Source organism: Lissotriton vulgaris, chromosome 12, assembly GCF_964263255.1.
Source record: "Lissotriton vulgaris chromosome 12, aLisVul1.2, whole genome shotgun sequence".
NCBI classification, from domain to species: domain Eukaryota; kingdom Metazoa; phylum Chordata; class Amphibia; order Caudata; family Salamandridae; genus Lissotriton; species Lissotriton vulgaris.
Genome location: NC_141700.1, coordinates 157575676 through 157850331, shown reverse-complemented (window position 1 = coordinate 157850331; position 274656 = coordinate 157575676). Strand labels below are relative to the sequence as shown.

Here is a 274656-nt window from a genome sequence, read left to right as displayed (position 1 = left end):
TTTCTTCCGGAAAAAGGGAGGAAGTAAATAGTTTTAAGGTTTAGAGAGGGTAGCATTAAGGGGTACTTTGGTGTTTTAAGGATTCAGGGTTTTGAAGCACTAAGGGATACTAAAGGGTTATTAGGGTACTGTTAGATAATTTAAACAATGCATGGAACATTTTTTACTTTTAAATGTTCACATCTTGTAATTGTTATAGGTGATAATGAAGGACACAACATTATTACTATGAGAGTTTCAATTAGACTTTAATATAATCCATATTTTAAAAGTCGACTTCATTACATACAACTAACTCTATGTTTAGAAGCTCTACATGATTCATATCATTTATCATATTATCCCTTCAGATCCATGAAAGTGTGATATGGCTGTTAAAGGTTTGAGTAGGTTTCCAGTCTATAGAATAAGAAAGACACTACTATGATTATGGGTAGAGTATGATATCTTAGTAAGGATATTAATACATAATTTATTTGTTTGTCATATTGAGAGAAGGCCTTTCAAGGGTTTGTATTACAAGCTTGATGCCATTGAATCTCTTATAATTGCTTACCCACTTTACATGTACACACGTTTATTCAGTACAATACATTTTAATGAATTATATTCAAATGGCGTGAACCGTATTACTTTGGCGTGGCTACGTGCATTTGTCATGAAGTATTGGGCGAAGACTCTGCCCATGAAGTACTGAAAGAACACATATTACTTAAAAGCTTAGAAGGCAGAGTGAAGACACAATATATTTTGTTAAATTGACATATTTCTCACTCATTTACACTTATCAGGTAGCCAGCTGTCCACCGAATCACTGCATTCATAACTAGAATAAAGTTATCTTAGACTTGTATGTATTACAAGAGTAAGTCACACTCTTCTGTTGAACATCTGACATAGTACCATGTGAAAAGTGTAGTCCCATGAAAGGTGAGGGGCTAGCTTTAGAGGGTAGTGCTTTGAGTTAGCATTACCACAAGGTACACAGAACAAGCACAGTACGCCAGTAGGTTCTATATGAGGGTGTTGAGGCAGCGTCATTTTTCACATTAATTTTCTCACACGTCAGAAGCATGTAGACACCTTTCCACACCCTTTGTCACTCTCTCTATAAGAACTTATGCAGCCGGGCACAATGTTCCGTATACCAGACATAGAGGACTATAGTGTCTAGGGATATACAACTAGAAGGACCATTATAATGATCCTTAGGCATAGTCCAGAGTTATCCATGGGCGTTGTGAGCTCTGGTGTATCCAGCCTTGCTATAGGTATCTGGCTCTTGCATCTTAGAATGTTAGCTACACGCAGTGTGAATTCTAGGCTGTGTAGAGGATTCTTGTGTACATGTATAATGTGAATCAAAATATAAACTACCACAATATTGAGGTACAGAAATATTGTGACAAAAATATCAAAGTCAAGAATATCGACATCCTATCTACATGATGGTAAGTACAAAAATATCGAGAAAAGAAATATCGTTGTTAAAAATATTGTTGTTAAAAATGTTGTCATTTTTAAATGTTAAAAAAATAATGTAAAATAAAGGCAATAATATATATAATTAAAAGAAACATATTTTAAAATGTTTAGAAATACTAACTAATATATATAGGGGCCAATTCCGATTCGGTAAAATCCCGTACGGATAGCTGTACGGAGCATTTTTCCCGTACGAATTGTATCCTTGAACGTCCACATACGTACGATGTAGTACGATGCGTACCCAAAGCAGTTCTCCGTCCGAATCATACCAAAGCCCGTACGTCTCAATAATCCGTATGAATCGCATTCGGAACACACAGTACGTGATGTCCATACGGATCGAAGCATCATTTTCCGACCCAGCAAGTACTATTCGTCCAGTCAACAATCCGTACGACTCTTTTTTACGAGAGCTCAAAATGTCCAGAATAGCAGAATTCGACTCGAAATGCGTGCAAAACGGACCCCCGTTACGGTTCCTACACCCCATGATCTTATGGGTACGGTTCGTACACCTACGATCATGGGGTACGGTTCATACACCTACGATCATGGGGTACGGTTCGTACACCCCACGATCGTAGGGGTATGGTTCGTACACCTACGATCATGGGGTACGGTTCGTACACCCCACGATCGTAGGGGTATTGTTCGTACACCTATGATCATGGGGTACGGTCCGTAAACCCCATGATCTTAGGGGTACGGTTCGTACACCTACGATCATGGGGTACCGTTCATACACCCCATGATCATAGGTGTACGAACCGTACCCCTACGATCATGGGGTGTACGACCCGTACCCCATGATCGTAGGTGTACAAACCATACCCCTACGATCGTGGGGTGTACGAACTGTACCCCATTATCGTAGGTATACGAACCGTACCCCTACGATCATGGGGTTTACGAACCGTACCCTATGTGATTGTGTGGCTCTCCGTACGCATTGCTCATACGCGACGTTTACCGTACGAATCGGGTACTCATTCCCCGGTCCGGATCGTACTTGTCGAGTCGTACGGCATGTTTACGATTCGTACGGTTCACTTTCAGGGTCTGTATCGTACGGATTCCCTTGCCTTTTGTATGGTTCACAACTATTCGGACATATTTTTTTACTACGGATCGTACTACGCGATTCGGACGGATTTGTACGATTCGTACTGAAACGGTTATGAATTCGAATCGTCGGACGGATTTGTTTCCCGAATCGGAATTGACCCCATAATGTAAAAATAAATTAAACATATAATATATATACTTACTTAATAATATTCATAAATAATTATTATAAATTGTTAAAAACATTTTATAATTTATAAATACATATACACACATACAACAATAGTATAAATGAAAATATATAAAATATATATAACTAATGAAACAATTACAATATTTTTAATCTTTGTAAAATAAATGACTATTCCAACTCCAGAGAGTGCAACAGTAGGGAAAGTGTTGGATAGTGTAAGGGGAACAATTACTATTCCCACTCCAGAGAGTGCAATAGTAGGGAAAGTGTTGGATAGCAAAAGGGTTACAATTACTATTCCCACTCCAGAGAGTGCAACAGTAGGGAAAGTGTTGGATAGCGTAAGGGTTAAAATTACTATTCCAACTCCATAAAAAGTGCAACAGTAGGGAAAGTCTTAGATAGCGAAGGGGTAAACATTATTATTCCAGCTCCAGAGAGTGCAACAGTAGGGAAAGTGTTGGATAGCGTAGGGGTTAAAATTACTATTCGACTCCACAGAGTGTAACAGTAGGGAAAGCGTTGGATAGCGAACGGGTTAAAATTACTATTCCCACTCCAGAGGGTGCAACAGTAGGAAAAGTGTTGGATAGTGTAAGGGTTAACATTTGTTTTCCAACTCCAGAAAGTGCAACAGTAGGGAAAATTTTGGATAGCGAAGGAGTAAAAATTACTATTCCCGCTCCAACGAAAGCAACAGTAGGGAAAGTGTTGGATAGCGTAGGGTTTAAAATTACTATTCCCACTCCTGGGAGTGCAACAGTAGGGAAAGTGTTAGATAGCGTAGGGGTAAAAATTACTATTCTCACTCCAGTGATTGCAACAGTAGGGAAAGTGTTGGATAGCGTAGGGGTAACAATTACTTTTCCCACTTAATAGAGTGCAACAGTAGTGAAAGTGTTGGATAGCGTAGGGGTTAAAATTTCTATTCCAACTCCAGAGAGTGCAACAGTAGGGAAAGTGTTGGATAACGAAGTGGTAAAAATGACTATTCCCACTCCAGAGAGTGACAGTAGGGAAAGTGTTGGATAGCGTAGGGGTAAAAATTAATATTCCTATTCTAGAGAGTGCAACAGTACGGAAAGTGTTGGATTGCGTAGGGGTTAAAATTACTATTCCAACTCCAGAGCGTGCAACATTAGGGAAAGTGTTGGATACCGTAGGGTTAAAAATTACTATTCCCACTCCAGAGAGTATAACTGAAGGGAAAGTGTTGGATAGCAGAGGGTTAGAATTAACATGCTTATCAATGACATAATGTTTTTAATTAAATAACAAATTAATAATTAATTAACAATAAATTAATTATGAATACCAATAAATTAAAATTAATAATTACTTTAATAACATTAAATTACTTCCCACCCTATTCCCCTATAAACACACAACCCTCTCCTAAAATAATTTAACAGAATTAATATAATGATCAATTAATCAATTATTAAAAACGTAATTACCATTTAATAATTAATTTAGAATAAAATAGTTATGAATATCAAAAAATAAAAATGATTAATTAATGTATTATCGTTAAATTACTTTCCACCCTATTCCCCTATATATCCACAACCCGTGCCCCCCAAAAATTAGCAGAATTAATGTAATTGTCAATTAATCAATTAATAAAATGTAATTACCAATTAGTAATTAATTAACAATCAATTAATTATCAATACCTAAAAATACTAATTATTAATTAATGTATTATAATTAAATTACTTCCCTTCCTATTCCCCTATAACCCCACAACCCGCTCCAAAACAAATGAACACAAATAATATAATCAACAATTAATCAATTAGTAAAAAATGAATTACCAATGAATAAATAATTAACAATAAATTAATTATCAATTCCCAAAAATAAAAATTATTAAATAATTTATCATAATAAAATTACTTGCCACCCTATTTCCCTATAAACACATAACCCGCTCCACAAAAAAATGAACACAATTAATATAATTATCAATTAATCAATTAATAAAAATGTATTACCAATTCATTATTAATTAACAATAAATTAATTGCCATTACCAATAAATAATAATTAATAATTACTTAAGTATAATTAAATTACTTCCCATCCTATTCCCCTAGAAAGCCACAACCCGCTACGGTACTAAAACACAAAATTTACTCTAAAGAAATTACTAAGTTTTAAACATTTAATGCATATATTAAAAAAAAATACAAAACATGAATAATGTGGAACACTTACATATAAAATACATACTTAAATACATAACACTAATATAAACATCGATATTATTAATAACAATATTTTTGCAAACGATATTACTAACTTCGATATTAACAAAACGATATTTCTTACCTTCAGGTGGATATTCTGGTCACCGATATTCTTGATGTCGATATTCTGTCCCTCCCATATTTAAAACTCGATATTTCTGTAGTTCGAAATAAAACCTCGATGTTATGTCTGTGCACCATATAATGCTAGGGTGTTTAATCATATATATTTGTCTAATGTTCACTATTATGTAAATTGATACTTCTATAGCGCACTACTAACCCGCAAGGGTCTCAAGGCGCTTGTACGAATATCGCTGTGGAACGCATACTGGCTTTCCCTGTGAGGCGTCCACTCCTGGGCACCCCCAAGGTGGAGGCCAGGCATCCTTAGCGTTGTGGGGGCCGTTGTGGAGATTAAGCAAGCTATTGCCCAGAGTTGCAGAGTGGGACTCCATGATTGGAATAGGCACCGAGGCGAGAATTACTATTGTGTTGCTTACGTCTATCTTACATCTATCATCTGTCGTACATATACTTTTGTTTCATATATCCAGTAATAGGTTTGACCATAATAACAACCTACAGTTTTTGTGTTTATAGATTTTGCATATGTCTGCTAATTGTAGTTAGCTGTGGGGACCTCACCTATAACTTGCTGGGTCTTTGGCTTAAAGGCCTGCAAGTCCTCATACAGGTCTTTCTTCTGTTCTAGTTGGAGGGAGGGGCCATGGGAGAACTGCTTGTTTCTTCTCCCCTGCATGGTGCCTCGGGTATCCAGAGGAATCATACAGGTGTAACTAAACCTATAGCGTGTATATTGTAGGTGAGGCGAAACATGGTATAATTTCTTTAGCCCAAAGAGAGCTCTCAGTAGCTGTATTAAGCGTGTTAGGTGTTAGGTGTTAGTCATCACAGACAGGAAGAACAAGAAAAAATCTTTTGCTGTCATCCAACTTGGAGGCAAAATAAGCATTCAGACACGCAGAGCAGAGCAGACAATGCTGAAAGACAAGAAACGCCAGAGTACATCGCCAGATTTGCAGTTGAAAGGAAGTTGCTGGTATTAGCGACGAATGAGATGTGGAGGGTCAGAGAGAGTTCAGTGTCTACCTCAATACGAATGTTCTAGGTTCAGGGTGACTTCCCATTAAGGGGACAACAGTCTGGTAAAGCACAGAAATTATGTATTTGAATTCTTAAGTGCTTCAGAGTTTATAGTGTTTGTTTTGAGAAAATGATTTGATTTTTTTACATTTCAGACTGCAAAAGCATGACCTCTCTGAGAAATGCATGCCTGGCACAGCTATGTGTGTAATTTATTTCCATTCTGTTTCTGTTTGACCAAATGCAGGCTCCTTTCTGTGTGTGAAAATCAGGTGCACTAAAGAAAACCCGATCGTACCGCACATTTTAGAATTGTCTAGTTTCTACAACCCTTAATGTGGAAGTGCCCCCCGCACCCCAAAGAATACACCGTAGTCAAAGATCTGTTAAATTATCTCTTTATTCCTCGGAGCGCCGGGGAAACGCTCTCGCTCAGTCGGGTCCGGCCGCTAACTAAGATGGCGGCCCTTCCGGTTCCGGTCTCCGCCTCTCCGGCAACCACTAGACCGTCACCACACTTAACCACAAGCTTTGCACTGACGGCAATCAAGGACAGCTTCAACAGATCAATGCTCTGTTCGTCAGTTACAGCTCAGTAAATGGACTGCACCCAGTGCCTCAGCAAACCAAATTTTGAGGCAATCAAAGCCATTCATAGATGGCGTTGTCTTTAAAATATCACTTCCAGCCTTGAAGCAGGGGCCAGGGCTCGTATTGCTAAATTATCTGCATCTAGTTTGCTTCATTTGCCGTCTCTATGATTCCCATTCCTCATTCCTGACATTTGGATCAGGCGCGCACCGCCCATTGGGCTCAAGGGGCTTCAGCCCCCCCACACGCGTGTCTGGACTGTCAGCCCCGGCTGAGACAGCTTCCCGGGCACACGCACAGCCGCACCCGAGCACTTCACAGGTCTTTAAAAGACCATTTGTTTGTTAATGAGGCGTTGTTGTTTTTTGCACCCCTTCTTAGAGACCCTGCATCTCCTCTCTGCCTATTGCTGGATGAATTAGAACCCCCCCCACCGAAATTTTTTCTTAACCCCCTCCGAAATTTGGCTCTAGTTGTGCGTCTAATCTGGATGGACTGTTTTCGTCGCAGAATTGAAAAACATGAGGCAAGATGATCCCACCAAAACTAATCATTGCCTTCCACTTTTGGGATTGAATTAATTTACTCCCAGAAATTTGGGAAAGTGAATATGTATACTTCCAAAGAAGTGGAGTGACTTAAAAATGTTACACTTTCTTTCCTAAAGCCTGACAGAAGCCCTGATTGCAACAATGTAACAGAAGCAATATGAAATGTTTGCCCTCTGCCCTAGTTTAGAAGCTACAACATATTTGTATTTCTTTTTAAAATGGCAAACAGGAAATAGAAAAAAATTCTAAATAATAAATACAAATATTAAATAAAGCCAGTCACGGCGCCGAACAAGAATAATATTGACTCTGGCCTGTACATAAAGCATAATATTGGATATCAAGCAGCAAAAGAAAATCTACTAATGTACATATAGGGGTCGATTCCGATTCTGGAAACAAATCCGTACGACGATTCGAATTCGTAGCCGTTTCGTTCAAATCCGTCCGAATCGTGTAGTACGATCCGTAGTAAAAAAATACGTCAGAATCGTTGTGAACCGTACCAAAGGCAAGGGAAAATCCGTACGATACGGACCCTGAAAGTGAACCGTACGAATCGTAAACATGCCGTACGACCCGACAAGTACGATCCGGACCGGGGAATGAGTACGCGATTTGTCTGGTAAATGTTGCGTATGAGCCACACAATCACATGGTGTATGGTTTGTACACCCCATGATCGTAGGGGTACGGTTCATACACCCTATGATCGTAGGGGTACGGTTCGTACACCCATGATTGTAGGAGTACGAACCATACCCCAACGATCATGGGGTGTACGAACCGTACCCCATGATCGTAGGCGTACGAACCGTAACCCTACGATCATTGGGTGGACGAATTGTACCGGGGGTCCATTTTGCACGCATTTCAAGTCGAATTCTGCTTATCAGGACGTTTTGAGCTCTCGTAAAAAAAGAGTCGTACGGAGTGTTGACTGGACAAACCGTACTTGCTGGGTCGGAAAGTGATGCTTCGATCCGTACGGACATCGCGTACTGCGTGTTTCGAATGCGATTCGTACGGATTATTGAGTCGTACAGGCTAAATGTATTGCCTGTTTTCTTAAAAAGCTTATAAAATATCGCTGTAATTATGACTAACTTGTTCTTTTTTAAACCCTCAGCAAATTACCGATTTAAGTGCAGTCTGTCTTTTAATACGAATGTTTTATATTGCTATCAAGATTGTATAAATTAATTTTGCTTTCTTTTTATAACCGTACTTTGAATGTTATATGTATTTTTTGTGGTTCCTAAAAAATTATGTCAACCGAATAAAAGATATATGACTGACTGAATCGTACAGGCTTTGGTACGATTCGGATGGAGAACTGCTTTGGGTACGCATCGTACTACATCGTACGTACGGGGACGTTCGAGGATACGATTCGTATGGGAAAAATGCTCCGTTCGGCTATTCATATGGGATTTTACCGAATTGGAATCGGCCCCATAATGTCTTAAGGGTAGACATTTTATCTTGTTAAGCAGTTAATGAATCCCATTCACAGCCTCAAGGATATCAGCTCAGTGGGTCTGAAACAGAGCTACAGAGTTCATGTACAACATTTAATAATCAACTCTGAGTGTGAACTAGGACCAGTGGCGGCCACTACAAACAAAGGGTGGTGGTCGTGTGGAGGGAGCACGGGGGGAGCTCTAGGGGTGTTAATAATAATAATTAAAAAAAATAACTTACCTAAAGTTGCCGTCCGCCTTCTGTGTCACGGCTCCTGTGCTCTTCCTGCTCCCAGCAGACACTGGACAGACTCCCTCTACAATCCCCTCACTGCTCTCAGAGCAGCGCAGGGATTGGACTAAGCAGGCTAAAAAGACACTCTGCTCAGACCAGGCTGTACAATACAGTTGGGCTGGAGAATCCTAAGTGCGCATGTGTGTTTGGCTGGCATGAGACAGCCGGCCAAACACACATGCACACTTATAAAGTGCACATAGCACTTCTCCTCCCCCCTCCTATGCCCCGCCACTCCCTGCATACACTGGCTCAGAGCTGGCAAATGAAAACTTAAACAATGATAGAACATCGTTTTATTTTTCACCTGCTGGCTCTCAGCCAGTGGGTGACGCTGCTCCGCCATCGCGGAGACGCTGACCCTGACTGGGACACCAAACACAACCAGTGGTGCCACTGGTTGATACTGTGCTAGAGTGGATAGCATCTTCAGTTTGTGAGTACCTGGTGTACCAGGGCTACAGGCTCTGGTGCTGGTAAATAGGTGCTGTTGGTTACAGAACCGAGGACGAGTGGAAGTTAAAATGTGCTAGTCAATTTTCAGTTTACCAACTGCTCCTGGAGAACAGATTGTTACTTATGAATGGCACCTAAGGCCATGATCAAACTTTAGGGACAGACATGTTTGTAAATGCCCATCCCATTCAACATTCTAGATCACAGATGTGTCTTTAAGAATCCAATGTGATTGATGAGGTGGTACTAGACTTCCAAACACTGATTTTTCTGGAACCATACCTCAGTGGGCGATAATTGAATTAGTTTGCAACTCAGGGTGACCAGACTGAACCAATTGCTAATGTCTATAATGAAAAGGAGAAACCAGTGAGTTCTTCTCAGAAATGGGAGTTGTTTTGTCTGAGTGACTCTGCAAAATATTTAAAAAAAAGAAATTGTATATACACTCTGGCACAACTGGGTGTGAGTAAAACCGCACATTCCTCACCCGTCATCATGCGGTGAACAATGGGAAAGCTCAAGTGAGACACAGTGTGCATGCATAGAAATAAAAACACTCTGTTGCTAGGATCTTAAGTAATCCAATAAACTTCATGAAACTTCATTGGTTGTGTGCAACTATTGTCAGGGTCAGACTGGCTATTTAACACGTGTCATTTCCATGGGGATCTGGAGCAACTGGGGGATAGTTTCTCAAGGGCCACAGCTGCCGCTGACCTGTGTCACTATCTCCCGCTCCCCATTCTTTATTACTGTAATAAGTGGTGGAATAAAGAGAGAGTGAGACAAAGAGAGAGAGAGGATAGGGAGAGATCAGAGTGAGAAAGAGAAAGAGAGGAAGAATGGAAAGGAAGAATTCATTTAAAGAGACAGGGAATTCTTACCAGGGCTATTTTTTGAGTTCAATCTCTCCATGACCATTGTCTTTCTCTTTTACTTTCAAATGGATGAACAGCTACTTTTTTTTTTAGTTCAGTAAGTGTGCCTACAGATTAGGATCTAAATTAGGACTAATCATCTCATGCATATAAAAACCATATGCTGAGCTCGAATCATAAAACGTTTTGCTCTCCTAATTTACACGTAGGCACTCAAAATTAACATCTGCCGCCACCATGTAGGATCACAGGAATACACCTGCAGATAACTGCATAATGAGCTGGATTTCCCAACGTTATGAATTCAGGAAAACTATGAAAAAACTGGACTCCAAAGGCGATCCCATTGGGAATATTGGGAGCACCCAAATTTGTAGCTTTGCCAATAATTCAGAAATGTCCCAATGTTTTTTCCACTGTATTTGCAGACCTAACTACTTTACAACAACATTCGTTTGAGTAAGTCTTTATTAAGCTAGGGAGTTCCACAAACGCTGCTGCTCTTTGGAGATCTCTAGCCAATGTTTATCCCAGGCCCCTGTGGTTTGCTGTGTTGAAGGCTGCATTGCGGCTTTGAACACCAAAGGATTCTGGCTGCATTTTGTCCTTCCTCCTGCCCCCTGAGGAAGCCACCATCCACTGTGACAAGGGCTGCAAGCCTGCCCTTGGCACGCTTACCTCTGCTTATGGGACCTTGACAGCCAAAGACACAAAACTGCCAATGAAGGCATAAAAGGTACTTTGAATTTTAGGTCTGTTCTACAGAACTACCTCTTCCCCCCACCCCAAAAAAATACATATATTATAATTTGTTTTACTTACTTTATTTTTGCAAACACATGTACACCACCTTAAGAAGGCAGCACTTTTGTTTAATCACATTTACATTTTAAATTCACATTACATATGTTTGCAATCTTTGCTTACTCTGCTGTTTAAATCTGTCTGGTTCACCTTGACCTTCTTCCCTTGTTTCTTTTTTGGCTATCTATAGAGCTCAGCCTTTGCTTTGGGAAAAGGGGGTCACTTTTAAAATCTAATGTAATGGTTAAGAGTGACTAATAACTACTCATTATGTGTATATCTGCAAATGTTCTCCTGGGAAATAATTGTGAAATGGTAATAGTGTGGCCAAGGGGAGAGAAAAATAAATGTTGGTCACCTATTGGGTGGTTTGCAAAGGGAATTTTTTCTGGTATACATGTCCAGATTTTCCAAGAGAAACATTGTTTCAGAGTCTTGACTTACTGAGTTCCAAGGATTTCCATGTTGAGGTGCAATTTGCACTTTGAGCATCATGCACCCGCAACAGTACAGAGCTTATTTTTTAGGTTGAAGATTTGCCCTTGACGGGAAGCTTTCAAGATAAATCAACATGTCTTTTGGTTAATTGGTGTCCGAAAAGAGGCAAGCAAAACTTGAGCCATGGTATAGTGGGTTGTGATTGTTTTGGCAGAGTGAAGGATTGCCTTGATGGTGACAAAAGAGGTTTAGTAAATATACAGTCTCCTCCATCAATTTATAAGAGGAATATGCCACTGTCCTAAATATCTGGTGAACATTTGAACGACATTGAGAAGACCAAACTAAAAAGATGCAAACTTGGTAAACGTGATTATAGGATTGGAGAGTAAGGTGGTAGACCATGGTGAAACTTTAAGGGTTATTTTTAATTTTTTTATTTTAGGAGTTTTATATAGCGCTAGCTGGACCCGAGGGTATCTGAGCGCTTCACATCAAGTAAATTATGTGCAAATAGGCAGTACAGAATATAGTAAACATGGGGGTCGCGTCGGGTATAGGGCGAACAAAGGCGCAGTTGGGCAGAGGGGCATGGAGGGTGTAGGTCAAACAAGACGGGCCTTGTGAGAAAGTGCCATCTTTCTTGCATTGGTATGCTCCCACTTTTTGCTGAACTGCTGATGTGCTTTGACTGAGTGTGCCCTGGGCTCCTGCTAACCATGTACCCAGGGCCTGTGTTCCTTCCCTAAAGCTGTGTTGAAACAAAGCCCATTTGGCATCTCTGGCCACCTATTACGAAACTACCCCGTGGTGAGGTAGAACACCTCCGAGCACCGCACAAATGACTGCAAGAGTCTACTTCATTTCACGATTTAATCATTGGTAAAACATCAAAAGTTCATCACTTGTTCAGCATTCCATTAATTTCATGGCTTTTGCTTTAACTTTCACCATAAGTCTTTCTCAAGTTCTTACATCCAATACAAGTAAATAGTTTTATGTGTCCCAATGCATTTCGGGCTCTATTGTGGCCCTTCGTCAGGGGATACTCTACAAAAAGAAAAAGGAGGATTGCTATAAGGTATGGGGAAGAGTACATTGATGTTACTCAAACAATGTCTGCGATGGTGAAACATGAGTGTCTTTAAAACGTGCATAAACCCGATGTAAACGAATCTCGTGAAAGCATGCCGGCAACTGAATTATAGAATTTATGTGCTCCGGGTGATAAGGTAGTCAAAAGAACCCAAGTGAAGTAAACGGAGTATTGTGCAGGTGAAAAACGTGGTGAACCCCGCGTGTGTAAAAACAGGTGCGCTTTAAGTCATAAGTCCACCTAGTAAAACAGCGTGTGCCTAAAGTGAACTGAAGTCATGCAAATATTCGAAGCATGCTGAGAAACCACATCATAGACTCACATAAACTTGCTAGTGGCTGTCGAGGCGTGAAAAACAATACGTGACAAGCGTCCGGTCAGCACCCGGTTTATTATGATTAAATGGACGTGCTGGAAGAGTCCTCCGGAGAGGTACTTACGTCGGTAACGACGATATGGAAAGCTCAATGTGTGGTAATCCCTCCGTATGGTGATCCCTCCGTGTGATCGGGAAGTGGCCTCTGTGGGGAAGTTCAGTGGAGGTGTGCAGGTCGCGTATAAATGAATGAACATAAACGATGGACCGAGTCCATGTAAACGGGCGCCATCTTGGAATGGTGTGTTCGTGTTTACGTGTGTGAAAGCCTGATATCTGTGACTTTCTCGAGTTCAATAATACCATCCATATTACTATATAAACAAAGCTAAGTATGGGGCAACCATAAGAATAAAGCAAAGTAAGTTACGTGGTAAACAAATAAACAAATAAACAAGACATAGACATAGAGAAAGTACTGGAGAATAAGGTGTAACACATTAACAATCTCAACTGGTCATAATAACTCATAGGTAGCAAAGGAATTCCATTCTATCATTCAACCCATGCGGTTGCATTGTTGCCATATAGCGAATCCAGAAGTTCTCTCGCTTTAGCAGTGTGTTCTTGTTTTGTCTGGTTTTTTGGACTTGCTCCAAAATCAAAAACTTTAATTGAGCCACTGTATGATTTTTATCCATGAAGTGCGCTGCCACGGTAGATCTGATGTTCTTTGTGCGAATGTTACTTTTGTGTTCTAAAATACGAGTTCGTATTTTCCTTTCTGTGTGCCCAATGTAGCTGAGGCCACATGGGCATTTCAACATATAAATGACGTTTGTGGAATTGCATGTGGCATTGACCCTCAATTTCCCTTTATGACCTTTCATAGGATGGTTGGTGAAGTTTCCTTGGATGGTATTGTTGCAGTTACTGCAGTTATAACAAGGCAATAATCCCTTGTAAACTGTGGTTTCTTTGTTGTCTTTAGGTCTCGTGAGTATCTCCTTCAGATTCCGCCCTCTGGTGTAAGCAAAGATGGGTTGTTGCGCAAAGATGTTGTTAAAATCCGGTTCTGTGCTGAGTAGAGGCCAGTGTTTCAAAATGATTTTCCGGAATTGATTGCTGGTGGTGGTGTATTTGGACACCACTACTATTCTAGTATTTTCCGTTTTGGTTTTAGTGGATAACAATTCTTCTCGCTTTGCCTTTTTACTTCTGGAGTACGCCTTGTCCAGTATTTGCTGGGGATATCCTCATACTTTAAACTTTTGTAGCATCTGCTTTTGTTGTTCATCACTTTCTGAAGCTGAGGATACTATTCGTTTAACTCTCAATAGTTGAGAGTAAGGTAGGTTCTGTTTGAGACCAGGACAATGAAAACTTTCAAAATGCAGTATAGAGTTACGATCTGTTGGTTTCCTGAAGAGGTTGAATAGGATCTTGTTACCTTGTTTACTCACTTCTATATCCAGGAAGTGGATTGTATTCTCATCCAGGTTCCATGTAAATTGTATGCGGTCGTTTATTTGATTCCAGTTTTCCAAGAAATTGAGTAGGTCAGTCTGATTGCCTGCCCATAGTATGAATATGTCATCTATAAACCTTAGATATAATTTGCCATGCATTTTCCACACATTGTCATTCAAGATATGAGTTTCTCCGAAGATCTTCATAAATGTGTTGGTTTACGATGGCGCGGCACAATTGCCCATGGAAGTACCACAGAGTTGATGGTACCAATTGTCCTTGACCGAAAAGTAACTGTGGTACAGTGTGAATACTAACAGTTACATTAAAAACACTTGTAGGTCATGATCAAGTTTGGATGTTGTTAGGACTTTCTCCACTGCTTCAATACCCAGATCATGGGGTATCGAAGTGTACAGTGAACGTACATCTACTGTACAAAACAGCAATGTTTGTTCTCCCAGTTGGGTGATACAGTCATTGAGTTTTACCAAAAAATCTGTTGAGTCTCGGATGAAAGATGCAGCTTGTATCACGTAGGGTTGAAGATACTTATCCAAAAATGTGCCTGTGTTTTCGTGTATACTGCCTTTGGTGGACACTATGGGTCGAAAGGGCGGCTTGGTTAGATGTTTATGTATTTTTGGTACCATGTACATGGTTGGTGGTCTGGGGTTGTTCAGTGTCAGATATCTTTTGACTTTATCATCAATAGTTCCATTGTCGAAGGCTCGTTGAATGATTTGATTGAGGATATCAGTGTATTCATTGGTGGGATCCGTCACAAGGGGAGCGTAGGTGTTAAGATCAGAGGTGTGTTCATTGATTTGTTCCAGGTAATATGTGGTATCCATTATTACTAACGCACCTCCTTTATCGGCTGTTTGGCAAGTGATGGATGGGTTGTTAGACAATTTTTGTAGGGTATTCATTTCTTTCTTGGAAAGGTTGCTTCTTTTGATCCTTGTGAGTTCTCGCCTTCACTTAGCTTTGAGCTTGTGTGATATGGTGTGGAGGAGACGAAGCACCTACACGGCGATATCACGCAAGCTCAAAGCTAAGTGAAGGGGAGAACTCGCATTTGGAGTACCCCTACATCCTTCTCAACCCCGGGGCGGCTGGTATGATCAACTAGGCTGACTCTGGTTAACACAGAACGAGGGTCCAAGAGTGGAGTGGCAGCATATAGTGCAGCCCTGATGAAACTGCTTAAATTGATATGGCAGTGAAACATGTCGGCACTGGCAATAGGTAATGGTATGCATGAATAGCTACCAGCCTTTTTATTTGTGCAGCATATAATCATTTCCCTATAAATAAAGTTGGTTAAGGGAACTCTATGCTGTATTTTATGCACTTGTTTATGTTATGTGTTTGTCACTAGCAGACGCCTCTGCTTTCCACTGTTTGTTACACGTTTTTGGTTGTTTGTTTTGGACACTTTCTTTCTTTCTACTTTCTTTGAGAATCAAGTGACTACCGATGATGAGACAGGGGCTTGTCTGGAAATTACATGCCAGTTACCCCGTTGGTGGTGTTTCCGTGAGGTGTCATTTGTTTCTCGCACATTTTTTCTAAGTAGAATCCAGTCCAACACTGGCGGTGTGGACCTTTGATATTGACCTATAACGGTCAGAGTACTTGTTGTTCTATGTCTCTGTCAAGGAGGATAGGCCTTTTTTAATGTAAATTTGGGCGGCGTACAGTGAATTGTCCCCTCATAAATTGCAGAGGACAGGAATAGGTAACAGTACATATAGACTGTTCTATTTTTTCAGTCACTGATATGTTTTGACGTCCGTGGACTAGATGTTCGTCTCTGCCAAGTTTGAGCCGCGACCAAGTCAGCAGGGCTGGCCAAGATTCCAAAGTTCGGGTAGCGGTCTTCTTCGATGATCGTCGAGCCGCGACCAGGTCAGCAGGGCTCTCTTCGTCCAGGATTCAACTGCCGATAGTTCCAGAGCACCCCTTGTTATAGTCCTGTTTCCCTTTGAAGTCAGGAGCCCTCGCAGGCAGGGTTCTGAAGCCTGGGGGCTGCTTGTCGGGGTTTCCTGCCACCCGGCCCTGTTATCCTTTGAAGTTGGGTCCGGGGGATTCCAGACTCGTGGGGCCAACCCTCAGGGAGGCCCTAGGGGCGATCGGAACGGCTCCTCCCTATCTTGCTCACGGGAAGTCCTCTACCCCCCAGCCGGGCATGGCGCGTCTAGGGCCTAGGTTTCGCTGGGGCTGGGGTCGGCCATTTTAGGGTAGAGGGAATGGTGACCGGAGGCCTTCGGGTGTGATGGGGTGTGGGGGCATCCGGCACCGAGAGGATAGACGGCGGGTGCGGGGGAAGCTCGTCCTTTCTGTGGGGTCATGGGGGGAGTGGATCGGACATGGGTTGTTACGACCAGGGGTTTGGGCGGTGCACGGGTCATTGTCGGGGCGATATAGGTCAGGGAGGGCCACGCCACGAGGCCAGGTCTAACACGCGTCCCCCCCAGCTGAAAGTCAGGGAGAACTAACCATCCCCTTGGGGGTTCTCTTCACTGAGGCGGAAGAACCTGGACAGGCCGTCAGCGTTGGCATGGTCAGTACCGGGGCGGTGTTCTACGGTGAAGTCCATCCCCTGGAGGGAAATTGACCACCGCAGCAGTTTGGGGTTCTCTCCTCTCATCTGCATCAGCCATCGTAAGGGTCGATGATCGGTTTGGACCCGGAAGTGAGTTCCGAACAGGTATGGCCGCAGCTTCTTCAGGGCCCAAACCACTGCGAATGCTTCCCGCTCAATGGCGCTCCACCATTGTTCTCTGGGCAGTAACCTCTGGCTAATGAAGGCTACGGGCTGATCTAGGCCTTTCTCATTGAGCTGAGATAGGACTGCTCCAATGCCATGCTCGGAAGCATCGGTTTGGACCACAAATTCTCGAGAGTAGTCGGGGGCTTGGAGCACGGGGGCGGTGCAGATAGCGGTCTTTAAGGCTTCAAACACCTCTTGGCAGGAGGGGGTCCAATGCACTTTCTTCGGCTATTTTTTAGAGGTCAGCTCTGTGAGGGGGCCTACTAGGCTGCCATACCCTTTGATGAATCTCCGGTAGTAACCGGTGAGCCCTAGGAAGGCCCTCACTTGGGTTTGAGTCGTGGGGGGTTCCCAGGCCAGAATGGCGTCGATCTTGGGCTGGAGGGGGGCTACCTGTCCGCTCCCGACCTGGTGCCCCAGGTAGACCACTGAGCCTTGTCCAATTTGGCACTTGCTGGCTTTGACGGACAGGCCCGCCTGGCGCAGGGCCATCAATACTTTCCGGGGGTGCTGGAGGTGTTCGGTCCAGTGAGAGCTGAACACAGCGATATCGTCCAGGTACGCGGCACTGAATTCTTCCAGCCCGTTAACCAGTCTCTGGAAGGTGGCGGGGCATTTTTCATCCCAAAGGGCATTACCCGGAAGCGATAGTGTCCATCCGGGGTGGAAAAGGCGGACCGCTCCTTGGCTCCTTCTGTGAGCGCAATTTGCCAGTATCTGCAGGTCAGGTCGAAGGTGCTGAGGTAGTGAGCAGACCCGAGGCAGTCAATGAGCTCATCTGCGCGGGGAATAGAATGAGCATCGGCTCAAGTGACTGCATTGAGCCCGCGGTAGTCTACACAGAACCTCTGTTCGGCGGCGGTACCGGGGGCAGCTGCCTTGGGAACCAGTACCACAGGGCTGACCCAAGGGCTGTCAGAAGGCTTGACTACCCCAGGGTTAGCATCTTAGAGACCTCGGCCTGGATGCAGGTCCGGACTCTGTCAGGGACGCGGTAGGCTCTGTGCCGTACCGGCGGGCTGTCCCCCATGTCCACATCATGGACGCACCAGTCGGTGACCCTGGAGACGCGGGAGAAGAGGTCTGCGAATTGCCCCAATAGCTGGCGGCAGTCCTCGCGTTGCTGTGGAGTGAGGGAGGAGGAGAGGCTCCCTCCCTCTACGGAGCCATCTTTCTCCTTAGCACACAGGAGGTCAGGGAGAGGCCCCGTGTCCTCTTCGCCCCATCGTCGGTGGCTAGGAGCAAACTCATCTCCGTCCGCATGAAGTGAGGCTTGAGGCGGTTCACGTGGAGAACCAGGAGGGGGTTCCGGGGGGACAGTACGTCAACTAAATAGGTGACTTGGTTTCCGCTCCACTACTTTGAAGGGCCCGGTCCATTTGTCTTGGAGGGCGCAAGGTTTCACCGGGGCCATCGCCCATACCTGCTGGCCCGGTTGAAACTCGACCAGAGTGGCATTCTGGTCATACCAGCGTTTCATTTCCTCCTGGCTCGCCCTAGGTTGGCCTCTGCGAGCTCTCTGAACTTCCTAGTCTGGTTCCGGAGGGTCAGGATGTATCGTAACACATCTGGGGGCCGGGTCTCGGGGCACCTCCTCCCAGCCCTCCTTGACCAGGCTGAGGGGGCCCCGGATGGGGTGTCCGTAGAGCAGTTCGAAAGGGCTGAACCCCAAAGACTTCTGGGGGACTTCCCTGTAGGCGAACAGGAGGCAGGGTAGGAGGATGTCCCACTTGCGCCGTAGGGGCTCCTCGAGGCCCATGATCATTCCCTTGAGAGTCCGGTTAAACCGCTCAACCAGGCCATTCCCTTGGGGGTGGTACGGAGTGGTGAATTTGTACGTCACTCCACATTGTTGCCACAAGGACATCATGTACTTCGAAATGAAGTTGGTTCCGCAGTCGCTCACGACCTCGCGGGGAAAACCCACTCCGGAGAATATCCCCATCAAGGCCCGCCCCACCACGGGGGCCGTCACCGTTCAGAGGGGAATGGCCTCGGGGTACCTGGTGGCATGGTCCAACAGGACTAGGATGAATCGGTGACCCTGGGCGGTCCTGGGATCCAGAGGTCCCACAATGTCAATCCCCACTCGCTCAAAGGGGGTACTGACAACGGGGAAGGGTTTGAGGGGGGCCTTGCGCTTCCCTCCACTCTTCCCGCTGGCCTGACACGTTGGGCAAGACTTACAGTGGGCCCCACGTTGGCTCGCATTTTTGGCCAATAGAAATGGGGGACCAATTGGTGATAGGTTTTATCTTGACCCAAGTGCCCCGCCAAGGGTTCGCCATGGGCCAGGCCCAGTAGGAAGTCTTGGAATCGTAGGGGTACCACCAGCACCCGGGCTGACCCTAGTAAGGCAGAATTCTGCTCACTGTACAGGAGGTCGTTCTCCCAGTAGACCCAATGGGTTCCGGACTGGTCGCCCGCAGCTTGGGCGGCGGCCTGTTGCCGGGGTCCGATGAGGGAAGGGCAGGTAGCTTGCTTCTGGCAGAACTCCTCCCGGGAGGGGCCCCCGTCATGGCGCCACTGAGCCAACTCGGGCAGGTCGCCTAACTCGGCGACAGGTTCGAGATCGGGGTTTAGGGGGCCGTCGTCTGTGACGGGCTCTCCTCCCGTGGGGAGATCGTGGGGATTGGGTAGACCGCCCCTGTCCCCATCGATTGGGGTCTGGCCTAGGATTTCTGGCTCAACTCCCCCGAGGGGGGGCAGTCCAGCAGTCATGGACCGAGTGGTGGCACACACCCATTCGGGTAGGCCCAGCATTCCTTGGTGGTCCTTCCTCTCTACCTGCGCCCACAGGGAGTTCTCCAGATCGTTGCCCAGTAAACAGTCCACGGGCATGGAGGGTCGGACGGCCACTCGCAACGTCCCGGCAACTCCCCCCCATTCGAAAGGAATTTGGGACATTTTGCAGAGGCTCTCCGAATTGTCGGAGGAAATAACTGGGCAAAAGACGTGGGGTAAGATCTGTTCCTCGGTGACCAGGTGACAGTGGACAGCTGTGACGCTCGCCCCGGTGTCGCAAAGGGCCTCTACTCTGTGTCCATTGACCATCACCCACTGCCGGTATTTCTAGGTGTTGGCTGGCAGGGGGGCTCCAGGGATCATTTCTTGGTCTTCTAGGGAGTCCAGGGACATGGCTGCAGGCTCCCACTCTTCCGTATCCTCAACCTCCTCTCCTAGGGCCACGGGGGCCATCTGTCGGGCTGGGGGCCCGCAGTCGCGGACCTTTGGTACATGGGACACTGGGGGTCACTGGCATAGTGGCCTGGCTGCTGGCATTTGTAACATGTTATGTTGACTCGGGCCCTGGCCTACCTGGGGGGCCTGTGCTGGACGGGGGAGGAGATGGAAAGTTCTGGGGTTGGTTTCTTGGGGGGCTACGCTGGGGAACTGACTGGAATTCCCGCTGTCTCCCTTGGCCTCCCCCCCTCTCTGGCGGGGAGGTCCTTGACTATTCCGGGCATAGTCTCCCATGGGGCCCCGGGGGACCCGGTTGTTCACACAGCGATCTGCTTCGACTGCTAGTTTTCGAGGGTCTGTTAGTTTTCTGTCTAGGAGATGCTGGCGTAATTCTACAAAACAATTTGTGGACAGGTGTTCCCAAGCTATTAAGTCGAACAATTCTTCGAATGTGGTGACCTTGCTGCCCTTGATCCATCCTTCCAAGGCCCTGCTGTAAAAGTTCACGTACTCTACTCACGTGGTGCCAGGAATTTATTTGCAGTCTCTGAATCGTTGCCTGTACATCTTGGGGGTGAGCCCATACCTGGCTAATAGGGCCTACAGCCTTTCATGTGGCTGTAGGAGTTCAGTACTGTGGATGGCAGGTCTAGCAGGGTGTCTTTCCCCTCGCTCAGGAACCGACCCCACAACCCGGCCCTCAATCCTTCTGTGGGACTCGGTGGGAGGTCATAGCTACTTCATAGGCTTTAAACCATTGCTGGATCTCGTTGTTTTTATAGTGCTCTTTCACCACATCCTTGGGGATGTGTACTTTAGTTTCCACTGGGGGAGGGGGTCTCTCGGTTCCCCGTGGGCCTGGTTTCCTCACTCCTCGCCTTGAGCTCGATCTCTTTTAGGCTCCGTTCATCCTCCAGTTGAAGTTTCTTTCCTTCGTGTTCTCGTTAAAGCTTCTTCTGAGGCAAGATGGCGTCCGCACTAGACGCGTCAGTTTGCTGCTCCTGCCAGACCTCACAGAGCCGAGAGTAACGTGGTGAGAAACGGGACGGATTAAGCAGAACTGCACGCTATATGAAAATATATATGTGCCGCCGCTTGAGGAAAATTGAAAATTAATTCCTTCATGATCGTATTACGAGCGAGTACGGCTTGGATTCGGCTTGTTGGACGCTGGGAGTCTTACCGGCGGCACCTGATCCAGCTTCTAAAGAGACACACCTGAGAAGCGCGCTGCCTGCGATTGAAGCAAGGCAGTCAGGAGGACGGCAGCGAGGGGAGACGGAGCGCTGCTTGGAGCGGTCGGCGGACTGATATGGGGCCGAAAGGAAGGAGAGCACGAGGGCAGGGTGCTGCTATGGAGAATCCAAACGGAGCGGAGACAGCGTCTGGCACCACAGTAAGGGCGGTGTCAGTATCAGTTAATGCCGCTAATGCAGCGACCCCCCCTCCTCCCACAGTGAGTAAAAACATTGATGTGGAAGTAAACTCAACAGAAAGGGAGGGGGAGGCTAGCGTGCGCAAGAAGATTCCAGATATGTTTGCTGGTTTAAAAAATAAGGATGCGGGCAAGATGAAGTTAAAACAGTTGAAACCGGTCGGAGATGTAGGAGCTGAGATTGTTCAAGAGAATGTTCAAGAGACTGCTCAAACAGCCCCCGTTTCTAGTTCTGTCTCCACTCCTGATATGGGGCAATCTGAAAGAGGAAAGGAACTGAATGCTGTAGTCAATTTAGATAGCCCTGCAGGCACAGCTTTGGTAGAGTCTAATAATGCTCTGCAAGGGATGGACTGTCTCCCCAAGGGCTCTTCTATGCAGAATGATGTGAAGGCTAACACAGATATAGGGACACATGCAGGGGGAGAAACAGATTCAGCGGACTTCTTCTCACTTTCAGAGCACTCTATGTCCTCCTCCGAGAGTCTAGTAGAGTTATATGCTACACGTATGAGTATGGAGGACGGTGGATTAGAGGAAGAAAGTGGGCACAGCAGCTTGAATGAGAATATGGAGAGAGATGGACATGATCTTAGTACTGTTCGCAAACTTAGAGTGAATATGAGTGATAAAGAGCAAGAAGAGATTATGAGTGCTAACGTGGGCCACATTAATTTGGATTTGGATTCTGAAACAGAGGATATTTCTTTAAAATTGATCTATCAAACCATGATGCAGCACAGGGAAGAAACCCGTGAGGATAGTATGAGAGTACAGAAAAGTTACAAAACTCTGTGAGGAGGCTGGTAAGGTCTCATACTGAATTTCTGACTAGAGCCACGGAGGCGGAGGCACGTATTTCTTCTTTAGAAGATGAGATGGCACAGCAACGAAAGACTATAGAAATGCATATGGCGACTAAGGAAGATGTCAATTGGAAGCTTATAGACATTGAGAATAGATCTCGGAGAAATAACTTGAGATTTTTGCAAATTGAGGAGGGGAACGAAGGGTCTGACACTCGTGGCTTTATAGTTTCTCTTTTGAAAGCTGCAATACCAGAGGCGGAGAGATGGGATTGGGATTGGGAGGTGGAAAGGGCCCATAGATTCCCTTTTAGAGCCAATACCCGAGATCAGAAGCCACAAGCTATCATAGTGGCTTTTAATAGCTTCCAAGCACGCGAGGAATTATTTTTGAGAGCTTGTCCTGATAAGAAATGCAAGGTTCTAGGTTGTGAATTTTTTGTTAGACCAGATCTTTGTAAACAATCTGTGGAGACCAGATGGCAGCTAAGACAGCTCATAACACAATTTCAAGGGAAAGGTGCGCAGGCATATATAATGTTTCTGCAAAACTTAAAGTTATTCATAAGGAGCGCACTAGATTTTTCATGACGGAGATAGCTGCTAAAGAATTTCTGATGTCATTATAAATCAGGATGGATGTATCAAAAAGCTTAGTTACGTTGTATTAGCTTAGCTTAAGAATTTCTCACCTAAAGTATAGGGTTTTTGCTTTAATGATGATGTTAGAGCTCTGTTGGGGAGCGGTAGGGGGTTTGGGGCAAACCTACATCACAGGACCATAAGTCCTAAAGCCTCTATGAAGGGACCAGGGTGGGGGGGGGAAGGGTGGGCAAGAGGGGGAAGGGTGGCTGGGTGGGGTAAGGGGTCACGGGGGGTGAAAAAGGGGGTAAAAAAAGAGTTCACGACAAATACATGGAAAAAATATGGTAAAAAGAAAACTTGATAAGAAGGGCTTCATAATATTTAAGTTCGTTTTTTGTCATAGCCGTGTTAATACTGGAGATTTTGATTTAAAATGGCGGGAAAAAGTTTAAGAATTTGCGCAATGAATGTATCTGGATTGAATAATCTAACAAAAAGACATAAAGTTGCTGCAGAATCAAAATATATTCAACCTGATGTTGTTTGCATTCAGGAAACTCACATTCCATGGTCAAAAAGGGAGGTGTTAAAAGATTTAGGATTTATATTGGTTTCTGCCTCTAAACAGACTAGTATGATAAGGGGAGTGGCTATTTTAGTTAAAGATAGCTCAATAACTGTTGGACACAAGGTGGTGAATAAGAATGGTCGCTGGGCTATTGTAGAATTTAAAAGTGGGGATAGACAAGTAACATTGGTCACGGTTTATGGAGCTAATCTGGATGACCCTGATCCGTTGGTTGAAATTAATTTGGAGTTAGCTAGCTTTCAACAGCCGATAGTGATATGTGGGGATATGAACATAAATTTGCCCAATAATGCCTTATTGGAGCCGCATGGAAAATATAAAGGCCGAAAGCCGAGAGTGTACAGAGCTCTTGTTAATTTGTTGCAAGATCAAGGCCTTGTTGGTGTTTGGGGGATGTTGAGGGAGGGGGATAGCGGATTTACTTTTTATTCACATCCTCATAAAAAATTAGTAAGATTAGACTATTTTTTTGCACCTGAATATTTGTTAGAAGGAACCAATATTAGAATCTATCCTAGGATTACATTGGATCACTCCCCTATAGTGATAGATATGCACAGCTTAGCGAAGAGGATAGTACCATTTAATTTTTCTTATGATCGGAAGTTAGGTTTGAATGAAGAATTTAAAATACACATGCAAAATTGGATTCAATCCTTTTTCATTAATAATCAAGGCACGGGTAATATTTGCATAGTTTGGGATACTTTTAAAGCGGGTTTTCGGGGCAAGTGTATTAGTTTTTCATTGGGGCAACGAAAAAAATTAAAAAAAAGAACTTGATATTTTATATGAGGTTCTGGTTAAGGCAGAGATTTTGTTAACTAGGGAAGTTGCACAAGGTAAAACAGAGCTCTTTGAGGTTGAAAATGAGGTGGCTAAGGCCAGAACTAATATACTTGGCTTCTGGGATAAGGAAATTGCTAGGAGATTTTTAACACCTAAAATGATGAGTTATGAATTTGGTGAGAAAATAGGCAAAACCTTGGCAGTAAGATAACGAATGAGGCAGACAGCTCGGAATATCAAGTTCAATGAAAGATGCTCAAGGTAAATCGCATTCAGATCCAGAACGTATTTTAGGAATATTTCAAAGTTTCTATGCGGGACTTTATGCTAGGGACGACAGTTTTGACTTAAATATTCAATGGCACGATAGAATGTTGGCTGGTCTGAAGGTTTTAGAACCTCAATTCGCGGAAGAACTGGATTTACCGATAAGTATGTTAGAGTTGGAGATAGCAGTGAAGAGTCTTGCAGTAGGTAAAGCTGCTGGACCCGATAGAATACCTGCTGAAGTTTATAAGCGTTTTTTTTTATATCTTAAAGGATGAACTGCTCCAGGTAATTTTGGCTGCACAAGAGGGGAATCCTCCTTCCACATGGTCTGATGCAACTATTGCGGTTTTTTGTAAGAAAGACAAACCTGTAGATAATGTTGGATCTTATTGACCCATATCGTTATTGAATGTGGACAATAAGATTTACTCGAAGATTTTAGCCAACCGACTATCTAAAGTTGTCTCATCCTTAGTCTCACGAAATCAACACGGGTTTATCCCTAAAAGAGGCACTGTGGATCATATTAATAAAGTGATCACGCTGTTTGACTTGGCGGCTGTAAATAAACGGAAGTTGGCGCTTTTTCTGTTAGATGCAGAAAAAGCGTTTGACCGTGTGTGTTGGGAATATCTTTGGACGCTAATGGCAAAAATGGGTATTGGACAGAAATATATAAATGCCATTAAAACATTATATGTTAAACCAATCGCAAAAATCTCTGCACTGGGAGCGCTCTCTGATTCTGTTAATATCACTAGAGGGACTCGCCAAGGCTGCCCATGTTCTCCGTTATTATTTGCTTTATACATTAACCCTTTCATTGAACAATTAGGCCAGAACCCTTTAATTCCTCCCTTTACTGTATGTGATTTTTCTTTTTCCATGTTCGCTTATGCGGATGATATAGCAGTAGTAACTGATACACCAGAAACTGCTAGCTTAGAGATTGAAAGGTTGGCGAAAGAATTTGGAACCATAACTGGTTACAAACTTAATGTATCTAAGACTCAGATCTTATGTTCAGAAGCTATAACTTGGGAGGATGAGAGAGTGGTGGGGGAGGCTATGTACCTGGGGATACGGATTAAAACAAATATGTCTGAACTGGTTGATGTAAATTGGAGCAATGTATACGATAAAGTTAAGGCTTCTCTTGAGAGATGGGATCGTTTATATTTGACCATTATTGGATGGACCAATGTTATAAAAATGAATGTTTTACCTAAAGTGCTTTACTTATTCCGTTCAATTCTTTTGGAATTTCCAAAACCCAAGTTACAGGCCCTACAATCACTATGTGGCAAATTCATTTGGAGCCCCGGAAAACCTAGACGAGCTATGAAATATCTGACCTTATCTCTTGAAAGGGGAGGGTTAGGAGTACCTGATTTTTTTCTTTATTACATAGTTTGTTTTTTGTTAAGAATGAGAGTGTTGACAATAAGGGAATCCTCGGAACTTATATACAATCACCCTTCTATATTTGAGGTTTTGATGGGAGTACATGCGAGACAAAGTTTTTTCAATGAAATTGACGGTAACTATTACAAAAGAATCCGATTTAAGGTATTTATTGGAGCTCATAAGATCTGGAAATGGTTGATTCGTACTATAGGTATGGGAAAGTTGTCGTATTATACTCCCTTTATCACATCAAGATTATTGCCTATAATATTTTCAGATGGTATAGCTTTGAAATGGCAAAAAAAGGGGGTGACTTGTTTGGGGGATTTTTTTTCGGTGGATGGTAAATGTAAATCATTTGCTGAAATGAGCGAAGAGTTTGGCCTATCTAGAAGTTATTTTTTAAAATTTTTACAAATAAGGGATTACCTCACAAGACATAAACTAAGTTTGAAAAAGCACCAAGTAGTAGAAGGAATTGCACGACAAGTGAAGATTGGAATTCTCCACCGAATGCTTATGGAGGAGAAACCCGATGATTTGGAGAGAATAAGGGTAAAATGGGTGGATTTATTGGGAGATAATGAGGTTGATGTGGAAAATATGATTTCGCTTTCTAAAGAAGTTTTGATGTCAGCCAATTTAAAAGCTCAATTTTTCAAAACCTTATTTGATTTATATTACACACCATTACGAATGTCAAGATGGGGAGGAGGTTTTGATGGAAAATGCTTTCGCTGTAAAGCTGATAATGCAGATAGTTTACATATTTTCTTTTCCTGTCCTGTTTTAAGAGTGTTCATACAAGATATTGAAAAGTTTTTGTCTTTAGTGCTTAATGTTTGTGTAACGATTACTCCCTCTATGTTGGTGTTGGGGAAGATTCCCAATGATAATCGGTTTGATGGACTTTATCGTTTTCGCTACTTTATTTTTTTTACCATGACTGTAGCACGGTTATGTATTGCTACAGAGTGGCTTCAGGAAAAACCGCCACTATTTCAGCAGTGGAGAGCACGATTGTATAAACTGTATAAATTAGAGTGGGGTCTTTTTTCAGTTTCCGGGTCTAGGAGAAGGGAAAAAATGGGACGGAGAATATGGGGGGCCTTTTCTGATTTTTATGAAGATTGAAAATGTTTAGTTAATTTTATCTTTATTTTGTAGAGAGTAAATTTGATTTTGGGGGGTTTGTATTCAAAGGATATCAAGGTTTTTCTTGCAAATTATGTATGAATTATGTTATTCTCTTTTGTAACATGATGTATTTATGATTTATGATATAGCTGTTTGATGTATTTTGTCGTGAACCAATAAAAATAAAATAAAAAAAAGCTTCTTCTGCTCCAGCTCTTCTTGCAAGCGTAATTGTTCTACGGCCAACTTCTTTTCAGATAATTTGAGTTCATCTTCCATTTCGAGCTTAGCTAGCTCTAGCTTGTGGCTTCGGCATCTTTCTCGGTCCGTCAGTTCTTCTGGGGACAGGCCCCCTTCTGACCCGTTACTTCGTACTGGGGTGCCGCTGCTCTCCCCCTGGAAGATTCTTGGTTCGTTTTGCTGCTCCTCCTCTCTGCCGTTTCCTTTTGTTTGGAGGAGGGGGGCTCCGGACTCCACCCAGGCCTTCAAGGCTTTTTGGAGATCTTCTTTGGTGCTCAACCCAGTGGTAGCGATTTTAAAATCTTTACAGAACTGTTTTAGGTCTCTGTGAGTGTATTCCTCCAACCGGTCATCATGGAACGTAGGACTTGCGTTAGTTCCAGTGGGACTCATGGTGGTTCTTTCTTCCGTCTTTTTCGGTCTTTGTTAGGTAGTGTGTCAGCTGCTCACTGTACGATCTCTAGATGTCAGCTCGGATCCCGTCGCTTGCCACCAATGTTAGAAGGGGCGATCCAAGGGGGCACAGAAGACATCTTCCGACCACCCCGTGACCCACCTCTCCTAGGAACGCTGCCGAGCACTGGCGGGAGACCCTTCAGGAGAAGAGTCTAGTGTTTAGGATTGTACGCGCTGAGATCTCACCACTCGACAAAGGGACACCACACAGTAGGTTACAGGAGAACATGTTCTTTATCCAACAGAAGTATTTGGATCTTTATGATCAACACATGGTCAAATATTTACATTCGGATCAAGAGTTCACAAAGTCTTGGTTGCAAGGGTGTGGGTAGCGGGACTGTCTTTTTACTTAGGGTCAATGCGCAGCACATCCGGGGCACGGTTCTCAATCCTCGAGCCGGGAGATACGGTAAGGTCAAGGGTCCAGCCAGACCAGAATACTCTCCGAGCAGCGACCAAGTCAGCAGGGCTCGAGCAGGAATGAACGGAGGGTCCTTCGGTCTTTGGGGAGCCACGTTCCAATCAGCAGGGCTCCAGCCGAGTTGTTCCGGTGTTTCTTTAGGGTTCAAGGGAGCCGCCACCACATCAGCAGGGCTCAGATGGTTACAGGCAGATGTTCGTCTCTGCCAAGCTTGAGCCGCGACCAAGTCAGCAGGGCTCGCCAAGATTCCAAAGTTCGGGTAGCGTTCTTCTTCGATGATCGTCGAGCCGCGACCAGGTCAGCAGGGCTCTCTTCGTCCAGGATTCAACTGGCGATAGTTCCAGAGCACCCCTTGTTATAGTCCTGCTTCCCTTTGAAGTCCAAAGCCCTCGCAGGCAGGGGTCTGGAGCCTGGGGGCTGCTTGTTGGGGTTTCCTGCCACCCGGCCCTGTTATCCTTTGAAGTTGGGTCCGGGGGATTCCAGACACCCAGCAGGGCGTGGGGCCAGTCCTCAGGGAGGCCGCAGGGGCAATCAAAACCAGTCTTCCTAGGGGAGGCCAGAGGTGTGATCGAAACTGCTCCTCCCTGTCTTGCTCACGGGAAGTCCTTCACCCCCCAGCCGGGCATGGCGCGTCTAGGGCCTAGGTTTCGCCGAGGCCCAAGGTCGGCCATTTTAGGGACGAGAAAATGGTGACCGGAGGCCTTCGGGTGTGATGGGGTGTGGGGGCGTCCGGCACTGGGAGGATAGATGGCGGGTGCGGGGGAAGCTCGTCCTTTCTGTGGGGTCATGGGGGGAGTGGATCAGACAGGGGTTGTTACGACCAGGGGTTTGGGCGGGGCCCGGGTCATTGTCGGGGCGATATAGGGTCAGGGAGGGCCACCCCACGAGGCCAGGTCTAACAGTCTGGATCTGGCTTTTTCAGCAGTGGAGTGACTTGGCCAACTTTGAGGCAGTCTGGAACGACTACTGAGCTCAGTGAGCTGTTAATGATCTTGCACCATAGCGGGGCTAGGACGAGCTTAAGGTCCTTGGTCAGTTGAGGGGGTAGCTGATCCAGAGCGTGGGATGAAGGTTTAGCCTGAGGAACCACAACAGGGGTGAAACTTAGCGGTGACAGTTTTTCCAAACAGAATTGTCTCATCAAATATGAGTCACCAATGTAAAGACAAAGAAACTCATATTTCTCTGAGTGTTCAGATACCAACAGTGTTGGACTTGGCCCTTTTTGAAGGGTTATCCTCAAACATTTTGCTTCTTCCACTTATTTTATCCTGACCTGTAGTTGTTGGCCATAGGTCTCTGGGAACATTACCACTGCTAATCAGTGCTAAAGTGCACATGCTCCCCGTATAAATTGTGATCATGATTGGTTATCCATGATTGGCATATTTGATTAACTGGAAAGCCTCTAGTAAAGTGCACTGAGTGTGCCAGGGCCTGTAAATCAAACGCTACTAGTGGGCCTGCAGTGCTGATTGTGCCACCCACATGAGTAGCCCTGAAAAGGTATCTCAGACCTGCCACTGCATTGTCTGTGCACGGTTCTAAACTGCCATGTTGGCCTCGCAAGTTCACCCACTGGCCAGGCCCTATCCTTCCCTTTTCTTACATGTAAGGCAACCCTATGGTAGGCCCAAGGTACCCCCAGGGCAGGGTGCAGTGTATGTGAAATGTAGGACATTTACTGGTGTGAGTGACATGTCCGATTAGTGAAGTACTGCTAATTTTGTTTGTCACTATTGAAATGCTATCTGCCCCATACAATAGAATGGGAAATACTTTGTAATATCTTCCCTTGTATACATTCTTATTAGGGACAGTATAGAAAATTGAAGTTTAGGTTCTCTGAACTCAGAATTTAATAACACATCTATTAGTAAAGATGGTTTTCAAATTGTATGTTTGAAAATGTCACTTTTAGAAAGTAGGCATTTTCTTGTTTAACTATTCTGTGTGTCTCTGTCTGTTTGTACATTGACTGTCTGGCTTTGAAGTGACCGGGCTGGGGATGTACATTCACTGTAGACAGCCACTGAGGCGGGGCAGGGTTGAGGTGGGCCTGACCCTTGCTGGATGACTAAGAGCAGAGCTGAATAGATCTTGGCTGAATTTAGAGTAGTGGGAGGAGATTTCCTTGCACCTGAATAGGGCCTGTCTCTCTTGCATAATGCGGTGTCCACCCCCTGTGGTCATACTGCACCAGTGAGGACAGAACTGGTTTGGACTGGACTCAGAGGCCCTTGCACAAAGAGAACAAAGACATTTCGGGGTATATGTATTACACCTAAAACTCCAGAACTTTAGATTACTTCTGGACTCAAGAGGAACCTTTGCCAAGGAGAATAGCTGAAGAGCTGTGAGAATGAGTACTGCCCCTTTGCTGTTTGCTATTTGGGTGCGTGGGGTTGGCCTGCTGTTGCTGTTTCTGACAAGGAGAGGACATAGACTGGAAGTTTGCTTTGAACCTGCTTGAAGAAGATCTCCAAGGGCATGTGTGTGCTGACCTCCTGTTCTGCAGTCTCCGGGACTTAAAGACTTCACCCCAGCTCCCCAGAACTATGCTGCTGAGAGTTCTGACCTGTCGGGGGGTACCTGTTCCAGGTCATGGCCTGTGGAGGTTGTGCTTGCTGTTGGGAGCTGAAATAAACCTGAGGAACTAAGAAAATGGATGCATCACTCTTCTTGTGGCTGTTTTTCCAAGGCAGCACCACTGTGCGAGAAGAATCTCCAAGCATCACTGCTCCACTGCCAAAACGGATGCAGAGTCTGTCGCCACTGCAAAAACGGACACATCAAGGGATCATGGCTAAAGAAACCGATGCAGAGCCGCTTGACGCCGCCACATCGATTGTCGATGCATCCCGTATTTCAATGCATTGTACCTGTGTGACAAGTTTTCCCGATGTATCACCCGCAGACCAGAACCATCTTGGAGTCGACGCATCACTTTACCCTACCGACCGGATTCAACGCATCAGTTCTCCTATGTGAAGCAGAACTTTTGTATCGCCTTCCTTTGGTCTCAGGAACGGACACTTCTCTTTGTTTCTCGACACTACCCATGTCTGCAGCTGTTTGGCCTTGTGAATTTTGATGCATCTACAGGTACTTTGAGAGAAATCACGCATCCATAGTTTTCTATAGACCCAGTTGTTTGGAACATTTTTAAAGTCATAATCTTATTCCATGTAAGTTGTATTTTTGTCAGTTTGGTCTTGTTGAGTTAAGATAAAGATACTTTATTTTTCCAAACTGGTGTGTTGTCCTTTTGTGGTGTTATCACTGTATTACTGTGAGTCTTGAGTACAAATACTTTACACATTTCCTTTGGGATAAGTCTGTCTGCTCATGCCAAGCTACCCAGTGTTTATCCCCCTTACCCTGACTAGAAACAAGGGTCCCTATTTGGACAAATGTACCTACCTCTGCCAAGTAGAGATCCCCATTTCTAACAAACAGAAACAAACCAATAACCTAAAGTGAAATCACATTTGATATATTTGAGCTGTGATTGCAATTATATTTAATACATGTTAAAATCTTCATAAAACTTTAAAAAATTGTTATTTATTGCTCATAAATCTGCCAGCCACTCAATGCATTGCTTCTTAAAGCAGGTTTCTTTCACCCAACAGGAATCAGTCAGAATATCTGCAGTTACAACACTTTGATTGCCAATCTAAGTCTGGATTCTGACAGCCGCCCTTTAAATGGCCGGCCTGTCAAAGACTGGAGGAATCCCTCTCTCATCAGCATTGATATCGATTTGGAAGCTGTTCTTGATATGGTAAGAATATCCAATAATTTCTACTTCCTTAATAGCATGTAACATTTTGAAATATGTGGGTGAAAATAAATAGCGAGAAGTAGAATATCTAATAGTAGTAGATAACTACCCATGATATAACAGAGCCCTAGGTAGAGTGAAACAGAACAAGATCTATAAAACTATACAAATGGCCTCCTCATCTACACAAAAAAACAATATAAACATCAACACATCCTAAAGAAAGAGATATTACATAAGATACAACATACATTATACAAAAAATACATTAAATGTGCACCACATATAACGAACAGAAAGACGAAAGTAAAAGCGCCGACATGTGTTTCGGAAAGGGCAATGTTTATGAATTCTTTCATCAGGGCGCAGACTTCCTCAATCTAAATGATGGGCATTTTATGGCCATCAACATTCATAATACATATTGCGTAATGAAGAAATAGGGCTCTAAAAAACATATGATTATTAGAGTGATGCTGCATCAGGATAAACCTAGGCGAAGCTGGTGAACAGGGAATGTGGAACGGGTATGGGGCATAAACTCAAAAACGGTATAAGAGATTCAGCACCAAGAAATCAAAATATGTCTGGACCAGAGTAATCCAGGTGCCTGATAAAAGGACCACTTTTGAAGCATGTTGGTAGGGAAGAGAGTCAGCCCAGTAAAAAAAAAAATCATTAACAATTTCATTTTGGGACAAAGCAATTTTACCATTAGAGCCATGAATTGAATATATTTGTGTCTTATCTTTTTTTTTTTTTTTTTTTTTTTTTTTTTGGTGTAAGACATTTATTCTTGACCAAGGATAGAGAAGATGTACACTGCGTCACGCCAACAACCCGGAGGCAGGCCGCTATCAGGAAGGGCATACAGAGATTACTGAGAGACAGACTGGAGGCCATCACCCAGCCGGTTGAAACATATAGATGTAATCATGAAATACAATAAAATGTTGAGCGTATGCGGTACAACTTCAGCAAGTAAACGGTCTTACTTTTCGCACAGTGCTATCGACATTTGAAAGATATTTAAAAGCAATAATGCCGCTCCTAAGTAAGTAGCGGTCAATCACCCGCCACAGCGGTCAATGAAAAGGATGTGCCCGTCAGCACCATTTTTCTCCCAACAGACCCCCCCAACAAGCCAAACCAGAAGCAACAAACATTGGTGCAAGTACATGGAAAAAACATCCACACAACATGTCAGTCCACAAAGAGGTCATATGGGCCAGCCTCAGGTCATGTAGAGAAAGGGCTAGCGATATCCAGGGCGAGAGCGTAAAGTTACCTTGTCTGCTCACGTATAGGCGAGGGGTGGGTGGGCGGTGGGGGGGGAGGGGGGCAGGGCGAATGACTAGGTCACAAGACTACCAGTGGGGCGCGGGGGGCCAGGGATTCGATCCGGGTCAGCGTGGGCAGCAGTCGCACAATGTGCGTCCGGGCAGGGTTTGTCAGTGTTAGCGCAGGATTGCGGGATCACCTCAATTTACTTACGCATCGCGCACCTTCAGCCCATGTCGTCTGAAACACTCGTATCACGCGAGGTACCTGGGGTGTCTGAGCTCGTGCGTGCTGTGGTCCACTGTATAAACGGGCCCCATATGTCAGCGGGTCTGGAAGCGGTGGGCATGGTCTCCCAATAATGCGTCAATTGCGTGTGGCCGTAAGTCACGTCTCTGATCCAGCTCTCAAGAGAGGGGGGGGCAGGTCTGCCCCATTGCAGTGCTATCTGTCTCTTGGCATATAAAAGGAGTAATGCATGTAGTTTCCTGTCACAGGGCTCAGTAGCCTTAACATACCCCAGCAGACCCAGCAGTGGGGAAGGTGAATCCTCCCTTCGGGTGATTTGATTTATAGCCGTGAAGATCTCTGACCAGTATGTAGTCAATTTGGGGCAGTTCCAGGCCATATGGATAAAGGACGCTTCTACACCCCCGCATCTCCAGCAAGAGGCATCCTCGCGGATGCCCATTCGGTGTAATAATGTCGGAGTGCGGTAGTATCTGTGTAGGAATTTGAAGTGGATAAGCCGCAGACGATAGTTCGGGGATAGGGCTGTGAGCTGTGTACAGCAATACTCCCATGCGTCGTCCGGCAGTTCGTCCCCTAGGTCCGCAGCCCAGGCGGTCCCGGCAGTGGCCACTGTCACTGGGGCCTGTTCCTGCATGCAATTATATAATCTGGACACCAGCTTTTTGGGGGAGGGCCGTGAAAGCAAGTTTTGGAGGGCAGCCAGTGTGCAGGGCTCTTCCGGGAAGCACAGCCCTATTTTCTTGCAGGACTCTCTAAGGGAATGATATAGCAAATTGTCAGCAAATGTGTAGGGTTGGTCTACTCCATCGGCAGGCATCTCAAGGAAAGTACCATCTGGATATAAGTCAGCAAAGGTGAGAAGCCGATTCCCAAAGACAGTGAGGACGTCGCCTCTGGTCGTCAGACACGGCAGCATCGGGTTGCCCCTCAGGGGGACAGCTGGCGCATAAAGCAGGGAGAGACCGGCTCGCTTCTGAAGTTCGCGCCAGGACCAGCGGACCATTTCCACTGTATCTACCTCGCGCGACGGGCATGTAACCTTACCATACAATGCCACTCGTAATGGCAAGGGGGCGACCACGGCCAGTTCCACCGCCACATGTGGCTGGTAAGGGGTGGGGAACGCCCAGAAATGTAGGAACTGGGCTTGCGCACAAAGTGCGTAAAGCTTCAAGTCTGGGGCACCCAGTCCCCCTTGACGTAGCGGAAGCGTGAGTAGGTCCCAGGAGACTCTGGCCTGACCTCCAGCCCACACCAGCTTAAGCAGCAGTGAGCGGACCCGGGCGTGGAAGTGAGCTGTCATAGGCAGTGGCACATTTACGAACAAGTACAAGAATTTGGGAAGGACCACCATTTTAGCTAATGCAATTCTCGCGACCAGGGACAGCGGCAGTCTATTCCAGACCTCGACCTTCCCTTCCAACCAGTCCACCGCCCTACCAAAATTCATCGACCACAGCTCCTGCACATCTCGGCAGATCCAGATGCCCAAATATTTGACAGCGTCCGTTTCCCATCTGAGGGGGTAGTCAGGGGTAGGTCGTTCAGTGCTCTCCGTCAGGGGGAAGGCCACCGACTTCGTCCAATTAATGGATATCCCCGCCAGGCCCTCAAATCGTACAAATTCCCGGAGTAGCGGGCTCAGGTTATCTTTAGGATTCAGGACATACAGGGTGACATCGTCCGCGTATAGCGAGATTAGTAAGCTTCTAGCACTAAATCCGATGCCCCTGGCGGTGTGGTGTTGTCTGACTCTGGCCGCCAGCGGCTCCATCGCAATCGCAAAGAGGAGCGGCGACAGAGGACAGCCCTGTCTAGTGCCTCGTGAAATACTGAATGGCTTGGAGACGAGACCATTAACGCTCACCCGGGCTTTTGGTTCCATGTAAAGGAGCTTTATCAGAGTCATGAAGTTCTGACTGAATCCCATCCGCCTTAATACACTGAAGAGGTAGGGCCACTCTAATGAGTCGAAGGCTTTGGTGGCGTCCAGAAATACCACTGCCGCCTGTACTGACGGGTGTAAATAATGAAGGACCGAAAAGATCGTTCTGAGATTGTGTGATGTCGCGCGGCCAGGGATGAAGCCTGATTGATCTGGGAGCGCTATCATAGGCAACATCGGTTGTAGCCTATCTGCGATGATTTTTGCGTATATTTTAGCATCAACGTTTATAAGGGACAGGGGCCTATAGGAGTCCAGCTGCTGTTCATCTTTATCCGGCTTGAGGAGTGTAATAATTAGAGCTTCACGCATAGAGTCTGGAAGGGAATTCGATTCGAGAGCCTCGACAAATACAGAGTGTAGTCTCGGCGCTAGTTCAGTAACGTATGTTTTATAGAAGGAGGTGGTCAGGCCATCTGGGCCAGGAGCTTTATTAGCCGGCATACTCTTAATCACCTGGGCAATGTCTTGTGCTGTGACAGTGAGGTCCATGTATTGTCTATGGTTGTTGTTGAACCATACGAGTGCTATGGAGTCAAGAAAGTCTCGCAGCGATGCCGGTGCAGTGGGTTGTCGTGAGGTGTACAGGGTAGCGTAGAAGTCTGCGAAGGCGCCCAACACCGCCTCCTGGCCTATCACAAGTTGTCCGGTGGTATCATAAATAGTGTGTATATAATGTGATTGTGCGCGGGGAGCAATCAGTCTGGCAAGTGTCCTGCTCGGTCTATCCCCTTCCCCATACCTGCGCGCCTCTGCTTGTTTCCCTAGAAATTTCACCTCTCGCTCCGCCTCCTCATTAAAGGCCAGCAATTTGGCCTTTAGAGCGCCTGCAGTCACCAACGACGGGTCAGAACTAAACGCAACATCTAGGGCTTTCAGTTCCCCCTCAATTTTAGCTAGCTCATCCCTTATGGTACGCAGTACCCCTGCTTTGCGTGCTATACATTGACCCCTGATGACAGCCTTAAATGCATCCCACACAATGGCCTCAGATGTGGCAGACCCAGCATTCTCAGCAAAGTAGTTATTTATGTCTTCTCTTATCTCTTCTACGAACACAGGGTCTGTGAGCACGTGTGGGGGGAGGCGCCATTGGAAAGCCCTATGTGTAGCTCCTGGGGGGTGCAGTTCCAACATGCATGGAGCATGGTCTGACAATGATCTAGCCATGATATCAACACTCGATACCCATGTCGCAACTTCGGGAGACACCAACCAGAAGTCTAGCCGCGACCATGCATCCTTATGGCAGGTGTAACAGGTCCCCAGTTGTGCTCCCGGGTTTCTAGCTCGCCATACATCAGACAGCAGTCCCTCACTCATGATATCAGATATCGCCTGACGCGCTCTAGTGTGCTGCGGCCTGCTTGCGCCTCTGCGATCCATGTCATCATTCAACACAGTGTTGAAGTCCCCCCCCAACACAACCGACCGACAGTCCAGTAACACAATTTTCGCCCAAACATTTCTGAAAAAATCAGGATCGTCCACATTGGGGCCATAGATTGCAGCAAGAACAATCGGTCGCCCCTGTAATGACCCATGAAGCAGGACATACCTACCCTCCTCATCCCGCACCTGGGAGTACTCCCGCCAATCCAACCCTCTACGAATGAGTATGGCGACTCCCCTCGCATAATTTGAATAGATGGAAGAATAAACATGTGCCCATCTGGAATGCTTCAGTCGAGCTGAGGGGGCGACATTCAGATGAGTTTCTTGTAGGAAGCATATATCTACATTGTGTCTGGACAACATCCCATGCAGTAAACGGGCCTTCTTGAAGTCCCCAAGGCCCCTAATGTTCCAAGTCCAGAGTTTGATACCTCCCATTAAAGTACTCGTCTGTAACCAGCCCCCACAACACATCCCCGCCCTGTTAGGCCCTTCAGGCACCCAGACGCCATAATTGCAGACCCAGCATGCAAACACATAGGCAGTCTTAGTAGTACATTGCACCAAATACAAACAGGAACTCGCAACTTAGGAACATCTCCCACCCACCCCCCTCCCTCAACAACCCCCAATTAGGTCGTGACATAGCCCAGAAGCATTCACGCAAAGCGTGTAAGTACCCCAACAGCAACAACAAAGGGAGGCACCCCATGAGGCGTGGTGCGCTCGGCAAACACCCCCGTATACACGGGGTGGCTACAGTCAAACTTTCATGTCCCGGGACCTGGCAGTGTCCCCCACCCCGCAATCCACAAGCGCCAAAGGCCACCAATGTCCCAGCGGAAGCGCGGAGTCAGCAGCAAAAGTTAGCGCATAGGCGACTCAATGACTTACCCCAAACGAGTCAGTTCAGTAGGAGCATACCTTTACGATATATCTGTCTAGGCTTTCCAGCCCCAATGCAAAAAGTATTGTGGTCGCCATGCAGGATAAGCTTCGTAGAGGTTTCAGTCATTGTCACTGAGTTGCTCCGAGGCTCCCTCAAGTCGTGGCGATTTTCTCCTGGCTCCAGCACTTATGTGTTTGGCGAACTTGAGGGCAGATTTGGCGTCAGTGAAGAAGTGAGAGGTGTTTTCGTGATGAACTTTCAGCTTCGCCGGGTATAGGAGAGAGTAGGACACACCAGCTTGCAGTAGGATCTTCTTTGCTGGTAGGAATTCCTTACGGGCCGCTTGCACCAGAGGGGTGAAATCCGGGTAGAAGGAAATGTGATTTCCTTGATGCGTGATTGTACCTTTCTCTCTCGCCAAGCGTAGAATGACGTCTCTATCCTGGTAGTTGAGTAGTTTAGCCAGAATTGGGCGCGGAGGGGCGCCCACCGGGGGCTTTTTCCCAAGGGATCTGTGCGCCCTCTCCACCGTGAAAACCGGGGACAGATCCGGATCGAACAGTTCATGGAGGAGGTTCGACACATATGCTTCCATCTTCCCTGTGTTTGTAGTTTCTGGAATGCCTGTAATGCGAACGTTGGATCTCCTGGAGCGTGCTTCCAAATCGTCCGACTTGGCGCGTAAGCTATCAAGTTCCCGCTCTAGCGTCGTGATGTGTCTCTTGGCCTGTTGCTGGAATTCACAACATTCGGTTTGTCTGTTCTCGAGACAGTCTAGCCTCTTCTCGTGAGTGTCCACTTTCGTCTTCACGGTTTCGAGTTGCGCCGCCATATTATCAAGCTTGGTGTCTATGCTCTTCAAGCTGGTTCTCACCTCCATGATGAGGGCCCTAAAATCAATGTCCGGGGTATCACCTTGCGATGACGCCGCGCCCCCATCCGACTCCATCGTCGTGGTCTTCGGCGGTTTTCTATTGTCAAAGCTCAGTTTGGACTGTTTGGCGTCATTTTTCCCCATCCTCGCGTTTAGAATAAGTCACCGGCCACGTAATGGGGCAGCCCCTCACTTCGACTCAGCTTCCAAGTGCACTGCGTACTCTCAGCTGCCCAGGGTGTGCCAGTGCGCGCTAGACGGGGCTATGCCAACTCTGCGTGGAATGGAATCCGCTGCAAGGATTGCCGCGTGCAGCCAGGGCCTCCTCGTGGGTCAAAATGGCGGGCGCCTGCAGTGCAGTTGGGGACCCACCTTCACCCCTAAGAAGGTGCAGCTCAAGGGGTCCAGGGGACCAGGGCAGCTAGGTGTCACTCCAAGCGTGTGGTGCTGAGTTTTGCCGATTCACAGAGCAGTGGGAGGGCTAGGCGCATCTATTCAACAGCGTGCCCCACCATTAAAACCTCCGGCTCCGCCGCAGCACCCGCTCACCTCCACTCCAGCACCTCAGTGACGTGGATGGTGCAGGCGCGTATCCTCTGTCCCCAACCGGGCTCCACTTATGTCCGCTCCGCCTCCGGCGGTCTTAGGATTACTCCCTCTGCGGCGCGACAGCCTCTGTTTAGCCGCCCCAGTCTCCGCTGTCTCCCCGTAGCCGCACGCCAGGTGGAGCCGTCGCCGGCCGCCGTGGGAGAGCCGCTGCAAGTCGCCTCCGGCGGCGCCCTCGGTAGTGGCGCGATGGGCTTCCTCCGCAATTTCACCTCGATCCGCTAGGGCCTTCGCAGCCGCGGCCCAAAGTGTCTCGCGGCTTCCAGGAGCAGGCACTTCCGGATGGGGACAGGACCGGCCCGCCGGCCGGCGAGAGCTTAGTTCGGTTCCGCTTCCACGGACAGCCGCCTCCGCGCTTCAAACTCGGGCCGGAGGAACAGCCAGGTCTGAGGAGCAGAACCCCAAAAGAACAGGGGTCTGCAGCCACCGGGAACAGGATCTAGGAAGGATTAATCAAAGTAGCCGGCGGAGCTCACTCAGAGAGCGGCCATCTCGCTGCTCGGCTAGCCACGCCCCCCGTGTCTTATCTTTTTTAATACTTAAATAGTTGGCCAAAAGACGTTCTGATCTATTAGCATTAAAACACAATTTAGCTTTAGAGTTCGAAAGTTGAATACCAGCTCTTCTGCTAAGGGTTGAATGAAACTCATATCTTTTTGCAATTTCAATCTATATCGAGGATCTATTAGATGTAATACAAAGTCTCTCATATTTTGCAACTTGTTTATCTAGATCTTTAATTTGTGCATTGAAAGTCTTATTTTCATATGCCATGAGAGAAATACAGGCACGTCTAATATAGGCTTTAAAAGCATCCCATTTATTCACCATAGAATTAGAGCCTTCTGGGTTGAGAAGAAAGTAAACGTGAAGAGCATTTGAGAGTTTTGGATTATTTTGTTAATTAAGAACAATACTAGTATTCATTCACCATCTGGATTGCGTTTTAAAATTTGTGTTCAAAACAAAGGAAATGAAGGCATGATCCAAAATATCAAAATTACCAATGGTTGGAGTGACCACAGAGTTAATTAGTTGTCTAGAAATGAATAAATAATCAAGCCATGATTGAGAGTTATCAGGATTAAAAAAAAAATAAACACTTTTTCTGTAGGAAAGTGTGATCGCCAAATATCTACCAACTTTGTAGTTTGAAGAAAAGATTTAAAAGCAGAAAATGCTTTAGGAGGTCAAAATTTAGTGAGAGAAAATCTATCTAATAAAGGATCAGAAATAATGTTGAAATCTCCTCCAACTATAAGAGGAGCGTTACCCAACTTGAGTACTTCAGTAGTTAGATTAGACCAAAATATAGGATCATCAGCTGTCGGACCATATACATTTAGTAAAAACATGACTGAAACTTTAATTTTAGCTATATCATATCTACATTCTGCATCTGAAGATTTACCAAAAATTTGGCAATGTAGAATTTTCGCAAAAAGATAGCAATACCATTTTTTTACCCTATGCAGGAGAAGATATAATGCTAACAACCCGCTTTTTTCATATAATCAAAGACTTTGTCCTCAATATGTGTTTCCTCTATAAAACAAATATCTTCTTTACAAACTCCTAAGTAATATAAACTTTTTGTACGTTTCACAGGATGGCATAACCCTTTGTCATTTAAAGAGATTATTTTCACATTATGAACATTAGCCATAGTAAAAAAGATAGAAGGAAAAAATTACGAAGAGGAGAGAAAAGTAAAGAAAGAATATGAAAAATAGTAGCTCCAGAAGAGGGGAAAAGGAGAGAGTAGGAAAAAAAGAAAAGGTAAACAAACATGAAAAAGCCGACAACAATTAAGCACTAATAACAGGAATGAAACGCACACACGCTTTACAAGCACGACCGAAACCGTTGGAGCCCCATATGAAAATAAACAGTAAATTTGTCAGACATATACGTAACAATCATATTCAAGTAGCAGAATCATGTGTATCCATTGAATGCTGTGAATGTTGATCCAGGAACAATCTTAAATCTTCAGGTCGTTGGAAGGACTTTGAAAAATTATCTTTCCAAATGCGCATTGTTAAAGGGTCAAAAAGACCATATTTAAATCCAAGACTTCTTAACTGAGGGCGAAAGTCCGTGAATTCCTTGCGGATCTTAACAGTATGTTTAGCAAAGTCTTGGTGAATAATGATTATATTACCATTGACCATTAATGATGGAATTTCTCTTGCTGCTTTCCTTATCAAGACCAAATGATGGTGACGTAAAACTTTAAGAATCATTTGTTGTGGTTTTGTATGGTGAGGATTACGATGAAATGGAATCCTATGTTGCTTTATCAATTTCAAATTTCTATGGAAATTTGATGTTTAGAAGGCCAGGAATCAGATTCTCCAAATATAATCTGCAATTGGAACCTTCAACATCCTCTGGTAAGTTAACAATGCTTACGTTATATTGCCTGTTACGATTTTCCATATCCAGAAGGAGGGCAGACATAGGAGAAATTTTCACCACAAGTGGAGTAAATGCATCAATTTTAACTTTATTGTCTTGTATTTTAATTGAATTATCCGAAATTTTCATTGACATACTTGCCATGTCTTTGCAAAGTTTTTTAATCTCTGACGCCATTGTATGTGTGTTAACACGAAGTGTTTGAATTTCGTCAAGAATTAATGTCAAATAAGGTTCACTCGACTCCACCACTTACAACTGGTGCAGTAGCTAAAACAGACTGTGGGGGGTGGTTAGGCCAAAGCCAGGCCGTCTATTGAACACTTACTCCATCCCTCTAACAGACAAGCTGGGTATTATCTCAAGGCAGAGTTGGGAGATGGAGCAGGAGGGAAGAAAACACCACTTCAGATGGCACAAAATTCAGAGGAAAACCCTCACAGCAGCAGTTAAGGACTTCGGAGCACAGCTACCTCATTATGGAAGAAATTCTGACAGAAAAAGCAGAGTTATTAGTCGACAAACGGGCTGCTAAATTCAGAGCTCACCGGGATACAGTCATTTTGTTTCGCACGCTCATGCGTCAACCCCAGCCCACCTACACTTTTAAAGGAGATGAGAGATCACCCTGCAGGCTGGTGCAGTCAGTGACTGCACCCCCCTGCAAGGGGATGTCGGGGGGGTCCATAGGACCCCCTTTCTCCCTTCCAGAGGGCTGCTCTCTGGGGGCGCACTGACAGCCCCCTGACCGCTTCTTTGCCTCTGCGCCCAAGTCTGTCATACGGAACAGTGCAGAGGCAATGGGGTTTCCTCATTTGCATGCATCACGCCCTCATGCAAATGAGGGAACGCTCCCTGAAGATAGTGCTGGCGCTTTATGTGCACCAGTTCTATCTGTACTACAGAAATGGCTGCACAAGTGTCTGCAGCCCCTTCTGTAACACTAAAGTGCCCGGGGGCGCGCACTGTGGGCACAAGCACCTGTTGCACCCCCCAAAGCACTTTCTGTAATACAGCCCCTTGGCTTCCAATCATACAGAAAAACGAAATGTATTCACAATTGATTCTCTAAATCACTCCAATCTTCTTAACATTTCACTCACATACAAGGCATTCTTTTTTTTCCTTTCATTTTCATGTTTCACCTCTGTCACTTGTGACAAAGCGCTACGAGTAGCTCCTGTATCAACCAGGAACCGATCAGTAGAACCCAAACATGTGCTGTAACATAAGGACCCCTCTGATCTACTGGCACTTTAACTGATTCCTTACCCCATCCTACGCAATCCTATTCATACTGTGAATCGTGCTGCTCAGGAGGTACATAATCAGACATTTGGTATTGATTTCGTCGATCAAAAACATTGGACCCATCTCGTGGTCGCATATTAGATTCAAACCTAGCTCGATCACTCGTGTTGCCCCTAGGGCCTGAAGAACCTCCTCTACCCCTCATGGATCCCTGTACACGCTCTTGCCGCTGTGCACGCAACAATGGACACTCATTCGCCCAATGACCTTTCTGCCTGCAATATGCACATTGATCCCGGGCCAAATCAGTACGGCCCGAAAAAGAACCAGGGAAATTCCGACCGCCCCTTTCATTACCTCTACGAGGCGGCCCATACACCTGCGCTAACATAACCTTAGTTTTCAAATCTTTAGATTTCTTTTCTTCACTACCCTTCGCTTCTAATTCCTGACGCTCATAATACTGAGCCATCGTCAGGAGGGATGCTGGCGTCGAAGTCATCCAAGAGCTTTTGCTCGCTTTTAATCGAGCTGCTACTCCCGGTAATAAATTCGAAACATATTTATCAACAAAAAGATGTCGACCTGTGTCGTCCGTAAACGACTGGCCGCTAAAATCATGGAAAGTTTCCACAAATCGTGTAAAGAAATCTGAAACTGATTAATCTATTTTCTGTTTACATGACGCTAACATAGTCCAATCAATCTTTTTAGGGGGGGATAAGCGTTTCTAATTTAGTCAAGATAGCAGCGGGAAGATCTAAAATCGACTGGGGCGGTTTCTGTGCAGGTTTCCTCTCTCTATCCTCATCCTCAAGATCCGCCCATCTAACTTCAAATGTCTGAAGGTCATCTACCTTTTGTATAGACCTCCACATATCTGGGGGTAATATAAGCCCGAAAAACAAGTCAATATCGGCCAGGGTCATAGTACAAGAATTCAGAGCCCCCTTTACTTCCTCATAAAAGGCTGCGGGATTCTTTCGTGGATCAGGTAATGCCGCTTTTAATGCCATAACATCTGCTCTATTCCAAGGAGTATAAACCCAGTTATAAATGAAGTATCCTTGAGCATCCGCTGACCCTCTATCCGGACTAGTACCCGCTCCTTTAGGAGGAACGTACAAAGGCGCCGCCACCCGCATTGGTTTAACATGCATTGCATCGATCTTATCTGAAAAAAAGATGGATGACTGCTTCCCGCCGCCACTCGGATTCGTTTGCTCCTCGCCAGCTTTCCTTTTCTGCGCTTCATCCCGTAGCCGAAACATCTCATCCCGCAACGCAAATATCCGTCGAATCGCATCAGGCACCTGAGAAGGAAGAAAAAGACCTTTACGCATTTCTTTAGAATCGGCTATCACATCATCTGGTTCAAGAACATCAGAAAATTTCCGAAAAGCTGTTGCTACTTCATTAGAAACAAATTCAATAAAGTATAGTTTCTCCCTATCCTCCCGTGCTTCAAGCTCTTCCAATAAATCTGTCAGGGAGACAGCATCTTTGTTGACCCGGTAAGCAATCTTACGGAGTTCAGCCATACGCTCGGTCGACAACATAAACCGCGTATCCACTTTCTGCCCAGGCGGTCCAAAATCTGGATCTCCTCCTCTCGGGGAAGACGGGTCAGCGTACGGGGGCGGAGAGCGATCTAATAACGAAAAATCATCATCCGATTTATTAAGGACAGGATAAAGAGGCTGTCGAACAGGATACTGGCCAGATATTTGCAACCGACGTTCTTTCTCCTGCTTCTCTTCTAATTCCTTTGCTTCTCGCTTTTTCGCCTCGTGCGCTCTCTCACGCTCACTCTTACGTTGCTCCTTCTCAATCAGTGCCTGCTCACGCTTCTCACGCTCTCGCACCTTTCACCCACATACGTATACACTCAAACATATCTTGTCTCACTCGCCGCTTAAACATACACTGCTCCACATACTCAATTTTCCGCAAATCAAATGATCCATACATAGGCCATCGTAACTCAGGATCCTTTTTGGTATATTTCCTCCATAATGTGCTGTACATTATGGGGGAAAGACCAAATTTTACATACATATCCCTATTCGGCGTCCCTTCCGGGGGAGCCGGCTGTGATTCTTCAAGTATCAACCGGTCATTTCCAAAACAGCAGCACCACTTACGAAGTGCGCTAAAACAGGCATGTCGAAAAATAGTGCAAACTATGCAATATTATAATTAAAATAGCGCTTAAAACGTTGCGCCCCTCAAATCCAAAGATCAGGAGAAATATCTCCACATTGCCTGCCTATATGAGTTGCAACGCATATATGAGTATCACCAAACCAAACAATATGACTAGTCAACTCAAACAAACAAACAAATTAGTCGGGGCAAGCGTATCCTAAAACTGCCTTGCCAATCAAGACTACCAAAGGCTCGCAGCAAGTACCCTACAACGATTCTTACCAATCAAGAGCGTCCAGATTCCAACTGCCAAGTTCCAAATTCGCCCAAACGGCCACTATGCGGCAAACGAACAGAAGAGGTCTCAGTCGATGACCGGCGCCACCCAGATGGTCAGATCGGAAGGGAAGGAAGAATACCTCGGGATGCCAGGACTAAAGGTGCCGCTGGCAGTGATCATGTCCCCGGCAAGGTTCCAATCCTTTGTCACGACCAGTCCTTCGAGCACCCGAGTCGTCGATGAGCCCCACGTGACGGGCACCAATTGATGAGTACAGGCCTCAGCAAGGTCTGTGAGAGCAAAAGGGTTCACCCTTCTGTGCACGAAGTCTTCAGACTACAAAAGAAATTGGCACGCAAACTGGAAATACAAAGACATAGTTTAATAAACCTTTAAAGGTGGTACTACAGCCTACACAACACTCTACAGTATTGTACAAGGTAGCACAAAGAACTCAGACATGTGGTCCCCTTTTATACACAAAGAAGGGGCTCATAAGTAGGCGGTTACAGCTCAAAGCATGATTTACAACCATATATGGACATTTCTCGAACATGATCGATACATGGGTGGAGTTATCGGTTCTTGAGACCCGCCGAATACACATTCCAATCTTCGCTAATCAAAAACAGATGTGACTCCTACTGGGCATGCGCTAGAAGCACAAAGAACTATTTATAGCCTGTTGCTGGGCAAACTTCAGGGGTGACGATCAGTGAGGTAGGACTCGCCTCGAGGCGAGCACATGGCAATGTATAGCATTCAAGACGGACGCCAGAAAACAAAATGGAGTCTGGCCGTATTTCAAGTACGGGCGGGAAAACTAGAATAAAGACATGATAGCATGTCTTCAGCGAATGTTTAATACTATTGCTGTTTTATTTACAACACATTTGTTAAAGCCAAGAGATCATTAAAAATTGATTATTATTACCCTGTGTTAAAGCCTGTAGACAGTTATTTTATTACATGGAAGATCACTGATTACCGTAGCAGGCAAGGGTTTTGGTGTTGGTCGCCCCTCCAGCAAACCCTGGGTGTAGAAGATCAGAACTACAAAAATCGATTTAAGTGCTATTTGAAAGGATTATAAATTGATATGACAAATGTGAGTTTACAGATATTTGTAATTTTATGACTGTATACCTGATGGTTACTTTTAGAGGAAACTTTTGTGCAATGCAGTAGACCTTGGGGCTTATGGTGAACAGCCAATGATAAATGGTTTTGTTCGAGGCCACTGGTCAGATCTGTTTATTATGAAACACTATGACAAAGGCAGTAGCCCTAACTTATTCATTGTGACAGGATTGTGTAAAGCCAATAGCCTTTTAAGAATGGAATGGCATTATTCTGTATTAAACCCTCTAGACTGGTATCTATTACATGTAATCTCACATCATGCTGTCCTAAGCAATGGGTTTACTGTTGGTTATCCCATCAAACAAACTCTGGGGGGAAAGATTTGTGCTGTTAGAATCCTTGTTAGGCCCGCATTAGAGGGGTTATATATTGGTTTGCCGTAGGTAATTATGTATATAATTATTTTAATACTGTATGCCTGACTTGTGGGAAAGATTAAGTACAATATAGCAGGCCTGAGTTTTTATGGCACCATACCAATTTCATATGCTTAATGCCTCATTAGATAATTGGGTAAAGTTATGTTAAAATTATATTTAAATTATTTAAAGTTAAAAGAAAATCTGTAGGCCTGACTTATTTATTGGGCAATATTTTTTGCCAAAGACAATAGTCCTTTAAAGGTGGGTTGGTATTAACCTGTGTCAAGGCATTTAGACAAGTATTTTTTGACATGGAATCTGACAGATTAACACAGTAGACAAGGCTTGTAGTATTAGGTACATTTTTTGACAAAGCCTTTGGGTAACATATTTCCACTCACAGTCAGAATCCGCATTGGGTCTTCTTCACATGAGGTGGGGGTGAATATTATTTTGTCAACTGTAATTTTGTACATATTTGTAATTGTATGCCTGTATGCATGATAGTCGCCTTGTGCTGAATCGTATGCTCACTACAATAGGCCTGAGTTGGTTATGTAACAGACCAGTATTGAAGGCTTTAGGCCTGATGGGCTAACATAAGCAAAATCCGCTCCTCTTCATACCCTATCTTTGATACTAATACAAGAACTAATTTCTGTAAGCTCTTTTAGAGTCTTTAAGTTGAATAGTGATTAGTAGATTCTCACAAGTAAATTATCACCGAAAACTTTAAACAAAATTGATCTATATAATATTTAATCACAAAATCTCTCTAGATATCATGAATCTAACCCCTCCAACCAAATTAGATATCAATATAGATTGAACAAGAAGTCCATTATTTGTTTTAGCTACATCAAAAGAAACAATCAGAGCATGTTTCTTTCACAGGCCACCAAACGAGGACATCTAAAAATATTGACACACGTGTTGCTGGGAATTCCCAAATTTATATTCCACCTTTTTGATCACTGGCTGATGCGTGTTTAATATTATCAGATATAATCTTGAATTTCATCACATAAGACGTGGGTTTCTGGATTGGTAATGTGGGTGCTTCTAATTCCCAGATAGTACTAATGTGGTGACCTTCAACTTCTGGTGGTTCTTGATTAATTTTCCTGTACATGTTCCTTCTTTGATACTCCAAAGAAGTCCAGTCTGTGAGCATCTCAGCGGCCAGGGAGGGGAGGCTGACTCTCCAATGCAGTCTTTTAGCACTTCAGAGGCAGGGGTCAGCCTGGTCATAGATAGAGAATTAATTTGTTAGAAACCTAATAATAATACCATACCATACCAATATTTCTTTATTTCGTTTTTTCATCATAAAAGAGCAATCACACATGTACAAACAAGGTAAAATAGATAAAAACGTTAAAAACAGATAAAACAATTCATCTAAGAAATTGTGTTTAGAATAAGAAGATTGTAGGAGAATCAGTCATAATCCAGTCCTTGGTTTTGCATATTGAGGAAGTTGCTCCTGGCCCATCACATGGAATTTAAAAAACGTGAGACCACATAAACTATATGGGAATCAGTATTATATTTTAATATTCTGAATGCTTCCTTGCAGTGGGTTGTGCCTAGGTTTTTACATAGCTGTACCTACCATCTTGTTCTAATTGTGTGATAACCTGGGCAGAAAAAGAACACACGGAGCTCAGACTCAACGCACATGTTGCAGGCTGGTTACCCACTTGGATTTCCACCCAACCATTTGCACGTCAGAGCACGCAGTGGTAGACAGCCGTGACGAAACTGCACATAAAGTTTATTGCCCATTACTGGGCGAATTTCCTCATGGCATGCCTCCAACTTGCATGTGTCTTTCACATCCAAAAAGTGTAGTGTAAGGGAACCGTGGTTGGATCCAGCGCGAAGTTTAGTGGTTATTCCGCCCCAATAGCTAGAATTTAAGAGTTTACGTAATATTCTCAAGCAAGCTATGTCAGGGTTGTCCCATAGATCTTTTAGCCCATAAAGGCTTTCCCTAATAAATAGGAGCCAAGGCAACTTTCCTAAGCCGGGGATTCTTAGGATTTCCAGTAGCTCCAATCTGTACTCTGCCAGTTCAAGTGTTACCCAGACCCGCCGCCACAAAAGTAGTGGCCTGCATCCAATACCCTCAGCAATAGATCTCACCCCAAGGTCCATGCGCAGCGGAACCAAAGGGGAGCTTATCAGTAGTCCAAATAATTGTCTGAGGAATTTGTTCTCAGCAGTGACCATAAGCCCATCGTTAGAGTGCCCCCATAATTCTGCCATGTATAGGGTGGCACTCCTAGCCTGGGTTTTATAGATCTCCATGACCGAGCTCACAGGTTTGTGGAAGGACTTTCGGAAGAACTTGGCCAAACCGCCTGTAGTTTGTGTCAGTTTGAGATTAGATTTACTGATTTGGGTCCCCCAGCTCATGTTTTCGGTAAGAGTTAGACCCAAATAGTCGAATACAGAGACCTGCTCCAGAGGAGTGCCGTTCATACTCAGGTTGGGTCGTGTAGATTTCCTAGGGTGAGAATCATGTATATGGTCTTTTGTATGTTGATCTCTAATCCCCTAATCCTACAGAACTCACAAAACGCATCTAAAATTCTTTGGATGCCCATTGGAGACTTTGAAAGGAGAAAGGTACTGTCTGCAAAATCATGGCAGGAAATTGCTTTGTGCGTTTTTAGGAGCATCTACCAAACCATTGATGTAAATGAAGAAGATGGTAGGAGATGGTAGGAGCAAGCGCACATCCCTGTCTAACTCCCCTGTTTACAGGGATGGGCTGCGTCAGTTCCCCACTTTTCCCATATCTAATTTGGGCATAGTTTCCGTTGTGTAGCCTTCTCAATATGTCTAGAAGCGTCTCTCGGTACCAAGTCGAATGCACGCTTCAGATCAACAAAGACCAAGTACAGGCTGCTCCCCTCCAGATGGACTGTTTTCCAATAGAGGAGCTGGTGCCTGAGAATTTGGTCTATTGTTGATGTTTACTCCATAACACCTGCATGTAGAGAAGTCAGGATCTTTTGTTCCTCCAGCCAGGACTGCAGATGATCTAGGAGAATCCTGGCAAAAACTTTCTGCGAGACATCAATCAAGCTGATTGGTCTTTAATTTGCCGGTGGTAATGGAGATCCCTTCTTGTATACTGGATGTTCTCAGCACTTAAACAGGTTGCAGGAAGGGCCATTCCCTGTAGGATGGAGTTGAAGATCCCCCAAAATTAAGGGCCCCAGATCTTAGGTTGAGCCCGATACAGGTCCCCTGGGATCTTATCCAGGCTGGCAGCCTTACCAGGTGCTATTTTGTTTAAGGCTTTACAGACTTCTGACATGGCTTTCTCAGGAATGACTATTCCAGAAACCAAGGGAGTCGGAGATACTAGAGTCTGGTTTCTCTCTGGGTCATCTTGTGGGGCATAGAGGGTTAAGAAATGTTCTTTCCAACACCCGCGATATTTGGCTCAAGGGCCGCTTGGCTATTTTTACTACCAGTAGATACAATGCTCCAGAGTGATTTCATGTCTTTGGATTCCAGGGACGGTTTTAGGTTGTCCCACTGGTCTATTTTCCAAGTGGATATAGCAGCTGCAATAGTGGATTTATAGTGATACCTGTCTGTTTTGACTATGAGATTTCACTTTGTTTTTATGGCCTCTAATGCCTTTTTGGCAGCCCGGCAATCCTCGTTAAACCAAGATTGCCTTGGCTTCCTGCCACGGCCCCTGGTGCACGTGGTCCAAAACACCTCCTCCAGCTTAGTGACTATGGATTCATTCATCATTGCAACCTCATCAAGAGAGGCGGCGAGGTCTTCAAGCTTCACTATCTCTGATAGGGCCTCAATATTGGGAATAATGGCATTAAATAGGAGAGCCATTTTCTCGTGGGATTTTTCTACCCAGGTCCACCTAACTTTCCGCCTGTTGTTTGTTAGGGTCAGTCTATGATCAACAGTGGCTGAATTTGCAGATTTTTCACCAGTGGATGGGAGATTGAGTACAAGTATTAAAGTGTTGTGGTCACTATCATGACGTGGGCAGGCAGTGAAATCATTAGCCAGAGGCCAAAGCCTAGTTTCTAGAAGCATATAGTCCAGAATAGAGGAGTGGCCCACTCCGTTGAAGGTATGGTTCCCTGGGGAATCTGATCTAAAGCGACCATTGCAGGCTTGCAGGGAATACATCAAGGTAAGAGTTGTAACCTGGAGTTCCAGTGGAGTCCAGGCCCTAATTGGGGGAATATTGATCTCGGGGATGGCACACAATGCATCCTCCTCTAATGAGGGTACCCCCGTTAGATCTTTCAGTGGTTCAAATTGGCAATTTAGATCGCCTCCCACCACCACTAAAGCATTGTTTGGGAGGTTAGCTAACAAATTGTCAAGATGTTCGATGGTTGGTGACTCTTGGCCAAAAGTGACCGGCCTTGAGTATATGTTAATTAGGGCGATTACCAACTCTGCCTTGAATGTCAGTACAAGGCACAGTATGTCAGGGGAATTGTGCATCACTAGGGTAATCAGACATCCTAGATGACTCCCAACCCACGAGCAGAGCCCACCAGAGGGTCTGCCTCGTCCATTGGTCACAGCCGGAATATGAAATGAAGCAAAACCCTTACGAGTTGAATTCTCCGCTGCCATGGTTTCCTGGAACATGCAGATATCACTCTTGTCTATGTCCTCGGAATCTTGTTTGCGGTCCAGGGAAGGCATGGCTTGGCAGTTCGGGCTGGACTGTTACCATGAGGCACAGGGTCAGACTGATTTGCATATGGCCATGTCTGAACTGGGGTGGTGAGGAGTGCAAAAAAACGATGGGTTTAGGCCCAGATCTCTGTACTGGGGTGAATGTATGACATTGTTCGGCATTCTGTCCATCAACTGTGGTTTTTGCACTTTACGCAACAGAGCATAACCTTGTCACACATCAGTACTTACATTTCACTAGCTACCCTTGTTATTTATCTTACAGTTTTATTACTTAATCCAGCATTTAGTTAACTTTCCCAGACTGCACGCATTTCAAGCGTGTTTTTCTTTTGTTCTACAGCAATTATTTAAATATTAGCTTTTTGGGTGAGCACACATTTACTTTGGCCTTTCATTCACTTACTCTGCCAACATGCATTTGTTTGCATGTTGGCATCATAGTCTTTAAAATTGATCTCTACGTGCCTTATACACGTGGAGTTGACAAATTTCTGCTTAATTTATTTATTTTCTGTGCTCATACATACCTGTTTTAAAGGTAAACCTACGGGCATCAATTAAAATTTTAAACAGCAGGAAATGCACACGTTTTTACAACTAGAAGAGCAGAATCATGCAAACTGAAAGCTACTGCCTAGATTACATAAGGGTTGCATGTTTGCACATCCAAAGCTGACAGCTTTAGACCTCGGAATCCAGGTTAAAGTCTCAGTGCATGTTCAAAATCCTGTGTTTTTGGTCATATTACTTAAATGTATATTTGTTTAATGTAACTGGGGCTGATGTAAAAGTGCTCTTTATACCTTCAGGTGGAGTTCAGGCTATATAAAAAATGGAAATACAACATAACCAAAAACATGTGGCCTTTATTTGAGCACCTTTTTGGGAAATGTGCTTCTAATGTCTATGCTTCTATACGCTTTTGAGGTTCAAATAAAACAGAGTTGTTTAAAGCATGCCAGCAAGCTACATACATTTGTTAGGAAACCGCAAGCTTGATTTATTTACTTACTGTAGGCATACATTTGAAACAAACATTATATTGTTGTTATTTATAAGGACAAGATCACACATACACTAAAGACTAGCGCTTACATTACCTAAAGATTGCACGGTTGCACATGTGCCTATTGCACGATGGATTTAGGCCCAGATCTCTGTACTGGGGTGAATGTATGACATTGTTCTGCATTCTGTCCATCAACTGTTGTTTTTGCATTTTTCACCCCGAGTGGGATGGGTATGCTCAGACGTGAGTCCCATGCTCTCCACACCACTGGAGTCAAGCTATCCAGGCTGAAGAAGGCTGATAGCCAGAAACCGGTCCTAGGATGCTTGATTCCGGTCCAGTAAAGACATGGCTTGGCAGTTCGGGCTGGACTATTCCCATGAGGCACAGGGTCAAGGCTGATTTGCATATGGCCATGTCTGAACTGGGGTGGTGTGGAGTGCAAAAAAACGATGGATTTAGGCCCAGATCTCTGTACTGGGGTGAATGTATGACATTGTTCTGCATTCTGCCCATCAACTGTTGTTTTTGCATTTATACGCTTTGAGGCTCTGACTCCTTTCAAATAAAACAGAGTTGTTTAAAGCATGCCAGCAAGCTACATACATTTGTTAGGTAACCGACGCTTGATTTATTTACTTACTGTAGGCATACATTTGAAACAAACATTACATTGTCACTATCAGCCCGCCCCAGCGTTGCCCGGAGCAGAAGGGGGCTGGGGGCAGCATTTGAAGCTTGCGTGCACTAAGGGTTCCTGGCCGTCCCTGTGTGCGCACCCACTCCCGCCCGACCCCCTCTTGCCCTGACTCCAATGTGTGTCTTTACCTTACCTTAGCCGCAGTTGGGGGCTGGGGGCAGCATTTGAGGCTTGCGTGCAGTAAGGGTTCCCGCCCGTCCCTCTGTGCGCACCCACTCCCGCCCCGACCCCTCCCGCCCGACTCCAATGTGTGCCCTTACCTTAGCCGCCGTTGGGGGCTGGGGGCAGCATTTGAGGCTTGCGTGCAGTAAGGGCTCCTGTCCGTCCCTGTGTGCGCATCCACTCCCGCCCGACCCCCTCCCGCCCGACTCCAATGTGTGCCTTTACCTTACCTTAGCCGCAGTTGGGGGCTGGGGGCAGCATTTGAGACTTGCGTGCAGTAAGGGCTCCAGCCCGTCCCTCTGTGCGCACCCACTTCCGCCCCGACCCCCTCCCGCCCGACCCCAATGTGTGTCCTTACCTAAGCTGCCGTTGGGGGCTGGGGGCATCATTTGAGGCTTGCCTGCAGTAAGGGCTCCCGCCCGTCCCTGTGTGCATACCCACTCCCGCCCGACTCCAATGTGTGCCTTTACCTTATCTGAGCCGCCGCTCCTCCCCGCGCTCCTCACTTCACCGCCGCTCCATGTCCGCTGCTCCTCCTCATCATGACGCACCTGAGCCGCCACTTCTCCCCGCACTCCTCACTTCACCGCCGCTCCATGTCCGCCGCTCCTCCTCGTCATGACGCACCTGAGCCGCCGCTTCTCCCCGCACTCCTCACTTCACCGCCGCTCCATGTCCGCCGCTCCTCCTCATCATCACGCACATCGTGGCCAGTGCTACGTCGCGGCCAGCGCAGCGTCGCGGCCGGCGCTACTTTCAGGGCACTACTTTTTTTTAAAACTTATATTTTTAAATTTACATTTATTTTAAATGTTTTATAGCCTAGGTCCATCTGCACACCCTGACAATTTCTACGATGTATCGGGTGTGAGGATTGCCGCTGTGGTTTCCGAGTTTACCTGGCTCAAAGGTTTGTGTTCTCTCTTTATAATACTAGTATAGATTATTTATAAGGACAAGATCATACATACACTAAAGACCAGCACTTACATTACCTAAAGATTGCACGGTTGCACACGTGCTTATTGGCAATGTTGCACTCTAGTTTTTTTAGACAACATGATGGCCTTGAAGTTATTGGGGCGCTTTAATTGAGCACCAGTTAAGTGCACAATGACACATCAATGTTTTTGGTAGGCGTGGGGAGATGAAGTGATTTGCCCAGAATCACAGGATGTTGAGCCGAGACACACTCGAACATGGTCCCCCAGCTCCAAAGTTGGTAGCTGTGGCCGTTTCGCCAGGTCCGAGCCATTACATTCTTAATCCGAGCCTTGCTTTCTTCTCTGTCTGACAGAAGGCGCTTTAAGCACATCATTGTGAGGTGTAGCAAGGCTGCATGTGCCTCCTGAGATAGGAGTCCATCTCTAAACTTGCCTGACCTCCAGCACTTGTTACACTTGCTAGCACTGTCTGGGCCTAGGTCGCAGATCATTAGTACTAGTTTAAACCCAAATATAGCAATAAGCAACAGAAAGGTGACCAGTCAACCTTTGCAAATGGCATTCCACTGCTCAACATTGCATTTTCAGTAACTTTTGAACCATTTGGGCTAGAAGCTTCTTTTTTTTTTAGATCTGCAGATAATGCATCTGTTGGTGGGTTATGTGGCAAGTGTGGAAGATCCATAATTGCGTGAAAATGCTGTTATCGCACATATTGTATGTCTCAATAACCCAGCCATAACACTTACGAAGTTTCAGTAACTTCTATTGCACAACTGCTCACCAAGCTTCAACTTACAGCCCTTAAAACCTTATTATTATTCACATAACAAAAGCAAATGCATTTACCAATGCTTGTTTTATGCTGCTGCTATTGGGTTGCATACACTCTTCTCCAAATCTTCAATTAATCTATTCTCGTTCAAAGAAATTACAATTTAAAAGGATGTGAGATCCACTGAACGGCGACTTAATATAAAATGTTGCCTACCCCCTGCAAAATGCGAGGAGGGCCCCCTGGTCTCTCATATGCACAGATATTCATTGGCCTTGGGAGTAAAGAACTGCGGGGAATGAGATTTTGATACCCTTTTGATCACTTAGATACTAATCTCATTCATCAATTTGGATCGGTTGTTTTCTGTCATTGAGTAAAAGACAAACCCCGCATAGGTTAGATAAACCCCAATAAACTGACGCAACTCTGAAGAACCACTTACAACTGATGAAGTTTTAAGATTTTATATAAAATCAGGATAAGTGCATATACAATCCTCTCAGGATAAGTCTCAATAAGTATACAAAGAATACAATTAAAACCAATTCCAAATCTCCAGATTAAAGCATCGATACAATGTGGTCCTGTTGCGTCATCTACAAAAGAATAGACAAGTTAATTCTGTCCCTACTCTGTACTAAGTGAAATCCCTACTTCGCAAGTTCCTTACCTAAAAAGGTGTCAGCAGTTTGACTTCCAAAGAAGTTCAAGCTCTCTTAACTCCTAATGGTAATTCCTATCGAGAAGCAGTACCCTCTCTGCCTACCCATCCGCTCTCTAAGGGTCCTCGGCCTACTGCTCCCTTGCGCTCTGTTCTTTCTCTCTCTGACTTCTCAGGACATCTGCTCAAGTCATCTGCGCTATCTTCTTCCCGGGGTACTGTCCCTAAAATACACAATCACAGTATGGGTGGAACGCCCCTTCGACGCCCACCACGTACTTTCTTAATGATGTCATTCTTTGCTCTTTTCATGGCTTCATCTCTTCGTGCCGTCCGTTAAGTTGACCTTTCTCCTTAGACGCCATCTTCGTCTTCTTGCTGGTGACTTCATTCGACATTACATTTGACACTTTCGGAGCAAAGTCTATCACCTCAACAGACCTTTAGTTCTTTACGGCTGTATTCGTAACCTTAGTTGGTCCTGTGAACGGTCGTTTCTAAACAAGACTCAAATTCAAGCGTCTCCTCTCACGTTTAGGCAATAAACTTCGTCCGGCATTGTCACCTTAAATCTAACAAGAACCTAGACTCTTTGGCTCGCACGTTCATATCAAGGCTATTCACGACTCCTGTGAGCCCACTAAATTACATACAGTGGACTACACTCCTGCGAACTCTTGGTCAGTTAGGTTAAAATCACATATGACCTAAACCTTTCTAACATTCCTACAAACTCTTCTACACAGTATAACCTTTAACACACATTTATATATATCGAATTTAGCAAATCGTTTGCTTATAAGTGAATACATTCTACATATAACGCAACATTTATATTCTCTTGCTTACATCGTACTATACATGTTCTGCACATTTCTTCGTTTTACATTTCTCGCCGTTTCTCCATTTAAAGTTACACACGTATATTTAGTTTTACACGTTCTACTGTTCATAAGCATTACTATACATTTCTACATTAGCCCACTATGTATACGGGCCTTCTAAATCTAATGCATGTTCAAGAGTAAATACAGTTACATTTCCTATATTACTTTGGCTACATCTGTTAACTTTATGCTACAAGTGTTAACTTCACGTTATCGATTCCACGTTTATGCGATATGCTTGTAAATATGGTTCATACATATTTTTTATTCAAATTGCGCTCTCTCAGTTCCCCCCTTTGATGACTTCTAGGAGTCATCACTAAATGCAATTTGAATAGCACCCTTACACAGAACTAGTTACAACATTCCCTCTTTTTATCGTTTCGAGAGCTCTTAAGCTTTTGTACTGTTGATCTTGTAAAGCAGCTAATCTCCTTTCTTGTTCTCTCATGGACCTTTGTAACCGGTTCGACCTATACCATTTATACAATTTAACTAACCCTAATAATGTGATTATGCAAATCAATACTATTAATACAGGTTTTAATACATACCACACAATGCTTTTACCAAGGTTGGCAAACCAACTTCCAACCTTTCCTACTCCATGACCTACTTTTTCCCATACATTTACTTTTGTTAAATCTTCGATTTCTTTATGTATCTGTGTAATGTTCTGTATGACTTTCTCAAGTGGTTTTGAATTGTCTGGAATATAAGTACAACATTCCTGAACCTTCAAAGCCTTGCAAACTCCGCCTTCTTTTGCTAATAGAACATCTAAAGCAAGTCGGTTCTGAAGAACCATTGCTCTAATCGACTGCATTTCTCCTTCTACTAGCATTAATGACCTTGCAGTACTTGCAGATAATCTATCTACTACTGTAGCTAGTCTCCTGATCTTAACATCGTTAAGTATTAAACCTAACATAGGAAACATTGCTCCAAATATGTCTCCAACCACTTCTGCATCTCCTACTTCCCTTTTCGCTCTTGTCGAAGCCTTTCCTTCTATTATCGCTAAATCCTTCGCATGATATATTTTGGGGAAGACAATTGCCAAGTAACACGAACCATACCAATTGTCAGGCAGTTTTACATAGGCATTTCTTCCACATACAAAATGTACATTTGGAATCGCTTGCATCCCCTTCATAAAATCTTTCGTATAGTACTCTAATCTAAAAGCATGTTCGCAATTCACTTCACCTACAAATACACTCTCATAATACGTCTTGCTTCGAGTTAAACATAACTTTCCTTTCTGCGTTCTATCCAAAGCTATTGGACCATTGCTACCTTTCTTCTTGTGTGCTTTCTCTTCTTCGGTCCAATCTGTTTTCCACTGTCCTGACATCTTTAGAATCTTCTGCCTTCTGTATCGGTCATCTACTTGTCCTATGAACTTTTTCTCAACCTCTGACACTTTGCAAGTCAGATTATTTCTGCGTGCATATGATGTATCTAGTGTATCCCAAGGAAGAAAGAACTTGGCTAATCGATCTTCCTTTTTGTAATAATCCCACTTATTCATTTCCTTATAATTCGGAACTTCAGGCAGTACCGAATCATAATTTGAAAAGTAGTACTCAAATCCTTCTCTACCATAAAATATACTGAGCAGTAAACTACATGTTATCCCATAAGTCAGTGGGAGATGATGATATCGGATGCCTTCGTCTACGGAAGCCGGCAATTGCATACAAACATAGCATTCCTTGGCCTCCACGGCATCGATATACTCATACAATAGCTTGGCATATGCATTTGACCTAAAATTTCCCTGTGACTCGTCTACATGTAACCTACGAGCTTCCTCTGCCAGTAACGCCTTTTCACGAATGACCTTGCTCTCTTCCTCCTTTCCAACAAGAGCAGGTTTCAAAGTCGTTACAGGCTTTACATCTGCTGTTTCTTTATCAGTTTCATGTCCTACCATGTATGATGTGGTAACTACTATAATAATAAGAAAAATTACTAATGCTATTAGTGTACCTATTATGCATCTAGCTTTTCGGTTTGGGTTGCCGTTCTCCATGTTGTCAAACAGCGTCACTCTTTCTTTTGCGAAGAAAAAGTTTCTTTTCAAATCTTTAGTTTGCTTTATTTGCTTTCTCAATCTGTAAAGTGCTTTTTATCAACAAAGTCTCTTTTCACAACAATGTCTTTTATCTTCAGCAATAGACAACCCTAACCCTTCTCCGTCCTCTAAATGTAATCCCTAATTTTATTCTTCTTTCCACTCGGCGCTAGGTTATCTTCTTCTTTATAGCTTAAACACAAAAGTCTTTATGCATCTACAATTATTCTCGTACCTGCAGCTTTCGCAACAAGTTCCAATAGTTCAAAACGAATGACTTTTTCTTCCTGTTCTGGTATTTGATGGCCAAAAGTCGGAAACTGTAATCGATTTAGCACTAGATCTTTGATCTGACTTAGGTATGGGGGTATGGGAAGTGTGAAAGTCAGTAACCCCTCAGTCTCGAGTCCAGGCGTCAACATCCATATCTCCATTGCCACAAATGGATCGAGATCGATTACCTTCACTTCTTTCACTCTCCCAGATTTCTGTCCCCAAGACATCTGCTAGATAAGTCCACTCTGGGGTGGCGTACCTTCTGCAGGGCACACGTACCCTTCTTGATCTTCTTGGACTCTCAGAACCTGAATCTGTAGTTTCTTCTTCCTGATCCGACTCTTCAGAGATTGGGACAAGGGTTCTTTCTTGATTTGCTTTTAAGCTTGGCCTTCTCCTTCTCTCCGGCCAACTGGCTTCGTCACTCCTTGTCCTCCTGCTCCTTGTTCTTGGACTTGTCTCTTGATCGCTCACAGCTTGTTCATTCTCTGATTCGGATTCCCATGTACTCTCTTCTTCTGAGACGACTTCGGTCCCACTGGTGTCCTGACCATCGTCGGCCGGCTCCGACACCGTCTCAGCCTCTTCGGTCACCTCTACAGCTTGGCTTTCCCCCTCTGTGGCTTCTCCGCTTTCCGCTGGATTCTCATCCGAGAGAGGAGCTGTTTCTTCCAGAGGTGTTGGCACTCTTCGGGTGTGTGAGGCGTGTATCCAGTTGGGCAAACCTCCACACTTTACTGCAGTGTTCGTAACTAGTATGACTTGAAACGGTCCTCTCCAGCGCACGTCTAGACAGTTCTTCCTAACGTGCTTCTTCACCAGGACCCAGTCCCCCGGACACAGGTCATGGCACAAGTCTTGTGCTGATGGAACCTCTGCAGCCTGGACCTGGAGGGACACAGAATTAATGGCATCAGATAGTCCCTTGCAGTAGTCCAAGATCAAATCGTCTGTGATGTTCAACAACGCTGCAGTCGGAACCGATGGCAATCTCATAGCTCTTCCCATTAGCACCTCGTGTGGAGACAGACCTGTTTTCCTATCTGGTGTGCTACGTATGCTCATAAGAACCAATGGAAGTGCATCAGGCCAATTCAGGGATGTCGATGAACAGACTTTGGCAAGTCTGGACTTGATTGTACTGTTGATTTGTTCTACAATCCCTGAAGCTTCTGGTCGATAGCTGCAGTGTAACTTCTGATCGATACTCAAAGCTGAACATAGCATCTTCACTACTTCGCTATTGAAATGAGTTCCTCTGTCCGATTCCAAAGAGGATGGCACCCCGAACCTCGGTATCAACTCTCTAAGCAACAATTTTGCTACTGTGAGTGTATCGCACCTACGTGTAGGGTAAGCTTCGACCCATCTAGAAAATATACAGACAATCACTAACACGTATCTGAGTCTATTGCATTGAGGCATTTCAATAAAATCCAACTGCATTCTATTGAAAGGCCCCCCAGACCTTCCTATGTGACTCAGTGTGACTGGTGTTCTCTTTCCCACGTTTAGTTGCTGACAGATCGCACAACGCTGACATACTGCTTCTGCCGCTACTCTAAATTTCGGATTAAACCACGTTTGCCTGAATACTCTCACCATAGCATCTCTACCTATGTGTGCTGATCCATGCAATTTCCTTGCCATTGGACTAACAAGTTCATTTGGTAAAACTGCTCTCCCATCTGCAGAGATCCAAAAGTTCATTTCACTTTTTGTACATCCAGCTGTCTCCCAGCCCTTTTTCTCATCATCTGGTGCATTCTCCTGAACACACTTTAACTCATCCCATGTATCTACAGTATCTAACAACATTGTCAATTCAGTTCTTTCCTGTATTCCCCCCACTTCTACATTGGTGTGAGAATAACCTTGTTCTGCGCAGTAACGCGCTACCTAGTCAGCATGACGGTTGCCTTGCGACACAAAGTCTACGTTCTTCGTGTGCGCGGCACATTTGACGACCGCTATGGCTGACGGACCTTGCAATGCCTCTAACAATAATCTCACGAATTCTCCATTCCTAATTGGAGAACCCGAGGAGGTCATGTAACCTCTTTGAGACCATAACTGCCCATAGTCATGAACTACCCGGAAACCATACTGGCTATCGGTGTATATGGTGACTCGAATTTTGTTACCTGCTAAACAGGCACGCGTCAAAGCAATAATTTCAGCTACCTGAGCGGAATGTACTCCTTCCAGGCAGGCGGCTTCCACAACTCTGGTAATTGTACAAACTGCATATGCTGCTCTCAGCTGACCAATATCGTCTCTTACGCATGAACCATCAACAAAGAATATTTCATCGGGGTCAGTCAATGGCTCATCTACGATATCTGGTCTCGGTTTGGTGCATAGTTCAGTCACATCTAGGCAGTCATGATCTGTACAAATTTCATCATCAATCTCATTTGGAAGTGGCATCAAAGTTGCAGGATTCAAGACGGAGCATCTTTTTAGGGTCACATTCTCGGCAGCCAATATGACTTGCTCGTAGCGTGTGAGCCTGCTATTCGTCAGATGCTGAGTCTTAGTCCTGGTCATTAACAATTCCACAGAATGCGGTACGTACACCACTAACTGATGTCCCATTACCACACTTTCACATCGCTCAATGCTGACACCCGTTGCAGCTACGGATTTGAGACATCCGGGCAACGCTGCGGCTACTGGATCTAATGTAGCCGAAAAATAAGCAACTGGCCTACGCGCATCTCTGTGTATCTGGGCCAAGACTGCTAAAGCGCATCCCTCTCTTTCGCAGCAGTAAAGCAAGAATGGTTTTGTGTAATCAGGCATTCCTAAAGCCGGGGCACGACATAAGTCCTGCCTCAGCTGCAAAAACGCCATCAAACAATCTTTGTCCCATGGTACCGGATCACTTACTCCTTTGTGCGTCAGTTGTAGTAAAGGTTTTGCCTTCAGTGAAAAGTTGGCTATCCACTGCCGACAGTAACCGACCATGCCTAGAAACATCCTGACTTCTCTTTGTGTTTTAGGCGCGTTCATTTTCATGATTGCCTCTATCCTGTCTGGAGACACCTTCCGTTTTCCCTTTTCAATCCTGTGGCCCAAGTATTGCACTTCGGTCAGACAATACTGCAATTTACTTGGAGACACCTTGTGTCCATTCTCGGCCAAATGATTTAACAAGGTGATGGTGTCTATTTTGCAAGCTTCCTCAGTTTCTGACGCAACTAGGAGGTCGTCTATGTACTGGACTAGAACCGAGTTCTTGGGCAGTACTAGACTTTCAAGATTTTTCTTCAGCAGCTGGTTAAAAATCGATGGGCTTTCTGTATACCCCTGAGGGATACGACACCATGTTAAAACGCGATTTTCCAGCTTAAAAGCGAAAAGATACTGGCTCTCTTCATCTAAAGGAATCGAAAAGAAAGCCTGGCACAAGTCTATCACGGTGAACCATTCAGCTTGGAACGGTATCTGAAACAATATCACTGATGGATTCGGTACCACTGGACAACATGAAACAACGATATTATTATTATTTTTTTTTAATTTTTAAAACCTTTATTATAGTAAAGCACACAGCTATTCAGCCTAACATCCCGGAGGCAAGGCAGCAAAGTCTCAGAACGGTCATAGTGCCAAGCGATTCATGACAGAACAATGCAGGTTGTTTTTTATTTTATATACAAAACAGAAACGTGAACAGAAGCGCCCGAGGGCGCGGAAAAGGCAATGGAAGGAGAAATGACTATGAGCCAGTAGGAGGCGTCAGAGGCTAGAGAAGATTCAGAAAGAGCTGAAGTAGGATGTAGAAAAAAGGGGGGGGGGAGAAGGAAGAACAGGAGAAACAGAACGTGGGTAGCATAGCCGTTGTCAACGTCTACGGTGATAGGTGTTCATCGCGGGGCATCGGTTCAGGTGGCAGACACAAATCACCTCTGTAAGCATTCCAAGCACCCCACACCTTATTCCATGTCTGAGGCCGCCCCCTGGCAGTGTACACAGTCTTTTCACGCAACATACACCAGTCCATGTTGGCCTTCCATTGTACCACCAGGGGGGCCACATTGGATCCCCATTTCTGCGCTATGTCCCGTTTAGCGACCATGTTGCCCAGTGTAGCCCACCGGGTCTGTGCCGTGTTATAATCATTCGGCTCCCAGACATTGAGGAGGCACCTACGCGCCTCCGCAACCAACCCCACTCCAGTCACCTCCCTCATCACTCGGTGTACCCTCTCCCAGTAAGGGGCAATAACGGGACACTCCCACAATATATGCAGAAAAGTAGCAGGGGCTCCGCAGCCACGACGACAAAGGCCATCTGGCGAGAAGCCCATACGCACAAGCCGGGGGCCGGTGACGTACACCCGGTGGAGGATTTTGAACTGGACTAGCCGCAGACGCGAGGAGATGGCGACCTCCTTAGGGGAGGACACAGCACTCTGCCAGTCCTCGTCGTCCAGTTCCAGCCCATCGGCCACCCACTGCTCCCGCAAGCGCTGGAGGAGGTCGACCTGAACATTAATCAGCTTCTTGTAGGACAGAGAGATGGCACTATCCGGCATATGCCCGTCCAGTACTCTGTCCTCCAAGGGAGAGCTCTCGGGGATGTCACCCTCCTCCGGTCTGGCGGCGGCTATTGCATGCTTAAGTTGGGCATACCGGAAGAACTCCGTTCCACTCAGTTAATATTCTGCCTGCAGCTGCGGAAAAGTCTTAACATCCCCCCTGGCCAGCATGTCTTCAACTCTCGAAATCCCTATGAGGTCCCACTTGTCGAAGCCCTTGGTATGCCAGAGCTTGCCTAAAATGTCGGAATCGAAAAGAGGGGTGAATTTCGTCAGTCTGCCCTGCCAACCCTGTATCTTATTAACCGTTCGCCACGTGTGGACCGCCGCCTTGGTCGGACCCGTGAGGCTCCGATCGAAGGATCTAGAATAGAGAGCGCGGTAGTAGTTCCCACCTTGCAAGAGCCATCGATCCATAGCATAGCCCGGGCTGTCAACAGGACCGTAAAAACCATGATTGATGGCGGTGAGTTGAGAGGCCCAGTAGTACCTCCGCACGTCTGGTAACGCAATGCCCCCGTCGTACCATGGCATGGTGAGCTTCTGGACAGCGACACGAGGCCGACCATCCCAAAGCAGAGCACGCTGCAGGCTCTCAACCTCCCTGAAGTAGCGGGCCGGAACAAGGTCCTGAGTATTCTGCAAGGCATACAGGAACCTGGGCAGGGACATCATTTTAAATAATGCCGCCCGGCCCAGGAGAGAGAGAGGGAGCGTACGCCAACTCTCCACATCCCTCCGCAACCGGTGGAGCAGGGGGAGTAAGTTGTGGTCATACCTCGCCTTAGGGCTGCTCGAGATGTAAATCCCCAAGTACTTGAAGCCTTCCCCGGCCAGTTGTATGTTGCAACCTCTGGGGAGGCGCGGCGTGTCACCCTTAAGGATGTAAAGGGAGGATTTGGCCCAGTTAATAATCAGGCCTGAGTAGCGCCCAAACAACCTGAGCACATCACACGCCACAATAAGCGACTTGCAAGGGGAGGTGAGGTAGAGCAGGATGTCGTCTGCGTACAGGGAAACCCTGTCCTCAAAGCCCGGGGACCAGGAGATCCCATGCAAGTCAGGGTGCGAGCGCAGCAGAGCCGCGAGAGGCTCCAGAGCCAGCGCAAACAGTAGCGGAGACAAGGGGCAGCCCTGTCTGGTGCCGCGTTGGAGCGCAAAGGGAGCAGACATGCGGCCGTTAACCGTGACAGCAGCCAGCGGGCTAGCATAAAGAAGTTGCACCCAGCCCAGGAAACCTGGTCCAAACCCGAGTCTTGTCAGCACCGCCCATAGATAGTTCCATTCCAAGGAATCAAAGGCCATCGTGGCATCGAGGGAGGCCAGTACTGCTGGTTCCGTAAGGGTGTGAGCTCTGGCCATAACCCCGTGCAGGCGTCTCAGGTTGAGGGCAGTATTACGGCGAGGAATAAAACCAGACTGGTCCGGGTGCACCAAGTCGCTTATAACCCCGACCAATCGATTGGCCAGCAGTTTAGCCAGAATCTTGGGCTCAACGTTGAGAAGAGAAATGGGGCGATAGGACCTGCAGACGTCCCGCGGTTTGCCTTCTTTATGGATAACTACTATGGTGGCCAGTCGCTGGTCCAAGGGAAGGACACCCGCTTCACGGGCACGGAGGAACATATCTCTCAAATAAGGGGAGATCACATCCGGCCGAATCTTGTATAGTTCAACCGGTATGCCATTGGGTCCGGTTGCCTTGCCCGCACGCAGAGCGCGGATCGCCAAAGCAATCTCGTCCGCAGTGATGTCTCGGTCCATATCTGCACTGTCTTCCTCCGAGAGGCAAGGAAGGTCTATCGCCGAAAGGAATTCAGACGAGTCGGCCTCGGAGCGGTCCGAGCCGGAAGTATAAACACCCCGAAAATAGTTCGCAAAAGACTCAGCGATGGCACTCGGATCAGTGACCACCACTCCGTCCTCGCCCAGGATCTCCGGGACCACCCGGCTTGCCATCTCCCGCCTGTCTAACCAGGCCAGCAGTTTACCAGCCTTATCCCCGACATCATAGGTGCGGCCCTGCTGCTCCTTCGCCAAGGCCAGGGCTGCGTTCGTGGCGAGATCGTGATACTCCGATTGTTTCAGAGAGAGTTCGTGCAGGAGAGAAGGGTCGGGCCCAGGCCCCAAACGGGACTCGAGATCCAAGACCTCCTCCTCCACATGCAGAAGATCAGCATCACGAGCTCGTTTAGCCGCTGCGATGAGAGATAAGGCTTCACCCCGCAACACCGTCTTAAATGCTTCCCACAGGGTGACCGCAGAGCCCACGGATCCCATATTTTCAGTAAAGTAGAGGCCGATGGCCTTGGCCAGGAGTGCTCGCGTGTTATGGTTGCGGAAATACCAGGGATTCACCGCAGCGGGGCGGCTGGACAGAAGGACACCGAAATCAAAGGAGATCCACAGCGGCGAGTGGTCGGATACGCCCCTCGCCAAAAAACGTGCCTCAGAGATGGCAGGTGACTGCGCCGCAAGGGTGAGGACATAATCTAAGCGGGACAGGCTCCCATGAGCCCCGGAGAGGAACGAAAACTGGCGGAGCGTAGGATGTAATAACCGCCAACAATCCACCAGACCCATAGAGTCAAGGAAGGCCGGCAGCCACGTTTGGGAACCCAGGAGGTCTCTCGGTGGCTGGCGATCAAGAGTGCCAGAGCAGACTGAGTTGAAATCGCCCCCCAGGATCAGTAAGCCCGAAGGCAGGGACAAGATGGCGCTACCAAGGTCCTGGAAGGTGCTAGATTGGAGGCCAGGGGGAACATAAACCGAAAGCAGGGCCAAGGAACGCCCCTCCCATCTTCCCGCCACAGCTGCGTAGCGTCCCCTATCATCAAGTAGTGTCTATTTCAAGAGGAAGGGACGCACGCACAAGGATGCCCGCCCCCCGGGAGCCCGAGGAGAACCCAGAGTGGGCGACCATTTTGTAACCCTTACGATTCAGGGCCCTACAGGAGTTCCCCACTAAGTGCGTTTCTTGCAGCAGTACAACGTCAGGCATGTGTCTCTTTATCAGCTGGATCACCACCCCTCTCTTTACCCGGTCACCTAATCCATTGACATTCCAGCTAAGCACTTTCAATTTCCTACCCCCCATCCCCGAACAAACCGCCCCACCCGACTCCATCCAACTCAAACGTCAATTGCACATTAAAACACACAGTCCATTGCCTCAAGAAAGAAAAAGAGATAGAACAAACAAACAATAAAACTTGCATAGTTGCACCCCCCACCCTGCACCCCTGCATGTGACTAAAAAGCCCCCCCCAACCAGCAGTGTGCCTGTCGCCCCTTAACTACTCTACAAAAAGACACCCAGAGGAGTGAGGAATCTCCGCGAACACCTCCCGCCACCCTCCATGTACTAACAGGAAAGATAGTACGGCATATCAAAGCTACATACGATAGACCACTGAGGCAAGCAGGATAATCAAGGAATCACCCACTATAGAACCAAGTCTCATAGGTCCGAACCGCCAGCCGCGCCACCCTCATGTTCTTCCTGTGCTTCTCGGCGCGGCGGTAGAGTGTCCAGCCAGTCACTAACGTTCTCAGCGAAGTCGAAGAAAAGGGCACGACCTTCGTGCTCGATCCGGAGCTTAGCAGGGAACATCATAGAGTACTTGAAACCCAGGTCTCGTAGTCTTCGCTTAACCCCTGCATAGCTTTGGCGCTGTCGCTGAACTGTCCTGGTGAAATCTGGATAGAAATGGACATCGGCGTTTTGGAATTTAAGCGGCCCATGTCGTCTGGAGGCCTGTAGGACAGCATCCCTGTCACGGAAATTGAGCAGCCAGGCCACGATGGGTCTAGGTGCCACGCCCCATTTCGGCGGGCCACCCGGTACTCGGTGGGCACGCTCCACCGAGAAAAAGTTACTGAGGCCAGGCGGGGCCAGATGAGTCCTGATCAGGTCTTCAACTAGGAGGTCCGTCGCCGCCTCCTCCGAACCCTCCGGTACACCAACAATGCGGACGTTCTGCCGCCTGGCCCGGCTTTCAAAATCATCCAGCCGCCTCGCGAACTGCTCCGCTGTCCTCTGTAGGTTACGAACTTCAGTCTGCAAGTCCGAGACATCCCCCGTGAGACTGGTCGTCTTGATGTCCAAATTCTTGACCCTATCATTAGTTTTGCCTAAGTCGGCTCTAATGAGGGACAGATCAACGGCCATGCCGTCCACCTTGTGCGTGAGGACTTCATGCTGTTGCTGCATGTCCGCCCGGAAGTTTGTGATGGCTCCCATGATGTCGCTCAAAGTGGGTTCAGAGTCGTCCGGCGAGCCCGAGTGCGGGTTGCCCTTGGCAGAGGGTCCAGTAACAGGCGGCGTCTTCGGTTGGGTATAGCGCTCAATCCTATTCTGCTGTTGTTGCGATTTACCGCGCACTCCTCTGTTAGACGGATTGTCGAGGTCCCTCTTGCCCGCCATGTTAGATCCAAAGAGAACAAAGGGCTATGCCAGGCAAGTCCAAGCCCAGAGAGTCGGAGATTCGTCCGGGGGGACACTAGAACACCGTCCCAGGTTCACTCCGCCGTCCGAATAGCACCGCTGTCCAGTACACTTCGCCGCTGGTGAGGGCAGGCAGGCACTCCGCAGATCGGCAGTGCGTAGCAGCGGAATCCGCAGAGACAATGGCACTGAGCTGGCACGGAGTCCCACTCGACGTAGCTCAGCGTAGGAGACACCGATTCGAGATCTGAAAACGGTTCTCGCCTCAGTGGGCTCTCAGCAACGAGTATCCACCCTCGTGGATCAGGATTTCGGGCAGGATAGTTGCGGAGGATCGGAAGGTCCGCGGAGCTCCGAGCTTACGCGGCCATCTTGGTTGCCCGCGAAGCTCCTCCCCGTCAACAACAACAACGATATTATTAATCTTTCGTAGATCCTGCACGATTCTGTATTTCCCACTAGGCTTCTGCAAACCCATAATCGGGGAGTTACATGGACTTCCCACGATCTCCTTCAATATTCCCTGTTTAATCATGGATTCGATCACAGGCTTTATTCCTGCAATCGTCTCCGGTGTCAACTTATATTGTGGTATCCTTGGATACTCAGCATTGGGTCTTACCATGATCTTTACTGGCTCTACCCCTTTAATCAATCCTATTTCTTCTCCAGTAAAATCCCACACCTCAGCTGACACTTTCTCCCTCAAATCCTGTGGAAGCTCCTCCACTGTCAAGGTAGGATATAGTTCCACGCATTCCTGCGAGTTTACAACTTTAAAATCGGCATCCTCATCGTTCGTCTGCACTTCTACTCCTTCAGGTGTGCAATGTATTGTGCAATTCAGTTTACACAACAGATCTCTTCCTAACAGACACACAGGGCTAGAATCACAGATCACAAACTGATGTTCATCACTGTAATTCCCTATCTTTACTGACACTGGTTCTGTTAGAGGATTTGTCATTCTCCTATTTGCGACTCCTACCACCTGAATCGTCTCTCCCGACATTGGCAAACCTGGGACTACCGCTGATCTCAAAGTGGATCGAGTGGCCCCCGTGTCTACCAAAAAGGTCGTAGGACATCCAGCTACTTCGGCCTCTACGTATGGTCCTCTCTGATCTACCTCCAGGGCTGCACCTAGTGTACAGTCTTCTTCTCTATTCACTCGTTGCCCTGTAAGAGGATCAACGTAGTAGCATTCTTCTCCTCCTACAAACAATGGCATTTGTCTATAGGTTTTTCCTCCATTTGTAATGCGAGGCGGTTGAGGGAACGGCGCTCGAGGAGTCTGATTCCCCCCTTTGATAAACTTTCCCTTCGGGACTGCTGTTCCCTTTACCATGCTGGGTTGAACCTCATCCTCCTCCTGTTCTAATTCCCCCGTCTCGACATTATAGGGACACTCGCGTCTCCAATGTCCCACCTCGTTACACTGATGGCATCTCGTTGTCCTTTTCAGTGTCGCGATATCTATTCTCGGTCTCTGTCTTTCTTCCTCATCTCTGCTTTGATTATTCTGTTTCTTTGCTGGTGCTCCTGTTCCCTGTTGCCGCTGTCCACCCTTTCCAGCTGATTGCATCTGCACCAACATCAGCTTTTCCTTAAGTTTCTTTGCTTTGGAGTCTATTTCGTCGCTACAGTACCTTGCATACCTCAGAATCTCATCTAAAGGTTTGTTCTGCCAACAAATCAAATGCTGTTGAATCATTAAGCTTATGTCAGGTCTCAATCCTAGCACAAACTTCGACACAAACTGTCCTATGTCTTTAGGATCCATGACATCCAACCCGCTATACTGTTTGAATGCTTTCAGCAATCTCTCGTAGAACTCGTGAACTGTCTCTTTAGGCTCCTGAGTTGTTCGATCTATCTTAACCCAGTCTATGTCTTGCACTGGCACTTTCTCCTTTAGCCATGCAATTACTCTCTCGTATTTTTCCATTACTCTATCTGATGGACCGTTTGTCTGGGCATCTCTCGGAGGCTAACAAGCGGGCCATTCAATACTAAGTTTGCATGCCGTCCACAAATCTCCGGGTACTACGATATCGAACAAAGTGTTCAAATCGATCCACAGCACCTTAGAGATCTTCACGAACCTCTCTACCTGCTTGTACCACTCCACGGGGTTTTCTCTTAACTTGGGGAAAGAATTAGTAAATGCCGCTAAATCCCCCCTACTCCAGGGTACATGCACGTAGTTTCCGTTCGCGATTTCTCGCAAAGGGAAAGCTTCCATTCGCATTAGCTCTCCATCTTGAGATTTCGCAAGTGTACTCCTTCTGACGGACCCCTTTTTGGACCATCTTTCCTCCCATCTATCCAGATCCCTCCATATCCTAATACACATGATTAGTTCCCTTATGTGTACTCTCAGTCCAATCGTCCTACGCTCATCTAGATCCTGATCCGTGCAATTTAGCCTGTGGTTAGCCTGTAAAGCTTTAGTCCGTGACATGTCTATCATATACTTGTCTGCCAATTCAGATAATTTTTCATGAGCTGCCCTTGCTTTCCGAGTAACATCCTTAGATAAAAACAGTATTTCATCCGGTTCGTACAGTTCTAACCTTTCTATTGCCACTGTGCCGTCAATTATCTCATCCAAGTCTGATTTTAAACTCATTACATCAAGCCGTCTTGCTTTTATTTCAGCTCTCAGTACGTCAGTCCTAGGTTGTTCACTTACACCCCTCTCACCTCCACTATGCGCCCTACGTCTAAGCACAGGTGAGTTATGAGGAGTTCTTCTTGTTTCTCTTTGTTCCCACCTCTCTAGATCCCAAGCTTTTCCATCTTCCCTTGGGGTATGGTGGAACGTTAATCTATTCCCCATCACTACATTCCGTCTTTTCGGCTCGGTTTCTCTAGATACAATATAAGATCCTCCGTGCTGTTCTGTATCTCTGCAAATCCCTTGCTGTCTGGTGTCGCTCAATAATATGAAGGGTCCTTTACGGTCCTCCATGTTCCCGCGATCTCGTTCGTGATCACCGGATGCATGGCGAGACGTTTCGCGACTCTCCATATTCCCCTGACTTTGTCCGTGATCACCGGATGCATGGCGAGACGCTTCGCGACTCTCCATGTTCCCGTGATTCCAATGTCGCACATTATTGTCCGGGGCATGGTGAGTGCACTTAAAACTATTTCGGTATTCCTGCGTCCTTCGTTCTCCCTCACTAAAGGTGACGCGAGGCACTCCCCCACACCCTGCATTCCTGTCGTCGCACATTTGCCTATTGCCACTGGCAGTATGGCAAGTATCTCCTCTGCTTCCTTGACTCCCTCCCTCCCACTCAGGGCTGCTTTCGCCAGCTCCGCCGTGAGAGAGGATCCTGTTATCCTGGTCACTCCATTCGGCTCCTGTTTCTAATCCTTTATTCTGAGTCTCTTCGGCAGCATCCCATTCTCTCAAATACTCCCTTAATTCCTTATAGGATTTCGGTTTCGGTCCCCTCAGATCCATCTGTCCTCTTTGACCCCCTTGTTCTATCCAGGGACCCGTTGCGGAATCTAATGGGGTACTCCGACTCATTGGTGCTAGTATCTGCCTCTGAGGATTGATCGTCCTATTCCTATTCTCCATCTCTGCCCTTTCCCTGTCCCATTGTGCCTGTTCCTCCTGCTGGACCCCCTCTGGGTTGTAGATTGACACTATAGGGCCTATGGTAACAGGTACTTGTAAAGCGTCGGGCATTTGATACGACCTTGCATGCTGTGTTTCTGGCACCTTCTGGACCACGAATCTTCCCACTACTCTCTGTTCGGGACTAGATTGAGGTACTTCCTCACCTTTCTTGACATCCCACTCTGTTACTGGGAGTGATTTATATTCCCCCCATCTAGCTCCGTCCCCTTGCTGTAGTACGGGACTTGCGACTTCGCTGTTGTACGGAGGTGGTCTATCTGTTAATAGCCTCTCTATCAGATCCTCATCTGGCTCGCTATCCTCATCTTCTTCTAGAGGTTTCTTTTCTCCCGTAGCTTCTAACATTGTGAACAGTTTGTCTGCTTCTATCTTTTGCACCCTCCACTTTTTAGCTTCATCGTCCCATTTAGCATCCTGCACTGCTTTTACCGATCGCCTTACTCTTTCCTGGCGTCTCTTTAAGCTCTTTTCGTGTGCTGCTCTAAACCATGCACTAAGTGCTTCAAACTGTGTTGGCCTCGGTAGAGGTCTTGTTGCTAGCATTACCGCTTTCAGTTGGTTCAATACTTCTAGCTTAAACGTTCCGTATCTCGGAAACGTCAGTTCCTTATTCCCTTCCGTTAGCTTATTCCACTCGGAGATCCATAATATCGAGTGTAAGCCTACATTCACTGCCATATGATAAGCTGGTGTGCCTTCTGGTGGAGCTTCTTCTCCGGCATACAAGTTTCTTCTATCTCTCTTAAAGATCACCCTTAAATTCTTAAAACACTTCATTTTCGATAATCTACGATTTTCCTCTTTTCTCTTCCTTATTTACGTCCCGATGACAAACCAACCAATCCCTACGCGGCTCTCGCTAATCGGCCTATCCCAGCGCGACTCTACGCTGACCGACCAATCTCAGCGCGGCTCTACGCTGACGTCACTCGTTCCCTCTGCAGCAGTTCCCCTTCTTTCTCAACTCGTTTCACGATCCTACATGCGTTTTCATTCATACGCTGAAAAATGACTACTTCCGTCCAAGCGATCACTTTTCTCTGACTGTACGGCCACAGTCTAACTGTAATTGTCACCTCAACTGACGAAACGTCTTTCCTCACACGGTCAGACGATCGCCTTAACTGATAGGTTACTTACACACAGTAAACGTACGACCAGCGTCCGTTACTCATTCACTCACTCATACGCTCCCCCTATCATCGGTCTGTCGGGCGATCAATGGTACCTCATGACCCCCTTTCAATGGTGAACAAATTACTCTGGGTGTTCGATACACCCGAACCACTTAAGCTCTCCTTGAACTTAAGATTTTATCCGGTTGCGTGCGCTCACAACCTTCCCTCAATCACACTACAGGCATTCAACTCCGCTTGACATTACAACATAGGTACAACATAAAATACCGCAATCTTACAACGCATGACCCTTATACTCACTCTCGACCGACTCTGCTGCTTTTCTCTCAACGCACCGTCAGCACCGTCTTCGGCAGGGATTCTTCTTCTGGTTGTCGATGACTAGGGACCTTGGGGTAATCTAGACCTGACCTAGGTTGTCTTCCTCAAGAAGAAAACCATCTTTCTCTGCTACCAACTGCGGGGAATGAGATTTTGATACCCTTTTGATCACTTAGATACTAATCTCATTCATCAATTTGGATCGGTTGTTTTCTGTCATTGAGTAAAAGACAAACCCCGCATAGGTTAGATAAACCCCAATAAACTGACGCAACTCTGAAGAACCACTTACAACTGATGAAGTTTTAAGATTTTATATAAAATCAGGATAAGTGCATATACAATCCTCTCAGGATAAGTCTCAATAAGTATACAAAGAATACAATTAAAACCAATTCCAAATCTCCAGATTAAAGCATCGATACAATGTGGTCCTGTTGCGTCATCTACAAAAGAATAGACAAGTTAATTCTGTCCCTACTCTGTACTAAGTGAAATCCCTACTTCGCAAGTTCCTTACCTAAAAAGGTGTCAGCAGTTTGACTTCCAAAGAAGTTCAAGCTCTCTTAACTCCTAATGGTAATTCCTATCGAGAAGCAGTACCCTCTCTGCCTACCCATCCGCTCTCTAAGGGTCCTCGGCCTACTGCTCCCTTGCGCTCTGTTCTTTCTCTCTCTGACTTCTCAGGACATCTGCTCAAGTCATCTGCGCTATCTTCTTCCCGGGGTACTGTCCCTAAAATACACAATCACAGTATGGGTGGAACGCCCCTTCGATGCCCACCACGTACTTTCTTAATGATGTCATTCTTTGCTCTTTTCATGGCTTCATCTCTTCGTGCCGTCCGTTAAGTTGACCTTTCTCCTTAGACGCCATCTTCGTCTTCTTGCTGGTGACTTCATTCGACATTACATTTGACACTTTCGGAGCAAAGTCTATCACCTCAACAGACCTTTAGTTCTTTACGGCTGTATTCGTAACCTTAGTTGGTCCTGTGAACGGTCGTTTCTAAACAAGACTCAAATTCCAAGCGTCTCCTCTCACGTTTAGGCAATAAACTTCGTCCGGCATTGTCACCTTAAATCTAACAAGAACCTAGACTCTTTGGCTCGCACGTTCATATCAAGGCTATTCACGACTCCTGTGAGCCCACTAAATTACATACAGCGGACTACACTCCTGCGAACTCTTGGTCAGTTAGGTTAAAATCACATATGACCTAAACCTTTCTAACATTCCTACAAACTCTTCTACACAGTATAACCTTTAACACACATTTATATATATCGAATTTAGCAAATCGTTTGCTTATAAGTGAATACATTCTACATATAACGCAACATTTATATTCTCTTGCTTACATCGTACTATACATGTTCTGCACATTTCTTCGTTTTACATTTCTCGCCGTTTCTCCATTTAAAGTTACACACGTATATTTAGTTTTACACGTTCTACTGTTCATAAGCATTACTATACATTTCTACATTAGCCCACTATGTATACGGGCCTTCTAAATCTAATGCATGTTCAAGAGTAAATACAGTTACATTTCCTATATTACTTTGGTTACATCTGTTAACTTTATGCTACAAGTGTTAACTTCACGTTATCGATTCCACGTTTATGCGATATGCTTGTAAATATGGTTCATACATATTTTTTATTCAAATTGCGCTCTCTCAGAACCCCCCACCCACATTTAAGGGTTGGGTGAGGCTCCCTCAAAGATTCAGGCCCTCGCACCTGCATTGTGTCACGTCACTGTTACCGAACACCCAGATAACACGTGCCTTAATGATCTGTCACATTGTTTGGACTGTCAGAGGAAATCATTAAGCAAAGCTTTAGCGATACCTTAACTGGAAAGAAATTTAAACCGATCGTTGACCGTGAGCAGATGGGTCACTCAATACCAGCATGTGTAAAACGGCTTTATATACTGCATCTGTTGTCCTCTAGCCCCCTCCAGAGGACAGGAGCAGCACTACTTGTTGTTTCCTATTCAGCAATATCTGCTTCTCAGCCATGTGTTTAGTTGGATGCAATCATTCCCCTTGATGAATTCACATGGACCATTTTCATGATGACATTTACACAGAACCCGTTGTCAATGTGTCCTACAGGTTCAAATGATGAGACGACATGAGCGTACGGGTGAACTTTTTACTCGCGAAGACTTGATAAACAGGGCCTTAGTTATAAACAGTTCATGGCACACGCGGATACACATGGAAGTGTTGTATTGTAAGCACCACCTGTTATAGTTGTATGTAAATCGAGATCAAGAACATCAAAATCACGTATATTGTCTCCACAGTATTAACTACCAGCTAACCGTCACGGTAAGCGTTGAGGGAGAAGTATAAATATACTATTCCTAACTCCACAACCACTCACCTTGACAGTCGATATTGTGGAGTCAGTACAGTAGAACGGGGATACTGTAACCGCGCTAATGTAACAGAACACCCCTCTTCCAAACTTTACACGTTTCCCACATATATTAAAATGAACACAACTATGTTCATATGACTTACTTTTGCAGACACTTGGCAGGTTCCTTATATACGTAGGGCAGTAACGCAAACAAATACAACATATTCAATTACCAAAAAATAAATATATCTACTGCCAAGATTTTCTTATTCATCCCTATCGCAAACCGTCATGTGTTTTACAGTATCACTTTTATTCACACTACCTGTTTGTTCTGGGTGCCTGGTTATTCACACTACCCATTTGTTTTGGGCGCCTATTTATTCACACTACCCATTAGCTTTGGGTGCCTGGTTATTCACACTGCCCATTTATTTAGGGTGCCTATTTATTCACACTACCCATTTGTCTTGGGTGCCTGGTTATTCCCACTACCGGTTTGTTCTGGGTGCCTGGTTATTCACACTATCCATTTGTCTTGGATGCCTGGTTATTCACACTGCCCATTTGTTTTGGGCGCCTATTTATTCACACTACCCATTTGTCTTGGGTGCCTGGTTATTCACACTACCCATTTGTTTTGGGCGCCTATTTATTCACACTACCCATTAGCTTTGGGTGCCTGGTTATTCACACTGCCCATTTGTTTAGGGTGCCTATTTATTCACACTACCCATTTGTCTTGGGTGCCTGGTTATTCCCACTACCGGTTTGTTTTGGGGGCTTGGTTATTCTCGCTATCCATTTGTCTTGGGTGCATGGTTATTCACTGTTAGACCTGGCATCTTTGACGTGGTTTCCCCCTATCTTTTTGCCTCTACTTCCTGTATTTTTGATGCTGCGCTGGATTTGGTTTTTGCTGGTTTAGATGCTTTGGGCACTTTGCCACTGCTGTTCAGTGTCAAAGTGCAAGTGCTCCCTGGGTAAATTGATATTGTGATTGGTGTTCCCTGATTGGCATATTTGTGTCACCAAGAAGTCCCTAGTAAAGTGCACTGAGTGTGCCAGGGCTGGTGTTAACAAATGCTACTAGTGGGCCTGCAGCACTGATTGTGCCACCCACATGAGTATCCCTAAAATGGTGTCACAGGCCTGCCAACGCAGTGCCTCCGTGCAGTCTGTGAACTGACATGTCCTCCTGGTCAGTGTCCCCACTGGCCAAGCCTAATTCTTCCCTTTCTGTACACATTGGTCACCCCCATGGAAGGCCCAAGGTACCCTCTTGGGCAGGGTGCAGTGTATGTGAAAGGTAGACCATGTACTTGAGCAGGTGACATGCTCTGGTAGTGAATTACAGGCATTTTCTTTTTTCACTGTTATAAGGCTATCTTGCCCCATAGGCTATCATGGGGGATGCTGGCTACCGTGGCTACCAGCATATCTTCCCATAGGAGCAAGATAGGACATAAAAGTCTGGTATCCCTGAACTCAGAATTTAATAACACATCTTTTAGGAAAGGTTGTTTTTAAATCCTGTGTTTGAGAACAGCACTTTTAGAAAGTTGCTGTTCTCTTGTCTGACCCTTCTGTGTGCCTTGGCCTGTTTGTGAATTGGCTGTCTGGTTTGAGAGTGACAGGTGCTGGGAGCCCCCAGGAGGCTGTCTGGGTCCGCCCTAGGCTGAATGGCTGCATCTACATCTTGAGTGGTGGGAGGGGATAGCACCTGGGTCTGAATAGGGCTGTGCCTGCCTTCCACAATGCTGGCTCCACCTCCTGCTCGGTGGTTGATGACCCTGCCCATTTCCCTGAAAGGAAAGGAAAGGCCAGAAAAACAAAGTGCTCAAGGAACACCCAGAACTGATTCAGACCGGGCTCAAAGCTCTCCTGCACAAAGGGATCAAAGACTTTTAGGGGTATAAGTACAGGACCCCTGACTACAGAAAATTAGATCATCCTGGAAACAAGAACGAACCTCTGCCAAGGAGAAAGCTGGAAGACTGAAGAAGAAGGACTGCCCTGCTGTGTGATGCTGGACTGACCTGCAGTTTAGGAGAGGGGAAGGACTTTGTTGTTGCTTTGTCCCCTTACTTGAAGGAAACTCTAAGGGCCTGCTGTGAGCTGGCTCCCTGTTCTGAAGTCCCAGGAACAAACAGACTTCACTCCCAGCTTCCCTGAGCTCTGCTGAGAGAGCTCTGTCCTTCCTAGAGTGCTTGGGCCAGTTGTGGTGCCTCTGAAAGATGCACCTGTGCTGGGAAGCTGAAAACCAAGGTTTGAGATACTTTGCTACAGAAAAGTTATCGCAACGCTCGCTTGCGGAGCACATCCCCAACAGCGCGAGGAAATTCCCGCCGCTACGAAGGCCGAGATCGTCGCAGCGCCTGTTGCTGCTGCCGGAGACGTCGCATCCTTCATTTGTGGGAAGATCACCATCACTGCGAGGCAGCATCGCAGAGCCTGTCATCGCTGGGTGAAATCGCCGCACCGCCTGCTTGCGGACCGTATCACGTCGCTGCGGACATCGTCGCAGAGCTATCGCATCGAGGAGCTACGGGAGGAAGATTGCTGCTGGATCACGCATTGTCGCCCCGGTGATCGACGCAGTCCCTACAGATCATCGCATCGTGCCTTTGCGAGAACAAACTTCCTATGGAACCTACGCACCGGAATCCATGCAAGTCATCGCCTTCTACCCATAAAGACCGGATTCGTCGCAACACGCCCGCTGCTGCAGCAGGACTGTCGCCAACGCCTCCCATGGCCTCAGGAGGCCTCATTGCTTGTTTTCTACCGCACCAGCTTCTGCTTTGGAACTTTGTCACATTTAAAGGTACTGTTGGCTAAACGTGATGCAACTGTGAACTTTTCACGCAACTGTGGATTATTTTATCGCAACTTAAAGAGCTCTTTCGCAACCATATTCTTGAACTGTGTATGTTGGATTTTTGTCATTTTGGTCTTGTGTAGTTTAGATTAACTTCCTTTATTTTTCTAAACTGTTGTGGAGTCAGTTTGCGGTGTTTTCACTGTGTTACTATGAGTGTTGGTACAAATACTTTACACATTGCTTTTGGATAAGCCTGACTGCTTGTGCCAAGCTACCAAGGGGGTGAGCAGAGGTTATCTAGAGAGTATTTCCTCCTTACACTGACTGAAAGCAAGGGTCCCTATTTGGACAGTGGTACCTACCTCTGCCAACTAGAGACTCCCAGTTCTAACATTGTTGGTCAGCAGTGGGATTTGAATTTGTATTTGTTCTAGACCCACAGTGATTGGTGTACATCACTAGTGAGTGCAGACCACTACGCCACCGCATACTACTGTTTTTTTTGGGTTGGTTCTATTTTTGAGTAACTCTTCAAAGCATCCTGTCTGTGAGTGGAAAAGCACCCAGTGTGGAGGCAGAATTGGAATTGAAATTTGTCATTGAGGATTTGTATTCCTACAGACCAAAAGATCTTAGGCAATTTTGCCAACAGTTTGAGTGTTCCATAAAGAGTGGCTACCGGAAGGAGGAGCTACAGAGAATCTTGAAGGCCTATTGGGAGGCACAAGAGGGAAATGATGGACATACCGGGAATGGTTTTCAAACCACAGATCTGACTGTGAGCAGAAAAGGCTCAAGGCCTGGCAGCAACCATTCCAGTAGGGGCTTCAGCCAAGAAGAGTTACAAGAAAATCAAAGAGTGAGAGAATATGACTTGGAAGTCATGAGGATGAAAATGAAGCAATTGGAAGTAGAGAGGGCGGCGGAGGAGAGCAAAAATGCCCGTGCCCTGGAGGAAAAGAAATTGCTTCTGGCTCACGATTTGTAAATTGATACTTGTATAGCGCATACTCACCCGCAAGTGTCTCAAGGCGCTTGTACAAATGCCGCTGTGGAACCCATCCTGGCTTTCCCTGTGAGGCGTCTACTCCTGGGCACCCCCAAGGTGGAGGCCAGGCATCCTTAGTGTTGTGGGGGCCGTTGTGGAGATTAAGCAAGCTATTGCCCAGAGTTGCAGAGTGGGACTCCATGATTGGAATAGGCACTGAGGCGAGAATGATCAGGTCCATGGATTTTTGAGCCCAAGACCCGCCAAGGCGGGGAATTGAACCCTGGTCCTGGGCTAGACCTCTGCATCAGGGTCTGCCACTCTAATCATTGAGCCACACTTCTCCAGTTGAGCATGAGAGAACTGGATCTGAAAGCCAAGGAGGCGGATTCCAATTCAAATGGTGGCAGCGCACAGCCAGTGCAGGGGGGTAAAGTATATATTCCCAAGGACCTGGTACAGAATTATAATGGGAGTGAGGATATCTATGCCTGGTTTACTTCTTATGAAATTGCATTAAGAATGAATGGTGTGCCTGAACAGCATTGGGGGGCAGGCCTGTGGAAACATTTTGAGGCTTCTGGGAGGAGTGCTCTAGAGCCCTTAGAGTTAGCAGGTGCCATGACCTACCCCAATATGAAGGAGGCCCTATGTCTCAGGTATGGACTTACTCCAGAGCAGTACAGAATGCAGTTTAGAAACTCCAAGAAGAGAGAGTCTGAGACTTGGGTGGAATGTGTGAATTTGTACTCACGTGCACTGGAAGGTTGGATGAAGGGCAGCAAGGTAACTGATTTTAAGGGATTATTGCATTTAATCAGTTGGGAGCACTTGAGTAGTCTTTGTGTTCCAGAGCTGCGCCAGCATCATTTAGACAGCAAGCTGACAGACCCCATTGAGCTTGCTAAGGAGGCAGACCGCGGGACCAATTCCAGGGTCCACAGAGGAATGTGGGTACCACAGCCAAAGGTGGGCAGGGTCTCAGCAGAAGAGTGGGAGGACAATGGAAACCTAAAGGAGTTTTCTAAAGGGCCCCAAAATAGTTCCCAGGGAAAGGAGTCCCAACCCCCCAGACCTAGACAGCCATGATCCCTTAGGGGCAGAAGGTATAACCAAGGGCCCTCTGCATGCTATCACTGCAATGAGGTGGGCCACTTTTCATCCAGGTGTCCCAAGAAAAACCCAGCACCCACTGGTGCTCCCGCCCCAGGGTTAGCAAGTGTAGCTTGGGAGGGGATTTGGTTTCCAGTGGATGGGGGGAGCTAGCAGTTATGACCCTTGTCTCTTTAGGAGACCAAGAGGTGGTCCAAGAAACCTTACTGCCCCCTAATACTAAGAAATACGGGCAGAAGGTGGCCATCAATGGGAGGGAGATAGAGGCTCTGAGAGACACAGGAGCCAGCGTGACATTCGTGAGGTGTCAGTGGGTGTCTAAAGAGCAGTGTATCCCCAATGTACTCCGCCCGGTAGATGCAGCTGATAGCTCAGTGCACCTCTGCAAAGTGGTGCGTGTTCCCTTTGAGTGGGGGCGAGTCTCTGGTCTCTTGGAAGTTGTTGTCAGTGATGCCTTGCCTGTAGACTGTCTGCTAGGGAATGACCTGCAGAGTTCTCCATGGAAGGATGTAGAGCACCAAACTCATCTGGAGATGTTAGGTTTGCCTGCGTGGATCTGTGTAACCACGCGTGCTATGGCAGCCAGTAGGGGTGATTCAGCAGAACTGGAGCCTGACACAGTGGCCCAGAAACCTGCCAAGAACAGAGGAGGCAGGGGCATGGGAAACCCGCCCCTGTGGTTCCCACGGCCCAGGAGGAAGCAGAACCTGAGGGGGATGCCCTGGAGCCTACCAGGGAACAAGTGGCTGAACTGGGGGAACTGCCTGAGCTGACCCATTGGCAGTAAGAGGGTGGCCCCTCCAGGGAGGAGTTCTGCAAGGCGCAGTAGGAGTGCCCTTCTCTCCTTGGTATGCGGCAACAGGCCACAGACCAGGCAGCAGGCCTAGGGTCCAAGGATCATTTCATTTACTGGGAAGATAATTTGCTTTATAGTGAGCCTAGGTTCGCTGAGCCCGGTGCAGCCCATGTGCTGGTGGTATCCGAGTGCTTCAGGAACTTCCTAATGGGTCTGGCTCATGACGTGCATCTCGCAGGACATTTGGGGCAAGACAAGACCCTACACAGGCGTGTCAGCCACTTCCACTGGCCCCAGATGAGGAAGCACGTTAGAACATTCTGCAGGTCTTGTCGAACATGTCAGGCCAGTGGCAAGAGCAGAGGGAAGTGCAAGGCACCCCTCCAACCCTTCCCTGTGGTGAGCACCCCTTTTGAGCGGGTGGGCATCAACATTGTGGGGCCCCTGGACCCAGAGACAGCCTTATGCAACAGGTTCATCCTGGTCTTGGTGGACCATGCCACCTGGTACCCAAAAGCAGTCCCTCTCAGGACAATCACAGCACCCGTGGTGGGCCGTGCATTGATGGGGATCTTCTCCCGTGTGGGGTTCTCCCGAGACGTGGTCTCCGACCGGGGTACCAACTTCATCTCTAGGTACATGAAGTCTCTGTGGGAGGAGTGTGGGATAACTTATAAGTTCACCATTCCTTACCACCTTCAAGGAAATGGGTTGGTTGACAGGTTCAACCGCACCCTGAAAGGTATGATTATGGGCCTAGCGGAGCCCATGAGACGGAAGTGGGATGTCTTGTTACCATGCCTGTTGTTTGCCTACAGGGAGGTGCCTCAGAAGTCCTTAGGGTTTAGTCCCTTTGAACTCCTGTACGGCCACCCTGTTAGAGGACCTCTCACTCTGGTGAAGGAGGGATGGGAGAAGTTCCGTGGGAAAGCCCCCCAGGATGTATTCAGCTATGTGCTGGCCATCCGCAACCAGACCCAACGCTTCAGAAAACTTGCTCAGGTGAACCTAGAAGCTAGCCAGTAAGACATGAAAAGATGGTACGACCAGAATACTACTCTAGTCGAATTTCAACCTGGGCAGAAAGTGTGGGTGATGGCGCCAGTGGAGCCTTGTGCGCTCCAAGAGAAGTGGACTGGACCATAAGAGGTGGTGGAGCGCAAGAGCGAAGTAACCTACCTGGTTAACTGGAGGACTCCCAGGCAGCCCCTGAGAGTCTTGCATGTGAACCGTCTCAAACTCCACTTTGAGAGGTCTGAACTGCCAATGCTCATGGCTACAGATGCTGGAATGGAAGAGGAAAGTGACCCTCTTCCTGACCTCCTGGCAATCACGGAGCAAGATGGGTCAGTGGATGGTGTGGTCCTCTCGCCCACACTGACCCCAGAATAGCAGAGGGACTGTCGCCAAGTGTTGGGTCAGTTCGGCCCCCTGTTCTCCCTGACCCCAGGTATCACCAACTGCTGCGTCCATGATGTGGACACTGGAGATAGTTTACCTGTGAAACATAAATTTTAGAGTAGCTGACAAGGTCAGGGCCAGCATCAAGGAAGAAGTTTCCAAGATGTTAGAGCTAGGGGTGATTGAGCCCTCCAGCGGCCCCTGGGCTAGCCCAGTGGTCTTAGTACCAAAAGCTGCTGCGCCCGGTGCCACTTCAGAACTCCAGTTTTGTGCGGACTACCGTGGGCTCAATGCAGTCACGAACACTGACGCACACCCCATCCCCAGAGCTGATGAGCTTGTGGATCGGCTGGGAGCTGCCCAGGACCTCAGTACGTTTGATTTCACTTCTGGGTACTGGCAGATTGCCTTAACTGATGGGGCCAAAGAGAGGTCTGCATTCTCAATGCCAGAGGGGCACTTCCAGTTCCGAGTCATGTCTTTGGGTTGAAGAATGCCCCTGCCACTTTCCAGAGTCTGGTTAACCAGGTATTGACCCGGCTGGAGGAATTCAGCGCTGCATACCTGGATGACATTGCTGTGTTCAGCTCCACGTGGGAAGAACACTTGCAACACCTCTGTGAAGTGTTGAAGGCTCTGCAAAGGGCAGGTCTCACTATCAAGGCCAGCAAGTGCCAGATAGGGCAGGGATCTGTGGTGTACTTGGGACACCAGGTGGGGAGCGGCCAGGTGGCGCCCCTACACACGAAGATTGATACCATTCTGGCTTGGGAGCCCCCCAAGACCCAGACAGAGGTGAGAGCCTTTTTAGGTCTCACTGGGTATTACCAACGGTTGGTCAAGGGATATGGCACCATCATTGCCCCCTTGACAGAACTGACTTCCAAGAAGCAGCCCAAGAAAGTGAATTGGACCGAAGCCTGCCAAACTGCTTTTGATGCCCTGAAGACTGCCATGTGCACAGCACCGGTGCTCAAGGCACCTGACTTCTCCAGTGAGTTCATAGTACTGACAGACGCTTCCGAGCATGGTATGGAAGCAGTACTCTCACAGATCACTGACGAGGGCTGGGACCAACCTGTAGCTTTCATTAGCCGGAGGCTACTCCCCAGGGAACAGAGGTGGAGTGCAATTGAAAGGGAAGCTTTGCTGTGGTCTGGGCTCTGAAGAAGCTGAGGCCCTACCTGTTTGGGACTCACTTCCGTGTTCAGACAGACCACAGGCCCCTCAGATGGTTAATGCAGATGAGGGGTGAGAACCAAAAACTGTTGAGGTGGTCCATCTCCCTACAGGCAATGGACTTCACGGTGGAACACCGCCCTGGCACAGAACACGCCAATGCTGATGGTCTGTCCAGGTTTTTCTGCCTTAGTGAAGAGAACTCCCAAGAGGGTGGGTAGTTCTCCCCACTTTCAGCTGGAGGGGACACAGGTTAGACCTGGCATCTTTGACGTGGTTTCCCCCTATCTTTTTGCCTCTACCTTCTGTATTTTTGATGCTGTGCTGGATTTCGTTTTTGCTGGTTTAGACGCTTTGGGCACTTTGCACTGCTGATCAGTGTCAAAGTGCAAGTGCTCCCTGTGTAAATTGATATTGCGATTGGTTATCCCTGATTGGCATATGTGCGTCATCAAGAAGTCCCTAGTAAAGTGCACTGAGTGTGCCAGGGCTGGTGATAACACATACTACTAGTGAGCCTGCAGCACTGATTGTGCCATCCACATGAGTAGCCCTAAAATGGTGTCTCAGGCCTGCCACCACAGTGCCTGCGTGCAGCCTGTGAACTGCCATGTCCTCCTGGTCAGTGTCCCCACTGGCCAGGCCTAACCCTTCCCTTTCTGTACACATTGGTCACCCCTATGGAAGGCCCAAGGTACCCCCTTGGGCAGGGTGCAGTGTATGTGAAAGGTAGAGCATGTACTTGTGTAGGTGACATGCTCTGGTAGTGAATTACATCCATTTTCGTTTTTCACTATTGTAAGGCTATCTTGCCCCATAGGCTATCATGGGGGTTGCTGGCTACAGTGGCTACCAGCATATCTTCCCATAGGAGCAAGATAGGACATACAAGTCTGGTATCCCTGAACTCAGAATTTAATAACACATCTTTTAGGAAAGGTTGTTTTTAAATCTTATGTTTGAGAACAGCACCTTTAGAAAGTAGCTGTTCTCTTGTCTGACCCTTCTGTGTGCCTTGGCCTGTTTATTAATTGGCTTTCTGGTTTGCGAGTGACAGGGACTGGGAGCCCCCAGGAGGCTGGCTGGGTCCGCCCTAGGCTGAATGACTGCATCTGCATCTTGAGTGGTGGCAGGGGATAGCACCTGGGCCTGAATAGGGCTGTGCCTGCCTTCCACAATGCTGGCTCCACCTCCTGCTGGGTGGCTGACGACCCTGCCCCTCTCCCTGAAAGGAAAGGAGAGGCCTGGAAAACAAAGTGCTCAAGGAACACCCAGAACTGGTTCAGACCAGGCTCAGAGTCCTCCTGCACAAGAGGATCAAAGACTTTTAGGGCTATAAGTACAGGACCCCTGTCTACAGAAAATTTGATCATCCTGGAATCAAGAAGGAACCTCTGCCAAGGAGAAAGCTGGAACACTGAAGGACTGCCCTGCTGTGTGATTCCGGACTGACCTGCAGTTGCTTTGCTGCCTAGGAGAGGGGAAGGACTTTGTTGTTGTTTTGTCCCCTTACTTGAAGGAATCTCCAAGAGCCTGTTGTGAGCTGGCTCCCTGCTTTGAAGTCCCAGGAACAAAATGACTTCACCCCCAGCTTCCCTGAGCTCTGCTGAGAGAGCTCTGTCCTTCCTAGAGTGCTCGGGCCAGTTGTGGTGCCTCTGGAAGTTGTACCTGTGCTGGGAAACTGGAAAGATTTCAGAGACTTTGCTACAGAAAAGTTATCGCATCGCTCGCTTGCGGAGCGCATCCCCGACAGTGTGAGGAAATTCCTGCCGCTACGAAGGCCGAGACCATCGCAGCACCTGTTGCCGCTGCCAGAGACATCGCATCCTTCGTTTGCGGGAAGATCACCATTGCTGAAAGCAGCGTCGCAGAGCCTGTCATCGCTGGGTGAGATCACCGCACCTTGTGGACAGCATCACGCCGCTACGAACATTGTTGCAGAGCCATCGCATCGAGGAGCTGCGGGAGGAGGATCCCCGCTGGATCACGCATCGTCGCCGTGGAGATCGTTGCAGCCCCTACAGATCATCGCATCGTGCCTTTGCAAGAACAAACTTTCTACGGAACCTACGCACCGGAATCCATACAAATCATCGCCTTCCTCTCCACAAAGACCCGATTTGTCGCAACAAGCCCGCTGCTGCAGTAGGACTGTTGCCAACGCCTCCCCATGGTCTCAGGACCAATGCATTGCTTGTTTTCCACCGCACCAGCTTCTGCTTTGGAATTTTGTCGCATTTAAAGGTACTGTTGGCTAAACGTGACGCAACTGTGAATTTTTCACGCAACTGTGGATTATTTTATCGCAACTTTAAGAACTCTTTCGCAACCATATTCTTGAATTGTGTATGGTGTATTTTTGTAGTTTTGGTCTTGTGTAGTTTAGATTAAATACCTTTATTTTTCTAAACTGTTGTGTAGTCAGTTTGTGGTGTTTTCACTGGGTTACTGTGAGTGTTTGTACAAATACTTTACACATTGCTTTTGGATAAGCCTGATTGCTTGTGCCAAGCTACCAAGGGGGTGAGCAGAGGTTATCTAAAGAGGGGTTCCTCCTTACCCTTACTAGAAGCAAGGGTCCCTATTTGGCAAGTGGTACCTACCTCTGCCAACTAGAGACCCCAAGTTCCCCAGTTTTACATTCACACTACCCATCTGTTTTGGGTGCCTGCTTATTCATGCTACCCGTTTGTCTTTGGTGCCTGGTTATTCATACTACCCATCTGTTTAGGGTGCCTGTTTATTCATGCTACCCATTTTTTTGGTGGCCTGGTTATTCACACTACTTGTTTGTTTTGGGTGCCTGGTTATTCATGCTACCCATTTGTCTTGGGAGCTTGGTTATTCTCACTACCCATTTGTTTTTGACCCTATTTATTCACACTACCCATTTGTCTTGGGTGCCTGGTTATTCCCACTACCTGTTTGTTTTGGGTGCCTGGTTATTCACACCACCCATTTGTTTAGGGTGCCTATTTATTCACACTACCCATTTGTCTTGGGTGCCTGGTTATTCCCACTACCTGTTTGTTTTGGGTGCCTGGTTATTCACACTACCCATTTGTCTTGGGTGCATGGTTATTCACACTACCAGTCTGTTTAGGGGGCCTGTTTATTCACGCTACCCATTTTTTTGGTGGCCTAGTTATTCACACTACTTGTTTGTTTTGGGTGCCTGGTTATTAAACCGCTACCCATGTGTCTTGGGAGCCTGATTATTCACGCTACCTGTTTGTTTAGGGTGCCTGTTTATTCACGCTACCCATTTTTTTGGTGGCCTGGTTATTCACACTACTTATTAGTTTTGGGTGCCTGGTTATTCACGCTACCTGTTTGTCTTGGGTTCCTGGTTATTCACACTACCCATTTGTTTTGGGTGTTTGGTTATTCACACTACCCGCTTGTTTTGGGTGCCTGGTAATTCACACTACCCATTTGTCTTGGGTGCCTGGTTATTCACACTACCAGTCTGTTTAGGGTGCCTGTTTATTCACGCTACCCATTTTTTTGGTGGCCTAGTTATTCACACTAGTTGTTTGTTTTGGGTGCCTGGTTATTATCGCTACCCATTTGTCTTGGGAGCCTGATTATTCACGCTACCTGTTTGTTTAGGGTGCCTGTCTATTCACGCTACCCATTTTTTTGGTGGCCTGGTTATTCACACTACTTGTTTGTTTTGCGTGCCTGGTTATTCACGCTACCTGTTTGTCTTGGGTGCCTGGTTATTCACACTACCCATTTGTTTTGGGTGTCTGGGTATTCACACTGCCCGGTTGTTTTGGGTGCCTGGTTATTCACACTACCCGTTTGTTTTGCGTGTCTGGTTATTCAACACTACCCGTTTGCTTTGGGTGCCTGGTTATTCACGCTACCCATTTGTTTAGGGTGCCTTGTTATTCACGCTACCCGTTTGTCTTGGGTACCTGGTTATTCCCGCTACCTATTTTTTAGGGTGCCTCTTTATTTATGCTACCCTTTTGTCTAGGGTATCTGTGTTATTGACCTGCCCCTCTGAGTTTGATGATGATCCAAAAGGAGGCAGTCATGAGACTACTGCACTGAAACCTAATGGGGGTGGAGAGGAGACCACAACACCTCTATCACTGCAGTGATCCTCTGCAATACCTTGCTAGTGCCACCATGGAAATAGGAGCATTGATGCATTTTATTTCTATTTTGCTCTACTGTTGAAATCCTCACCTGTCCCTTCTCCCTGGTCCGCTGAGGGGGCTCCCGATTGTGCGGAGGGAGGTCTGGGCAAGATTTTTGGCATTGGGGTGGACGCCATCTTGGAGGTAGAGGGTTTGTGCTTCAGTTTCTCACCACTTCCGGGACCATCTGATAAAGCGCAATGATGGCCCGGACGCACAGCGGACGCAAGCAGAGGTGGCGCTGCTGGCATAAGACAATCCCGTCTGCACCCGTCTGCACCCATCCAGGGCCAGAGGCCAGGACCCTTGCACAAATTATCAGAATCAAATATACAAAAGAGAAACTGTTTAGATATGACATTTTTAGAGGAAAGGACTGTGAAAAGGAATGGGACTCTGCAAGGGGCACTCCAAGAGTAAGCGACAGCCGGCTTAGCAAACAAAGGTGGATTATACCTCACATTACAGAGAGGAAAAATACGAGAGCAAGCAGTTTAGAAATCCCAAAGGACTGGAATCTTGGACTGATCAACAGTAGATCACTGCCCAAACACACTACTGAAGTTCGATTACTGATAGAGGATAATAATTTTGATGTCCTGTTTTTAGCTGAAAGTTGCCTCAAGGAACACTTGTCCCCTGACATAGCTATGGCAATGTCACCAGACTATGAGGTACACAGGCTGGACAGGTTGGGCCAGATAAGAGGGGAATTAGCTATTCTCCTAAAAAAGGAGTACAAATGTACAACAGAACCATTAGCTTTGAAAGGATGTGAATGTCACCTCTTTTCAATTCTGTTATATCCCAACTTTAATGTATCAGGCCTTTTTAATCTATTGACCACCAGGGCCATATGGGGAGTTCCTAGAAGAATTACCCAAAAGGATGGTTAGCCTCTTACTTAAGAAATCTCATATCACTATACTTGGAGATTTAAATCTACACATGGAGGCTAAAAACCATCCAGGTGTAAAGAGACCGACGCTTCAAAAAAAGGGAGGCCCAATACAAATCCATGTTGACAACTGTTGTTAAGGACATAGTATGAATGATGTTCTTGTAAAAGTACAGTAACTGTGATCCATTTAAGTGGCTCTCTCTATGATTAGTAATTATTTTCCTGTTTTCCTCCCAACTGTTTGTGTTGCTGCTATATGTTGCTGCTACATGACACTTTTGTGTCTTTTTAATGAGATTGCATTGTTAGGTTCTTATAGGCATTACTAATTGTACCTATAAAATGACTGTGACTTTTAACATGTTTTTAATATAATTATTATGCAGTAAATTGTATATATGCATGTTGATTAAATTGATTTTGTTGTTGTTGATGTTTTGATCTCGTTGCTCCTATGTCCATTTTTGTCATATTGGTGATACTGGGTTGTTAATGAGAGTTTGTTTATATGTATGCATGCTTTCTCAAAGGTTTTTGTTTTCTGTGACTAAGGTAAAGTGACCAACCTCAGACCTAGAAAGCCTACAACTGACTCAGCTGGTAGCAACAACCACACATGCTAAAGGACACGCTTAGTATGTGGCAATCTATAATGATCCTGACCTGACAGCAGCCATTCCTGTTCTAGTACCTTGGTCGGACCACCACTTTATCCCGTTCAAGGTACGAAAGTTAGGAAATGAGGACAGAGAAGACACTTCTAAGGCTACAATAATGAAAAGGTGTTGGGGTAAGATAAATCCGGGTACTTGGGGGGACGTCTTAGCAGACACGGCAAGCCCCTTTTTAGGGATTATCACCTTTCGTGCTCATGACGAGCTCAGCTCATCATGAGGCACGGTGGCGCTGTGCTTATGACGAGCTGAGCTAGCTCTGTCGCAACAGGTTATCACCAATTTTCCCGATATGGGGCAGAAGGATCTAGAATCTTTATTGGAGATGGTGAAGTCTGGCTCAACCTTGGACCCAGCACCACCACATATTCTTAAAATAGTAACACCCATTATTGCACTGATTTTAACAAAGATTATGAACCAATCACTAGAAACAGGCATAGTCCCAGTGGCTTGGAAACATGCTGTGATAAAGCCTCTATTGGAAAAAGCCAATGTAGATCACTCACAACCAGCAAACCTTCACCCCATCTCCTTGTTACCACTTGTGGGCAAAATATTAGAGAAACATGTTAATAAAAATTTCTCAGACTTTCTAGAAACAAACCAATGCCTTCACCCCACACAGATGGGTTTCAGGGCACAGCACAGTACAGAAACTGCCCTGTTGGTTGTAGTGGAGGAGCTAAGACAATCATTGGACCAGGGAAAACCAGCTGCTTTGTTCTTATTAGATCTGAGCACTGCTATTGATTCGATGGTTCACCATATATTACGCAGAAGGCTTGCAGACATTGGGAACAGAGACATGGCGCTCAAATCGTTGACATCGTTCCTGAGTGATCGGACATTTCAGGTACAGGAAAATACCAGTCTTTCCAAAACCATGTCTCTAAAGTGTGGTGTTCCACAGGGCTCATCATTGAGCCCAATGCTTTTTAATGTCTATGTTAAGCTGCTTGCCGAGATTGGGCTGGAATTTGATATATCCATGACTTCGTGTCCTGATGACACACAGCTAGTTATTTTTCTGGATCAAAAAATTTCAGGGATGGCGGGAGACTATCCTCCTGTCTGGTAAAAGTTAAGAAGTGGATGACAACAAGTTGCCTAAAGTTAAATCATGACAAAACTGAACTACTACTCCTTGGAAATAAAGCAATACCCAGGCCCATCATAGATTGGCCTGCTTCCCTAGGTAATCCACCCACTCCTGCAGAAACAGTCAAAAATTAGGATACTCCTCCAACGCAAGGTCCCACAGCTCCTTATCCAATCCTGACCCTGCTCTCATTCTGCCTGAGAGAAACATCTGGATTTGTTGGAGCAGGCTGCCTGAGCACTCCGAAAAGCACTGAAGACCTGTGCATGCTCTTCAACTCAGCTGTCTAAGATAGCTGGTTTGGAGAGTTTGAATTGCGCATGTTGGTTTGGCCGTAGCAAGGTAGCCGGCCAAACCAACATGCGCAACTCATACTGAAGGGGCCTCCCATCATTGCTGCCAATCAGCAGCAATGATGCACTGGCCCCACCCTGCCCTCTCCGTTCGGCAGAAAGTCAGAAAAATAAATTGGTAATTAAACCCTTATACTACCATTTTAATTTTCCAGCTTTCTGCTGCAGTGTGGGGGTCGGCGTTCCTCCGCTCCCATGCAGGAACCAACACTGAGAAGTTCTCAAAGAGATCTATATTTCAAATATAGTAAATGTCCTCTTCTATGGTTGTGAAGTCATCTTGGAGAAAAACCTCAATAGTCTTATGATTATGGAAATTAATATTTGGAAAATAATTAGGTTTCTCAAGAGGTGCAATTAATAGTGCATTGAGGATGGAGCAGGGCTTGACTAATACAGCATTTTAGTACCTCAATGATTGGGCCTGAGGAAGTAAATTAAATATTAAATACAGTTAAATAAAACAGAAGCATGGATTTAAATGTACACAATATTGTGAAAAGTTTACATATACTGCCATCATTTGACATGCGTTCATTTCATATTTTTATATTGGAGGATGACCAATCAGGATGGAGCAGATATCCCTTTTTGACGCTTTTGCAAACATTTTCCATTGATATTACCTCATCTAATTGTTTTTTTGTGTGACTTAGAGATAGGAAACGTTTGTTATTTTCCAGTTATTAGAGCTTTAAGGGTTTGAAGCGTTCATGAACTTTTGACAATTATTTTAGATTGCAATAATATAAGATTATGCTATGGTGTAGGGATATTAGTATTTATTGCATCAGAACAGTTAGATACATTGACTGGCATGTTTTTCGAATGAGACTCTCTTATTTTATGCTGCTTATATGGCGTATCTATTGGATTTTATGCCCCATGCACCGACTGTATAAAAGAGATAGAATATTTGAGAATGTGTTTTCATTTTTATGTGCTATAGTGAATGGTTTTTATGAGGTTTTTTTCATAAACATTTACAGTCAAAAATGACTTTGTGAATGACACGTTTAATGTCATTCTTCAAAAAAAATTCAAATTCAATATTACAAGCTCTCTTAAGACCTTTGTCTGGACTGCCCCCTCCCTCTATATCCCCATGTATTCCTGTTTTTTATTACTCTAATACCTTTTCTGCCCAATCACTCCTTTTTCCTCATCCAAACCTGTAAGCATGCAGAAAAACTTGTGTTGCCTTGTCAGAATCTTAAAAAACAAAATAAATACAAGCACATAGACACCGAGGGAAGAAACGGGGAAAGGAAAGGGAAGAGAAAGACAGAAAAATAGTGACGAATTAGGAAAACAAGGATGAAAAAGAACCTATAAGAGTGAAACGAATGAGAAGGGAGTGTATGGTGGTGGAAGAAAGAGGTTTGAGGTGGAGTTAACATCACACACCCTTGGTGGTAGTCCTGATATTCATCAGCACCAGCGGCTGGCTTTTGAGAAAAGCATTGGGCATCGGCCATTAATATTTTACATGTCCTGATTGTTGGTAAATCTAAGCATGAAAATCTACTCTATATCCTAACCTACTAAGATTAGAGGACACTGGAATGAAAATATATTCGGAACCAATGTTATCAATTCATCCCAGACTGGAAATGATATGGCTATGAGTGTCTTTATGTTAGGGGCTGTAGTAGGAATGCCACTGTTCATCTCTAATCCCAATTTCTTCTTTTTTCATGATTCTATTTACTTTTCTGATAAATTGCTACTTTTTCCTCCTCCAAACTAGTATGCGTAGAGACAAGTTTATGTTACTTCTCAAAGTTCAGTTATATTGAATGTTTAAATACATTAATAATTTAAAATTGATAACTGTCTGTTACTAGCAACAGAAAATAGTCTTTCAGGACTTGAAGTTCTTGAATGGATTGATTGTATATACCTAATCTCTTGTGTGTAGAGATACCAATCAGCACAGTCTGGAGCAGATGGTGCAAGGGCAAAGGAGAGTGCAATCTCAGCGTACAATCACTGGGACAGATTTATCAAGATATGACACAGTTCATCATAGCAAGATGACTTGCTGAGCTACGTCAAATAGAGAGGGCAGGAATGCACCAAATGTACTAACATATGGCACATATCAGCTCTCTCTGTGCACTCGCGCGCTTGGGGCAGGTTACTAGAGACCGATCACAAGGAGGCACCATGCCGATTACTTCAAAAATAGAAAGGATTATATTTACACTTGTGTGACGTACTAAGAATTTCAAAAAATGTATTTACGGATTGAAAATACTAATATTGCTAACTGATTAATCAAATAGATGTTTGGCCCTGATGTAGTAATAAGTAATCGAGAAACACCTATTGGCCTATTGGAGATTGGATAATCAATGCAATAAATTATAACATTTCTTCAATCACTCAATTGCTTTGTCTTCTGTTTTGATTTTGACCAATCCTGGTTGGGCAACCTGGTGTATGCTGAAGGGAGCTTAGTGCAGATCTGGAATGTGATTGGCCTCATTCCTTCTTGGGTTGCTCAGTCATCTCCAGGTGATTACACTGCTCCTCAGAGCATTATTGAAAAGAGCATAGGATATGCTTGCTTCAGTGCATTGACAAGCCAATACTCAACAGTGCGAATCAGCAAATTGAGCTGGAGGCGGCATTTATAACCCTAGATGGCTCCTTGCAATACAAAACGATTCTGTTCTATTTAGCAAATGCTTTTGAAGTATCCCAGACCATGATGCTGAATGTGTTGAGTGGACGGCAGGAAGGGAGTCATTTCCAAGATGAGATCCTAGTACATGGAAAGAATAGGACAGAACACAACAAAATTTAAGGGGGAACTTGGCAACCTTAGAGAAAGTGATTCTAAGTGTAAAGCAATTTCAAAGGATGGAGTACAAACAAAGCGTGATCATATTAATTCCATTTGCAGAGTACCAGAACCAGACATGTGGTGGACAAGCTATTCTTCAAATTGTTGAGGTTTTTAACAACAAACGTATCCCAACTCTTTTGCATGCCTCTGTGGTTTTCAATGATAAATCAATCACAGAAGTGAATAACCTCTATATGAAGGAATTTAAAATCTGTGTTGATCCACTCCGCATTGCAAAATCAGATTGGAATTTTTTAAACCCTCGCTACACACATAACATATAGGATCAGTTTTAAATTATGCATGTGAGTGTTTTAATGTCAGTGAAGATACCTTGAAGCATCATATATGCACTGAAATGCAATCATCATGGGATCCCTCGTCAGCCTTGAGTCTTATCCCAATAAATAACGTTTTAAACCAAAATAGTTTATCTTCATTCCCACTCCTTTCCTGTTTGTCATGCTCTGCTTAAAAGGCTTTCATAAGGAGATACCCGAGGGAAAATGTCCGACAGACTGATCTGACCAAGTTATTGCAATATCAGCATTCTGATTATATTTTTGACACGTATACGAATACTCACCAGGACTATTTATCTAACACTTTAAACCCCAGTTACAAAACCAAGAATCTGAAGTATCGCCTCTTATATTTCCTGATCACCCAATTTGAAGGTTCATGGAATAGTAAGTGCTGTGCAACAAAATCATGTTGTCTATGTGGCTATAAGACCGAATCCATAGAACATAATATTTGTATTCGCCCTAAGCTACTATAGCATTGTAAGTCTATACTTGGAATGGTTGACTGTCTTATATGTTGTTATGTTAGTATCTGATATTTTATTATGTCCATACAATAAATATTTGTTTATATACTTGTAGCTACTAGGCGTTGATGTAGGCACTCCTGCACAATAGTGCAAGGGGGCCTGCGTTGCTAGCAGGATTGCTTTATGCTGGTCGGGACATCTTCCTGCACAAAAACAATCCACAGAGGCCGTTTCCTTTTTCTAAGTGTGCTGCAGAATGCATCACACTGAGAAAGAGTAAAAAACAGAGAGAAAGAAAGACATTTCTCCTCTTTGCCCCTCTCCAGGAAAGGCATAGCAGTTTGACGGGTTCTCAGGTTTACTAGTGTTAGTACATCTGGGAATGCAGCAAATACATGGGTTGGTGCATTGGAACACCCACTCTCCACCCATGTAATGCCTTCCCTGTGCCGAGTAACGCAATGGAGAGACTTAAGCTGACTTGTGTTACTCCAGATTTACCAAGGCACTCATGGCCATATGAGGCGGCTTTGTGTTGCTTGGAAAATCTCACTTAAGGGCAACACAAGCCTTCGATAAATCTGGACCTTTGATTTTAACCTGAAATGATATGGATAATGTAACAACCTTCCTTTGCAATGGCTCTACTGAATATGGGGAACTCTATAGGATTCATTGACTGACTTATGCAGTCTGCATAGCAACCTGCAGCAGCTCTCACACACTGAAATAAACATCTACTTCAACAATCATGTGAAATGATTTCTCCTCTAACTGTTATTTTCCTTCTATGGGGCATATTCTCAAGGAGCTATCGCCAAGTTATCGGCACTTTATCACAGCCAAAGTCGCAATAATTTTATCTCCCCATTCACACGCTGGTGCTAACAGCCCATATCACCAGTTTACCGGCGATAGCAGCCGCAAAAAACATCGCCACAGATGACCCCGGCAACTATCGGTACAGAGATGCAGGGTAGGCGTTCCCGTGCCAAAAGCCGCAACAACACCACTCCACAACCTTCTCAACCACAGCCAGATCAGCGATGAGAATCCAAAACAGGCGATAAGTTGTGTTAGCAGCAGGAAATTAACACCTGCTTTGACCTGGTGTAAAGTCGATAGCCTGCACCAGAAGGGGGAGTACAGCCCACAGCCACACCTGAAGGGCAACAGATGCCATGGAGCCAATGATCATGTAGCCCGGACGCCCAAGAGGGCCACAACACCCACCGCCACCACCTCCAGGACCTCCCCCCTGGACCAACACAGCACAGACAAAGACAGTGACCCTCAGAAAACACACCAACCTCACAGACCCAACACCTGAGAATGCCATTGCCCACTACAGGTTCGAAGGGACAACCATCCTCTGCATCCTGACGGTAACAACACAGTGGACAACCAACATACCACCTCAGACAAAGCTGCTGGCCGTGCTGGACGTGTGGGCTACTGGTACCCTCCAACCAACAACCGCCAGAGTTGGAGGAGTATCACAGGCAGCCCAATAAAATTTCCTCACAACGATCGTGGATGACACCATCATCTTGCTACCCCAGCATCTATACTTCCCCCACACTGCGCAGGAACAGCTGGAGACCAAGCAAGGCATCTATGCCATAGCTGGCTTCCCGCACGTGCCAGGGGGCAATTGACAGCACACATGTCCTACTTGTGCCCCCTGGCAACACAGTACACATTACCCGCAACAGACAGCACACGTATACCATCAATGTGCAGGCAATAGTGGACCACGTGGGAATCCCCACCAACATCAACGTTAACCACCCAGGCAGTGTGCATGATCCCTACATCTTCTGACAGTACATCATCAACCAGCACTACCAGGATGGCCCCTATGGAAAAGCACTGCTCGTTGGCAAATACCAAATGAACACACCACACACCTCAACTCCACAATCATGCAACTCACAACACTGGGAAAGCACAGGGTACAAACTCACATACCACATGCCAAACAACATGTCCATCCACCAGACACGACAGCCCAACTTACTGTGGGGCCCTGGGCCAGCCATGTACACTAGCCATCAACGGCATGGCACCTCAGCCACACAATAGCAGACTGTGGGCAGAGGTGGGAACCATGCATGTGCGAAGGAGGCAAGTGACCCATGAATGAGAATGTACACAATGCCTAGTGTGGCGTGGATGTAATGGCCACACTGCAGTATGCAGACCACACACATATCCATGTCAACACACACGGCTGGTTTTTGGAGTGGAGTATACAGCGGAAGCAACCATGCCCCCGCTAGCAGGGGGTACGACCTTGGACATGTAACTTTGTCGTCAGCCACTCAATATGTAAGAGGAGTGTACTGGGCCGTCGTACAGAGGTCTAGTGTGGGTGTGTGAATGGTAATTCTGGGGCTCTGGGCGTGGTTCAGTACAGGAAATGTGCATATGCATGTGTCTCTGTCACAATGTGTGTCTCCTTTGTGAGGTGTAAGTGGTCCCTGATGGGACTTAGACACCCCGTATGTGATGAAGTTCGGCTTCCATGAGGTCCGACCCCTCCTGCACCTGTTCAGCGACCTCCTTTTGGCATTCTGACACCTGGCTCCAGAATGCCATGTGTGCCTCGGTGGGGTGTTGGGAGCCAGCTGTGGTGGCGGGTGCTTCCTGCTGTGTTGTCTGTGCAGGGGCTGGGGTCTCCTCTATGTGGCTTGTCTGTCCTGCTTCTGGGAGTGGGTTGCCTAAGATGTCCATGAGCTGTTGTAGTGCGTCGAAGGTGTGGTGGTCGTCTCCAGCATCACTGATGAGTTGTCTGCTCTGCTGTGATGGGGGTGTTGTTTGTCCCATTGCAATTTGAAGGGGAGATGCATGTTGACATTGTGTTGACATGTATGTTGGCGCATTGTTTTCATGGGTCATTGTGGGTGTGCAGTGTGCTACACATCAGTGTGCATGTGTGTCATTGTGCCCATCTCCCCCCTCCCCCCGTCCGTCCGCGTCCCTGATCGTTACTCACCCTGTTGATGTTGTGCCAGGACCTATCGAGCTGTGTCCGTACTCCCACCTCCTTGCACCGTCTCCACACTGATGACTGTGACCTCCATTTCCTCCAGCTTCTCCTGTGGCGCAGGACTCCCACCTCCTGTCACCGTTGCTGTCTTGCTGTTGGCAGCGGGTTTGTGCTTGGTGTGGCTTTTCACATCATACTAGTGCCTCTTGTCGTCCTCGACACTCCAACTGCATTCACGTTGGTCTCATTGTGGGTCAGTTGATGGTAGTGTACTGTCACCTCCGTGACACTGATGTAGTTTTGCTGCGGACTGCACCCCATCTTCCTCTTCTCCTTGGCCTTCCCAGAGCCCGAGGTTTCTTGCTGGAGGTCTGTGGGTTTGTGTGGTTCGCGTTGGCCTCTGCACTAGGTCTGTGTGCATTCATAGTGCTCTCCCACCTGACGCGTGGGATTTGCAGGCCTGTCGGCGGTTTTCGCTGCTTTTTGTATCACAATTGGCCTCATCGCAAGGTTTTTGGCATTGGTGTTTCCATTTTTGCAGGGTCGCGTTGTTTTTAATGCGATCATTTGACGCGTTATCGTGTGACTATCGTATGGTACCGCCATGTCGTGAATACTTAGTTAACACGCGTAATTTCCCCGCGTTAGACTGCGATGATGAAAGTTGTGTTAAGCTAATTTTGCGATGGTTATCACACGTTCTTGAGAATATCCCCCAAGGTTTATTCCAATCATGGATCATTAACCACCTTGATCACTCAAAATTTTCCACACCACATCTAACTACCTGTAGTGTCTGGACGGCTCACTGTTAGGATTTTGGTGTCGGAGGGCTTCTTGGCAGAAATGTGGGTTCCAGCTGGTCTGTGTCATGTATTTACTTTATGCTGAATCAGCTTTATTATTAAATTACAGTAGAGTTTACTTTTCACTGGACTGTCCATGTGAACACTGGGTATGCTTTCACTCCTGGTACTTTCTATTGCCAGCCAGGCTGCCGTGTTTGTGATCTCATCACCGAATGTTGGGGCTAAAGTTGAGTGAAAGCTGTATGTGGGGGCAGGAGACCATCAAGTTGGTCAGCTGTTGGAACAACATCAATTAATCAATTCCAGCTTTTCCAAGTAGTCTACTCTAAACACTTTTTTTCTGGTCTAAATGTCTGTGATGTCAACACCGTTTCAACCAATGTAGTTATGGGATCATTGTTGGTAGACGTTATTATTCAGAGCATAAGCACAAAGTTATACAAGATGGTTAGGTAACGACCCCATCCTGAGGACTACAACCCAGTGCTCAAGCAAAAAAAGTGCTAGGCCAATCAGTCCCTCAGGTCCAAGGCGCAAAGAAGAACCTCTAGAATATTGACCCTAAAAATGGGTGAATGATTGCATGTAGACTTTCACTTGCTGCCAAGGTAACTTAAAAGAGCTCGTTTCTGGGAACAGTGTCATCTTAAGGTCTTTTCGGGCACTGGGCAAGACATATTTTGGGGGCCACCTGTTCATAACAACTTTACATTTTATTACCCACTTTTCTGCTAATTCTATCTCAAAAACAGTTGAAATATGTCTTTCTGAGGCCAGAAAAAATATTTAATATGGTGCTGGGCAAAGGGAGACAGAGATAGAGGTAGGCAGAGAAAAGAAGAGAGTTTCAGAATAAAAGTAACAAGAATAAGCAGAGGTGAGGTTCAGAGAGAAAGTTTACTTTCCCATGGAGCCCCTTGGAAGGTGGGGGCCCTAGGTAATTGCCCACTTTGCCCATGCCTTAAAACGTCTCTGGGACTGAAAATTAAAAGAGTGGCAAAATATACTAAAGCTTAAAAGAATGGGATGAGTCAGTGATAAGTTTCAGAGATGGCACAGCTACCATCCATGTCAACCCGCAGTTAAGAATGGATCAATGCCGCTGCATGCGGGGGAGGGGTACACAGCTGTTACTTCTCCTAACCTTCGTCCTGCTTCCTCCCTCTAAATCCAAAATCATACAGTCAAAAACATTGATATAATCTTTCTTTCATGACCTATGAGTGGAGAATCAATGTTGCAACGGATCTTCAATGTATGCGGTCACCAACCATTCTTAAAGTAGTAAAACATTAGGACATCTCCTGTCCAGAAGCACCTCATATGTCCCTAGTGAGAAAGCTAGCTTATCTAAGGACATTGTTTTCCAGCCATTTAGGCCTCTCCACCTTTTTTCTAATACTGAGATTGCAGACTCCAGGTTCAATTTGCAAGTAGTGCTAAGAATTAATTTGTGGGATCCGTAGGTAGACAAATTCCATATCTTTACATAATATCCATTGATGCATTGAATGATAACAATGTCGTCACTGAGGGCAAACAATTCAGCAATGGGTGTGTAGAACTTCTGTGCAGAATGGACATGATATGAGGAAAACCACTCATTCTCTACCTCTCATTCCTTTTCTCCCTTTCACTCACTCTCTCACGCCCACTATCCATCACACATGCTAAGATTCGCTATCATTCGTTTACTACCACACCAACTTCTTCCTACCGAACCCCACTCATGCACTCTCTTGTTCACTTATTCTTTCTCATTTTCACACAGACTGTCATCAGCTCATGAACTCTCACTTTTTGTATGTGACACAATTGTTTTCTCACTCTAATGTAGCCTCTTTCACTCACTCACTAGCACATTGTTCTTACTTCCACACCTGTCCTCTCTTGTTTATTCTTGTTCATTTGCCACACACACAAACACACACAACATGTGCTCCTTTACTTTCGGACTTGTTTACTCATGCTTAGGCCCAGATACATCAAGGTAAAATCCGCTCGCAAAGGGGCAGATTGTCAGAATCTGCCCCTTTGCGACTGGTATTTTTGTATTTGGGATGCATCATCCCAAATGCAAAATTCGCTAAATTGAGATTACTTGCATTTAAGGAATCTCAAATTGAGATTCCTTAAATTCAATGCATCAAAGTAAAAAAAATTGCGATTTCGCTAATAGGAGTGGGAAATTACCATGAAGTTCAACTTCATGGTAATTTGCAAAAACTTTGAAAAATGCACTTTTGTGCATTTTTCAAAGTTTCATGTTGCGCACACACATGCCCTAAGGGCATGTGTGTGCGCAACACATATGCACAGATCAATTTCAGGGGTGCAACAGGGTGTCCTTTGGACACCCCTGCACCCTTGAAATCGCATTCTCAATTTGCGATTCGCTAATTGTGATTCGCAAATTGAGAATGTCTTCCCATCCATTGTAATGGGCCTCTAGGCCCATAGGAATGAATGGGGAGGTATTCCTTAATTGCGACTCGCAATTTGCGAGTCGCAATTAAGGAATTTTAAGAATTTGCTATTTTTTGAGCGAGTTCTTCTTGCATAGCATTTTGCTATTCCTTATTAGCGATTCCTAATTTTTCGCTAATAAGGAATCGCTAAAAGGATGCTTGATGCGTCTGGGGGTTAGTCTCTTACTCCCACACTCATTTACTTACTAACTCACTCACTCACTAAAGGAAAAGTATGCGTGCAGAAAACGCCAACGTTGTATAGATACTGATTTCTAATTTCGTTCCTTTCCTTTACAGGATGAAAAGTTGCAGCTTCTCTCATCCCTGATGACATTTACAGCGGTGAGTGATTAGTTTTAAATGTAACTATCGCAAACATATTCCATTAGTACTAACATACGATTGGCGATAAATGGCCATACGAGGATCCGTAGATCTGGTCTGTTTATTTATTTATTATCTATTGAGTTTTATATAGCGCAAACTTCCCCCGAGGGCTTCGCCGTGTTAGCACACGCGCCATGTGCTTGAGATACATTTAGAGTAAATACAGATACACAGTGACAGAAAGTGACGTGGTAAATGAGGAAATTGGATATGCAACAACTACGCAAGATACATTGGGCCTCATTTATGAGGCTGTGCGTCACTTTTACGCTGCTAGGGCATCACTTTCTGTGACGCACCAGTGGCGTAAAAAATGCGCCTTGTTGCGCCATATTTACAAAGTGACACATCTAGGTAGATGCGTCACTTTGTAAACCCCTGCGCCACATTATACCTGCGCCAGGTATAATGTATGCAATGGGGGCATATTCCCACAAAAAAGGTCGTAGAAGTGACGCAGTGAAATCTATGAGATTTTACTGCGTCACTTCTAAGACGCCGTTGCGTCAAAATCTTGCGCCTGCCTCACAGCAGGCGTAAGACTGACGCAGGCCCTTTCACATGGGGCTTTCCCCATGTGAAAGGACGCATTGCTGGAGTTGTGTCACTTTTGTGACACACTCCAGCAATGCGTCACTTTTTCGCTTACAGATACGTCTGAAATACTGACGAATCTGTAAGTCCTTGCGCAATGATGCGTCATATTGTAAATATGACGCATCATTGGGGTCACAAGGAGGGCGCAATGAAAAGTGACGCATCGCTGTTTTCTCGCAGCGATGCGTCACTTTTCATAAATGAGGCCCATTGGGAGTAAATACAGATACATGGTGACAGTATGTGAAGTAGTTTACAAGGACATTAGGGAACATTGCTGATACAGTCTTGAGGTGGTTATGGTACACAAAAATACATAACGCTTTACAGAGCACAGCGGCAATCCTACAAAATTACTGGAGGAATAAAACTAAAAAGACACGTTGTAACAGAAAAAAGGGCAAAACAAGATCAACAGTAGTAAGGATGGACGATGTAGAGCCGAGGTAGCTTGGGTAAGGCCTCTTGAGGATGGGAGGGAATTTGAGGCATAGTTTTCCACAGGGTAGTGGCGCACAGATTTATTTAGAGGGTGCGGGAGGGTGCCCGCAAGCTAGTCAGGTGCATTTTTATTTATTTATTTATTTTTATTTATTTTATGCTATTTTCCATAGCGTGAACATTACACGAAGGTGTCAGAGCGCTTTACAAAAGAACCAGTTGCGATATATAAGGATTTAGGATTACATGTGTGACATAAAAGATACAAACAGGAAAAAAAATTGCAAATGTACAAGTTGTAAAGTCACACAGGGAAGAGATACAAATAAAAAAAATTGCAAATGTACAAGTTGTAAAGTCACTCAAGGAAGAGATACAAATGGATACACTCTAAGAATCACATAGGAATGGTAGTGAGTACAAAGGTCTACTACATATACTAGTGGTTAGAGTTATCTCTATATACATATATATACAAATAGTAGATTTTCTCAGGATTCCATTTTAATAGCGATTCGGCTTGGACAAGTATATATCACATATTTACAGAGTGAGTTTAGGTATTTATTGAGGAGAAGACACTTCATTTTCTTCTTGGTGTTGTTTGTAACAAGGAGTCCTGCTCACTCTTCTGCAGTAAAATCTGTCACTGCATTACCCCTGCACCTAGAAATGCAGGTTCAGATAAGGGGGAAGTAGGGCGGGCGGGCAGTGTATTATGCTGGATTATTTTTTAAATTCGATGAATCTCAAGTATTCTGTGACACAGTCGACCGTAGAGACTGTGGCACACGGAAAACAAACACGCCAGAACCTGACCCCAGTGACCATTCCTTTTTCCAACTTAAACGCAAGACTTTATTTTCCTTTTTGACAACACTTTACCTGAACCCGATACTCCACAAGAGGATTTCCCTCTCCCATCTCTCATTTCCCAGACCACACCTAAAGGTGAGACCACCTGGCTCTGTTTTATCATCACGAGAAGCAGTATTCTGGAATGTCGGGACATGACTTCTAATTACTAAACCCACCTTGGACCAATAAAACTGTTGTACGAGGTAGGACCATGGTCTTAATCTGATATAACTGTGACTATCAATACTAGGAGACTTGATCACATAGGGCCCGATTCACAGAATGAACTTAAGACTCAATCCTAAACTTACTACTATTTTGGTATTCACAGAATGAACTTACTACTTTTGGAATTCACAGAAGTTAGGATTTTGTCTTAAGTTTGTTTTAAGACAAACTTAAGACAGACCTAAGACAGACTTAAGACAAAATCCTAACTTAAGTCTGTCTTAAGTCTGTCTTAAGTTTGTCTTAAGACAGAATCCTAACTTCTGTGAATACCAAAAGTAGTAAATTCATTCTGTGAATGCCAAAAGTAGTAAGTGCATTCTGTGAATACCAAAATAGTAGTAAGTTTAGGATTGAGTCTTAAGTTCATTCTGTGAATCGGGCACAGCGAGTTTTAGCCTTGGAAAAGGCCCAGCCCTCTGCGCCTCTTATGGGGGGAGCCTGAGTTGGCAGGCTGAATTTTTCATACATGAATTGAATATTAATATACCACTGTGTTTACAATGTAAATATGAGCCTAACTGTGTCCTAGAATTCTCAGTGGCGTAACAATAGCATCTGCAGCCCTTGCGGTGCAGAGGGGCCCAAGCTCCACAGTGCTGTGCATGGGCGATGGGCCCCTGGCTTGAGAGCTCCTGACTGAGTCTGGAGAATAACAGGGCCCCTCCATGTACTTTAAAGGGGGTGGGGATTCAAGTTTCGTCACAATCTTGAGAATACTGAAGATTTATCTAATTTGAAAATAATTCTCCTTATATAATAGACTGTCTGCCCTACCCCCTCTTGTCGGGTATTTACCCGCGCCGTTTGAAGCATTGCCTTAAATCCTCTGTTTTAACTATGCAGACAATTCAAAGTTTATCAATTAAACTGCCCCATGTATCTTCAAGTAAATCTGTTAATTCGGGACCCGCCTCCCAAGAAATGATCAATGAATATACCTCAACCATCTAAAATGAGACCACAGCAAACGAGAGATCCTGTTGGTTGGAGCAGGCCAAACAACAAGGCCTAAACAGGAGCAACTCGCTGTCAAAATAAAAAAACTCGAACATTTGGATGGATGGGCAATGAGCCGTCAACGAGAGATCACATATTTTTCAGTGGTGAGAACAGGCTACTGCATTTAAAACTACTTAAGAAAATGGCTGTGAATGAATGAATGAATGAATGAATGAATGAATGAAATGAATGAATGAATGAAAAGACATTTGTAGAGCGCATGGCTACCCGGGAGTGTCCCAGCGCCGAGAGCCAACTTCGCTGAGGCTGTGGGTTTACGTCTGCTGCAGGAAGAGCGAGCTATCCTGGCGAACGGATCTACCCTGCTGGATTTTGCTGACAGGGCATTATTACAGGGGGAGAATCGCCTCGAGGGGCAAACACAGCTCGAAGAGTTTTATTAAACCTTGGCAGTTAAAATCATTCAACTATATCAAACCTTGCTTTGGATTCGAGTTAATTTAGCTCATAATACACAAGTCTCTCAGCATGGTCCACAACGACCATTTGTTTTAGCTTTTTTCAGCCAATTTTTTAAATAACCCCAACCTTCAGACAACTGCTGTCAATGAAATGACCCATTATGCATATCCCAATATTTAGTCATGTAAGTGAAGCAGGCCGCACTTCCTCTAAGTGTGCAGCTAAGCTCTGGAACACACTCCCCTTCTCCCAGAAGTAAACAGTAATAGCGATAATAATCGCTAAATAGGTTTAGCGACGATTTTTTATCGCTGCCTATCGCTGGATATTTTAGCGGAGAAAACATGCTATTAGCAACGTTTTTCTCCATTGTGCTAAAATATCCAGCGATAGCGGCAAAATGCGCGAATATCGCTGAGAATACAGCTATATTCACGCATTAGCGACGAAATGCTCTTAGCCATGTTATCCTCCTCCCATTGGATAACATAGCTAAGAACTGGTCTGGGCAGGTGTTAGTATTTGGAGATAATCACGTTTAGCGCAAATATTTCCAACGCCACGCCTGCCTTGCTAATAGGCGATAGCGACGTTAGCGACTGCTTTCAGTCTCTAACTGGTTGGGTACGCCCACTTTGCATGTCATTAGCGATAAACATCGCTGACATGCAAAGCGGGCCTAAAAGCTGTCGCTAACATCAGTTAGCGACAGCTTGCTAATAGGGCGATAGAATTATCGCTGCTTAGCAGCCGAAAACGGACCGCTAAATCAGCAATAATTGCCTATCGCCCCCCCTTGGTAATAGGCCCCTAAATTCGGCACAATTGAAGCGTAGGCTCCCATAAAATAAATATTGAAGGAATATTAAATGGCGCATTGGTGGGGCGGTACAAAAGAGGGTCGTAATGGACTGAGCATCTGAACCAATCAAACACTCACACCCAGTCAAAAGATCTGGGTTTAATCCATCACCGTTCTTTAGCCCACTCTGCCACCCCAGTTCAGTCATGGCTATATGCAAATCAGTCTGACCCTGTGCCTCATGGGAACATTCCAGCCCGAACTGCCAAGCCATGCCTTCCCTGGACCGGAAACAAGATTCCGAGGACCAGTTTCTGGCATTCCAGCCGTCTTCAGCCCGGCTTGCTTGAATCCAGTGGCAAAGTGAGCAAGGGACTCACGTCTGAGCATACCCTGCCACACTTATGGCGGCTAAAAGCGGTACAAAAGGGGGTGGTAATGGACTGAGCATCTGAACCAATCAAACACTCACACCCAGTCAAACGATCTGGGTTTAATCCTTCACCGTTCTTTAGCCCACTCTGCCACCCCAGTTCAGACATGGCTATATGCAAATCAGTCTGACCCTGTGCCTCATGGGAACAGTCAAGCCAACAAACTCTATTTCCTCAAACAGTATAGAAATGTAGGCACGAGCTGGTGTGACCTACCTCCTCTACATGGCCTACTACCCACAATTAAATGAGTTGAATGGCAAGATTTAATAAAGCCCTTCAGAGCATGATGGAAACTCTACTGGAGAGCTAAAGCGTAAGTGGCATTTTCTCCTGCCATCTTTTGATTGTTTACAGATAAATTCTTCGGAAGGGGGTAGGGTTGAGTCCTATTGAATGTTTGTTTGGGTAACTAAACCTCTTCATCTTTATCAAAAAATGGTGGGAAAGAACTCCTTGTTTACCGCAAAAGCGTGTTGTGGTCTATGTGATTGGCCTCTGGAAGTTGACGGCACAGTACATTTGTATGGCAAAGAAAATCCTTCAAGCACTCCAAAAGCTTACAAAGAAAGGGTATGACAAGGGAGTATAATTAAGCGGATACTGGCAGGGTCAGGAGGCATTGGTACTGAAGTCAATTTGTCCAAGGGCTTTAGAGGACAAGTGGTCGGGTGCACGGAAGGTAGTGCAGAAGAATTCTGAGTTAAGGTACTTAGTGGACAGAGGTGCCACAAAGAAGCCCAAGAGGGTGTTCTACGTGAACTGCATTAAGCCATGCCTCCATAGGTACTATGCGTTAAACATCATTGCTGAGGCAGAGAAGGTTGAGGAAGACAGTGAAATTCCTATTTACCGACTGCAGGGATGTGAAAGAAGGATTTATTTGTCAGCTTACCCCTGAACTAACGTCTGGGTAGCAGAGAGAGTGTAGAGTGGTACTACTACACATTTTCCAACTCTTCTTGCTGGCTCAAGGTTTGAGGGCTGTCTATGTCCATGACATAGATGCAAGTAATAGCTTGCCCATGAAAAGCAATATTTTGTGTATGTCTGGTCAAGTCCATTAGCGTATTAAGGCAGAGGTTACCATGATGCTCGACTTGGGAGTAATTGAGCATTCCATAGTTCTTGGGGCACTCAAGTGGTGTTGGTGCCCAAGAAAGAATCCATAGACTTGTGTTTTTGTGTGGATTATGAAGTGGCCAAAACTGATACACATTCAGTCCACAGAGCTGATGAGGTCATGGACCAGCTGGATAGGTGTTGCTCACTACTTGATAACAGCTGCAGCCCGTGCAGGTAAGAGCTGTGGGGCCGGGTTGGAGTGGATTCAACAGATGACAATAAGGGGAAATTAAATAAATATTGAATTTTCCCTCGTTGTTGTCTGTCAAAATCCCCTCTACCCAGCACGGTAGGGTGTTTAAATATCGTTTACAAAAATATAGTTGACAAAAATATAGTTGTATAAATATCGATTACAGAAATATCGACTCCCTATACCTAAACAGGTAAGTACATAAATATCGACTCAAAAATATAGATGTAATAAATATCGACTTTATTATTTAATATAAATTACATTAAATAATTAAAAAATAAAACTATTATTAACAAAATACATTACATTACTTTTATATTTTAACTATTTATAACAAATTAACTAAATGTAATCTTTATAAACTTAATAAATGTGTACATATACATATATTTAACACATAAAAGTATATAACAACAAAAATAAATACATTTAATAAAAATAGGAAAAAATTAAAAGTTAAAACATTTGATAGCGAAGGGGTAAAAATTACTATTCCCACTCCAGTGAGTGCAACAGTAGAGAAAGCGCTGGATAGCGTAGGGGTAAAAATTACTATTCCCACTCCAAAGGGTGCAATAGTAGGGAAAGCGTTGGATAGCGTAGGGGTAAAAATTACTATTCCCGCTCCAGTGAGTGCAACAGTAGGGAAAGCGTTGGATAGCGTAGGGGTAAAAATTACTATTCCCACTCCAGTGAGTACAACAGTATGGAAAACGCTGGATAGTGGAGGGGTAAAAATTATTATTCCCACTCCAAAGGTTGCAACAGTAGGGAAAAAGCTGGATAGCGTAAGGGAAAAAATTACTATTCCCACTCCAGTGAGTGCAACAGTAGGGAAAGCGCTGGATAGTGTAGGGGTGAAAATTACTATTCCCACTCCAGAGGGTGCAACAGTAGGGAAAGCGTTGGATAGCGTAGGGGTAAAAATTACTATTCCCACTCCAGTGAGTGCAACAGTAGGGAAAGCGCTGGATAGCGTAGGGGTAAAAATTACTATTCCCACTCCAGAGGGTGCAACAGTAGGGATAAGCGTTGGATAGCGTAGGGGTAAAAATTACTATTCCCACTCCAAAGGGTGCAACAGTAGGGAAAGCGTTGGATAGCGTAGGGGTAAAAATTACTATTCCCACTCCAGTGAGTACTACAGTAGGGAAAGCGCTGGATAGCGTAGGGGTAAAAATTACTATTCCCACTCCAAAGGGTGCAACTGTAGGGAAAGCGTTGGATAGCGTAGGGGTAAAAATGACTATTCCCACTCCAGTGAGTGCAACAGTAGGGAAAGCGCTGGATAGCGTAGGGGTAAAAATTACTTTTCCCACTCCAAAGGGTGCAACAGTAGGGAAAGCGTTGGATAGCATAGGGGTAAAATTTACTATTCCCACTCCAAAGGGTGCAACAGTGGAGAAAACGTTGGATAGCGTAGGGGTAAAAATTACTATTCCCACTCCAGTGAGTACAACAGTAGGGAAAGCGCTGGATAGCGTAGGGGTAAAAATTACTATTCCCACTCCAGAGGGTGCAACAGTAGGGAAAGCGCTGGATAGCGTAGGGGTAAAAATTACTATTCCCACTCCAGAGGGTGCAACAGTAGGGAAAGCGTTGGATAGCGTAGGGGTAAAAATTACTATTTCCAATCCAAAGGGTGCAACAGTAGGGAAAGCGTTGGATAGCGTAGGGGTAAAAATTACTATTCCCACTCCAGTGAGTACTACAGTAGGGAAAGCGCTGGAACTCAAAAAATAAAAAATAAACATCTATAAAATTTATTAAAAAATGTAATGTAGATTATAAACATATTTAATATATACATTTAAATATATTATTATTAACAAACACCTACACACCTAAAATTAATTACTCAATTACATTTAATATTTACTAATTAATTCATGATTATTAATGTATTTTCATAATAATTAATTAATTAATTGACAGCTTTCACACCATATACACTTATAAACACCACATCACAAACTTAAATTTATTTACTCTTTTAAAATTAATAATTATTTAATTATAATTCATTTATAATTAATTTATTAATTATTCAATAATAATTTAATTACTTCACTACATTTTCACTTAAAAGGTCCACTACACACACCTAAAATTAATTAAACAATTAACATCATTAATTAACATAATTAATTACTAATTAACTAATTGAAATTAATTAACTAATATTTATTAAACAATTTGTATTAAGTTAACACATTAATTAATCAATTATTTTAATATATTTAAATTACTCCCCACCCTATTCCCCTATAAACCCACAACCCGCTACGGAACTATTAACACTAAATTCAACATAAAATACTTTAATAACTAATACAATGCTACAACATATTATTATTTAACAAACAATACTCATTAAAAACACTAAATTACTTATAATTATTTTTGTAAACGATATTTATTGTAACTATATTAGTGTTATCGATATTACTTACCTGTCTCTCGATATTCTAGTCAAACTATATTTTTGTTGTCGATATTTCTTCTTGTCGATATTTATGCGGAGATATTTATGTAACTCGATATTTTCCCGTCGATATTCCCGCTCTGCACCACCCGGCACCACCAACCCACTGCTCTCACCTGCACGGGCCACGGCTGCTTGATAATGGCTATGGGCAGTTCACCACAGGACGTGATGGCGAGGCGAAAACTTCATTCTGCATTCAAACGGTATTGTACCAGTTCAGATGATGTTCTATATAGAGTTAGAAGAGTTTTTGGTGGTCTACCTGGATGATATTGCTGTACTTAGCAATTCATGGGTGGACCACCCATAACACAAAGAACCATTGTTGATCAGGATAAACAGTAGTGAAACCAACCAACCAATAAGGCAACATAGTTCTCAGTTAACAAGGTTAGGCAGCACCCAGTTGCCGACTACTCTCTACAGAACTGAACCGGATGGCCACTGAGAAAGACTGCTTTGCCATAGTGTGGGCTTTGAGAAGGTTCCAGCCATACCTGCTGGTACCAAGTCCGTGATCCAGACAGATCAGAAACTATTCAAGTGGTTGATGCCAATGAAGAGTGAGTATTCCAAACTGCTGAGATGATCTATTACAAGGCCTAGATTTCACAATAAACCACAACGCCATAATGAATCATAGGAATGCAGATGGCTTTTCTGTTGGTTTGGCTGATGTGAAGACGACTATGGTGAAGTGAGGATTTGGGAAGTCAGACTTGGGAGGGGCATCTGTTGACATGGGAATGCCCCTTGCTTGGTATATGGATGTGCTTCACTGCCCTGATAGCCCAACTATGCATATATCTATTATTCTGACTCATATTTTGGGCCTAGATCTGTCCCTGACTGCGTCAGATCCTGGTCCCTCCCTGTGACCTGGAAGGTCGCGTCAACCGTGTGCTCGTAAAGGGACATAGACTACTATCTCTGTACAGGGCAATTGTGGAAGACTACAATATGTTTAGCGAAAATCAATAGCATGACCGGTCATTTTTGCCATCAGTTACTGGGGATAGAGGTCTACTATTATGTGTTGCCCATAAACTTGTGCTGACATTCTGTGTATCTCAAGTGCAGGTGCATGTGTTCACATCCATAAAATGCCATAGACTGATACCAACACTGATGAATAACCCCGTTAGCCAATGTCAACAGCAAAAAAACAGTTGATGGACAGAATGCAGAACAATGTCATACATTCACCCCAGTACAGAGATCTGGGCCTAAATCCATTGTTTTTTTGCTCACCATTCCATTCCAGTTGGAACCCAGCCATATGCAAATTTGTTTGCTGTAACACATTTCGCCCTAAGTGGGATGGGTATGCCTAGACGTGGGTCCCTTGCTCACTGTGCACTGGATTCAAGCTAGCCTGGCTAAAGAAGGGTGATATACCCGGAAACCGAAAAGGTCCCAGGATGCTTGGTTCCAGTCCAGGGAGGGCCTGGCCTGGCAGTGCGATCTGGGCTGTTCCCATGGGGCTCAGGGTCAAGACTGATTTGCATACGGCTGGGTCCAAACTGGGGTGGCATAGTGGGCAAAAGAACAATGGATTTACCCAGAACTTTTGACTGGGGGAGAATGTTTGCATTGTTAACATTCCGTCCATCATTTGTTTGCTGTAACACTTTTCGCCCTAAGTAGGATGGTATGCCCAGACGTGGGTCCCTTGCTCACAGTGCTACTGGATGCAAGCTAGCCTGGCTGAAGAAAAGGGACATACCCTGAAACCGGTCCCAGGATACATTTTTCCGGTCCAGGGAGGCCCTGACCTGGCAGTTCGGTCTGGACTGTTCCCATGGGGCACAGGGTCAAGACTAATTTGCATATGGTTGGGTCCAAACTGGGGTGGCGTAGAGGGCAAAAGAACCATGGATTTAACCCAGATCTTTTGACTGGGGGAGCGTTTGCATTGACAGTATTCCGTCCATCATTTGTTTGCTGTAACAGCCAATGCCAACAGCCAGATGAACAAGTGTGGCCTATGGCTGAAAAGGGCTGTCCTGAAGCTCTTTTCTATAATTGTATGTGTGTGCATGTTCATGTGTAGTATATTGTATAGTGTGTGGTATGTGTTGTGTGGGTATTGTGGTGACATGAGCGCTCACCAAATAGCTAAATCTGTCTGTAGTCGAGATGTGAAAATGGAGGGGAAGGTATTTTTTGAACTGTTGGCTGGGGAAAACACCTGACAGTGGCAGAACACAGTGTTTTGAAAAAAGATTGAAAATAGAAGACTTAATGGATTGAGTGAGGATAATTTGATCAAGAAGCTAAACTAATACAGTAACATATAAAAAATAATGAACATTCAGCTAGTTAAGAAATCGACTTGTCAAGTTTTCATGGTGCATCATTTTAGAAAGCAGTGATAAACTATGTGTCTACAATTTTGTTTTCAGATTTGGGAAAACGAGTTTCTAACTTGGAACCCTGAAGATTTTTGCGGAATTTCAAGACTTCACATTCTTCCAGAATTAGTATGGACCCCAGATATCTACGTGTCAGAACGGTACAGTACGTGTTTTTTTAACTACAGCTCTTTTCACTATATATGAGGACACAACATAAGATTTCATTGTTTAGAAAGAAAAACAATAACATTTGTGTGTTATGCTCGTCTTCCTGCAGCCAGTCGTTTGTTAGTCACAGGGATGTTGGCTAACACCTGCCTCAAGATTGCAGAGTAAACAGAAAGATGAAGGTGATATATTCGTTACTATTCCTTTACATCCCTTGTCCTAATTCCAGTCATTACTTGTGAGGATGACCCCATCTCAAGACTGGAAACTCCAGGAAAATGCTACCAATGCAAGCCCACCGACCCATAGCTGGGTTCTGTAAATCGGCAGCAATGCCCAGCGTCTTCTTTTTTTCCTATTTCTGACTGAAATCAGCTTTTTAATAGGCCTGGGCAAAGCACTACGCTATGCTAGCGTAGTTTGCGAAGTTTGCGCAACTTCGCACTACGCGAACTGCATGTAGCACAGTGCAAACACCCGTAGCGTAGTGCAGCGGTCATTTTTTGCTTGCTCGCGGTCTTCAACGTCAAGTTGCCGACCGCGAGCAAGCAAAATGGCATTCTGGCGAGACATTTTCCCCGTTCGCGATCAGCAACATCAAGTTGCCGATCGCGAGCGTAGAAAATAAACCTCCTGCGAGATTCCCAACGCCGGGAGGTCTGGTTTCTCATTGCGAGTAAAAATCTCCTCGAGCAGCAGAAAACTACAGCTCACACTGTGCAAGATGCCGTTTTCAATGATTGCACAGTGCAGTATGCTTGTCCGCACTGTGCAATCATTGAAAACGGCATCTTGCACAGTGCGAACATGCTACTACGCAGTTCACATAGTGCTACGCGTAGCTCGCGTAGTGCAAAGTGCACTTTTTGTAGCTTTGCGAAGCGCTACTTCGCAAACTACGCCCAGCACTAGTTCTTAAGGATGCTGATAAGGCCCCTGCCAGGCTTTGACTTCCACCTACGCTTACCTAGTCTCGTTCTGTAGGGAGTAGCTGTCTAGTGGCCCTCAGTGGGAACTTCTGGCAAAGGGAGTACAGTAGAACAGATCTGTACCTGCTGTGGGGCAGATGGTAGTTGATGTTATCTCTGCATTCTCATGGTAGCCAGCTGGATAGTAGTTGTGTGTAACTGACCTATTCAGCATTTGGAACTCTCACTGGTTCTCCCACAATATCAATAGTGGGTGGTTCTGCAACCGGGGGTAATTGCGGCTGGCTGCTGGAGTTGAGGTAGTTTCTGCTCCTGATGCTCCTGGTTTGTCTTCAATAATAAGAGGGTGAGTCATTTTAAAACCATAGGTAGATGGGCTTCTTTTGAATTTGCAAACATGCAATGGCAAATCCAATAGGTCTGACTTGAAGAAACCAACACATGTAAACACAGACATTGGCAAATACTGTTTGCATGCATTGTATGCACAAATGTTGTTTATCACAATTAAGCCTGTCCTGCTGGCTTTGCGAAAAATACTGCCTTCTGTGTGAAAGCATACAGCTGGGAAAGAACTTGATGTGACAAACAGCACTGTTGAGTTTCTTTATTAGATTTACAATAGTCGCTCGTGCATTCCTATGGAAGAACATCCTAGAAGGCAGAATGATACATGCCTAGCTGATAGCATGAGGTGAGAGAGTAATACTCGTCTGGGTCGAGCCTTGACAAAGGCCACTCTATGCATATTTTAAAGAACTGTTGAAAATGTATCAAATAGAAAGCTGTGGTGTCAAGAAAAACCTATTAGGAAGGATTACCTTACACTGAAAGGCAGTTATTATGAAAGGATTGGAATTGTCATGCATTAATATTTGTTATATTTTGTAATTCATATGAACATACTAATTTGGGCATCATTTAGAGTATGTGGGAAGATGTAAACAATTCTGGTAAATGGTGTGGAAAATGGATTCAGTTCATTTAACGCTATCTTTGCATTTACAGACTGTATTCTGTGCCTATTAACACCAGAGCACAAGAAATAAACGGGCACTCATTTTACACCAATAGTTGTGGAAAAACAGACACAGGTACAGGCATAGTTTCTATCGCTAAATTTGCAGTAGTGTCACGCTTACTGGTTGTGGTACTGCCATTACTAAATCATGGTATAACAGCAAAAAGTCTAACATTCTGTAAGTGATTCAGTTTGTGGCAATGCAGCACAGCTTCTCTATGTGTAAGCAGCAGAATGTATTCCATCAGGGTCCTGAAAGCACATCCTAAAAATGCCCTAAAATGTCCTAACTCCTTAAATATGTATATTTTTCCATGTTGCTCAACACCACTAAGGCCTTATAACATCATATTTGGTATCTTCAGGTAACTCCTCCAGAGAATTACCAATACAGGGATCATTGAGAATTGGGGAGAGGGAGGTGGCGATAAAAAAACACAGGGCTCTCTAGTGGGGCCCTACGGTTCCCGTTAGAAATTAGGAACTGCTGGTGCAATCAGTAATTCCGTTCCCCGTTTGTCCAGTATTCAACCTTAGGTTCCACCTGCTTTTTTCAGGCAGATTCCATGAATACGTTTGTTAGGGTTAATAAAGAGTTTGTAGGCTTCAGAGAACTAGTAAGGGTTTTTTAATGCTCAGGGAAAGGTAGCATTAAAGAGTAGTAAGACGTTTTTAGGGTTGAGGGAAAGGTAGCCCTAAGCCGTAGCAAGGGTTTTTAGAGTTCAGGTATGGGTAACATTGTGAAATAGAATGGCTTTTTAGAGTTCTAGAAAGGGTAATGTGTAAGGGTGGTAAGGGGTTAGAAAGGAATTTGGATTTTGATAGATGGGTGAAATCCTTTTCAATTAATAGCCAAAATTATTGTCAAGGTAACCACAAAAGTCACTAAATTACCTGTGCATTAACCTCTGGTAGTTTGGCACAAAAGCAGTCAGGTTTAACTTAGAGGCAATGTGTAAAGTGTTTGTGCAGCACTCAAACAGTAATACAGTGAAAGCATACACAGGAAAAGTCCCACACAAAATTACAACAATAGAGAACATTTTAATAAATGATTTGATACAAATCCAATCAGTAGAACCAGAGTTATGGACTTGTAAAGTTTAAAGTGAAAAATATCACCTAAAAGATGTAAGTGTCAACCGCAGACATCTAGTAGTGCATGACCGGGGTAAAGTTGAAAGTTATGGCTGACTGCGATGGAGCATGATTCGGATACAGAAAGTGGATTGGGCCCGGTCTCAGCTCACCTTCAGACTTAGAAGAATTTTTTAAGGAAAATGTCTGAGAAAGTTAAGTACAGTGGGGCGCGGCAGTCGGTGGTGTCTGAGGAGGAGGTGTCATTGTCGGGGATCCGCTGGAAAAAGACATGGTGAAGAGTTCTACCTTCTCTTTTTTGGAAGTTGAAAATCTCCAGTGGGATGAAGCTGTAGACTGTGGCAAAGAGGGCTCCACAAGTCCAGATAGCCCCTCTGCGAGGAGCCGCTGCACAGGATTTGCTGCTGCAGAGAAAAACATAGCGGGAGGTACCACAAAGTAAGGCTGAGCTGTGATGCACATTGGACAGATTGGGGAGTAGATTGGTCTTGGTCTCCTCTCAGAGAACTTTTTGGCTGAAGAAGTCCCTGTTTTGGATTTGGGCTATGTGGGCACTTTTAGCACCTCTCTAAGGGTCCAGAACTGAATGGGCAGCACTTGGAGGGTTAGGGCTCACTCAGGCTGGGTCCAGGTGTAGATTCAAGGTGGTAGGAGTATTTTCAATTTTCAAGCAGTAGGGCAGTCTTTTGAGGACCCAGGGCAGGTTTCTGGAAGCAATACAGTCCTCTTGGAGCAGCAGGGCATTACTTTGAAGTAAACTGCAGGCCTCAGGAAGCAGGGCAGTCCTCTGAGATTCCTCCGCAAGTCCAGAAGTGAACTTAAGAGTGGATCTGAGAGTCCTATTGTTATACCCGGTGCCAACTTTGAAGAGTAAGAAACTTCTGGAGGTTTCCCCCTGCAAGTGTGAAGTTCTTTGTGTGTGCTGAGGCAGAACTTTTGAAGTGGAAGTGGAAGTCGGGCTGTGCACAGCTCTGCCCCTCCCATCCTGTCAGAGTGGCCCATGCTGCCAACATCCAGTGCCCCTTTGTGACATTGTCGGGCAGGGATACACAAAGTCCAGCTTCAGATTACACCTAGTCATATAACCCAGGATAAAGTTTATATAGACCAAATGGATAGGACAAGAAAATGGCAAATTTGGAGAGTGACATTTTCAGAACTGTGACTTAAAATCCGACTTTAACATTAAAGAGGATTTTAGCAAGGGAAGGCCCCGGGTCTGGATGAGATCCCTGGCGATCTTTACAAACACAATATGGAGATCTGGGTACCTTATTTAAACCATTTGTTTAATGTAATCGCAGCTGGCGACCAAATCCCTGATACATGGGATGGGGCTGAAATTATCACTATTTTTAAAAAGGGGGATAGAGGCGATCCAGCGAACTATCGCCCCATTAGTCTTTTAGACATAACGCAGAAAATGTATGCCAGACATATCCTAAACCGCGTAATACGTGGCTGGAGGAAAACTTGATTTTATCCAAGTATCAGGCAGGGTTTAGGGAAAAGACCGGGACCATCGATCAGGTATTAAGGCTATGCTGCTTGTATTGGAAATATGTCATCATCCGCAGAGGTAATTTATATGTTACCTTTGTAGATTTACGAGCAGCATTTGACCTTATCCCCCACGACTTATTGTGGAAATCATTGAAAAAGCAGGGGTTCCCAGATGAACTTTTGAAATTAGTGACTAGGTTACACCAGAATAACTACGCTAGGGTAAGATGGGGCCCTAATGGTGAACTTACAGATGCAATCCCTATTAAGAGGGGAGTACGCCAAGGGTGCGTGCTGGCACCTACACTTTTCTCCCTTTATGTCAACGATATTGCAGCTTATATGGAGAATTGTGACAATGACTCTCCTCGCCTGGGGGGGGGAACGAGTTCCGTCCCTCCTCTTCGCGGATGACACGATTCTCATTTCTCAAACCCCTCGGGGCCTACAGATTCTATTAGATAGGTTCCAGCAGTATTGTATCACAAAAGGGTTAGAAATTAATGTAAAAAAGACTAAATATATGGCACTTAACCCTCATAAAAGTTTCAGGAAAAACTTAACATTGAATGGAGAAAAACTTGACTACGAACTAAGTTTTACTTATTTGGGGGTATTACTAGATTCATCCTTAAGTTGGAGACCCCAATTAGAAAAATCTAAAATTGTGTTCAAACAAAATTGTCTACCAATATTGAAAAGGCATAACAATTGTGCAAACAAGTCAGTTACCCCAGCGTTAGAACTCTTTAAATGCAAGGTCCAGTCAGTGGTTTTGTATGGGGCAGAACTTTGGGGACCCGTGTGTAGAAAGACATTTGAAATCTTGGAGAATAAGTTTTTAAGGGGATTATTAAAGGTTCCTAGTAACACTCCACTATTACCCCTACTCCTTGATATGAACATACGACGCACCGATTTACATGCAATATTAAGACCACTATTGTTATGGGTCAGGTTGTGGATCACCCCTGAACTAACTGAATATAAAAATGGATTGGTTGAAGTTTTGGAATTAGACACGAGTAACAAGATTCCGTGGTTTAAACATGTTAAAAGCTGGTTAACAAAATTGGGTTTATCCCATTTTTGGAACCAGCCAGAATCACTGACTGTGTCCTCAAAGAAAATGGTCAAACTCTCCTTTTGGGCCCTTGTGAGCCATGATGCTGTATACATTGGAGCACATGGCCCCATAACCGAAAAATTCTTAATGGTGAAAAATGTAGCCCAGTTTGAAATGTTTCTTGATGAGATTCAGCCACCATTAGCGAAAACCTTGTATTTAAAGTATAGGTACGGTATACTAAGAACCCGGGAAACCGAGTCAAAATGGGGGAAAACCAGCAATGATAAATGTACCTTATGTACAAATAATGTAAGAGAAGACATTTTTCATATTTTGTTTTTCTGTCCAAGCTATGTAGAAACTAGAAGGAAATGGATAGTGCCACTGTGCCGTAATATTGGAACAACTTTGCATAAGGAAGCTGGAAGAATATTAATTACGGACACTAGTCAAGTAATAGTGTTTGGTATCAGTAGATTCCTCTTGGCAGTAAAATTCATTAGACAAAAACTGTCACTGCCATTTTAAGCGTCTGGCTGTTATAACCCAATTTAATGCTTTTTTTAACTGTGTAAGTATTTTAAACATTTTTTTTAACTATATTTATTGATGTGTGTTTTAGCCCATTCCCATGATTTAGCTGTGAAGGCTTAGGGATAGTATTTGGTCATGCACTAGCACTTTTTGAATTGTATATTCGTGTACACTTGTTGATGATAATGTGGCCATGTTTATTATGTATTTTTGTATATATATTATGTATTTTGTATATCTTTTATGGTGCAATTGCAACGAAATAAAGATTATTGATGATGATGATGAAGAGGATTTTAAATTCCAAATCTTTAGAGGACAGACATGACATTCCTACCTGTTCTCAAGCAAGGTTTTCACTTATTAAATGTAATACAGGAATCCAATGCTATCCTACGGAAGAGGTAGACCTTGCAGAAGTGAAAACATCATTTAAGAGTATGTCACTAATAGGGCAGGTAAAAAAGTACACATCCAACTTTGAAATCCAATTTACTTTGCCCTAACGGTTGGGTTTAATCACTGCAAATGGGTTATTTTACCAAATAGAATTGGTAGTTTAAAACTGCACACAAGCTGCCATGGCAGTCCTGGGATATGTTTGATAGGTCTACTTAAGTAGGTGGTACAATAAGGGATGCAGGCCCTCCAGTAGCATATCATATACAGGCCCATGTAGTACGACAATACTAGGGACATATTAGTAAATTAAATGTGGCAATTGGGTGTAAGCTAATTTAACCATGTTTAGGGGAGAGAGCACAAGCTCTTTAGCCCTGGTTAGCTATGGCAAAATGCACTGAGTCATAAAAGCCAACAAACATGGGCTCAGAATACAGGTGGAGTTAAGGCAAATAGTTTAGCTGTGACCCTGCATAGAGGGCCATGGGCAACATGGGTTTTTAGGGTTCAGGGAAAGATAGCTTTACTGTGTTGAAAGAGTTTTTTGGGGGTTTAGGAATGGGTAGCATTAAAGAGTAGTTATTGTTTTTAGGGTTCAGGGAAGAGTAGTGCAAGGAGCAGCAAATGCTCTTAGGGATCAGGTAAGGATAGAGTTAAAGGGTAGCAAGGGTCTTTTAGGGTTCAGGTAGGATAGTATGAAGGAGTGGTAAGTGTCTTTTAGGGTTCGGGAATGGGTAGCTTTTAAGGGTACTACCTGTTGTCGGGTTCAGGGAAGGGCAGCGTTAAGGGGTAGAAAGCGTTTTTAAGATTCAAGGATGGGTAATGTTAAGGGTTAATAAGAAGTTTTCTGGGGTTAAGGGAAGGGTGGCGTTAAGTATTAGTAAGGAGTTTTTAGGCTTAAGGGTAGCATTAAGGGGTATTGAGAGGTTTATAGAACTCATGGATTGGTAGTGTTAAGGGATAGCAAGTGGTTTTAATGGCTCAGAGAAGAGTAGATTTAAGAGGTAGTAAGGGGTTGAAGGATTCAGGAAAGGATAGTTTACAATCACAGTATGTAAAACAAGAAATAATGTATTATATAAACGTTATATTTGAATGAAATAAGATATAATTGCATTGTCATTGTTAATAATGAAATGATATATTACAATTAATAATTAAATAATACTTACAAACTTACCGGCAAAGTAAAGGCACATCTTTGATGTAAAGGCACTCCCAAGTTCTTACTTACCTTGATGGAATGACTCCTGATGTAAAAGCTGATGACAACTGGCAGGCGTGTGGGCACAAATGTAGAGAGAGTAATTCGCAGATGATAGTCAACAAACTTAAAAAAAAACCTCCACAAGCACAGCTCTCCAACCCATAGATCTGTAAACTAGGAATTGACAAAAAACACAATTCTCTGCATGTTAAATGTAAATGTAAAATGGATCTCCGAAGTTGATGAGGGAAATGGAATGGGGGAGGGAGCTGGTAAATGGAATGAGGGAGGGAGCTGGTACTCCAGCACAGCAACGTATTCCTCCTGATTCCTTTCCTCCCATCTGTACTGCTGACAGAGAACAAGCACCACAATGATCTCGTTGTCTATGAGACATATAGCATTGCATTGTTCTATTGCAACACACAAACTTGATTTGACAAAGAACCTTAGCTCATGCAGCTTGATAAACTAATGACCGCTCTTTCAGTGGAAGCATACAGCTTTGGCCACATCAAACCCTCTACTCAGGTGCACCAACATATTTGTGGAGCCACCGTGCCTCTCTGGAGTATTCCCGAAAGCTCTTTTTTGATCAGCTGGATAACATATCCATGTCTTTTAGTGACTGAAACAAATGTTTTCAAATTTCCTAAATGTTGATACCCTGTGACATCCAATAGCACACATAAAAGTCCTGCAAACTAAATTAATAGTTTACTTTTATCATTCAGATTTTGCAGAAAAAATATTTTGTAACATAACAAGCAATGTAGTCACCACCATGCAACAGTGAGCCTTAAAAAGTTGCTATTGCTATAGTAAAAACACAGCTTCACATCACTCATGAGAAAAGAGACATCTGATTCCACCACCAACAAACACTCAAGAGAGAAAAACTACCTTGAGACGGAGGCCGAGGATTAAATGGAAACCCAGAAAGCTATGTGAATGGTAATAAATGAGAGCCATGATAAGCTTTGCCTCTGTAATAAAAAACGTTTCATATCCCTGTGCTGTCATAAACATGAATCTGGGAGTCCGATGCAGTGGGTAAGGGGTCCTGCTTATACTGTTTTCTCGTTGTGCATGATTACTTTCTCCACCAATCCGCTGTTGACTAGGATAACATGGTATCAGCTTTTATGAACATTGTCATTTTTGATCAGCGTTTGTGCCACTGTTCCCAATCAGCGTTAGTCACAAAAAGTTTCTTAAGTTCAGCAGACATTGTTGAACGCAACAGCCATTTTATTTAGATTTATGATTGGACAAAGGAAGCTGTTTTGACAAGTGTGCATGTGGTACAGTGACAAAGGGTTGCATTATTTTCTAGAAACCTGGGTATATTGCTTTCAAACATTCTCAAATAATAAATGTGATTGAAACTTGAAACTTGGCTAACATGGAGTACCATACAGGAGAATCCACTGGGACATTTTTGGGATGCAGAACTAGTGCTGAGGAATTAACCAAATGTTGGGTTAATATACCCAATTCTAACACTCGACAGACCCCAGTAAAGGTGTTCATTGATATAAACTAAAGGATAGTAGCCGTGGAAGTTAGAGTCAGCTAAGAAGTTTGTGGTAATCCACCCACAAAACAATTAGCCCTAGAAATGGAGGGCACTGGAGCCTCTGGCCCATACCAAGCTGTAGGGGGCACTGAGTAACACAGGGGGACCACAATATTCTTGGCCAGTCCAATCAGGTGCCACTAGCGACACACTGAATATTGTGAGTTTGGCAATATCTGAATGCCCACAGATAGTGCAAAATGAGGCATAAACCTATGTCTGTGAAAAAGGAACATTTGACTAAATTATGAATGAAAGAGAAGTGGTATAAAGTGGTGGTATAATACCTATCTAAATGAACATACTCTGCTGCTCTGTTGGGGAATTAAAGCACATGTTAGGAGTCCTATTTTTTTCATAATTTTATTTATAATGGTAATTCTGATTTCATGGGACTTGTATATTGCTCTAAAATCCGTGCCACATAGGCTAGGATAGAGTGAAGGAACCAATGCTTGCATATTTACAAAGGTGTTTAGATATAGCCTCACTCGTTTCAACATATTTGGATTTCTAGCTTTTAAAAGCACTTACCTACACACTGTGGGCAGATTTATTCATATTTGGCACTGCACAACACAGCAAGACAACTTGCTGTGCTGCGTCAAATGGCGAGAGCAGGATTGCATCTTAATTACTAACATATGGCGCATTCCTGCTCCCTCTCTGCACTGGTGCCCTTTTGGCTGACAGGGGCGCCTGAGTTACAGGCAGGAAGGTTTTGTGCATGATTGTTTTCTGCACAAAAACAATCCTCAAAGGCTTTTAGATCTTTCTATGTGTGTTGGCCCAGCCCCCACTTACCTGTGACCAGCCAAGGCCTTTTCGGTCCCGGTTCCCTTGCCTTAAGGCTCCAGCCTCGCTCTTTCTGCACCCTCTTTTCTACTGTCCAATTTTGACCAGCCCCCAGTCTTCCTTCTCTTTCTCCTGATCCTTCGCCTCTGTCAAGCTCTTTCACCCTTCTGTGCCTTTTGCTCTTTCATTTAAATTTTTTTGCAATATTTCCCCTGTTTTTCTGCTTGCTCTCTCCTTCACCCACTTGTTCCTTTTGGACCTTTTAACTTGTTTTCTTGAGGCTTTTTCACTCTTTTCAGGCCTTCTGCCCCTTCTGTCTCTTTCCTTGCAGCCCCTGCACCTTTTGATGCCTCCCGCTCCTTTCCTGCTCTTCCTGACACTTCTCCTTCTCACTTCTTCTTCCAGTGCATTTGCAGCCCCTCGCTCTGTGCTCTGCTCTCTTCCCCTCCTAGAATCTGCTTAATGGCAGCCACTGCACTTCTGCAACACTGGTGTGCCAAACGCTTGCAAAAGGCAAGACCATCTGCACCTGCCTGTGCCTGGACCATTCTCAGTGCTATGAACCCTAGTCCAATCAACTTTAGCAGTACCCCACAGTATCCAAGATCTGGGACACATCTGACTCCACTGCTGGCACACCCCACACCCCACACCAAAATAGGAACCTTTCCCAGTAGTCTACCAACACACTCCATGCAAGCATCAGTAACATCATCTACACCCCCACCTAATACCACAAGCTACAGCAAACCCGCACCCCAGCTTTGAATCACATGTATGCTTATGAACACACAATCTCTCAGCAAACATGATACTGAAATCTGGGACCTGCTGAGCAGCAACGTACCCGCCTCCTTTTCCTGATGGAAACCTGACTCACCTTCACATCGGCACCTGATATCTCTGCAGCAATTCCATCGGGTTCAAAGGTTGCACACCAGGACTGCCTTCACATAACTTCCACTTATACGACAGAACCAACTCTTGCTCCACAGCACTCTTCAAAAGCCTGGGTAGTTTGTCACAGAACATACACTAGACACCATCTTCTCCACCAGCAACAGCATCAAGTACAACTCCACCTCACCGTTCACATGGACCAATCACTGCAACATTCATTCCAAATCAACACACCGCAAGGCATCAGACTACTTCGCAGCAGGTGGGGCAAAATTTCAGAAGCAGACTGGCTCAAAGCCCTCCGCATTGATCAATCTAATCTCACAGACAACCTCAATGAGGACATCACCAACTTCAACAACCAGATCAAGAACTGAGCAAATGCTCTTCCACCCAACAAAGAGAACAAGCAAAGAATAACCAACAAGCAGGCCGGCTGGTAATCAGAGGACCTTCAAGACTCCAAACAACAATTCAAACCGCTCAAGAGAAAATTAAGAGCTAATCACAAAAACACACCAATAGAACTACCTAGAAGGCTGCACTCAGACGCTATCACCAGCAACTGAGAGCCGTCAAGTAAAAATCGCTAGCTGAATGCAGCTGCAAGGAGATCTTCTCAATCGCCAATTACTTCACCACACCCTCAGCCTCCATCAGCAGCATCACCCATTCCTAAGAAGTTTGAGATGACCTGACAAACTTCTTCCACGGTAAAATTGCAAATATCTACAACAATTTCATACACAAACCAGATGCCAGGGATGTTATCCCAAACCGGCCCATCACCAACCATGTTGGCCATCTGGCTGACTGGAGATCTTTTACTAGAGAACATACAGCAGAAATCATGCAGACCATACACTCAGAAGCCCCGACGAACCCAGGCCCCCACCACATATACAACTTTGGAGCATCACCCATCAGCACCACCCTTATCCACATCATCAACACCTCCATCATATCGACTACATTCCTGGACGATTGAAAGCATGCAGCGGTCAACATCCTCCTCAAGAAGACGCCGGCTGACCCAAGCCAACTAAGCAACTTACGTCCTATCTCTCTGCCCCCCTACCCAGCCAAATCACAACCCACCTCGAAAAACACCACCTACCGGACAACACTCAATCATGATTCAGAAAGAAACCACAGCACCAAAACAGAACAATCATCACAGCCACTGATGACATCCAGACCATTCTAGTCAAAGGAGAAACAGCTGCCCTCATCCTGCTCGACCTCTCCCCAGGATTTGAAATAGTATCCCACAACAAGCTCATCGGAAAACTCAATGAGCTTGGCACCCAATGACCTCCAACCAATCAACTGAATCTGCTCCTTTCTCACAGAAAGAACCCAAAAAGTCAGACTGCCACTCTTCACATCGTAGACCAAGAATCTGATTTGCGGAGTCACCCAGAGATCATCTTTTTTCTGATCCTATTCAACGTCTACGCTTGCCAACATTATCTGATCCCAAGGCATCTCTCTAATCTGCTATGCTGATGACACCCAACTCATCCTCCCCCTGACAACAAGACAACCACAACTAGAGCCAACTTCACCAATTGCATGATCATGGTAGCGGAATGGATGAGAACCAACTGCTTGAATCTCATCTCAGACAAGAAGGAAGTACTGGTTTTCAGAAACAGGACATGCATGTGGGATGCCATCTGGTGGCCCACAGAGCTAGGACCAACACTCATCAACCATACCAGAAATCTGGGATGATCCTAAACATGATGGCACAAGTCAACTCAGTGAACGCTGCCTGCTTCAGCATCCTGCATATGCTACGAAAGATCTTCAAGTGACTGCCACAGAACACCAGACACACACTCTATGCCAGAATCTCCAAACAGCTACTACACAGACTTCATGCCATCCAGAATGCTCAACCTCCCGCTCCACACCCACATCTCCTTCCACCTCAGAGAGTTCACTGGCTCCCCATTCACAAATGTAGCCTTTTCAAACTCTTCATGCACATACAGGGCCAACATACCTGTACAACTTCATACTCTTTCTCCAGCCTGCCAGACACCTACACTCAGGCTCATTCTCACTTGTACACACTCTCTGAATTCACAAAAGCAGAGCAGATGGTCACTCATTCTCCTACACGCACCCAAAACATGGCAGGACCTCCCACAACGTATCAGAGCCTCATCCTCACTTCTGGATTTCCCAAAAAAGCTGGAGACCTGGCTCTTTAAATAACTCCACAGAGAATGTCACGGGTGATACGTGTGCTATACAGCTCAACATAGCATAACATAATATACCATTACACAACACAACACAATATAACATAACAGAAAGAAGCACATGTAGAAAGAGGAAAGAATTGAGAGAAATAACCATATTCCTCCTTGTTGCACCTCATCTGGGAAGGCGTAGCATTATGACACATTCCCGGGTTTACTAGTGTTAGTAAATATGGGACTTCATCCAAAACCATTGGCGTGTGCATGGGAACACCTACACTCCACCCATGGAATGCTTTCCCAGCATGGAGAAATACAAGGCAGCCACTTGCACTGCTTTATGTTGCTCCAGATTTACTATGCCTCACAGAGCTAAGCAATGTGGCTCTGTATGGCATAGTAAATCTGACTTAAAGGATTACGTTGCCTTGTGCTGCTTTACATAGACTTGCATGACGCAAGAGCAATGCAAGCCCCTGATAAATATGGTCCTGTATTTGTATGTTTTCATTTTAGTATCACTTTAATTCTATGCTGACCTATAGTCACCTATGAAAACCATAAAGGTGAATACCAAATGTATGTTTAATACCTCAATCACCTAATGTTTAATAACTCTGTATATACTGTGTATTGTGAAGCGTTCTGATTTCCTCGAGGATCATTCTTTGTTGACTATTAGTCACCAATGTTATCCATATACTACTATCTACCTCTTTTCTACGGAATGGCGAATACTAAATGTTTGTATACTACTCAACCTTCTAATGTTTAATAGATGTATATTGTAAAGCGCTCTGATACCCTCGTGGGTCACGTTCGCGCTATATAAAACTTAATAAATAAAAAAATATAAATAAATCACATCTATATTCTAATTTTATTAAATACATACTTTGTATGAATAATAATATGTGATGCTAAGTTGATTAGTGCTTATCTTGAGGAGTTGCTTTTCACTGAAAATGTGTTTTGTGTCATAGAACTGAAGAGGACCAATCTCCACCAGTTCCATACATCCTGCTGCACAGCAATGGAACTATTTACTGGCAAAGACCAATGAGGATTGTCACAGCCTGTTCTTTAGACCTCTACAAATTTCCATTCGATATTCAGAAGTGCAATTTAACTTTCGGACCATATACTTATTCAGGTAACATGCCAGGAATATGAATGCAGCTCAGCAGGGGTTCAAATAACCAATGACCATAAAATGAATTGCAAAGGTGAAAGAAGATCCTGTGCGGCATGATGTAGCATTGATTCTTATTTTGTAGGGGGTGTTTTCCCAAGTCTCCAAGCGTATTTTCTTCGATCAGTGAGGGTCATTCAAAAGCTAAGCAATATGCTTGAACTGTAGCTAGGGTCTATTAAATTATAGTGGAGTGGTGTGGCTCACTAGTTAGAGTTGGCAGACCCGACAGCAGAGGTTGGCCCGGGACCAGGGTTCGATTCCCAATGCGGCAGGGTCTTGGGCCATGGTCAGTGGGCTCGATAATTCTTGCCTCGGTGCCTACTCCAACCATGGGTCCCACTCAGCAACTCTGGGCAATAGCTTGCTTAATCTCTACAAACGGCCCCATCAGCGCTGGGGATGCTGGTCTTCACCTTAGAGATGCCCAGGAGGGACCATCTCACAGGGAAAGCCAGGATGGGTTCCCCAGCGGTATACAGCGCCGGGACGCCCCTTTGCTGGGGCAGCTGTGCGCTTTACAAGTATTTAACAATTAACAATATAGCTCATTGCTGTGTCCCATCATTGCTATCCAACTTGAAACTGTAAATATGTTAACTAGCAAAATGCATCAGATTGGGTTTTTAAATCATCTCTTTTCTGGAGGAAACACACAACTTTTTTGTTTTTTGATTGTAGTGTGGCTCTGATCCAGATTCTGCACCAGTTGTCTCCTCTAATTTTAGTTAGACCTGGCATCCTTGGCGTGGTTTTTCCATATCTTTTTGCCTTCAACCTTCCTTTTTTGCTGACTTCTTGTTTGATGGCTTTAGGACTCTGCACACGTTACCACTGCTAATCTGTGCTGAATGCCTGTGCAATCGCAGACATATTTAATTTTTTTGTAAGAGCTAGTAAAATGTCACTACCTGTGACCAGGAACTGGAAACTGAATGTTACTTATGGGCTTGCGGCCCTCATTGTGCCCCCCACTTAAGTAGCACTTTAAACATGTGTCAGGTCTGCTATTGCAGCCTGTGCACAGTTTTAAACTGCAATGTCAACCTTGCAAAATAAACCTTTTGCCAGGCCTGAACTTGCCTTTTTAATACATATGTCACCCCCTAGTATAGGCCCTGTACAGACCAGAGGGCAACGTACAGTTTATTTTAAAAAGTTGGACATGTACATTTTAGTTTTACAATTCTTGGTAGTGAAAAACTCTTGAATGTATGTTTCACTACTACAAGGTCTGCCTCTCCCATAGTATAACATTCGAGTTACCTGATTACATTTAATAAGTGATCATTTCCAAATTGGAGCTGTTAGAAATGGGGTTGTTGGTTCACAGGGGTGTGACCCTTAGTCAAACAACAACCACATTCCTAGTCAGGGTAAGTGTCAAGCAAGCCCTAAATTAACCATTGCTCACCCTCTGGTAGCTTGGCACAAAGCAGTCAGGCTTAAGTTAGAGGCAGTGTAAAAGATTATTTATGCATCACTTCAAACGGTAAAACTGTGAAAACGCCACACAAAAAGATACCACACCAGGTTAGAAAAATGGAACTTAATGTAATAAATAAAACAAAATCAAAAGACAAAGACCAAAATTCATAAGTAGAACTTGAGATATGAATTTTAAAAGAATAAACTCTAAAATAAAGCTTATAAGCAATAAGCGTTTACTGGGAAATCTGGTTGCGCTGGACCGTTACAAAATCAAAAGACCATGATGAAGCATGGGCCGAATACAGGGACCCAGTGAGGCCCACTGAATGAAAGTATCTTCATTCTGGTTGCGTCAACAAAGATGCGGGGTGCAGCCGAAGTGAAACACCAGTGGTTTTCTCCATTCAGCAGCAGCAATGCGTCTATCCTGAAATGCTGTAGTTCCGAAGGCGATATGCTAGTTCTGTGTTATAACTGGTGCGATGCATTCATCTTGTTTCCGCAGCAGAAGATGCAAAAGTTCCAAAAGCAATATACTGGTTCTGTGGTAAAGCGATTGCCGAAGGCAATGCATCAGTTCTAAATGTGATGCACCAGTTCTGTTCCTGCAACAGCGTTGATGCGTTGATTCTGTTTCCGCAGTAGAGGATGCATCAGTTTCACTAGAGCAGAGTCCAGGTGCAGGAGCAGGTTGATTGGAAGTCGTTTGTGTCCCTGAGACTTCAGATCAGGATGCCATCCAGCTAGCCCTTGATCTCACTCTGAATTCAAGTGATGCAGGTCCAGTCTTACTCACCCAGGCAAGAGAGAGCAGCAGGCAGCAGGGCAACACAGCAAGGCAGTAGTCCAGTAAACAGCAGTCCAGCGGAGTGGCAGCCCTTTCAGCAGCATAGCAGTTCTTAGTGGCAGAGAGGTCACAGGTTCAGAAGTGAGCGACAGTCATGGTGTCAGAGGTCCAGTACTTATACTCAGTAGGGCCTTTGAAGAGGGGGAGACTTCAAAGACAGGTCTTTAAAATGCACATAGGTCCTCCCTTCCAGCCCTGGCTCCAGACTCACTTCAGGGTGGTATGCAGACCAGTGATATAATTCCTTTCTTCCAAGGTTTTGAGTCCTTTCGTAATGACATTATGGCAAATAAGCCATTTACTGTTCATATGGGATGGCATTGCCTCCAGATGCCCACTTCCTGGTGGCTTCAGCATAATGTAATTCACTTGCCTGTAGAAATCACTCTCAAAATGGTTGGCTGATATAGAATGTTCAACAAGTGCCGACAAAACACCTGAAACATTCTTAAACAGAGTACCAATAAGTCATTGAAAGAAACTTGCAGCCGATGCCAAACCAAAAGGTAATCTGAGATACTTATTAGCTCCAAATGGAGTAGTAAAAGCAGTGGTTGCTGTGATGGTTCCATTAATTTAATTTAATCTGATGATAGGCTGTATTTATATGAATTGTCTATCAGACACTGCCAGCCATATTAGGATTTGAATTTTGTAATGCCTTTCCGCGGCGGCAATGCCTCCACGAAAAGGCATACAGACTTTTCTTTGGGGGCCCGTTGCGGGCCCCCCGGGTGAAGGGGGGTGGGGGTGGGGGTGCACATGGGGGGTACCTATGGTACCCCCCTGCATTTGCATGTACAAATGATTGCATTGCACTGATTGCTTCAAGCAGCACCCGCCGCAATGTTAAACATACAGGATGTGACCGCCAGGGTGGCGGTCACATCCTAATTTGTACGGAGGGACCGCCGCTGCCCCTGCGGGCGGTCCCTCCTCCTCTGGGGTGGCGGACGGACGCAGGTCCGTCCGCCATCCTAATAGGGCCCTTAGTTTGTAACCCAGAAAGGTAGAAAAAAACGTTTTCTTTGTTTCAAAATTCTACTTTTTACCCTCACATTCATCCATGCATACTGCCTTCTCATTCAATGCATTTTTATGTTCATTATTTGCCAATGCTTTAGTTGACACCTTCGATCTTTCAATCCTTTGGCTGTACATATTAACCCTGTGAATGTTGGATTACAAGTACATAAAACTGTTTTTGTATTTTCTTACTAAAACTTCCTTAAACTAATCGATAACGTAGATAGGTTTTAATGTTACAGTCATAATCACAGGAGGAAGCTAAAATTCTGAGATTGTCCAAAAATCCATGAATTTTCACTTCTTTGCCTATAAATGACATCCAACGAAAAGACCATTTCAAAATGCTGGCTCAAGTTCTGTCTGCCCTGGATCTAGACGAATGGATTTCTGCTTTGGATCTGCAGGACATTCACTTTCATATGCCCAGGTGTTTACAAAATTAGCTAATACTTGACTCATGGTGAAGGAGCAAAGAAAGATAGTTTCAGAGAGGAAGAGCTATGATAGTGCAATGACTTGCCCCTAAACCGTTTGGAGGTCGGGGTTTGTCATCTGGTAAGACAGGTTTGTGTGAATTACCTATTTTAGATGGCTGGTCACTGAACATTACTCGACCAGGATAGTCTTCTGCTCAAATTCATATTCTGTGTTTTGATTGCATGAATGCCGCAGGCCTCAACTCTCTATGTGAGCAGTGTGTAAACATTTATTTTTATACGAAAGGTGTTTGTGTGCATCCTCTTACTGTTGCGGTTGTCATGAACAATTGACTGTGATAGAGTCGTGGAAAATATTCACAGTCCGTCCACTCTACTGTGTTTTCTAGAGACTTCTGGTGATCCGAAAACCATGAAAAAGTTGGTTTAGGGGGCTTAGCAAATATCCTACAAGCAATGAAAGTGATAAATTCACTACACAAAGGAAGTTTGCTATATTGTTTAATGTCCTTGGAAGCAAGAGGAAGGACATTATCGACCACCTGTACATGTTGCAGGGATGCAGTGAATAAGGAGACAGCTTTAGACCCTGGCTCTGTACCTCCCGGGTAGGTGAAGGTCTAGTCGCCAAGCTGCCTGAATATCATGAATGGACGAGCTCTGTTTCCCTTTCCCATCAGCTTAGACCTAACTAATGTGGGGTCACGTAATACAAGATAAAAGCGTATCTTGTATGTATTCGCATAGCTGGTGACTTGAGCATCTATTAACGTTGGTAGCACTAACCTTGCAGTAGTGTAAGAGTTCCGGATAATTTCTTGATTAACCAATTCTGACGAATTGTCAATAGCCCCCATCGGGGCTGACAATGGAAAGAAGCATGTTGACCACAATACACAGCACGCTCGCTCTATAGGACCATTGCCTCCAAATAGAGCCACACTGTTTTTACTTAGGTGAGTAAGTCACCTGATTAAAATGTATGAAATAGGGCCTTCCTAAACCTATTTTAACTCACCTTTTTCACATCGCTACTCTACTCAATACTGTTCACACAACCCCATGCACCCAACAGCTTTATCTAAAAGAACTCTGCCAAAGAGCCCCTTCGCGGGTGCCCGTCAGGCATTGCAGTGCTGGCCCGATAAGGAGCACGCCTAAAGGATGAAGCATGACACCCATCGGGGTGTGTGAGGGCACTTCCTCCAAAGGGAGGTTATTTCACACTCCCCAAGGAACAGCACACCATTTATACACAGACTAGTATTGTGAAGGAGTACATGTGCTGGGCCTGGTTAAAACAGCTCCTGGTTCCTCTTTCTTTTTGTGAACTCAATTTTACCAGGCCTGGCCAAGCTCTTGAGCAAATAACTATGGTTCACCACATAGTGATCCGAAAATGTTTGTGAGTGAAGCATGCACAAGATTCACACCCACTTATAGCATTCAGTTTTTTTTTTGTATCTTGACGGCGAAGGCAGGCGGTGGCAGTGTCCCCCTGAGATGTTTGTGGCTTGCTACGCTAGTTAACCCTGCAAGTATCTCTCATTTGTCTTACAATATTTTATTTACTCTGCACGTGGCTTAGGCATTTATTTAATGCACAAGAATCTCTTTTAGAATTTAAAAAACTAAGGCAGGGTTGAGAGGGTACTGTGTGGCAGACGGTACTCACCTGGAGGCCTGAACTCGGCGTTCTGTCCTTCCCGCCCTGGTCCGATGCGGTAGCCAGTACCGTTGCGCGGAGGGCGGGGTAGGTAGAGCCAGGCACTTCCGCGTACGGCGGTTAGCGCTCTAGTTGGAGGGAGCGATTGAGGATAAAAGACCCATGCCTCAATGGCAGCGCAGCGGACGCGCGCAGCGGGCGCGCCACCGGCGCTTCGAAGACGCGCCAAAGACAAGCCAGTCTGCGCCCGTTCGCGGCCGTACGGGGCTAGGGGCCAGAACCCCTGCCGGTCCTCCTACTGTAATGAAATATAGCGCCAAATAACTGCTGAAATTCCTGCCTAGGGTTGGAGATAAGTGTGTACACAGTATAGCGCTAACCTCTGAAAGAAGAAGGTGTAATCACTGCCCCTTTATTCTGGGCCAGCAGCCCAAATCTGTGAATGCTGCACAGAAAATGAGACTGTCCCTTATTAACTGCAGATCTTTAGGGAAGCATAAAATGGATGTACATGACTTACTAATAGATGGACAGCTGGACGTTATGTTTTTAACTGAAACGTGGCTGAATGAGGACTCTGCTCCCGACATTATAGATGCATTACCGCGGAGATACAACATCAATAGGATAGACAGACCCACGGGGCAGAGAGGTGGACTCGCTATAATCTTTAAGTCTGAAATACAATGTACATTGGAGGTAGCTGACATCAGGGAGAGTGAAGCTGGCTTCTTCTCTATCACAGGTCTTGATAGACAAGTCCTGAAAGGGTTCTTAGTTTATAGGCCCCGGGCCCAGGGACTAGATTTACGGAGAGCCTGGTTGACTGTTTAGTACAGCCAGCTATACGATATGAGAGATTGTTACTCTTGGGGGACTTAAATTTCCATTTTGACGATCCCGCCAACACAGAGGCACTGGAGATTCGTAATGAGCTGGCAGCAATGCAAATGACTCTTAAGTCGGAACTGCCCACCCATGGTCGCGGCCACTTATTAGATCCGATCTTCTCCAAGTGGGAATTGATGGCTGTCGATCCCCCAGTACCTGTGGTCTGGTCGGATCACTTTCAGATTTCTTTTAAGATAGAGACACAGATGGTGAGGGTAGGTAAGGCGGATGATAAAAACAGCCGGAGGAGATGGGCAGGCTTCTCCAAGGACAAATTTAACAATCTTCTTGGTCAGGGTGGACCCCCAGAGGGTCTAGAGATTGAGGCGGCGTGTGAAGCTCTTGATAGTCGCATCACACAAGCACTGGACAACACAGCCCCTGGACCAATAAAAAACCCTGGAGGCAAACTAAATCTGCACCATGGTTTGGGCCCGAGCTCATCAAGGAAAAGGCGGTGTGCAAACGCCTTGAAAGACGCTGGAGGAAAGGTTTTTCCATGGTAGACGGGAGGGATTATAAAATCAAGCTCAAAAGCTATCATGCTCTGATAAGGAAACATCATACTTCCTATTACAGGGACAGAATAGAGGGAGCTGATAATTCAGTCAAGGAGCTGTTTTCTGTGTTTAAGAAAGTATCCTCCCTGTCCTGTGATCATGTGGCACAGTTCTTTGCTGATAAAGTGGGAAAAATCTATTCCTCGTTCCCGGTGGAGGCCAGAGTGTGCGGTGGGATAGAAGAAACCACTACAAAGCATAACAGAACTGAGTCACTTACATCCTTTAGCACTCCCCCGCAGGATGTCCTAATTGATATAGCGTCTAAAATCAAATCGTGTTCCCCTAATGACCCAGCGCCTGCAAAAATACTAAGGGAAAGTATAAAAATTCTGGAACCCCACATACGCCATCTGGTAGAACACTCTTTTGGGTTGGGTATTGTTCCGATAGCTTGGAAAGAGGCGGTGGTGCTTCCGCTTAAAAAGAAACCTAATATTAGCGCGGAGCAACTGGACAATTTGCGCCCAATTTCCCTTCTTCCCTACTTTGCTAAAATCACGGAGAAAGTTGTCAATATTCAATTGACAGAGCATATTGAAACTTGTAAACTACTCCACCCCACCCAATCAGGCTTTCTTGCGTCCTATTCTACTGAATCTGCCTTGCTCCTATCAACGGAAATCATACGGAAGTCGGTGGATCAAGGTCAGACAGCAGCACTATTCCTTCTGGATTTAAGTGCTACCTTTGACACTGTAGCACATTACACCTTGCTGCAGTGTCTCAAAAAAGGGGGAGTGGCAGGTAGAGCTTTGGAGTGGTTGGAGTCGTTCCTCCAGAATCGTAGCTTCCAAATAGCTCAAGGACCTTACCGGTGGAAGAACACTAGGCTGAAACAGGGGGTGCCTCAGGGGTCCAGCCGGAGCCCCACCCTTTTTAATCTCTACGTAACTCCAGTAGCAGAGATAACTGAAAGGTTTGGGGTGCAAGTGGTATCCTACGCTGATGACACCCAACTTGTTGTGTCTCTCGCTCAATCAGATGAGGCAGCAGCCAGTAACTTTTCGACGTGCCTACAGGAAGTAGCGGCCTGGATGGCTAATAACTGTTTGAAATTAAACGGAAGTAAGACGGAAGTGCTGGTTGTGGGAAAAGCACCGTCTGTGTGGACATCGGCATGGTGGTCACAGGTGCTGGGGCCTCAACCTACTCCCAGTGAACAAGTCAGAAATTTGGGTATCTGGCTAGACAATAAAATCTCCTTTGAGTATCACACAAGGCGCGTGGCAGGACAGTGCTTTGGTATTTTGAGAAGCATGCGGAAGACACTTGATCTACTTCCCACGTCGGCCAGGAAAACCCTTGTCCATGCCCTTATCACATCTAGGCTGGACTATGGGAATGCCCCTGTACCTGGGAGCTAATATCAGGTGTATCACTCGGCTACAGCGTATACAAAATGCGGCTGCTCGTATGGTCTCGATGCTGCCCAAAAGAGCGTCATCTAAGAAAGCCCTTGAATTACTGCATTGGCTTCCTATCAAAGAACGGGTGCTCTTTAAAACCCTGTTGATTAGTCATCGCATTATGCAGGGGAAAGGGCCCTCTTATCTTCTTGACCTGCTGACCCCTTATACTCCTGCACGCCAATTGAGATCTACTGGAACAGCGCGGGCAAAGGTCCCTAAGATCAGAAGAGCCCGGATGGGTGGGCGCTCTTTCCGTGTTCAGGCAGCTCAACACTGGAACAGACTCCCACCTAGAATGCGACTGGAGACTTCTGAACGTATGTTTCGGAAACAATTAAAAACCCATCTCTTCCCCTCTAGTTAGAGGGGGAGGAGGTCCGTTTCTGAGGATCTGGAGAGAGGGATTTGTCTGTTTAACTGTTGCTAGCCGCACCATAGCGCTGGGACACACTGGCCTTAGTGTAGCCAGGCGCTCTATAAATGTTATTATTATTATTATTATTATTATTATTATTATTATTATTATTATTATTATTATTATTATTATTATTATTATTATTATTATTATTATTAATAGTCCTTAACCACAGAATGGAGGTTTTCGGAGTGGTGACATAGGGCTCCAACATTGTTAGATTTGCCTGCCTTTGTAGAAGCCTTGAACCACTGCAGCGTATCATCTGATTGTGGGAGCTATGAATCTGAATTATGCAATTGAAGTGGATTATACCCCACCCTCATTATAGATTGCAGACCAGAACATTGCCTCCTTTGTAGGTATTGGAGCTTACTATCCAGTGGCAGTGCAGAGTCACTTAAGACTCAGCATTGTTAATTTATTATGTAATTCATATATCCCCTCTTGATTAAACTCCTACAATCTTTTGACATAGAATTATTTAAAACTCTGCTGATGATCGGCATCTTGATTTAAAGGCCTTCAGACAGCACTGCTTCTTTTAAGATTGAAAAGTGGCAGGTGACAATTATCCAGAGCACAGTAAAGGTTACCCTTGAAGTAAATCCATTTAAAATGGGGATTTTGATGATGCAGCTCTAACAATTGATCGACCTCCATAAAACTGACAAACAGCTATGGGAGCCAATCCATAACTAAGGCTTATGTAAGGTACAATACTTTTTGTTGGACCACAATCTGTCTCTGTTTCCTCAAATCAACAACGCCATCAAGTCAGACCTCTGGAAAACAAGGAGATGGTCATCCTTGTAGTGTCAATACTAGATTATGTGAATAGGTGTGCTGGAATCCCTGAATACATGTTCTACCAGTTGCAACTACTTGCAGAATGCAGCCAATATACCACTGCTATAACTATGAAACAGAGGCATATTATATATGTCTATATTATAACGGAGCCTACTTAGATAAGAACAAAATTGAAAACCTATTCATGTGCAAATAAAATGCCTGTTAAATTTGTTAGCAAAATCATAATACTTAAGAGTCAGTAATACACTGTCTCTTGTATTTAGCTGAACTATGCAAAAACCACAGTTGATGGACAGAATGCAGAACAATGTCATACATTCACCCCAGTACAAAGATCTGGGCCTAAATCCATCGTTTATTTGAACTCCACAATACCCCAGTTCAGACATGGCCATATGCAAATCAGCCCTGACCCTGTGCCTCATGGGAACAGTCCAGCCCGAACTGCCAAGCCATGTCTTTCCTCGACCGGAATCAAGCATCCTAGGACCGGTTTCTGGCTCTCAGCCGTCTTCAGCCAGGATAGCTTGACTCCAGTGGTGTGGAGTGCATGGGAGTCACGTCTGAGCATACCCATCCCACTCGGGGTGACAAATGCAAAAACCACAGTTGATGGACAGAATGCAGAACAATGTCATACATTCACCCCAGTACAGAGATCTGGGCCTAAATCCATCGTTTTTTTGCACTCCACACCACCCCAATTAGCTGAACTATACCTCCTTCAATTAGTTTCTAAGTATAAGGGTCAATTGAATGGGAAAACACAGTCATGCAGGACTCAAGAGGAAAAAACACTCAGTGGAGCAGGGTGTATGCCTTGCGCTTATGGTGTACGTTGGAAATTATGATCATCAATGGAGCTTCAGCATCAGGCAGCCAGGAAGTGACTGTAGGCAGAGGCACAAATGAAGAGAAGGAAGACAACAAATCAGTTGTTCATGTCAAGGAAAAGAGGAGGGTGTTCATGTAGGAGAGTGGTGAAAGAGTGAAGGAAGCAACTGTAGTGGGATGCCATTTCAATTTGTTTGACAGGTCAGCTATTGCGAGATCATTTGTAATCACTGCAACAAGACCTAGAAAAAGCAGCTCTGAGAGATTAACTTTTGCTCCACCCATCTTCCTCTATGCAATCTGTTGATTAGGTAAAAAGTGTGGGCTTCCACTGAAAAAGATTGTTGTATTGCAATGTTTGTCTTGTGGGAAATATTAAACCCAATACAGTAAAGCTCCGCAGGTCATAGTGACAACCCAGTGATCAAGAATGATCTGTTTATTATGAACCATTATAGCAAAGGCAAGCAGCCTGATATTCCGATTATGAGAAACATGTGTCAAAGCCAATAGGAATTTATGAATGGATTGTTGGCACATTTTCTTGAAGACTTTACACAGGTATGTTATTTCATGGAGTATCACAGATTACGATTTAAGGCAAGGGTTTTGGTGTTAGTGTTGTGGGGAAACTAAAATACAGTTACACAGTTAACCGGCTTGTCTCAAGTTGCTGTTTGCAGGCAGCCCCTTATATACACAAAATTCTTCTGACATTACAACTAGCTCAGACGCCAATAACAGGTCAAAATGTGCATCTAGTAAATCATAAACATCACATCACCTATGTTCTTTAAACTCGTACCCTTTCCTCTACATTCTCGTTTTGTAAGTCTAACAAAGCTTTAGTACAATATTAAATTCCGTTCAAATGTATATGCTTGTTTATCGTTGTGCTCCCAAGACTTCTTATCTGACTCTGTGTGCACTGAAGTTATCTTTCACCTGTATTCTCTGGTTCACATTTCCATGAACTAGGAGAATGAGACATGTGCTTCTGTACAGTTATCATAAACACTTCAATGCTTGTTCAAACAGGTGTTTCCATTTAACTGAACCTTGCTAACCATGCATTCTAATTTCTAGTGAATCCTCACTCATATAGTATCATTGTGAAGCTTAGGCCTGAGCTGTTCTTTAACCACATATAATTCTGCACCGCTCTCTGCTTATGTCCACGGTAGCGTGATTTCTTCACATTTTATTTTCTCCTGAACATTAGTTACTCCTTTCAAGAAACCTTGGGTGTAGATGCCTCATGGGTGAGTTTATGCTGAATACATTAGGCGTGGAGTGGTTATGGTAAAAACCAATGATAAAGGCTGTAGGCCTGATTGGTTCATTGGGAAAAGCTATATCTCATGCAATAGATCTGATCTGTATTTTATAAAATGTTGAAACACAGGCAGTAGGGTTGACCAATTTATTATTAAAAGCATGTAAAAGCTAAAAGTTCTTTAACCTTGGATTATCATCCTGTGATAAAGCCTGACAACAGGTATTCTGTTACATCTAAGCACACAGATTTTTATAGTGTGCAAGGATTATGGTGTTGATTACCTCCTCTGACAAACCCTGGATGTAGACGTTGCACTGTGAAAATACCTTTTAAGATGGACTATATAGTGTTTCGCCAACTGTAATTTTGTACATATTTGTAATTTTATGACTGTGTGCCTGATTGTTTCCTTGTGGGAAAGCTTATGTACAATACACACGTCTTAAAGTGGTGATGGTGATAAACCAGTTATAATGTTAGAGGCTTGACTGATTCCTTGGGAAACGTTACACCAGATGCCATTAGTCTGATGTCTGATGAGTTTGTTGTTAGGAAATCTTATGATAAAGGCAGTAGGCCTGCCTTTTAATGTGATAAGCATCTGTTAAAGACAACAAGTCATTGAGGATTTATTTTCATTACACTTTCAGTATGGTAAGCACAATAGTGTTCTAACAGGGCCACACCCTGATATGTTTACATCTTTATTATTTGCCCTGCAAGCCTTTGTGCACTGCGTTTATGCAATTAGGTTTTTATTTTCTCCACTTCCATTTTCTTATTTATCCAGCATAAACTTGTTGAGTTTGTGCCTGAGTTTTACTGTTTATGAAGGGAGACACGAGTGCAAGGATGAATGACAGAGTGCATGTATGATGAGTTGCTGAATGCCTAAACTCCCACTAGTGACTAAAGAGGCACTTTCAATTATAAGCCAGACCTATTGGCATTGCAAATGCATGTTCTCTTTCACATACACAATTGTCCTGTGACATATCATAAAACGAATTTTAGGAAATGTAATGTAATTTCACATAAATTTTATAAAATGTAATAAAATTTTGCAAACAACATTTTCCAGGTCCCTGCCACACCCGCTCCCAAATAGCATTATAAATGTTTACATTGTAATAAAGAAAATATTCAAGTTATAGGCTTGAGTTCAGGTGGACCACACAGCAAAGTTAGTCAGGCAGGGGAGTGATACAGATTACATAGTAAAATGAAACACAAGCTATTGCTATATGACTAGCCTACCAACCAGCAGAGGCCAGTGCAGGCTATGTCGTCCAAAAATGTTGGTGCAAATTGTCCCAGCTCTAGTGTGACATGTATAATCGGGTTCAAAAAAAAAGGTACCCAGCTATTAATTCTGTATTTGTTTATGTTTCATCTGTATTCCACCAATCACATTGAGTTCTCTCATTGCTCTTTATATTACTTCACTACCAGTTTTCCCTCTTAACCCCAATGCTACTACAATGAATGTTTGTATTTTGAATTACTCATCCCTGGAGCAGACAGGGAAAGTTATCCTGTTTGTCTGCTTATGTATGTCTGTGTTGTGTGTGATTGGTAGGATGGCAACTATAAGAGTTATTGCCCAACATGTGGAAATACGTTAAGAGCTGTTATTTGCTTTCCCTTCACATGCATCCTCTCCTTCGACTTGAGCTCATACATGCAGGACAGGCAATACAGCTCATTTATATTACACAGGTTAAATTGCATTATATTCCATTTAAAATGCAATTATGCTAAGTTGCATTGCCTTTATCCATGACCTTTTCTATTTTGAAGATATGATTTGTATCTTTCTTACCACCACAATTTGAATAATCGAGCCATTCAAAAGAAGCATTTGCTTCTATTTATGTAATATTTCCAACCTTGAGTTGGACGTGAGTTATGGTTCTAGCACAAGCGTTTCCAATGGGTAGCCGAGAGCTACCAGTAACTCACCAGCTGCCACTATTTGCCAAACTATCAGCAACACTGTTCTTGGACATGATGCCAAGCCTAGCAGAAGTTTAAGACTATCTGAAGCTGAGCAATGCACACTGCACTGCAGACCATAGAAGTGTTAGCTAGCCAAACAAATCGTCAAACCCCACTTCCAAATACACTGACAATGGGACTGACAGCATGAAGCTTGAAAAGATAACCAACTGCCATGCAGCAAAAGTTCCCTGCAGAAGGAGGTCAGTCACCCTCTGTGTAGAAAATCTGGTTTGGGACTAAAGAGCACCGTATCTCTAGTGAGAGGCTGAAGGAATTGATGTGTGAGTACTTAATGAAAATGATCTGAGGATGATGTGGTAACTACTGGTAAATACTCTTAGAGTTACTATATTACATTACAAATTCGCAAGACTGGACTATATATTTGCTTCACATTGCATTGCTGCAAAATGCTCCATAGATAAATTACCGAAGGTGTTGTCTGATCATAACCCTTTAATTATAAGTATTGATACAGGAAAGATACAATCAAACCATAAGAGGTGGACTTTTGAAAGGGTTTTTCTGCTTAACGAAGAATATTGCCAGCTTATAGAAAATTGTATTCCTGAATTTTTAGAATTTAATCTCGGAAGCGCCTCGCTGGAAATTGTATGGGATACTCTCAAAGCGGGAATCGGGGGAGAAACCATCAAATTTTCGATCAAAAGTAACCAAGGTGCAAAATTACAGCAAAAAAATCTACAAAACAAATTAACTAAAAAAGAGGAAGATCTAGTAAGGGCAATTCAGGGAAATACTAACGTCGAGGAAGTGATAAGAGAAGTTGCCATTGCAAAAAATCAAATTGTAGAAACATTTACATTAAAAGCAGTTTGTAAAGCCATCCAAAATAAGAAAAGGTCTATGAGCTCGGGGAAAAAGTGGGTCATCAACTAGTAGTTCAAACTAGGCAGGAGTATATTGACAATACAATTAAAGAGATTAGAGATCCCATTAGTGGCTTACACAAGACACAAAAACAATTAGAGAATCATTTAAAAGATATTACGCGGAATTATATACCGAGACATGTAAAACCCAATCTCAAATTGAGGAGTATCTGGATTTGGTTACATGGACTCAACTTCCCCAAAGTGATCAAGATAGCTTGGCCGAAGAACCACAATGGGTCGAGATACTTCTCTCAATTAATAGCCTCTCATCTGGTAAAGCAGCCGGGCTCGATGGAATTCCATCAGAATTTTATGCTAGATTTAACAAACAACTGAAAGGGATCTTAACCAAGCTATTGATCCATGTGTTTCAGGGTGATCGACCGCCAGGATCCTGGGCACAAGCAAAAATTACTGTATTCCCCAAGAAGAACAAAGACCCCACTGAGCTAGGGGCCTACCGTCCAATCACCTTAATTAATAATGATTCTAAAATGTATTCTAAATTACTTGCCAGCCGGCTTGCTCCACTAGTTCATAAAATCATTTCAGCTAGGCAACATGGATTTGTTCCGGGCCGATCAACCACCGATCACATACAGAGGGTTATCCCACTCTTTGACATAGCCGAAACTACAGGGGACCCTATGGCACTTATGCTACTAGACGCTGAAAAAGCGTTCAATAGGGTCACCTGGCAATATTTATGGACGACTATGTCAAGGAGTGGGATAGGGGAAAATTTCATCAGGGCAATACGTATGATGTATGTTAACCCGGAAGCAACTGTTATGATAAACGGGGATACATCTGACAATTTCAAAGTGACGAGAGGGACAAGGCAGGGCTGCCCTTGTTCCCCCATATTATTTGCATTATTTATAGATCCGTTTTTTCGGAGGCTAGAATACAATCAAGCCATAAGACCAATAACGACCCCCAATGGGAACACCAAAACATTGGCATATGCCGATGATATTGCTATAACTACAACTAACCCAAAGGAAGCTATAAAACTAATCGAACAAGAAGCTAGGCATTTTGGAGAGGTTTCGGGTTATAAATTAAACCAAAACAAAACACAAATTATAATCAATAACCAAATTAAGGTTGGCGATATAAGGGTAGTAGAAAACGCTGTTTATTTAGGAGCTAATTTCACTTCTTGACAATTTGGTTAAACTTAACCTTAATCCACTTTTGAGACAAACGTTCCAAGCATTGAAGAATCGACATAATCTACACCTAACTATCATTGGTAGATGTAATCTTATTAAAATGGTATTTTTCCCCAAGTTCTTATATTTTTCAGAACTATTTGGCTAATGTTTGACCAACAAATTTTTAAAGAAATTGATGGGATAACATTTATTAATCTACCCAAAGATAGAGGAGGACTTGCCTTACCAAACCTTAAAATGTATTGGAGGGCGACCATTCTCAACTATAGCAGAGCACTTTTAACCCCAAACTCGCAATTAGATCAAGTGAGGGGGGTCCCGACTCCACAAGAACTTATTTTGGGCGAAGACATAGGAAATCATCTTTGGCGTCTGACCTATGATTGTCACTATAAAAAGGTTCGCTTTAAAACTTTAAAGGGAATAAATACTGCGTGGGGCAATATACGCAAAATCCTGGGGGTTAGTAGATTTTCACACTATACGACTATATATAGAAATCGAAATCTCCCTGAGATTTTCTCTGATTCATGTATGGAACGGTGGGTTAGGTTGGGTATCACTAGACTTGGTTCATTTTACAACTTAAGAGGGTTCAGCCCATTCGAACCATTAAAAAATAAATTTGGTTTGGATCATCGTGATTTTTTTAAATACTTGCAAATTAGAGATTTTATAATGAAAAAGGGTGGCGGCAACTCGGCATTTCTGAAAATACAATTAATTGAAACGATTATCCAAAATAACACAATTAAAATTGGGGAAATATACAATAATCTGATTATCATGTTCCCCGACGACTTAGACAAACATTTTCAAATATGGCAGAATCTATTAGAAATACCAGAAACCTCTGTTCAGATGGGATTTGATTACTCTTAATCACTCCTAATATCAACTAAACTACAATCACAATATTATAAGACCTTTTTTCAATTATATTATATGCCTAAAAGAATAGCCAAGTGGAGTACAGGCAAGGGGACTCAATGTCCAAGATGCTCACTACCTGAAGTCGATATAATACATATGTTTGCCACTTGTAAGGAACTCTATATTATAAAACAGGAAATATCTACTTTTCTTTCTAGAATTTTGAAAACAAATATAGAGATAACTACCGCTGAAATAGTACTGGTGGTAGACGGAGATACCTGACCGACCCACATAAGGGGACTGATATTTGTAGCAATGGCGGTATTTAGAATATGTCTAGCATCAGCCTGGCTCGACCCATATTCACCTACATTTCAACAATGGCAGGCTCGCATACTAGCAACCTATAGTTTGGAAATTGCTATATACAATCGGAAGGGTCGGAATAAGAAAAATAAAGGGTTAGAAATTTGGGATCCCTTAGCACAATGGATGGAACATACTGATTAATCAAGATCGTATAGTATGTTATTATATTTTAATTTGTTCAATTATAATTTTTGTACAATTACGTGCTTATTCTGGCCAATGTTTATATTTGTTTAATTGTCATGCCTGTATCAGGGTGGGGTGAGGGGTGGTGGGATGGGTTGCTTCAACAATGTAAAAACTCAATAAAGATTGTTTAAAAAAAAAAGAAAATGATCTGAGGATGATGTGGTAACTACTGGTAAATACTCTTAGAGTTACTATATTTCTTATTATGAACTAAACAAAAGGAGGTGCACTGAAGCAAATGAATTTACTCTTTTATGATTTCTCCAAATTCTTTCTTTGTTCCAAAATTCATATTCATTCATAAAAACAGCCAATGCGTTTCGTTCCCAAAGAAAAACTTGTGGAACTTCATCAGGGCTGCTTTAAGTTGTAGTCTATCGCGCCGTGAGGATATATTTTGTAATGCAATTTCTCCTTATGTTAGAGGTAAGTTCCAAAGGCTAAAGCTTGACATCTTGATACGCATCAAGACTCTCCTTCCGTGGTGCCGTGCTACACGGAAGGAGAGTCTTGATGTGTATCAAGGTGCCAAGAACTTACCTCTACCATAAGGAGGAATTGCATTACATAATATTTTATTGATAAAAATGTGCTCTCATACAAGAGGTTAGAGACACGTTGTAGCCTCGTTCAGTCCTCTAATCTTTTGAAGTTGTAGAAAAAATGTATACATCCTATTGGCTTTCTACCACAAAATGAGTTAGTCATTGGTGTTCTTTTACTCTTGCCACAGTTGAAGATATAATTATGGTGCAGAAAACAGACTCTAATCTGGAGACAACTTCTTCCCAGAAGAACTTTGCTAAAGGCGAATGGCTCCTTAAAGGAATAGATGTGTTTAGCAAAAACGTGACTAATGAAGATGGGATATACAGCAAAGTCATCTATGAGGTAAGACATAAAACAGATTATTGATGAAGTTATGTATGTATGTATACATAATTAAGCCACTAAAAAACATAAAAATAATGTTATAGATAGGTGACAATATCAGTTTATACGTAACATTTTAAAACTAAAAAAGTCACTGAAATTCACCAATCATAGTCAACAGAAGTTTCTATAACTTGCACCCTCGCCATGCACAGTGTCATTAGTGATGTTATCAATAATGTCATAGGACATGTAATAGCTGATGTGATATATGAGGTCATAAGCAATGCGTGTGAGTTGTAGTTACTTACCTCAGTTAACAATAACTGCTGACTTTCAGTGATGTCTGTTTTAGTTTAAAATGGTACCTTTAAACAGAGATTTTCATCTAACGGTAACATCACTTTAACCTTTACTTCTTCCTGTGAATTTCAATTTTTTTTATGTAAAGTAACATATTATTACCATACCTAACTATGACATCACTTGAATCTTTTTTTTCTTCATTTTTTTATTTTTAAACGTAAAGTAATATTTTATTGGCATAAGTAACTATCCCCCTGCACAAGACCTTTCGCCATGTGTTGTGAGGAATTGGAAACAGGGCCACAGACACCCAATCCCCCTTTTTTGTTTTGTCGATCCTGCAGGACTTTCACTGAAACAGCGCTGGCACCTGTGTTCCCACAGGACTTTTGTGGGAGTGATGGATTAGGGCGGGCTCCTGCACGAGTCCTGCGGGATCGCGGCAACCCTAAAAAAAAATCTTTAATGGGGCGCTGGGTGCCAGGGTACCCCAACCCTGCCCCTATACTTTGTTATTATTTTCATTTTCATGACACTGGGACTGAGTACCTGTGTCCTGCAATGGCAGCCACTACAATTCCCTTCATGTTGTGGACAGCCAGTCATGTCACAAGCTCCTGCAGGACTCAAAGGAGTCTCTTGCTCCCAAGGGAGTGAGCTGGCCAATGAGAACAATCAGACCACTCCATTTTTTTATTTCACACTACTGTGAGAGACCCTTGTACCCAAATGACTAGCGATCGATATACTGTGACCCTTAATTTACGAAAACCTACTGAATGGATTTACACCGAGTCACAAAAAGCAAGCTTTGTGGGTAAATTTCTAGCTTTCTGCCAAATATGTTGTAATACCGCTTAGCTGTTTTGACTGTAGTGGTGGCTAAAGTTCCCTATGAAAACTGCATGGGGACTTTGAGTTTTGGGACCCCCCTCTTTTTTTCAGCTCCCTGCATGACCGATCACTCTGCATGCTACCTAGAACAAACAAGTTAAGAATCAGAGCTACAGTTTGCATAAGGATCATGTTTTGGTTGAATCTCAGAGTCCCTGTTGTAGCTGCAGCATTATATATGCTGTTACCTACTGGCACATTTATACAGATATGTAACTAGGAGTGGGCAAAATTGCACACAAAAAGTTTCAAACATTTTGTAAAAAGTAGGCACAATTATCAAAATTTCACAAAACCTACTTGCTAGTAACTCATGTGAATATTGAACATGATGGGATACCTCTGTTTCACAAGTCACAGGAGTTACAAGAGAAGACTGGTTCGGGGAAAATGACTCTGCCCGTAGTCACAAGACATACTCTGCTCAAACCAGCCTCCTTCATGCTAAAAGGAGGCAAAGTTTTGCAGATGCAAAAGATCACAATTTTGTTTATTTTATACAATTTGGGTTATACACATTCAAACATTTGATTGCATGTAAACAACGTAAAAACATTCACCCTGTTCCCATAGGGTTCTCAAGCCAATCTATAGCTTACCTGCCATTGAATGAGCTGTGAAACCTAATGTGACTTCTTTATTTCCACCCAGACTGTACTTCAGAGTTTGGAATCCAGTTCCTGCCTAGCAGTTTGCCTAATGTAGGTTTGAAGGTTTTTATTAAATTAGCACAGTTAAATAAAACCATTGCTATAGAGTATCAACATAGCACAATTATCACGTTAAAAGCAAAAACTAAGAAAACCATCAAGGTTTGAGTTCCTATTCATATAACTAAAAAGGCAATCTTGTAGTTACCATTATAATCCCATAACAGGATTCCAAAGCCTAAAATAAAATAAATTAGTACGGGAATACTAGGCCAGGGGACGAAAAAAGTCTGTGATACGTTTTTGGGGGGGAGGAACTGGAAGAGCAGGGGCCAAGGAGGGTAAAAAAAGATTGTCCAGGAGTCTCACACATTTTCCAGTCCTTACAAGCACTTGAGTGTCTAAGGAAGTAAAGCAAAGGGCTGATGCCTCCCAACATGTCCTGATGCCCCATTTTAAATATAAGGGTTTAAAAAAAAGTCTTCTGGGAGCGTCAAGGGCGGGACAACAGCACAGGAGATGCAACCATGATTCGGACCTGTAGTTGCACAGTCTGCAGGCCCCCTCCTCACTTGTTGGAGCCCATCGGTTGAAGGCAGTGGAGCGCAGACCTAGGAGACGCATGAACATTATGTTCTTCCGAGCCACTGTGTTCAGATTTTCCAGGAGGTAAGATTGAGGTACCCCAGGGAGGTATGAGATATTCAGGGGAAGCAAACCAGTTGATGTTTTTAGAGCCTGGGAGTCCATCCGGTGGGAAATTTGTCTGACCTGCTTATTGATAACCTTTTTCCAGACTTTGTATGGAATAGTGTCTGTGGTTAGTAATGAGTTATCGATGTCTAGCTATCTTATGGCCTTTATGATTTGACGATTCCACGGATTCCCAGGGCTGGCAAGAGTTTCTTTTAACTGGGCTTTTAGGGTGTTGTCTGCGGCTTTTAGTGTCCTTATAAAGTATTTCAGGGTATCAGCCTCACAAAAAATAGATTGTCTTTGAAGGCCCAGCTCCAGTCGTAGTCTTGCCCTGTGGATGAAGTTCGGAAGATGGAAGATTTTTTTATAAATGGAAACTTGGGCGTGGTCGAGAATGGCAGAGCATGCGCTAGGGAAGGCCTGATACCCATAGTTTAAGGCGGGGAGAAGAGTGGCTTTAATCACCTTCAGAATAGGTTCTGCAGAAGGACTACTCAGGGACTGGTTAAGTCGGATCAGAGAGTATGTTATTGCTCCAGCTCTCTTTTTCAAGGCAGCTAGGTGAGCTGATGGTCTAGAGGACTCACTAAACCAGACCCCCAGGTAATTATATTTTGATGTTGTTTTGATCTTTGCGGGCCCAATGTTCCACCTTGAATTTTTCTTGTTCTTGAAACAGCCGAATATCAAAACCTTTGTCTTTTGCTGGCTGATTTTTAGAGCGTTAGCAGTATTATATCTGTGGAGCGTGCTTAAAGCTCGTTGAAGGCCAGATTTTGCCTGGTCCATTATAACAATCGTCGGCATATTGCAAAATGTGCAGGTTTGTTTTTGCAAGGCCCAATTTTGGCGGAAGGAGATTGGTTTTCTCCAGGAATGTTCCCAGGTCAGCGGTGTAAAGGTTGAACAAGAGGGGGCGAGAACGCAAACTTGCTTTAGGCCATCTGAGGTTGGAATTTTTGCAGAGACTGTCTTTGGGCCAGTTCTAACTCGCACCCATGTGTTCTTATGCAAGGAGATAAGGGCTCCTAACAGACTCTGAGGGATCCCCCATTTGTCTAATTTCCTCCATAAGGTGTTACGAGACACTTTATCGAAGGCAGCGCAGTAGTCTATAAAGCAGCAGAGGTAGATGATTTTTTTGTGCTGCTTGTTGACTCAGGATAGCTAGAGTGGTGATGTTGTCTATTGTAGAAGCCGAGGATCGAAACCCAGTTTGAAAATATGGTAGAATGTTGTTTTCTGCTACCCATTTTTCTAGCGACCTGAGAAAACACCGGGCATATACCTTGGCCTCAAGATCTTATAAGGCAATGAGTCGATAATTAGCTGGAAGAGAGGGATCTCCTTTCTTAAATATTGGGCATAAGATTGAGCCTGTCCATGAGTCTGGTAACCAATAGGTAGTAAACGCGTTGTTGTATAAGGGGACCAAAAGCTTGGCCCACTCTTCCAGTGCACATTTGAATACCACAGATAAAAGGCCGTTGGGCCCGGGAGCACCATCGTTTTCCATGGCTTTCAAATACTTGGAGACCTCGGCTGGAGTAGTCTGCTCATGGATTTCTATCTGCATAGTATCAACACAGTCTCTAAATTCGCTCACCACAGGGTCCAGGGTGTCACAGCAGTGTTGTTGAATCACATGCTGGGCCCAATCTTCTTCACGGTACTGCGTTCCCTCTGTTCTTATTGGAGGAACGAACCTTGTTTATGTGGTTCCAAAACTGGGACAGGTTTTTTCCCTTTAACAGGGCAAATATTTTTAGCCACTCATTCTGTTCTTTTTGTCTCTTAGCTTCCCATGAGGATTTTTTAAAGGCTTTGAGCAGTGAGGCCATATTGTTAGCAGAGTGCGCAGTGCCTGTAGATTTTTGCAGGCGCACAGCCCTCCTTAGGGCTCTCTTAGGATGGCTAACACCGGGTCAAAAGTCTGCTTCGGGCGAGGCCCGTGAGGTCTGTGGTGAGCTTCAGGGCCTGTTAAGATGTCTCCTAGTTTGACAATGGCGTTGTCCCACCAGTGATGGAAGTCTGTGGGGGCATTGTGCGTGGAGTTTGGAGTTACTCCCATAAGCCAGGAGCCAACCTTATCAGAACCCAAGTGTCCCATTTAATGCGTCTGACTAGAGTGTGGAGTTCGACCTGCATTGAGTGCCCCACTTCAGTTATTTCGGCAGCGGGAGGCACTTGCAGGTCCATTGTTACAGTTAAAGGATTATGGTCGCTCTCGGTACGAGTGGGGATTTCCATCATGATTAATTTATTCGCCAGAGATGGTGATAAAAAAATATAGTCAATGGTCGAAAGATTCTTAAATGTTGGCGACAGATGGGCACCAGGATTCTGTTCCAATGTGATTTGCTCTGCAGAACGTACGTTCTAATTCGTTAAAAAAGTAGTCATGGCTTCTTGCTCTTTAGTTTTGGTGACTGAATGGGCGTTGGTAGCCAGATCTCTGATGTTAAAATCCCCTAGTAACAGTACTTCTGCAGAGGCGAATTCCAATAAAAGTTCTTCCAGATATTTGACCAATAAGGCTGTTGCCATTGATTTTGAAGTTTTAGCTATGTTGTGGTAACAGTTAATTAAGAGCAAGGAAAAGGCCCTGCTTAAGGTTGAAAGACCGGTAATTAATACAGTCTGCCCTGCCGTTAAGTTCCAATAGATGGGAGTAGCTGCGATCTTGCACCTGTGTTTGATGAAAATGGAGAGGCCCCCAGAAGGTCTTCCATTGGAATTGGGCTGGGAGGCTGATTGAAAAAGTTTGTAATAGCCGTGGAGAGGTGATGGAGATAGAGACCAAGGGCTAGATGTAGGTAATTCTAATTTACCGACTCATAAATACCGAATTTTACCGATTCGGTATTTATGAATCGGTAAATTAGAAGGAGGGAGATGTAGCTAATTTTTTAATTTGATTTACCGAATCGTTAACATTCGGTATTTACTGATTCCGTAAATACCGAATCGGTATTGCCCATTGATTCCTATGGGCCTGGAAGCCCATAGGAATCAATGGGCAATACCGATTCGGTATTTACCGAATCGGTAAATACCGAATCCTGCAAGGGTGCAGGGGGTGTCACTTTGACACCCTCTAGCACCCCAATTCCAGACTTGTGTGCCATGTGGCACACAAACATACCCTAAGGGCATGTCTGTGTGTCACATTGCAAAGGTGTGCATGCACAGATGTGCATGCACACCTGAATTCGGTATTTTACCACCCAATAGGATTGGGTGGTAAAATACCGATTCTTAAGGGCCTGTGGTACTCTTAGGAGTGCCACCTACATGTGGATTTACCGAATCGGTAAATATACCGATTCGGTATTTTACCGATTCTGTAAATTTACAGAATCGGTAAAATATAGGTTCCCTACATCTGAAAACCCTAATACCGGTCGGTAACGGCCGAATTCGGCCGTTACCGACCGGTATTAAGGCTCCTACATCTGGCCCCAGGTCTCTTGAAAACAAATGATGTCACTTTTATTCAGAAATTCCACAGCTGATTTGGATGAGAAGGTTGACTTTAACCCAGCCACATTCCAAGAAGAAATGGTCAGTTTGGAGTCTGACCATTTGGCTTCCCCGTTAGGAGGAGTGCTGCTTGGAGCATGCGGTTGAAGGCTCTCGGTCGGAGTACCCATGGAGGCTGTGAGTAGCGTGGGAGACAGGGCAACTGGATTTACAGCTCACCAGACGTTGATTGTTATTACATGAGATGTTTATGAGGGTATCCGCTTCCGAAGCATCTGGAAGCCAAACATGGGTTGCACCCGAGTCCCCTTCAGAACGCTGATGTACGGACTCACTAGGTCATCCTGAAGAAGATAAAATATTATGACCAGTGACGGGCTGGAGCAGGGCCCAATTAGGGTCTCCCGTTGATGAGTGAAAGAAAACGTTGATCTAATCGCTTTGTTGGCAGGTCCGGGATTGAAAACAGAAACAAACTGTAGGAGTGTTAGGAGTATGACATGCTTTCTCTTGTTCCAGGACATTTGTTTTTGTCCTCCCCTTACTTTCTAGTGAATTGAGTTCCCCTATGTGGCCGTGGACTTGCTGGACACTGCCTGTTGCACATCAGAGTGCATGTGTTTTCCGTCGCTCTTGGTTTGCTCTCTCTCTCTCACAAATATCCCAGCCTGCTCTCTGTTGCTTTCCTACAAACCGCAACACCGACCACTCCTCTTTTGTTCCCTCCACCTCTATCATTCTAAATCTATTTTAAATATTTTTTGGGGAGGGCAAAGCAGCAATTGCTCCTGTAACTCCACAATTTTTTTTATACACTTAGAATTCCTTTTTTTATTGACCAGTCTATGTGATGTCATCTTAGATCCGTCAATAAAAAATTCAATAGAGGCGCCAGTGTTATTGTGTAAGCGCATGCATGCACCTACAGAATGATGCTAACGGCAAAATTGGCCACACCATCATGTCTTTTTTTTAACAATGCTAAACAGCACTGGCAAGAAGCATTTCTTTTTAACAATGCTGTTCAGCATCGCAAAAAAGCATTGGCAAAGCCAGTAGGTCCCAAAGGTCAGACCTATTGAATTTTCCAATGCTTGTTCTGTTCTATATGCTAGAGAGGCGCTTCAGGTTAGGGAAGATGTTTTGACAGGAGATAGTGCATGCTATAAAGCCCAGTATGTGTACCAACCCAGGGAATTTAGGTGTTATCCTAAAGGGGGTGCAGGCGCAAATACTGCAGCCGCTGCACCCCCTTTAAGCACTCAACAATGTCAGGCATTAGCTTGCTTTTTTAATGAGAAAATTGACAAAATTATCTCAGACATCAACATCAAAATATCTAACGCTGACCCACCCCTTCCATCTAACCCCTGCCTACCTCAACCCACTGCTGCTGACAAAAACCTGCTGGAATCCTGGCCGAATCTCTCATTGGAGAATCTTAAAGGAATCCTTAAATCTGTCAAATCTGGTTCCCCTAGGGACCCCATCCCTATTAAAATTATAAAACAATTGGATGACCAGTCCCTGAACATCATTGCCAACATTTTAAATTTGTCTTTCGACCTCGCCACTGTCCCGGCCTTATGGAAGCACGCTATGGTGACACCCCTCTTGAAAAAGCCTAATGCAAACCCAGAAATACTGGCCAACTATAGGCCTATATCTCTGCTCCCTGCGTTCTCTAAGTGCCTCGAGAGACATGTACATTCCACGCTAGCCACTTTTGCAGAGGAAAACTGCTTACTCCACCCTTCGCAATCTGGTTTCAGGGCTGGGTTCTCGACGGAGACCGCCCTGTTAGGTGTCACTGAAAATATCCGACAACTCCTTGACCAAGGCCAAACGGTAGCACTTGTGCTATTGGATCTAAGTGCGGCGTTCGATACCATCTCCCACGAAACGCTCCTTAGAGAACTACACACAAATGGCATAAGAGGAAAGGCTCTGGAATGGATTAAATCCTTTCTGGCAAACAGAACCTTTCAAATTGCATCAGCACAGGCCGAGTCAGACTCCCTACCTGTAGCTCATGGAGTGCCACAAGGGTCCATCCTGAGCCCTCTGTTTTTTAATATTTATCTAAAACCATTGGTAGAACTTGTTGAGAAGCTAGGGCTAACTCTCATGAACTACGCCGATGACACCCAAATCATCTTTTCCCTGTCTAACTCTTGTCCCCACTCCCCGTCGCTACTCAAGGAAGGACTATTAAAAATACTGAACTGGATGACAGCAAACCAGTTAAAACTGAACGGGGACAAGACGGAAATTCTGATTTTGGGAAAAGACAAAGAACTCTGGAACCCCACGCATTGGCCAGAACAGATGGGCATCCTTCCTATCCCGGTGCCCCATGCTCGTAATCTGGGTTTCATACTAGACAACGCCTTATCCATGGATAAGCAGGCCAGCAAAGTTACCGGATTGTGCCTCACCATAATCAGATGGTTGAGGAAAATCCTGTGGATGTTGCCTCCGTCAACACAGAAGACCGTAGTCAATGCCCTTCTCACATCCAGGCTTGACTACGGCAACATCCTATACTTAGGCGCAAATAAATCTGTCATTGGACGCCTGCAAGTGGCACAAAACGCCGCGGTCAGACTCCTATGCAAGATTCCCAGGAACGCTGGAGTCTCGAAACACCGCCGGGACCTCCATTGGCTCAGGATTGAGAACAGAGTTCGCTTCAAGGCGTTGAACTATATGTTCAAAATAAAAACTGGAGGAGCCCCAAAATACCTCCAATCCCTTGCCTGCCTCTACACACCAAAGAGAAACCTCCGGTCCCAGACAGCAGCACGGTTCTGTATACCTAGGTTCAAACGTGCAAGATCAGGGGGCAGATCCTTTGCCTATCTTGGACCGACCCTATGGAACTCGCTTCCTCCAAACATTCGGAAGGAAGATAACCACCATAGCTTCAGAAAGCTTGTAAAGACCTGGCTATATGAACAGTAAACCACTCAAAATCCCCCCTCCGTCTTCTTGTCTTTTCGCTTCTAGCTGTGTCTAGGCGCCGGGAAACCCTTCTTGGGTAGCTGTCGCGCCCTACAAATTGACAAAATAAAAAAAAAAAAAAATATCCTGCACCCACTAATCTACACCTCTTATGTGAGAGTGAGCAGCACAAGTTTGAGAGGATGTATTTATTTATTTAATGGTTTATTTATTTTGTACATATACACACAAAGGGGGGCCTGAGGAGTTATGATGGACCAGTGAGGGCACACTCCCAAGTTGTGGGGAGACATAAACAACACCACAGGTCCTACTGGTGAATCCGTTGAACTGGCTGGATCACTGGTTTAGTATCTGATATCACACATGCCGATACGTTGTTATTTTTCTTGTTCTTTGACTCACTTTCATACTGCAGTATCTATTATGGAGATCCTGATGAATGCCACAACATGTTGATTACTACTCAGTACAACTACATCTAATGTCTGCAGCCGTACTCTTCGCTATTTGTTTTGAAACCTAGCATAAGGTAGCAAGAATAAAACTTATCAGGCTAACCCTGTAGCTAGTTTTAGTCACCCATTGACCAGCACTGCAACTTTCCCATTACCCATCTGCTCACACTGGGTTTTAGGAATACCCCTCATACTTGAAAACATCCCTAAGCTCCCCCCTGGCAGAGGGGGTTGTAGCCCGAATCATGACTAGGCTTCATGATGCGAGGAGGATTCCCCATGATGAAGCATAACACCTTTGGTGTGTGAGGGAAACCATCCTTAAAAGGGAAACCTCACCATAAGGCAGTCTGTTCCCTTTTTTGACTGTCAGCCTGTTACGACGGGCCTGGGGGCTCTTTGTGTATTTGATTATTTATTGTGTACACAAATTACACACTCCCCAATCTCAACATAAACCAAATTGAAGCTAATGAAATAGACAAGATAGAATCCACTAAATTCACATCAACCTAAATCTTAATTAAACCAAGCATTGGCAATGGCAATTGGTCACGCTTTACCTTTACATACAGTGAAGTATACAAAAGGGCGAAACCGGTCTTTGGTTGATTTCTATTGGAGCAGGGTGAAGACGTATTTTCATATGACTGGGTCCAAACTGAGGTGGCATGGTGGGCAAAAGAACAATTGACTGTGATGCATCCGGAGTACCAGAGGCTGAGATTAATTAAAGCATACCATCTATCCATAATTTTGTTTTGTATACTTCATTAACTTTCTATACAAGCGAGGCAGATTGGCATTGCCAATGCTTGTTTAAGGTAGCCTTAAATATTTGTCATGCCCGTTGTTATACCTTTCCCATTTCTGCTGCTGTTTTTTTAGTGACCGCTCAGTAGTACTAACAGCCAGTCAACTTGTATTTCTTCACTGTATTTCTTCACTGTGGCTTTCTTTGCAATACAGCGTTTGGGGCAGGACAATGACACAACCAATGACTGCAAATACAAAAAGCTCCTGTCAGCTGGTGAAACACAGAAAGTGAGGAGAGCCACAAATAGGAGCAAGGCAACTGAGAATTATATAAAAGCCATTCAATCTTGACCAAGGATTTGCTCTGTGGAGTATTGTATGCAATGTTTTCTCTCAACAGGCAGGTGGATCTGTCTGCAGCAAGACTGCAAAAATGAAGCAGATAACAAAAAGTCTCATATCAAGGAGGGCACTTACCCTATATTATTGAAAACCTGCCCAGGTATGTGTAACCACTACTTCAAAGGTAACTCCACCTCCGGACCTTCATGGGGTAGAAATAACTATGCTGTGCCTTGTCATCCTCATTAAACCCACAGGAACTAAAACGTAATAAAAGATTAGAGGGGTGAGGATAGGGCTTTCCAGGGGCACTTGTTCAGGGTTCCTCACCCTGATATTGGCTGAGTGCAGGTTGAGTGGACCACATCTCGTGATTCAGATTATTTTTAGGGCAAGCACACAGGGTGCATATGTTGCATGGCAACCGCAGTACTGGAAACATGTATGATTCTGAAAATGCACATTGCAGTTACCATTGATTTCCTAGCAAAAGGTAGAAGATGTAAACAGCAAATATTTTAGAAACATTTATCTTTGCCCCCAGGCCCATAAAACTGCTCCTAGCGCGGCTGATGGATGGAATGTTTGTTCCAGGTCCTAGTCCTTTGGAAAGTAAAGGGCAAGCATTTTCCAATGAATTTCAGAAAAATCTGCAAACAGCTTTTTAGTATCTGCTAGTAGCCCTCTGCGCTAATTTTAAGCTGCATGATGTGCAATAGGCTTTTTTAAGTGTGTTCAAATTTTCAAGGTTTCCTGCCTGAAATTTGACAAATAAACCATGATGTTGACAAGTATTGAAAATATTGAATTCAATATTCAGTTTTGAGATACCTTAACCCCTTGCATGCTCGTGACGGCCGGGAGCTATCACACGTCACAGTGGGTGTGTGCGGAGGTCGGCCCCCGGCCGTCCGAATCCCGCCCACTAATAAAAACTCCTGCACAGCGCAAAAAATTTCGGGCGCACGGAAGGGGTTAAGGTAAGTGTCTGACTTTACTCCAGTACTTAATTTATTTTACTTTTTTAACAATGCTTCACAAACAAGTATTTTCAAAGCCAATAGATTAGCATGCACATTATAAAAGCGAGACATATTCACTTTGCTAATAGTTGTTTACAAGTGATGCTAGGTATGACCTCTTTGTTCCTCTTATTGCCTCTTGAAGACTTCCAACCACCGTGCCTCAGCAGAAGTACAACAGCTCATTCACTGACCAGAGGTATCATAGAGAGCGCATATGGAATAATCAAGTTTCTGGATATGTCTTCCATTGCATCACCTTACAACCAGACATCAACACATCCAAACATCCAGCACTATGGTCCAATCTAGAAACCTGTCTGGACAGTCCCTACTGGAGCAGGACCAAGACTGATTTGAATAAGAGTGGATGTCTAGAATTGCACAGTGGGTAAAAAACAATGGTCTGGAAAGCAGTCCTGAGAGATTGCCATTGGTTTAGATTAATTCAAGCAGGAGCATAGCTTACTCAGTGAGATTATGGGTGTGTGAATCTCATATATCCAAACTAAAATGTGGTGGGCAGCACGGTGGAAGGGAGAGATTAGTAAAGTTCGAGATGGACTGTTTCCATTAGAAACAGATTCAGTAACAAATTGCCCAGTGGGCAAAAAAACAAGGGCTTGGAATGCTACACCTAGAAATTGCCACCAGTTAGACTATTTGCAATCATTCACCTTATCACTTTTTGGGTGTTTGCCTGCCAGTAGTACGCCTGGAAACCTGAGGCTGACTCACCTTTAAAGACTACTACTGCCAATGTTTTGAGCTCCAAAACTTAGCAAATTTGCACCCATTCATGGAGTAATTCTGTGGGTGCATATTTACACATGTTTTGGTTACTAAAGGTAATGCAAGCTGCATTTCTTCGCGGCCTTACTAGATTCAGACACCTTAAAAACCTTCAGGTATATTTTCCATTTACCTAAAAATGCATCACCAGCCCAGATATGTTTGAAAATTGGGCTAATTAAAAAACAATTGCCAGAAAATGGGCTTACACTAAATGTTGTCATAGGCTGAAAAAGTCAACAGACAACCCTTTAAACAAAGCCTCGTGGGCAGAAATAGTGAGCAGACGTGGTACACTGGCAGGACTTTATTTTGACTCTGCCATACAATCTCTTAGAATACAATACTATCCTCCTGGGACCTAACAATCTCTTACACTGCTTTTGAAAAGTCCATCAACAGTATTATAAAGATGATATCTGTAGTCGAGGATAAGGTGGTCTTACCAAAAAGATTGCATGACTGGATGTTATAAAACAACTGCAAACCTTTTAGGGCAGAGCAATACCTTGAGTTTGGAACTCAGTGTTTCTGAAACAAATATTTATGGCCTGCTCTTTTTGATTTCTACCCTCTCTCCTGCACAATTTCCTAGGGCTTCGGAACTTAGAATTAACCAACTGTCGTTTATGTAGGTCCGCTAAAGAGAGGCAGCTGGTAAATTTAGGAGGAAGGGGGCGGAAGGGACACACACATACATACATACACTCTCACTCACACCCATGCATTCATGCAAGCGCACACACACCCACACACACACACACACACACACACACAAACACACATATCCATTCACAACAACACTCATTACCAAATATTCAAACATACAAGCACGCACTCACCAAACATTAATATAAAATAAATCTCAGTTAACTGCAGCTCTGCCTTGGAGGTCCCAAGAGGTTTTGAACTGCTGCCTTCCCAAATTGATTACACTTAGGTTAGCCGATGAGGGAAAGCAGCAGTCCCAACCTTGTCACAAAGTAGAATGCGATCAGTGAGACTGCTGACCCCACCCCACTCTTAGACAAGGTGTCCCTTATTGACTCTTGGCCCTGGGCACTTCAGGGGTTAAAACTCAGGGACCCAGGTCCAAGGCAGAGAGTGACGCTCCCCCTCGTCACTAACAGGAGGGCTCGAGGACCTTTGCTGAACTGAGGAGGTCACGCCCACAGGAGCTGTGACATTCTCAGCCCAGCAAAGTTCAGATTTAGACAGTCAGGAGCCTGCAAATTTAGTGCATGTCTAGCTCCGGCTGCCTCACCTGAAAATGAAGAGCGCCTGTCAGGCTGACCGTTGCTCAGCCTGACAGACACTCTTCTTGAGGGGCAAAGGTGGGGAGGGGGCTCTCAGCCCCTATGGATGGGCCGCAGCTAATTGTTCATCTACTCTGCAGTTTCCCAGAAGTTTAAAAAAAAGAAGAGTGCTGTTGAGAGTGCCTGTTAATGAGCAGACAATATGCTCATGCAGACAAGCAGTCTTCACTTGTTTAAACCCTGTGGACACGATCCCGAACTGTATGTTTACAAATGTTTTATTAAGGGTTGACGGATTGCAATACAGACGCCAGGACGCTAGCATTTTTACGGAAAGAAAGTATCGGCAGGCACGAACACGTGCATTATCAAGACTGATCCGGGCCATTATATTCCTTGTTTTATGTAACAATTACGGTTGGGAACGTTTCCCCCTTACTCACCCGTACTGGCGTCCCGATTCTTAGCTTCTTTTGAATAGCTGGCAAATTTGACTCTTGGGAGGTGATCGCCTCAACGTGAACTAGCATACCCTACCGGGTTGGAATTCTCACCGGCTTCAGGATGTTATTGACCTGGAATTCAGCCATAGAGCCCTGAAGAGTCAGAGAACACTGTTTCTCTGATGAAACACGTGTTGGCTGGCTGTGTGTCCTTTTGTGTGACGACCAAATAAAGAAATCAAAGAATTTCAACATTGGATTGGTTCCATTTGCCTTTACACTGCATCAACTTGATGTATTACTATACTATATGAGTGCGCAGGACTGTTGCTATAGTTGACCTTTTGATGAGTCATCTGGACGTACCCCAAGAACTTCTGGGACATCTTAGCCAATCTCACCCGATCTGAGAGGATTCTGTGAATGCTTCTTTGAAAGCACCAGATATCTGAATATAAGGCATTAATGTGACTTCTAATACCAGTTATATAATTTGATTATGAAGGAGCGCATTTTACTAAGTGTTCTTCAAAGATGTATCACCATCTAGTTGGCACTGAGCTAATTGACCAAAATAGATTAGGAGGAAGCTTCTCTGTGGAACAGCACTGGAGTTCTGGTGAAATTCAAAAGGGGTATTACTTGGAGGATCCGTTTTATTTTTTTTAAAAACATGAGTTTTAATCTCTTAGTACTAACCCTTAACCCATAACCTGTACCCCTTAAACTTGTATCTCTCAATCCACACCAAATCTGTAGCCTATGCCCCAATTCCTTCGCACTACCGCCTGCACTCTTTACCAATAACCGTTTGCCATGCAGCCTAAACCCTTAAACCTCAGTCCGTACCCTTGACCGCTATGTCATCAACCCTGTGGCCTTAATATGATATGTTGAATCCTTAATCATGAATCGCAAATGTTTAACTCTATACCTTTAATGCTTTCCTAACCCTTAACCCCTTGTATTCTAGCCTATTAACCCATAAACCTCACACCCTTACACCTTAACTGTGTCCCCCAAAACCCTTAATGCTATTCCTCAATTCCTAAACCTATATTCCCTGTACCTAATCGGTGTTTAGACTAAGGGCCTGATTTAGATATTGGCGGATCGAGTCCCACAGTGGCTTTTTCAGCATTCTTCCCACCCCCGGCTAGGCGGTCCGTCTGCCCTGTTTAGATGTTAGTGGGTCCATAGATGAAAGATCGCTGTGGTCCCTCGGTTACCACCAGAAAATCTTGACTGCGTCGATGGCAAGATAGGCAAAAGCAGCTGCCGGAAGGAGGACAGCCTGCTTCCCCACCGGCCCAATCATGATGTGCCTTCCCACCAACATGACTGTGGAGGTATAAAACCTTCACACCTGGGAGGTAAAACCTTCACACCTGAGTTGGCAGAATGAAAGGGATATACGGCAGAAACTCACCTTTTCTCACTCACTTACTGCTCCGCCATGGATCCAATCTTCCAAGTTCTGCCGCTGCTGCTTTATGACGAACAAAACCAACACCGTCATGGACACAATCGACAGTAAGCTCCACTTTTACCTTTTACCTATTGACTGGTCTGTTAACCTAAGCACAGGACTCATGCATTTGTAAATCTCTCTTACAAGCAATAGCATATAAATGTGCAATGCATATGTCTGTAATGTTGACATTAAAGAATTAAAGGAAACACACATTGTACACTGATCACATTGTATGTATAAATTTGGTGCAGGCCGTCTTTAAAAAATGGATACTTGCACCAAAAGGGATATCCAAATAAAAATCAAAAAGTCACCATACAGGTATATTAAAGAAATGTCTTAATTTTACACATTAAATATGCATGCGACACACCATAGGGATAAGAGCAATCAAACATGATGTAGAAATTGCACTAGAGAAGGTGTAACCTTTACGTAGGAAGGAACAATAAGATCAATGTCAATCACACATTAGAAGTATTCAACATATACATCTATGTTACATTTACCCTTCTCTAGTGCAAGTGCTGTACTGTATCCAGTTTCAATATTGATAACGTGTTCATACTGATCAGTAATCAAGGTGAAACAAACACACCTGTAATAACGCATCCAAATAAAATCTGTAACATTAATTAGTTGGTGCAGGTGGCCATTACTATGATGAATGCCTGCACCTAAATTCAAATGACCATCATATACTAAGTTAACTAGTTTATGCACTTAGCAAAGGAGACATTAAAAAATCAGTTGTATTACCTGCCATCGTGGTAAAGAAAAAAAGTACTTCTCATTTTACTCTGAAACATTGCTAGAAAGCAAACAGTTGCTAAGGAAAATTAATGCAAGGACTAATTTGGTAAAATCAAAAGTATGTATTTATTCAGCAAAATGTCCATAAAGGTGCAGTATTGTGGAGTGGCACAAAGCTTGCCTCCTAATGTACTGCTGGGGGAACCTCCTCATGAAGGGACATCTAGTGGGTAGAGCAGGCACCTAACAGATCTTGCATTGGAGGGGGGTTGGGTTTGGAAGGAGTGCCCTTGGGTTTGGGAGGGGGTGGTTTTGGAAAGGGTGCTCCTTCGTTTGGTAGGGGTGGTTTGGGATAAAAGGGGTTGATTGGTATGTATGAGGAGTAGATTTGAGTTTGGCAGGGGTGGGTTGTGATGTGGAAGGGGCGTGTTAGGATGTGGAAAGGGTTGATTGGTGTTTGCTAGGGGTAGGTTAAGGTTTGGATGGGGTTAGGGCAAGGGTAAATGAGGACATCTTCCATCGGAAAATGGGTAGGGGGTTCGGGAGAGAGTTGGGTTTAGGAGTTAGAGGGAGTGGTAGTGTCTTATGTGCATATATCCGTTGAGGGTGCAGGTGGCTGTGGGCCTGGTGCATATTATGCATGTTTGGGTGTGTCTTGTGTCATATGTGTCTGTTGGGTGGATGAGTGTGGGCATTTGAATGTTGTGGCTGTGAATTCTAATGTGTGTGTATGTGTGTGTGGGCAGGAGAGCTGTGGAAGTGCTTGAGGTGGTGCATGTGTTTTTGGTGGTAGCTGGGCGGTCTGTGGGTGTGGTGGTGGTAGTGCATGTGGGTATGGTGGAGGATACCATGTCTGTGGTGGTGCTGGTGATGGGGATGGTGCATGTGGGGGTGGTGGTAGATGCAGCATCTGTGGTTGGGCTGGTGGCAGGGGTGGTACATGTGGGTGTGGTGGTGTTTTCAGTGTTATGGATGTGCTGATGGTGGGGGTTCTGCATGTGGGTGTGGTGGTAGGTGTGGCATCTTTATGTGTGGATGTACACCTGTTTTTTTGTGGTGTTTGTGTTTCTGTGTGGGTGTGCTACTTATGTCTGTGTGAGTGGGTTCACACAAAGGTGTGAGTGTGCTTGGGACAGGTCTGGGAATAGTGAATTCAGATTGGGATGGGGTGGAAGGTGGGGCACAAGGTTTGGATGGTTGGGAGGCTGCGGTCAGTGAGGAGGCTAGACCTTGAAAAGACCTCTGTGGGCCAGACATAGCACTATGAATGCCTTCCAGGTAGGCTACCATTGGCTGGTGGACAAGGATGCAGGAGCTTTAGGGTCTGCCACCACTAGGGATTTCTCACTGGAGGAGGCATCCGAAAAAGATGTTGAGGAGCTGGCCACCTCAACATCTCCTGGCAGGTCACTCCACGCACCACGCAGCTCCACTTGTTCGGCACCAGTGCTTCCAGCCAGCTTCTGCCAGGGTTCGAAGCCCGCTTAGGATCTGCCCATCATTGGTTCTTTTTTGGTTTCTTTTTCCTGATTGTTACTGTTTCGTTCTGTATATTTTGTGCCGCTTTATAACTGTATAATCGTTTTTTGACCCACACTGTCCCCCTGACCTCTGCTCTCCCTTGCCACCCCCTCCCATCCCCGGTTCCCACCGCTGCTTCCCCTGCGGCCCTTCCCCCTCGTTCCCCATTGGCCACCCCGCTCCCTCCTCCCAGCTGCACCTCCCTCCCACCTCTCCATTTATGGCGGCCGCGCGCAGCGGGCGTGCCGCTGGATCGCCGAAAGTGCACCTAAGGCAAGCCCGTCCGTGCCTGGACCGCGCCCAGCGCCAGAACCCCGGGCCCCCGTGAATGCCACGACGCCGACTCCGCTACAATGCCAGCACCCTCCATGCTCTCAACCCCGGACGAAAACACACATGCTTCCGGGTCTCCCCGAAGCACACCCACGGACCCTTCTCCTGCCGGAACTGCTGCTTCACCAGCATCCGGCCAACCAAACCTCTAACAAAAGAACCCAACTACCTCCGATGCATCCTCCTCAGCACCCGCTCTGCCCGCAAACACACCATCGAACTCTGGAACCTTCTCGACTCTACCTCCCCAGACGTCGCCTACCTGACGGAGACCTGGCTGAACCCCACCTCAGCCCCCGACCTCGCCATAGCCATCCCAGAAGACTACAAGATCACCTGCAGGGACCGTACCAACGGCATCGGAGGAGGAATCACCATAGTCCACAGAAACACATTCAGAGTCTCGACCAACACAGACGACACCCTCAGCAACGCCAAACACATGCACTTCCAGATTCACACCGTCCCCAACAACACCCTCAGAGGAACCCTTGTCTACAGACCCCCCGGACCCCGACCACAGTTCAGCGACTCCATCGCCGACTTCATCAGCATACACGCCCTCGCCTCCACAGACTACATCTTCCTCGGGGACCTGAACTTTCAGCTAGAAAACAACAACAAAATCATCTCCACCACCCTGATCGCAAACCTCGCCAATCTCGGACTTAGACAGCTCGTGACTACACCAACCCACGCCGCCGGCCACACGCTGGACCCCATATTCACCACAAGCCCCCACGTCTCCTTCTGCCACACCACCGAACTCCACTGGACTGACCACCACTGCATCCACTTCACCTTACGGAAACCCACCACACACCACCGCACCCAACAAATGCCCCGATGCTGCTGGAACAAGATCACAGAAATCCAGCTAACCAACACCCTTGCCCAGAACCCACCTGCTGACTCCGCCGACCCCAACACCGCCGCCCGCAACCTTAGACAGTGGATCGATGACTGCACCAACACCGTTGCTCAAGAAACACTCCCAACAACCACACCAGCAAGAAAGCCTCCTGGTTCACCAAAGACTTCAGGCCTCCAAACGAACCTGCCGAAAACTGGAGAACACTGGACAAAAACCGCCTGGATAACAACACACACAACAGCAAAGAGCTCTCCAACATCGTGAAGGAACTCTCCAACCCCAGCTCCAAAACCAATGACATTCCGCCTTCGCAAGACAGTGTGAGATTCACTGGCCACCATCTTCCACCGCGAGATCACTGACATCCACGACAGCTTCAACGACACGATCACCCCGACAACCACGGCCCCCACGACCACCACCTGCACCAACCTCCTGCTCTCCTGGACCAACGTCAATGATGAGGAAACCAGCGAGACCATGAACACCATCCACTCCGGATCACCACTGGACCCATGCCTCGACCACATCTTCAACAAAGCCAGCACAGCCATCGCACCCCATCTTCAAGTTCAAGTTCAAGAATTTATATAGCGCACTACTCACCCAGAGGGTCTCAAGGCGCTTGGGGAGGGGGATCATTATTTATCAAATAGCCAGGTTTTAAGTTCTTTTCTGAAGGAGGTGTGGTTCTTCGGAAAACAATCAACACCTCCTTCGAGACAGCAACCTTCCCAGAAAGCTGGAAGCATGCAGAGTTCAACGCCTTACTCAAGAAACCCAAGGCGGACCCCACGGACCTCAAGAACTTCTGACCCATCTGCCTGTTCCCATTCCCGGCAAAGGTCACCGAGAAAATCGTCAACAAACAACTGACCCGCTTTCTTGAGGATAACCACATCCTGGACCCGTCCCAGTCCGGGTTCCACAGCAACCACAGCACCAAGACAGCCATCATCACCGCTACGGACCACATCAGGACCCTGCGAGACAACGGAGAAACAGCAGTCCTCATCTTCCTGGACCTGACAGCTGCCTTGACACAGTCTGCTACCACACACTATGCACATGTTATGTTATGTTACGTTAGCTTGTATAGCACATGGCTACCCCAGCAACGGGGCGTCCCAGCGCTTGCAGATGTGCCATATGGCGTAACATCAGAGCCAGTGAGAGTGTCTTAGATGGAGGAAAACAACCAGGTTTTAATTTGTTTTCGAACGAGCATGTGGTTGGGGGTGGCCCGTGCTTTTAGGGGGATAGAATTCCAGAGGTTCGGGGCCAAATGCATAAATGAGCGTCCTCCGGCTCTGCTCCTCCGGATCTTGATAGTAAGAGCGAGGAAAAGGTCCGCCGAGCGGAGAGCGCGCGTAGGAGCATAGAAGGTACAGAGTCCTTGCAGGGTTTGGGGGCCAACGCGATACAGAATTTTGTGTGTTAGGCAAAGGGTTTTTTAATTGAATGCACTGTTTCACAGGCAGCCAGTGCAAGCAACGGAGAAGCGGGGATATATGGCAGTGTTTTGGGAGTGCGAACAGGATACAGGCGGCGGCGTTCTGGGCTCTTTGTAGCCTATTTCTCACTGTCAAGTTAGAGCCAAGCATAAGAGCATTGCAGGAGTCTAGATGGGATAAGACCAAGGCCTGGACTACAATCTGACGAGTGGTAGGCTCAAAGAAGCCGAGGAAGGGCTTAAGGGTATGTAGGCGGCCATAGCAAGTGCCTGTCACTCTTATTGCATGGGACTCTAGGGCAAGTGAGTTGTCTAAAATCACCTTCAAATTTTTGACTTCCTTCTTAGGAATATGAGGCGGTCCCAGTGTGGGGGCCACCAGTGCTCGTCCCATTTCTGTGTATCACTGCCAATCAGAAGTATCTCCGTTTTGGATGAATTCAATTGTAGACAGTTCTTAGACAGCCAGCTTGACATGGCCAGGATGTCTGCTTGGAATTTGGCTCGGTCCACCATAGTGTCGTTTGAAAAGGTGAAAATTAGTTGCGTGTCATCCGCATACGATATTAATTTGATCTTACGTTCTCGAGCTAGCGTAGCTAGGGGGCGGACATACACGTTAAACAGCGTGGGGCTGAGAGCAGACCCCTGCGGGACCCCACATCCAAGAGGGAACCTGCTAGATGAGTACGGCGGAGCATGTATCTGGAAGGAACGGTCGGATAAAAATGACGCGAACCAATACAGAGCTCTATCCCTGACTCCGATCTCCCAGAGTCTCCCGAGTAAGATCTAGTGGGAGACCGTGTCGAACGCCGCACTCAAATCCAGCAGGACCAGTATGGAGGTGTTGCCCAGGTCCTGTGCCGCCCTTAGATGTTCCGTGGCGGTCAATAGAGCAGATTCCGTGCTATGTTGAGCACGGAATCCATTTTGATACTCATCCAGAATCCCATTGGACTCCAGGTAGTTGGTCAGGATGGAATTGACATGAGCTTCCGCCACCTTAGCAAGGTACGGAAGTAGGGAGATAGGCCTAAAGCTATCTGGCCTGGAGGGGTCCAAAGTGTTTTTTTTAGCAGGGGGACTACCTTGGCGTGTTTCCAAGATTTGGGGATTGAAGCTGACAGGAGTGAGCTGTTGATTAACTCCCGCCCCTCTCGCAGAATGGGGTCCTGGACTAATCTAAACATTTCAGGTTTGACGAGATCTTCAGGGGATCCAGACTTTACTTTTAAGGCCAGGAGTTCCATATCTGCCTGCTCAAGTAGTGGGAGGGCTTGAAGTGAGTATTGGAGGTGCTTATGGTGGGGCTAGAGGTCGTGGTGAGTCCGTCCGGGTGTAAAGAGTTGTAGATCCCTTTGACTTTATCAACAAAGAAACAAGCTAGTTCTTCGCACTGCGCGTCGGATACTATCATGTTACTTGTTTCCTCCGGAGTCTTGGTCATATCCTTCACTAGAGCAAAAATAGTTTTAGAGTAATTGGTACTGGAATTGATCAGGTCCGTGTAATAGCTGGCTTTGGTCTTTTGTATGAGTCTGTGGTAGGCTTTGGTAGCGATTCTGAAGTTGGTTTTAGCCAGGGGATCATATGATCGCCTCCAGATCCGCTCCAGTAACTTACATTGCTTTTTTTCAGTAGCGAGTGCCTCAGAGTACCATGGATGAGACTGCTCGCGCTTAGGCCTCAATCGTTTCTTGGAAATGAAGTGGTCCAGTGATTTATTAATCCATTCTCTGTATGCTGTGTCGGCCTCCTCCATGTTGTCAGGCCAAACTGGGCGGGAAGTTATCAGTCTGGCTTTAAACAGGGCGTCATCTAATTTGTTCCATGGACGCCTCCAGAGCGGGGGGGGAGCTTTTCCCTGAGGCTAGCCGGGATCTTAATCGAGATGTGGACCGGGAAGTGATCGGTCCAACTGAGGGGACTAGGGGTAGAGGTTGTAATACCCTGTATGTTTGTGAAAACCGGGTCTAACAGGTGGCCTGCCAAATGGGAAGGCCCATCAACCAGCTGGTTAAGTTGGCAGGCCTCCAGATCACCCAGACACTTCAGTATAGTAGGGGAATCACGGCGCTCAAGATGGAGATTGAGGTCCCCACATGCCTACATGACGCAGGGATCCAAGAGAAGGCCCTGGACTGGAAAACATCCTTCCTCTCCGGCACAACTCAGAGCGTTCGCCTCCCCCGCTTCCGCTCCAGGGCCACCAAAATCATCTGAGGCGTACCGCAGGGCTCTTCCCTCAGCCCGACGCTGTTCGACATCTGCATGGCACCCCTCGAACACGGCACCGACAACACAATCTCAACATCAGGCCCTTGTCACCAGCAGGCTGGACTACGGAAACTCCCTCTACGCAGGAACTTCGTCCAAGCTCCTGAGGCGATTGCAATGCATCCAGAACTTGTCAGCGCATCTGAGCATCGACATCCCCCGCCGCAGCCACATCACACCACACCTGGGAGACCTGCACTGGCTCCCCATCAACAAGAGGATAACCTTCAAGCTCCTCATTCACGCACACAAAGCTCTCCACAAGACTGGCCCAGCATACCTCAACACTCGACTCAACTTTTACACCCCCACCCGCCAGCTCCGCTCTGCCAGCCTCGCCCTTGCCACAGTCCCCCGCATCCGAAGAGCGACCACCAGCGGCAGATCCTTCTCCCACCTCGCCGCCAAGACCTGGAACACCCTACCCACCAACCTACATCAGACCCAGGACCTACTGGCCTTCAGGAGACTCCTCAAGACCTGGCTCTTCGATCCCTAGCAGGACCCCCACACCCCCAGCGCCTTGAGACCCTCACAGGTGTGTAGTGTGCTCTACAAGTGTTATGATTGATTGATTGATCTGCTGCACTCCCCTCACCCTCTGTGCCACTGGTTCCCTCTGTGTCGGTCATGTCTGCACCCGAAGCACAGTGCCCAGCTGCTACCCAACCTACATTGGCAACTTCTCCTTCACCTGCCCCAGATGATGCTGAAATGCCATATTAAATAGTGTTATTGAGTCTGTGTAAATAGAACTGATGACACGACAGTTCCCAAGTTTTCAGATTGCACCTGCTTCAAGGCTCTCAAACTTTGATTCTTCTTTAGCATAAGCTCATGCATGTAGTGAAAATTCAGAGAAAACATTTGGTCACAATAATGTTGTTACCTGAAATAGATCTTATATCATGTATGATCTTGTCTGTTATCCATTATTATGTCTCTCCTGGAACTGTTTCACACCTCTGAATAGCTGGTCTTCGTTGTTTAGAATAGTGAACTGATGTCACCAAATAGGATATCAACCAAAAATACCTTTTTACGATGTATTCTACATACTTTTCATTCTTAAGTAAAATATGAAATGAATATATGTGCATCAACAAATACAGCAATGTTGTACCAATATTATCATAAACTGAAAGTAGGCTACCTTTGTTTGGGCATTTCACAATGGTGACACTTCAAGCCACTAAACAATATGTCAATTGTCAAGAATTATAAATGAACTCTGTACTGAAAGAGCTTAGCAATGTATCACATACTATGTAGAATAGATACCTATGCTATTGAAGACAGTCAAAAACAAATATTTTTGTGGATTGAAACATGACTTCTACAACATAAGTAAATGCATAGCCTTGAAACATTTCTAATTCGCCTCAGTACAGAGAGAAAAACATCTTCACATGTGACACCTAAATATCTCCAGTTATTTGAACTTTGTTGTATCTTACTGAAATTGTTTTGCTGAATATGAATGTCTGACAAAATATCGAAAACTAGAATATCGAAGTACAAAAATATCGGAACAAAATTATCGATGTCAAAAATATCGGGATCCTATACTTAACTATATATCTACACAAATATCGATTTTTTAATATCGACATACAAAAATATCGTGTACTTTTATATCGACCACATTTATATCGGAAAACAAAAATATCGCAATCTGCAAAATGTAATGACACTTACAAAAATATCGAAATCAAAAATATCGTGAACATAAATATCGGATTTAAAAATATATCGACTTTTGTTAACCTTTTTTAACATAATTAAGGAACGCTTTATATGTTTTCACATTAAAAAAACCATACAACACTTTTATTTATACTATACAAACACCATAAAATCAACTATTTTTTTAAATCATTTCAAAATATGTCACCTACACATATAAAATTATTCTATGGTACTGTGTATACTTTTCAAATTATTCTTTAATTTTATATTCTAATACTAATTAATGTGAACAGAATTTCAAATCTACTAACTAACCAATCAGAAGCCTAATTTTTTAAATGAACCAATAGTAAAGTAATTACTACTGACACTCCCCTATATAAGCAATGAAAACGTAAGCACACACTACTTGCCAAAAGTCACAGAAGGAGATTCATCTCTATCTGAATTGCTGCCCAACAAGTAGAAGAACGAGAGTGAAAACCTACTATTACATCTACTAAGTAAGTAAATAAAATATATCCTACATTATTTTATATTTGTATTTACTTACCTGCTAAATACCCAGTGGCCCTTTGCTATTCATACTACTTAACATTCTAAATAATGATATAAAAATATTTTTTTTAGATACTACCACTACTGATAATTGTACTCCAAATAATTGTGAACAAAAGATAGGAATACAGAATCAGAAAATTATGTAAGTAATTTGACATTGTTTCGTTTTATGCACATTAATCTAAAAACCCAGAAATAATGACTTTTGCACACCATCTTTTTATTTTTCTATAGATTCTGCTACAGAAAACTGCACTAATACAGAACTAAGGCTACAGTACTACATCTATAATCCTTTATATTAAGTAAGTACATGAAATAGAAAGTGCTTCATTTGCTAGTAATACTTAATTACTTGCTAAATAACCAGTACCCCTTTGCTATTCATTGCAGTGAACATGCTAATAAATTATCTGCTAGTATTTGTTTAAGAGACCACGAGGACAGATTATTTTACTCTAAATAACTGTGAACAAAGCATAGGAATACTGAAGCCAAAATATATTTAAAGAATGGCACATTGTTTCATTATGTCCAAATAAATCTAAACACAATGAAATAATCATTTTTCGCACACATTTTTATTTTTCTATATAGATTATACTACTGAAATCTGCTTTACTACAGAACTGAAAACATCAGAACTATATCTAAAATACATTGTCATAAGTAAGTACATGAAATAGAACATGCATATTTCGTACTCCTAATGATTTTCATGCTAAATACCCGGTGGCTCTTTGCTATTCATAGTACTTTACATCCAAAATAATAACATATTATTATTTTTTTAGATACTACAACAACTGAATTTTCTTCTCAAACTAAGTGTGAAGAAAGCATAGGAACACAGAATCGAATAACTATGTAAGTTAAGTTACATTGTGTAATTTTGTGGTCAAAAATCTAAAAACTTACAAAATAACAGTTTTCCTCAACATATATTTTTTTCTCTGTAGATTCGACTTCTGAAAACTGCACTCCTCATTAACTAAGGACCCCAGTAGTATTTCTAAAATACATTTTAGTAAGTAAGTATTATGCAAATGCAATAAATGTGTAAAAACAATTCTAACATTTCTAACTGTTTTAATAATTTTCTATGACATATTCTTTATTTACAGAGCAAACACAGTGAATAGATATACAGACAACATACAGAACTTCACATTCTAAACAGCAGTAAAACTAATAACTAAGTAAGTATATTAAATGACATATTTACCACATGTTTCAAAAAACGTACCAACATGGTGAGTAAAGTAACTCATATGTTCCTTATTTTTTATAGATAACACTACAAAGTATTCTACAGAAGTTGAATAAAGAATTAGACCTGCCAAATACCAACAACAAAAATTATGTAAGTATCTTCACAATGTGACAAATGAAGACACATCTTTGTAGTAAAAATGAGCTTTATAATTGCTAATTTACCTAAAAATTAATAAATAATATACTACTTTCATATTTCTCTGACCAGCTACAACAACATCAAAAATATTTACCCTCAACTAAAGAAACAAGAAAGTCCAAAGTTTAGCTGTACATTGTAAAACACGTAAGTATAAACATTCCTACTTATCACTAACATAGATTATTGATCACATTTAAATTGATATTAACTATTATATATATTTTATAGATATACACAGTACAAAATGACCGAAGGAGCCGAGTTTGTGACCAGCCAAAAAGGAAAATTATTGTTATGCTACATGGGTTACACGTACACACAGGAAAAACAATATGGCATGAAAGTGAATTGGAAATGTTGCAAATATTATTCCAACAAGTGCTACGGCAGAGCAACAACAAAAGAAGCTACAGTACTATATACTAGGGAACATAATCATCCACCTAATATTACAGAAATAGAAGTCAGAACAGCCATGGAAAGTATTAAAGAAGCTAGTACTGGATCCCAAAAGCAAACTAATGTAATTTTGAAAGAAGCCATTCCAAAAATTCCCAAAACAGCCTCCACCCAAATGCCAAACATCCTATCATTAAAAAGAACAATAGCACGGACCAAAAAAGCGACAACTTCTTCAACACCATGTCCTAGAACATATCAGGATATTAGTTTTAGTGCTAACGAAATAATAACTTTAAATAAACAACCCTTTATAATTTATGACAACGAAAGCAATGATAATAGACTAATCATTTTTGGTACCAGTATGAATTTAGTGAAACTGCAGCAAAGCCAATATTGGATGATGGATGGGACATTTAACATCTGTCCCAAACCATTCTTCCAATTATACACCATACATGGCCTCTATCACAACTGCAATATCCCTTTATTATATGCACTATTGCCTAACAAAACCAATTCTACTTATATGGAATTATTAAATGTCATAAAACAAAAAACCAATGATTTCTCTCCGGACAAAATCATTCTTGATTTTGAGCATGCAATGCTCTCCACTATTCTAAAGATCCACCCACATACCTCCATTCAAGGGTGCTATTATCATTTCAACCAGTGTTTATGGCGACACCTGCAAAAAACTACCCTAAGTGTCGAATATGCGACAAATTCTTCTTTTGCTTTTCAAATAAAAAAACTTATAGCACTTGCCTATGTCCCTACAACAGATGTAGCTGAACATTATAATATTATAATAGACAGTCCATTTTATAAACAAAACGAGGCTAGATTAACTCCTTTTCTTGATTACTTCGAGGACACATGGGTAGGCAGACTCCACAGATCTGGGCATAGGAGAAATCCAAAATTCCTTATTCCCTGGTGGAATGTGTACCATAGTACCCTTAACGGGGAGTCCAAAACTAACAATGCCGTTGAAGGTTGGCACAATGCATTTGTCCAATCAACTGGCAGAAGCAAACCTAGTCTCGAAAAATTCATAAAATGCCTACAAAAAGAACAGAGTTATCAAGAATTCCGAATGGACCAATCTGTTACCGAAATTGTCCCTAAAACATCCAAGCAAAATAAACAAATGCACAAGTACCTGGAAGAGCAGGTTAAACTGTACCCTAATACGAAAGGCATGGAATACCTAAACATCATAGCCAAAACACTACTGTAAATAAAGCCGAAACTGTTATTAAACACCAAAAGTAGCACCTAAATATGTGAAAAAATGTAACGTGAGCTTTTAAAGTATTTAATGTATGCAATATATAATGATATTATTTTAATATATGCACACATTAAAACAAAATAATAAGTTCAAAACAATTCCGTAATAAATATGACATTACCCACCCACCAAAAAAAATAGAATGCAAACACTTACCAATGTAGTTCTCTATCCAAGAACGTCCATTACCACCAAAGTAATCCAGGTAGAGCAAAAGTAACCCAAAAAAAAATGTAAAAATACAACTGTTCCACAATTAGGAATTCCACGCGGTCCTTAGCCATCGAACTACCATAAAAACCCGAAAAAGTGGAAAAAAAGAAAGAATCGCTCCGGAAAACCCGAAAAACTGTAAAGAAGTGTTTGTAAATCACTGTAGGATTAGAAAAACTAACACTTCCTTTAGAAAAAAAACGGAACTTCCGATGTTGCGAACACCTAGGAAAAAAACATAGAAAACAGACATTCCCACCCACAATATTTAACAAATAATGACAGAGTAACATATTAACATTGATGAGTTAATGTTCGATATACACTAAAATACTTAAATGAAGTCTATAAATAATTAGTAAACTAACTAACACGACGTGTATATACCATACGTAAATATATTATTTATAAATCTAAAACATAGCTCCCTCACATTCTACAGCACTAAATATAAGCTCACTAGTGTCAAACCATAATATTAATACACATATAATATATAAAATGAAGCTTACCTGCAGCGACGTGAAGTGTCTCCCAACCGCGATCAGCCCTTCTTCAAAATAACCCAAAACGACCAAACGCGGTTACAAAAGAAAGCACCAAAAAGTAAATAAAATAGTCCCATTAGTAAAATATAATATCTATACAGAACTAAATGTGTTAAAAAATAAGTATTAATTTATGTTATGTAAAAAAAATATTATTGATTTCCTACAAAGAAATCATGATAAAAATGTACATTAATATAATAATGTAATATGATTAAAAAAATGATGTTTATGTTAACAATGTAAAGAATTTTAAGTACATTGTCACAAAAAGAAAAAATTTATTTTGTAAAAATGTTAAATGTTTATTTATATTGTACAAATGTTATCTTCACAAATGAAGGTGAGAAAAGCTGTACAGAAAAATATTATTGTTATTACCAATTTTTTCCTGACAAAACAATATGTGAAAGAGATAATAAAGAATGTTAATGTCATATGAAAATGAAGATAAATAATAATGGTTCTGTATAGTTGTTATTAATTGTGGTTATAAAACTTTATTTAGAAAAAAATGTCAATAAAAAGATATTATTATGCATTTATGTTATATGTTAAAATGTAAATAAATAAAAGTTATTAAAATCATGCTGAATATTGTATTTTATTATCTTACTAAAAAGGTATCAATGTAATAAAAAATAAATATCTGCATATTACAAATGGGTATATGTTGGACTATAATAATGTAATGAAGAATATAAAAAATCCAGTGTACATTAAATTACAATACATGTAGCACAGTAATAACATAAATATTAATATTCCTACTATACTCTACAGCAAATGTTAATATGTACTATACACTAATTAATTTCTATGGATTATTCCAATAGTAGTGTACAGTAAATTAAACTTGATGTAATATTATATATGTTACAAATCCTGTAATTGATTAAATTACAAATACATATATATTTATCCTGTAGAACTATGTACCAAAATAAATAAATAAACCCTGAACTCTACAAATAGTCCTTTACCCTAAAAACAGAACACTGACCCTGAACCCCAAAAATAGACCTTAACCTAAAAACTGAAAACTGACCCAGAACACAACAATAACCCCTTGACCCAAAAACTAAAAACTGACCCTGAACCCTAAAATTAGCCCTTTACCCAAAAACTTAAAACTGACCCTGAACCCTAAAATTAGCCCTTTACCCAAAAACTAAAAACTGACCCTGAACCCTAAAATTAGCCCTTTACCCAAAAACTGAATACTAACCCTGAACCCTAAAATTAGCCCTTTACCCAAAAACTAAAAACTGACCCTGAACCCTAAAATTAGCCTTTACCCAAAAACTAAAAACTGACCCTGAACCCAACAAATACCCCTTTCTCCACAAACTGAAAACTAACCCACAACCCTAACATTAGCCCTGTACCCAAAAACTGAAAACTGACCCTGAACCCAACAAATACCCCTTTCTCCACAAACTGAAAACTGACCCTGAACCCAACAAATACCCCTTTCTCCACAAACTGAAAACTGACCCTGAACCCAACAAAAACCCCTTTCTCCACAAACTGAAAACTGACCCTGAACCCAACAAATACGCCTTTCTCCACAAACTGAAAACTTACCCTGAACCCAACAAATACCCTTTTCTCCACAAACTGAAAACTGACCCTGAACCCAACAAATACCCCTTTCGCCACAAACTGAAAACTGACCCTGAACCCAACAAATACCCCTTTCTCCACAAACTGAAAACTGACCCTGAACCCAACAAAAACCCCTTTCTCCACAAACTGAAAACTGACCCTGAACCCTACAAATACCCCTTTCTCCACAAACTGAAAACTGACCCTGAACCCAACAAATACCCCTTTCTCCACAAACTGAAAACTGACCCTGAACCCAACAAATACCCCTTTCTCCACAAACTGAAAACTGACCCTGAACCCAACAAATACCCCTTTCTCCACAAACTGAAAACTGACCCTGAACCCAACAAAAACCCCTTTCTCCACAAACTGAAAACTGACCCTGAACCCAACAAATACCCCTTTCTCCACAAACTGAAAACTTACCCTGAACCCAACAAATACCCCTTTCTCCACAAACTGAAAACTGACCCTGAACCCAACAAATACCCCTTTCTCCACAAACTGAAAACTGACCCTGAACCCAACAAATACCCCTTTCTCCACAAACTGAAAACTGACCCTGAACCCAACAAATACCCCTTTCTCCACAAACTGAAAACTGACCCTGAACCCAACAAATACCCCTTAAATAAAAGATAATTAAGTACAATAAAAAAATAATTAACCAATACAAATTAATTTTTCTCAAAGAATTGAGTAAATAATAAATTAGACTATATAATATAAATTACTGAACTAATTATTAAAAATTAATTAACAATTAGGTGTAATGTAGGGAAAAATATGTACATTTATTAATTATTGTTTTAATTATTAATAAATTACTTCCCACCCTTATCCCCTATAAACCCAATAACCCGCTCCTAAACCAAATAAATTTATTTATTAATAATGTATTTTTCTACTTGTAATAAAACAAAATAAACAAATATCTACATATATAGTTGAAAATATATATTAGTTAATTATTAATTAATATTTATTAATTATCAATTAATAATCAATTAATAATATAGACTATATGATCTTAATTAATTAACTAATTATTTATAATTAATTCAATTATATGTATAATTTTATATTTGTTATTAACATATATCATTGAATTATTTATGAATTACTTCCCACCCTTATCCCCTATAAACACAATAACCCGCTCCTAAAACTAAAAAAAAGATTTTGCTAACTTTTATTTTACTAAATGTATATATACAAAATTATCAATTATCTACATATTATGTTTAAAATATATAATTCTAATTTCATAATTGATATTTATTAATTATCAATTAATTATTAATTAATAATATTAACTATATTATCTTAATTAATTTACTAATTAATTATAATTAATTAATTAATATTTATAATTTAGTATTTGTTATTAACATATATTAATTAATTATTAATAAATTACTTCCCACCCTTATCCCCTATAAACCCAATAACCCGCTCCTAAAACAGAAATAACATTATTTAAAAATTTTTATTTTACTAAATGTATAAATACAAAATTACCAATTATCTACATATAATTTTTAAAATATATAATTCTAATTTAATAATTAATATTTATTAATTATCAATTAATTAATAATTGATAATATAAACTATATGATCTTAATTAATTAACTAATTAATTATAATTAATTAAATAATACGTATAATTTAGTATTTGTTATTAACATATATTAATTAATTATTAATAAATTACTTCCCACCCTTATCCCCTATAAACCCAATAACCCGCTCCTAAACATAAATATGTATTTTTAAATATTTTATTAATTATTGTTTTATTTATTAGAAATCAGCTTTTTTATAACTTTCCCATACCATTATTTTGATTTTTCCTATACTATAGATTATTTCCATTACTACACGATATTTTTTTTTTACGATATTTTGACACTCGATATTTTTTATGTCGATATTTTTGCATACTCTTCTATTTCGATATTTTTGTATCCGATATTTTTGCATACCTATATTTTTGTCCTACGATATTTTTACTTCGATATTTTGTCTTTCCGATATTTTTTTTTCGATATTTTGTCTGATTACCGCTGAATATGCTGGCTTTTACTGTAGTCAAAAAGTTGCAGAACATCACAGTATTCATTACATACAATGATTCATAATTACTTCAAAGATTCAAATGTAAATCACAATATGCAATATATTACAGCTTGATGTATTTCAACATGTACCTAATGAGTCAAGAGTTTGGCCTGATTCTGAGTTTTCCTGATGGGATACTCCTACATATATGGGATGGAACATTCCATCTTCTAAAATCTCTTTAAGTTTCCTTTTTTTCTCAATCATTGATTTTTCATCTGGACATGTCAAAGGACGTTGAGAAACGGTTTTGGGTTTGCATTACTGTGTCACCAATGTTTGCACATTCCTTTCTGTGCTTTTTAAAAGAAAATCACAATTGCTTCTCCAAAAACAGACTGGCTTACTCACACATTTGTGAAGGAGTAGGAAACCATGACAAGCTGACACTTTTAAAATGTATAAAACAGTATTTCTGATGTAAACACAAATTTGATATGTTTTCATTCCAAAATGTATCCATCAATTCTGATATCACTAGTCATTTTGGATCACATGCTCACTCTTGTTTGTTTAGAGTCCCAACTTACCAATGTGATGTTTGGTACATTCACTGAATCCTACGTGCCTAGTATGCTATGGGACATGTAATAAGGCTACCATTACATCATCTACAACAGTGAAAGAGCATCACACCTGACCCAGTAAAGACTATTGGGCTGTGTTTTACAACTGTCCCTCATGACCTCAAAGAACCTGATATATGTGGAGTTTAGGCAGCCATTTGTCTGCACAACACAGTCCTTTGGTTGTGAACAGGAATCAAGTGGGATCCTTTCCAATAAATTAACATACAAAGCACAAAATCAAACACATTGTGCTAAGCTTACACCTCAAAGAACTCTTCTTGTGATTTGGATATATATTTCACCCTCAATGTTGACTTGTAAAATCCTGACTGTAACAAAACAATTGTCATGTAATGCGAAAATCTGACAACAACTTTCCCCTTTTGCTGCTGCTGTCAGGACCTTAACTGCCCATCACTCTAAAGATAGGCCACTGCAAGAATGCAGGCTATTAGAGGGGTCAGGGAGCGGGGCACTCGTTTTCCATGTTGAGAGGACTGCCCGAGCTGGACTTCCATTGACTTTCTGGTAGAAATTTGTAGGTCCTTCCACCTCTTGCAGCAATGGACACTGGGCTGCTTGTAGATCCACAGGATCTGCACCTTCCTGGTGATAGCCTTCCAAATGTCCCACTTCTGATGGGCGTTTACCTGTATGGATACAAGAAATTAAAGAAAAAACATTGGTTTTGTGATTTTTTGTTTGTCTGTATAGATGTGTCAAAATGTTTCTACATTTATCACTAGCATGTCTCATACGTTAGCATGCAACATGTGTATTTTCACATACAAACAAAGCAAAATATCTTAATGTACACTTTTGTAGTGACCTGTTGACTACTCTTATCCCATGTCATGGCCTAAACTCACCAATCCAGGCCTGTGACATCATCTAGCCCAGGAGGCTCTTACATATTCTGTGATCGGACCTACGTCTGACCAGTGTAAAAGATTCTTAACTACTGAAGGCTAAACATAAATATGTATGGCACAGTGAATACTGGCCACTGTGAGTAAGGGGACTAGGGTTTGGACAAGACACACTTTGAAATGGGAGTAAAAATTAAGTGTTAGCTCAAGAATTTGGGCAACTCTCCTTTTCAACTGTTGTCTATTTAAAAGAATTCAGGTGAATATTTTTATGTTCACCTCAGCATTTGACCTGGCAAGGATATATGTTTGTCAGATATACCTCAGTGCTTCAGTTGTTTCTCCCTGAGACTCAGCCCCAGCGTTGGCCATTTTCCTGTTTGAGCACTGCTCATTGTCAGGCCTTGTTATATGCAGCCTGATGCTCATGATGTCACATGAACACAGCCTTCCCCTAACTTTTACATGAGAAAATTACCTTGTGCCTATCTAATAATTGACCTCAAAGCTGTGTGGTATTCTGAAGGGGTATGGGAGCTACTGGTAGCTCCCATACAAATGTTTGGAGAGTCCTGATCTAGGCTGAGTGATTTGTGGGACCATACACGCAGCTAACATCATTTTAATTTCATTCATACAGAAAAAACATTTGTTCTACAGTTTTACATAGTATGTAATGTGCTGTCTAAGTGCTATTATGTGAGTTTTCAACATAGCACATGTAATTCAAACATATACATAGCTATATCTCTACATACGCAGCAATTAGAATCTAGGGCTTAAACACACAACACATACTAATGTTGTTTTTTCCCATGTAAAGTGCTTAGAAATCCCCAACATCATTGACATCTGTAAGGAACAAAATTATTTGGCACTTCACTTCACTGACTACACTTCACTCAGGAACTTTTTGACCAGCCATTGTTGCTCCCAGAGGTAAGTAACAGCAGCAAAAGTGGAGGAGGTCCTAATGGCAGCAGTGTTAGGAGGCAAGTGAGGTCTTTTTCAAACCCCAGCAACATATGGGATCTGAGATGGATACAGCCATTGGCCTTCGTACGTTACTTTCACCAATTACAGTCTATGGGTGTGTCCATCATGAAGTTTACTGCCCACAACACACTCAGCTTCCACTGCGGGCATCTCATTCCAAATGTCCTATCGGCGAGGTCAGGCACCCATCATTTTAGAAGTTCAAAATAGTGTGTTTGTGACTATTAAGTGTGTCACCACCACTAAAAATGGGGCTAGATTGTTTACATATTCAAACTTCAATGGACACTCAACAACAACTATACTTTATTCAGCTTTTGTATGAAAAAAAACATAAAAGTCAAAATTACATCAAACCAGGGCTCCCAAGAATACACATACAAAATGCAAATTATACAGCTTAAAAAGATAAAAAATACCTTTGCGACCAGGCCTGCCCCACCCACATTACATAGTCACAGCTCGATCTGAACTTGGCTACGGCCTTTAAAAAGCTACCACAGGGCAGCAGAGTCTTGCCTTTGTTACTCTCTTGTGGATGAGCAAGAAGAAGATGGAATAAATCGAGGCGAAATCTAGTCAGTAAAAAATGGTCATACGAGCTAGGAATCCCTCGAAGATATGGTACTGTAGATTGTACAGTTTTCAAGAGGATACATCTACATACACTGGGCTTCCTTGCTTGCATTCTTCCCTGTCCACAGCCTTTTGTCTAAAAAAGGACTCTTTGGCCCAAAGCAGGTCTTTCCTTCTGATTGTGTCTGGGTTGCTAAAGAGATCGACTCTTCCTAGTCTCCTAAATCCTTCCCGAATGTATGCAAACTAGGGGATTTGATGAGCACGGTCTAGAGCCAGGCAATTCCTTAGGACAGGGGTCTCCAAACCGGTCCTGAAGGGCCGGATCCATGCCAGATTTTTTGGATATCCCCATTGAGATACATGTAGTAATTTAAAAAATCTGGCATGGATCCGGCCCTCCAGGACCGGTTTGGAGACCCCTGCCTTAGGATCTCTTTGTTTAAAGGAGTCCAATTACTTAACCATACTTTGAACCAATAGGATGGAGGGCGTAAAGACAACAGGTCTGACAAATAAGACATATCCAATTTTTCATGTACGATAAAAGTATACACATAATAGCCGCCTCAGGAACCTATTTACAACTCTTTGGAGCTTGTCATGAGAGCCATAGCCCCAGATTTCACTACCATACATAACCTGTGTTATACACTTGGATCTAGAGATCTGCAGGAGTGCGCCTATCTTTTTTTGCCCAAACTGGAGGCAAGGTTAAAAATGGCTGCGTTAGCACGTAGAAATCCCCTACTTTCTGTTTTTTAATGGGCCCCTGTTTACCTTGGCATCCAGCATGACCCCAGTTAGGAGAAGACACTAGTCTTAGGGACTGGAGTAGCCCAACCTTAAAGGTAAAGGACTTTTTTGAACTATGTCCCATCTACATCACATATGACTTGAAGTTATTCACTAACATGCCCCGCTCTTCCATAAACAGCACAAAGGAGTTGAGTAGAGTTTTCAAGCACCTCACAGTCCGGGCCATAATGACTGCGTCATCCGCTTACAGTAATACTGGCAGACCATGCCGCCCCACTCAAGGAAAATCTACCTGAGTAGCTGTCAATTCCTTCTCCAAGTTATTAATGCATAAATTAAATACAAACGGGGCCAATATACAACCCTGTCGGACCCCTCTCTCTGTAGTGGAAACAGATGGGTCACCTTACAGTCATTAGTGTAAAGTACCTCCGCTTTGGTGTCCTTGTGAAGGTCCTGTAAAAAAAGGCCAATATTTGTATCTATCTTCATACACAGTAGGGTCTCCCAAAACTTGCTTCTATTCACCTGATCAAAAGCGGAGGACAGGTCCATGAATGCCAGAAAGATCGTACCGGGCGGACATCTGTGTACTTCTTTACAATCAAGTACAGATTCATGCTTTGATCCACTGTTGACCTCCCTGGACAAAAACCATATTTAATATCTGCTCAGATATTATTATCATCTGCCCATATAGTTAGCCTATACAATAAAATATGTATCACCATCTTAACCATGGAGTCCAACAGCTATGTAAGTTTGGACTCGGTGGTATAGGTAGTAGGTAGTAGGCGCCCACAGGTAATTGCACAAATTATTCTTACAAGTAAGCCTTATTAGTGACGGTGCTCAAAGGTTAGAGAGAACCACCTGCCTCTCTAGGTTCTGTGGAATAAGCAACAAGACATCATAAATTGTAAACCTAAGCACACGTAGAATTCAAATGGTAATTTCCAATATTAGTAATACATAAAACACAAGAAAATCAATCCATATGTTCTCCTCTTTTTCTTTTTTCTTTTTTAATACGTCTTCGTGTTTTCAATGAGTGAACAGTTCCCAAGCCAACACGTGTTTCGTCACCTCAGTATGCTTGTACATGCGACTTGTTCACTGCTAGGTAGAGAATAATACGACGTTTTACAACACTTGGTATTCGCAAGACATTTGTTACTTTCTAGAAACAAATGTGCTCCCAGGGCTAATCCACGTGGCACGGTGCTGGGTAAATTCAGCACCTTGCATAACGATGTTTATTCATGCATATTGTGTATTGTGGCGTAAAGTTACTAAAAGTAACAACTCTTCACATGTTGTGAAGGTACAAAAGTGTATGTACTTTGATTGTGCTTTTAAAAGTGAATAGTGCACATGATACTTCTTGATTCTATCATGAGATTTCATATTTAGTATTAGTCATGGTAATGTGATCTTAGGGCAAAGCCAGAGTATATCACCCAATGGCCAGAGGTTAAACACCACCTTTATGTATATGATTTGAGAAAATACATTCTCAATGTGATTAGTATATTAGCTATTGGGGCCACTGACCTGAACAAATTCACTTCAACATATCTGTGAAGAAACCAACAACAAACAAAAAGCACCATTATGAGAATTGTGCTCCAAAATGTAATCACTAAACTTGTCAGAGTACAAGTTCACAAACACTGAGCAAACACGGTGTGGATAGGGACAATTTTTGAGTTGTCCTTACCTGACAGTTTCTTTCAAAAACCGCCGACACAAGACCTCCCCCGCCGCACACCGGACTACAAATGCAAGTGCCGGCATGTTTGTGAACTTGTACTCTGACAAGTATAGTGAGTTTTTAAAGCACACAGAGACTTTACTTAGTCCGCTTGTGTTTTTTCTGTGTTTCCCTTCTAGAATTTTGTGATATTTACAAATCAGAAATTTCAGGAGCTGATGCAAAGAGCAGCACAATAGTCCTTTCAAGAGTTTTCCCTTACGCCACAGGAGTAGTGTGGCTTGGAATTATCGCCACACTTAAAGTAGGTCCTGATTGCGTTTAATTTTTAGGTGTTTGGCCACCTACAATAGCTTGCTCTTTTGTTTAACTTAACAAATTACATTTTGGAGGAATGTAGTCTAAAGCATCCCGCATCACGAGAGGCAAATAGCACTTTTCAGCACGTGCAGCAGGGGCATGCTCTCAGGCTTCTCCTCCTCTTCTTCAAATGTTCTGGGACACTGAGTCCCCTGTCCTCAGGAATTTAGTCCAAAGCATCCCAGATGGACGCTCATTATTTTTTGGAGGAAACAAAAGAATGTGTAAATAATACATTTGAAATGTATAATTTACAACTTTAATTTTTTTTTAGCTATAAAAGGAATCTGTGAAGAACAAAGAACAAAAAGCAAATGCTTTATGCTTTATCAAACTGCTATGGTCCACCATCGGATTCTGACCTATGAAAGCCTGGTCATGAAAGATGTGCTCAAGCTTTGTAGGACGAAACAGTATGTGAAGCAAAACATCACTAAGGATGAACGGACTGCCCTCGAGGGCCTAAGGAAGAACAAAACCTTAGTGATAAAACCTGCCGACAAGGGGGGAGCCATAGTCATCATGAATGTGGATGACTACAAAGCAGAAATTGAGCTCCAACTCAGCGACGGAGTCAGCTATCAACCGCTTCGAGCTAACCCAACTCCTGAAATTAGAAACTTAATCAGGATGCTTACCCTAAAAGGGAAGGAATTGGGCTTCCTAACAGACAAAGAATACTCATACCTAAATGTGGACCAACCTCGGATTCCAACGATTTATACTCTACCCAAGGTCCACAAGGACCCCCTTAAACCACCTGGAAGACCTATAATTTCTGGATGCGGCTCCCTCCTGGAGCCTCTCTGCAAATATGTGGACAATTTTCTGAAACCCCTAGCTGAAGCGACACCTACTTACTTGAGGGACACCACACAGGTGATAAACATAGTTGACAAAAAACTCTTCAATAAAGACAATCAACTACTTGTTACCATGGATATCGTGTCCCTATACACGAGTATCCCCCAGGCCCCCGCTCTAACAACTATACAGAGAGCATTGGCAACTAGACCCCAACCAACTGGTGTACCTACGGAATTCTTGGTAGATCTCCTAGAGATCGCAATGACAAAAAATTTCTTCACCTTTCAAAATAAGTTCTATATGCAGAAGAAAGGCGTGGCCATGGGAGCAGCATTTGCTCCAGACCTGGCGATCCTATATATGAGCGATTTTGAACAGCACACCATCTTGTCATCCAACAATCCCTTTGTGAACAATATATCTGAATACCACAGATACATTGATGACATATTTATGATCTGGACAGGACAGAACCAAGACCTAACCGAATTCACTCAATGGCTCAACACTCAATCGGAAGACATCAAATTTACCGCAAAGCACAGCAATGAATCCATCGACTTCTTAGACATTACTATAAAGGAACAAGAGGGAATGCTCCACACCACCTTATACAGGAAACCAAGCGAAAGGAACACCTTACTCCGGTATACTAGTCACCATACCCGGGCCCTTCGTGATAACCTGCCTTTTGGGCAATTCCTTCGCATCAGGAGGAACTGCACCCTGAAAGAGGACTACTTTGCGGAATCAGATGACCTGATCTATAGACTGCTGGAAAGAGGATACCCCAGGAGATTGGTAAAAAGGGCACGCAAAAGGGCTTGGTTCAACGATAGAGAGACTCTACTCGCACCAAGGAATCGTCCTACACAAGCCAATAGAATGATCTGTGTCACTACTTTTTGCAGCAAAAGCAATCAGATTCGGAAAATAATCAACAGCCATTGGGATATCATAGCAGACCAGATTGAAATCCCAGAACCACCAATGCATGCGTTTAAAAAAGCTAAAAGCATCAGAGATGTGGTGGTCCGTTCTATGCTAGACACCCCACCAGCGCCCACTATTCAATCAATGTGGAACCTCCCGAATATTGTTGGAAACTACAAATGCAGTAACTGTAAGGCATGTGCACTATGCATAGAAACCAAGAGTTTCACACACAATAATGTCACCATTGATCTTAAGACACTGACTAACTGCAATAGCAATAGTGTGATATATGCCATCGTGTGCCCATGTGACCTAATCTACATAGGCCAAACCAAGCAAAAAATAAAGAACAGGGTACTACAGCATTGTAGTAGAATAAGATGTCTAACCATGGGGGCACCTCTGGTAGAACACTTTCAGGCACTAAACCACACACCTGAATCCCTCAAATGGGTGGGTATAGAAAAAATCACATTGGGACCCAGGGGAGGTGATCTCGACTCTGTTTTGAACATACGCGAATGCAAATGGATGCAGAGATTTAACTCTGTACAGAATGGACTCAATGAAATTGATGTAACTTTTTCCCAAATGGCTCTGATCAACTGTGAATAACCCTAGAACATTTTATTTGGGCTTCACATAATTTTCCACTCTTGTTAATGTGCCTCCTTCCACTGCTTTACGTATGAACATTTATTGGATATGATATGACTCACCTATGTATGATGCACTCTTGGATGCTATGTGAATTGCGATAGTATATGCACACGGGCTCTATACATACCCCGTCGTGTTCTCCATGTGTTTCTAAATGCAATATGTACTATTTTCCTATCTAAGATAATGTGTAAGACAGTGATCTGTCCCATGCTTATATGTTGCAATTTCACTCGTATATACTAGGTTGGCAGTTCATCCATGTATTTATGTCTCAGTCAGTATTTATATTTACCAGGCCGGTGCACACTCTGTTGTACGCTGCCTTGCCTTTAAAGAATACTGTTTTAAATACTTCAAACAGAGCGCTACCTATGCATCTGCTCCCTTGATATGCTAACAGACGCGGTACACCGCCCGTTCTGATAGGGTTGTTTTTAGACGCTCCCTAGGAGGCTGGCCCAGGCAGCCACCTGATTGGTGGTTCCCGCCGAGCCTCCAACAAGCACTCAGCGCCTGCACCTCGCGGCTTCACTCGCGACCGGGTAGCGCTGCAACGAGGAACCCACCCGAGGCAGCTCCGAGGACTATTGCAGAATTGAAATACGGAGAAGGTAACCTACGCGTTCCCAATCCTGACAAGTGGTTCCTTTATGGGCCGTATTGTTTTTTACAGGATAAAGCCAATGTCCACACGAGGCTATACTGGCTAATCGAAAGTATTGTGGCCCCGCTCTGTCTCATTCTGTGATCGCATATTTTACACATAATTACCGCGATATTTTGATTTTTCCAGCATAGGTTGTCACTACAACCATGCCGAGTGTATATTTATAATGGTGATATTACCTCCTAGTGCCATATAAACAGGGTAACTCACACATACTCCTGTCTCTTCCATTCACAGATTAAACCATCACACCTGGACGCAACTTGCTCCGAAATTGTGTAGTTTTTGATTGAATACACATCGACGCCCCAGTAAGTGTCCACCATTGTTTCTCTTCTTAGAGCACATATGCTCAAGATTTAGTATTTAAAAAAAATTTTCATTTTTAATACACCTCTAGGCTTCGCATACCACTATGGAACCGACGCAGGTCCATTCCCAATAGGCCACTGGACGGCCTTATATGAAGTAAGAAGCCCATTTTACTAATTGAGCCCTTGGTACTTACACATATTTGCTGCGAATATACAGATACAATTCCCCTTTCTAAAGATATTTTATTAACCTTTAGGCGCTCCTGTTTCCACCCGTCCTGAAGAAGACCCCAGCCCGAGGTTTCAACCAACCCATCCATTAGGGGTCGAAACGTAGACTTGATTTCATCCGATCTTCTTAACATAGGAAGCAACCCATTGAGTAATACGTACCCTATGTTAAAGAAATGAATGGAACTATTGAACTAAATTAGTCTGTAAAGGATGCATTTTCAACCACTGTGATTGTTTTAAGATCACAACACCCTTTACCCAGTCCTCACCTCCACCCATTCACCCCCAACCCATCTAACTGTCTCCTTTTTCCATGTCACTTTGAGCGCACTTTGTAAATATTCATTATTATACACTGTATGTTTAACATTTGTCCGCATATAATGTTGCTATAGAAGAAAACTTTTGAGACTTATGTCCTTTAGTCCTCCTATGATCCAATGAAGCAATTGGTCTTTCTTTAGCTATATGTTTTCTAATGCTTCCGTGTTAATCATAACACTATAACAATGTTGAATTAAATGTGTTTTGTGTACTACACCTTGGGATTTCATGGTAAATAATTCCGCTTTGCAAAAAGTAATTTGTGATTAATTCCTGACCAATAATCTATAGAACCTGACCACTTTATACGTACTTTTATGAAAATATGTGGTAAAACCATATATATTTTGAACAACTACATGACTTTAGTGTTACATTTCAAAGATGTTGCTGTGGAAAATGTGAAAAATGTTCAAATGTTTTACCAATGCAGACATACAAACTCTAAGAGAGTGAATAGACGACAGCCTCAGGTGTATCGCCCATTTCTAGACCTTGCCACCATGGAAGAAAGGGACGCAATCAAGAAGTTCAGCCTCACAACAGGAATACCGCTTCAATTACGGAAATTGTCAAACTCATGGCAGTACTTCATTTTGTGGCCACACAATCCTTCCAATTCACTGTGGCAGAATCTGGTGGAATGTCACAACCAACTTTCAGTGGGGTGCTACAAGAAGTTACATCTTCAATGATGAGACACATCAACAGATAATCCCAGTTTCTAGGGCTGCAGGATTTAGCCAATGTGAAGGGGGACTTTTACTGTTTCGGTTGGTTACCACATGTGGTTGGAGCAATTATTGGCACAGATATTTCCTTAGTGCCACCACACGACAGAGAACAGGTCTACCTGAATTGGAAACACTTTCATTCAATCAATGTGCAAGTTGTCTGTTTACTGTATTTATACATCACAAGCGTCTGTGTCTAACAACGCATGGGAAAGTCCGCTTCAGTGAGGCCCATGGAAGAGCATGGCGGTCAGTGGAGCTGACTTTTGGGCTCCTAAAGGCAGGATTTCATTGTTTGGACAAAACTGAAGAAGCCCTCTTCTATTCATCCCATAAGGTGTGCCAAAGCACCGTGGCCTGCTGCATGCTCTACAACATCACCCTGAAACGGAACATCCCTTACATCGCAGAAGATGGAGACCATGAAGAGCTACTGAATTAGGATCCTGACATGTCAAATGAAGATGATAGTGATGAAGAGGAAAGAGTTACTTACGTAAATATGTCATTGACAACTTCTTCTCATGAGTGTAAGTATATCTTTACATGTTATCACTTTCACCGTTACACCAACTATTGATGTGATGATGAAAGAAGTATGTGTTGGTAATTTGTTAGGAATAGCAAGTTCAAGAAAAATCGGGCAAAAGGTTTTTGTTGATCCCAAAGTTTTGACACATTGACTACTGTGTTCAGTTACACTGTTTATCTCTGATTGTTTTGTGGCACTGTGTCCTCCAAAAAGTTGACTTTGTAATGTGTATATTATGTTATGTTTGAATGGTAATCTTTTTATTTTGATCTAGTTCTTTTACCATGCCATCTTCATTTGGCCTTCTCAGAGTTGTGACATTTGCAGGTATATGGCGATGTTTTGAAGTGCAAAGGGAACATGGGTTGATTCCGGGAAAGACAGATACAGACTTTGGAGGTACAAATCTTGTACCAAGGCAACTTGCATTGTGTGAAGATTTGAAGTTTACAATCGACTTGTTCTCTGTCATGTGTTGGCACTAAGGCAATATGTGTGCCATCATCAGCTCAAACTACATGCGGTAGTGGAGCCAAATCATGCCAATCTCCCTTCACATTGGCAACAGCTGCATTATGTGTAAACTGTATCTAGGTGTTGATGTGTCATCATTTTAGGAGTTACTTCTTGTGGCACACCACTGAAATTTGGTTGTGGCATTGCATCATATACTGGAACAGTGGAATGGAATGATTTTGTGTGTACAAAATGTAGTACTGCCATGTTTTTATCTATTGGCATAATTGATGTGGGAGTCTTTATGTGAGCCAGAAGATCTGGCTCCAGCTGATGACACAAGTCAATTCTAATTTGCCCATTCAAACTGATTGTTTTGGATATATCCCCTTCTTCCACGTTGGAAAGGTCTGGAACTGGAAATGTGAAAACTGGCACTGAGTATTAGTGTCTTGTATGGATTGCTCTGTTAGTGAAAATGTTGACAGGCAATTATTGGTCAAATGGAATACACGTAGTAGATGATTTAATGGTATATTGTTTGTGGTGTCTTGATTGGGAACTTGAGAAAAACATTACCTACATGCAAATTATATGTTTACACAATACTTTGATTCGTATCATTGTAAAGTTATGATGGAAGGATCCACATGCATTGATAGAGTTGAGATATACAGCACCAGTCTGTGAGTTGTGAATTTATTGAACTTAACGTGAAGAAATAAACAGTGTGAAAATGATAACGCAAACCAAAAAGTGAACAAGTTTTTCATGGTTAATGTAAACAATAGTTGAAGAGCCTAAAGTGTTTAAGGGCCAATGTCCAAAATACGACTGGCATCAGAAAGGTAAATGTGTCCAGAAATAGTCCACAGAGTGAATGCTAGTCACACACTGGAGTAAATTAGTTTTTTTTTTTTTGCTGGTGGTGCCAGAGGTCTTGCCATCCTCCCCTCCTGATAGTTTGGATGGGCGTCCCCTCCCACTGGCAAGGAGTGGATCTACAGTTGCAGGGCCTGGGGTGGCTGCAGGTGGTTATTCCGGTGGTCGGGCCTCCCATCCTGTAGCTGTGGCAGATATAGATGGGCCAGATATTGTAGGACCACAGGAAGAAGTAGATGGTGCTCAGAAAGCCCTGCACATATGGGTGTAAATGTCCTGTAATAACCCAGTCAGGAAGCCAGATTGGAGTTGTGAGCCTCGGTCTGATAATTGAGCTCCTCTGCAACTGCGTCATCTCCCGGAGGCCTGTGAGAACCCGTCCCATCATGTCTTGGGAATTATGATAGGCTCCCAGGACTAGGTCAATGGTGGTCTGGTGAGAGTGACCCCAGTGGCCTCCCTATGCTGGCCAACAGAATCCCTCCTATGACCCCTAACCCTACTACCCTGTGTCCTTGACCTAGTGTGCCTTATCCAACTTGATCCTGGGTGAGTTGGAGCTGGTGGTGCTGTGGTGTGAGTATTACCAAGTACTGGGGTGCACACAATTGGTGTTACAGTGGTAGGCACACAGGAAGTGGAGCCTTTGGTTAGCTAAGGTGTTTCAGCTGGGGTGGGAGGGGTTTGTGTGGACCCAGTGAGACTCACTGGAGCCATCTGCCTATGCTGACCAGATGGACCAGGATCTTCATCGTCATCCAGATTACCAGTAGTGTCGTCCACACAGAAGGCTTGATCCTGTGCTGGAGTAGAGGTGTCTTCAGTGGCAGATTCCTGGCCACGTGCTCTGGCAGCTGGACCTATTGAGAACATTAAAATTAGTAAAAGTGTGTATTATACATCCAAATCTTTAGCATTTATTTAGCACGCATATGCTTTTATAACGTATGCCTTTCCCATACATTGTTATATGTATATATATATATATATATATATATATATATATATATATATATATATATATATATATATATATATATATATATATATACATACACAATGTGTTTGTGGGGGAGACCCCACAAACCCCCAAACATACCTTAAATGTGTGATAAAGGCATGTGTTGTAAAGGCATAGACGTTGTGAAACGAGGTGTGGTATATAATGCGAAGTAAAGGCACAACGTGTTTGTCTGCACAAGGATGAGAAAATAAAAAGATTTGCAAATATCCTACTGGGTCCGGTTTCGTTGTTATCCTGAACGTTGTTCTGATATTCAGCGGAGTTCTTTGCATTTATATATATATATATATATATACATACACAATGTGTTTGTGGGGGAGACCCCACAAACCCCCAAACATACCTTAAATGTGTGATAAAGGCATGCGTTGTAAAGGCATAGACGTTGTGAAACGAGGTGTGGTATATAATGCGAAGTAAAGGCACAACGTGGTAAAAACCTTGTTGTAAAGGCTGTTTCCAACAATGTAGATACCTAGAAGTAAAAACGGATAGAGATTATTATGGTGATAGCTTTCAGTAGTATTGAACATATTGCCCTAACGTTTAGCAATTGCAAACAGTACAACTTCAAATAAGTAGCTAATATGTTGTCCTGAAATGTTTATGAACTAATTAGGATGTATACCTAACATCTCCCAACCATTCAACCCAACACATTTGAGAGGTGAAATGTGTAAAAAACAATTCCAATACATAGCTGACTTCAAAACAGACATTTACACAAATTGGTATTAGTCTTCATGTGCATAGTGCAGAGTACATTTTTGCAATTATAACATATTCAGCATAGTACATTTCATACATTACAATTTTGTGGTAAACACAGTTTGATTTGTGAAAGCCGTGACATCAATTCAATTGGTTGAAAGGAACAAGACAACATTCAGAAATCAACACAAACCATTTTCAGAAGAGAGCGTTGAATAGTTATTGATCACTACATGACACTTTGCCATATCTTGAAATCTGTTAGACAACGGAAAATGAACAAAATGTCATAGCAATATTCTTTTGACAAAACAGGGCATCATGGTAGTTGTATTCATATAAAATACAACTTCCCAACACAGCAAAATTAGTTAATTAGTGGAACATGCCTGGGAAAATTAGGCAGTTGAAATGGGACAGACAGACATATTGGTAATAGAATATTTGGTGTTGTAACACTTACAGGTGCCATACCTTCATGTGACATGACATGGAGATTGATACCTGTAATCTTAGGTGCAACACAATACATTCACACAATATTCCAAATTAACTGATACTGATAGTTTAGATTTTCCTTCAGGATGTAGAATCTGCAAGACCTTCTCGTCCCAGGACCTCAGTTGTAAGGGGGGCTTGGGAGTACCACCGCCAGTCCTCTGGGCCTCCTTGTGACGCTTGGAGGCTGGGGAACATACCCTCCCCTGCAGTTCATTCCACCTCATCTTTATTTCCACCTGTGTGCACAGCTTGTTAGCTTCAGCAATAATTCTGTCAACTATTCTGGCCCACATTTGCCTTTTCTGAGATAGAGGTGTATTTTGGACTTGGGCTCCAAACATTTATGGCTCTACTTTTATGATTTCATCCACCATTACTGTCAATTCTCCCTCAGGGGTCTGGCACTGAGCAAACAAAATATGATTAAATAAAAAACGTAACCACAACGTAATAAACGAAAGAAGATAAAGGGACAAAAAAGAGGGAAAAGAAACAAAATAAACCTCACTTAACGGGCAAAAGCTGTGCTAGAAAATTTTGTGGTGCAGTGAAATGACAGAGAATCATGGTCTGAAATGGAGTGTGTTTTATAGTGTGGTATGAAGGTGTTTCCATTTGGCTAAAGGACATCAGGTGTCTTCCATTAACATCTATCCAATGACCACAGTGATGGTGCAATGTTGAGCGCGTACCAGGACAAACTCCTTCTGCCAGCACAACTGTGAACACTAAATCTGCTCTCTTGGAGCCAGCTGCCCGATGGAGTACTATTCACCAGCATTGAAGTCTGCCGTGTCTGCAGTCGTGTGCTGTGATCATGGCAGGAAGCACTCTTCCGACGCAGATAGCGTATCAGCTTGCATGCATCTAAATATGGCAGATGAAAGACCATTTACTTGGCAGAGTACTTAGAACCGCCTCTGCATTGGGATAGGCGTAAGACTGTCAAGATCTAAGGGGCTGATTACGATGGTGGGTGGACAAAGTCTGCCCGCCATCGCATAGGCAAAAGGGAACACCCGCCATAGTTGCGGCAGTCCCGCAATACAAATTACGATGTGCACGCCACACTGGCTGGCGCATCTTGTATTTTTACATTGCGGCTGGCGGCAAAACCAGCCACAATGTAAAAATACATGTTTTGCATTTGTATGTACAATGTGACAGGCACTGTGCGTGCCACCTTGTACATGGAAATGAAGGGGGGTACCATAGATACCCCCATGTCAGGCACTCCCCCGGGGGCCAGCAACGGGCCCCTGAAGACATTCTCCGATTGTCTTTTTGTGGCGGGATCTCCGCCACAAAAGACAGGCATCCTAATGCACATGGTTGTGCCTGCAAGGCACCGCCATAATGCCCTCATTGTACCATGTCCCGCAAGACGGGCGGAAAAGGGCCGCCGTGCGGGACCACGGCAGACATTCTTTCCGTCCGCAGCGGTACCATTCCCATTCCCACCGCCATCCTAATTTGGCAGTGGGAATATTGAGGTTGATGGTGGGCAGATTACCACTGCCGGGCCGGCGGTCCTCACCGCCGGCAATGGCAACATCGCGAAGGCAAAAGGAACCGCCCACCATATGTGCGGCGGTCCCGCAATACAAATTACGATGCACCCGCCACACTGGCGGGCCCTTCCTGTATTTTTACATTGCATTGGGTGGCAGCGCCCGCCACAATGTAAAAATACATGTTTTGCATTTGTATGTACAACGTGACAGGCACCATGCGGTGCCTGCCACCTTGTACATGCAAATGAAGGGGGGTACCATAGATCCCCCCCACGTGCAGCACCCCACCCCCCCACCCTCCCGGGGGCCTGTAACGGTGCCCCAAAGGCATTCTCTGCCTGTCTACTTGCGGCGGGATCTCCGCCACAAAAGACAGGTATCCTAATGCAAACGTCTGCCGCGGTACCATTCCCATTCCCATTCCCATTCCCACCGCCATCCTAATTTGGCGGTGGGAATATTGAGGTTGATGGTGGGCGGATCGCCACCGCCTGGCCGGCAGTCGATCCGCCCGCCATCGTAATCGGCACCAAAGCCACCGGATTTTGACCCATTTAATACTCTTTTTGGGGGTTATTTACCAAAGCTTGCTTGGGTCCTTGTATGGTGCTGCACAATATTGCACTGCTCTACACGCTTCTATAATAATAGGTAAGTTGAAGCAATGCTTTGTTATACTTTGTGTCCCTTTTCACCACATTAAAAACCGTTGTAAATAACCCCCTTTGTATTAGGGCAGGCCCAGTGCAAATGGAGTTGCAATGCTTATTTTTTGCCCCACTGTAGTATGGACCCAGATCTCTTGTTGACAAACTCAAATCGAACAGCTCTGAAAGTGCATTCAGTGAACATTAGCAGATTGTTTCAAAACACTAAAAAACACATCAAGTAAAATATTCAAAAAATATTGTTGACATCTTTGTTTATGCATTGCAGCTCCAGCCCTTTGGTAGGACACTTAAAAGACAAATTGCCAGTCGTAAAAGAAAATCCAGTTCAAAAATACTGTTTTGGAAGCAGACACCTTGTAAAAAATGCAGTAAAAAGTTAATGAAAATGCATGCTTTCTAGACAAACAAGATTGTATTTTGTCCAAACAACTTCATTTCCAAGTTCCAAGAACCACCAACACTACACTGATAGTAGAGGATTTATTTTCAACTTTTAAGAATGTGCAGCTTTTTAAAGAGGGCTCAATTTTATAATAAATGCACCAACCAACTAATGATATTTAGATACCTGTAAAAAAGATGCATCAAGTTAAACTTCTCTGTACATTAGGCTCATGACTATCCCTTGTAAAATACATTTGCACACAATAGATCTAAATTGAATTTAAGTGGTTATCTTGAATATCTAACATGGTTCTGGGCTTCGTGGACAAATGATGGACATTGTTGGTCTAAGGTCTGTGAGAGGATTACAGTGCTGAAGCCTTGTGTGGTATCAATTACTATTGAACAAAGGTTTGTCATCAGGCATGTCAGATGTTTTTGTTGGGCTGGGGGGCCCTTACTCTTTATGGGGCCTCTCTTTGATGTCTGATCCACGGAGTTGCTCGGAGTTAAGATGATGTATACTTTGGGGAAAGAAAAGACTTAGGGTTTAATTACGAGTCTGGCGCTCCATGGACCACCAGATTTGTGGAGGCGTGGTGGTGGCGGTCTCCTGACTGCTCTATTACAATTAGGATAGTCAGACTGCCATTGCCCACCAGCAGCCACCAGGGAACCACTGTTCCCTGGCAGAGCTGCGGCTGTCAGGAGGCAGTAATATGCTTGGCGGGACTTCTGCGGTCCCACCAAGCTTATACTAGTTTCCTTTCTGCTATTGTTCCACCGTCATGAAACCCGTGGCAGAGAGGAAACAAACGGGGCTATACAGGGCCGCTTTGTGCCTCTGCACCATGTGGACGCACACAAAGGGGCTCAAGATGTGCCCCCCTGTTTGCATGCGCACCGGTTCCTGCATGGCATGAACTTTTAAGCTCATGCCATGCAGGAACTGTTTTTGGCATTCCCATTGCGGTACCTATTTCAGGGCACCAACATGGGACCTCTAAACAAAAGCCCATCAGACACAAATAACACTCATAATCTGGCGAGCGGCCCGAGCACGGCTTTGGCGGTGCAACGTCAGAGCGGACCCGGCGTTGCAGCGCCCAAGTAGTGATCAGGCCCACAGTGTTTGGCACTACTTAGTGGCATTACTCTCTCAACTGTTTCAAGAAGGAAGACATCGGCCTTCAACTTTAATAAAAATTGGGGCTTAGTCAAAATGTGTGGGCCCTGGTCAAAGAGCCACTCTCCTTATGATGGTCCTGCTTATCACTTGAGGATCATCACCTCCCCTTTTACATTGCAGAATAGATTTCATCAGTCTCTCTCAAAACCCAAGACCACAGACAGGAGCAGTTGACCTGGCCACATAATATGAGCATGCAAGGAAGCTTTGGCATGTGGGTTAATATAAATATAGGGCTAAGCACAATAGTAAAGTATTGTTACAAACACGATTTGGAATGTGTGTCTTTATGAATGGACACAATTTTCAAGGAGGTGCATAAAACATAGCTTTTTAGTCAATTTTCTGGCAAAATGTTTACTTTTTCATACACATCCTAATATGCCTCTCTCACATGTGTGATTGTAATGCTCAGGGTGTTTTCTTTTGCAGATCACCATCCAGAGGACCCCAGTGCTGTACATCATCAATCTGATAGTGCCAGCCTGCTTCCTGGTGCTGGTTGACATTGCCAGCATGTTCATACCAATGGAAGGTGGAGAGAGACTGGGGTTCAAGATAACAGTAGTTCTAGGATTTTCGGTGCTCCTGCTGATATTGAATGATTTTCTCCCAAACTCTGAAATTCCCCCAATATTAGGTAAGAGCCAAGCACTTTTTCATTCAATCCTTTTCATTGATGTGTTAAAATATGACAGTAAGAGAGTATTGAGGTATTAATTAGGCCAGCTTTGAGTAATGGTACTGCTTCCCTCAGTACTGTTCTCAAGTGATTGTGCACTTTTTTTCCCAGTTCAGGCAAATAAGATAACTCGATGGGATAATGCACCAGCATTAGCATTCTCTGTATGGGAGGTTACAAGACTGACTTGCAGCAAGTTTACACCATCTTTTATCATACAAATCATGATAACCTAGTATCAGCACCAATAACCAGTGCTCTATGTTTTTTACCTTCTAATTTATTAGATATTAGAGAGTCTAGAGTTTATTCGGGATGGCCAAAGCCAAGTCAGATTTTGGGAAATGCCCATTAAATATTTATTATGCATATACAGATATAAATCAAGTGATTGATTGATATATATATATATATATATATATATATATATATATATATATATATATATATATATATATATATATATATCGCCAAGAGTGCCGCTTCGCTGCGCCAGCTATCAGTATTCAGCTAACCCCAACAAGGACACAGGAAGACCCAGAGTGCAGGTGAGTTTTTATTTCTTCGCACACCACGCCAAGATAACGTTTCGCCCTACACAGAGGGCTTGGTCACATGGCGCCATGAAAGAAGTTGCGTAAATTTAAAGTGCCGGTGCAGACTCAACGTCAAATCTGATTGGTCATTATTTAAACAATCACAATTGAAAACACCTTTGCAGACATTTTTTCAAATACATGTGCCAAATCACAACGCAGGGTATGAAAAGATAAAGTGCAATTGCTGACATAATTCCTGTATAAATACATTTTCAGTATCCGACATCATTTAATCAAAGGCTTTAAAAATCAAATAAATAAAGCGAACAATTCTTATTATGCACTGCTACGCAAATGGTAGTCAATCAAAGTTGTCTGTGAGACATAATTCATATATATACAAATAAGTGCAAATAGGCATTAATCTATGTGTACGCTGTTTGGCTACCGCTCATCACTGCATGAATGCAAAAAGCCAAAATTATGTCCAAAACCTTAAAATATATACACATTAGTTCATATATATACATCTATATACAACGAGTATACTATACACGTTTGTCACTGATTACCATAGAGGTTTTAAAATGGTAATATATGCCGGATAGACAGGTAAGGCCTAATGAATAGACATACCTTTGTCAGAAAACATTCATACCCTGCTAAGGGTGTTAGGTCAGTATTACCCTGAGACGTTGAAATACTGTGCACCAAATAAACCAGTGAAAGTTAAAAAGCAATGATGTTCTAATATTGCTGAATCAAGTTATCTAAATTACAGTCAAAAACTTAGCTACAGAGCAGAAAATACAGCGAACAGCAAATAAAAGGCACATGAGAATTGACCCAGACATGACAAAAAAATAAATAAACGTGGTAAGCAGCACAAATCATGGGGATGGGAATATATGGAACTATAGACAAGTGTAAAAATCCTCAGTGGAGTTAAGCCCATTGGGGCTTTTACTGTCCATTTCCAGAATGTACCTGGTCTCGAGAGCCCTCAAGATCCCTTCCCTATTCCCTCCCCTTCTCAGTGGGCCAATGGCGTCAATGGCATAGTATCTTAGGAGCCCACTGTTGTTGTTGTGGAACTCCTTGAAATGCCTGGCCACTGGGTATGTGGCGTCGCTGGTGTTGATAGCACGGATGTGCTGGAGTACCCTCTTGTGAACCTGCAGTTTGGTACTACCAATGTACTGCAGGCCACACGGGCACTCCAGCACATACACCACATATTCAGATTTACATGTCAGCTGCTTATTGATTTTACGTGGCACTGTAGAAAAGGCTGTTAGGAACTCGGTCTTATTGAGTCCCTGAGTGCAGGCCTTACAACTGGAACACTTTCTGAATCCACGGCTTGCCGCCAACCAGTTTTTAGGAGGGATCACTTCAGGGCTGGATTTGACCAGGGCATTTTGCATTGCAAATGCCTTCCTGTAAGTGATGGCAGGCTTGTTACACATATGGTCTCCTATAACTGGATCCAGTTTAATCAGATTCCAGTTCTGATTGACAATTTTCCTGAGTGCTCCATGCTGACTGTTATAAGCCCAAATAAGTCTGACTGGCTGCTCACAATCAATTGCATTGGGTTTCTGATGTTTTCTATGGGTCAATGCAACCGTGCGGGAAAGGGCATTAGCTTTATTGATTGCTGAATCAATAAGATGTTCCTTATAGCCTCTGGCCAGAAACCTAAGTTTGCTAGCTGTTTGTGCCTCCCTACAGTGAGATTCAGTACTGCAAACACGCCTAATTCTAAGCATCTCCCCGTAGGGGATGCTTCGAATTAAATGTGGGGGATGGTGACTTTCTGCATGCAATATAGTATTGCCCGCAGTAGGCTTTCTAAACAACTTGGTCTCTAGTTTGCCCTGGTTGACCACTAGTGTCACATCTAGAAAATGTGCTACATCCTGACTAATGTGTGATGTAAATGAAAGATTGTACGAATTGCAATTCAAGGTCTCAATGAAACAGGTGACTTGCTCCAATGTACCCCGCCAAATCATGAGAATGTCATCGATGTATCGATACCATCGAATGACATGGCGAGTGCAGGTGTCTTGATGAATGCCCATGAGGACCTGTCTCTCCCAGTACCCCATGTGGAGACAGGCGTAACTGGGAGAGAAACACGCCCCCATGGCGACTCCTCGCGTTTGTTGGTAATAGCGGTTAAGGAACATAAAATAGTTGTGATGTAAACAAAAATTCATCATAGCAAGCAACATTTTGTTATGTTCCAACATCTCTATTGGTCGCTTGCCTAGAAAGAATTCTGTGGCCCTGAGTCCATCTTTGTGCACAATGCTGGTATATAAGGAAGCCACATCTAGGGTTACCAGCCAATAGTCATCCTGCCACTCAAAATCCATCAACTTCCTCATTAAGTCGCTGGAGTCCTGGATGTATGAAGGTAATGCCAGCACATGTTCCTGAAGGAACAAGTCAATGTAGGAAGTAGTTTTCTCGAGTAACCCCCCACACGCCGATATGATCGGTCTACCAGGCGGCTTAACTGAATCCTTGTGTACCTTCGGAATAAGATACAACACGGGGGTTACAGGATGATCATTTTTAAGGCATTTCAGTTCGTCCATACTGATGAGACCACTGGAACGCCATCCCATGAGAAAAGAGTGGAAGTCTGTTTGTGCTTTTTTGAGGGCATTTGCATCACAATGCTTGTAGCAATCTGGGTCATTAAGTTGAAGGTAGGCCTCCTCAAGATAAAGTGCTCTAGGCCAGAGCACGACGTTGCCTCCTTTGTCAGATTGCCTGACTATTATGTTTCCGTCCGCTTTGATTTTTGCAATTAGTTTCTGATAGTTGTTATTTCTTTGACATTTACTTTTGTTGGCTTTCAAAGTTTTCACATGTAGTGTTTTGATCTGCTTGACCACTACATCCTGGAAAATATCTATGTTGTCATATGGAGTGACAGGGGTGAATGTTGAACGTGGTTTAAGATTGCTTAAACCGCCCGTGTATGTCTTCCCTTGATCCTGAGTGCTTTGAGAATTTGAAGTTTCCGCTTGAAGAGCTGCCAAATCCTGCATAAGCGGGACATCACTAACCGCTAAGCCACTCGGTGTATCAGCCACCACCACTTTTTTGCCAAAATTGCGCGTTTTGTTAATGGCAAAATGTTTTTTAAGCTTCAATTTACGCGTAAATTTAAAAAGATCTAGTCTTGTATCCACGTAATTGAAGTTACTTGGGGGGCTGTACGACAATCCTTTAGAGAGAATGTTAATTTCCAGGTCCGAAAATAAGGTGTTAGTCAGGTTAATAACAGATGAACAATTGTCAATTGTCTGGGTCTGATTTTGTGCACATGCTAAGCTGTTCACTGTTTTTTGTTGGCATTCCAGCGTGAATAATTTCTTTTCTTTGGCTTTTCGTTGGGCGCTGCTTTTCCTGCGCTCCCGTCGCCTTGCGTTTGAGGTTTTTTGGTTGCTGGAAATCTGGGGCGTAAGGTTCCCCGCCTGTCCTGCTGGACACATTCCATTTCCTCCTCCACTGTGAGCCGTGTAAACCCCACACGCTCAGAGGGTCCTCCAGCTTCTGTTTCTGACCCACTTCCCATGTTGGAACTCAAGTCAGTAAGAGTTGATCCTTCAAGAGAATTGGAGCGTGCTTGCAGTGTGCTTTGGGCCATGGTGGCGCCTGCCCGTGAATTCTTTAGTTTTGATGCTTTAATCGCATCATATTTACGAGCAAACGTAAAGATTCTGCCCTCGTTGTAATCATTTTTGTCACGTTGGAACTTGAATGCCTTACGCTTCCTGATGACGTCCTCTTCTTTCTGCACCCTTTGTTCCAAGACTTCCCTGTATTTTTTACTTTCTTGCGTGACATTAGCGTCTTCCTCGCACATGCTGGCTATGACTGCTTCTAGTGCATCGATTTCCGATTGAATTTTAATTCGATCACTTTCCGCATAGCGCACGAGCATTGTAACCAGCCGACGGGAAGAATCAAGGCTCCATTCTGCCCAGTCTTTTAGCAACGCCGGGTCCATGTATTCATAGCTCGGGGCTAGCATGACTCTTAACCCCCGCGGTATCCGGTTGACTTCTAGATACCGACTGAGGGAGCGGTGCTCCCACCACTTGGATTGCTCTCGTTTGTAAAGCTTTTCTAGTGTTTTAAATTTTTCATGGAGATTATCCCCACGAACAACGCCAGCTTCCTCTGCAGCCGTGACTGTAGACCCCCCAGCCGGGGAATCATCGAACGCTTCTAGAGCGGCAACCTCTCTCCCTTTGCGGGCGCCCGCTGACATGGTGTATGCTAAATTGAAAACAATTGTCGTACTCACTGACCACGAAGGCTGCTGCAGTAATCGCTGCCCTTCCGCCGGTCGTGCACAACTCCTCCACTGAAACGTTCTTTATGGCTTGCTGCTGAAACGCGGGCGTCACAGTTGAGACAGCCGTCCCAAAAGGCATCCGACAAAGTCCAACTGCAAGCGATTGTCTCAGACGTCCATATATATATATTCACTGAAATAACCAAAGGTTAAAATTACATTATAGTTAAGTATTGAAAAACTATAAAAAAACATTTAAAAAACAAAATCACTGAAATTCACCAAATATAGATTATTGAACTAACTTTAATTTGCACTCCGCCATGCAGCTCTTGTGACCTCACATACTACAATCACTCAAAGCATGTTAAATTACATCACTGATGACATTTCAAATGACATAATTGATGACATCACTGACAACTTCATTCAACGCATATGGAAGTTTGCCATATGATTTTATACTGTAAAGTATTCTGCGCGTTACACACAGATCCAGTTTTCCATAAAATCTGTGGTGTGAATGACTGTATCCTTTTGTAACTAGCAGAAAATGAAGTGATGTGAAGTTACCCAGATTTAGCAGATATTAGTCTCTTTATTTACGGGTATTCAGGTGCATATGAAACATAATGTATCTGTAGACATGAATGCCCTGAGCAACTTATGTGGGAGTAAACATACATGTGTAAATTAATCACAAGTATAAATTACCTTTGTGAATATCCCCTGTAATGTGTCTATAAACAATATTACAATCAGCAAATGTATTAAACATTCTTACCAGAGGTGTGATTATTTAATAAGATATATCTGTTAAATATCTCTTTTGACATAGAATTTTAAGTCAACAACTTCACATGTATGCATTAGACATTGTACAACAAGGTCCCACACACAGCCCTCCATAGTTTGTAAAAATGCCTTATGAATAATAATCCTAAAATGAGCAGAATAGCGTACAAGATTAGGACATGGGTTACAATCTGCTGGCAACCTGCTAGTTGAGCAGTTTGTCAGTAAGTCACCCACATATTATACATGTGAGAAGTTAGCCTGGCATATGAAGTCCACTAGTTCTAGTGGGCACCTTGCACCAGTCTAATCAACCCTTATTGATGGTGGTTGTAAAGTCAACCTAATAGAAAGCTATCCTAGGGGTAGCAGTGGCAAGCAGTCTTCAGGCTAAGACTTCAGAGAGCGAATTAAGCCAGTTTTTTTACCAATTATAATCCCTTGAGTACCAAATGAAAGCACACCACACAAGGTATATATTAAATATATATGTATTTATTCTAAACATAACCCCGCTGCACTCTTTAGGAGGTCAGAGGTAAAAGTACAATACAAGTTACTTAATTAGCATACGATAAGTTGCACAATATACGTTTTGCCCTAGGGGCCTCACAAACCATATAATAAAATAGTGATATAAGAACCACGTGAGTATTAGGAAGCAGGCCTGGGGCCTGTGGAATCGCTGGGGCTACTCTAAACAACCAAAGGTTAGGATGTAGGAGGCCCACGGGAGACGTGTGCAGTGACTAAACACAGCCGCGGGTTACCATTGACTTTCTATGGGAAACAAACAAGTTACAAATTTACAATTTAAGGACACTTCTAAATGAACTACGATGGAACCCTTTTAGACTTAGACACTAGGAGGGCCAATACCCTCGAGACTGCCAGAGTACTCCTGTTACCTCACCCACGGAAGCCGGGTGCATAGGTCTCTATTGGTGTCGGGTTTCGCCGTGAATTTCAATGGAGATCTGCATAGAAGTGCTGCAGGTGACCAGAGGATGGTGTCTGGGTGGATCCAAGGGTGGATTGAAGAGCTGTAGAACCTGAAAGCAAAATGGACAGAGTCTGGGCCACTTACTAGTGACCAGGGCGGCGATAGGAAGATGCCACCAGATGTCGGGTGATTTCAGGTGAAAAGGTGAAGCTTGTCTCTTCAGCCACGAGGACCAGGAGGTGTTGACGACAACCAGGAGCTGGACTCAAGCTGTCCCTCAAAGGATCTAGTTGACTGCAGTGTCGGTATCTAGATTGGACCCAACAAGCCTTGGCAAACGCAACCCCTGCAGGATGTCAAGATGGGCTTCGGTGCAGACCAGCAAGATCTGTGGAACTTCTCCTTTGCAGGAAAGTTGGAGCAGCTGGAGCATCCAGAAAAGTAAGTTAGATTAAAGGTTTGTCTTCTTGGGGGCTCACTAGCCAACAGACTAGGAACTGCAAAGATGCATCAAGTGGAAATGCACAACACAAGCCCACGGGCCACTCGTGGAGTGTGGCGCTCTGTGCTTCGGTAAAAAAGGTGCTCGAGTCTGAGTCTTCAAGCACCCCAATGCACAACTTCAGGATACCTCGGGAAGTTGATGCAGGTAGCAAAATGCAGGATGTCCAAGAGTTCCAGTCCCACGTCTCTCGTGTCCGCCATGGGTCTCAGCTTTGCTGTGAGCGAAGGTCGGGTCAGAGATGTCTGGAAGTCTGTGTCCTGTGTCACAGATTCTTCAGGATCCGGTGGGAGACTCAAAAATGGAAACCCGCAAAGATGCTTTTGGTGCCTGTTTGAACAGGGTGGTCACTCCTTGACCACAAGGGAGATATCTTCCACATTCCAGTCGAAATAGAATGTCGAAGGTCCAGGATATATGTTTCAGAGTTTCGTCCAGGGTGATCTAAAGTCCTAGGGACTGGGATCCTATACTTATACTAAGTTTAGGGGTTGGAATAACTTTAAGGTCCCTACTATGGGTGGACCTGGGGAAGGGCTGGTTACACCCCTTCCCCTTTGTCCAGTTTCATGCCAGAGCTGGGGCTGAGTGCCCCAGCAACCGATTTGAACTGGGAAATGCATGGAGCACCTAGTGTGTCCCAGGCAGTGTCTGGAAGGCATTCACTGAATGCAGCCCTCCCTGCCCCAATACACTAAAGCCTGTCTGGGGAGGTGCCAGCACCTCCCTGGACAGGAAACCTATTGTCCAAGCCTTCCCTGCTGGAGTTTCGTCCAGCAGCAGGAGGGCAGACTCATGTCTGTGGCAGCAACATCCATTTTTTGATGCTGAGGCTCTGTTTAACGTTAACCGGATAAACCAGTAACTACATGTCTTCTCCCTCTAGAAGGGTGGACTGCTACCCCCGCCGCCAGGACTGGCTGGGGTAGCCTTCCAAAGTGTTTCACACCTTACACAACATGTTTTGATAAAGCCAAACCAAAGTTAGCATTAACCGCGTGGATTATAATGCACTTAAGAGTATATGGTATGGCTATATCATAGAACAGCTATAAGGAGATGGTTCTGAAAGCTGCAGAGGGGCTCAGCTCATGCTAGGGCACCCTCTCACATAAAACTAAGCACTCTGCCTCCAGGATTGTTAAGGCCTGCCATAGGAGTGACTTATAGGTGTATATATGTCTATATGTATAGATAGATATAGGTATACTATATCTAAGTAAGGGGTGATTACACCACCTTACCCAGGCTGTAAGAACAGACCTGTGGTGTCAGTTTGGAAGGCAAACCAGGGGTGGTACAATACATGCTGCAGCCCCTGGTAAACCTAGGGTGCACCTATGCCCTGGGTACCTATGGTACACTATACAGGGGCTCACAAGGGTGACCCAGTAACCAATCTGGTATGTACCTAAAGTACATAGTATCAATTTAGAGAGAGAACAGCTGGGCTGTGGGCCTGATTAGCAGGTCCACATCCACACTAAAGTCGAAAAACCAGAGAATCACAGCAAAAAGTTGGGGTAACCATAGGAAGCAGACCTTCCTCTCCTACAATACATTATTCAACAATGCATAATTTCATAGAATTTTCACTGAACTTCTGGAAAATAAATGGCCAAAGGATGTTAACAGCATCTGTGGTGATGGGTTTATATGATGAAAAAGCCCCAAAAATTTACTGAAAATACAAAGGACCTCATTTATGAGGCCCCTTGCGCCGCTGATACGTCACTTTTTATGATGTTTCGTGGTGCAGAAGCCTGCTACATATTCATGAGGTAGCATTAAGCCACTGTTTTTGGCTTAATGCAGCCTCGTAAATATTGCAGTTTCTGCATTAAAGGTGCGTGCAATGGGTATTGCTGGGGTGTTCACATCAACATCCATGGCTTTTTGACACTGCCCCAAATTTACAAGAAGAAATATCTTTATTTCTCCTAGTTTTTATATGTGTGCTAAATTTTGCAGCACACACAGAAAGAGGAAAAAGCCTCTTGTAATTGTTTTTGTGAGGGAAGGTTTTCCTTCCTGCACAAATATAATCATCCCAGGAATGCAGGCACCCTTGCACCATGGTGTAAAGGTGCCTGCATTGGCGCACAGCAGCCATTGTGCGCCAGCACAGGGGAAAAGGACAGGAATGCTCCGTATCTGGTAGATACAGCTCATTCCTGCCCTTTTCTTTTGCCGTAGGGCAGTGCTGCAGGAAGGCCTGCGGCGCTGCCCTACAGCAAAACCTCATAAATGAGGCCAAAGAATAAAGTGACTGGATTGTTAGGATGGTAATAACATCTTACCATACGTTAAAAAAGCCCTGGAAAATCACTGAAAATAAGAAGGGTTAATCTGGCATTACATTTAGGTGCAGTAATAAGATTTTAGCGTACATTATAGGTATTCACATAAAAAAACTAAACTTAAATTGGTGTTCTAATTCAGTGGTAAAATAACAAAAACACCAATGTTTGAAAAAAAATAAAGTCAACAGTTATAGTTTACTGATCTGATTATATCTTGCACCCTGTAATGCCTTGTTTATGACCTCACAAAATACATCACTCATGACATTTTAAATTACATCATTGATTACATCACTGATGACGTCTCAAATGGAATCATTATTGAAATTGCTAATAACATTGTAGCAATATGCAGTCATAGAGTTACTGTGTGTACAAGTGTGGGTCCATTGCATGAAAATACTGTAAGCCCTTGAGGCAAGCATGATTGTACATGTTGAAAGGTGTGTGGTGTACAATTTACAAATCACTATAGCTTGGGGTTTAGGTTTTACTTTCTGTTAACTAATATTAATGCTGAGCACACCGAGGGGTCGATTACGATCGCGGACGGACTTGCGTCCGTCCGCGACCCCAGAGCAGGAGGGAACCTCCGCATGGCATGCGGAGTTCCCTCCTGTGCAATTAGGATATGACCGCCACTCTGGCGGTCACATCCTCTATTTTTAACATTGCCGCGGGTGCAGCTTCAAGCTGCACCCGCGGCAATGTTAAAAAGGCACGCATTGCATTTGCATGCAGAAAGAGGCAGGCACCGCGCGGTGCCTGCCGCTTTCTGCATGCAAATGCAGGGGGTACCATAGGTACCCCCCATGTGCACCCCCCACCCCCCCTTCACCTAGGGGGCCCGCAACGGGCCCCCGCAGTGAAGTTCCGTATGCTTTTCCACGGCGGAAAACCCGCCGCGGAAAAGCATACTTTACTGCACATCCTAATATGGTGGACGGTGTCTGGAAGACACCGTCTCCATATTAGAGCTTTTCCGCCGCGGTTGTAATCCGACCGCGGCAGAAAAGCTGCGGACGGAAACCAGGACCCACCAGCCATCCTAATCTGGCGGTGGGTCTTTGGTCAGTCCGCTGCGGATTTTCCGCATCCTCGGGGCCGGCGGTGGCTTCCGCCGGCCCCGAGGATGCGGAAAATCCGCTATCATAATGACCCCCCATATACGGTTTGTAGAGGTATGTTTAAAAGTACGTTAAGTCTCAAAACCAAAGTCTATTCCAAAAATCTGTGAGAAAGGACAAATCTTCTGTTAAAAATAGGTTATCCACTAGTGGATATCTGGGCATAGTTGTAACACAGTGCTGTAATCAAAACCTATGTAGCAAGGACTTTTACAAAGTGTGGGCTTTTATTTCCAGAACTTTGTCCAAGATATTGAGGCATTAGAGACTGTTGAATAATGTAGAATGTAGGGGTGTCCCACTTAGAGGTGGCTTATCTCTCACTGTTGTTGGGCGGATGGCTCCTAAGGTTGTGTAGCACTGTGCCCATCCAGGAACGTGTGTAGTGTATTTTGCTAAATTGCAACATGTTTTCAATAGAGCTTGGAAGAAAATGTCTTTACAGTGACAAATATCCTGTTAACCTCTTGACTTTAAATTGCAGTTAAGTGAAGTATTTAAGAGGATAAACCGACTAAGGTGAATAGAAAATTGTCTGCAGCTGTGGTGTGTTTAATTACTTCAAGGCTACAAACCATATAGGATGGTGTCACAGCGATTATGTGATGTCATCATTGATGTCATTTGAGACATCATCGGTAATCTCATCAATGATGTAATTTAATCTGTCCTGAGTATTGTAATAAGTAATGTCATAAGCGGGGCATTGAAGGAGCACAAGTTATATGTAGCTAAGGAAACTATAATTGGTGAATTTCAGTTTTTTTTGTTTTTATTTTAGTTTAACACCTAACTATGGTGTTACTTTAGACTTTTGTTTTCTCAGTGAATAACTAGTGCTTTCTTTAACATAAGCTAACATCTCATTAGCATGCATACCTATAACGTCACTTTAAACTTTTGTTTTTCACTTCATTTTTAGGGTTTCCCTTTTTGACCTTCATATTATTTTCTACAGCTTTGAGGATGGCTCTGAATCACATAAAAAATTCATGTTGATTGAAATGCTGTCTTATGTCATGGGTTCTTGTAACAAAACTTGTTACAGATGTTGTTTGTAAAAGGTATTCACATTTGATACACCTTTTAGATTCGCAGCAGTGAACCCTGCATTTGTTACAGCTTGCTTGAGTAATGCTCTCCACTTTGGACAGAGACAGTGGACACTGTCTGCAGAACATGGTGTGACACCAAATCTGCGTCCAACATACAATAGGGGTTGGGCAGTGGGCCTGCCCTATGGCCAGACCCTGTGTACAACCCTCTGCGTGTGGCCATCTTCCACTCTGCATGCCCTCCGGTGATGGGGTACAAGATTGCTGTGTCCCATGGTGTAATGGAGAGAGGCACAGAAACTCATACTTTTTTAAGATGCAAGTTGGTCTTTCCTTATAATAAGATTTTGAAGATGTTATTATACAGTCCAGCCTAAAATGATATTTTTAGCCTTGACCCCAGCATGGGTACAGGCACTGCTGATTCTTGTTATGTATTCACTGGGTGTGAGGGGGAACTTGTGCTGCTGTTGTCCATGTAAATGTAAATGTAAATGTGAAGGTGTTTGTAGAGCGCACTGCCACCAAGCGGTTTCCTGGCGCTATTACTTATACCGCTGTGGAACCCTTCCTGGCTTTCCCTGTGAAATGTCCACTCCTGGGCACCCTCAGGGTGAAGCCAGGCATCCTAGCGCTGTTGGGGCCAGTGTGGAGGTTAAGCAAGCTATTGCCCAGAGTTGCAGCGTGGGGCCCATGATTAGAATAGGCACCGAGACGAGAATTGCCAGGTCTGAGGAAATTGAGCCCAAGACCCGCCGAGGCGGGAATTGAACCCTGGTCCCGGGCAAGAACTCTGCATCAGGGTCTGCCGCTCTAACCATTGAGACACACTCCTCCACCATGCTGTTCTTGATCTACGTGTCTGTAGATTCTTTTAATTGTAATCACACTTGAGTATTATGAGTGGGAAGTTGGATTAGTGAGTGAGGTTTTGGACTGTGAGTTGGCTTTTGAGGCTGTAATTGAGCATGTCATGTATGTGGTATATGATGTCTATGTCTAGGTAAGTGATGGCTTTGGCCCTGAGATATCACGGCTTTAACTGTGACATTTGTTTATAAGGCCTTGTTAGTATATGGTTTACCTAAAATAGGCTGATATGGGCTTTAGAATTGGGAAACAGCCATTAAAATGCAGTCATTACAATGCATTACTTTTACAACAAAGCTGTTACAACACAACTGCCTTTACATCGCAAGCCATTACAATGCATGCCATTACAATGCATGCCATTACAACGCATGTCACTACAATGCATGCCATTTCAAAGCATACCATTACATTGCATGCCATTACAACACATTATAAGGTAAGTGTTAGAAATGGTATTTCTGGTTGGCTAAGGCTTGCGCCAAAGCCAGGCAGAAACCACCACTCTAGTCAGGGCAAGGGAGTTACACGCCAAAGATAACCCCTGCTCACCCCCTTGGTAGCTTGGCACGAGCAGTCAGGCTTATCCCGGAGGCAATGTGTAAAGCATTTGCGCAAGTACACAGCAACAACCTCTCAGGCACACTACAAAAGGAACTCCTCACAAGGTTATATAAAAATAACTTTTGTATTCTAAAAACACATTAGATAGTAATCACACAATATACATTGTGCCAACTGGAATGGGCAATATTCACAGGGGATTATTTACACAGGACAGTGCCACGTGGGCCACTGTCAGAGTCAACACTTAGCAGAAATTGGTACAAGTAAAAATAGATTAGAAACCTACAACCAGTAACTACTGGTAATCACTGTACTCCACCTCAACCTGTAACATAAACTACATTATGTACAGCCACATCAGGCGCAAATTAAATCCTGCGCCAACCTCACCTACATAAACACATTATGCCATTTTCTCACTAGTGTAAACACATTAGACCCTACCTCCTAAGTATAACTCATATTAGGGGCGTAAATCAAAGTGAAGTAAAATCTCACTAACACAAACCTCCATAGGTAAAACAACCTCCTAGGCCAAAACCATATCTAGAGGTATCAAACAGGGTGCGTAACACATACTAAACGCATTACATTTCCTAGCACCACATTTAGCTTATACATCACATTAGGGCCTTGCACCCTATACCTCTACCAGCCCCCTGGCCAACTGGCCATCCAAGAAGGGGCTCAAATGCCCTGTGTCCAGAATGTCAGTGCGCGTTTCCAATGCAGCGCCAGTCAGGGGTGCTCCATCTGCGCAAACCTAAATGTTGCAGCTGCCCACTACTTGCTGGGCAGCTGAGAACAAGAACAGGGCCTAAACTCTGCAGCTGGAACTAAGTGTTGCGCAGCTGTAGGAGGCCTGGCACCTCTGTGCCAATTCTGCCCCCTTCAGGGACTCTGACTCCAATGGCACCTAAACGGTGCAGCTGCCCACTACTTGCTGGGCAGCTGAGATCTGTAAACTGCGGCATGGGCTCTCACTGGCCCTTGGAACTAACTGCGCCATAGGTTTGGAGCCCTCTAGGCTCTGGAACAAATATTGCGCACATCGGAGCCCTCCAGGCTCTGGAAAGAAATGTGCCCAGCGTTAGAGCCCCCGAGCTCAGTAACTGAATAAGGTACCTCTGGGAATAAGGTGGGTGACAAAGGCCCCTCATGGGCAGCACGGGCCCATGGGGCCCTGGGAAATAACTAGGGGGCCTTGGGAGCCATCTGGCTCCGGAAATAAAGATGCCCCCACCGTTGGAGCCACACCTGGGCTCGGTAAAAATGTTGGGGCGGCCCACTGCCATCCGGGGCTGCCCTAAATGCACCCCTGTCATGGTGTAGCGCACTGGTGCTAACACAAACCCGGAGCCTCCAGCCCATTTCTACCTACCTGGCTGCTCTCCTCCGTGGGGCTCCTTCGGGCGGGCGGCAGCACGTCGCTGGCGGGGCTCCCCTTGACTCCAGGGAGCCCTGGACCTCCGATGGCGGTCTCGGTCGCCAGCTTTGGTTCACCCGGGCCCCCTCCTGGTACCCGTGACTTTATTCTCTTCTCACCGCCACCGCAGGGCTCTCCCCTCTGCCTGGGAGCCCCGCGTCGACTCGGGGAGTCACTTCTCCTTCCGTCCAGCGGCCCCGCCCACAACCAGGTGAGACGCGGACGGCTATCTCAGGGAGCATGAGGGGTAGGTTCCCTCGAGTTTTTAAAATACGTGGGCAAAGTCGCGGGGTGGGCACCCGTGCAAAAAAAAAACAATCAGATAAGCAGAGTGGCACCCGTACCATTAGAAGACAAATAAGCGGGCGGCACCCGTAATTACATCCAAATAAGCGGCCATCATGCAGGGTGGGTACCTGCCTTAAGGACATCAAAATAAGCTGAGTGGGCCCCCGCCATGTGCTCAAGGGGGGGGAATCCCTAGGCTGGGAGATTCCCTCTCAATAGGGGCTACAGCCTCAGTGCTGCACAGCCCTCACGCTTTCCTGGGGAGAGGGAGACAAAAGAATGCAGCCCAGTGCTCCCAGGGCGCAAAAGGGGACTGCCACGGTCTCTCTAGGGTCCTGGAGGTAATGAAGCAAAGTAGGAGGGTCCCACCAGGTCTCCAGGGCATCCAGGGCATCCAGGGACTGGGCAGGGCCCTTCCCCTGGGCCCCAGCAGCAGCACGCCCCTGGTAGATTCGAGTACAGGACGAGAACATTTTTCATGGGGTCACAGCCCCTTTTTATCCACAGAAATCATTTGTCTACAAAGGTGGAGGCAAGGGGGAAACCAGATGCAACTGGTTCTGGAGCACTGTGTTTTGCTCAGCCCCTCTGCCTATTTACAGGGTGGGTCAGAGACATCAGACACACCATAGGGGGTGGAGCCAGCATTGTGGAGGGAAGGCCCTGCCTTAGTCAGGTCCCAGGTGCACTCCTCCCTCCCATCAACATGCAGCTCTCTCCATTCACCACCGGGGCCGACCCATCCTGACTCCTGGAGCCAGGCACACCAGCCAGCTCCAGCCAATCACAAGCCAGACAGTCAATTCACATTTACTGCACAGACATGACAACTTCTAGAAGTGGCACTTCCACACTAGACACCATAAATCCAAGCACATCATCGTGCAGCATTTAATCTCACAAGTTCGCACATACCAAACTCGCACCTGCCCTCCCCACACATCAGCACCTACCATGGACACACATATCCCCATGCATTCATATGGGGGAGCAGGCCACTCTCACCACACATACACAGAGAGCGCATGCACTTTACACTGGACCACAGTAAAAAAGTGCACAGATGCCTAAAATCACCAACACCAGGTTACAGAAATGGGCTAGGCAAATGCAAAAAGTTTCGGGGCGAACATGCCAAAAGGGCCAAGTCCAACAGTAAGTAATGGAGATTTTTTTGTTTTAGGGTGGGTATGGGTTTTCGACTTTTCGGGTACATGGGAATAGTAATTTCTACCCCTACACTGTCCAACGCTTTCCCTACTGTTGCACTCACTGGAGTGGGAATAGTAATGTTTACCCCTACACTATCCAACACTTACCCTACTGTTGCCCTAAAAATAGTATGCGTTGTAATGGTAAGCATTGTCATGGTATGTGTTGAAATGATAGTTTGAAAAAATATGTTGTAATGGCATGCATTGTAAAATCATGCGATGTAATGGTAGTTGCAATGCAAAAACTGCATTGTAAAAGCATGTGTTGTAATTGTTTGCGTTGTAACATCATATATTTTTTCTTTGGCCTCACTTTCTGTGATATGAGTGGAGTTTTTTCAGGGTCCTGTGTTTGTGCTGCAAAATGCATGGTTTTTAAGTCAGGCTGCCATGTTTGTTAGCGATGAAGCAGCTGAAAATGGCTTCACCGCTAGATGGCATCAGATACTGGAGCTGTAGTGTTTTCTATTGGCTGAAGGACATTAACAAATCTATTCAATAGGTGTGCATGCTATATACAGTTGTAGAACAAACAAGTAAAGAGCACCTGTGATTAATATACTTTGAAGTAAAAAAACACAAGCAACTCCTTTCAGCAATTAAAACATTGTATTCATTCATCTCCCTTTGGTAAAGGTTGTAATTTATAGCGGTGCAGACTGCTCAGTATTCATAGGTGTAGCAGTGTCAACAATAAAATATGATACACATATATGCAACCACTACGGTGCTCCCTATTATAAAATGTTAACAATTTATACTTGAAACAAATTCAATCTTCATTGTTTGAAACGAACCACGGGGGATTGATGGTTAGCACCACTCTGTGGTAAAATTGAAGCCCTGGACATTCATAGTCGAATGTATTTCTAGAACAGTGACATTTGTAAAAGAGCCATTGACTAGGCATTTCAAAAAGACAACCTCTACATAAACGAGGATTTTTCCACCACAAAGGTGTTTTGCCAGAGGACACTGGTTGCCCTGATGCGACCCAATGGAATTAGAATGTTGGTTGAAATGTCGACACAGTTTCAAGGACTCTCCCATGTTTTGATCGAATCCAATACACAATAGAACTAATTTACATTGGACTATGAATACCTGTAAAATAGGGGCCAACCCTATTGGTTGCATAATATATACGTGCACCATATTTTATTGTTCACACTACTAAGCCTACTAGACCTTCGCCGACTGCACCAGTGTACATTTCAGCACTTGCCAAAGGGAGATCGTGATACAATATTTTTTATATGGAAATACAATATCTTCATATCTGAAAGGCGTTGCTTGTTTTTGTTTACTTTAAAGTATAATACTAACGGGTGTTCATTCATTGGAATACTCCTGCACTGGAGTTGAAATAAGACCACAGGAAAATTGTGTTTGTTCTAAGTCGCACCCTGGTTCCGGTTTTGAGCATAAGTGCCTGTGTTCTGTGTGTTCTTCTACTATCAGGATCGGAAAAGCTTTTAGGGCAATCAGGCAGTGCCCGATGGGCTGCTCTCACAGGTCAATGAGTGGGTGATTTTTGTGGGGGCTTTTTTGTATGGTAGCTGGGCCGGTTTTTACTGTTGATGCCCCTTATATTAAAACAAACATTGCCTGCAGCAAGCTCAAATTCATGCAGTCTTCCATGCATAGCAAAACACCTATTCAGAGTGTCTTTACAAGTTCAAAACTGCCCAAGTTCGCAAATGTGGGCCACTTTTTTAGCTATCTAACCCACTAATGGTGTGAAGAACCGGGTTTTCAAGTACCCAGCGGCGTCAGGGACACGCCCGAAGTCCTCTAGGTTCCCTTGCCTTGGTATACAGAGACACGGAATACTTCTAGGTGGCGTCAGAGATCAAATTTATTAGCTGCAGCTAGTAGCAGAAATCCCAGCAATACAACACGGTGTACAACTCAAGAAACTGCTCAATTTTACTAAGGCGAGACATCCCTATTTATACACAAAAAGGTACATTTAAAATGCACGCCCCTGCGCCAAAATTCAACCAATAGAAAGTACATGACATCACACAGCATCATACAGTAAAGCTCATTTTACAGTGTCCCAACCCACAAGTTAATATTTAGGCATATCTAAATAATAATCTGGAAGGCCCGAACAAACCCTTAATTGAAAGCGTAACCCATGAAATGAAGAAACAGTCGAGAAAAGTAGTTTCAGATAATGTGCAGGATAACAGAGACGTATAGATACTTAAAAGTTAACAAATGTCTTGAATAGTGATTGGAAAAAGTAAATAACGATCTTGCAGGGAAATTGGCTTGGCAGGGTCAATTCCAGGTTAAAGGCCAGCTTCTGAAATTAACTCCAGCGCACGAAGAAATCCTTAGTTAATGTATATATATATGATTCACAATAGGTCAGACTGCTTTGCTCACAGACTAACTTCTGAGGCCTACATAAAAAGTAACACCAGATGGCAGTCACGACACATGGCAAAAACCCATGTTTTAGAAAAGAAAGTTTTAAGGAAAGAAACCTTTTAGATATTGTTTAGGATAAAATATGCGCAAGGAAACTAAAGGTTAACAAGATCCTGAACAGTGATTGAAAAACACAGACAACGATCAGCTAGCGAAACTGGTTTTGCAAAAGGTCAGTTTCAGGTGAAAAGGGTTACTCTCTCTGCAGTTCATTCAGAGTCAGAGAAACCCAAATTAACATATGCACGAACTCAGAAGGCAAGGCCACTTGTTCGTTGGGCCTACTACACTGGCCTACGTGAGGGCAAAACTAAAATGCAGTCAAGTTTGAAAATTACAGAACCACAGGTGGCCACTTTTGTTTTGGTACCTGAACCTATATTCTTCCCAGTCCGTCCCTGTCTACATGCAATGTTCGACTTGGAGCCCTACAAACATATTTTTCAGACCGTGTGCAAAATTATGTCACATTGTGCAGAGCTGGGATGGTGCAGTGAGATAAATAACGGTGATGGATCAAGCCCTGATCTTTGGACTGGGTAAGAGTGGTCTGCTTAATTCAGACACTCTGTTCATCACCACCCCTTTTCTGAATCGTTTTTGGCCACTATAGGTGTGGCAGGGTATACTCAGACATGAGTCCCTTTCTCACTGCACCATCAGGATTCAAGCAAGCCGGGCCGAAGACGGCTGAAATGCCAGAAACCGGTCCCCGGTAGCTTGTCTCCTTTCTGGTGAAGAATTGGCTTGGTAGTTTAGTCTGCCCTGTTCCCATGATGCACTGGGCCAGGGACAGACTGATTTGCATATAGCCAGGTTCTGAGCTGGGATGGTGCAGTGAGATAAATAACGGTGATGGATCAAGCCCTGATCTTTGGACTGGGTAAGAGTGGTCTGCTTAATTCAGACACTCTGTTCATCACCACCCCCTTTTCTGAATCGTTTTTGGCCACTATAGGTGTGGCAGGGTATACTCAGACATGAAACCCTTTCTCACTGCACCATCAGGATTCAAGCAAGCCGGGCCGAAGACGGCTGAAATGACAGAAACCGGTCCCCGGTAGCTTGTCTCCTTTCTGGTGAAGAATTGGCTTGGTAGTTTAGTCTGCCCTGTTCCCATGATGCACTGGGCCAGGGACAGACTGATTTGCATATAGCCAGGTTCTGAGCTGGGATGGTGCAGTGAGATAAATAACGGTGATGGATCAAGCCCTGATCTTTGGACTGGGTAAGAGTGGTCTGCTTAATTCAGACACTCTGTTCATCACCACCCCCTTTTCTGAATCGTTTTTGGCCACTATAGGTGTGGCAGGGTATACTCAGACATGAGTCCCTTTCTCACTGCACCATCAGGATTCAAGCAAGCCGGGCCGAAGACGGCTGAAATGCCAGAAACCGGTCCCCGGTAGCTTGTCTCCTTTCTGGTGAAGAATTGGCTTGGTAGTTTAGTCTGCCCTGTTCCCATGATGCACTGGGCCAGGGACAGACTGATTTGCATATAGCCAGGTTCTGAGCTGGGATGGTGCAGTGAGATAAATAACGGTGATGGATCAAGCCCTGATCTTTGGACTGGGTAAGAGTGGTCTGCTTAATTCAGACACTCTGTTCATCACCACCCCCTTTTCTGAATCGTTTTTGGCCACTATAGGTGTGGCAGGGTATACTCAGACATGAGTCCCTTTCTCACTGCACCATCAGGATTCAAGCAAGCCGGGCCGAAGACGGCTGAAATGCCAGAAACCGGTCCCCGGTAGCTTGTCTCCTTTCTGGTGAAGAATTGGCTTGGTAGTTTAGTCTGCCCTGTTCCCATGATGCACTGGGCCAGGGACAGACTGATTTGCATATAGCCAGGTTCTGAGCTGGGATGGTGCAGTGAGATAAATAACGGTGATGGATCAAGCCCTGATCTTTGGACTGGGTAAGAGTGGTCTGCTTAATTCAGACACTCTGTTCATCACCACCCCCTTTTCTGAATCGTTTTTGGCCACTATAGGTGTGGCAGGGTATACTCAGACATGAGTCCCTTTCTCACTGCACCATCAGGATTCAAGCAAGCCGGGCCGAAGACGGCTGAAATGCCAGAAACCGGTCCCCGGTAGCTTGTCCCCTTTCTGGTGAAGAATTGGCTTGGTAGTTTAGTCTGCCCTGTTCCCATGATGCACTGGGCCAGGGACAGACTGATTTGCATATAGCCAGGTTCTGAGCTGGGATGGTGCAGTGAGATAAATAACGGTGATGGATCAAGCCCTGATCTTTGGACTGGGTAAGAGTGGTCTGCTTAATTCAGACACTCTGTTCATCACCACCCCCTTTTCTGAAACATTGTGCAGAGCAGCATCTGCTCACTCTGCTAGACATAAAGTATACATTAGCTTTGGATTTTTTTGGTTTCAGTGCCAAGACGTGTGAAAGATGATGGAAGAGAGTCTAAGAATCTGAAATTGTCATGGGAGGAGGGAGGGACAGATAGGGTGTTGGTGTGGGTGCCCGAGATGGCCTTGTCTTACACTCAGCATTTTAAAGCTGGATGATAACATTTTCTCTTCCTGTCCTCAGGTATTTTCTGCACAGTGTGCCTGATCATCATGATCGTCAGCATCATTGACTCAATCTTCATCTCCTACATGCTGCACCTCTCCGCAGTCAGGCCAGATGTGCCCAAGTGGTTAAAAATCTGGGTTTTGGGACGCCTGGCATACATAATGTGCATCCGTACCAAGAAAGATGCTGAGGAAAACTCAACAGTAATCAGCAACACAAAAAAAGGTAAAGACTTGTCCAAAACTATTAAGAGACCAGAGGCTGAACAAATAGGACAGGAGAAATGATTTAAATGTCAATAGAACACCTATCAGCTTTGACACTGAGTTAGATTACACACTTATATGTATATCAAACCTACATTTTTTTTTTAAATGAATCTAAGTTTCTACATCTGTTAGCCTTTTACTTAATTCTTCTGTCAAAACCTACATGCAAGAGAAAGATGTACAAAAATGTTTTAGAACTCTGCAGAACAATTATAGATTTACCCGAACAGATGTGGCACATAATGTGGACACGGAGAACCCTTAAATCCTCATTCCCAAAAAAAAAGACCCACAGTTGGATGTGTTACAAACAGTGATAAACCTTAATTTCATGAGACAATGCGTCCCAAGACAAGGCACTACGTGACATCTCAAAAATACAGATAATTAAGTAAAGACAAGATCTATTTTAATGTATAACTTTTTGAAAGCTTTATTACAAAATTCATAAGGTACAATGTAGAAGTTGTAAATTCAGTTGCATAAAATCCATTATCATGAAGGTTCTCAGTAATAGGATAATACAGAATAGTAATATTCTAAGTCCTAAATGAGCCGAAAAATCATCAGAAATCAGAGCAACATTAGCAGCAAAAGAAGGGACTCAAGAGGTCTCCTGCTCACCTCCCAAAAAGACGGTGTGCATATGAAATGTTCTTTTAGGAACAGATGTTGAAGAGAGCGAGATCGGAAGTGCACAACATGCCCATCCTTTTTTAATTTATGAAAAAATATTGCCCTACTTTTTGTGAAATGACAACTGTCTCTGGACGATTAATTGAGTGGTAGTCTCCTGTGCTATGAAACTCACACGGGCAGACAGCTAAACAATAAGCAAGTCTTCTTGCCATGGTGCCTGCTTGCCTGAAAGAAATTGAAATGTGTGCAACTGAATAATCTACAAATGTAAAAGGAGCTTGAGAGCCAGCACTGGTTTTAATTGATCAAATGACTTTAAGCTTTGTGAAGACAATTTTTTTTTGAGTGGTAGTGCAAGGGAGTTACCAGCTGAGCTAGAAAGTGTGTGCTTTTAAAGAACTCTGGGTATTATAAAATCTATATTTTGAAATCTTAATCTTAAACCTTTTTGCACATTTTGTATCAGTGTATCTTGTACTGTGTGTAATGTGAGCTTAAAATAATAACTTACATATTCACGGTGCTTCCTGTAACAGGCTGGCACCTCGTTGCACAAAAAATAGACAAGTCATAATTCTCCACTGCACTAACCAAGATTGAATTCTGTGGTTCTCTGGTTACACACAGAACTCTGCAGTGCAGTAACTAATATTTTAGAATGTACTATGGTGCATTTCCCACTGATAATTTTTTTTTTAGTATTATTTATTCTTCATTTAAGATGCACATTTTTCTATATATAGTTACTCGAAGGTGACAGACTACTTCCCCAGTTAATTACTGACCTGCCTCTCTCACATGCAGTATCACAGTTCCCATACTTTTCTTAGTGCACTTCGACCGCTACAAAGGAATATATTAAAAGTGCAGATTCATCATAGTGCGGGCAAAAACAAAATCCAATTTCGACAAATCAGACCACAGAAAATTAGAACCCCATACTGTGGTAAGGCTCTAAGCACTAACCCAATGCATGAATATTGATTTAGCTAAAGAGGATAAAATCATCTGGAGATGGTAGAACAAATTAGTTCGATTGCAACAGTGAACTATTGTGAATTAATGCAGTACAGTGAGCAGGCAACAGAGACCTTGAATGTTGTAACGTTTTTGAGTGCATGTTCGACTTCTTTGAGAACAACGCAATTTGGAAATAAACAGTTATTTTATTTGAACACCTAACTATAATGTTACTTTAACCTTTGTTTTTGTTCAGTGAATTTCTATTTCTTAATTTTAACATAAGATAAGATCTTATTACTAAAAGTAACTACAATATCACATTGATCTCAGCTTTTTGCAGTCTAATTGTGTGTTTTTTAGCCATATGCAACAGGGGTGGGCCGCAGGGCTTGGTGTCTATCCAGGCTCTGCGTACAACCCCTGTGGGTGAAAATCCCTAGGCCGTCCCTAGCAGCGTGTTGAAAGCATGGCCTAGGCCCCCCTTCATGACCATCCCAAGTACCTCTTCAAACTTGAGTTTCTACATAATGGCACCAAATCACAAAAAGCGCACTTTCTGAGTAAAGTTCGAACTGTCTTCAGAATTTGGTGTAAATTTGTTTTGCTGTGTTTTCTGTTATGAAGTGCAAAGTTTCCATCAGCATTAACATGGGAATTCAACATGTTGAGGCCCTGCTTGATGGATTGTCAGTTTGTGAAGGTTTATTAAACTGTGCCAAAGTTAATAGCGAAACAATGAAACCTCTTCCTATATAAATTCTGACATATGTATAATTACACATATGTGGAGTTAGGTATAGATATTTTTTACATATTTACATGTCGATATTTTGCTCTAGACATTTTGGGTATGCTATTAAATTAGTACGTTATTCCGGACCCCCACCCAGAAAAACAATAGCTTCTGATCTCCACTCACTTGAAAAATATTCTTCTTACAAAAAATGTAAAGGAAACCTGCTTTACTCTCAGTACGCATGTTCTTTATCTGCATCGCTAGGAAACGTAAAGTTTACTGTACCAATACTTTGCATCTAAAGAGCATCCACACTCATCATAATTACTTCCATGCTCAATAGCTTTTCATGGTCTTGTATGATATGGTATAATTACATACATCCTCCCATCAGCACAGATGGATGATGGGCATGGGGGTGGCATAATGTATTTTCTTTGTTGATAGTTAGGATGTTACTCTTTAGATTTTTGCTTCAAGAAGCTTGTTTGAATTGAGAAGTCATTCAATGTCCAATGTAATTCCTGGTAATTATATGGTATATTCCATCATGTTTTAAACCATATCTCTAATATGGAATCTTGAATTCTATCCAGCACTTTCTGGTACCATGGAATAGGAACAGAGATGGTCCAATTTCATTTTTTTTGAGAATCTCAATTCAGAAATCGATATTCCTAATGTACAAACCCCTTTTGAGAGCCATTAGCGATTCATAGTGAGTCACAAATAGACGTACCTCATGGGTGTTAATGAGGTAGATCGCAATTTGTTACCCACTAGGATCTGCTGCCATCACAGGCATGGTGACATGCTGGGGTCAGCAGACATCACTGTCTGTGATTGCTTTTAAATATAACAATATTTTCTTTTAAATACAGCCTGCTTTCTTTAATGGAAAATGGGATGCTTTAAAAAAAATTAAAACTTTGAAGTTGTATGTCCTTTGGACCACCGCATGCTCTTAAAAAATATTTTTCCTACCTTTCTCGAAGGGGAAAGGGTTCCATTGGAGACGCTTTCCTATCTGCGAATGGCTTACCACCAACTTTCATTTGGCAGTAAATTGCACATGTTTTGCGGCTGCATTTCGGTCTCAAAACATTCCTACATAACAGTGTGATTCAGTATTAGGAAGCAATGCCCTCAACATGCTCCTTCCAAATACCGAATCATAAAACCCAAATTGTGATTCGGTAACAATCACAATTTTGGCTTTGTCCATCAGAAAAAGCATTTGCAAATGGCCTGATTTCGTGATTCGGACAATTTGCAAAAATGCTTTGTACATCTTGCACTTTTTTTTAAACTTTAATGTGTCCTTATTAATGCTCTACTTCTTTTTGTAGCTTCTCACCATCAACAAATACTGTTGCTTCTGAAATCTGTCACTTTGGGCACCTGAAAGATCATGGACTCAAGATAAATGGAAAAAAGCCCTTTTGCCATTTATCACATATTTTTTTTAAATTTAGGTTTAAAGTTAAATTGTTCTGCTCCTGTAATTCTAACCAGAGTATTGATGGGAGTCTTGATGGTGCATGCAGACTTATGACAGTTCTTCTGCTCTGTATTGCGACAGTGAACATGAAGTAAACACCATGAAATAACAGAGTGTCAGAGTATTTATCGGCAGGAAGCCAATGGGGGTTCACATGTTTTTTGATGCAACATGCAGTGCCCCATTGAAAATTCCAATGCTTTCTGAAGGGTTAGCAGACGTGGGGTATTAGGGAGATGTCACATATCTGCACCTCCCTCCAGTGTCTGTCTTCCATTTAGGATTATGTACAAAGTGAACCTTTAGGGACGGGTTCTGCTCTTATTATAGTCGCAAACATGCCTAGTACACAAGGTGACTCTAGCACACATTTATAGGTGATCTCCTGTATCCCTTGGCCTTCGAAAGCACAGTCCTGAAACTTCAAGGGACACTTCTAAGTCTGTATGCCTGCCCTGTTATCCCTCCCAGTTGGTTGACATAAGGTAATGTTTTAAGATCGGAAGGGCCAGCATAGATTATGGCAGCAGACAGACTAGGAGAAAGGCCCAGGTACAGATGCATGGCAATAATGCTTGTATTTTTATGCTTAATATATGCTTTCTCTTATAGATGCTGTTAATCTTCTTTACCACAGATTTAAAAAACCCATACCTATTGTAAAAATATGACGGCTCACAATAACATAAGATTGAGCAAAGGAGTTTGGATTAGTCACTTAGGCCCAGATCTACTAATGCAATGCCTCAGTGTTACATTACTTTTGTAACGCAAACTGGAAGCAAAGTGTTATGCTGGCATTTACTATCCAAAGTAAATCCTGATTTGCATTAAATAGTTTACCGAAGTACCACAAAGATGAGTTATAGACTGCTTTGCGTAACCTTGCGTCAGGTATGGTCTTGCATGGGTGGAATAGGGGCGTTCCCATGCAGCCACCTATGGGTGTTGATGCCAATCTCTATATACAAACATGGGTAGACATTGATTTGTGCCAGGACCTTACACCTCCTGGGGGCAGGCATAACAAAGAGATTAGTTTTAATTTCTCCTGCTGCAATGTACAGCACACATACAAAGTGGGAGAAGTGTTAAAGTATATTTTTTGTACTGGAAGGGCCCCTCGTCACATCGTAAGTTCACCCTAAGTTTTTGGGAGAGTTTGTCATATTCATTGCTTAAAACTGAAATATTTGTCAACTATAAAGAGTCACGTTGTCAGATAAATTGAACTGATGTCTCAACTTCATTGACTTCTTTGAACTTGAGGAAGTGACCCCTGAGATCCAAGGCTTTAACATGTTTTGTTTTCTTTGCCTAGAAACATCAGATACTCCTTCCAGCCAAGAAACCGAATTACAGGACAGAAGACACCTTCTAAAAGAGCATCAAGACAGCCCAGAAATAAAATTACTTAAGAGGCTGTTGGTGGAAATTTTAATGATACGTCGTCACTTAATTATGTCCAAGAAGGAGGAGGAGGCCAAATCTGAATGGCACATGGTGGCCTTTGTTTTGGATAGGTTCATTCTCATATTGTACCTTTTCACAGTGCTGATTATTGCAATTATCGTTGTAGTGGTTTGGGTCTTCTAGCAAAAAGCTGTTCCGCAAAACCACACCCAAATTACACAAAGAAACAAGATCTATAGTCAGTTTACGGGATCATGCGCAATCTTCGTGAGATTTTCAAGTGGCTACCCACTGAGGCAAGGAAACCGTTGGTGCAGGGCCTTATTATCAGTCGCTTGGACTACGGAAACGCCCTGTTTACCACCCTGAATGAAGATCTGCCCTCCAAGCTCCAGATTCTTCAGAATACAGCAGCTAGGCTTGTCCTCAATCTTCCCCGCAGATCTCCATCCACTTCTAATCTAAGGACCCTTCACTGGCTGCCGATCCGACAGAGATGCCATTTTAAAATCTTAAGTCTAGCCCATAAGACAATGTATGATGCCAGCCTTTACTATTTAAAAAACAAACTTAAATGGTATGTACCAGGAAGATCATTAAGGTCAAGCTCTAAATTATACCTTGCTCAGCCCCACATTCGAACTTTGCACAACGGAGGCCGTTCCTTTTCATACCTTGCCCCCATGTTATGGAATAAATTGCCTTCACATATCTCATCCACAACCGATCACAAATGTTTACGTAAACAACTTAAAACCTGGCTTTTCCCTCCAATCGCTAACTAGTCTCGGATTGTTGACTGTCCTATCGTCCTTTCACTGCTAGCCCCATGAGACCCCATGGTGAGTTGTGCGCTATATAAGAACATCTGACATATGACTTATGACATTTAAGACCTAGTTTCCACATGGTATGAGCTCTATTGAAACTCTCTATAAATAGATACACAAGTGAACATGTGAAGTTCTCGATGCTGGTCAAATAACTTATTAACTTATTTGCAACCTCAACCAAAATGCCTGACAAAGTTCAGCTTCAGACAACATCTTCATATTGGCAGGATCACAAAGAGCAGCAACTTATAAAATCAGTGAAGTTTTGTCCATATTTGTTTTCCTTTTATGCTTGCTAGCCTTATTATGGTCTTTTGTACATAACATGTTTTGTCATTTTCCCGCTTACATTATTTGAAAGCAGAATAAAGCCTATTGATTTTTCCTGATTGTTTCATATTGTTGTTTGTTTATGTGGTTATATTGTGAGGAGTAGATTCAGATTGCTGAATTTCATCTAACAAAGGTTCTTTGAACATCAGATCTACCATGTTACCAACAATGGGATGCATAGGTCCAGGCCGAGATGTCGACCCATTTACATTCAAATCCCCATATTGTACAAAAGGGAGACTGCAAAGGAAACCACGTTGTGATCTACAGCACCTTCACTGCAAAAAAGATAAGGTCAGATCTAGTATTTGATGGGTGGACCATTGGCCCACCAGGCAAAAGGGGGCTATCGCCTCCAATCCCTTAAAGAGGATCATCCTCCATTGTTGGATGACCCTGCCTGTTGGTGGGGTAGGGATTTTCAAAGCCTTCATTGCAACTGCTGCTGAACCAGAAGCCGCGAAGGCTCTGAACTTTGCTGACTTGGTACCATATTAGGTATGTCCCATCTGCAAATTATTTAATTTTCAGGAAGTAAAATCCTAAAGCAGAGATTTGTTGCTAAAAAAACAAAAAAAGCCAATAACTTTGATGCCTTAATAGTGCAGGACATTGATCACAATGACCTGCCGGTACAGTGGCTAACCATAGTGCTGAGTGATTAACTTGCTATTTGAAGGGGGGCGTTCTCCGGCTGCAGTCAGTGGTGAATTTCCCCAGCTGCGCTGTAGTGTTGTGGCCCTCCTGGTGTCGCTGCCTGTATCTTCTCCGTGACCCATTGCTAATTGCAGCCGGCTGCCTCCGAGAGTACTGCATTCCACGGATAGCCGCTGTGTGCCGCTGTGTGCCGGGGGTGGTGCCTTTCCTGTTGGAGGGGCTCAGTGCCGCGGGCGGCGGGGGTGGTGCGGATGAGCTCCCGGGGGCCACAAGGAAGATCTGCGGTGGGCGGTCCTGGCACCGCACCTTGCCGGGCTCCTGAGGTGGGCTTGACTCTACCTGCCTCGCGGCTTTGAACAAGTGCGGTGGGCTGCCACAATCATAGACTGTGTTACTGCGGGCGCTCACCGAGACCCGAGAACACTGAAGGAAGAGCAAGCCGATGGGTCCGCCGTATTGGAACAACGTCCGGTGCAGATGCTATGTTGCGGCCGCAGTAAGGTACGTGCCACGTGTGGAGTGTTCTACATCCCTGAGGCTAACTGGAGACAAGCTAGCTTTCGCCCCTCCGTGACCCCTACCTGAGGGTACACAGACAAAATATCGATTTTTAAATATCGATATGCAAAAATATCGAAGTTTAAATATCGATATACAAAAATATCGAAGGTAAGTAATATCGACAGTCTAAATATCGATATTGGTATGATATCAGTAATATCGAAGTTGTAAATATCGATGTTAATAATATCGAAATTAATAACTTTGATGTTACTAATATCAATTTTTAAATAAATTTAGTGTATATTATATTGTATTTATTATGTTTTATTATTTATTTTTAATGTTATTTTATTAAATATTGTCTTTTACTACTGTAGCGGGTTGTGGGTTTATAGGGGAATAGGGTGGGAAGTAATTTAATTATGTTAAATTAATTATTAATTAGTAGGAATTATTAATTAATTAATTGAGAATTAATTTTTATTTATTTTTAATTAATTTATTAATTGATAAATATGTTCTGTAGCGGGTTATGGGTTTATAGGGGAATAGGGTGGGAAGTAATTTAATAATAATTAATTAATTGATATATGTTTGTACATATATTAATTAATAATTAATTGGTAATTAATTTCTATTAATTAGTTTATTAATTATTATACTTTTTTACATATTTCTCATTATTAATTAGTTGGTAATTAATTATTATTAATTATTTAATTACATTAATTATAGTAATTGTTTTATATATTATTTATTGTTATTCTTAATTAATTAATTGTGCAAAATAATATTAATTAATACATTAAATTAATTACAGCAAATGTGCTAATATATTTACTTTATTGTTATTGTTAATTAATAATTAATTGGTAATTAAATAATATTAATTAATTTTGGGTACAGGGGTATTTTTAGGGTTCAGGGTCAGTTTTCAGTTCATGGGTACAGGGGTATTTTTAGGGTTCAGGGTCAGTTTTCAGTTCATGGGTAAAGTGGTATTTTTAGGGTTCAGGGTCAGTTTTCAGTTCATGGGTACAGGGGTATTTTTAGGGTTCAGGGTCAGTTTTCAGTTCATGGGTAAAGTGGTATTTTTAGGGTTCAGGGTCAGTTTTCAGTTTTTGGGTAAAGTGGTATTTTTAGGGTTCAGGGTCAGTTTTCAGTTTTTGGGTAAAGGGGTATTTTTAGGGTTCAGGGTCAGTTTTCAGTTTTTGGGTAAAGGGGTATTTTTAGGGTTCAGGGTCAGTTTTCAGTTTTTAGGTAAAGGGGTATTTTTAGGGTTCAGGGTCAGTTTTGGGTTTTTGGGGTACAGTCGTACAGGGTAAAAATAAAATAAATTTAAATTAAATAAATTAAATGAAATTAAAAAATATAAAATTAAATTAAATTATTAAGTTTTTAATTTATTTTAAATGTATATGTATTAGTTTTAATTTTTAAATTATGTTTTAATATTTTTATTTAATATTTGTAACATTATATGTATTTTATAATTATTTTTACATTATTATTAATACATTTAAAAAAACGATATTTTTATTTTCGATATTTTTGTACTACGATATTATTTTTTCGATATTTTTGTACTTACCTTGTTAGGGATAGGATTCCTATATTTTTGACTTTGATATTTTTGTCCCGATATTTTTGTATTTCGATATTTTTGATTTCGATATTTTGTCAGACATTCCTACCTGAGTCCTCTACGATGCCTATCTGGGCGCCTGGTGCTGTATTGTTTATTGGCTGCCCCCACATCTCCCCCCCGCCCAATGTTCCACATCTCTGTGGAAATTGGCTGTATTGCGGGGCTATTGTTGGAAATATCTACCCCCTATAAGGCCTGGGGGTGCGCTTGTTTCATGGTGGTACCCCCTAGTGGCTTACTGCGGGAAAGAGAGTCAGTACAGTGGCTATAGTGTCCTGTCACCAGTGGCTGGAGTTGGAGGACGGCCGCGCTAGAAGTGTACTGGCTGGGCACCTTGCTATGACTGAGGGACGCTGCTACGAATAACTCCTGTTGCCCTACCTTCATACTTGGAACTCTTGCTGTTCGGTTCGTGGGGCTGTGTGCTGGGGAAACTGTCTACTGCTCCGTCTGCCGCCTCCTCCATGTTGCGGACCACGCGCTGCCCAGGACTCCACATCCCAGAGGGCAGCGCGGTCTCGCGGGAGGCGTGTGACACTCCCCCCGGGCTATGAAATTCAGGGGCTGACAACCGTGGCGCAGGACACGCGCGGGCTCGCCCGGGCAAAGCCCGGGCCAAGGGCGGGCCCGTCCTTGCCCGCCCGTGCCTGGATGAGGCTGGGCTGGGCCCTTTCTCTTTCTTCTGGTCCTTCAACTACGCCAATTCGGCAAGACTATAAAGCTAAAGGGACTCTCAAAGTGATCCATATACATTAACTAGCACTATTTCTACCATCACCCCTAACTGTTTTCTGCCCAGTCTCGCCAAAGTATAAAGAGTGCTTAATATATCCTTCCCCGTAGGAAACTTCACAGGAGAAACCGTAGTGAAACACACTGAATTTTCATTTGCTAGAATCGATTAAAATATCTGACATCGATTAACATTTGACAATATTTTGCTGCCATCTTACTCCCCTTATCTTGGAACAATTTTCAGATTTTTTAACAAATTGTGTTACTTGAAGCTACTATGGGGAAGAGGAAACTACTTAGCCCAAACCTAATACAGGAAAAAGGGCCCATGTCGAGACTCAACAAACCTTACTGAGCTATCTTACAGGAGTAATTGGGACGTTAGATAAACAAATTAGTTCAGTAGTGGAATCTCTTGAAGCAAGCTCCTCCCGATCAAATGATGATGAGGCTCAATCGGAGGCTTCAGACTCTCTAGGGCAGCCTAAAATGATAAAGAAGCCCGCAAACGGGTGTATCTAACATATTACTGACAACATTGTGTTGAACGACCCAGACCAAATACCACAACCTCCCCAAGGAAAGCAAAGCTCCCCCTTATCTTTACAAAATCTCATTGTTCACAATAACCCGATACAAACAGACTCCATAATCTGCTTTGAAACCACCCCAAAGAATAAAAGAGGGTAAAAAACCCTAACGAAAGATAAGACAAGGCCCAAGAAATCATCTGATATGCAGAGCACAGAACCAAAGAACTTAGCACTATTAATAGAGAGGTTGGATCTTTATCTCAGAGATTAACATCCATTGAAAAACATTTAGCTAATGTTAATAATCAACTAATTATAAATTCACGATTACCTTTACATGAAGCAGGTTCCTCTAATTCTAGCCAGATCCCTAAACACGGATCCTATGAGCCAAAAAATAATGTTCCCTCTAACACTAGAGATAGGGAGCGTTTCACAACTACGCTCTCTATCTTTACGAGTTCATCAGGCCACACAGCGAAAGAACATCCTGCTAAGTTGGTCAATCGCAGCCTTGAAAATCATACATCTAGAAGCGGGGGGGGTCCTGTTTCTATAGGGAGTGGAATTGATCCATTGGGTCTTGTTTTCCGAGATTCACCCCCTAACTCCACCAAAAACCCCAAAAGAAAAATTAATTCTGATAGGGTAATTCTGGCCCCCACATCCACCTTGACCTCCCACCAGCTGCCACACCGTACATTATAGTGCTGGCTAATGTTCCAAAAAAAGAACCTTTGGCAGCGGAAGGATGGGAAACATTGAGAAACAAATCTCTATACTGGTTGGGCAAGAAAACGGGCCTAACGGACCATCTGTTTAGAGAATTTAAAATGGCTAGAAGGGTCAAAAGTGTGGGCTCCTGAGGGGATGTTTTTGCGGGTAATTCAATCGTTCTGACTTTTCGATCCCCTCAGCTGGTAAACAGCATACTGCAACAGTGTGGGAGTCTCAGGATAGCAAGAGGTGAAATAAACATTCTCCCATTAGGCTTTTTTTATCCCCCGTCAAAAGTGCTGGTAGGTCAAGGAAGTATTCTTAAGAGGGAAACTAGCATATCATTTTGTAAAAAAGATCTCACACAATTTACGTACCCTTTCATTTTAAAGTGATGTAGGTGCTGTCCCTTTAGACACATCCTCTCTTTCTGAATTTTTTTGTTCATCCTCTTGATGCTTGAGTTACAGATGTCTGTAGGATCTGTAAGAAGCCTGTAGGAAGCCTGTAAGGAGTTATGAGTTGAAACGGGTTCTCTAGGCATAGGTGTGGAGAAGGTATGAAATCATCTCAATATGTAGCTCATCAGACCAACATAGGTAGAACAGACACTCAATATAACAGGTGTCAAAAGTCACATAACTAAGGTAAGTGACTACATTGCCTGTTTGAGCTAAATTGTATTTCAAATATAACTTTTGTGATGTTTGCCTTCACTAAGCTTAACATCCAAATTAACAGAAGTAACATCTTATTTTCAGTCGCTGTAACACTATTACAGCGACTGAAAATAATTTTTTAAGACAACTTCTAGGTCTCCCAAAAAGTACCCCCTTAATTCCATTAAGGATGGGCTTGGGCATTGTTCCCATTGCCGACCTGATTTCCTTCTGACCGCTTCTTTACTGGCGATGGCTATGGTCTACGCCAGAGTTAGGTAATTTCAGGGAGGAATTGAAATCCGTCATGACCATCCTGGGGGTGGGAACATATCTTGGTTGTCCTACATTAGGAATGCATTCGGTGCTATAGGGAGGAATGATCTGTGGTCTGCACCGGAGGTGACATGTCCTACCACATCCAAAAAATCATTTATATTTGCCCTGAAAGAACATAGATTGGCAAGTATTCTCCAGTCAGGAGACTTATCCAACCTGACCTCTAAGTTTTGGGATGTAAAGCAGCACTACAGTCTAGAGCTGGTTTTGGACTTTATTCAACCCCTTGCAGCTAAGAAATTGTTTATACAATTCAGACACGGGACGCTCCCGCTCCATGCATTCACTGGGCGGGAGCTACTAAATCACTGTGTCCTGGGTGCACCGAAGCGGAGGAAACTGAGATCCATGTGATCTTTTCCTGTCCCACATATATTCTGTCTAGATCTAAATGGGTCCTTCAACTTTGTAGAAACCTGGGTACAAGAAATTTTAGTGAGGTTTACAGGATATTAAAATATGATACTTACCCGGCAGTCGCTGTTGCAATATCCAAGTTCTTATTTGCAATGTGGTGCAAACGTAGACACCTACAGAAAAAATAGAGTAGAGAACTTTGTCAGTCTTGTTTTATTTTAGATCAATCCTTGTTTTTAATTTGTCTAAGTCATGGGATTAGCCCTTCTTAACTTCTTTTGATTAACTTATATTTTTAAATATTGAATTAATTGATGATATTATCTAATATTCTCTCAAGGCGCTCTTGTCAAAGATTCTCACTCATGTTTTATGTCCCCTATCTGATATATACTTGAAGAGGATGGGACCCCCTACCTACTGATGTTTGAAAACTAAATGGGGACACAAATGTTAAATTGCATCCATATTTCCTTTTATTAGGATTGTGTTTTTTTCTTCTTATGATGCTGTTTTTATAACATAACATTTTCTGTGCTTTTATGGCAGTAACAGCCGAAATAAAGATATTCGACTGACTGACTGAGAAGTAACATTTTATACAACAGGGGCGTGAGTAGCAGTTTGACTCCCACTACAGCAGGCAGCTGACGAACTTTGAGGATAAAAAAGTCCTGCTTCATATTTTCATAATTAGTTCCTCCACCACAGTGTTGTCTACCATAAACTAATACTGATCAATTATGAGGAGCAAAGTATTATTAATTTGACTAGTCACTGTGACAGCCTCTGTGCAACCCATCTTTAAAGGGATCTGATTCAAAATGTCAAATGGATTGTGCCTCATGTTGAATAACCAATTTTTAAAGCCTCACAGTGAGCAAAATTACCTTTTTTACATACTTTTCCTCCTACTCAGAAGCTTCTATTTCGACCAATTTCTGGTAGAATAATGACTCTAAACACACTTATTTTAGTTCCAAAAGAGATAATTCACATTTAATAGTCATTTACAGTCAAAAGAGAAATCATAAAAAAATCACCATTTCTGACCATCTGGGGAAAGTTTGACAGGTACGGACGGGGTCATCGTTTTTCATCAAAAAATGATTCAAAATGTCAAAAGGATTGTGCCTCATGTTGAATAACCACTTTCTTAAAGCCTCACAGTGACGAAAATTGCCATTTTTACAGACTTTTCCTTGTACTCTGAAGCTTCCATTTCGACCAATTTCTGACAGAAAAACGACTTTAAAAACACTTATTTTGGTTCCAAAAGTGATAATTCACATGCAATAGTCATTTACAGTCAAAAGAGAAAAAATTAAAAAATTGACCATTTCTGACCATCTGCAGGAAGTTCGACAGGTCTCGGGTCATTGTTTTTCATCAAAAAATTGATTTTTTCCACTGTTGAAAAAATGATTCAAACTGTCAAATGGATTGTGCCTAATGTTGAATAACCACTTTTTATAGCCTCACAGTGACCAAAATTGCAATTTTAACACACTTTTCCTCCTACTCTGAATCTTCTATTTCGACCAATTTCTGACAGAGAAATGACTCTAAACACACTTATTTTAGTTCCAAAAGTGATAATTCACATTAAATAGTCATTTAAGGTAAAAAGAGAAAACATTAAAAAATGACCACTTCTGACCATCTGGAGAAAGTTCGACAGGTCCGGGGTCATCGTTTTTCATCAAAAAATTATTTTTTTTAACTGTTGAAAAATTGATTCAAAATGTCAAAAGGATTGTGCCTCATGTTAAATAACCACTTTCTTAAAGCCTCACAGTGACCAAAATTGCAATTTTTACAGACTTTCCTTGTACTCTGAAGCTTCTATTTCGACCAATTTCTGACATAAAAACGACTCTAAAAACACTTATTTTGGTTCCAAAAGTGATAATTCACATGCAATAGTCATTTACAGTCAAAAGAGAAAAAATTTAAAAATTGACCATTTCTGACCATCTGGAGGAAGTTCGACAGGTCTCGGGTCATCGTTTTTCATCAAAAAATAGATTTTTTTTCCACTGTTGAAAAAATGATTCAAAATGTCAAATGGATTGTGCCTAATGTTGAATACCCACTTTTTAAAGCCTCACAGTGACCAAAATTGCAATTTGTACACACTTTTCCTCCTACTCTGAAGCTTCTATTTCGACCAATTTCTGACAGAGAAATGACTCTAAACACACTTATTTTAGTTCCAAAAGTGATAATTCACATTAAATAGTCATTTAAGGTAAAAAGAGATAACATTAAAAAATGACCACTTCTGACCATCTGGAGAAAGTTCGACAGGTCCAGGGTCATCGTTTTTCATCAAAAAATTAATTTTTTCAACTGTTGAAAAAATGATTCAAAATGTCAAAAGGATTGTGCCTCATGTTAAATAACCACTTTCTTAAAGCCTCACAGTGACCAAAATTGCCATTTTTACAGACTTTTCCTTGTACTCTGAAGCTTCTATTTCGACCAATTTCTGACAGAAAAACGACTCTAAAAACACTTATTTTGGTTCCAAAAGTGATAATTCACATGCAATAGTCATTTACAGTCAAAAGAAAAAGAAATTAAAAATTGACCATTTCTGACCATCTGGAGGAAGTTCGACAGGTCTCGGGTCATCGTTTTTCATAAAAAAATAGATTTTTTCCACTGTTAAAAAAATGATTCAAAATGTCAAATGGATTGTGCCTAATGTTGAATAACCACTTTTTAAAGCCTCACAGTGACCAAAATTGCAATTTATACAGACTTTTCCTCCTACTCCGAAGCTTCTATTTCGACCAATTTCTGACAGAGAAATGACTCTAAACACACTAATTTTAGTTCGACCAATTTCCGACAGGAAAATGGCTGTAAACACTTATTTTAGTTCCAAAAGTGATAATTCACATTAATAGTCATTTACTGTCAAAAGAGAAAACATAAAAAAATGACCACTTCTGACCATCTGGAGAAAGTTCGACAGGTCCGGGGTCATCGTTTTTCATCAAAAAATGGATTTTTCCAACTGTAGAATAAATTATTCAAAGGGCCTGATTCTGATCCTGGATTTTTTTTTCCATAAAAATAGGATTTGTAGTTTTTTTCCATACAAATTGTACAAGTCACTTCCAAACCGTGTAGTACGATTCGTACGGGAAAAATACATACAGATCGGCCCAATCCTTACAAATCGGATCGGGAAAAGCTGTACGACACAGACTTGTAAAAAAGACCATACAAATTATAAAAAGGCTGTCCAGCCCGTCAAGTACGATTCATACCAGTTTGTCAGCATACGATTTGTATGGAAAATGGACTATATATGGGGAATGACTCGTACCGGGCAACGAAGCGAACCCCTATACGCCTCATACCCTGGTATGACTCGTTCTGGGGGTACGACTCATACCGGGGTATGGGTCGTATAGAGGTATGAGGCGTACAGGGGTCCCCCCACATGCGAGGCATGTGTATGGTGCGTACACCGAAATCGCATATGTGCGCACCGTACCCCAAAATCGCCCGTGTACGCACTGTACCCCAACATCGCGCATTTACACATTGTACATACGCGATTTTGGGGTACGGTTCGTACACAGGTGATTTTGGGGTACGGTGCGTACATACGCGATTTTGGGGTACGGTTCGTACACAGGTGCTTGTACGGTGCGTACACGACCAGTACCCCTTCATCGCGTATGTACGCACCGTACCCCACTTTCCGTGTCATCCATACGCACTGTGCATACGCACCGTACCCCTGTATTCATGGGGTGTACGACGCGTACATGGGGGGTCTGTCTCGTACTGTTTTAGGGGCGTACAAGGCTTTTCCCGCACTTTTTGGCTCTTGTAAAAAAAGAGCCGTACCGTATGCCGTTTGTACGAATCGTACTTGCCGGGTTGTAAACTGCTGCCGGGAATACATGGGAACGTCGCGTACAGAGCAATCCAAATCGGAATCGCTTGTATATACGAGTTGTGTGGTCTTTTTTACAATTTGTATGGAGTGCGTCTAATTGTACGGATCGTACTTCCTAGGTTGTATGGGCCTCCTTACAAGTACGAGTTGTATGGAGAAAACGCTCCATACCACTGTTTGTACAGCGTTTTTCCAGGATCGGAATCAGCCCCAAAATGTCAATTGGATTGTGCCTCATGTTGAATTCCACTTTTTAAAGACTCACAGTAACCAAATTGCAATTTTTACAGATGATTCAACATGTCAAATGGATTGTGCCTCATGTTGAATAACCACTTTTTAAAACCTCACTGTGACCAAAATTGCCATTTTTACAGACTTTTCCTCCTACTCTGAAGCTTCTATTTCGACCAATTTCGGACAGGAAAATGACTCTAAACACAATTATATTAGTTCCAAAAGTCATAAGTCACATGCAATAGTAATTTAAAATCAAAAGATTAAGCATTAATAAATGGCCATTTCTGACCATCTGGAAAAAGTTCGACAGGTTCCGGGTCATAGTATTTGATCAGAAAAATAGATTTTTGGACTGTAGAAAAAATTATTCATAATGTCAATTGGATCGTGCCTCATGTTGAATAACCACTTTTTTAAGCCTCAAGTGACCAACATTGTCATTTTTACAGACTTTTCCTCCTATTTAGAAGCTTTTATTTTGACCAATTTCATGCAGGAAAATGGCTCTAAACACGCTTATTTTAGTTCCAAAATTGATAATTCACATGCAATAGTCATTTTCAGTCAAAATATTAAACATTACAAAATGACCATTTCTGAATATCTGAAGAATGTTCGACAAGTCCGGGGTCATTGTTTTTTTTGTTTTTTAAATATTTTATTAAACAAACAAAGCAGAGTAAGCGATCAGTTGACAATCATTAAGTACAAAAGTCGACTTAGAGAGCATAGATTACAGCGGTGTATTACAAGAGCGAGTTCGGGGAGGACCAGTCCTAGCCATCGCCATTTCAGTTGTAGGGGAACTGCAGTTCACCTCTAAAAACATTATAGTCCCCCCATTTCTTATCCCAAGTTCTAGGACACCCCTGACCTTATATACAGTTTTTTCAGACAACATACATGCATCCATTGCAGCAACCCATCTAATCAGGATAGGTTTATTTGGCGAGCCCCACTGCATTGCTATTTCACGTTTCAATAAGAGGAAGCCCAGAGCTGCCCATTGTTGTTCCAGTGTAGTGAGATCTGAGGTGTCCCATATATTAACCCCTTCCATGCTGATGACGAACCCCAGCCGTCATGCACTATGGTGCTCGTGTGCTGATGACGGCTGGGGTTCGTCACCGCCCGCCCCTGTTTGTGCTGTTTACAGCACACCAGGGGAATCGCGGCCGCATGGAAAGGGTTAAGGAGTCCGCATTTAGGAGACAGAGAGATTGGTTTCCCTAGCACGTCAGACATCTTACGGGCCGCTCGTTCTCAAAGGTCCTGGATCACTGGGCAGTCCCAGATAGTATGATAGAACGTACCATCTAGCCCACAATTACGAAGACAAAGATCATTTGTGCACCTGCCAATTTTGGCTAAAAGGGGAGCAGACATGTATGTTCTGTGCAATATCTTCAATTGTATAAGCCTGAATCTGTGGTTGATAGCTGATTCGTGCGGGGTCATCAGTGCCGCCTGCCATTCAGCATCCTCCATGACCCTGATGTCGCCCTGCCATTTGCCTCCCAGGATTTGGAAGGTGTTGGGCATGTTATTGCATAGCTTACGGTAGGTGCAGGATATCGCCTTGGCCTGAAGGGGTTCTGATAATAGTCTATCCTCAAGGGGCAAGGATTGTGGAAGGGAAGAGAGATCAGGGACATTAGTGAGTATGGCGTGTTTGATTTGGAGGTAGCGGAAGGTCTCAGAGTGGGCTAGGTCATATTTCTTCTGGAGTTCTACGAAAGTCAGCAGTTTTCCCTTATGAATCATGTCACCCAGGGTAGAAATGCCGATCGTGTCCCACTTATCAAAGCCTCGGTAATGACAGAGGGAGCCCAGTGCATGTGAGGCCCAAAGCGCAGTGGACAGCGTGAGAACGTCAGACCAACCAAGACGTCTATTCGCTCAGTGCCAGACTGCTAGCGTTTGTGACATCGGGCCTATATAGCGAGTGCGGGAAGGTTTACCATATAAGGTACCGAGGTAACCCTCACGGCCCGTCTGGTATCGTTCAAGATGAAAAGTAGGGTTCATTGGTGGACCATATAGCCAAGAGTTGGTGGCTACCAATTGAGATGCCCAATAGTAGAGTCTAAAATTCAGCAAGGCAATATCACCATCGAACCACCACTGTGTAAGCGCGAGAAGAGCGATGCGGGGGGAGCCGTCGTTCCACAGGGGAAGGCGGAGGACTCCCTCTAATGCATTAAAATAGGAGTCGGCTAGAGGAAATGGGCAATTTTGCAAGGCGTACAAAATGCGGGGGAGTGCAAGCCTTTTAAAGAGGGCTGCCCTGCCTGGGAGAGACAGAGGCAGCAGGGGTCATCGTTTTTCATCGCAAAATAGATTTTTTTGAACTGATGAAAAAATGATTCAAAATGTCAATTGGATTGTGCCTCATGTTGAATAACCACTTCTTACAGCCTCACATTGACCAAAATTGCCATTTTTATAGACTTTTCCTCCTACTCAGAAGCTTCTATTTCGACCAATTTCGGGCAGGAAAACGACTCTAAACACAATTATATAGTTCCAAAAGGTATAAGTCACATGCAATAGTAATTTAAAATCAAAAGATTAAACATTAACAAATGGCCATTTCTGACCATCTGGAGAAAGTTTGACAGGTTCGGGGTCATCATATTTGATCAGAAAATAGATTTTTGGACTGTAGAAAAAAATGATTCATAATGTCAATTGGATTGTGCCTCATGTTGAATAACCACTTTTTTAAGCCTCACAGTGACCAACATTGCCATTTTTACAGACTTTTCCTCCTACTCAGAATCTTTTATTTCGACCAATTTCGAGCACGTAAATGACTCTAAATAAACTTATTTTAGTTCCTAAAGGAATAATTCACTTTCAATAGTCATTTACAGTCAAAAGAGAAAACATTAAAAAATTACCATTTCTGACTATCTGGAAAAAGTTTGACTGGTCCGGGGTCATTGTTTTTCATCAGAAAATTGTTTTTTGGGACTGTAGAAAAAATGATTAAAAATGTCAATTGGATTGTGCCTCATGTTGTATAACCACTTCTTAAAGCCTCAGAGTGACCAAAATTGCCATTTGTACAGACTTTTCCTCCTACACAGAAGCTTCTATTTCGACCAATTTCAGGCAGGAAAATGACTGTAACCACACTTATTTTAGTTCCAAAAGTGATAATTCACATGCAATAGTCAGTTACAGTCAAAATATTAAACATTAAAAAATGGCCATTTCTGACCATCTGGAGAAAGTTCGACAGATTCGGGGTCATCATATTTGATCAGAAAATAGATTTTTGGACTGTTGAAAAAATGATTCATAATGCCAATTGGATTGTGCCTCATGTTGAATAACCACTTTTTTAAGCCTCACAGTGACCAACATTGCCATTTTTACAGACTTTTCCTCCTACTCAGAATCTTTTATTTCGACCAATTTCGAGCAGGTAAATGACTCTAAATACACTTATTTTAGTTCCTAAAGGAATAATTCACTTTCAATAGTCATTTACAGTCAAAAGAGAAAACATTAAAAAATTACCATTTCTGACTATCTGGAAAAAGTTTGACTGGTCCGGGGTCATTGTTTTTCATCAGAAAATTGTTTTTTGGGACTGTAGAAAAAATGATTAAAAATGTCAATTGGATTGTGCCTCATGTTGTATAACCACTTCTTAAAGCCTCAGAGTGACCAAAATTGCCATTTGTACAGACTTTTCCTCCTACACAGAAGCTTCTATTTCGACCAATTTCAGGCAGGAAAATGACTGTAACCACACTTATTTTAGTTCCAAAAGTGATAATTCACATGCAATAGTCAGTTACAGTCAAAATATTAAACATTAAAAAATGGCCATTTCTGACCATCTGGAGAAAGTTCGACAGATTCGGGGTCATCATATTTGATCAGAAAATAGATTTTTGGACTGTTGAAAAAATGATTCATAATGCCAATTGGATTGTGCCTCATGTTGAATAACCACTTTTTTAAGCCTCACAGTGACCAACATTGCCATTTTTACAGACTTTTCCTCCTACTCAGAATCTTTTATTTCGACCAATTTCGAGCAGGTAAATGACTCTAAATACACTTATTTTAGTTCCTAAAGGAATAATTCACTTTCAATAGTCATTTACAGTCAAAAGAGAAAACATTAAAAAATTACCATTTCTGACTATCTGGAAAAAGTTTGACTGGTCCGGGGTCATTGTTTTTCATCAGAAAATTGTTTTTTGGGACTGTAGAAAAAATGATTAAAAATGTCAATTGGGTTGTGCCTCATGTTGTATAACCACTTCTTAAAGCCTCAGAGTGACCAAAATTGCCATTTTTACTGACTTTTCCTCCTACACAGAAGCTTCTATTTCGATCAATTTCAGGCAGGAAAATGACTGTAACCACACTTTTTTTAGTTCCAAAAGTGATAATTTGCGTGCAATAGTCAGTTACAGTCAAAATATTAAATTATCAGAAAATGACCATTTCTGAACATCTGGAGAAAGTTCAACAGGTCCGGCCAGGGTCATCGTTTTTCATCAGAAAATAGATTTTTTGGACTGTAGAAAAAATGATTCAGAATGTCAATTGGATTGTGCCTCATGTTGAATAACCACTTCTTACATCCTCACAGTGACCAAAATTGCCATTTTTACAAACTATTCCTCCTACTCAGAAGTTTCAATTTCAACCAATTTCAGGCAGGGAAATGACTCTAAACACACTTATTATAGTTCCTAATGTAATGATTCACATTCAATAGTGATTTACAGTCAAAAGAGAAAACATAAAAAAATTACCATTTCTGTCTATCTGGAGAAAGTTTGACAGGTCCGAGGTCATCGTTATTCATCAGAAAATAAATGTTTCAGACTGTAGAATTTTTTTTTCAAAATGCTAATTGGGCTGTGTCTCATGTTAAATAACCACTTCTTAAATCCTCACAGGGACCAAAATAGCCATTTTTACAGACTTTTCCTCCTACTCGGAAGATTCTATTTCGACCAATTTCAGGCAGGAAAGTGACTCTAAACTCACTGTTTTTATTTCCAAAAGTGATAATTCACATGCAATAGTCAATTACAGTCAAAATATTAAACATTAACAAATGGCCATTTCTGACCATCTGGAGAAAGTTCGACAGGTTCGGGGTCATCATATTTGATCAGAAAATAGATTTTTGGACTGTAGAAAAAAATGATTCATAATGTCAATTGGATTGTGCCTCATGTTGAATAACCACTTTTTTAAGCCTCACAGTGACCAACATTGCCATTTTTACAGACTTTTCCTCCTACTCAGAATCTTTTATTTCGACCAATCTCGAGCACGTAAATGACTCTAAATAAACTTATTTTAGTTCCTAAAGGAATAATTCACTTTCAATAGTCATTTACAGTCAAAAGAGAAAACATTAAAAAATTACCATTTCTGACTATCTGGAAAAAGTTTGACTGGTCCGGGGTCATTGTTTTTCATCAGAAAATTGTTTTTTGGGACTGTAGAAAAAATGATTAAAAATGTCAATTGGATTGTGCCTCATGTTGTATAACCACTTCTTAAAGCCTCAGAGTGACCAAAATTGCCATTTTTACAGACTTTTCCTCCTACACAGAAGCTTCTATTTCAACCAATTTCAGGCAGGAAAATGACTGTAACCACACTTATTTTAGTTCCAAAAGTGATAATTCGCATGCAATAGTCAGTTACAGTCAAAATATTAAATATTAGAAAATGACCATTTCTGAACATCTGGAGAAAGTTCAACAGGTCCGGCCGGAGTAATCGTTTTTCATCAGAAAATGGATTTTTTGGACTGTAGAAAAAATGATTCAAAATGTCAATTGGATTGTGCCTCATGTTGAATAACCACTTCTTACATCCTCACAGTGACCAAAATTGCCATTTTTACAAACTATTCCTCCTACTCAGAAGTTTCAATTTCGACCAATTTCAGGCAGGGAAATGACTCTAAATACACTTATTATAGTTCCTAATGTAATGATTCACATTCAATAGTGATTTACAGTCAAAAGAGAAAACATAAAAAAAATTACCATTTCTGTCTATCTGGAGAAAGTTTGACAGGTCCGAGGTCATCGTTGTTCATCAGAAAATAAATGTTTCAGACTGTAGAAAAAATTATTCAAAATGCCAATTGGGCTGTGTTTCATGTTAAATACCTACTTCTTAAATCCTCACAGGGACCAAAATAGCCATTTTTACAGACTTTTCCTCCTACTCAGAAGATTTTATTTCGACCAATTTCAGGCAGGAAAGTGACTCTAAACACACTGTTTTTATTTCCAAAAGTGATAATTCACATGCAATAGTCAATTACAGTCAAAATATTAAACATTAACAAATGGCCATTTCTGACCATCTGGAGAAAGTTCGACAGGTTCGGCGTCATCATATTTGATCAGAAAATAGATTTTTGGACTGTAGAAAAATGATTCATAATGTCAATTGGATTGTGCCTCATGTTGAATAACCACTTTTTTAAGCCTCACAGTGACCAACATTGCCATTTTTACAGACTTTTCCTCCTACTCAGAATCTTTTATTTCGACCAATTTCGAGCAGGTAAATGACTCTAAATACACTTATTTTAGTTCCTAAAGGAATAATTCACTTTCAATAGTCATTTACAGTCAAAAGAGAAAACATTAAAAAATTACCATTTCTGACTATCTGGAAAAAGTTTGACTGGTCCGGGGTCATTGTTTTTCATCAGAAAATTGTTTTTTGGGACTGTAGAAAAAATGATTAAAAATGTCAATTGGATTGTGCCTCATGTTGTATAACCACTTCTTAAAGCCTCAGAGTGACCAAAATTGCCATTTTTACAGACTTTTCCTCCTACACAGAAGCTTCTATTTCAACCAATTTCAGGCAGGAAAATGACTGTAACCACATTTATTTTAGTTCCAAAAGTGATAATTCGCATGCAATAGTCAGTTACAGTCAAAATATTAAATATTAGAAAATGACCATTTCTGAACATCTGGAGAAAGTTCAACAGGTCCGGCCGGGGTCATCGTTTTTCATCAGAAAATGGATTTTTTGGACTGTAGAAAAAATGATTCAGAATGTCAATTGGATTGTGCCTCATGTTGAATAACCACTTCTTACATCCTCACAGTGACCAAAATTGCCATTTTTACAAACTATTCCTCCTACTCAGAAGTTTCAATTTCGACCAATTTCAGGCAGGGAAATGACTCTAAACACACTTATTATAGTTCCTAATGTAATGATTCACATTCAATAGTGATTTACAGTCAAAAGAGAAAACATACAAAAATTACCATTTCTGTCTATCTGGAGAAAGTTTGACAGGTCCGAGGTCATCGTTGTTCATCAGAAAATTAATGTTTCAGACTGTAGAAAAAATTATTCAAAATGCCAATTGGGCTGTGTTTCATGTTAAATACCTACTTCTTAAATCCTCACAGGAACCAAAATAGCCATTTTTACAGACTTTTCCTCCTACTCAGAAGATTCTATTTCGACCAATTTCAGGCAGGAAAGTGACTCTAAACACACTGTTTTTATTTCCAAAAGTGATAATTCACATGCAATAGTCAATTACAGTCAAAATATTAAACATTAACAAATGGCCATTTCTGACCATCTGGAGAAAGTTCGACAGGTTCGGCGTCATCATATTTGATCAGAAAATAGATTTTTGGACTGTAGAAAAAATGATTCATAATGTCAATTGGATTGTGCCTCATGTTGAATAACCACTTTTTTAAGCCTCACAGTGACCAACATTGCCATTTTTACAGACTTTTCCTCCTACTCAGAATCTTTTATTTCGACCAATTTCGAGCAGGTAAATGACTCTAAATAAACTTATTTTAGTTCCTAAAGGAATAATTCACTTTCAATAGTCATTTAGAGTCAAAAGAGAAAACATTAAAAAATTACAATTTCTGACTATCTGGAAAAAGTTTGACTGGTCCGGCGTCATTGTTTTTCATCAGAAAATAGTTTTTTGGGACTGTAGAAAAAATGATTAAAAATGTCAATTGGATTGTGCCTCATGTTGTATAACCACTTCTTAAAGCCTCAGAGTGACCAAAATTGCCATTTACAGACTTTTCCTCCTACTCGGAAACTTCTATTTCGACCAATTTCGGGCAGGTAAATGACTCTAAACACACTTATTTTAGTTCCTAAAGTAATAATTCACTTTCAATAGTCATTTACAGTCAAAAGAGAAAACATTAAAAAATGACAATTTCTGACTATCTGGAGAAAGTTTGACAGGTCGTGGGTCATTGTTTTTCATCATAAAATTAATTTTTGGGACTGTAGAAACAATTATTTAAAATGTCAATTGTGTTGTGCCTCAAATTGAATATCCACTTTTAAAGCCTAACAGTGACCAAAATTGCCATTTTACAGACTTTTCCTCCTACACAGAAGCTTCTATTTTGACCAATTTCGGGCAGGAAAATGACTGTAAACACACCTATTGTAGTTCCAAAAGTGATAATTCATATGCAATAGTCATTTACTTTCAGAATATTAAACATTAAAAAAGGATCATTTTTGACCATCTTGAGAAAGTTCGACAGGTCATCGTTTTTCATCAAAAAATTTAATTTTTTAACTGTAGAAAAAATTATTCAAAATGTCAATTGATTTGTGCCTTATGTTGAATAACCACTTCTTACATTCTCACAGTGACCACAATTGCCATTTTTACAGACTTCTCCTCCTACTCAGAAACTTCTATTTTGACAAATTTCGGGCAGGAATATGACTCTAACTACACTTATTTTAGTTCCAAAAGTGATAATTCCCATGCAATAGTCATTTACGGTCAACAAATTAAATATTAAAAAATGACCATATCTAACCATCTGGAGAAAGTTTGACATGTCATCGTTTTTATCAGAAAATTAATTTTTTGCACTGTAGAAATAATTATTCAAAATGTCAATTGGATTGTGCCTCTTGTAGAATAACCACTTTTTAAAGCCTCACAGTGACCAAAATTGCCATTTTTACAGACGGTTCCTCCTACTCAGAAGCTTCTATTGCGACCAATTTCAGGCAGGAAAATTACTCTAAACACAATTATATTAGTTCCAAAAGTGATAATTCACATGCAATAGTCATTTACAGCCAAAAAAACATTAAAAAAAATGATTATTTCTGACCATCTGGAAAAGTTCGACAGGTCTGAGGTCATCGTTTTTCATAAGAAAATAGATTTTTTGGACTGTAGAAGAAATTATTCAAAATATCAATTGGATTATGCCTCATGTTGTATGATCACTTTTTTAAAGCCTCACAGTGACCAAAATTGCACAATATACTGAGACTCCTTGCCACACAGGAAGATTTGAGACATCTATCTTTATCAAATGTTGAAGCAATAGATTTTAAGTCAGGAAACCCTGATTAAGCAACAATTGAAACCAGGTCAACAGCAGCAATAGCTATTTAGTCCAGTCAAAGCACTGAATTTTTGCAAACTGGGGAATATTGGTCTTGAATGTGGCTGAGGAAAAATAACCCTTTGTTTTATTAGCAGAAATAAACAACTTCAATTGGCCAGTGAATGAATCCCACTTTTCTAAGCAGGATTGCTTAACAGCTACTTACGTTTTGAAAGACGCTATAGGAGCAAGTGGAACCAATAAAATCTCTTCAACCAACTCTATAACAATATCACTGAAAAAGTCCCAAGGTCGTAGCTGCTGGCTACCCAATATTCAAATCCACAAACTGTTGACTGTACATGGCTATCAAATAATAAAATAAATTGACAATGCATGCATGAAACCCCTGCATGCCTGCCAACGTAAAGAATTCAGGTTAACAGGCTTATACAAAATGGCCACTTCAAGTCAATACAGCAAGCCCATATCCAAGACATTCTTGCCAATTACAATTATATAATGGAATAATGCGACCATCACAAAACTTAACACAGACCCTGAATTAGAAAGTTATTTGGGGTGCTTCCATTTTGTCGGCATTCGGTAAACCTGGAAAGAGGAGGAAGTGCAGCTCGGGGAATGCGTGGAATTTTTAACATCAGCCAAAAAGCCCAAGAACAAATGATGATCGAAAAGGTGGGCTTTCGATTTATGTAAGGCTCGCTAAGACACTTCAACTAACGCACTTAGAACTTCGCTCACCATATATACTTGGCATAACAATTCATAACTGAAACTCCAAAAGCAACAAAATCTAAAGATGACAGAAACCCTCCTTATGAAACTAGAAGTCATTCACAAAGGAATCCCATGAATCCTCCTTGAAGATTTTAATCTTAGCCTGGCAAAGCATTTGAGAAGAAGCAGTAGTTTATGAAGAGTGGACATATGCTGGGGATCCCAAATTACATTTCCAAATTTAAGTAGCAAAGAAGGAAGTTGTTCCTTCAGCAGAAATCCCATTTCTAGAAGTACAAACTAGAAATACCTCTGGGTCCGGTTACAAGATCATTTGTCTCATCATCGGCACTTAAGTTTATTAAAGCCAAGGATTGCCTCCCTGATTGCAGCATTCCAGTCTCTGCAACAAAAACTCCATAACCCAACCCTATCCCCACTTTTAACAGTCATAAAGGCTAAGTTTATCCCAACAGTTGCTTTTGGAATGGAAGCTTTCCCTGAAAAGTATGGTTCCTTCCTGACTTCACCACACAGTAAGGTTTTTAGTCTGTTATTCCACTTCCCTCATAGTGCATCCTCATCACAGATGCGTTTGGAATTTGGTCTAATCGATCAGGTATTAGCTCAAAAAGGTTCAATATGAAAGTGCATGCCATTACTGAGGAAGGCAGACCAGCAAACGTTGAGATCTCAGATATAAAAGGAAATACAATATGGCATTCATACAAACTAAAATAGCTGGGTGCTGGCCTTTGAGATGACACTGAAGGACCTAAAGACAATACAGATGTAGGAACAGGCCCTACCTCATAGCTACTTCAAAATAGCTCTGGATAAACAAATAAAGAGGATTTCTGGGAGCAGGGACAAACAAAACATTAGCAAAAGAAGCCAAGCATGGATGTCCATTACACCTTTAAACATCCTTTACAGCAGAACTATTTAACAGCCCTACTTAAATTCTTCGATAAAACCAGGTTGCTCCATTTACGTTTCGGGCTGTTCTCAACGATTGACTGCCTCCCAAAATAGCATCCGAGGCCTTCAATGACTAGATGCAGACGTTGCCATCAACAAGAAGGATCCCTGACTCACATCCTATTGATATGTCCTATTCTGCTCACAGAGCGTAAGACTCTGCTGCAAACATTTTTCATTAACACGGCATACGTTCTTGCCGCCACCCACTACTTTTCTGCATGAAAGGGGACTTCTCCCAAGTGACTGCATCCTCCATAAAATGTATGCTAAAGGCAAATATATTGTGCCAGCTGAAGTGGTTGAGCAGCGTAAGCAGAGCATAAGCCTTAAAATCACACTTTATTGCACTTTCACTTTTGCACTCTGTTTTGGACCGATAATATAAGGCAAAAGTGTGGTACACCCAAAAGCTGTAGAAGAACTCAATGCCAGAATGTCTCATGATCTTATACTTGGCTTTCATAGCCCGTACGGCAGCCTTCGACTGTGTACTCCGTAGCAAATTATAGAATATTTTAGCCGGCATGGGGGTGGAAGCTCCACTAATACATTTTCTGAGGCAGCTCTATAGTAACACGAAAACTAGGGTTCGGCATGGAGCCAAGGGTGAATGCACTGCGCCGTTCAACGTGTAGATGGGGGTTAGACAGGGCTGTGTACTGGCACCTTTTTTATTTACTCTCTACACACTAATGATCTGGGACAAGCAGTGGTAGACAAGTGCCAGGATCTGCCACATATAAATAACCGCCCTCTACCTCCCCTTTTCCCTATGCGAACGACGCAGTGCTGATGGCCCGAACAGAACTGGGTCTCCAAAGGGCACCCTTTAATTACACTTAGTACATGAAAAATTTGGGTTTTAGAGTGAACACCACAAAAATATTCATAATGAAGTGCGGGAAAGGTAGTGTGAAATGTAGGGACATGATCATAGACAATAATAAGGTGAAAAATACTTTTCATTTCATTTCATTAAACTTTATTTGGTTCTCATCATAAAAACCATATGGGTTACATTATATCAGTATAAAAACTGGGCAAATAGATATACAGGACCAAAGATACAATTGGCCCATTAATCAGACGAAATTTCAAAGGAACAGTGGCATTACAATGTTATAATAAAAATCAGTTCATAAAGATACACTGCATACAGGACATTTAAAATTCCAGACATTTCCTGTACCTTAAAGAGCATTTTAAAAGCCAACAATAAGCGGGATATGTTCGGGTTTTAAAAGTTGCAAATAAAAGAGAGCTGGGAGAACCTGCAAAAAGTTTAACTTTTTTAAAAGAGATTTTAAAAACAGCCTCCGGGGGGCTTCATAAAAGTAACAGTAAAAGACAAAGTGTAGTAGGTCCTGTGGAGACACATTGTCGCAGCCACAGGTTGCTAACACCTGACCTTTGTGGCTCCCCTTGGGTACTGCTAATATAAGATGGAAGTAATCCAATCTAAACCTGACTAACAAAAATCTTTCATGCGTTGACAAAGGCCATGAGAGATATGGCTCCATTGCGAGAGAAGTTCTAAGGATTAGATGTTTACGTGTGCCATTTTTCAACAGTTCCTGCTCCTCGTGCATGAGCTGCTTGCACGTTATAAAGGATTCCTTCACAAGGGCCACATCTGCCTTAATAATGCAGTCAGGTGTTAAAAAGAGGTCCAAACTTCCCAGCTCACTAAAAACCTCTTTTAAGCCATGGTATGTCAGACATATGGTCCAAGCTCAGGGACTCTTTTAATATTTTATGCGTATGGGCAAGGTCTTTATTCAAACAGCTTTTCAGCCAGAAAAGCAAGTGGCACAAACCCAAAGTATCACTGATATATGGAATGCCGGTTTCTTCGTGAACGGAAAGGTTTGCTGCCCCTTGAGGGACCCCCAGCAACTGTTTTAAAAAACTGTTTTTAGTCACCTGAATTCCTTCCACTCTAGTGTAACCCCACAGCTCACTCCCATAGGTGGCTATGGATACACTCCTGGCTTGATAGATTTTCAGCATCGCAGCCACAGGGCGATTACCCATTTTAGCTGCGAAGCTGAAAATCGCTGCGTTAGACCTAGTCACCTCACCCCTCTTCTTCTTAGTTAAGGCTTCCCAGTTAAGGCGATCATCCAATAAGACACTAAGGTAGGAGAAAGTAGGGGATATTGGTACTCTCACTCCATTCACCACAAAGGGATACTGACTCTTTGGACAGGGGCTTACCTGCATCATAAATGATTTTGAGTTGTTTATGGCCAGGTCTCTCTCTGCCATGAACCCTCGGAATGTATCAGGCAGAATTTGCAGACTTTTGGTGGTGCGAGCCAGGAATACCGCGTCGTCTGCATATAGCAAGACGGGCAGTCCCCTGCGTCCCACGTACGGAAAATCAGCCCCAGATTCCTGCAGGGTCCGGTCCAGGTCATTGATGTACAGGTTAAAAAGAAAGGGGGTTAAAATACACCACTGGCGTACCCCGCTTTCTGTGCTTAAATCCCTTGTGACCCTCAGGTCTTTAGAGTACCTAATATTTGCCCTGGTGTCTCTATGTAGGTCCCTCAGAAAATCAACCAAGTTTGCTTCAACCCCCATTTTCCCGGTTAACACAATCAAAGGCAGAGGAAAGGTCCATGAAGGCCATGTAGATTGTTCCCTGGCGGGCAATGGTGTACTTTCCAAGAGTAAGGCAGAGGTTGACACATTGTGCCACATTTGAGCATCCCGGACGAAACCCAAACTGAACGTCAGATATAACCTTGTTTTCTTCCGCCCAGGTGCTCAATCTGTTCAGCACTACTCCTCCTACAACTTTTACCACGGAGTCGATAAGGGAGATCGATCTATAATTTGTGGTACAATTCCGATTTCCCTTCTTAAAAACTGGAACTATTGTGGATGTTCCCCAAGAATCCCGGCACCCAACCTTTGCGGCCGCATTCAACACAGCCACAAGTACTGACGCCCACAGTGAAGGGTTAGATTTGAAGAGGTCTGGAGGGACACCATCAGGGCCTGGAGCCTTCTCAGAAAAAAGGTTAATAATACCGTCCTCCACTTCTCGTGCTGTGAATACAATCTCATTCCAGTGCTGTGAACTTAGCTGCTGCTCGGACACAGGTGTTGCACTTTTAAAAATGGCGCTAAAATGGGCCACCCATTCCTCCTCTGTTATGTTTGTACCCAGATCCTCCAATCTATCACTTATAATGAGTGGGCTATTAATAATGTTCCAGAATCTAGAACTACTGGACAGGGTCAAGGGATCTAGAAGCCACGCTAATTGAAAACAGATGGCCCTTGTACACCACTGCTCACTCCCGCAAGGTGGATGCCAGCACAAGCACGAGTGCTTGAAAAGAGCTGACCAATTTCTAAAGGTCATCTACAAGAGCAGCGCATGCGCAATCTCGATTGACCAATGCACTGGACGAGGCAAGAAAAATGGTATTCAAACTCACTCAAGTTCTAGCGCCGCGCCTTACACTAAGAAATGAAACAATTAAACATCTATTAGACAATGAAGCACAAATTGGAAAGTCCTGCCAGCTATGAAAAACCTACAAAATGTAGTTTGGGGTGCAAAAAGGGCTCAAAATGACCAAGTCTGGATGGGCTTTCTTCAAGCCTGTAAAATAACAGTAAAAGAATCTCTCTGTACTTTAATAAATCGGCTAGAGAGAGAATCTGGAGGAGTGATAGGCAAGAACGTCGCTCAAGAAGCATGGGAGGAGCCACAAGACAAGCAGCCACAGCTGAGAGAAGCAAGTGAGAGGCGAGTGAGAGGCGAGCCGCTAGGACGCGAGGACATCTAGCGGCGGTCAGGCAGTAAGGCGACCGACCGGCATATCGACCGGCATACCGACTGGCTTACCTGGCCCATAAGCAGCCCCAGGCCCCCCAGTGTCTCCCGTGACTTCCGTGACGCCCGTGACGCCCGTGACCCCGCGGGGGGTGTCGGCCCCTGCCAGAGCGGGAGAGCCACGAGCAGGAGAGCCGTGGCGTGGCGCCTCTGTCACCGGTAGCAGCGGGGCCGACCCGGTGGGAGCAGTGGGTGCAGCACAGAGAGGCTCGCCATATCACATCACGGTCACCACGGTCCGGCTGTTCGGCTGTTCGGCTGCACCACGTTACGGGTCCCGTGAGGTGGGCTGGCTGGGGTCGTGAAGCTGAGAAGTACAGGCGGCGCCAGGTGTGAGCTCTGAGCTCAGTCGAGTCGAGCGCTGTGAAAACAACACCTGCGCTGGGGGATTAACACCGAATAACATCTGGTAAAAAACTCAGAACTGACCACCAGGTAGCTACTGCTGGGGGGAAAGGAGTAAGAGAAGGCCAGTCCGCGTCCAGGTGAGAGCACCAAGCCCAGCTGAGAACAACACCTGTACCCTGGCTGGGCGTCGGGGACCATCTGCAGACGTGAGCTGCCACTGAAGAGCCTTCACCACAGGTACCTCGCTAGCGCCGCAATTATTCTTGGTTAGGAGGTGGAGCGAGCGGGCAGCGGACAAGTAGACCAGAAGGAGCAGAACCTCTGCAGGCTGATCTGCACGCCCCACATGCAGTTAGTTTCCGTATCCCCAGCCAGCCCAGCCAGCTCACAAACAGCACAAGTTACTCACCCCTGAGACCCCCTGAGACCCCTGAGACCGCCACAAATAGACAGCGGTTGTTACAGTAGCCAGGTGTGGCGCGGGTATTGTGCATTGGGTGTGGAGGCTCAGGACAAACAGCTTCCATTACCGGCATGTTTGCGAGGGCTTAACAAGGAAAACCAAGAGACTACAAACAAGCAGAGCAATGAGATCAGGAACAGTCAGGCTAGAATTAAAGCCCAAATCACCTGCCAAATCCAAAACGAGGAATAGGAAACAGGGCAACCTAGAGCCGAGAACCTCACCAAACCCAGGTCACGTCCAGGCTATTAACCTTCAAGTGCATAATAATATTGGAGAAGACTCTATGCCAGCAGTCATGGAAATGCTGTCACCCAACCAACCGCTACCCGCAACTGACTCCACACACAAAAGCTATCAGGCAGCCACTGACCCCCTGCCACTCGGCTCAACTACTGTCCCCCAACATTCACAAGGGCCCGCACAAAAGCTATCACAAGCAGTACCGAAGATTCCACCAACAGCTCTGGAAAATCTGGTAATAATTGACGGAATGCCACCTAAGAAAAGGATATGCTCCTACCAGCCTAAGATCTACACAAAGTTCTCCTTTCTTAAAGACCCAGGGACAGCCATCTTCTCTAAGACAGGGGACATCAGTGGCCTCCAAACCCCGCTTCTAAAAGGTGCTTCTGTTGGCACCCACATGACAAAAAGCCAAGCAGGCTCACCCAATCGCACCAATGCCCTTTCTCCATCTAGCGGCGGGGTGGCTACACCAAGGCCAATTCCAACACAACTAACATCAACGGACCCAGGGGACACTTCTGCTCCTAATCTCACAGCCAGCCACGCTCATTCCATCCTCAACTTTTTGGGGAACGGGGTAGACAGGAAAAACTATACGTTGGAGCAGAGTCCCCTAAATGAAGCGGAAACAATTGAGCCAGTACGCGAGCAGACCTCAGCCATTCTTCATATGACGCAACCGAGTAAGCACGGCCTATCTCCCCTGAGAAGCCAAGATAGGCCTAAGGAAACGAAGGTCATGGTTCACAGGGAGGGGGCAAGAGAAGACTCGCCTGGCCTCCATCCAGTGAGCAGTTCCCCAATTCCTGCAATCCCTGCAATCGAAACTTGAGGCGCAGGTATGGAGTCACCAATGGCTCTAACAAGGGAAGAAAGCGGGCATCCCTCACCCCAACCGCCAGGATTCCCCCTGACTCCCGCAAAAAAATCCCAAGGGAACCTGAGCAGAACCATTGAACAACTAACCCCAAACATTGGTCCAACGGTGTTAACGGCATCTCAACGCCGCATCCCACTGCAGTTTAATGACTCCCAATCGATAAATAATTCTATAGACAATGATATGTCTTCCATTGCAGCACAAGAGTGGGAGGAATTAATTGCCGCCTACAATCCCAAACCTACTGAAGGGAAACCGACGACCAAAGCCACCCTAAGATCAGAAGGGGGCACCAACTTAGGCAAACCAGGCTCAGACACCCTATGGTCTACAATCCTATGCATCTTACAACAGTCGGCCACCGCCCTGGAACTTCAGTCACAAAAAATTGACTTACAGCTCACTGTTTTACAGTCAATGGCAGATTCAATTTCAGGGATTGATTAGAAAATCTCAGAATTAAATGGACTCATAAGTAGGGGCCAAGACACAGCTTTCGTAGATAAACAATCCATCACCCAACCCCCACTTTATGACCCCCTCCTAGACAAATTATCATCTTTACCATCAATGTTAGGGGACCTGATAAGTGACTTAAAATCATCAGCTCTACAATCTTTGAAGCAACAATCCCTCGACCCCCCCGCAAGTCCCCCGGCGACTGCTTTAAGGCCAGCGACCAAGGCGCTAGGCGACCAGAGCCTAGCCACTACTTTGTCACCCCATGCTCCAGCTTTTGGGCTACTGGAAACAGAACAAGTGACTACCACCACGAGCATAGTCGAACTCCCCACACAACCCAAAGCAAAGTCCTGTAGAAAGAACAAAAGGAAAGGTAGGAACCGCACGCTAACAGGGGTAAGACTTAATCTAGAAGAACCACCACTCTCCATTACGGTTTCAGACACCGACGCCCGGAGTCCGTCACCCAGTGCCCCCAGTCCCCTCTGCCTGAAGCCTGAGGTAGCGCTCCAACAGAGTCCCCATCGCAGCGTCCAAAATCAACGCTCAACTCCATAAAAAATCTGACACCAAAAAAATATAATAAACAGAAACTTTTACAATTCAAAAGAATCCAGCTGGGCCAGACTTCGGGTAATAGTAAAATTATACTGGGTGAAGAGGCTGCATCAATCAGGCGGGATGTTGCACCCACGGTCACGATCTCGGAGACATGTCATGAGCCGAAATTAAAAACAATCAGTACCCTCCGGATTACGAAGTTAGACAACGACCAAGGCGGGGGCTCAAACACCTCAGGTGCAGCACCCTGAAGTAATTTCCCTGAACCATCTTCACAGGCCAACAAGAGCCCACTGACGGTTCCAACAAGAGTGCCGCGCCAGACCATTCCAACCACAATCATATTCATTCCAGAATACACATCTAGAGGGAATGAAGACATATTGAACAGGGGGAATATATTAAGACTTCTGCAATCCTTAACAAACCTTGCAAATATCAGCTCGACTGACCTCTTGCAAGTAGGGTTTCAATCCAACACCATGCTTCACCAGCCTGATATCACCAAAACAACTTGGATCTCGCTGGAGATAGCTAATAAAATTTTGGAAGAGGAGGCAATGTTCCAGCAATGGGGAATCGCCTTGAAGCTGGAAAGGCAACCTCGCTATCCGACTCCCCTATTACCTTCCTCTCAACCTCAGCCTCCAAAAAACTTTAATTCAATACTAAAGGGAGCCAGGAGCTGCTCACCGGGGCAACGCTCCCGAAACATTAAAAGCCCTCAATTGGGCCGCAACCATAATCAAAACACGAACCTTTCGCTATCCACCGACCCTAATTGGAAATGTATCCAGTGCACCATCGCCATAACGACTGCTGACGTCTGACGGAATGGGCAAGTGCCCTGCAACCCTCCTGCACGTGGGGCCATAAGAATTGGGTCATGGAACATCAATGGCTTAGTTAGCAAAAGGAATGACCCGGAATTCATACATTATTTAACTTCATTTGACCTCTTGCTAATACAAGAAACCTGGGAAGATAAAGCCTTTGACCTCCAGGTGTTCACGTCACTCTGTATGCCGACAAATAAAAACTCAATCTTTGGCCGCGGTTCAGGAGGACTGATGGTCTTCGCCTCTATAACGACAACAGGAGAAATCAGGGCTCTGGACTTTCACATAACTCCACCAAGTGTCATACAGGTGGCAAAGCTCTCACTCCCCTTAACAAAGCAGCATCAGGAAGTTATTATTATAAATACATACACCCACCCTAAACAGAAACAAAAATCGGTGGAAGAGCTGGCGCACGTTCTACAAAAAATAGGGGAATCTAGGGTGTCGGACATCATCATTCTGGCTGGTGACTTTAACATGCTTCTCATCAGCAAAGAGCAAGGCACTGACCTCATCTACGAACTGGATACAGCATGGGGCGTGCCGCCACAAGGCCAAACAAAAAACAATAATTTAATTAAATATTCAAAAAACCTACTTTTGCTACTAGATAACCACAATCTAAGGGCCTTAAACGGACGTTATGCGGAAGACGACCCACCCGCAGCCACCTTTCACTCTAGTACACAATCCTCGCATCTGGATTATATGTTCATGTCTTTAGACATGTTCAGCTGGGTAACATCATTCAAAATAGATGCGACTGACTTCAGTGATCACCTGCCCCTTGTGGCCGAGATAAGTTCTAACTCGGCAGAGGAAAAAGAACGCTATACTGGCCCAGAGACAGAAGTCAGCGCTAACCTAAAGCGGATACGGTGCAACCCCGATAACAACGACCTTATTAGTACAACTGCGAAAACCCTCTTCCATCAAGTTCATGGCTCATCCAAACTAGCGAACGTCTGGCAAGACTTCATTAACAACATCGGCGAGCAAATGGGAAGTACAAGGCCTATTAACCCTCGCCTCGTGAAGGGCACCGTGTGCACGAGACAGATGCGGCTGGATATGAAATCACAAAAACGTTTGATCAATCAAACTCTGAGGTGGATGCGAAAGGACCAGGGAAACCCTAGCCTGCAAGTAGTGCTGAGGGAAGCAAAAAGCAACTCAAACGGCTGAAATGGGAAAGCCAAAAGCAAAGAAATGACGACCTTTGGGGGAAACTTCTCTATGAAGGGAAGCAGAAAAACAGCTCCAGGTTCTGGCAAATGGTAAAAAGAATACAGAACCCTGACCATCTGGGTCAAAACTCGCACATAGCAGAGGAAGTATGGACCAAATACTTATTGTCACATTTTAATAATGACAACAATACAGGAGACACGACGACAAAGTCACCCTGCATGAAGATTACAAAGCTTGGTCATGATGGTAACTTTAACAATCATAGGGGGACAAGTAAGTGCGGAATGAGGGAGGGTAAGGGTCCCACCCCACCGCAACCTGACTATCTAAAATTGGAAGAAAGATCTGTAAAGGACGCGGAGACAGGGCTCACAGGAATTACCCCAGCAGACATCGGATGGCGAATCATCAAGGGGCGTCCGAATGGAGCTCCGGGACCGAATGGGATCCCTCCCATGTAGTATAAATCCGACGTAGCTTTCTGGAGTGCATCCCTGGGGTTAGTCTTTAACGAGGCCAGACTCACTTTATCCCTTCCGGACTCCTGGCATGGGTCCATTATAAGCCCGATTTATAAACATGGGAGCAAGAATAATCCGAATAGTTATCGTCTCATTGCCTTGCTTGATATAGAAGCAAAATACTTCGCTGGACTCATTCTGGAGGAACTATCGGCATGGGCGTCAGAAAAAGCCATCATCCCTCCCAATCAAACGGGTTTCCGTAAAGGCCAAGGGACAACAACCAACATCATGGCCTTGTCCCTACTGATGGGGGAAGCAAAAGCCATTAAGGTACCGCTATTCCTTTCATTCATCGACTATACTGCCGCCTTTGACCACGTGGACCGAAACAAACTTTGGGAAAAACTATTTAATTGGGGCATTCCGAAACACCTCTTGGATATCCTAATACTGCTACACTCTAACACCTGGGTTAAAATCAAACTTGGAAATGGCCAACATCTCTCGAAGCCGATTAGGACAACTAAAGGACTAAAGCAGGGGTGCTTATTAGCGCCAATTCTATTCAATTTGTTTATCTCGGATTTACCTGGAGAACTCGATAAATGCCGCAATCACGCTCCCAAGTTAGGAAAAGCCACCCTCTCAAGTCTGCTATATGCGGATGACTTAGTAATGATAAGCTGGTCGCCAATAGGCCTTCAGCACCTCCTGAATTGTACCCACGCCTTCTCGGTAAAGAATGCCCTACAAATAAACCTAAAAAAATCGAAGGTCATGACGGTGAACTATAGGAAGAAAAGGACCCCTTGTTGGTTCCTGAACGGAGAAAAGCTGGAACTGGTAGCCACTTACAAGTATCTTGGTGTTGTACTGGATTCTAAGAACACGTCTAGGCCACAGCTTCAGTCCATCCGAGGGAAGGCAACAATGACCTACCTTGCATTAAAATCACTAAAGCCCAAACTTCCTGACCTCACCCTCAAACCCTTCCTTGAAATCATCCGAGCGAAACTTCAAACAACGCTCACTTACGGGAGTGAATCTTTGCACGGGAAGGATGCCGCACTATTGGACACAGTTATAGCCAACTCTTATAGGGCTTTCTTTAACCTCCCCAAATATGCTTCTCCGGCTCAAATCCGTTTAGAATTTGGGCTCATCAAACAAGTACTAGAAAGACGGAGCGCATATGTAGCCAACTGGCGCAAGATCCGCGATTCAGATCCTGACTCTCTAAATGCTACCGTCTGGGAAGAGCTACTCAGATGTCGCACTTCACTGCCTAGGGACTACTTATTTGGATCTCTTGAAGTGCTAGGTTTATCTGACATTTGGGAAACAGCCATAGACCTTCAGTCCTTCAAACAATTGGCCAAAAAGTCTGCTTGGATAATCTCAGCAATAGAAGACAAGAAAGACATAGCCAATAGAGCGCACAGATGGATACCGGTGGGAGATTACAGTAAAATACGGCCACAAGCTTATCTTAACATCAGGATGAAAATAAAAGTTAAAGAAAAGTTTTTAAAACTGCGCCTTGGGGCCATCCCAATATTACCACACCTGCCTCCATGGGAGAGATCTCATGCCTCGGACTTGTGTCGCCTGTGTAAATCTGGCAAAGAGGACATTGTCCACGTGATATGCATATGCCCGAGATTAAGGGACCTGAGACAGAACCTGCTGCTATCATTTTTTAGATCACATGCCGTTCGGACTTGTAGGCAGGCAGTTAAACTGTGTTTCACCTCTAGCAACATCAAACTGAATTGTCAGGTTGTGAAGTTCTTTGACCTAACAAAGGAAAGACTAAACCATACTTGAAAGACTCATTGTGGCTTAGTAAAAACCTTGAATTAATCACAGTAATTGTTGCATTTTAAAAAGTAATTCATTTTCTTTTATTGTCATATGGCTTTTATACTTTTGTAAAGATTTTAATTAATCATATACAAATAAAATATTACCTTACCTTACCTTACGTCCTTTAAAGGTCGGTATATTTTGTATACTGAAAGGGGGTAACAGACTCATGGCTAAAAAAAGATCAAGTTCATTGAGCATATCATTTAGGGCATCCCCCTGTATAGAATGCTCGAAATGTAGGCCCGTGAACCTCGGACAACCCAATTCACACAATTTGGAAAGTCCTGGGTCACCACACGGATGGACATTAAAGTCCCCCATTATCATTAGGCTATTTCTTTGGGGACCACATTGCCACTTAACAAATTTAACCAGCTCAGCTATCTTGCATCCCTCTTCTCTGTTAACTGCATTATAAAAGTTGATCAGGCATAAGCTGAGATTTCCTCGTTCAATAATGATGGCCTGTAAGTCTCTATTTGAAGAGAAGATGGTCTTGATCCTACAATTCAGGGACAGTGAGGTAAAGATGACCAAACCTCCCTTTGCTCTCCCTCTAGATGCAGGAATTGCGGGAACAAAGAAAGCTTTGTACCCCGCTAGACAGAGATTACAGTCAACCAGCCATGTCTCCTGAAGGCATATAACAGAAATGTTGCTTATGAACTGGACCCAAACTGGGTCTGTGAGTTTTTTGGCAAACCCAGCTATATTCCAAGACAGTACATTAAAATTATGGGTCCTAAACAAGTCCACTAATGGGACTATATTTGTTACCTGAGGTGCTATAGCCATAGGAGTTCCTGGCAATTTACAAGCTGTTGCCCCCTCAACCACGGCAAATTCTATCGGTACTACACAAGATGGTTCCATTGATACTGTAAATGGGAGCTCAGTGCCCAACAAAACTGTAACAGTGTGTACAGGGGGCTGGGCTAACTGAACAGGTTGGGTCATGCTCTCACTTAGTCAATCACAATCGTTTAGTCCCGACAGAGCTTCAAATCTATTCTGTCCCTGGGTGAAAGTTCCCCAAGGGTTAGCCCAGTCTGACCAATGGCTGGGTTTGCTAATCCTGCCATGTACCGCTAAATTAGAAGACCATAATTGATTTTCGGTGTTCTGGTAATACTCCCTACTCTTCTCTGCCCTATAGAAGTATCCTAGAGGTAGTACCTGTATTCCTTGTTCACTATGTGGGGGGTCAGCTGCGACCTCCCCAAGGATTCTCTCGGCATAAGCAGAATTGCTGAAGTTCTCCACAATAGAGTCCTCCCTACCCACTTTCCTAGAACCTCCTACCCAGGCAACACGTCGGACCATGATGATGTTGTGTGCGATGTTAGGGCCTACAGATGTGTTGTGTGTACCTCACCCCGCCCCATAACAGGTTCCATCAAGGCGTCAGCGACGGTTACGGCTGACGGTACAACTGCAGCTATACCTCCAGGTTGCAAAGAAGATTTTATATATTTGTGCTGGGCAGCTATGATGCTATGATCTGTTCAATATTATAGAGCTTCGTGAAAATTGGGTGTAATTTCTCCTCTAATATGCTGGTGAGTGTGGATTTTAAAACTTCCACTAGTGAAGGATCAGACACTATCTGTGCTGCCCCACCTGAGGAACACGAAACATTGATTTTAGATTTTTTGGCTTGACTGCCCATTTCTTTACCTTTCCTTTTGGTGCTGTCAGCAGAGCGCCACCCCCCCCCCCCCCCCCCCCCCAGATGTTGTGGCAAGTTAAACTTGCTAGGAGCCTTGGTATTGCTACGGGTATTAATGACAGAACTTATACCCCCGTCCTTATTTACCAGGGCTGGTTGGGTGGGTTGAGCAGCCCCTTGTTTATTGGATATCATGACAACAGGAAATAAGGAAGTTGGTGTAGTGCCCTTCACGGGCTCTATGCCCGGGGAGAGCACCACCAAGTTAGAGCTACCATTCTCAATGTCCTGCATGGAGATAGGGTTTTCAGATTCTATGGCAGGACCGGAGGCTTCAGATTATGTTTCTCAATCTTTATTGAAGCTCACAGCAGCCAATGAAAATGCTTGCTTTTCATTAATAAAACGTTAAACAACTACACATCCCATCATGACCAGCACATAGGCCCGCCCCCTTAGTCCATAAGAGGCCTCTGCCTGCCGCCATCTTCCTCTTTCTTTGCTGCTCACAGCAAGAGTTAAGTGCACGTTGTTTCCTCCCTCTGCTGTTGGCAAATGTTACTTGAGAGTGGCTTATGCTAAATGTTATTTAGTAATATTGTGCTGATTAGACAAGATATGTAATGGGCAAAGGATTGTTCATCTTTACTACCTGTTTGCGGGGTTAATCAGAGTATCGGGGGGTGTTGTGCACGAGCGCTAGCGTCGCGGCGCCTAGCGAATTACTTTCATTCCTCTGTGGCATTTGGAGCGCCTAGCGGCGCGAGGTAGCAGCGGTCGCTGACCGGGGGCAGACGGGCACCGCGTAATACACTGTGAGCCTTCTATTGTTGTCCCGGCTGTTTCCCCATTAAGCGCGTCTCGCGCATGCGCATACGGCATCCCTGGTAGGCCGATGACGCAAGTAGGGTCCGGGTGGCTCTCGGCCGCGTCGTGCGCCTAAACGCGCTGAAATTGGGCTACCTTTTAGTAGGTTTTCAGTCGCGTTTAGGCTGCGCGTCAAGGCGCGAATCCCTAACTGACATTCATAGCATTTTTGGCGCAATTACATACTGGTGGTCCCTCTGCTCTTGTGAAACGCCTGAAAAGGTTGTAAAATATTGTGGCCAGTGTTTAGAGTGCGCACACGCTCTGTATATCTTGATTTGGCCTGGGTCTTTGACCCCTGTGACTACAGCTTTGCTGAGGGGGTTTGAACTTCGTTAAATTGAGTGTGCTAGCAGGGCTGACCCCCCCCTTGACCCTCCTTGTGGCTGGACAGTGTTCATTGAGTAACTTCATTGAGGTGCAGTTTAGACCAATCGCCCCTGCAATGTCGGAGTGGGAGCAATACAATGAAGAGTATGCTGAGGAGGAGGTATATGATGGACGGCAGGAAGCTGTCCTTGAAGACAATTTGGTCAACGCTTTGGATGCATCTGTACAGTCGTCCGTCAATAGGGCTATGGAGACTACAGTCCCACAGACAGTGCAGCAAGCCCTAGCTACAGCCCTTCGCCCAATCAGAAAACAATTGGAGGGCTTTGCCAAGAGGCATGGCTATGACAAACCACAAAAGAAAAAAGCGGATGCATCCACTTCCGGTCAACCTTCAGTTGACACTGCCACATGGCCTCATGCACAGGCCCTAGCTACCCTACCAGACAGGGCGGAACATTCCAATTCCGGCAGCAAGGCCAAGTCAAAACGTAAGGTCCATGCAGACATGGACACTGACACTGACACGGACACTACCACAGACACAGACACGGATACCTCGGAGGAGCATCCTCCTCCAAAGATGGCGAAGAAGGCGCAGGTACATATGGCTCAGGTGAATACACCTTTTACCTTCGATCCGTCTGACATCATGCATCCCAGGTCACAGGACTGGGTGCCACCTCCGGCGGTGGCAGCATATATCCACGACAACCTTAGACGGAGCTTCCCCAGGGAAGTGAGGAACCGTCTTAAGTCGGAATGCCCTCGCCCGGACATCCCGGACAAAGTAGCGGAGACACCAGAAATTGACGCAAGTCTCTTGACCTTCCTGAAGAAATTCTTGAAAGACCCCAAACGAGGTTTGGATAGGGCATGGTCAGGATGCCAAGACAAAATGTTGGACGCAATCGGACCTTTGGCCAAAATTCTGGAGATGGCTCTAGCGGCCAAAGAGGCTTCCTCTCCTGTGGACCCGGACGTGTTGGCTGGTTGGACCCAGTGAGCCATCTGCTTGCTGGGCAACGCGAATTGTGCCATTTCATCAGAAAGGAGGAAATCACTACTCATGAAAATGGATAGTAATTTGACCAAGCTAGCGGATGCTGAGCCGGGCCCCCTAGCAGCGGGTCAATTATTTGGGGACAAATTTGTCAAGGACGTCTCCAAATATGTGGGGACTTTTACGGCGCTGGACAAAGCGCAGTCAGGCATTAAGAGAGCTCTCAGCCAGGGAGTTTTTAACAGGGCCGGACGAGGCGGGGGCCGCTCGTCGGGCCGTGGAGGTCCGCAAGGTTCCCAAAGAGGCGACTTCGGCAGGGGCAGGAACGAGTACGATTACACCCGTGGTCGGACCTTCTACCCCTCCCGCAGGAGGTTCAACAGGAGTCGTTATCAATCGAATAACAACAGGGGGACCTTCAAACACCAGCAGAACTCAGGTGAGAGTAGCAGATGTTTATCTTCTTCCATTGGGGGGACGAACACAACACTGCCTAGCACAGTGGCGGGATCTTACACAGGAGGCATGGGTGTTACAAACAGTTCAAGGTTTTCACTTGGAGTTCTATTCTCGTCCTGTTCAATCGTGGCTTCCTACAGGTCTCCATTTTTCCCAACAAGATCTCAGTTTTATAGACGAAGAGATCACCGAGTTGCTGCCGAAACACGCGATAGCACCGGTTCATCAAGGTCCTCGCGGTTTCTGCAGCAATATCTTTGTTATACAGAAGAAGGGAGGCGGAAACAGATTGGTTCTGAACCTCAGGGATTTCAACCAGTTTCTAACATACAATCACTTCAAGATGGAGGGCATCCATCTTTTGACAGATCTACTACAGGTAGGAGACTGGATGGTCCGGCTGGACCTGAAGGACGCTTATCTTTCCGTTCCAATTTTTCCCCCGCATTGCAGATGTCTCCAATTCCGGTGGAGAGAGCGATGGTACGAATATTTGATTCTGCCTTTCGGGCTCTCCTCAGCTCCTTGGTGCTTCACCAAGGTGATGAAACCAGTGGTGGCATACCTCCGAGAACGGGGTATACGCCTCATAAGCTATCTGGACGACATCCTGATAGTGGATCAGTGTCAGCAGACCCTCTTGCGACACCTCACTCTGACGACAACGTTGCTTCAGAATCTGGGATTCGTAATCAACACCAGGAAATCAGTCATGGTACCCACTCAAGTGATAGACTTCCTAGGTTTCACGATCGACTCCATGACAGCGCAGCTATGCCTCCCGAAGGACAAGCTGAAGGACCTGAAGAAGGAAATCAGGAGGCTGCTGAACAGTCAGACAGTTTCACTCAGGGCAATTGCCAGAGTGGTAGGAATATTGGCGTCATCAGTACAAGCGATATTCCCGGGCCCTCTGCATTACAGGGCCCTGCAACAGTTAAAGATCAGACATCTGCAGAAGGGACTGTCGTACTCGGACAGTGTCCCTCTCACACAAGAGGTGAGAACCTAACTGCAATGGTGGCTGGGACACGTAGATGCCTGGAACGGCCGAGCTATCTTCGGCTCTCTCCCAGAAATAACAATAGAGTCGGACGCCAGCCGTTGGGGCTGGGGAGCTCGTTGCGGAGACATCTCCACAGGTGGCAGATGGTCCCCGGAGGAGCTTTCGCTTCACATAAATTGTTTAGAACTGCTCGCGGGGTCGTTCGCGGTGCGGATGTTGTCCCCGAGGCAGACATCTTGTTGTATCCTCCTGCGCCTGGACAATGTGTCGGCAGTGAGATACATCAATAAGTTGGGCGGCACGAGGTCGTCGATGCTTGTACAAATAGCCAAGGACTTCTGGCATTATTGTCTGGAGAACCAGATATCGATAATTGCGGAATATCTGCCGGGTCAGTCCAATCAGGTGGCGGACTGGAACTCAAGATACCTCAGGGACTACAGCGACTGGAAGTTGCTCCCGAAGGTGTTCCAATGGCTGCAGAAAATTTGGGGTCCGTTCAGGACGGACTTATTTGCATCCAGACTAACGTATCAGGTACCCAGGTTCTTCAGCTGGAGACCGGATCCGATGGCGCAAGCAACGGATGCATTTCTCCAGGATTGGTCGGAGGGGACGCAGTATGCCTTCCCACCTTTCATGCTGATCCCGAGAGCGATGTCTCAAGTGATCAAGCAACGGGCGGAAGTAGTCATGGTGACCCCATGGTGGACGTCACAGTCATGGTTCCCCAAACGAATGCAGTGGAGTTGTGAACGGCCCAGACTTATCCCGGAATCGGAGACGCTACTGCTGGGCCCTCATCAGGAACAGCATCCCTTGATAATGGAAGGCAGGCTCCAGCTGATGGCTTGGAGGCTTTCAGGGAACAGTGGCAGCTGCCAGGCGTTTCGAGCAGGACTTGTGCTTTCATCAAGCAGGCCTGGGCACCATCCACACGGAAACAATACTTCTCGGCCTGGAAGAATTGGATGGATTGGTGCATGGAGCGACATCTGGATCCCGTGGGGGCAGACTTACCCCACGTGCTGAATTTCTTATCGGATAAGGCTTCCGAAGGTTTGGCTTATAGATCGGTCAATAATTTTAGGTCAGCCATATCAGCAGGCCATGCTCAGCTGGATGGAAAACCAATAGGCATGCACCCAGTGGTGTGCAAATTGCTTAAAGGAATTAGGGTGGCTAACCCACCAAAGCCCAAATACACGGGGTTGTGGGATGTGTCTTTGGTTTTAGATTTATTTAACAAATTGCCGGAAAACTCTCTTTTATCCAGGAAGCAGTTGTCAGCTAAGTTAGCCATGTTACTCTGCCTCTCGGCATGCAGGAGGTCGTCGGACGTGCGGGCACTGGAGGTTACAGGTAGAGTATTTACTCCGGAAGGAGTTTCTTTTTCTGTTTCAGGACGCACCAAGACATTATCTTGTCATATTTCATATAATGCTTTTCAAGAGAATGACAAGCTATGTGTTGTTAAATGTTAACTTATGAGGAATGTACAGCGGCTAATAGGCCGCAGGGCTGTTCTCAATTATTAATTGCCATACAAAAGCCTTTTAAAGCGGTGGCAGCTGCCACCATTGCCAGATGGCTTCGTTATGTCATGAAGGAAGCCTGTGTTGACGTCACCATTTTTGGTGCTCATTCAGTCAGAGGAGCCATGGCGTCACAGTCATTTATGTTGGGCTCCAGTATACAAGATATCATGCGTAGCGCAGATTGGTCATCAGAATCGACCTTCAAAACGTATTATTATAAGCCGGTGGGGGATATTACCTCTGTTGTTTTTAATAAGCGTTAAACAAGCATAATCTGAAGCCTCCGGTCCTGCCATGGAATCACAAATTTGCTAGCATTCGCGACAAGAATTTGCAATTCTATTAAGGACACGGAGGCGAGGATTATCCCACCCGGCATGTTATGTATAAATGCTTGCCCACCCAGTGGTTATGGTGGTTACGGTCTTATATCCTTTATTGCAGGTTCAGATAAGAAAAACCACTGAACGTCGACGACTACCAGGATATTACGTCTGAAAAGTTTATGTTCTTCCACGTTAGTGGAGTTATTAAGTTATCCATGTTGTTGGAGCTGTCTGCCTTAAAGAAAGAGGAAGATGGCGGCAGGCAGAGGTCTCTTATGGACTAAGGGGGCGGGCCTATGTGCTGGTCATGATGGGATGTGTAGTTGTTTAACGTTTTATTAATGAAAAGCAAGCATTTTCATTGGCTGCTGTGAGCTTCAATAAAGATTGAGAAGCATAATCCTCGCCTCCGTGTCCTTAATAGAATTGCAAATTCTTGTCGCGAATGCTAGCAAATTTGTGATTCGCCCATACAGGTGATGGGGTGGGCTGACTCTCCCTCCATTAGCAACCCTGTACAAGCGGATGGTGATCTTGATAGCCGCATGTTTACCAACTCGATCTCCCTGTCTATAGCTGTAGCCACCCTAGACAGATATGCGTCCAACGTGGTAACAGATGTTTTAATGTTTCCCAGAGCATCGTCCCGATTTACCTGAGTCCTACGCTTCCCCATCTTTTCAAGATTGGTTTGTCTGGCACCTCTGATTAACTTTGCAACAAAATAATCCCCCCCTATGAAAAGCACGCTTAACAATTGTCTAAAACAGTACGTGAATACCATAAAGTACTGTCTCCGTAAAGCACACTTCAATTCTAGTTCAAAATGGAGTAGAAAAGGTCCAGGATCACTGATCCACACTGATTATCACTCCTCTTCCGTGTAGTAAGGGGTGTGGCCCAGCCCAGCCTCTGTCTGCCGCTGACAGGCCCGCCCGTGCGCGTCCCGCGCCGCGGGAGGCGCCCTGCTCTTTTAAGCACCTCCAGGCGCTTGGCTGCAACGTTGGTCAAGTGCGTCACCCCAGTGCGCCCTGGGGAGTGAGGTTCAATACTCCCGGTGCGTCGTGGGCTACAATTCCCTCCAGGCAGCGCAGCCAATCCTGCGGCGAAACTTCAAATGCTCTCATCAAAGGTAGGCACAGTGGAATGTTTCAAAAAGAGTTCCCCGCACCTCGGGAGGTTCCCTGCTCTTTTAAGTGCCTCCGGGCGCTTGGCTGCAGCGTCAGTCAGGTGCGTCGCCCCCGTGCACCCTGGGGAGTGTGGTTCAATACTCCCGGTGCGGCGTGGGCAACAATTCCCTCCAGGCAGCGCAGCCGATCCTGTGGCGAAACTTCAAATGCTCCCATCAAAGGTAGGCACAGTGGAGTGTTTCAAAAAGAGTTCCCTGCGCCGTGGGAGGCGCCCTGCTCTTTTAAGCGCCTCCGGGCGCTTGGCTGCAACGTCGGTCAGGTGCGTCGCCCCAGTGCACCCTGGGGAGTGTGGTTCAATACTCCTTGTGCGGTGTGGGCTACAATTCCCACCAGGCAGCGCAGCCGATCATGCGGCAAAACTTCAAATGCTCCCGTCAAAGGTAGGCACAGTGGAATGTTTCAAAAATACTACCACATAGCCTATTATTCGACCATAAGGGTTCATGGTGCCAGGCTGTCAAGACTAGAAACCTACTTTTTATGAAAGTCACTGTAGCTCTTGTTAATTTTGCCCAAAAACTAGGAAGAAGACCTCCCACCCCCTTTGAGTTGCTGTGCATCTACTAAGCTAAATGTGTCAGGACGGCAACATATGGTGCAGGCGTGTGGGGATACTGTGATGTAAAACCCATCCAGCAGGTTGAGAACACCTTTTAAAAATTACTCCTGGCAGTTCCATGTAGTACTTCAACCCGTGTATGCCATGCAGAAGTAGGGATCCCATTCAATTCAGACCTAATAAAATCCCAACCGGTACTCTTATGGCACTGGATCTGGACTTGAATAAAAACTTCCTTTAACCGCAACATTATAAAAGATAGCCTTAAACTTGATTGTGTACTTGAGAGTTCCTGGTTAAACTACATGAAAAAGGAAGGAAGGGACATTTATAGAGCGCATAGTTACCCAGGCGCATCCCATGGCTAGGCAACAAGTCAAAAACTAAGAAGGATTACTGGAAGAGAAAGGTTTTCAGCAATTTCCTGAACTTAAGGTAGTCAGGTTCCAGATGAATATGAATAGGGATAGTGTTCCAAAGTCTGGATGCATTGTATGTGAACAGACGGCCTCGGCTCCATGCACGTTTAATCTTTGGAACTGAAAGGTAAACATAAATGGTTTTTATGATTGATCTAGGCCGTCCTGAATACTATGATGACCCAGCTTCCATGCGCTCCATCTCCAGAAATGTTTTGAAAAAAATATTGTATGATACATTTGGAGACAAACAGATTCACTGCTGAGGCATCAGGACCATCAGTACAATCTAACCAAATGATTTTAAGTACCCCTGGAATTCAGCCTTATTTAATAATTTTATCAAGCGGGTATGATAGACTTAGACTTGGAATTTGTTATCGTTTGGTCAGCTTACCTATAATTAATGATTGGTCATAAATATTGAGTACTTGTCCGTACAACGAAATGTCTCAGCAATCATCTATTCACGTAGTTCTTTTCTGCAAATTTTATATTACACAAAGAAGGAGGTGGATCTTACTGATTTAAAAACAGTGAGACAATTTAGACCGGTCTTTTTAGCACTGTTGCTTTTAGATAATGCATGTTTTTCAAGATCAATTTTATCATTTTTAAAAAGCATAATCAAATGTAGAAAAGCTATTTGTATAATAACTGTGTAATGCACACAGGTCGGAAAAGTACTAATTGCCATTAAACCTTCTATAATTAAACACCTTGAAACTAATTATAGTAATGTACTGGATACGTGTTTTTAAACTGCACACCTTTATGTTTTTTTATGCAAAAATCGAGTAAAACTTACTTGATTGATTGATTGATTTTAGGCTTTTTTATATCCTGCATATTTAACACTAATTGCAATGCACAGTTGTGCATAGATAAGAGGGTAAACCGTGCAAGCCAACAGTGATAGTGCGCAGATTAGCAAAAGAAGCCAAGCATGGATGTCCATTAAAGATATTAGATGATAAGCTGCTCTGGTTGGGCAGCTTGCGGGGATAAATGACAACACTATGACCCTCCCCGATCATGGTACAAGGACTCTGCAGACCAACCTCAGCGCATAATGATGAGGTTGAGAAGATCAGAATGATGATCAAACACAAATAGGGACTTAAGTATTCCCTATTCGCATAGGTGACAATGTTGTGATTTTTTAGTTCTTCTAGTTGTGTTAAGTGGTAATCGATTCACCATACGGCACTTGGCAAAAGAGACGCAGGGGCACTGAGTGTCAATAGCTTATACAGCTAATACAACTCCATTAAATATATCACTTTATATGTAAGAGATCTTAACTCACCACATGACGCATGGTCTGGAGGCATATTCGGTGCCAACAAGTAGATATAGTCATATTAGAAATCCACCTCTAAAACAAGACCAAATCAGAATCAAACACAAGGGTTAAACACACATTGTAATATTGGGGTTCTGAAGACAACTAGATGGTAGAGCGGCCATACTGATTAGAAGAGACATCCCAATACACGTGCAACATGTTAAGAGGCAGTGAAGGCAGGAGCCTAATGATGCAAGCACTGATAGCTGTCTCCCAGTGGAGAGAGTAAATATCGAATCACAAATATCGACTTACCTGAATATCGTTGCAAAAATATTGTGGCTCAAGAATATCGACAGACAAAATATCGTGGTGCAGAGCATCGACTTTGGATGAGTAATATCGATGTTCGAAGTGTTTAATATCGTTGGCAAAAATATAGATGTAAAAAATATTGAAGTGTTTAATAGCGTTTGCAAAAATATCGATGTTAAAAATATCAATTTTGTATTAATGCTGTGTATGTTAGTATATATTTTATGTGTGTGATGCATGTATTTTTGTATAAGATTTGTTTATATTTTCATATGTGTAACATTTTTAGTAGTTATTAAATTCTATTTGTTTGAATTTTGCGTTTTTAGTTCAGTGGCGGGTTGTGGTTTTATAGGGGAATAGGGTGGGAAGTAATTTAATGATGTGCAATTTATTGAAAGTTTTAAGTAGTTATCAATTTTTTAAAATTTAAATTTAGCAGGTTGTGGGTAAAAAATTAAATTTAGCAGGTTGTGGGTTTAAAGGGGAATAGGGTGGAAAGTAATTTAACTATATAAAATGTATAGAAATAATTTTCATGTATTAATAATTGTTGAATTGAGATGTTATAGTATTAAATGTGTACATACATTTTTTATCAATTATGTAATACTAGCTGTTAATTAATTTTAACTAATTAGTTGGCAAATAATTATATTAATTGTATAATTATTTTTATTTGTGTGTTGTGCTGTTTATAAGTGAAAATGGTGGAAATGGTGGGAAGTAATTTAGTTTTTAGTTGATGATTTAATAATTATTCATTAATTCATTTTAATTAATTAATTGACATGCGCATTCCTCGCCAGAAATGCGCATGCGCAGGCTCCCAGGAATGCGCAGTTGTTCTGACCGACTTTTTCAGCCTTCCTGTGAGAGAAGATGATTGGAGGTGACTCCAGTCTATTATCATTCTAGTGCAAGGATTAGAACCATAGACAGGGCCTATTCACAGGGCACAGTAATGCATTTTCGTACCCTTTACCTTAGATCAGGGCTTATAAACTTATGTTAGGGGATAGACTCATTAGTACTAGTGATAATCCGTCCTTTTGCAAGAGTGTTAGTATACCTTCTATGGAGCTATGCTTATTTCGGGCCTTGTAGGCCTCAAACGGGAGAGACTCCATCTTGCTTTCTGCCCCGGCAGCTTGAGATGCTTCTAGGTCAAGTGTAATGTTTTAGTTACGAAGTGTTGTTCGCTTGGAGAGAACCGGCTCAGGCTGGCCCTTATCGAAAGACTGTTTTTTTCTCCATTCCGAAGACACAACATCAGGCCGGCCGGCTGGGAACGTGTCCTTGGTACGGGGAGGTACAAGAATTTGGTGGGCGGCAGGTTACTGGCCGTAACTTTCCATGAATGAACAAGCTTCCATATTAGTGAAGGCATGAGGCAGTGAATCAGTCAGTCTGTAGGCGGCAGCTAGCCGTTAGCATCAATGCCATTAATTATTTCCAGGCAGACAGTCGCCATTTTGAAGTCCGAGAAAGACCGAGAAGCTGATACTCTCTTAGAAAGATTGAAGTTATTTTAGCTGGAGCAGCTGGTGAGCTCTGACCTTTAAGATCAGAGCATTCCGAGTGAAGCAGTTAGTCGAGAGAACGAATACCAGGGTGGCTGAAACTGAGTTATAAGATCGAAGCCGAGAAGTGAAGTTGGTCCGTGATTGAGAGGAGAGAGGAGTAGCGCAGAACAGCCAGAGAGGAAGCAGCTAACGAAAGGAAGGTCCCAGTGACTTGGAGAGAAGCAGAGACGACAGAGCATAGCGGTGCAGACCTGTACCCGTGACTGCTGAAGTGTGACCTTAAGACGAGCCAAGGCACAGACGAGAAGGGAACCTAGATGACTGCTGAATCCAGACTTCACATTAACAAGGTGACGTCAGTCTATGTCTTATACTGTGCACATTCTAATCTTTCACTTTCCTTTGCAGGGTATATGTTATAGTATAGTACTGTGTTTTTTATGATCATTGTAATAAAGTACCCGAGTTCTTAGTGAACCAGCATGTGCCTTGTATTCTTGTTCAATCAGGGTAACCTGTTCTTCTAGTCAGGCATTGTTTTTATGAACGGATGTAATTCCCGGTCAGGTAAGTAGTGACTGAGCAATGAGGGAGAGAGGGGCCCCTTGAGGAGGAGAATAGATTGTACATCATCTAATTCGGTAAACTGTTGTGTGATCTATAATATTGTAGTATCATATCCCTAGTAGCCAATGAAAGATTCCTTCCAAGGGTATTCATAGGAAAGTGATCGTCGTTGGTAAGCGGCGTTATTGAGAACACCAGGCAGGAAACTGGTGCCGATACCCGCGGGATTGCGGCTTGGGATGTAAGTAATGAGAACACCAGGGAGGATACTGGTGCCTAGATCCTCAGGATTGCGGCTCGGAGTGTAAGTGAGAGAACACCAGGGAGGAGACTGGTGTCTAGACACGCAGGATTGCGGCTTGTCGGGCGGGCACTGACTGTGATCAGTGTGTAATGGTAGCCAAGCAGAACTACCCTAGGGTAGACTAGTCTGGGCCCATGTGGTCGCGAGACTAACTGGTGGGAGTGTGATATTGTAGAAAACCTATGCATGTATATTGCTAATTCCCGATCCTTAGGTACAAGGTATAGATACCTATTGTAAATACGTCCTGAGGAGGGAGGTGATTACGTTCCGGCTGGGTTGGTGGTGCTCTGAGGAGCTGATCCTATCTGGTCCGAGAATCTGGCCGTTACAGCAGTTTCAAAGGAGAAGCTGGATCAGGAAGTTTGCGGCGCAATAATAAGGTAAGTTTTATTTCACTTTATTTACAGCCTGTAAATATAATTAATAACTATAAGGCGGGCGGGAAGGCGGGTGGGAAGCGGGAGGCGGGCGGGTGGCCAACTTCCGTTCCGCTCTGGGTTGTGCGGAAATTTGCACTGTTTTTCCGCCTCCTTGGCGGAAGGCGGAAAGTGCAAATGATTGCACATTCCGTGGGCAGAACGGAAATGTCCGCCCAATCCTAATTATGTTTATGTGTGTGTTGTGGTGTTTATAGGTGAAAATGGTGGGACTGGTGGGAAGTAATTTAGTTTTTAATTGATGATTTAATAATTAGTTGTTAAGTAATTCGTTTTTAAGTAAATTGGCAATTAATTATGTTAATTGTGTAAAAATTCTAGGGGGCAAATTAACAACCCCCTTGCGACATTTTTACAACACCGTTGTGTCACTTCTGTAATGCTGCGGCGTCGAAAACAATGCGCCACCATGTGTCAGATTTGCACTGTGACACATCTAGTGAAATGTGTCACGTTGTAAAGCCCTGCACTACATCATACCTGTGTCAGGTATAATGTATGTAGGGTGGGCGTTCCATCCCAAGGCGGCCCCGTGAACGTGGCGCAGTCAAATCTACAAGATTTCCCAGAGTCACTTTTATGCCCATGTGGAGTCAAAACCTTACGCTTTGCTTGTAGCAGGCGTAAGGAGTGCCACAGCACTATGAGTATGGGCCGCCCCTGAGCAGTGCTGGAGTTGCATTGCACTTGCGACATGACTCCAGCACTGCGTCACCTATACACTGTCAGATGCATCACGCATCTGTCTAATGTTAAGCCACAGTGCGCCGCATTGTAAATGCGGCGCACCCATGTTGGCGCAAGGGGTTCCTAACGTCACGCAAAATAACTGGTGCATCCCTGCTGATCGGCAGGGATGCACCAGTTATTGTAAATCTGACCCTAGGTGTGTTGTGGTGTTTATAGGTGAAAATGGTGGGTAGCATGGGAAATAATTTATTAATAATATTAGTGAATTAATGAAAAATAATTGATTAGCAATTAATTGTGCTATTTGTCTACTTCATTTTAGGTGTGTGTTGTGAATATTATAGGGGCCGATTCCGATCTTTTTGGGAAAGCCCTGCATCCGAGTCGGGTCCAAAGTGCGTTCTGATCGACTCGCACTCTGGGGCTCCGAACAGCTGAGTACGATGCGAACACATGCTTACACGGGTCGCTCTGAGCCCAATTGAAGTCAATGGGAGCCTGTTGTTCGACATGTACATGACTCATAAGGCTACAGGGGAAAGGGGGTCCGGCGCAGATCCTGAAGTCTGCTTCCCGGAGCTTTTACGTGAAACTCTGTCTCGATCTGGCTGTGGGAATCGTACCTCATACTGGCTCAGTCAGAAATCACCTCTATTGCATGGCACAGTTCGCTTAAGGCCAACAGGTACGGAGTGATCCAGAACCGGAAACGTCTCAGTCAGCAAGTTGACGTTTCCCGCATCATACTTGCACGCTCGAACAGTGGTACGAGTTGGTCAGAAAACACGCGTCCGGCTCGTACTTTTACCGGCCGGATCGCGTTCGGAGCAATTCTGAGCGAGACCGGAATCGGCCCCATAGTGTTAAAGAATGCATATTAAATCAATGTTTATTAATTATGTTTATTAATAATAATTAATCAAATGATTAATAATTATGTTATTTATGGAAATATATTATAATGAAAATGTTGAAGCTTTTTTTATTGGTGTGGTGTTATAGGCCAGGAAATTAAATAAATATATTATTGTTTTATAAAAAATGTTGATTAATATTTTCTTATTTTAAGTAGATATTGTTTATTTTAGATAATAGTTCCAATTTTTTACATCTGCAATTGATATAATTAAAGTTAATATTTAATGTTTTATCTTCTATTTTTTATTTATTTTTTATATTGTTTACATTTTTTAAAATGTTATTATTAATTTTTGTTTCTCTGCTATCCAGCACTTTTCCTACTGTTGCACTCACTGGAGTGGGAATAGTAATTTTAACACCTCCGCCATCCAACACTTTCCCTACTGTTTCACTCACTGGAGTGGGAATACTAATTTTGACTCATCCGCCATCCAGCTCTTTCCCTACTGTTGAACTCACTGGAGTGGGAATAGTAATTTTCACCCCTCCGCTATCCAGCACTTTGCCTACTGTTGCACTCACTGGAGTGGGAATAGTAATTTTTACTCATCCGCTATCCTGCACTTTCCCTATTATAGCACTCACTGGAGTGGGAATTGTAATTGTTATCCCTCCGCTGTCCTGCACTTTCCCTACTGTTTTATTTATTGTATTGCAAAATGTATGTTTTTTTTAGTTAAATGTTTGATGTAAAATGTTTTTTTATTTAAAATTATTGATATTTGTATATATTTTTTATATTTAAAAGTTTAAAAATGAAATAAATATAATACTTAATAAATTATATTTAAGTAAATATATGTTTGTATGTTTATTTTTTTTATTATGTTTATTTGTTATATTTAGTTAAAATGTATATTACATTTAATTTATTTTGTTACAAATATTCATAATATTTAATATAGTTATTTTACGTTATATATATTATTAGGTCGATATTTTGTACATCTATATTTTTTACTTCAATATTTTTTATTCAATATTCTTGTGTTTACCTGTTTAAATATAGGGAGTAAATATTTTTGTATTCTATATTTTTGCATCAATATTTTTGTATATTGATATGTTGTACATCCATATTTCATCAGTGAACCCTGACTCCCTCTTTAACCTTACCAACATACATGCACCCAATACTCAGCAGGATCAATTCCTCGTCAAGCTTTTGGGCTCTCTAATTGGCCCTGCAGAGGGCGAGGTTTTCCAGGTAGAAGACTTCAACCTGATTTGGGAAGTCGAGAGAGACAGGGCAACCCACAACTTGAATGCATCAAGAGCAACCTAAAAATAACACAGACGTTACAATTTATTGAATTGGGTATAGTAGACTGCTGGAGACACTTGCATCTGAACAGCAAAGAATACTCCTTCAACTCGCAGGTACATAAATCATACATACACAATATGGGATCTCCACTGATAAATTGATTTTAAAGGGATGCACCATTCAGGTATGGCCGTTCTAGCCTATACTGTTTGCCCTGTCGATTCAGCCCTTAGCTATCTGCATTGGATCCCACACAGAGATAAAAGAAGTGATCTTCGAAAGCGAGGAACATAAAATCAGCTTATTTGCTGTCTACACCCTTTGGACTCTTACAGCACCTGAAACTTCCTTAAAGGCGGTCCATGACTGCCTATGGGACTTTGAAAGGGTCTGGCTTTATAATAAATACAGATAAATCCGAGATCTTGAACATTTCTGGCCCCAGGGACTGTGAAGCACACCTCAATGAGATCTATCTGATGAAATGGGCTAAACAATTATTAAAATACCTGGGCATTTACATCACTAGCACTGTTGACAGATGGACTGGAGACACTGGCCTTGGCTGAAGGTGCAAATATTAGTAGACCTGGCTGAGTGGAATGGGCAATTCATATCTTGGTTGGGGAGGATTAACAACATTGTGAACATTAATTCACTGCCACAAATCTGTATCTGTTCTAAACCATACCCATGGCCATCTTGTAGGAGAGTAGGGTCTGCTATCCTATGGTCACCCCAAATTTTTGCTTTTTGCTTCACTGGTTTATGACTTAATGTGGCTGTGGGCCTGCTAATCAGACCCACAGCCTGCTGTTCTCTCTCTAAATTACTG

General features: G+C 43.6%; 1 protein-coding gene across 1 annotated transcript; it reads left to right on the top strand.

Moving 5' to 3' along the window:
• The first annotated feature begins 31230 nt into the window (after window positions 1-31230).
• On the top strand, window positions 31231-224587 carry LOC147673741 (5-hydroxytryptamine receptor 3A-like). The gene is made up of 9 exons (XM_086945525.1): window positions 31231-31429; window positions 32202-32353; window positions 101578-101622; window positions 112667-112776; window positions 127020-127189; window positions 145091-145248; window positions 196664-196871; window positions 217865-218074; window positions 223279-224587. The coding sequence occupies exons 1-9, from the start codon at window positions 31231-31233 to the stop codon at window positions 223551-223553; spliced, it is 1527 nt and encodes a 508-aa protein (XP_086801651.1). The 3' UTR covers window positions 223554-224587.
• Window positions 224588-274656: the final 50069 nt, after the last annotated feature.

What these genes read in the sequence shown, in the direction of transcription:
- LOC147673741 (XM_086945525.1), top strand. Translation starts at nt 31,231, where the DNA reads ATGGATGCATCACTCTTCTTGTGGCTGTTTTTCCAAGGCAGCACCACT. An exon ending in CCCTGATGACATTTACAGCG is followed by an intron (nt 101,623 to 112,666) that starts GTGAGTGATTAG and finishes TTTTGTTTTCAG; the next exon opens with ATTTGGGAAAACGAGTTTCT. An exon ending in GATATCTACGTGTCAGAACG is followed by an intron (nt 112,777 to 127,019) that starts GTACAGTACGTG and finishes TTTGTGTCATAG; the next exon opens with AACTGAAGAGGACCAATCTC.